Raw genomic sequence first — 288358 nt, 5'->3', positions numbered from 1 at the left:
TTCCTGATGATTTATAATTTTCTTAATTAGAAAGTATAAAACTTATTATAAGATATGACAATTTGTTCAGTAATAATTTTAAAAGGATTTTATTGAAAACAAAATAATTGTGTTTGGGTGGAATGTTCTATAGATGTATATTAAGCCCATATGAGTCATAACTTCTATTAATTCCTTTCTTTCTCTGTTAATTTTCTGTCTGGTAGCCCTGTTCAGTGGTGAGAGAGGAGTGTTGGAGTCTCCCACTATTAGTGTGTGGGATTTGATTGAAAACAAAATAATTTGACTCCAAAACATAATTTTGACACTTTAGATTTTTTAATTAGACTTTAATCAAACCATGAATTTTGAGGGCCTGAATCTTAAATGCTTCTTTTGGAGGTTGGTTCTTCAGTTTAGTGTGTGGTCAGTTAAAACACAAAGTAAGCCAGAGCCTCAGGAAGAAAGTGAGCTGTTGGCAGTTAGGCAGAAAGGGAAAGCTGGAAGGATGCTAAACAGCTCACTAGGAAGTAGAATTATTGCGTGGAAACACTGCAGTGTTCCTCCTGGTTCTTTACTGTTATTCTTTTCCATTTCAGGCATTTCCATGACATGCAACTTCTTCATCTGGCTTTGAAACTTCATTTCCTGATAATATTGACTGCTTTTTCGTGTGCATGTTTGTCATTTGTTCATCTTGTTTAGTGATATTGTCTGTTTCATTTCTTTGCCCAGGTCTCTGATTGAAAATATGTTGAGTTTTACTGGGTTTTTTTTTTAATGTTTACATAGTATGACACTAAACCAATTAAATCATTCACAAAAACCCAAATACTGCATAGTTTCAATAAGTATGAAATTTAAAAATATCAATTCTATGAAAACACAATTACATGCTTGTTGTTAGGAACTCTGTGGTGGAGTGGGTTGCACAGATATTGGTTAAAGGTTAGGAACTTTGTTATAATATGAATGAATTTTTAAGCTCTATTTTGCAGCATATGATTGTAGTTAATAATAAGGTATTCTGTGGTGAAAATGGCCAGCAGTTGATCTTATGACTATGTAAAGTGAATTAACTTGAATGTGATTTTCATTTAATAATGTATTTGTGCATCGAATCATCATAATACATAATTCAAATATTTATCATTTTTATTTGTATATGTACAAACATTAGGCAACAATTCCAGGAAATAACTTCTACAGTACTTTATATCACACAATTGAAAATATTTTTCTAAAAATGCTTAAAATTTACCTAGGTTCTGTAAGCTTTTTTCTTCTGTTGTGTTTAGTGAAAGGACCATTGTCTAAACCCACCATTGCCTTGGCTCTCTAATGGGCAGATGGGTGACACTGTCACAGGTGAGAAACAAGGCCCCATATTGTATAACTCCAGTGACATGAGCCATGTCTGTCTGATGACTTCTTACCCCTGCCCCTTTCAAGATTGAGAACTCATCTCACGCGTGAGACACCCATTCTTAAGATGTAGGTCAGGTCAATGGTTCTCAGTGGTCTGCCTCCAGCTTCAGAATATACACAAAGTCAAGTAGGGTGGGTATGTGGGCAACCCTATCTGTGCCATCTGTCCTGCTGACCACAGTGACCTATGCAGCGAAGGCCCAGCAGGACAAGCAATCTTCCTTCAGCTTCAGTGCAGGAGATGTGGGGGAGGGAGGGAGTCTCTTCTTTTGAAATGAAGAATTGAATGTATTAGACTCATTTGTACCTCAGGGAAGATTTGGAGGAAAATATGGTCAATATGCAGGGAGGCATATAAAGTTTGGAGATCCAGAGAGGTACAATATCATCCCTTGCATGAGTTCTGGTGTCTAGCTGTCAACACACCATTACACCATTACATAAGTGAGTAGATTTTTTTTTTTTTTTCATTTCTACTTAAAGCTGTTTTGAGCTACATGCTGTCAAGTACTCCGCTGAAATGCATTCCTGTCCTGGAGTTCTGAGCTGGTAGAAGTACAGCCACCAATGAATTCTGCTAAAGTGGGACTTACTCTAGAAGAGAATTCCCATGACAGTTTGGGGATCCCAGCCCTGATCAGTGTAACTCACTCGTTAGTGCCGGCTGGGCAGGAGTGCATTCCTGGAGCTTGGCACTGGGCTGGGCAGGCAGCACTTTGTTGCTTCCGTGTTCATCTTTCATGGCTACTTCTCTCAAGCTCATCGATGATCCAGTGTAGTTCTAGCAGAAAATCCCAGAAGCAATTTTGTGGAAATTGACAAATTGATTTTGCATTGTCTATAGAAACACGAAGGATCAGGACTAGCCAAGAAAATCATGATGAAGATGCAAATGCCAGATGCCAAGACTGATTATGACAATAATCATGTGTGCAACAGAGATATGGAGCAGCTACGGATACAGTGAAAGCTAAACAAAGCACTCACTCTTTCATTTAACATTTAAAACTAATTTTAGACTTACGGAAACTGAACAACTAATATGAAGAATTTCTTACATCTGCTTTCCTACTTCCTCCAATGTCAAATCTTATTTTTTAACATTAAATTTGACATGTAAAATTATTGTTATGTTTTAATTTGTGTTGTTTGTCTAATGTCCATGGCCTTGAAGATCAGTTTTATTTTTTTCTTTGTAAATTTTTTGCCCTTTTGATCTTTGAAGTATTGGTATTTTGCTGACAAATCTGCCTATGCCTTTATAGTTCACTGTGCTAATAGTACACTGGTCTAAGTTCAATTTAATCGTGTTATAATTTTTTCTCAGAACAAATTTTACATGAAAATTTAGTCAGATAACTTATATAAATATACCAGCAAAATGCTTAAATGGAATAGACTAATTATGCAGCATTGCTGGCATAGGAATTTAGTTTTGTGACAGATTAAAACACACACACGCACACACACACTCAAGTCAATGATTCTACTTCATATTAATGAATGAGTTTCTTATATTTATTCTTTATTTGATGGTAACAAGTCATTCTTTTTTAGTTTCATTTTATTCAAGTATGTGTGTTTATGTGTGTACATGAACACACATATGGGTGCAGGTACCCACAGAAGCCAGAAGCTAAAAGTCTGGCTCAGATATCCCCGAATTAAAGACAGCTGTGAACCTCCTGACACAACAGCAAGTCCTGGAAATCAAATCTGATTTTGCAGCATTTTGCTGCAAGTACAGTAAGAAATTTAAAAAAAAAAAAAAAAGCTTTTACTTTGGGACATCCTGGAACTAACCATACAGGGACTCATGGAAAAGGAAAAGACATGATCACAGAATGATGTTAACACAAAAGCATCAATCCCAGCTAATGTTGAAGCTGAGGTTCTGGGAGTTTGACATGATCCAGGGCTGAAAGAGAGGGAGGGAGGGGGGTATGGGTGGAGGGGAGGGGAGGGAAGGAGGAGGAGGAAGGGAGGAGATGGAAATTTTTAAATATAAAAAAATAAACCATATAAAAAAAGAACAGATTAGTATTCCTTTCCTTCTTCCTCACCCTGTCCTTCAACAGAATCCACACCAACTTCCTCATAATCCTTCTCTAGGGCAGCCATGTCTTCACCGGCCTCAGAGAACTCCCTGTCCTCCATACCCTCACCCACATACCAGTACACAAAGGCACGGTTGGCATACATCAGATCAAACTTGTGATCTAGGCAAACCCAGGACTCAGCAATGGCTATGGTGTTGCTCAGCATGCACATAGCTCTCTGAACCTTGGCCAGGTCTCCATCAGATACCACAGTGCCAACCTTAAAGTCAATAGGGCACCAGTCCACAAACTGGAAGCTGCGCTTGGTCCTGATGGTGGCAATGGCAGCACTGACATCTTTGGGAATTACATCACTACGGTACAGCAGGCAGCAAGCCATGTATGTACCATGGTGAGGGTCATATTTCACCATCTGGTTGGCTGGCTCAAAGCAGGCTTTGGTGATCTCTGCTACAGAAAGCTGCTCATTGTAGGCTTTCTCAGCAGAGATGACAGGGGCATATGTGGCCAGAGGTGGGTGGTTGCAAGGGTAGGGCACTAGATTGGTCTGGAATTCTGTCAGGTCAACATTTAGGGCTCCATCAAATCTGAGGGTAGCAGCAATGGAAGACCCAATGTGGTTAATAAGACAGTTAAGGTTAGTGTAGGTGGGGTGCTCAATATCAAGGTTTCTACGATAGATGTCATAGATGACCTCATTGTCTACCATGAAGACAAAATCAGAGTGCTCCAGGGTGGTATGGGTGGTGAGGATGGAATTGTAGGGCTCAACCACAGTGGTGGAAACTTGGGGAGCTGGGTAGATGGAGAACTCCAGCTTGGACTTCTTTCCATAATCAACAGAGAGCCTCTTCATCAGCAGGGAGGTGAACCCAGAGCCAGTTCCCCTTACAAAGCTGTGGAAAAACAAGAAGTCCTGAAGACCTGTGCACTGGTCTGCCAGTTTGCGAATTCTATCCAAGACAAGGTCAATGAACTCCTTGCCAATGGTATAGTGGCCACGGGCATAATTATTAGCAGCATCTTCCTTGCCTGTAATGAGCTGTTCAGGTTGGAAGAGCTAGCAGTAGTTACCAGGGCAAACTCATCAATAACTGTGAGTTCCAGGTCTACGAACACTGTCCCAAGCACATGCTTGCCAGCATCTTTCTCACTGAAGAAGGTGTTGAAGAAGTCATCTCCTCCCTCAATGGTCTTTCACTTGGCATCTGTCCATCAGGCCAGATGCCATGTTCCAGGAAGTTGAGTTCCCAGTAGACATTGTCCATCTGGACACCAACCTGGCCAACATGGATGGAGATGCACTCACGCATGGTAGCTACAGGTTAGAAGGTGAGAGTGACTGAGCAAACACCAGATCCCAGTTACTCTTCCTGACAGCTAAGAGTAGAGGTAAGTAACTCAATGAGGCCACAATAAGTACTCTTAACCTTTGAAGCATCTCTCCGGCCTTACCATTCTATTTTTAAGAATAAATTGTGATTTGATTTCTTTAAATAGTCAGAGATCATCTGCAGTCAAGTTAGGTGACCAGATGAACAAGTGCCATTTTGGTGAGAAAATGCATCATCAAAACAACATAAAGAGCATCTTGGATGATAATATAACATGATGATGTTCTTATGTGATCAAAAAACTGTTTAAATGCCAATTTAGAAATTATTTTAAGTAGCAGTACTAGCTGGATTATTTGGGGTTCTCTGGAAATTAATTTGAAGGATAATAGAAAAATATTTTTGTCATTCAGACTTGTGTGACATAATGAGGGGACAGATGGCAGGAAATTGGAATCCCAGAGAAGAGCAAGAGGATCTGTTTAGCTCTGTCATTTTGTCAACGTGTGATCATAGGCAAGTTTTACTTATCATATATCTGGTGAGTACCTACTGTGTGGCAGATGGAAAGTGCTGGAGGTAACTTGATAAACCAAAATGCAAGAATTCTATAGAGAGAAGTCCTGTCCCAGTGGAGATACATAATAAAGAAGAAGCACACAGAATGATGTAAGAATGGGGCACAACAGAGTAGAAGAATGCAAAAGCTGTGCTCTTATTTTACTTATTCATCCTTAAGTTAAATGAAACTGATTGAGTACATAAATGTGGCACCAACTTGTGCTGTGAAGTGTGTTTAAGGTGTATGATGCTTAAATAAGATTTAACGTATTAATCTCCAAACAGTTTGCATGCTATGTGGTAAGAAGTCTAAAATCCTTTCTGCTAGCATTTTGAAGTATACAATACATCAGTGTGGTCTGCTGTTGCCCTACTATGCAATCTTGCACAGAACTGTAACTTAGCACACAGTGATTACCTTGCCTCATCTCTGTCTCCCTTCCACTCCACAGGCTCATTCAACTCTTGACTTGTGTGCAATCAACGTTTTATATTTTATATAAGAATGACATTGTGAGATACTTGTTTTTCTGTCTGCCTTATTTTGGTTGCATGATGAGCTCCAGTTACATCATGTCATAAATAATAGGATTTCACAAGTTTTGGTGGCTGAATAGTATTTAAGTGTGTGTGTGTGTTTGTGTGTGTGTGTGTGTGTGTTCCTGGTTGCCTTCATCCATTTATCTGTTAATGGAAACTTTTATTGTTCCCATTTCTCAGTTAAGGTAAATAGTGTTGCAAGGGACATAAGAATGCAGATTAATTCTTTGGGGAAGTAATTTCATTTACATTGGTCATATGCACAGTAATGGAACTGCTGGACATATGGCCTTTGTATTTCAATTTTCTAAGAAACCTTCACATTGATTCCTTATAGCCATTCCTCTCAATGGCATTCAAGGTTGCTTTTCTCCCCCACAGTCTCCCCATCTATTATCTGATGTCCTTTTAATGACAGCTCTCCTATCCCAGAGCCCTCAGTTTTTTTGCTGTACCCTTTGCTCCAGGATTCACCTTTCTACTTTGTTCTATTGTCTTTTCCACCACATCCCTTATACTAACTACTTCCCAGTCTCATGGCTCCTTTCCAGGGTTCTGACTGTTACCCACATTGTAATGTTACCCACATTATTCCCATGTTGGTGCACATAGTTAACAGAAGCTAGGATCTGTGATTCAGAGAGAACATGTTATGTTGATCTTTCTAAGCTTGAGTTGCCTCACATCATAAAATGTTAAGTTTCCTGCAAATTACACAATTTTGTTTTTCTTTATGGCTGAATAAAATTTCATTGTATTTATGCTCGACATGTTCTTTATCCAGTCACCGGTTGGTGAACGTCCAGGCTTCCTCACTATTGTGAGAGAGCAATATTAACCGTGCATGTGCAAGCACCTCTGAGACAGGATGCTGACTCCTTGGATACACACTCACAGGCGGCATCATTGGGGAAGGTGGTAGTTCTACTTTACTTATTTAAATGATTTCATCAGCTTTCAATTTTCTATCACTCGATATAACATTGGCTCTAAGTTTTCCCTAAATGGCCTTTATTATGTGATGGTATATTCTTTCTATTCCTAACTTCTTTGGGACTTTTCTCATGAAGGTACATGAACTTTGTCAAATGACTTTTCTGCATCTATAGAGATGGCTTATTGATGGAGGACTCTCATTGGTTAATAAAGAAACTGCCTTGGCTTTTGATAGGGCAGGATTTAGATAGGTGGAGTAGACAGAACAGAATGCTGGGAAAAAGGGAAGGGAGGCAATCGCCATGCCTCTCCTCTCTGAGACAGATGCCATGGAGTCAGCCACCAGGTCAGACATGCTGAATCTTTCCCGGTAATCTCGTGGTGGCATACAGATTATTAGATATGGGTTAGTCAAGATTTGAGAATTAGCTAATAAGAGGCTGAAACTAATGGGCCAGACAGTGTTTAAATGAATACAGTTTTGTGTTGTTATTTCGGGTGTAAAGCTAGCTGTGTGGGATCTGGGCGGGATGAAAAGCAGGCTTGCTCATCTCATCACTACAGCTTATGATTTCTTTATTTAATTTTATTTATATGGTTTATTTTATTTATTAATTTGCGAACATTATATTAACCTTGCATCCCTGGGATAAAACCAAGTTGTTCAGGTGTATGAGCTTATTAATATGATTTTGAACTTGATTTTAAGTTTTGATTGATAATTTTTATCTATCAGAGAAATTGTTCTGCAGGTTTCTTTTTTGTTGTATCTTTATGAAGTTTGGGTATCGAGGTGTATCAAGGATATACTGGGCTTGTAGAATGAGTTTGGTACTGTTCCTTCTCTTTCTATTTCTTAGTATCAGATCTTCCTTGAAATCTGGTAGAATTCTGCAGCAAATCCATTAAGCCCTAGGCTTTTCCTCATGGAATACTTAATTACTGCTGCTTCACCCTCATTGCTTGTCATGGATCTGCTTATATTGCTTCTATCCTCTGGATTTCTATCTTCAAAAGTCATATGCATTTAAGAATTTATCCATTTCTTCCAGATTTTCTAACATGTTGGAACAGAAAGTTTCAAAGTATTTCCTGGTGATCTTCTTAATTCCCTTCGAATCTGTTGTGACATGCCCTTTTCATTTCCAATTCTATTAAGTCTCTGTTTTTTCTTTTTTTATTCTATTGTTCCTTTTTAAAATTAATACTTTTACTATTTCATACCTATTTATAGAATCAACTATCTTTCTCTTTATTTCTTTTCATTGTAATTTTCAAATTTGTTAATCTTTTCATAGAACCCAAGATTATGATGTTTTTTTTAATTTAATTTAATTTTATTTTTTATTATTAAAATTTTCTGCCTCCTCCCCACCTCCCATTTCCCTCCTCTTTCCCCCACTCCCCTTCCCCTCCATCTCCAATACAAAGAGCAGTCAGGGTTCCCTGCCCTGTGGGAAGTCCAAGGTCCTCCCCCTCCATCCAGGTCCAGAAAGGTGCGCATCTAAACAGACTAGGCTCCCTCAAAGTCAGTACATGCAGTAGAATCAAAACCCAGTGCCATTGTCCTTGGCTTCTCAGTCAGCCCTCATTGTCCGCCACATCCAGAGATTTATGATGTTTTAATGAATATGGCTTTGTCATACATTTGAAGCTAGAAAATATATATATTTTAAATATCTCTCTCTTTCTCTCTCTTTCTCTCATTTCTTTCTTTTTGTTTAGAGTCAGAGCCTCACTCTCTAGGTCAGGTTGGTTTTAAACTAAGGCAATCCTCCCTCCTCAACCTCCCTAATGCTTTAATTTTAGGTGTTTGCCAATATGCTTGTCTCTGACTTTGTTCTTTTATGTAAGATATGATTAGCTGTTTGTGTTTTGTTAGGGGCGGTGGAAGGACAGGGATGTTCTATCAAACTTTCAAATTGCTTTTCTTGGTTCTATAATGAATGCCATTGGTACTTTGAGATAGATAATTTTGAATCTGTAGATTCTGTCAATAATGCTGACATTTTACCTTTATGGAGTCTACCAGTCTTGTAATGTTTATATTACCTCTATCTTTTGTCTATAAAATTTCTTTCATCAGTGTTTTATAACTTTTTATAATCTTTCACCTCTTTGGTTAAATTTCTCCTAGGTAATCTCTCTCTTTGTAGCTTTGTAAGTAGGCTTGCTTTCTTGGTTTCTGTTCCAGATAACTCTCTAGTTTCCTGTAGCAACACCGCTGGTTTTATATGTTAGCTTTGTAGCTGGCAAAGTTGGTGAATTTATTAGTTCTACTTGATTTTGGTGGAAATCTTGGAGTTTTCTGAGTAGAGATCATGTCGCCTTCAGTGACAGTTTGACAATCACCTTGTCAACTTAAAAGTCTTGTTTCTTTCTCATACCTGATAGTTCTAGTTTCAACTCCAAAATTATATTGAGTGCAGTAATAAAAATGAGGATTTTTGTCTTGTTCTAGATCTTAGGAATCCTTCCGTTTTCCTCATTCAACTTGATGTTAGCTGACTTAATACAGATAGGTCCCACTTAGAGTCATATCCCTTATACATCAGAATTCTCAACATTTTAAAACATTATTTTATTTTATTAATATTAATTTGTATGAGAGTCCAATTCGAGGCATCCACCATGTAGACAAACTTTAAAGAACTACTTTGGGGAGTCACTTTTCCCTCTGGCTACTGTAGGTTCTGGGGATAAAACTCAAGTCATCAGATTCACACAGCAAGTACTCTTACCAGCTGAGCCTTCATGCAGACAAAGCATTGCCAACATGTTTTTCAAAAGGAGATATGCTATATCGACAGAATGAAGAAGAAAATCCACATAATCATCTTGAAATATACATGCAATCTATTTGATTAAAAACATACTTTTTTATCTTTTTTTATCTATCAATTTTTTCTCATTTTTATTAAAAATTTCCATCTCTTCCTCTCCTCCTCCCCTTCCTTCCCCTCCCCTCCACCCATACTCCCACTCCCTCCCTCTCCAGGCCAAAGAGACATCAGGGATCCCTACTCTATGTTAAGTCCAAGGTCCTCCCAACTTCCCCCAGGTCCAGGAAGGTGAGCAACCAAGCTGACAAGGCCCACACAGAGCCTTCCATGCCGTAAAATCCAAGCCCATCGCCATTGTCCTTGGCTTCTCAGTCAGCCTCCACCGTAGGCCACATTCAGAGAGTCCGGTTTGGTCTCATGTTCCATCAGTCCCATTCCAACTGGAGTTGGTGATCTCCCATTAGTTCTGTCCCACTGTCTCCATGAGTGAATGCACCCCTGACGGTCCTGACTTTCTTTCTCATGTTCTCCCTCCTTCTGCTCCTCATCAGGACCTTGGGAGCTCAGTCCAGTGCTCCAATGTGGGGCTATGTCATTTTCTCCATCCATCGCCAGGTGAAGGTTCCTCCGCTGGGTCTTCTGTTACAGGCTAACTTTTAAATGTATGATTAAGAAAAACCCCACTAATGTGACAGTTGATCAAAAGCTTGAAGAGGATGAGAGAAAAAGTCATGCTTCCTTCCGGAGAAACACATCCTATGGAGAAATAGATAAATAAATCATTCAATAAATAAATGATAAGCTAAGTCTCTTGGAAAGACTTGTGCTCAGGATATTGTAGAAATGAGATCATATGATAATGGTAAGAATTAGTGGTCCAGACCCATGCTGGAAGAGAAGCCAAGAGTGGCATCCTGTTTAAAGACTTTTTCCTAAAAGTGAGGGAGGACTTATTACCACTTGAAGAGCACAGGGAACAACGTAAATGTGTGGGCAAGTGATAGCTTGGAGGCTGTTGACATTTCAAATGTTTTGTCTATCCAGAGATCCCAGTTATCAGGCTATTGTTTCCTCAGAGCTCACTAGAGACCAATGAAAATGGCTCAGAACAAGAGATTAAAGTGTCCAGGACAAGTCTGCAGATGGCCTCCTGCCCAAATGAGGAAGTGTTCCCTGGGAAGCACCCATAGCTTCATCTACTTGAGAATTTAAATATCCTAATATTTATAGATATGATGTTTACTAAGAACACACTGACAGGCCTGCCAAGTCCCTGCTGATGGAGACATTCTATCTCATGTCACCCTTACAGTAATTACATAAGCATTTTAATCTGACTTCATCAGTATGGAAGCTTAGATATATTTTTTGCCAAAAATAATTTAATAGAGTCATACATGTACAGATAAATGCAAACAAATGAATCTGCAATTCTTTTCTCTATCTTACAAAAGAAATATTCATGACTCCATGGTCTCAATGTCCTTTAAAGGTCAATGCCAAGAAATAGAGTGTGGATGTACTCTGGTCATTTCCATGACAACCAAAGGATGGGACTCTCACAAAGAACGTGTAGTGGTCAAGCATTGGAATCACATTGCATATCCAGGTGATATGGCATTTTCTCTTTTATTGTGAAAAAGATTTCCAGGTGACTTCAGTGTAGACAGCCTGTCACTCACTTAGCATTCCATATACAACAGAGAGCAAAGCAGACTTATGGATAGGGATAGCAACTAGCATCTTCAGGTACAGAGCTCTTAAGTAGCAAAGATTCATTGACCACAAGAGTCTAAAACAGTAAAATAAGTTCTTGGAATCTCTAAAGAAGAAGGGGTAGAAAGAGAGTATTTTCCAAACACAACAGGGCAGGTGCACATATGAGCCCATAGCAGCATTCAGGAGACCTGTACAAGGTAAATCCAAAAAACTCCCAGCATAGAGGAGTAGAAGCAGGCATGAAGCCCCACTCCTAGGAAAGAAGCTAGTCCCAAATGATATCTGCTTGGAGAGGGAAGATCCATTTTCCTTAATGGAGTGATATTGGGTATATCAGCCACACTCCAAGGCAGGTTCATGCTCAGGAGTAGTTGACCAACACAAATCAGACTGCACTTATCTTCTTTTTCTTTTGGTTTTTAAGAAAGAAAAAGAACATGAAATTGGGTAAGTAAGAAGTAGGAAAGGATCTGGGAAGAGTTAGGGGATGAAAAGGATATGTTACAAATATAATTTATGAAATTCATAAAGAATAGATAAACAAATGAAAATTAATTAGTTAATTAAAAAATTAAAGGATTCTAAAAAACAAACAAACAAAAACCAAGCTAACAAAGAAACAGAAAAATCAACCAAATGAAACCCAATACTGTGGCTTTGCAATTTCATTCAAACATGAACAAATTATTGTTCTTAAATTTGCATTATACTTTACACTGTGAATGTCCCATTGAGTAGAACTATCAGGCTATCAGAAGAGGCAGAACCTCAGGGATGATCTTTTCACTTTAGAAATGAGAAGACCAAGACTCAGGGTCAAAGTTCAGAAGAACCCAGACTTGGGACTCAGCCCATTTCTCTCTCCACAGAGCAATTCTACCATCCTATGTACTTTCCCCAGTATTGTCGGTCATCTTACTGAGGAAGTTTTCTGACTGGTGGTTTAATTTGAGCATCTAGTTTTGTCTAGTTACAAGCTGTCCCCAGAAACATACTCTGAGTATTGAAAAATCTATTCTCTGTCCACAGGGTTTTAATGATTTAGATTTCCCTAGCAAGCATGAAGCCTTAGCTTGGTTTTAAATGTCAGAGCTTTCCTGTATTTCATTTTCATTTTTAAAGGTTATTCTAATATAAGTTTAGGGAGACGAAAGCCACTTCTTCCATCCCTCTAGTTATTTCTCTGATGTACTACGTACTGCTTTAAATTACTGTTTTTCAGCCATGAGATCTATTTTACACAAAGCATATTTTTTCTCAAATATTTCTCCAATTACTTTTATTCCAATTCATTTTGGAAAGAAAAATAAATGTAACCCTGGTACTACCTTAGCCACTTTCTGTCTCCTTCTTGCAGCTGACACCACTCTGGGTTTGGAACACTCTTTGTTGGCTCTAGGAGGAGCCAAGCTTTAACTGTGGTGCAGCTGGTTACCAGTCACTGACCTGGGTGGAGAAGAAATTGAGTCACTGCTTGTGCTGGTCTTAGGATAGCTGCCTCTTCATTCCTGCCATCTCTCCTCCTTTATTTCTCCACCTATTGGACCAACGAACCAGGCTATCTGCTTCCTGTATATCTTCAACTCTATAGAAACTTCAGGGAAACAATTACTGTTTTTTTGTAAGTGTCATTTTCATAAAACAAATGTTATCAGATCCCTTAATAATATCATTTTCATTTTTCTCTTTTTCAAGTACAATCTCCCCTGAAGGCACCAATGAACTATGGTAATAAGATAAGCAAATGCATTGAAAAACCTAGGTTCTTATTGAGTAGTGATGTGCATTTAATTGGGTCACTGCTCTTTGATAAATGGAGGTCAGAGGGTAATTAAGGGCATTTTGGACTCTTCATACACCAGGGACCCTTCATACACATAGGAGCTCTTGGGAAGCTGCTATTCAAGAACCAAAAGAAAGTAGCTCTTAGAGTTTTTGTTAAGCTCCAATCATATTGGATAAACATTACATCACTGGGCAGTAGGCTCTGCTCAATGCTTATAATCCAAAAAAAAATTATTTAAAACATGTGTACTGTTTTGAATATGAAAAACTGTCTACAGGCTCACGTGTTTGAGCACTGGATTCAAAGCTGTTGGTGTTTGATGTGGGATTCCCCACTGTATGCTGTGAATACCATTGGTTAATAAAGAAGTTGTTTTGGGCTTGTGATAGGGCAAAGTAGAGCTAGGCGGGGAAAACTAAACCAAATGCTGTGAGAAAGAAGGCTGAGTCAGAGAGATGCCATGTAGCTGCTGCTGGGAATAGATGAACCTGAACCTTGTTGGTAAGCCACATGGTGATACACAGATTAATAGAAATGGGTTAAATTAAGAAGTAAGAATTAGCCAATAAGAAGCTAGAGCTTATAGGCCAAGCAGTGATTTAACTAATACAGTTTCTGCATGGTTATTTCGAGTCTGGGCAGCCAGGAACGAACAAGCAGCCTCCTACAACAGGTGCTACTATGGAAGGTTGTGGAACCTTATGGAAGCAGAGCCTCTCTGGAGGAAATGAGTCACTCCAGGGTGGGCCTACTTCCTGTCTCTGCATCCCACATTGTGATCACAGTAGGATCAGCGGCCTCCTGCTCCTGCTGCTGTGCTTTTTCTGCCATGAAGGTCTACATCCTCTCAAACTGTAAGCCTTTTCTTCCTTAGTGGCTTCCTGCCAGCATCTGGTCACAAAAAGAACATAATTAATGGATCCTGGTTCATGAAAGCAACATGAAGTCACATGGAGATCAGGGGTGTTTCCTGAGACTCTGTATCCCCAAAGCTAAATTGCAGGCACATGGGGCAGTGTGGCTGAGGCTGGAGCATAGAGAAGTGGGGTGGTGTCTGGGGATAGGAGGGGTAGGATGGGGGGTGCCTATTTATAAGAGATGCAGAGTTGGGGGAGGTGCAATCATGCTCTAATCATGAACTAGATTAATTTTTGTATCCATAAATTCAAACTTATCTTCATAGGCCTGCTCTCATGAAAAGTTAAGAAGTGCATGCAATTTGTGGGTTTGATTTTGTGTTGTTTTGGTTTGGATTTTTTTTTTTTTTGACAAAAAAAAAAAAAAAAAAACAAGTTCTAGGAACTTCTCTCTGTCCTTACTCACCAGAACAGCTTTTAGGAAGCCAGCTGAGGAGTTCTATGTGCACTGTATGGGCTCTCCTCACTGACAGCACGGAGCTGTCCTTTGTGATGGACAGTGAATGCCCCTTTGCCTCTCCACAGATGCTTCAAATCAGTTGAGGAGATGTAGCCCCTGAGTGAACCTTTGGTTCTGCACACTAAATAGACTTCAGAAATCCGAGAGGTGGCACCTAAGAAAACCTGGAAAGGAATCTCAATGAACTTTGTAAGCCAGTCATAATTCCAAAGGAAGAGGTGCTGAGGAGATCTAGGGTGGATCCTGGAGCCGAGGAAGCACCGGGACCCCAGGATTTGGCATGCAAAGTGGACAGAAGGTTGGGGTGTAGCAGGCTTAGATGCTGCTAGCCTGTAGCTCTGGGTATCCATAGGATTCTATTGGACCTACTTGATCAACTCCCTCACTACAGGGTAAACTCTCAGTCATAGCCCTCCTTCCCACATTGACCCTGTGAGGCTGACCTGGGAGCACCTACCCACCACCTTTCTTCTTTGCCAGGCATCCTCTGTCCCACTCAGCCCACCACAGGGTGCTAAAAGGAACCTTCTCAGCAGCAGGCAGCCGGGTGTGACTCCTGCCCACTTTACAGCAGCCCAGCAAATATAGCTGAGTCCATCTTTTGCCCCATTAGCTCTGTGTCCCTCTGTCTTCTTGCCATAGATAAAATCACCTACTTTAACATCACCTGAAACCTTGTGTTTACAAATCTCTGGGATTCATGGAATCCTAGACAATTTGAGACACTCTGTCATCTGACAATACAGCAACTTTCTGTAATTGTTTGTTTTTCTTGCTGAGAGTCTTGCTCTTTCAATTGCATTTCCCTTTTACCTGCCAATGCCAGGGTGCACACAGTCCAGTAGGTAGTCTGCATTTTTCATCTTATGGTTACAGTGATTTTCCTCACGTTATTTTACCTGTAATTATTTTATATTGATATTATTTATTATGTAGTATGGACATTACAGGAGACTTTTGCAGAATATTTCAGAAAGAAAATCTCTAACATATTTCTATTCCTTATAGTTCATTTTTACTGTCCTTTATCTCTCATTTAAACCTCCATCCTCACCTCTATCTGCATTGATATTAGTTAAGTAGAAGAGACAGGCAAGTCCTGTCTCTTCAGTTTCCCCAAGTGGGGTGCACTAGCTCTCATTTGAATATGAAAGCATAATCAGGAAGCCTTTGACACAAAGCTGGTTTGCATGTGGTCTTGGAAGCCTCTGAGGTGTTTCCATAAGAAAGCCATTCATTGACAGACATGCTAATGGGCCTGCTTAAGATAGAGGAGCAAATCTTAAAAGTTCTAACCTGTCAAGAAATACCATTCATTATTTCATTTTGGAAAGAAAGGATATGAAAGATGAAATGTCAATGCTCTAATATCAGGAACATTTAAAATGTCAAATGCTTGTTGATGCACAGCCTGCCTGTCTGTTCTTCTGCTCAAACCTCCAACTGGTATAGTAATTCTAAGTGACTGGAATTTACAGATGCCCATGGAGCCAACAAACAAACATTGGGCAAAAGTATGCTCAATCCAAGAATGCTGAATGCTGGAGACTCAACTCAGATAATGCATTTCTGCTTCAAGACACAGATTAAGTGTGCAAGGAAACATGCATGCAAGCCCTGTTGTGAACCTTTAGGTATGGAGCTATGCTTTCAATTTAATGAAAATGTTGTATTCTACAGAGACCTACATAATGCAAGAACCAAAAAGCAACGGTACATCTGTGAAAATCTTTGTGGAAGCTGTGAATGCTGCATTCAGAGTACCGTTTCAATTACGATAAAAACTGAAGCTAACAGCTGGTGCGTGGGGAAGGCCTCATGTCTCCTTTACTGCATGTGACATGCTCACTAAGAGCTGGGGAGGGTATCTCTCAGCTACTTCAGTTCCCTTGTCCAGATTGTCCTGGCTAGGAAGTTTGTAGCAGTCAGCAGTCAGAGGTCTGGCTGTCTCCCATTGCAGGAGAGGCTGAAGCGCTTAGAGACCACCTCCAGCCCATCTTGATCTTTCCCCATGAAGTTTATAAACCTTCCAATGCCAGTTCTTCCTGAAAGTAACAAAAGAGCTGTTAGCACCCACTCTGCTTATGGATGCGCATGGCATACTCACCAGTAGCTCTCACAGTTTAAGCCTCTCATCCCTACCAGGCACTAAGATATAGATAGTTGATGATCTTCATATGAAGAGTCATCCAATGTATGCCAGGAAAAGTAGAGACAAGAACGCAACGTACATTTATGTTTGGTTGGCTGTAGTGGGTGATATGCCCAATGTGATATCCCTTTACATCCCTTCTCAATACAGCCTATGTGCCCTCTATTTCTGAAGATATGACCCAGTCATGGACATGAGACTATATATTTAAAATGAAACTATTACTGTGTGTGTGAAGTATGTAGACAACATGTGTAGTGATCAGAGGGTATCTTTGTGGAGTTGGTTCTCTCCAGCTCTCTATGTGTGTTCTGCAGATTGAATTTACCTTACCAATACTGAGGAGCACAGGTATATGTCTCGAGGCCTGGAGGTTTTTTGTTTGTTTGTTTGTTTGTTTGTTTGTTGTTGTTTTGTGAGTGATAAAGATAAAACTCAGGTCTTTATGGTTCTATAGTCGCCATTTTGCCCGCTGAGGAAACTCCCCCTCATGCAGATTATTATCTTTTATTGATTTTCATCTTCTTTTCTGTTTTTTTACCTCAAAATTTACCATAATTCTGCTATCATCATATAATGTATGAACTCCATGTTTACACACAACCCCCATCCATAGAATACTGCCTTTTCATTTTGAATTGAGGAAATTCCTTGTTGATACAGATTGTTTGATTAAGAACGATGCTTGTAGAATCAAAGCCCAGTGCCATTATCCTTAGCTTCTCAGTCAGCCTCCACCATCAGCCACATTCAAAGACTCTGGTTTGATCATATGCTCCCTCAGTCCCATTCCAGCTGGCTTTGGTGATCTCCCATTAGATCTGTCCGACTGTCTCAGTGGGTGAACGCACCCCTCACGGTCCTGACTTCCTTGCTCATGTTCTCCCTCCTTCTGCTCCTCATTAGGACCTTGGGAGCTCAGTCCAGTGCTCCAATGTGGGGCTCTGTCTCTATGTCCATCCATCACCAGATGAAGGTTCTATGGTAATATGCAAGATAATCATCAGTGTGTCTATAAGACAAGGCCAGTTCAGGCACCCTTTTCTCTGCTGCCCAAGGCATGGACAGGCTCTGTGGGAGCCTTGTCAGTTTGGATGCTCACCTTCCTGGACCTGAGGGGAGTTGGGAGGACCTTGGACTTCCCATAGTGTAGGGAACCCTGACTGCTTTTTGGCCTGGAGAGGGAGGGAGTGGGGGTGTGGGTGGAGGGGAGGGGAGGGAAGTGGGAGGAGGGGAGGAGATGGAAATTTTTAATAAAAAAATAAATAAATAAATATTAAAAAAGAACTATGTTTGTGTTCTAACTGAGAGTTATAGGTACAGATCTCACTCTCAAGGAAACTGTACACGCTGGGTTTGTAACCAGGTACAAGATCATCAAGTCAAGCCATTCAGTCACTAGGGACCATGCACGGAGCAGAAAACGAGCAGGAAATGAAATCAGATGCTGCTCAGTAGCTCCTCAGTCCTCATGACAAATAATGGTGTGGGCAAAGCTACAGTCAACAGCAGCGAGGAATGAGACACCCAAATCTCAGGAAAGCTTCCATCGTGGAACAAACCGCTGCGAAGTTGGGAATGCTGCCAATGAAAAGGTGGGGAAAGTTGTGAGTTAGGGAGGTCGAAGCAGATGACACAGAAGATCTTGTAGCCAAAGCTTACCCCGGCCCCCACACAGGGAAATCACAGCTGGTAAACTCCCAACCATAGACTTTCAAAATTCTAGAGACTCATCATGAACGGAAGAGAAGTGAGAGCAGAACTGGGCTGCTAGAGTCTGTTGTGGCAACTGGATCAGGAAGTGCCATCAGCGTTGGCTGTGGCAAATGCTATGACGGAGAAGAACGGACTAGTCACCGCCTCAGCTGAAAAACAGCACAGGCAACAGACATGGAACAGAAGCAAAGACATGGAATTCTTTAGTGCTACTGGCTTTATTTCCTCAGTGCCCTTCTGATCTCTGAAATTAACATTTTTCATGTGACTAAATCATGAAATATTTTTCATTGAAAATTATTGTGCAGCTGTCAACTTTTGTCTACAATAACTTAATGTCACGATTGCCGAGCTGTCTTTTGAGTCTTCTTCACTGTTTCCCCCGGCAGCACACTCCATTTTTTTCATTTATTCATCAGATGTATTTTAAGCCATATGGTTAAACGGCAGCGCAGTGAAGGACCGTAACCACACAGACACTCAGAAAGCACCGGGAACTGCTTCCTTTGGTCTACTATTCATTCACCTCATGTCACACTTTGCTCTCTGTGGCTGCAACAAGCACCCTGCTCAGGGAGGCAAGGCTTTACTTCATCTCCCAGGTCACCATCCATCACCAAGTCAAGTAGGAACAGAGATTCAAGCAATAGCAGGAACTGGAGAGGTAAGCTGCTTACTGGCCTGCTCCCTAGCTTCTGCTCAGCTAGTTTTCTTATGGCTAGGGGTAGTATTGCCCATGGTGGTGTGCCTTCTTCAACCAGTTAGGAATTTAAAAAGGAAAATGTCCCTCAGACATACCTAGAGGTCAGTCAGATTGAAGCAATCCTCCAATTGACACCCCTTCAGATAACTCTAGACTGTATCAAGCCGGCAGGAGAACTTGCTTCCTAAGTCTTCTGTATTTGGCTATGAAGCGAGTCCCACATAAATGAAATGGATGGTTTCCTGAGGACTCTCCAAGGTCACTTGTGCAGATCTGGAAGCTTCAGTCCAGGAGTCACCCACTGTAGACAGCTGGGGTTGTAGCTCAGCTGCTAGAGTTCTTACCTAGCGTATAGAAAGTGCTGGGCTCAACTCCAAGTACCACGTAAACGAGGCATGGTGGTACATATCTAGGGACATGGAGACATGAGAATCAGAATTCAAGGTCGCTCTAGGGTTTCAACATAGCAACAGCTCAGAGCCTTGCCAAGAGGCTGGTGGGGACAGAACTCAATTAGGAGCCTTCCCGGGGAGTCTCAACACAGCAACAGGCACAGCTCTGGGCGCCAGGCCATAAGGCTGGTTGGGGCAGGTCTCAACAAAGTGCCACCTGGCACCTATGGCACCAGGCAATCAGACACCACTGTGGTGAGCAGGTACAGGGTGGGGAGGTAGAAGACAGGTGGAGCACTTCATGGGCTAGGGAGAGAGGCAGATCTGAAGAGGCGATGGTGGTGAGGAACAGGCTACTCACCTGAGTCCAGGGTCATTTCTGGGCCTGAGCTACTGCCAAGGGCCAATCTTGGTACAAAACCCTGAAGCAGCTGAAGCATCAGGTGATATCTGTGGCTCATATTGCCACTGTAGAGGCCTGTGGTCTGGGAAGACACCTGGAGCCAGGTTGGTGACCAAGGGCCCTGCTGCCATGGGGGCCGGGCCTATCTAAATGACCAGAACTTCTACCTGGTGACATTTGAGCCGGGGCTATGGCCTAGGACCATGTCTGGGTCTGTGGTCCTGCCACAGCCTGGGTCCGTGTTGATGTTCATGGCCCATGTTGCCACCAGAGGCCACCGGCATGTCCGGGGTCTAGGCTACAACCTGTGGTCATGTGTGTGTCCGGGGGCTGTGCTGCTGCCGGGGCCATGTTGATCTGAGTGGACGTCTCTGTTATCGGGAACCACGCTGTTGTCCAGGCTAGGGCTGCTACTGAGGGCCTTGTTGGATCCGTGGCTCTACAGCAGTCTCATTTTGAGTTGGTTTCCGTGGCCCCCATTACTACCGAGGACGTGCAGATGCCCCGGGGTCTGGCCAGGCATCTGAGACCAAGGACTCGTGGCAATGAACGCTTAAAGAGAAGACGAAAGGACTGAGGAGTAAACTGTGTGACTCAGTGGTCACACTACAGCTTCCATGAGAAGATTCTTTTTCATTTTGTTTTGGTTGTTTGTTTTGTTTTGTTATTGCTGTTTTGTTTAGTGGGGTTTTTTTCTTTTAAATTTTGGTTTGTTTTGGAGGACAGGTTACAAGGGCAGAGGGAAGATGGGGTGGGTGTGGGGGCAGACAGAGATGGCCAGGATCAGAAGGCGCGATGTAAAATCCAAAAAGAATCAATAAAAGTTTTTTTTAATTTCATCATTCCTGATATGCAATGGATTTGAAACCAACCTCACAAAGTGAGGAACTGACTGAAAGAGAAGAAAAGAAGGGAGGGAGAGGGAGAGAAGGAGGGAGGGAGGGAGGGAGGGAGCAAGGGAGGGGACAAGAGAGAAAGAGGGACAAGAGATATCCGAGCTGAAGACCATGGGGCTCAGGAGGAGTCATGGTAGCTACTAAATGCTTATTTCTTTTATACATGAAGACACATTTCAATATATGACATAATTTAAAAATTCGTTTACTTTTATATGCAGAAATATACATATGCACACAATTGGTATCTACCTTGTTGAACCCTCTGAGAGAGCCACGAATTCCAAGGGATTTCTAGGTCTAGCTGAATGATGGGAAACAGGGCAGCCACCCATGACCACCCATTTCAGTTCCTGCTTTGCAGTCCGGTGGCCTTATTGATATTCTTGGATCATACATTTTTCCCATCAGCATCTTAGCCTTTTATGACAAAAAACAAACAGACAAACAACAAAAAACCATACACTCCCGAAAGCTCGGGCCAACGTTAGCTCTTAAGAAGTCACCTGAGTGTGCAAAGAAAGCTTTTGTTTCCAGTTACAATTTTGCTTCGTCAGAACTTTAAGAAAACATGCTGTGGCTGGGAAATCAGCGAAGACAGGGTGCAGGCAGAGCCAGGAGAAGACTGCCAAGGACGGTGTGGTGAAGATTTCAAGTTAAGACTTTAGTTTTACGCGTATCCGCAAGGTGGCGCTCTAGGCACGAGTAGCATCTTCGAGCGCTGGCCACAGCCGCTCCTTCTCTGGGGAATCCCCGTTCCTTCTCGCTGCTGCTTCTCAGCCTCCTGGTTTGATTCATTCTGACCTTGATGGTTTTTCACATTTTTTCCTGTCTGAAGTACTAGTCTTTCTTGTTAGTCATCCAAAGAAATGCTTTCCTTTGTATTCTGTCCTTATTTTCTTGTACCTAGGACCTTTGCTCATTCAGGACTAAAGAAATATTCAGAGTTCAGTATCACCTGCTGCTCTTCCGTGTGTGTGTGTGTGTGTGTGTGTGTGTGTGTGTGTGTGTGTGTGTGTGTGTGTGTGTCGGGGGGGAAGGGGTGCAGATTCAATTTCCAGCATTCACGTGGCAGCTCCCGACGGACTGTAACTCCAGTCACACCAGGCACACAAGCTTCCTACCTTGACATGCAAGCAGGGAAAACGCCCGTGCACATGAAATTAAGCAGTAGTAAAATACCTGCTCAGTAACCTCATCCACTTCCATTTCCTCCCCGGCTTCTCTTCATTTTCACCACGTTTTCAGTGAGGTAACCTTCTTTCCTCAGCGATTTGACTTCTTGTTAAACTGGTCCAGAGACTTCCTGCATTCGGTGTGTGTGTGTGTTTGTGTGTGTGTGTGTGTGTGTGTGTGTGTGTGTGTGTGTGTGTGTGTAATTTCTAAAATAGTCTTCTAGGTATTCTCTCACTGCATACATCATCTTATAAATATTTGATTCTATATTCCTTCTCGAAGTAGCTTATAACTGTGTGATGCCTTCTCGTCACTCGTCTCTCAGTTATAGAATACCAACCTGCTGTGCACCAGGACAAGGAACTCCCAGGTAGTGCAGGGGCTGGACATTGTCCTGCTGTAACATTGTCCTCCCTTTGTCTGCTTCCCTAGAATTGCCCCTGACCCTCACATCTCTTAGGTATTCAACTTTGACTTGCTATCATGGTGGCCATTAGATGACCACTGGTTACTCTCTGTCACAAAGCACATGTTAGTCACTTTTTTTTTTTTTTTGCAATTTACAATCAAGTTGGATTTTCTGTGTATGTTCTTGAAGAATTTGTGGCAGAGGGTGGGAGAATTTACCTTTGCTGTAATAGTGCTTATGTTTGGTTTCAAAATTAATTAGTTTAACATATGCTAACGGCTTGTGTGTTTGCCACTTTGCCATTGCTGTGAACAGAATACCTGGGCAATAGATGAGAAGTTCCTCTGGACTTGACAGAGCCAATCACAGCAGGGAAGGTGCTGCACCAGGACCACGCCTGTCTGAGGCAACAGGAGGCTGCTGGCTCACATCTCTGCCGAGCAGAAAGCAAACATGGAAATGCCAGAGCTCTGCTGGCTTTTTTCCTTTTTATTCAGCTAAAGACCCGAGCCCAGGGCTTGTGCAGACTGAATTAAAGGTCTGTCTTCCCTCTTCAGTTAGACACTCTCTTTGGAAATGTCCTTGCAAACACTCACAATGTGTTTCTAAATCCAGTCAAGTTCCCAGCTAAAAACAACATGCTTTCTGCTTTATTCTGAGAAGTGTGTGTGTGTGTGTGTGTGTGTGTGTGTGTGTGTGTAGCATTTTACTACTGTAATTGAGCATCATTTTTTACTGACACGGATGTTTTCATAAAGGCAGTAGTAAACAATCACTAGAAACTATATTTGAGGGCCAACAAGATGGCTCAGAAGGTAAAGATGATTTTGTCTAGCATGTTGCCCTGATTTTGATCTCCAGGACTCACATGATAGAAAGAGAGAACAGGGGAAGAAAAGGCGGTGGTGGTGCAGGTTTTAATCCTGACTCACGAGGCAGAGAAAGGCAGATCTCTGTGAGTTCCAGGCAAACCTGTCTACAGAGTGAGTTCTAAGACAGGATCCAAAACTACAGAGAAATCCTGTCTCAAAAAAACCAAAAAACAAGCAAACAAACAAGAGAAAAAACAGACTTCCACAAGTTCTTCTCTGACCATACAATCAACCACATACTCCTAATGAAATTGAGTAGTAAATTTCACACACACACATACACACACACACACACACACAGAGAGAGAGAGAGAGAGAGAGAGAGAGAGAGAGAGAGACAGACAGACAGACAGACACACACACACACACCCTTCTCATAGGATTCTGATTCTTGATGAAAAATGCATAATAACTTACACACACCCCTCAGAACATACACACACAGAGAGAGACAGAGACTAAATAAGTAAATGTGAAAAAAAAGATAAAGAAAAAGGGAACTGTTTAAAAACAAACAAAGAATAAAACCCTGTATTTGAGGTCTATGTGCTTCGGCTTGTGCAGCTGTGACCAGACGGTTTCCCCTGCAGCAGCCTCCACGTTCTGCTTCACTACTGTCAAGCCCTGGCCCAGTCAATCCTCTTATGTCTTCTACTTATGCAAATATTGATCTTTCTACATCTTTATTACTTTCTTGCTTTGATCCTATGTTTCACTGGGCTGTGTCTAACCAACAGAAACTATTTTAACATTGTTTATTGACATCTGTAATGGTCCACCATTCTAGGCTGAATACAAAATCCCCGCCTCCCCCATCCCATAGACTTGTATGTTGGAACACTTGGTCCCAGGTCACAGCACTGTATTGTGAGATTATGAAATCTTTGGGACATGGAGGCTCGGCAGTGGATGGGGGTGAAGACTGTGAGGGTGGCAACATGGCCCTGCTTCCAGTTCTATCATGTATTTCCCAGATGGTTAAGGGGAGCAGGGGAGCTGCCACCCTGAAATCTGCCTTGCCTTGCTCACCATGATGGGAAGATAGATCCTGGAACTGTGAGCCAGAATAAAGCCTTCCTCCCTCGAGTTGCTTATGCTGGGCATTTTGTCATAGCAACAAGGGCAGTAAGTAATGTATTACTTAACTTTTCCTAAGGCAATGCAACCCTTCTAATGATTTCCCATTTAAAGCAAGCTTTTCACTTTTAATTCTGTATATGAAGAATTTAGTGGTTTATTCCAATTCTAATATATACACGAATGTGCATATGTCTACATACATAATTTTATGTGTGTATTGTTTATGTGATTTTTTTATTTTTTAAAAATTGGACTCACTTATTAATTAAATGATCTATAGATTCTAATTTTAAAATTTGAGGTATTGCATGTTTGCAATAGACATATCTAAAGGAAAAACAGAGTCATACAGGAAAAATATGACAAATGATGTACAATAACAGCTACAATAAAAATAAAAGTGACAGCAAAACTACAAGACAGAATGGAATGCAAGGAAAAAGTCATTAGTAGGAACAAGGAAGACCATTTCATATTAAAAAAGAAAGCAGTTTTCAAGATGACGTAATTATAAAGCTTTAATCTCTAGCATCTTTGGTTTAGATATATAACACAAATCTAACTCATGAAATTATGATAAATAAGTTAATCTCTACCCTGGAAATTCAGATGAAACCTGCTGTTTCTAAATGTTCACTTATGTCTCTGAAATTGAAACAGAACTAGAAAGACAGGAATTGATGTCAATAACCACCAAAGTAGGTACTAGGGTCAGATGTTTTTATGAACTATTCTTATCATATGTTCAGATAAGACATAATCTCTCTCTTCAGTCACATCGTGCCTCATAGAAAGAGTAAGTGAAGGTGAACAAAATACAGAATAACACATGTTTAGTTCCCTAAAGCTAATTTCATTTGTCTTTTCTCTAATAGTGCTTCAAATGTTTAGGGGAGGCTGTTTTATTAAGCCAAAGGAAATAAATAATACACACAGTTCTATAGTGTTTTAAAGGAACTGTAATACATCTGCTCTTGACATATTCTTCCAGTCCAGATACCCCATTTCTTAACCTCAGCTCTAGTCTGAATATAAGTTTTATTATGCAATCACTTTAATTTTTCAAAATTTTAATTATATGCCCGTGTGTGGGTGTGTGCACGTGAGTTATGGGTGCCCAGTGGCCAGAGGGTCTAGATTCCCGGGTACTAATGTCACAAGTGGTTGTGAGCCATCCAAAGTGGGGGATCGAAACCAAATATGGTTCCTCTGCAAAAGCACTTGTGTTTTTTAACTGCTGAGCCATCTTTTCAACCCCGAGTCACTTCTCTTTTCCAGCCAGACCTCTCTGTTTTAGGGGCTCTTCTAACCACATGCCTCATTTTACTGGTTCCTTATCTTTACCCCTGTGGAATCACGCTAGATGGCAAAGAAGACGTCCTGCCTCAATTTTTTGTTTTCTCGTTGACGTTATCTGTGTCCTCAAACTGTTATTGTAGGAACTTTTCTCTGATGAGAGCTTCCCCCCAAGGAGGACAGAGCCCTCACATTTCTTCAAGGTAACTTTCCCATCTTTTCTCCCTCAGTACCACAGATACTAGCACACATCTTGTTTTGACTTCTTGAGAGTCGTTGTGTAGACTGCCGTGTAGATTGTCTAAAATATGCACATGACCCACTTCCTCACAGAACCCCTATCCTCTCACACCAACATTCCGGAATGCTCTGGCCTCTCTGTTCCAATCTCTGATACCTTTAAGATCAAAGGGAAAGACAAAATAGAACAAAACCGACATACCTATGAGATGACTCCATTTTTTTGGCTGTTTATTCCAAATGTGGTTTTTGTTTGCAATGCCAGTGGGTGCTATGACTCCCTATGAGTTGATGCTGGCCAAGGAGACCCCAGAGGCTCCAAACTCAAGCTGTTGCCATTGCACTTGGCTGCCCACCAGAACTAGATTTCAAAACCCAACACCACATCACACACTTTGGACACAGGACATGGTAAATTCTAGATGGACCTGAGCTGGGAGCTTCATGTCTGCTGACTAGCATTTATGATGTTGGAATGTGATATGCAAGTTGTCAAACCAGAGAAAGCATCACTGGTCTTCCCCAGCTGGGGACACTGCCAGACAATATATGCCTACAGGTTAGACAATATTCTAACTCTTTTGGTGATAACCAGGTGCTCTCTAATTAGATTTGAGACCTATTCCATGAGAAGAAATTCATGCTTGGTACTGTAGACATAGCTGGTGTCTGGGGAGGTCACAGGCCTGAGAGGAGGAAGCTGCTCCCTTTGTTTTGCTGAGCGGACATGTCAGACTGCCTTCGGAGTATTTGTGTTTATACCTCCAGTTATCGCTGCTCTCAGACTTGGATGGAGAAACCTCTCGTTTCAGTGGGTGATGGTGAATGCGTAAACTCTTAACTCATAAACTGATGGGAATAAGTGACTGAAGAGTGCTTAGCCCTAAATGCAGCACCTGTATCACACCCGCTAAGGCCCAAAGAACATGTAGGGACAAAAATATTGGAAGAGATAGAGGATGGAGAGGAGTGCTGGGAAATGCTGTCTTCTGGACAGAACATGGCTGTCTTAAGTCACGAGCACACAGTAGGTAGTTGTGGCTGCACAAAGTCTGCACACACAAACACACCCCTCCACCATATCTTCACACACACACACACATTCACACACCTCCACAATATCTGCACACACACACACACACACACACACACACCTGCACAAGATCTGCACAAGCACACACGCATGCGCACACACACAGGAAGGCAGGAAAGGGACTACATGGAAAGAAGGGGTCATCAGAAATAGAAGAGAGTAAGAGAAGGCAATGGGAATATTATTATAACAACACAATGTATATGTCTTTCAAGTTGTCAAAAAATCTATTTTTTATTTTCTTAGGTTTATTTTCCTTTATGTGTGTGAGCACTTTGACTGCAGGTATGTCTTGCTTCAAAATGTATGCCCCATGCTCTGGAGATCTTTAGAGGGAATTGGAGCTATCACTATAAATGGCTGTGACCTACTACGTGGTGCTAAGAGTCAAAGCTGAATCTTCTGCATGAAAATCAAATGCTCTTGAATGCTAAGTTATCTTTCTAGCCAAATTTGGGGGAAAAAAATTGCATCTCTGTCAAACTCTCTACTCTTTACTTTCCCAATCCTTTTCCAGCTCTCTCAGCCTCCTCCACAAGTCTGCAGAGACTGACCCAGCTTTGTGCAGGATTTCTCTCCCTCTCTCCCTCCCTCTCTCTCTCCCTCTCCCTCTCTCTCTCTCTCTCTCTCTCTCTCTTTCTCTCTCTCTCTCTCACACACACACACCTGGGGAAGAGAGAGAGAGAGAGAGAAAGAGAGAGAGAGAAAGGGTAAATTTTATTCTCTTCCTAGGGTTTCAGACTGGAAAAAGGCAGATCTTTGGTTCATCTCTAAATTGTTTCCCTGGGAACGAAGTTTTCCACATGATTTGTCTTTTCTCAGCGGTGGTTTCATTTAAACTTCCTCTCAGCCTCCTTTCCACCACATTCTGTCACACAGAGCCGTCACCTTGAGTAGCACAAGCTCCACACAAGAACACAGTCATCTACTGTCCTCTTGTGCTCATAGGAAGAAGTACCCACGATGGGCAGGTTGAGTCTATGGAAGAAATTACCTTGGATTGATGACAACCACGACTAGAATTCCCCTGCTTCTTGAACTTTTTCTTAGAGTCTGTTTCTCAGAATGCCAAATTTTCCAATTTTTAAGGACCATTTGTAGTTATGCTTTCTCAGTCTGAGGTAAAATATTTACTTACCCTTTTACTGGTACGAAACCCACTTGATAAAAACAAGATCACTTCTCGTGGTCTGTGCCTTTTCTCTCCATTCCATCTCTCAACATGAAATGCATCCCTTTCTTTAGCAGTTATAGTTCTATTTAATTTGCTTATCTAGTCTTGATCCAATTTTGATAAATGATATTTATCCAGAAAATTCTCCATTTTCTTTAAGTTTTCCAATTTTGTGGAGTATAGTGTTAAAAATATTACCTAATGATTCCCCAAATTTCCTCCATGTCTGTCGTTGTGTCCCCCCTTTCTGTTTCTGATTTTGTTAATTTGAATATTTTCTCTCTGTCTTTTGGTTAGTTTGGATAAAGCTATGTATATTTTGTTGATTTTCTCAAAGAACCAACTTCTGGTATCATTGATTCTTTGTATTGTTTTTTTCTGTTTGTTTCTATTTTGTTGATTTCAACTCTCAATTTGATTATTTCTTCCCTTCTAGTCCTCCTGGGAGAGTTTGCTTCTTTTTGTTCTAGAGTTTTCAGGTGTTCTGGAAAGTATATTTAACAAATGCTGCTGGCATAACTGGATATCAACATGTAGAAGAATGGAAATAGATCCACATCTATCACCATGCACAAAACTCAAGTCCAAATGGAACAAAGACTTGAACATAAAACCAACCACACTGAACCTCATAGAAGAGAAATAGGGAAGTACAGTTGAACGCATTGGCACAGGAGATCACTTCCTAAATATAGCCCCAGTTGCACAGACACTGAGAGAAATAATAAATAGGACCTCCTGAAACTGAAAAGCTTCTGTAAAGCAAAAGACATAGTCAACAAGACAAAATGACAGCCTACAGAATGGGAAAAGATCTTCACCAACCACCCACCAGACAGAGGATGATTTCCAAAATATACAAAGAACTCAATAAATTGGTCATCAAAAGAACAAAAAATCCAGTAAATAATAGGGTATAGACCTAAACAGAGAACTCTCAGTAGAGGAATCTAAAATGGTTGAAACACACTTGAGGAAATGCTCAACATCCTTAGCCATCAGAGAAATGCAAATCAAAACAACTCTGAGATTCCATCTTAAATCTATAAGAATGGCCAAGATCAAAAACACTTATGACGACTTATGCTGGAGAGGATGTGGGGTAAAGGAAAACTCCTGCATTGCTGGAGTACAGGTGCTTTGGAAGTAAGTATGGTGATTTCTCAGAAAATTAGGAAGCAACCTTCCTCAAATCCAACAATACCACTTTTAGGTATATATCCAAAGGATGCTGAATCATACCACAAGGACATGTGCTCAACTATGTTCATAGCAGTATTGTTTGTCAAAGCTAGAACCAGGAAACAACCTAAATGCCCCTCGACCAAAGAATAGATAAGAAAAATGGGGTACATTTACACAATGGGATACTACACAGAGGAAAAAAAATGGACATCTTGAAATTTGCGGGCAAATTGATAGATCTAGAAAACATCATATTGATTGAGGTAACCCAGGCCCAGAAAGACAAATATTATATGTACTCACTTATAAGTGGTTTTTAGACATAAAGCAAAGAAAATCAGCCTACAATTCACAATCCGAGAGAACGTAGACAACAATGAGTACCCTAAGAGAGACATACATGGATCTAATCTACATGGGAAATAAAAAAAGACAAAATCTCCTGAGTAAGTTGGGAGAGTGGGGATCATGGGAGAGGGCAGAATTGGAGTGGGGAGTAAGAGAAGGGAACAAAGAAAATTACATAGTTCAAAAAACCAGAAAAACAAATAAATGGAAAAAAAAAGAAATGCATCCCTTAGAAGGATCCCGAGTTTCATGTAGAAGGAGAAGGTGGCAAAAAGAACATAAAGGATAAAATGTAGGAAAATAAAGCAATTATGAAGGCAGCTACGAACTACTTACCAGGAAAGAGTAGTCAAACAGCAGGGAAACAATTCTGATAGCAGAGTAGGAGAAAAGTTTCCTACAAAAGAGTTCATCTGTAAGTCAATGGGAAATCTTAAACACATGGTTGACAGAGAATGTTCCAGAGTTGGCAGCAGAAGATACTTCATACCATATTTTCCTAAGTCCCTTGAATCATTATTTATCCTTTTATATATGTAGAAGGGCCAACCAACACAGATTAAATATAAATATGTCCAATAAACATTTACTCAGTTGAACTGCAATCGCTATCTAGTACTGAACCAGTCAATTTATGCAACCCAAGTATTGCCAGTGTTACCTTCTTTTGAGTAGATGACACTCCCTACCAATGTAAGCCAGGGAGTGGCGCTTTTGCCACTATCATTATGTTTGTTACATGAAGCATCACATTGACAAATGCCTCAGAACTCAGTTTGCTGGCTGTTGAGGACTTAACAGCCTGCAGAGAAAACTCAGAGTTCAGCTTTGCTAGATGCAAAGGCTTTCTGGAGCATTTCTATCCCAATGTGACAAGACTTGGTGCTGTATTGGTGTAAGTTTTACTACACAACATCTCATGTGGTTCTTATTAATGAAGCTTTGAAATTAAAATAATTGTATAAAAGTCTGAAGTTCAGTTTTACATAGCATTCTAGAATATGTTCCTTATTAGGTAACAAAAGATAGAAAGAGCACCTTGGAAAAGATATTGTCATGACCATAAGAATCCTGAAAAGAGGGAGAAGAGGAGGATTGGGGAGAGCTTGGGGGAATGGGATGGTTGAGATGGAGGAAGGGTGGATATGGGATCAGGGAAGAAGATATCTTAATTAAGGGGGGCCATTTTAGTGTTGACAAGAGACTTGGCTCTATAGGGGTTCCCAGGTGTCCAAGGAGATGACCCAGCTAGGTCCTTGGGCAGCAGAGGAGAGGGTGCCTGAACTGGCCTTCTCCCATAGCCACACTGATGAATATCTTGTATATCACCATAGAACCTTCATCCGGCGATGGATGGAGATAGAGACAGAGACCCACCTTGGAGCACTGGACTGAGCTCCCAAAGTCCTGATGAAGAGCAGAAGGAGGGAGAAGATAAGCAAGGAAGTCAGGACCACGAGGGGTACGCCCATGTAGTGTGGAGCGGACGGGCTGCGTTCCTGCCGCCCTGGCTCCCGGCCGCCTGGATCCTGCACGGCTAGCTTTACACATGAAATAACATCACACAAATTGTATTCTTTTAAACACTGCCTGGCCCATCAGTTCCAGCCTCTTATTAGCTTATTCTCACATCTCTTGCTTTAACCCATTTCTAATAATCTGTGTAGCACCACGGAGTGGTGTCTTACCGGAAAGATTCTAGCGTATGTCCATCTTGGGCTGGAGCTTCATCGCGTCTGTCTCCCTGAGGAGAGGCATGGTGGTCTGCCCCAGAGAGGTGAGGCATGGCGATTTATCTCACTTAGGAGAGGTGTGGCATCTGACTGAACCATCTACCTCATTTCCTTCTTCCTGTTCTCTCTACTCCACCCACCTATGTTCTAACCTATTAGGCCAAGCAGTTTTCTTTATTAATTAACCAATGAAATCAACAGATTGATAGAAGACCCACCTCCATCATTTCCCCTTTTTCTGTTTAAACAAAAAGAAGGCTTTCACTTTAACATAGTAAAATTACATATAACAAAAGTTATCAAGCAAGAATTACAGTTACAATATTAATATCTACTTTATCTACTTTATTTTGGGTAAAGCTAGCTGGTGGCTGGGAGCTGGGTGGTGGGAAGCCGGCCCACAGCTAATCACTACACGCCCACCCACTGTGATGGTGGGGGTTGATCTAATGGGAACTCACCAAGGCTAACTGGACTTGATCTGAACGAGCATGTGACCAAACTGGACCCAAATGAGCATGTGGCTGACAATGGGAGCTGACTGAGAAGCGAATGATAATGACACCAGGTTTTGATTCTACTGAATGTACTGGCTTTTTGGGAGCCTAGTATGTTTGGATGCACACCTTCCTAGACCTAAATGGAGGGGGGAGGACCTTGGACTTCCCACAGGGCAGGACACCCTGACTTCTCTTAGGACTGGAGAGGGAGGGGGAGTGAGAGTGGGGTAGTAGGAGGGAAATGGGAGGAGGGGAGGAGGTGGAAATTTTTAATAAATTAAAAAAAAAAGAATCCTGAAAAGAGACATAGTTCTCAGAATTAACATAGTAAAAATGGCAGTCTTTCTAAAAGCAATCTACAAATTCAAGTAATGCCCATCAAAATCCCAGAAAATTTTTTCACGGACCTCGAAAGAACAGTATTCAACTTCATATGGAAAAGCAAAAAAAAAAAAAAAAAAAAAAAACAGGATAGCCCAGACAATTCAGTGCAATAAAGGAAACTCTGGAGGCATCACAATCCTTGACTTCAGAATCTACTACAGAGCTACAGTACTGAAAACAGCCTGGTAATGGCATAAAAACAGACAGGAGGACCAATGGAACCAAATCGAAGACCCAGATATTAATCCATACACCTATGAACATCTGATTTTTGACAAAGAGGCAAAAATTTTTAAATGAAAAGAGCATATTTAACAAATGGTGCTGGCATAACTGGATATTAACATATAGAAGAATGAAAATAAACCCATATCTATCACCATGCACAAAACTCAAGTCCAAATGGATCAAAGACCGCAACATAAAGCCAGCCACACTAAACCTTATAGAAAAGAAAGAGGGAGGTATAATTGAATGCTTTGGCACAGGAGACCACTTCCTAAATATAACCCCAGTAGCACAGACACTGGGAGAAACAATTAATAAATGGAACATCCTGAAACTGAAAAGCTTCTATAAAGCAAAGGACATGGTCAACAAGACAAAACGGCAGCTTGCAGAATGGAAACAGATCTTCACCAACCCCACATCAGACAGAGGACTGATATCCAAAGAACTCAAGAAATTTGTCATAAAAAAGACAAATAATCCAATAAAAAATGGAGTACAGACCTAAACAGAGAACTCTCAACCGAGGAATCTAAAATGACTGAAGGACACTTATGGAAATGCTCAACATTTGGACATCTGCAGATTTCTCAGAAAATTAGGAAACAACTTTCCTCAAGACCCAGCAATACCACTTTTGGGTAGATACCTAATGGATGCTGAATCATACCATAAGGACATGTGCTCAACTATGTTCATAGCAGCATTGTTTGTCATATCCAGAACTGTAGAAAAGAGGACCCAGTTTGGAATCCATGTGGTAACTCACAATCATCTGTAGCTCAAGTTCTAATTGATCTAAGAGTTTTGTCTACTCTCTATAGAAGCCAGGCATACATGTGGTACATAGATACACAGGCAAGTAAAACAGTCATATGTATAATATAAATAAGTCTAAAAAATACGTTTGTAGGCCACTAGTTTTTAATAATCACACATGATCTATTGCATTGATTCAGGTAAATATTTTTCTTCTTCAATGCATTTTATATTTTTACTATATGACCTGAACAGGTCATAATTAGGCATAGATATAATAAAAAAGAAACATATATATATATATATATATATATATATATATATGCATGCAATAGCAATTAAAATGAAAAGGGGACAAAAATTTGAAAAAGAGTAAGAGTGTCAGTCACATGAGAAAGTTTATAGGTAGGAAAGGAAATAGAGAAATGATACAACTGAATTACAATCTCAAAAATGAAAGGAAAATGTTTAAAATAGAGACTTTTACTGTCTTAAATGATCCTATTGCAATTTAAAGAATCTCCTTTTTATATATTTTTTCAGAATCATCAACAAGGAAAAATTTTCTTCTTCAAACACTCTTTCTAAAGTATCTACATTTGAATCAGATAGTAAAATGTTGTCCATGTGATGGTAGACTATAGATTGAGACAACTGCTTACATATCATTTCCAACAGCTGTCATACAAAATATTGGCACAGAAAAAAAGATTGGCACAGGTGGTCTATTTAACATTCCCTGTAGGATAACCTTCCATTGACATCTCTTAGCAGGCTGAAAATTTTTGTAAGTGGGCACTGTGAAGGCAAATTTTTCTCTATCTTTGTCTTGTAAAGGTGCAGTGAAGAAACAATCTTTTAAATCAATAACTATAAAAAGACATCCTTTAGGCAATAGAGAAGGCAAAGGAATTCCAGACTGTAGAGAGCTCATTTGGCTGAATTATTAACAATTCTTAAATCTGTTGTCATTTTCCATTTTCCAGATTTCCTTTTAACAATAAATGCAGAAGAATTCCAAGGGCTGATTAATTCTTCAATATGCTGGCATTTAATTGCTCCTGTACCAGCTGTTCTAAGGCCTGCAGTTTCTCTGTTGCTAAAGACCATTATGCAAACCATACAGGTTTGTCAGTCAATGATTTTAAAGGTAGGGCTGTTGGTGCCTTTGGAAACTCAGCTGTTGTTGTGCCCTGTTCTTGTATAACCAGAACGGTCAATAATTGTTTTTTTTATAATATCTTGCAATATTTTTCCCAGAAATGTATCTTATTTATGGTTTGTTTCTAAGATTGGGGGAATGTTAATCAGAGTATTTCATTGCTGTAACAAATCATGTCCCCACAAATTTATTGCTATTTAGCCACATATGGTTTTAATATTCCTCTCTATCCTTCTGACCCTATACATTCAACAGATCTCACTCTGCTTTATATGAGATGAAATTTCAATCCCTAAAACCTAAGCATTTACATTCTCAATAGGCCAATTTGGATGCCAAGATTCTGATGAAATTATTGCTACATTTGCATCTGTGTCTATCAGACCCTCAATGACAATGTCATTTATTCATATTTTTAATTTTGATCTTTGTTCATTTATAGACATTTGCCAAAAATACTCATTTTATGGTTTCTCCTGAATTTTTTGTTCTCTCTTCTATAGCTGTTCTATTATCCAGAGCAGTATGGTTTCTTACAATAGGCATTAGGTTCTTTAATTGCTCTGGGAAGGGGTTTCTTATACAGCAACAGGAAACAACTGAACTGGATTTGGCATAGGGGCCTGCAAGAGATCTCTCATGGAGTTTCCCAATGGCAAAGGATTACCTTGAATATCCCTTATTGACATATATTCAATGCCTGCCCTTGACACACCTTCTGCATAATCCAGAAGAGAGGGGTGTTCTGAATGGATTATGCTTAGAAAAAAACATTATTTCTAGGAACACCCTGTTTACAATCTCTTTTAAAGTGACCTTGTTTACCACAATTGAAGCACTTGACATTTTGATTTTTCACCAAACCTCTGGAAATCACCTCTCCTATCCAAATATCATCATGGTCATGAGATTCAATATAAATTATATCTCAGATCCATCCCTACAAAGGTGTTGACCTTGCTTTTAATAATATAATTATCCTTTTGCATTGATAATTAGCATTTTCAAAATCCAGATATTCAATTATTATTTGTTCTAGCTTCTGAATTTAGTATCATTCTATTTACTGCTCTTATCAGTTTTTAGAAGAAATTTGTGAAGGTTTCTTTTAGTTCCTGAATGACTTTTGTAAATTATTCAATATTTTTTCCTACTTCTTTAATTCTATCCCAAGCATTCAAAGCTGAAGGCATAAAGACAGGATATGACTATCACATAGGGACTGCCTTCTCCAAGAATTTGATCTTGGTAGATTTCCATGCCTCTAGCTTTACTTTATTGTTCAATAGTCTTAGCTTCTTCTCTGAATGAGGTACTCCACTGTAACTCTGGACCAGGCTCTAAAACAGTTTTAATAAACTCTATCCAGGTTTAGGGATACTTCTATTACAAACTGACCATGAGTTTAACATTTGTTCATAAAAAGTGAATGCATGCCATATGAGACTATTGTTTCCTTGAATCTCCTTAAATCTAACATTAGCAGAGAAATCTATTCAGCTCTTACTCAATCATTTGACAGTTCCTGTATGATTCCTGGATGTATTAAGGATAGTTGTTTAAAACCTTAGGTTGTTGCTCTCGATTCTTATAATGCAATGCTGAAATTGGTTCTCCACTAAATTCCTTTATCTGGATTTGAATATCTCTATAACCTGTTTTATTAAATTATTCTAAAACTTGTATCTTAGCACTCAGGTTAACAAACTTTTTAATTATAAAAGTGATAATGCTGATAATGTTTACAATTGACACTATATAAATCTCATCTAAATTAGTTATCCTCTCATTTAACCATTCCATTTTCAAACAGTCTAGCATATTATCATACAAAGACACAATTTTAATGTAATAGTGTTTCCCATTTTTAATATGAGAAAAAAAACTCTCTTTTAACTAATTCTTCCTTTTAAGAATTCCCAATTATCTTATCAAATCTGCTGACAATGTTGATGAAGTTGTGAAGCTTATTGCTGCTTCATAGAATAGTAAAAGCCTGACTGGATTTCAAGGCAACATTATTGGATTTTATGTATTATTTGTATATTTTGAACAATAATTCTTTATCAGTGATGTCTTTGGCATATATCATTTTCCTTCATCTGTTACTGGTTTTTTTTCATTCTATTGACAATGCTTTTAATAGATCAGTATGCTGTGGGACATTGGTCTGTATTCTGTCAATTATATTTTAAATAAATGCTGATTGGCCAGTAGCCAGGCAGGAAGTATAGGCAGGACAACAAGGCAGGAAGTAGAGGTGGGTCAATGAAAACAGGAGAATTCTGGGAAGAAGGAAGTTCCCTCTGCAGTCCGGGTCCTGCCACAAAGAAGGAAGATGTGACTGCCTTGCTGAAAAAGGTACTGAGCCATGTGGCTAACACAGATAAGAATAATAGACTAATATAAGTTGTAAGAGTTAATAAGAAGCCTGAGATACTAGGCCAATCAGTTTATAACTAATGCAGACCTCTCAGTGATTTCTTTGGGACTTAATGACTGTGGAAACCAGGCAGAAAAATGACTGTGCAGGACAGAAACCTCAGACAACATCAGTAGACTAAATTTTAACAAAATCTTTACTTTTGTTTTTTATTTAAAAAGTCATCCCCAAACCCAACATCATTGAGAGTTTCTGTAATATTATCATATAAGAGAATTTCACTTTTTATTTAAACCTGCTATCTATTCTGAGTGAATCTTAAGATGATTGTGGAATTTTTTGCCTTGATTTTTTTTAAATTTTGTTGTATGTTGCTATCTTGTTGTTCTAGTATGACTGGCTAAAAGGAAATCTTTTTTTCCATTATACTGTCTGGGCTCCTTTGTCAAGCCATTTGGATATTCTTATAGGGGCCTATTTCTGGGCTCTGTGTTGTGTTAGGCTCTATTTATCTTCTTTCCAACCATAAACCCTATTGATTGCTACAGTTTGTAACAAACCTTGAAGTCAAGTAGTATCAGTTTGCCAATATTGTTCTTCTCTTATTGATTGTGTTGGCTGTTAAGAGTGTTCTGTGTCTCCATATAAACTTTAGAACCAAGTTGTCAAGATCCACAGAATAACTCACAAAATTTTAATTCTAATTGGCATTGACTTTATAGATGAAGTTGAGAAGAACTGTTATCTCAGCAATAGTGAGTATTCCTTTTCCAAGAACACAGGGTGTCACATCATTTATTTAATTCCTTATTTCTTTTTATTCAGTATTTCTAAAAACAATGGTCTTTTATGCATGTATATCTTTATAATTTTTTATTTAAGATCTGCTCCTAACTCCTTCCCTCCTGTGGGGTTCCTTTCTATTCTTAAATAGTCTGCCTTTGTTTTCATATCACACATGTGCATGTACACACACACACAGACAAACACACACACTCTCAAACTTATATACATACACAAAACACACATGCATACACAAACACAGACATACACACACACACACACAGCTAGACACCACATATGAGTAAGAACCTGTGATAGGAGTTCTTTGTTTCTGACCTCTATTATCCTCCCTCATTCTCTCTGTCCCTCATTTCTGTCTCTTTCACCCATCATATAGTCTTTTCTATTTTCATATCAATATTTAAACTTCTTTGCTGGTTTCTTCAACTGTTTACTGATCATTCAAACTATGTCCTCCAAACAGGACAGCTGTACCACACCATCTCCCTTGGGGATCAGGCACCACTGTAGAAGACACGGCAGAAAGAATCTTAAGAGTCAGAAGACTGGGAGGAGCACAGAAGAGCAGTGTCTTCAGGACATGTCAGGACCACTGGACTCAAGGGCTCATAGTCACTATGGTTGCCTGCATAACCTGAACCCAGGCAACATCCTAGCATGGAGGAGGTGCTCACAGACCCAGACCTGTGGAGTTATTGACAGTCAATGGCTACTGGCATAGGAAGAGTTAGTTTTCTTTATGAGTGTGGCCTCTGGTCACTAACCACATTCTAATAGATGACCCACACCCTTGAATATATGGGCAGAACAAATTGGACCAGGAATGTTACAAAGGTAGGAGGGGGCTTGAAGCTGGAAAGAGGTTGAGTCTAGTAGGAGTTAGGGAATGGAGTGGGTGATAAAAATCAAAATATATGCATATGATATTCTCAAAGATTAGTATATTTTTAAGCATAGTATCAATATCCACATACATTGCTAGAATTATTTCTAATTCTTTGATAGCTTTCATCTGAGTTTCATATTTTTATTTTTTTTTTATTTTTTTTTATTTTTTTTATTTTTTTCACATTTAAAAATTTCCATCTCCTTCCCTCCTCCTCCCCCTTCCCTCCCCTCCTCCTCCCCCTTCCCTCCCCTCCCCTCCACCCACACCTCCCCTCCCTCCCCCTCAAGGCCAAGGAGCCATCAGAGTTCCCCACTCCATGCCAAGACCAAGGTCCTCCCAACTCCCCCCCGGTCTAGGAAGGTGATCGACCAAGCTGAGAAGGCTCCCACAGAGCCCGTCCATGCAGAAGAACCAGAGCCCAGCACCATTGTCTTTTGCTTCTCAGTCAGCCCCCTTTGTTGGCCACATTCAGAGAGACGGGTTTGGTCGCATGATCCATCAGTCCCATTCCAACTGGGGTTGGTGATCTCCCATTAGTTCTGTCCCACCGTCTCCATGAGTGAACGCACCCCTCTAGTTCCTGACTTTCTCCTTCATGTTCTCGCTCCTTCTGATGCTCATCAGGTCCTTGGGAGCTCAGTCCAGTGCTCCAATGTGGGGCTCAGTCACCTTCCCCATCTGTCGCCAGATGGAGGTTCCCTCACGGTCCTGACTTTCTTTCTCATGTTCTCTCTCCTTCTGCTCCTCAACAGGACCCCGGGAGCTCAATCCGGCGCTCCAATGTGGGGCTCCGTCATTTTCTTCATCTATCGTCAGGTGGAGGTTCTATGGTGATATGCAAGAAACTCATCAGTATGGCTGTAGGAACTGGCCTTTTCAGGCTCCCTCTCCTCAGCTGCCCAAGGAACTAACTGGGGGCGTCTCCCTGAAAACCTGGGAACCCCTCTAGGGTCAAGTCTCTTGACAACCCTCAGGTAGCTCCTTAAATTAAGATATATGCTTCCCTGCTCCCATATCCACCCTTCCTATATCCCAAGCACCCCATTCTTCCGAGCTCCCCCCATTCTCCCCTTCACACTTTTCTCTCCCCGTCTTCCCTTGGCCCAGTCTTGCCCAACCCTCAAGTTCCCAATTTTGCCTGGCGATCGTGTCTACTTCCAATATCCAGGAGGATTACTATATCTTTTTTTGGGTGTTCACCTTCATATTATCTTCTCAAGGATCCCAAATTTATAGGTTCGATGTTCTTTAATTATGGCTAGAAACCGATTATGAGTGAGTACATCCCATGTTCATCTTTTTGGGTCTGGGTTATCTCACTCAGAATAGTGTTTTCTATTTCCATCCATTTGCCTGCAAAATTCAAGATGTCATTGTTTTTTACCGCTGAGTAGTATTCTAGCATGTATATATTCCACAGTTTCTTCATCCATTCTTCCACTGAAGGGCATCTAGGTTGTTTCCAGGATCTGGCTATTACAAATAATGCTGCTATGAACATAGATGAGCATATGCTTTTGTTGTATGATTGGGCATCTCTTGGGTAGATTCCCAATAGTGGAATTGCTGGGTCCTGGGGTAGGTTGATCCCGAATTTCCTGAGAAACCGCCACACTGCTTTCCAAAGTGGTTGCACAAGTGTGCATTCCCACCAGCAATGGATGAGTGTACCCCTTACCCCACAACCTCTCCAGCAAAGGTTATTATTGGTGTTTTGGATTTTAGCCAATCTGACAGGTGTAAGATGATATCTCAAAGTTGTTTTGATTTGCATTTCCCTGATAGCTAGGGAGGTTGAGCATGACCTTAAGTGTCTTTTGGCCATTCGAACTTCTTCTGTTGAGAATTCTCTGTTCAGTTCAGCGCCCCATTTTTTAATTGGGTTAATTGGCATTTTACCGTCTAGTCTCTTGAGTTCCTTATATATTTTAGAGATCAGACCTTTGTCCGTTGCAGGGTTGGTAAAGATCTTTTCCCAGTCAGTAGGCTGCCTTTGTGTCTTAGTGACAGTGTCCTTTGCTTTACAGAAGCTGCTCAACTTCAGGAGGTCCCATTTATTCAATGTTGCCCTTAATGTCTGTGCAGCTGGGGTTATGCGCAGGAAACGGTTCCCTGTGCCCATTTGTTGTAGAGTACTTCCCACTTTCTCCTCTATCAAGCTCAATGTATTCAAATTAATATTGAGGTCTTTAATCCATTTGGACTTGAGTTTTGTGCATGGTGATAGATATGGATCCACTTTCATTCTTCTACAGGTTGACATCCAGTTATGCCAGCACCATTTGTTGAAGATGCCCTCTTTCTTCCATTGTGTACTTTTGGCTCCTTTATCAAAGATCAGGTGTTCATAGGTTTGTGGTTTAAGATCTGGGTCTTCTATACGATTCCATTGGTCAACTTCTCTGTTTTTATGCCAGTACCAAGCTGTTTTCAATACTGTAGCTTTGTAATAGAGTTTGAAGTCAGGGATGGTAATGCCTCCAGAAGAACCTTTATTGTATAAGATTTTTTTGGCTATCCTGGGTTTCTTGTTTTTCCATATAAAGTTGATTATTGTCCTCTCAATCTCTGTGAAGAATTTTAATGGGACCTTGATTGGGATTGCATTGAATCTATAGATTGCTTTTGGTAGAATTGCCATTTTTACTATGTTGATCCTCCCAATCCACGAGCAGGGGAGATCCTTCCATTTTCTGGTATCCTCTTCAATTTCTTTCTTCAAAGACTTAAAGTTCTTGTCAAATAAATCCTTCACTTCCTTGGTTAGAGATACTCCCAGATATCTTATGCTATTTGTGGCTATTGTGAAAGGTGATACTTCTCTGATTTCCCTCTCTGCTTCCTTATCCTTTGTGTATAGGAGGGCGACTGATTTTTTGGAGTTGATCTTGTATCCTGCCACGTTACTGAAGGAGTTTATCAGCTGTAGGAGTTCTTTGGTGGAGTTTTTGGGGTCGCTTATGTATACTATCATATCATCTGCAAATAATGAAAGTTTAACTTCTTCCTTTCCAAATTGTATCCCCTTGATTCCCTTATGTTGTCTTATTGCTATTGCTAGAACTTCAAGCACTATATTGAAGAGATAAGGAGAGAGTGGACAGCCTTGTCGTGTTCCTGAATTTAGTGGGATAGCCTTGAGTTTCTCTCCGTTTAATTTGATGTTAGCTGTGGGCTTGCTGTAAATAGCTTTTATTATATTTAGGAATGACCCTTGTATCCCTAATCTCTCCAAGACCTTTATCATAAAAGGGTGCTGAATTTTGTCAAATGCTTTTTCAGCATCTAATGAGATGACCATATGGTTTTTTTCCTTCAGTTTATTTATATGATGGATTACATTGATAGATTTTCGTATGTTGAACCAGCCCTGCATCTCTGGGATGAAGCCTACTTGATCGTAATGGATAATTTTTCTAATGTGTTCTTGGATTCGGTTTGCGAGTATTTTATTGAGAATTTTTGCGTCAATGTTCATGAGTGAGATTGGCCTGTAATTCTCTTTCTTGGTTGAGTCTTTGTGCGGTTTAGGTATCAGGGTAACTGTAGCTTCATAGAAGGAATTTGGCAGTGACTCTTGTGTTTCTATATTATGAAATACCTTAAGTAGTATAGGTATTAGGTCTTCTTGGAAGTTCTGGTAGAATTCCGCATTGAAACCATCTGGTCCTGGGCTCTTTTTGGTAGGGAGGTTTCTGATAACAGTTTCTAATTCTTCGCGACTAACAGGATGATTTAGAGCATTTACCTGGTCCTGGTTTAACTTTGGTATATGGTATTTATCTAAAAAACTGTCCATTTCTTTTACATTTTCCAATTTTGTGGCATACAGGCTTTTGTAGTAAGATCTAATGATTCTCTGAATTTCCTCTGTGTCTGTGGTTATGTCCCCCTTTTCATTTCTGATCCTATTAATTTGCATGTTCTCCCTCTGCCGTTTGATTAGTTTGGCTAAGGGTTTGTCAATCTTGTTGATTTTCTCCAAGAACCAGCTTCTTGTTTCATTGATTCTTTGGATTGTTTTCTGTGTTTCTATTTTGTTGATTTCTGCCCTCAGTTTGATTATTTCCAGTCTTCTACTTCTCCTAGGTGAGTCTGCTTCTTTTTTTTCCAGAGCTTTCAAGTGTGCTGTTAAGTCACCAATGAGCGCTTTCTCCGTTTTCTTTAAGTGGGCACTTAGTGCTATGAACTTTCCTCTTAGCACTGCTTTCATTGTGTCCCATAGGTTTGAGTATGTTGTGTCTTTGTTTTCATTAAATTCAAGAAAGACTTTAATTTCTTTCTTTATTTCTTCCTTGACCCAGGTGTGGGTCAGTAGTTGACTGTTCAGTTTCCATGAGTTTGTGGGCTTTCTGGGGGTAGCATTGTTGTTGAATTCTAATTTTAATCCATGGTGATCCGATAAGACACAGGTGGTTACTAATATTTTTTTGTAACTGTGGAAGTTTGCTTTGTTACCAAGTATATGGTCAATTTTCGAAAAGGTTCCATGAGCCGCAGAGAAGAAGGTATATTCTTTCCTGTTTGGGTGGAATGTTCTATAGATGTCTGTAAAGTCCATTTGGTTCATTACCTCCAATAAGTCTTTCAATTCTCTGTTAGGTTTCTGTCTGATTGACCTGTCCATTGGTGAGAGAGGAGTGTTGAAGTCTCCAACTATTAGTGTGTGTGGTTTGATGGCTGCCTTGAGTTCTAGAAGTGTTTCTTTTACATAAGTGGGAGCTTTTATATTAGGGGCATAGATATTCAGGATTGAGACTTCATTCTGATGGATTTTCCCTGTTATGAGTATAAAGTGTCCCTTTCCATCTCTTCTGATTGATTTTAGTTTGAAGTCAACTTTGTTGGAAATTAGTATGGCCACACCCGCTTGTTTCTTAGGGCCATTTGCTTGATAGACCTTTTCCCAACCCTTTACTCTGAGTAGGTGTCTGTCTTTGTGGTTGAGGTGTGTTTCTTGTAAACAGCAAAATGTTGGATTCTGTTTTCGTATCCAGTCTCTTAGCCTGTGCCTTTTTATAGGTGAATTGAGTCCATTGATATTAAGTGATATTAATGACCAGTGCTTGTTAACTTCAGTCATTTTTAGTAGTAGAGTTTGTGTGTTTCCCTTCTTCTAGTTGTGCTGGTGAAGGGTCGCTAGATGCCTGAGTTATTGTGGGCATTGTTGGACTCCTTGGTTTGTGATTTTCCTTCTATTACTTTCTGCAAGGCTGGATTTGTGGCTGCGTATTGTTTAAATCTGTTTTTGTCCTGGAATATCTTGTTTTCTCCATCAATGGTGAACGCAAGCTTTGCTGGGTATAATAGTCTAGGCTTGCATCCATGTTCCCTTAGTGTCTGTAGCACATCTATCCAAGCTCTTCTGGCTTTCATGGTTTCCATTGAGAAATCAGGTGTAATTCTGATAGGTTTCCCTTTATAAGTTACTTGACCTTTTTCCTTTGCAGCTCTTAATATCTGTTCTTTATTCCGTATGTTTTGTGTTTTGATTATTATATGGCGTGGGGATGCTTTCTTTTGATCCAGTCTATTCGGTGTACTGTAGGCTTCTTGTACCTTCATAGGAACATCCTTCTTTAGGTTGGGGAAGTTTTCTTCTATAATTTTGTTGAATATGTTTTCTGGGCCTTTGAGATGTAATTCTTCTCCTTCTTCTACCCCAATTATTCTTAGGTTTGGTCTTTTCATGGTGTCCCAGATTTCCTGATTGTTTTGTGTTAAGAATTTGTTAGATTTGTTTAGTTCTTTAATCTGTGAGTTTATTTCCTCTATAGTATCTTCAGAGTCCGAGATTCTTTCTTCCATCTCTTGTATTCGGTTGGAAATACTTGTCTCTGAAGTTTCTGTTCGTTTACTCAGAGTTTCCATTTCCAGTCGCACCTCAGATTGTGTTTTCTTCAATACCTCCATTTCATTTATCAGGTCTTGTACTGTTTCCCTTACCTGTTTGATTGCTTTTTCTTGTTTTTCTTGAGTGTCTTTGAGTGATTTATTTATTTCGTCTACCTTTTTGTTTGTTATCTCCATTTCTTTATGGCAGTTTTTTACCTCCTGTTTAAGGTCCTCTATTATTTTCATAAAGTATTGTTTAAGGTCGGTTTCTTCTATATCTTCTGGGGTAGGGTGTTCAAATCTTGTTGTTTCGGGATGTCTGGCTTGTGGTGATGTCATGTTGCCTTTCATGTTGTTGGAGGAGCTCCTTCATTGACGCCTGCCCATCTCTCCCTTCAAAAGGAGCCCGGAGGCGTTTGGTGTCCTAGACCAATCTTTGCTGTGACTGAAACTGGTTGGATCTCCCCAGTGCCAGAGGAGGACCTATTCTTTGCGTCACAATCTGAAGGAGCCTGCACTCCCTTTGGGTGGGTGGCCTTAGAACAGGAGCAGGACACCTGAGAACACTAGGGAAAACTTGGGAGAGACAGGGACGGGAGAAGCAGACCCAAGCCTGCAGAGGGAGCTGGGGGGAGGGGGTCTGTGCTCTCTTCCAGGGCAGGTTGCCCCAGGGTCCGCATTCACTCACCAGTTCAGATGGAATGTCAGGGCACAGGATCAGGGATTCCAGGCAGCCCAGGGTCGCAGCCCAGACAAAAGGGCCAAGGTGGGGGCAGGGCGGGATGGAATACCACACAGCGAACCTGGCAGCACAATCTGAAGGAGCCTGCACCCCTCCGCAGGGATCCTCAGACCTGCCTGGAGGCCAGAGTCTGACCCCTTTGGGTGGGTGGCCTTAGAACAAGAGCAGGACACCTGAGAACACTAGGGAAAACTTGGGAGAGACAGGGACGGGAGAAGCAGACCCAAGCCTGCAGAGGGAGCTGGGGGGAGGGGGTCTGTGCTCTCTTCCAGGGCAGGTTGCCCCAGGTCCGCATTCACTCACCAGTTCAGATGAAATGTCAGGGCACAGCAGTTTCATATTTTTATAAATATTTTATTTGAGGGTACAAATGCAAAAGCTACTGTTTTTCATTTCAGATATCTATTTATTGCTGGTATAGAGGAAATGATTAACTTTTGAATACTAACTTTGAATCTTACAATGCTGGCATAAACGCCTCATGAGTTCTTATTTCCAGGAGACTTCTGTTCTTCTGTTCTTTTGGAATTTCTATAGACACAATCATGTCCCTTGAAAGCCAAAGCAATATTAGTGCTTCCTTCTCTCTTTGTGCCTTCTATTCTATATTCTTGTCTAGAAGCACGAACTGTGATGTCAGTGTGATGGTGAGAAGTAGACGTGGGGAGCATCCTGGCCTTGCTCCTGATCTCTGTGAGAATGCTTCTCTTTTCCCTGCTATTATTAACAGATGCTTGCTGCTGCTTTAAAGACATAATTTGTCTCAAACTGAAATAAAGTGCCTTTTAGGAAAAAGTTGATTACTTCTTAATCCAAAGAAACACTGGAATTCTATGACAAGGCTGAGTCCTGACCACTGAGCTCCCTGGTGCTTGTCTGATCAGTACTTCTGAATCAATACTGCTCAGTACTTCTCAAGGGGAAGACTAGGCACCGATTGTTAATAGTAGACACATGTCAAGTGTCTCGTTATTTTTCATTGTTTTTGTTTTTGTTTGTTTTCACATGAGGTCTCATACTGGATGGTTGCAGCCAACCTTGAGTATTTCTCCTTCTGGCTCTCCCTGCCAAATTCTGGGCTTACAGGTATATATCGTCACACCTGGAAAAAGTATATAGTGCTGCATTCCTCTTAGAGAACCCAGTCACTATTTTGAACTTATGGTCCTAAGATTAGTGTGTTTCCTTTAAACACATAATTTAAATTACAAATCAAAAGTATGAGGCTCTTTGTCTATGAAGATTTTGTCCTATTATTCAATCTCAGGAAAGTTGTATAAGGGTTGAGTGCTTAGGTGGTTCCCCTTCACCTGTGTAAAAGAGATAAAACATTTCTGCGGAAACAGAAATAACTTCATTACTATTAGCCTCATACTTCAAACTCCGCACAAAACTGCTCAGCTACGGGAAAGCTTCAGAAAGGCAGCCAGTGCCGTGTAGCCTAAAGCTCATGTCTCTGCTATTTTCTCATCTAGATCCAGCTCAAGAAAACAAGCTGCCCGCTGTGTTCTCTCTGAAACACTTGTGATGCCAGTACCTGTTTACCCAGCAGGTGAAACATAAGGTGTCCTTCCTCCTTGACAATACAGGCTTTAAATGCATTGGTTTGTAAAATGTCATCGCTTCCCTTTGGGTCTCAAGCTTTTGTGAACAATGCTGAGTCTGCAAGATGAGCCATGGAGAAATCTACAATCTTTCTGAGGAGGAAAGCCTGTTTGTGTGATACTTTGCTTTTACTGTCAGAAACGACATAAGAAACTATTCCAAAAAACAGTTTGCCACAGCTGGCACTTGATCGCTATGCTTTATGACTTAGGTATCTTTATTCCATCAATAACTTTAATGTAAGAAATTATTTGTGCTGATGGATAGGGAGTCTGGCTGAAAGGGTCTCCCAAAGGAATTGGTACACAGGTATAAAACACAACACTTTCCTTTTAAAAACCTCCTCTTTGTTTGCTTTTCCTACTGCTGGCTGCCACTTCACCTGGTTAACCTCCCACATAGCTGTGTTTGAGACAAAGAATAAATGCCATGAGAGACTTGAAATCCACTTACCACGAATTGAGACATCCTATGTTTAACTCTGGCAGGACATGTCTCGTGACCATCTTTTAGGTGTCAGTCTAATGATTTGTGGGGAAGAAGCAAGGCAGACAGTCTTCAAACAGGGATGCAGCTGCTGCTAGACACTTTTCCTGAGCCTTTCAGACCGATCAACTGTGCCCTGGGCAGTTACTGAGTGAGTTTTACTAGAGGATCACAGAAGCCCCACCCCCTCCAAACCTGGTTTATTTGTGACGTGATCTTCCAGAGTATCTTTATAAACCTTTTATTTTGATGATGTCTCACTCTGATATGTGAGCTCTGCTTTAATTATCACATCTTTTCATGCATGACAACATCGTGACAGTTATGTTAAGCAATACTGTCCTTAGAACATTTGGTATTTTATTATTAAGCAAAATGTCTTGGTGATCTTAACATCTGCCACCAGTCCGGGCTCTAGACACCCTGGGCAAGACTAACCAGGAGATATTTTCCATAGAATAATTTCTAAATGACCAACCTGGTTGATTTTCACCCAAAGCTGATTCGAGGTAAGGAGACCTTTCAGTTTGAAACAGTTCCTTATCTCTTAAGAGCTAAGTCCCAATTCTGCTTTCTGCCCTGTAATCAGTTTCGCTACTAAGATCTTCTTTCCTATAGTCCTCTATTAAAATTTGTAAACAAAATGAAACAAAAAACAAAAAAAAAACGTGCATGACATGGAGAATGTATTTCAACAGCTCGTGTTAGCACTGTAGAAGGTTAGAGGCAAAAGATCAGAGAGGAAAAGTTGGTGACTATTCTCACCTTCCAAGGAGAGAAGAATATTCTTTGGGAACCAGTTCACAAAGACTTCAGAATCTTCTTCTTGAATAGCATCTTTCCAAGTCCCTTTTTTGCTTCTGACCTGAAAGGAAGGCATCCTGCATCCTGCATTCTGCATCTAGCCTCTAGCCTCTAGCAGCCTGCAGCCTGAATCCTCACAGCTGTTTCCCATCCCCTTCCCCACTCTGACCTCATGACCCAGACCTCCCCCAACACATAGATTTTGCTGCTTGCTCTTTTGTTTCCAACTCCACAAAGAGAAATCCTTGTAGATCTCCAGCAGAATCCATATTGTCACATTTCCCAAATACTTTTTCAATCTAACTACGTGTAATGTCTTCGGGAACTGACTCTGTAATAAATTAGAAGCAGTGTTAAAACATAGCAGCTCATATGGCCTCAGCATTGTGAAATTCCTGTACATTAACAATAAATGGAAACTTAAGGAAAAAAAACTTAGTCTGAACTGGTCTAGCAATTCTTCCAGAGTTTAACACTGGGACTCCAACCAGGGGGACCCATCAAAAGGCTGCGAGGACTGATGACCCAAGCCAGCAAGTTTATGAGTATCACAGCTTCTGATATCCTCTCAAATGAGGAAGCAGAAAACATGTTTGTAGAGGTCATCAGACAGAGGGTTACTAGGAGCTCCGAGCAGCTGGAGTTCTCTAGTTTCTGGTTTGCAAGATACTTGCTGGTATATTAAGCAAAGCATTTCACATCTCAGTGTCTGCAGCATCGGACCCCAGTTTTACAGGTAAACTGTCAAACTCCAGGCCCTGTCCTCAGTCCTCAACCACCAGAACCCTGGTCAGTCCATTGCTAACCTTGACACACATGACTTTGGCAGGAAGCAAAAGTCCAGTGCTCCTTGCTCCATCCACAGGACCCTGCAGGGCTTTCGGCCCTACCTAGCCTCAAAGTTAATCCATATACATCAAGGGTAAGAGAAGAAAATAAACATCACTGGGAAGATAAGTTACCTGCAGATGGAACTATGAAAAGTAAAATAAAACAGTCAAATGTTTCTGTGGGGTAATCCAAGAAAACATTATTAACCCTTGCTTCTTTAGCTGAGCTATAGGAGCTCCTGTGTTGTATAGAGGAGGATGTCTGAGGTTTACGGCCTGAGACTAAGGGAAGCTCACTAACTCCCTGAATCAGAATCATGTAGAGGTTAATAAATAATAATAATAATAATAATAATAATAATAATAATAACAAATTCCTACATCTACCATAAAAGAAAAAAAACAACATCAAAGACATTCAAGACAGTCCAAGAGACTTCATTGTAACACCCTCTTCATTGTAAGCCATGTATATCCTAAGATTTGGGAAATTTTTATCATCTTGTTACATTTTCAAGTGAGCTTTTAATTGTGATGTATTTATTTGAGAATTTACATGACTTTATTAAGCCTAATTAGAAAAGTTATAACTCACATTCCATCCAAGAATAGTGATATAGACATAAGAATATAGTCTAACAAAAATTATTTTAAAAATAATGGTCTTTACTTGCATTTCTAAAGCAAGTGTGAGTTTAGAGAATCCATGCCTTGTATAAAGTGAAGAAATGAACACTCTGAAATACGGTTGAGGAGGTTTGTATTGTAGATATGAGGGAGAGTACAGTTAGAGGCATCTGGAAGAGATGGCGGGGAGAGAATGTAGCAGACTGAACTGGGACACTAGAGGAGGTGGGCAAGCAAGAGACTAAAGAGAGGAGAGGAGGGGGGAGAGAGAGAGAGAGAGACCAAAGAGGAGAGAAAGTCAAGAGAAGGGACAAGAAGAGAATAGAAAGGGTGGATTATATAGGAATGAGAAGCTGGAGGAGAGAAGCCCATGATCTGGAGAAGTTTAGGGTAGAGGCACCGTGAGGGAGGAGCCACAGTTACTGAGTGAGCCTGGAGGCCAGCATGCACTTCGGTATGCTAACAGGCACTTGTCTGATTTGGACCTGACAGCTTTCATAGGGCTGGAGGTGCAGCTTTTGTGTATAGCACATGAGAACCTGGCTGAGTCTTCAATACCCAGGAATGAAGCAATCCAAGGATTTCTCTACAACCATCTCCTTCTTCCGGCTGCTTCTCCGCAAGGACCTCACCCCAGCGTGTTCGGCAATTTCCACAACTCCATTGCACCACATCTCACATGAGAGTACCTCATTCTTTTACCCCGTAGCTCATTCTAGGAAGCCCCTGGAAAGGAAAGCTTTAGAGCACGCACCACATTCAATATAATTTTAATCCCAACATGTCTACAGATTTATTTATCATGGCTTTAGGACAGTAAGTGTTCCAGGAGGAGTTAAACAAGAGATCAGTGTGTGGAAACATGACAGATTCACAGGGGACAGTCAGGCTTCATTTTGTAGAAGTGTTAGAAAAATAAAGAAAAAATACACGCATATGGATTTGTTTTTTTTAATGATCTCTAAAACATATGGAAGCTATACACACATGTTTTATATCTATAAGGAAAGTATAAGCATATATGTTTACACTTTCCCTTCTGCCATAAGGAACATAAGACTTTATAAGCATAATATAATTTTTAAAAGTGAGAACAAGGTCCTAGAGATCTGTCCAACTGAAAATGCAAAGGTGTGCTGTAGGGTCTCCAGGTGGTATTTGTGACCTGCCAGTCATGACTATTTAAGCAGAAGGTAAGTGATAAAGCTCTCGTGCACAGAAAAATAAGCATTTCATCTATTTCAATAGTTAAGAGACACCATAACTTTTTTTAAAAAAAGAAAAAGTCTATGTCTCCAGGATATGCTTGCCAACTCCATTTATTATCTCTAATTCTCTTGTTATGACAGATCACCTTATTGTTCTTCTTTTAGAATGCAGAATTCACTTTCAGAGGAGTTAAATAAAGGACCTAAAGTAACAAAGCTGAAATGCAGGTGGCTGCACCATTTAAGCCCAGTCAGCCTTGCTTGAAGGGCTTTGTTCTTTGTGGCATCCAGCATTGTCCTCAGAACTGGCTACTGTTTGAATCCTCTTTTTAAGAGGGCACAAATATGACTTGATGGGACACATTTGATGCAGTGTGCTGTGCTAGGTTTCTGGTGTGAGCTATTTGTGAGAAGAAAGGGCTATATAAAGAGAGGTAGGTTGGGCAACGAGCAAGACAGCTTGGTGGCTTGGTAGTTAAAGGCACTTAGCACCAAGTATAAGGACCTAAGTTCAGTGCAAAGGAGCCAACACTTACAGACTATCCTCTGACCTCTGCTTGCTCACTATGGCATGTGAACACTCCGTGTGCACACACACACACACACACACACACACACACACACACATACACACACACAATTAATCTGGGCTGGGTACACTATGCTACTTAGTTTCAGGGAGACTTTGAAACCAAAGCGGTGGTTCCAGGGAACTCTCCCACACGCCACCCAGGTGTCATCTGGCTTCACAAGAGGTGTTCATTCTCATTTTCCCCATTTGTCCCCTGCCTTGCATGAGCATTTAGTTTGTCATCTGCAGAATATTCAGCCTTGTACTTGTCTGATCATTGACTTAGCCTTGAGCACCTACCAACTAGAATTTCTCAATTAAATGTTCCCATCTACTCCTCTATGACCTGGTGTGTCTTCGTTGGTCCCAGCTACTCCTCTATGACCTAGTGTGTTTCTGCTGGTTCCAGCTACTCTTCTATGGCCTGGTGTACCTCCACTGGTCCCAGCTACTCCTCTATGATCTGGTGTGTCTCCGCTGGTCTCAGCTACTCTTCTATGATCTGGTGTGTCTCTGCTGGCCAAATCTCACTGGTTGGGGTCATAGTCTTCACCTCAATCTTTGGCTGGGACTCCACAATCACCTTTTGGTGCATAGTCTGTTCTTGATTTTGGCTCTCCATCCTCTTCCCTCTCCAGGGCCATTCACTTGTATGGAAGGCTAAAAGAATCCTATTTTGCACCCCATGAAATTTCACTGTAGAGATCACCCAATGTGTCCATGATGATCCCACCATTGCTGTCCATCTGTCTCTTTGCCCAAGACTCCTAAAATAGATGCTAAAATGGTAATATATTTTGATGCTGTAGCTATGAAAACATTTAAATTAATATTATAAAAAAAACAGAATTTTTAATCTAAAAATATTTTTTTTCATTTTCAGATAGCAACACTCTAAACTAGTATTAGTAGTAATTGTACTACAGCTGTCACAGTGACTGATAATCCCTCCTGCTATGGAGCACTCAAAGTCCATATGAGGCCAGGTATTGTGCTTTACACATATGAGGCCATTTGACCTGTTGATCAAGAATGATGACATCTTGTAATCTAGCAAAATTAAGTTCAAGGAGGCTGAGAGCAAAGCTCCGCAGTAGAACTATTGCTTAATATGCACAGAGCTTTGGGTTCAATTTCCAGTTCCCACAAAAGACAATAATGAAACAAACATTGGCCTTTCTTTGTGTTGTTGTTATAGTAACTAATGACAAATCCTGCTTAGTCTCTTTACTCTCTAGCTCAGGAAGCTAAAATGTCCACTTCTAGCACAAATTCACCAACCTTTCAATCTCCTAAAAGCCATTTCCTCCCACAGCGCCAACCGTGTTCATCTCTATGAGTCTGTGCAAAGGTCCTGAAATTTCACTCTAACCTGAAGGTATTCAGACATTTTCTTTCTTTTATAGATGACACATCTTAGTGACATTTTACTAGCTTTGATGGGTCAATACAAACCAGAGGGGTTGAAACATCTCCCCGAGAGCCTGAAAGTGGTTATGCCAACAATAAGGAGAAACTCAAAGGGGGGGGGGGCTAGGAGCCAAGCACAATGATACACATGCATGAAAATGTCACAGCAAAGCCCATCATTTTGTATGCTAACTACAAATTATTTTTAAATTTTTGAAAAATAAAGATGCCCAGGTGACTTGTTTATGCACATCCTATGGCACAGCACCAATTGCTAGTGACAAGGAGCTTACATTTGGAAGTATCAAAGAAAGAAAAAAACAAAAACAAGGGCCACCCTAATCATGTCAAATACACACCGATCCCCCTTGTGAAATTAAAAAGTCCGGGAAGAGAGATGTGATCAGGGTCATGACGTAACCCATTTTCACCCACGGACACCAGTATTAAGAGAAGCAAGATTGCTGCCATGCCCAAGGAGAGTCACCTCAGTAAGATGAGAATGCACTGCTGACTTGGGAAATTGATTTGATAATGTGATCTTTATGCAGATCAGACATGGCTGCTCTTGACTTGACCATGACTATACACAGTTCAGGGGTTCTGAGATAAAGAGCTTCCCTTGTTTCCCAGACAAGCGCTTGATGATTAATAGATTTCCTTGACATCAGGAAGCCCTGACCAGAATGCAGCCAGCTCAGGGTCAGTCTGCTGTCAGTCTCTTGTGATCTTGGGAAAGGAGACAGCAAAGTCCAAGTCTGATCACTTCTGAATGAGCCACATTCTAAAGAGCATAGATTGCAATAGCAGCAACTTTTTACAACTTTTTATTTCTGGTATCAAATCTGTTTGCTATTTCAAACATCTATCTCCTGAAATCCATAGCAGATGAGAGTTTAAAAAAAAAAAAAGCTGTGCTTTAATTCAGTCAGTCTGTTTCTTTAAAGTATCTTACTTCCAACATAGTAATCCTGGATCCTTATCCATTGATGAAGAGAAAGGGTGAACGGAGGACACAGGAAATGCAGAATGGATGATGGGATGGCTATGGCTATCCTTCTGGCTTTAAGGCTATGTTTCCTTTAGGTCTGGGCGATGATTACTATGGTCAACTTGGCATTACCTAGAGCCACCCTAGAGATCAGCCATTGGGCATGCTCATGAAAGATAATCACGTCACAGACAAAACTTTGGGTATGCTCCTGAAAGATCATCTAAATTAGCTTAAATGAGGTGGTGTTGGGCCAAAATTATCTAGGCCCTGTACCTCAAGGCCTGTAGGACAGAGAGAAGCCTGGCTCAAGTTTGAGGGAATGGAGTAAGGCTGAGAGCAAAAACAAGGTAGACAACCAGAGGGAGGGCTTGAAGTCAGGTATTTTGTCATGGCAACAAGGAAAGTACCTGAGACAGTCTGAAAATCAAATGACTTTCTGCATTAGATTATTTGTTTATTTATTTATTTATATTTCTATTGTTTATCTACCATCCAACCATATCTATCTATCTATCTATCTATCATCTATCTATCTATCTATCTATCTATCTATCATCTATCTATCATCTATCTATCTATCTATCATCTATCTATCTATCTATCATCTATCTATCTATCTATCTATCTATCTATCTATCTATCTATCTATCTATCTCCAGAATCCCTTTGACATCTTCCTCAGCTCTTTAGAGGTAGGGAATGGGCCTAGAATCAATCTTTTACCACTTAGTCTGGTATTTGTAAGGTAATGTTGGTACCATACTGGCCTGTTCATCCAAGCCGCCTGGATGGTTAAAAAAAAAAATCAAAGCTTTTTCTGGAGTCAGTTGTTCTGAAGCGGAAAGTATGTCCTAGAAAATGTGGTCAGAATTAAACAGCATAGTTTCAGTAAATTTTGCTTCAATATTTGCATTATAAAGGTTTTCATTTTAGTGTATGTTGCCTAGTAAAGTTGACGACTTTTACAGGTAAATTCTGTCAAAGCCCCAATCAGAATGTTAACAACTGATGTTACATATAAAAATTCTTTATAAATTGTAAAATTGTAAGCAAACATGGTGTTTTATAAATACCTACAGATAGTTGAGAGTTCCCATGCCAGAGGTTCTGAAGAAAGGAGCCTTGGTCTTTACACCAAAGACTGTGGCTAATCAATCTGTGATTCATAGTGGGTGGTTGTTTCCAGGGATTGTATTATATGAAGAGAAAGAGTAATTATGGTCACTATATAGACCAAACAATGCCACACAGTGCTGCAGGTGGCAGGATACCCAGGGGTTCATATTTATTAGCAACTGTGATACAGGACAAGAGCAAGTTGCCTGCTTTCACCTTCCCAGGGCCACTCAGGAAGCAGATAATCAAAGGTCACTTCTGAATTTCAAGTACAGCTGAGACTCCCACGCATGCATCTGGGCTTAGACTGAGGTGACAGTCAAAACTCTAAGCTGATTCTCATTTCATTAGTTTTATCCTGTGACTGGCAACCATCCCAAACTAAAAATGTCATCCAAAATAACACAAGGGAGTGCGGGAATAGATGAAAGCTGAGAAAAGTCGGAAAGCAACCCCTAAACCTAGAGGAGCATCCTTTCCTTGGGGGAATATAGGTCAACCCAACAGGAAGCAAGGTTCTTAGCACATCAGTCAGACCTGACACACTGAGGTCGGTCATCTGCATTCTGTATATACACTTTTTATTCAAAGATCATTCACTGGCATGACGTCACATGAGCTCAATGATAATGCAGTCAGCATAGGTCATGTTGTCCTAGTTTTGGAAATAAAAAATCTGAGATGCAGAGAAGTTAACGGCATTGTTCAAGATTATACACAGCCAGTAAAGGTCAAAACTAGGACAGCAGCCCATAAATCCTAATTCCTCTCAAGGTCTTGCTTCCATTGTCCCCTTATGGGGCTGTGACTTATCTTATGAAGAAGTTAATCATAGGATTTATTCTAAAATAGAAAGGAGTCAGGTATGGGATACATGCTAGTAATCCGAGTACCCTGGAGACTGAGGCAGGAGGATTGCTGAGACTTCACGCCACATATCCAAGTCCCCTTACCTGTCACTTTGCTACTGTCATGTTTTCTTTCTGCAGATTACATGCCCACACTCCTAAGTGTTTGCCCATTATCTCACTCCTACTTCACTGAGTTTGCACACGGTTTCTAATGTCAAATGAGCTGAGTATTTGTTTATCTAGTCTGGTTTAAACTATAGCTCTACTTGTCTTTTAAACCTCGGAACCACACATTCAGGAAAGCCATCTATCTATCTCAGTAAAACTTCGGAAGGTCAACCTGTTTGTGGTGGTACACGCCTGTAATCCAAGCATCCAGGAACTGAGACCAGAACATTGTCATGAGTTCAAGGCCATCCCAGGCTACAGAGTAAGCTCCAGGCCAGCCTGGAGCTATTGAGTAGGACCTTGTCTCAAACATACATAAACATGCATGCATGTGCACATAAACTAACAGCAAAACCAAGTAAACCTCTGAAAGCCTAATAATAATTCTATGAGACAAAGAAGTTAAACTCTTACAGATTCATTTCTTTGTCCTCTCCCTCCAGTTCCTGAGTCCTAATTAGTCTGCTTTACCCCTCCATGTTTGCCCATGAAACAGTCTTGTTCCTCTTTTCATGCATTTGGTGAAATTTAGACAGTCTCTGATCTGTCTGAAGACCCAGTGATGATACTCTAGACTACCCTATGTGCAGAGGGTATCATAAACCTTGGGGGGGTCAAAGGCTGAATCTCTAAGACTTTATAGGCAGTCGCTGCTCGCATCTCAGGATGCTGAGCAGCTCCAGAATGTGATGCAAATTCAGTCCTATGTAACCCAGTTGCCTGTGTCAGGATGCCTGCAGTGAGTGCCCTCAGTTACCTTCCAGCAGCAAATCCTGTCTATCTGTCCCCCACACCCATGCTCTCTCACACTGCGGACTCTGACGTGAGCTGCTTTCTTTATTTACTTCTTTTGGTAAAGATGCAATACTGTACCAGTTCAAGGTGCAACACTTAGAGTCAGTGCATTCACTTTCCAATTCTGCTATGGAATATTAGGCATTACGTAGTCTCTCTGTGCTTTGGACTCCTCGCATGTAAAAGGAAAATCCCCAAAATAGAGCTCATTCTGTAATGTGATTAAGAAGAGTCTATGAGATAGTAAATGAATATAAAATGCCAAATCCATTTACTGGCATAGAATTATTGAGTGTTAGCTTCTGTTTGCTATTGACTTCTTTAACGATCTGAAAGTGCCGCGCCTTCTCCAGAAAGCTCCCTGACTTAGCCCGTGTTGCCTCTGGTGGCTTACATTACAACTTCGCTGTTCTTTTTGCTTTTTCATCTGGACATAAACTTTTCTCCATAAACACATTATAAATTGCTAAACAGCACAGAGTCATGCCTACCTGATTTAATGCCACTTGATCTCCCCTAAATAATGGGTGTGATTTTTCTACCATTTCCTGCCTTACCTAGGTAAAACTGAGCTATTCACCCAGCCATCTTTCCCACCTAGACCAGCCTATAGAGTGAGATACTAGACAATCATCCATATAGACAGACATAATTTAAAAGAATGAAATCAAGAGGTCCATCTCTGCTTTTTTTTACTTGTTGGTCTATACAGTTTAGAACTCAGAGGTTAAAAATTACACTATTAAAAAAGACTTACAAGAGTACATCCAGGCAAATTTTCTGGTTTCTCTTGTTTACTCCTAAACCAGATAAAGATTCCACTTGTTGGTATGAGCTATAACTATGGCAACACATTTTGATAAAAAAATCTCTTACATTCTAAGAAACTGGACTTCTGCTGGACCACACAGCCAGAGTTAATACTACACACCGAGGTCACGTAAGACTTAAGAACTGCTATTCTACTGAGAACTCAGATTCTATGTTTAACTTGGCTTTAATAGAACAATGTAACATCCAACCACACTTACCCTGGATTTCCCATGTAACCAACATTTACAACCTAAGCTAATGTGTAGGTGGATTCTTAAATTATGAACTCTTCCATGCCCCTCTCCCAGAACAATGTCTGTGAGTTCTGATAATCATTTGCTGGAAGCAGACAAAACGGGAGTTGAAAGCAATCTTATAAAATGATATCTAACAAATTTTGAACATAACATTTGGATATTGCTTAATAAACAGTGATGTTTTAGTAATGTCTGTTATCTTGATTACTTGGAACTAATGACTTAATCCCTCAGAAAGATCTGTTAAAGATTTTCTATACAGTATCTCATTCTGTCCTCACCTGGTGCTTTCTGTGCTGCTCAATAAAGACAGAGCGAAACTCTTTGTAAGGGACAAATGTAAGCACAAGCAGACAGACATACAGGGAAAGGGACAGACTCATGGGATAGCCTTCAGGTAAGCATAGATTCAAACTCACACAACAGGCAGACACAGGACAGAAGACACAAGAAGTGCAAAGTAGAGAATTTAAATCACTCTTAGTTAAAGGACACGAAGGGGCGGTGCCTTGATTTTTTTTTCTTAATGCAACATGGAGGTGTTATTGGTGACTCAGAGTTAATTTAAAAAAGTGTTAATCTATGCATAAGACAAGGATAAGAAGGTTCCTAAACATCAACACACTCCTGTCTTCCAAAGGAAATTCTTTGTGGGTCCTGCTCAATGATGCCCACTGTAGGCCTGAGGTGTGGCTATCAGGGCTGTTGCAGTAAAACAGGTTCTGAATTCTTTGTGATGATGGGACATGTTAATTGTGCAATGTGCAGACATGTCAGGCCTACATTAAGTACCCCCTGGTCCTGCTATATGGAGACTAAGATGATGGTGGGAGAAGTCGGGAGGGCATTAAACACCAGGTTTGGCAACTGTAAGAGCAGAGGCACCTGTGATTCACTGCTGGGGTAGAAACACACAGGTTCCGCTGCAGCCAGAAGCACTTGGCGGAAAGAGTGTAAGGCCTATATGTTCAGCCAAACAGCTTTCTCAAAGGGTTCCACATCTCAGTGTAGTGAAGCTGTAGCGGCTCTGACCTGTGAGGCTCGCAGACCTGTGAGTGAATCAGGAAATGAGAGGAGACAGAGCTTATTAAGCACAAGTGCAGACAGATGCTTGTAACCCTATTAATGTCCTGAAGTTTAGATGGACAGCTGGGGATTATGTACATTCTAAAAAAAAAAAAGGTAGGGATTTCGTTCAGACACGGGCTCCTCTAAAAGGAAACAAGAAAGGAGTCAGGGAAGTTCAGGCACCTGTCAGCCTCGCATGCCATCCTGAAAAAGATAAAAATCTGCAGGGAATGGCTATAGGATGTCTGCTGTACTCCATTCCTGTGGACAATCTAAGCACAGCCAGCATGTACTCTACAGGAGCACACTGTCACCTTCCAAAGAAAAGCATCTGTGGATTCTGCTCAGTGATGCCTCCTACATACCTCAAATGTGGTTGCCAAGGTTACTGCAGCAAAATAGGTCCCATAGTCCTTGTGATGGTGAAATTTGTTAATTATAAAATATACTCACATGTCAAGCAGATATCAAGTACTCCAAAAGTAGTTATTTTGAGTTTTAGTAAGGTATAATTGACAAATGAGAATTATATATATATATATATATATATAGTGATTAAATAAAGTAACATATATCACCTCACAAACATCACTTACTTGATCTCAAATATACAATGTATGAATAATAAACACAGTTACCATTCTTTAACTAATGTCTTTCGGTTCTTCCACCTCCACCCTAGCCCCTGGCAGCTGCCATTCTACTCTCTGCCTCTATACTAATTCAACTTATGTTAGACCCCACATATATAAATGAAATTACTTAGTAGCGAAATTTCTGTCTTTTGTTTATCTTACTCCAAACAGTGTGCTCTGGGCTCATCCATGTTGCCTAAGCTTTGAGATTTCCTCTTTATCTTAAGGCTGAGACTGTGCCTTTGTGCTCGTGTGCATCATTTCTTTAATCCCCCCGGACATGAGCTGATTCCATATTTCATCTACTCTAGATGCTCCTGCAATGCACATCTCAGCAGCATGGTGATTGCATGCTTCTGGTAAACACCCAGAAATGAGATGTTTGGGTCCTGCAATAGCCCTATTTTCAATTTTTTGAAAGACTGCTATACTGTTTACTACAGTGCTGCACTAACTTACATTCTCACCGGTGTACAATGGGTTCCATTTTTTTCCAAATTTTGCAAAATATACATGAAGTTCACAAGGGAGGCCCACTGCATGTGCAAGAAGCTAAAGGAATTGTTATAAATTTGAGTCTCTAAACTTCAAGATGTGTTGTTTGGTTTTATTTTAAGTACTATTCTGATAAACTTGCCTAGCTTCAGTACAAAGTCTTGCCAGCACTTTGAACAAGCAGGAATTCATGAAGTGCATTTTGAATGATACCTTTCCAGGACACTTAAGAACACCATAACATAGTTCCATAGAAATCCTAAGTCCCCAGATATAATGGACAGCTGATCGTATATAGATTTACCTAAATAAACATATGCCTTTTTTATTTCTCTGTGTCAAATAACATAACATTTGTGACATTTGTGACTGTCACTTGATAATGGGCAATCCTTTCTATTTTATAACTTCTTATTTTATAACCCTGTTTGACACTGACATACCCCAGGGTATTTATGACTGTCCTGACTGCATAAGAGCACGTGTTTTATAAGCAAACCTAAAATGCCCATGGTTAAGTCATGAATAGCAATGAAATTTTCATGCCTCTTGAACCAAGCCCAGCCATTCCTGAGACGGACACTGAAAGAGCTCTCTCATCAATGGCACGCATGCCCAGCCATCATCTACTCCTGCTTCCTCACAAACAGGCTTCATTTGACAGCAGATCCTTGTTCCTGCCCAGTCTGCTTCTTCACATATTGTTCCTGCTCTTTACACTGGCATGCACAGTGCTTTCACACTCATTAAGCCGATAACAACATTGTTGGCATGGGACGCGACATCCACACCTCTGACACGACACTGTAGAGCTTGGTGATCTCTCATGATCTAATCTCAGGGGCTCTGTGAGAGCCCGATGCTGCCTGCTGTCTATAGCAACAGCTTTCTGCTCTGTCATTGTGTCACTTAGAGCAGGTACAGAGGAATAACAGCAGCTGGGGGAACCGAGACGTGAGAGATACATATCTAGTCAGAGGAAACAGAGACATGCCAATGGGTTTATCTATCTGGAAACTACATTGATTGGGGCTAATGATAGAAGCAGAAGGTGCCTCCTTTCTCACTGATTCAGGCTTGCAGCCACCTGAAGTCAAGTGTATGAAGAAGACCCCACAGTGCTATGTGAACAGCACTTAACTCATGCTCAATAATGAAACCCAAAAGACAGGGATACCCTCTAAGAAACAGATGCTGACTTCACACAGGTTTAACTTTCCCCAGTTTTTGACGTTCTGAGTTCGCTTCAAGTCACCTGACTCTTGACTTTGGAAAATGACCAGAAGTGTGAGCTAAATTCTATACATCCTAATGACAGCCTATCAGTTCTAATTTTATTCAGCTACTTGTCTCTTTATCACTGGCATAGCATTCAAAATTTACTGAATTTTCTGTTAGTGGTGTCCCCCATTGCACCCCTTTCTTTGATTCAATTTGGCATTTGTGCATTTTTAGTTATATGCATCTCTGTAGGTAATATAGCGCACACACACACACACACACACACACACACACACACAAAGGGCAGAACTTGAGTCTCTGACGTTGTTTCTTCTTTGGTCTTAGTTTTCTTGGTTTGTATCCTTCTTAGCTTTGTTTCTCTTTTTCTTGAAATCATTAGGTATTTTGTCAATTCTCAAGAATGAGTAACTAGCCAAACAGCAATCTTTATAAACTAAAATGTATCTCAATTAAAAACCAAATAGTTTTATTTTTGCTAAATTGTTTAGATTAAAAAGGGGGAATGCAAAGTGTTCTGTCTTTTTTGAGACTGGACAACACATTAGCTGATTTGTATTGATTGCATCTGCCAGTGTAGCCATAATCACACTTAAAAGCAAATTCCTACAATTTGCCTTTTGGTTAAAATGTCACCAATGCATTACATACTTTGCAAATAGCCTTTGTAAATCAATTTGCACTTATTAGATTTATTTAAATGATAGCATTAGATTTCCATGCTGAGATTTAACTCAGTTTAAAATAACTCGCTCCATGCAGAGCATTTCCAAGGGTGGAGAGGCGATTTCCCAATTATTTTCATGTCACCAATGCTAAACATATTTAAATGACTGACTCGCATACAAGCTGTGGGTTCTGTGAAGGCTGGTGTGGTTAGCAGAGCATAGGTTTTACCTGAGGTTAATGAGGCTTAAATGAGGGAAAATAAAGAATTAAAGCCAAATGAAAACCAAAGGGTCATGGCAGAGTCATTATAAACTTGAACTTGTTGATTGACCTTTGTTTCAGACCTTACAGACCCAAAATGCTTTGATTTTATGCAGTGTTCACTGATGAGGCAGGTATTGCATCTTAAATGTTCTGGGCCATTCACAGGTCTCTTTGCAGGAGTTGCTGTCTGATCATAAGCCACGAATTTGTTGACCCCCGACATGATTCTTAGAACACAGCCTTTTGCTCAGGTTGGTTTCTACATAAATTATCTCTCGATTTAGTCCGTCACTCTTCACTACAAACTGAGGTAACACAATCTGTTGTTTTGGATAAGAACAGCTCCTGCAGATTCATGTATTTGGAGGTGTGGTCCCAAGTTAGTAGAACTATTTGAGAAGGATTAGGAGTGTGGTCCTGAGGGAGGATGGATACTACTGGAAGTAGGCTTTTGAAATTTCAAAAGACTTTCACCATTCCCAGTGTGTGGTGGACTAAGACGTAAGCTCTCAAACTGTTCCTGCCACCATGATTTTTCTCTACCGGCATGGACTCTAAACCTCTGAAACTATAATCCTAACTAAACTTTCTTTTGTAAGTTACCTTGGTCTTGGTGCTTTGTCAAAGCAATAGAAAAGCAAGGAAGACTCTTGTGTTCTCAGAAGGTGACTCTAAACCTCTTATAGCTACAGGCTAAATAAGATGCAGAAGCTAGTGAGATACTATACAGTTTTAAGAAAAAAAATTTCTTCCCACTAACAGAAGATGCTGTGCTTACAGCTGTGTAGAGGTAGTTTGCTGTGAAAGGCAGGGCAATATTTTACCGAGTGTATTCCTTATATATATGATTTAGACTCTGTGTATTTTCTCTTTATATGGATTATTTCTTTTATATTACTTTATTCTTTTAAGGAATTTACTTAAATAAAACTATATGTTTCTTTTTATGGCTGCCTATCCTTCTCTTTTCTCTCCCAAGCTTATGTCTATTTTTTAACACATTGCAATTCATTTAGTGGTTTTTTTTTTCCTCATCCGAATCTCTCTTCATTGTGTATTTGTAATCTTTTTCTGACCACATAAGCCTTTAAACTGTTAAGTGGTGTGGCTAGGACAAAAACCTCCGCTTTGGAAGCTGGCTCACACTGCTTGGTTCTCTGAGACCCTAGCTTCATGGAGGAGGTATGGCTACAAGAGCCATGTTTACTGCACCAACTCTGGGGAGTTTGGGGTCCAAGTAGTCACAGAGTATTGCACTTCCCACTGCTCATAAACTCTATTTATGAATGAAAAATTCAATAAGTATATATTGAATTTTTTGGTTGCTAAGAGAAATTAAGTGTTTGGTACCAGAAACACTTAAAGAACTATGAGGTTTTTTGCTTCTGGCCCTGAGCAGGGAAACCATGTTTTAAAGGAGCTGTGTCTCTGCTTGTCACTAGCAAATAGAGTCTACCCAAGAAAATCGATTACGCTTTACTCCGTTTTTGTGTGTTTAGAATCCTTTTTAAAGCTCTCTCAGGTTTTATGCAGATGTAGTTGCTGAACATTGGGGAGCCATTTGTAGGCAGAATTTGCTTTCCTACCTGCCAATTCCCAAATAAGCAACCAAGACTCGATATTAATATAAACGCTCAGTCCGTCTTGTTTCTCTCTGTGTCTGCTGGCAACTCCTCTGACTCCGCCCTTCTTCTTTCCATCATTCTCAGTTTGGTTTACCTGCCTAACTTTATCGCGTTTAGCTTTTGACCATTCAGCTTCTTTGTTAAACCCATCATAGTGGCAAATCTTCACAGGTATAAAAGGATTATTCTCCAGCATTCTTTACACTATTTGTTTCTCTCTGGTCCTCCTTCTTTCCCTTTCTCAAGTTTGTATCTTGCCTAACTGCAGTTCATAAGTTCATCTTGTTCTAGCTAAGTCCCACTTGGACCTGGACTGCAGCAATGGACCTAGGTGCGCGTCTACAGCTCAGTGATAGAAACCAACTTTCCTATTGTCCCAAACAGCTTTCTGTAAACTACACTTAGAAATAGATTCTCCAGGTGGCAATTTAATTGTTTTGATCATAAAATCTAGTTTCCCTCACCTAATCTAACTCTGTTCATCTTCTCATTCCTATACTGGTTCAGATTATAGCTGGAGCTCTGCATTAGTCCTGACTGACAGCCTATTTAATATCTATGGTTCCCTAAGACCCGGATCCATTGGAGCTTTAAGAACTGGCATGATAGAAAGGGAGGTAGTTACAGTAAGTACCATTAAATGTTTCAACTGTACCAAGTGCAGACTTTCACAGAAACATTTCTATTTCATAATCAAATTTAAATAACAGATGCACAACAGGGCCACAAGTTTGAAATTCATCCTTTCGGAGGCTTTGCTTGAAATCGTTAGAGTGGATGATATTTCTTAGGTGGAGTGGAAGTGAGGTCCCAAGGACTTGGTACGGACAATGACTTAGTTGAGTAGAAAGTGTCCTCTGGAGCTGTCCCTCTTCAGACCTGAAATGTCTACCAGGAGCAGGATCCGAATACTGACTTCTTATTAACCTTCGCTTTTATTAATCGCCAGTTTTAACATTAAAGGAAAAATGTGCATTGATGATGATAGAGGAAGGTAACTTTCATGTGGAAGGAAGCCTTGGATAGATTTAAAATACCAGAATCTGAAATACTAAAATTAGGGTTCTTCATATAAATTATGCATAGTTTATTATTTATAAATTATACATATAAAAATATGCATACTAATGACTTCCTAATTCAGAGAAAATTTAACTGTTTCTTTTCTGAGAATTACTATATTGGATATAATATAGTATAGAATATAGTATTCTATATTTGATAAAACAAAGAATTCTTGGCCGGGCGGTGGTGGCACACACCTTTAATCCCAGCACTCGGGAGGCAGAGGCAGGTGGATCTCTGAGTTCGAGGCCAGCCTGGTCTACAAGAGCTAGTTCCAGGACAGGCTCTAGAAACTACAGGGAAACCCTGTCTCAAAAAACCGAAAAAAAAAACAAAACATAGAATTCTTTCTATTTCCATTTCCATTTCCCAGTCATATGATAATGGGAAAATATTATCATTTATAATTAGCTAAAAAAAAACAGGGTTAACTACAATAAATATAAATAGAAATGCACAAAATACTTGAAGGAAAAATTTAAGTGGCACTATAGCATACCAAGGCTAGAACACATAGAGAGATTAATCTTGACTTTGTCTTTCAAAAACTGTATATTTTTGTACAATATCACTACAAATCCAAGAAAAGACAAATAAGTTTATGAGTCGGTGGCAACTGAAAATGCTTATTTTAAGTTCGAACGAGGAGTGAACAGATAAAGGTATATATAAAAATTATGTAAAATAAAACTATTAATTAGCTTACCATGACACTGTGCGTCTAGTATAAGGCAAAAAACCAAAATAATTTTTAAAAGTAAAGTTTTAGAAGTAGGGTCAATGTAAGATCTTTTGGGGATACTTTAAATGTTTTATAACTTTGTACATGTATTCTATGCTTTCGATCACATTTACTTGTCTTAGAAGAGACACCATGAAAACTCTTATAAATGAAAACATTTAATTGAAGGGCTCCCTTAGTTTCAGAGGTTCAGTCTATCATGGTAGGGAACATGGTGATGTGCAGGCAGATGTGGTACTGGGGCTGAGAGTTCCACATCTAGATTCAGAGGCAACAGGAAGCCAACTGACTGTTAAAACAAGTGAAGCTTGAGAAAAAGACCTCAAAGCCTGCCCCCACAGTGGCACACTTCCAGCAGAAGGTGGACACAGACTAAAGTTGTGCCCTCCAGCCTCAGGGTCTGGATGGATTAAAGGCCTACAGAATCCAGCCTCATGCAACAACACCACACCTCCTAATAGTGCTATTCCCCATGAGTTTACGGAGGCTAACTACTTTCAAATTAACACAATCCCATTAAATTTAGAATAACAGGTATCTCTTTCCATCCCACTCCTGCTGACTCTTTTCCTCCTAACTAGTCCTCCTTCTCTTATGACATTTTAAAGATAAAGGTGTACTTTCAGATCAGTGGGGAAATGATGGATTAGTATATAATTATGGGAACAGGCTGTAGCTATGTGGAAATACACACACAAAGGATTTTTAACTTACATCTTATAACAAATTAATCCTAGATGAATCAAACATATAAAAATATATTAATAGTTATTAAAAGTATAAGAAAATATTGTTAAAAATAACTAGAATCATAAGTTTCTCTCTAAATATGACTACAGAAAGCATTAAAAATGGATAATAGATAAAAAGGTGAAATTTGATGTGGATTCCTTGAAATATAATAAAACATTTAGGAACTGAAAAATTATGAAAATATTTTACATATACTGTAAGAAAAAAGGTAATTTCTTTCAGATGAAAACTGTTCTTACAAATCAGAAATATACTTTCACCCAGCAGAAACATGTACAAAGTTCAAAGTTTAAAATTTGAGTGCTAAAAAAAACTAAGACGATGTCCAACTAGTAACACAGCAGATGGACCTTAAATGTACAAGGATACACAATTTTTTATTTGATCAGCAAGACGCATGCTGATTATACAGTGAAGCTGTGAAGACAGGAGGGCTCAAATGTTATAGAGGAATGAGGAACGTATATTAATTCCTTTCTCAGAATGCTATTAGATGATAGCTCTTAAATTACTTTTGTCATTGCCGTGACAAAATATTTGACAAAACTAGCATAAGGAATAAAGGGTCTGCTTTGGCTCGCGATTTGGAGGGGGCACAGGTCAACATGCTAGAGAACAATTAGGAAGCAGAGGCCTATGAGTGCTCTTGTTCAGCTGGCTGCATCTATCCTGGTTCAGTCAACTTGGAACCCTACTCTAGGGTGGTGCCACCAACATCCAAGGCAGATCTTTCTTCAGTTAAACCTCTCTAATAGATATTATCTACTCTGGCAAACTCAGAGGTGTCTTTGCTAGGTGGTTTCAAACATAGTCAAGATGACAATGAAGATTAAGCATCAAAAGTTCCTTTAACCAAGAATTTACTTTCTGATATTTGACAACTACAACTACACATGAATGAAACTACTAATTTTTTCAGGATATTGACTCATAGGTATACATGAATTTAATGGGCAAACCTCACAGATAACAAACTCAAACATCCACTGATGGGGAATGGCTAAATAAATTTTAGTATTTCTGAGAAATAAATAATAAGAAACCATTAAAGAGAAAATATCTTTTAGTCTCAGCTCATACATATAAAAATATGTGGAAATATATCTGTGTGATTTCTTATATCTTATATTCAAACAATTTCTATAAAAATCAAAGATTTTCAAATATATTAAAAGTTGTTGAACGTATAAGAGAAGTAATTTTAAAATAAATAATATGTAATAATATATGACATAAAATCACGAAAAGTATTTTGAGTGGGAAATGTGAAATTTTTTGGATACTATTACATCCATGTTTTCAGCTGTTTAATGGTTTACTGGTACGGTTTCTAAACACTGAATGGTAACAGACTCACCAGTGATTGATAAAACACAGCAATGTAGAATCTTAGTAGGAAAACTGGCAGGAGCAATCCTCTTGAGAAGACTAAACAACAGCTTACAACACAAATCAGATGACGGCTTGTCACTATGGGCCCCTCACATGTTCCAAATGCTGTAGGGGGCGCACCACATAAATGAAGACACAATCCACAATCGAGTGTTTAATGCTTTCTTGTGCTTTCCAAAGTCGCAGACATTTCTAATCAAACAAAGCAATCAGTGAGTAAAGTGTAAAACCCTTCTGTACATACATACACACGTAAAAATACAATTCTTACACACTACAATATGTGCATATTATGCTTCCAAGGACTATCCTTTTACTCTACCTAAATAATGAAATTAGCATAAAAGCATATCAAAATCCAATTAAAGCAAAATTTAAACTTCGGCACTCGGGAGGCAGAGGCAGGCGGATCTCTGTGAGTTCGAGGCCAGCCTGGTCTACAAGAGCTAGTTCCAGGACAGGCTCTAAAAAAGCTGCAGAGAAACCCTGTCTCGAAAAACCAAAAAAAAAAAAAAAAAAAAAAAAAAAAACTTAAACTTCGGTGACAGTTTCTCTTTCTCTAGAGCTCAGAGGGAAGCAGCCAGCTCTAGAAAAGGCTGCTGGTGGAACGAGAAGAGTTAGAAAACCGCACGAGGGAAACCATGACTGGAAATCAGTCCCTGTCTCAAAACACACAAACCTCTGAAGAGCTGGGCTAAATTTTACAATAGCAATAAGAAGGGAAGGTTCTCTAAAAGGCTTCTCCAACTTTCTTATCAGCAGTTTTAAAAAGAAACACCTTTCCTGACTTTCGAGGCATCCTTTTATGGGTCTGTATCTTTCGCCTGCCCTGACTCTAGAGCTCTTCCGTTTAAAGTGGACAGATGATCTTCTTTAAGCAAAGCTTCTAAGTAGGCATCAATCTGCTCGAGGTCTCCTGTTGGACCACCCTAGAAGAGAGAAGCCACAGTCACTCCAGTGGGAGAAGCTCAGCTCTTATCCCTGTCATCCTGGCAGCCTCCTGCAGACATCTTGGTGAGTCATGTGGTTACAGCCCCACATCACGTCTGATTGATGCTCTTAACCTTTGCAAATGTTTTCTCTCATTTAATCTCGTTTTATGCCCACAAATGGTTAAGGATTTGAATAATGTTTTCTTCTTCAGTGGAAGTCAGTATTTTCCACTTTCAAGAATTGGCTGAAGTGTTGTTGTTGACAGAAGCACAAATACAATTACTATAATGTGAAACTATTTAGCATTAATTATCTTTTTGCTCTCTGATGATGTAGCTTTTTAATCATTTACCAGGGCATCAAAATTAAGAGGGTTTCCTCTTCTGGCAGTATACTAAAAATTAAAAGGAAGTATTTTCTGTTTCATTTTGTACTTGATATAGAAGGAATTCCTATAAAAGCTGAAGAATATATCAGAGAAGACAAATTCCCACTTCACAATGTTCCCAACCTGGACAGAAACCCATACAGTGTGGTTTCAAGTCCATGTTCACCCTACTCTGTAGTGATATATCCTACCACCTTCATGGACAAAGCGATTCCCAGTCCTCCAGGTTCTCTATAGGGTCTCAGATCTGCCTCCTCACACTGCACTGGTCAGACGACCTATCTCACAACTGATATCTAAGGCCAAAATGCCATACGCCCCTTGAATTCATAGTTGGCTTAAATTTCTCCATTTATTTCCAGAATCCAGAGAAAGCCTTTACAATCTTCTCTACTGTATTTAAATTTCTGATATAGCCAAGATTTCTATGTGCTACATAGAAGCTGGACCGCTTACAGTCCTGGAGGGGTGTGGAAAAGGGGCACCATATACTTGAAAGACCATGTTTTTATAAAACGAGTCACTGTGTACAGTGAACATATGACAATAAGAGGAGTTGGACCAATCCTCATTATTTCAATTCATCCTGGAAGCATACAAACAAAACTGTCAATAATACACATTTATGATGTCTCTTTTCTTTTAACTTCTCCCTCTGGAATTAAGAGGACTGATTTTTATTTATATATGAAGATAAAACTGTCTTGACTATTAAATGAGGTGGGCAGACTCTCCCACTGTGAGTCTGGGAAAGTAAATGGATAATGGGACCTAAGCAACAACATGCACTCATTGCTTTCCACTCTTGACTGTGGACGCAATGTGACCCAGCTTCAACCTCCTGTGCCTTGACTTTCATGATGCACTCCATCCTTGCAGTGCAAACGAAACACACCCCTCTCTCCACAGCTCATTTCATCCAAGTATTTTATCACAGCGAAAGAAAAAAGACACGAAGACAACTAGAAACTAATAGCTCAAGCAGATTCTAGAAGTAGAGACAAATTTAAACGGTCTAATCTACGTTTTAAAAGCTAATTGACTTCTGATTGAATATGGTTATCCAGACCAGATTGCTGCTCAGTGTAGCAGCAGCAGCCCTTCCCCGCACAGATATGGACAGACACTCTACTGAAAATATTGTCACTCACTCACTCACTCACTCACTCACTCACTCACTCACTCACTCACTAACTAACTAACTAACAGACTTCCGGATTCCTAGATTTCTACCCTGGAGAAGTGGGCTTTTCCCAAAGAGCATATATTGGTGGTCCAGCTCAGCGATGTGGGCCTGACTCCTCTCTTCAGAGAACTCAGCACACTGCCTCTCTGTCATAGTGTTAGTGTCTGAACTCCCCTCAGAACCTCACCATTGTGTTGTCTGCTGCCTGCCTGTATGTCCCCAACAATCTATTGCAGTAATGCTCCTGATCTCTTGAGCCCTGATCTACGCCCTCCCAGACTTTAGTAGCATAAATAGCAGCAGGGACTGCCTTAAACTGTTTATCCAAGGGGGGTGAGCTAAGCGCACTGGAGAGAGAAACCCAGTCAAAACCCCAGCCATTCCTACCTCTCACCCTCCACTCACCAGCTGAAGTTTCTGCAGCAGCAATGCCAGCTTTGCACGAAGGTCATTGAGTTTACCCTCGGTCCTTTTCCTTTTCAGCTCACACTGTTCCAGGAAAACTTCATTAAGTAGCCCTCTTCTTTTTGTCTCATAGATAATGGACTGCATTTTTCTCTTGAGTCTTTTCTCATACTGGACCATGTAGATATTCTGTATCTGAGAATGTTTTTTTAAAGAACACTCACTATACATTTTTGTTGTTGTTTTGGTTTTTGTTTTTTGAGACAGGGTTTCTCTGTGCAACAGCCCTGGCTGTCCTGGAACTTTGTAGAACAGCCTGGCCTCCAACTCACAGAGATCTGCCTGCCTCTGCCTCACCAGTGCTGGGATTAAAGGCATTCATCACCATCGCTCAGCCTTAGTATTATTATTTTCCCATAATATCTCAAGGCAATTTCACAGTCCAACCCTGCATACACTGACTAAGAATCAATTCTGATACTTGAACTTACTCTCAAGAAGAATGGGGAAAACATCGTAATGTGGACATAATTATCATGGGAAGAGGAGAGAGACACAGGGCAGTAAGTTTAATGACCTTGGCTTTGGAATCAAGGAGAAACCCTGTGAAGGCTGAGTTTGTTCTCTCATCAATGGAATAAGGGCATCTCAGCCACCAGCACCTCGTAGGCACTGGCAGATGGCCAGCTGCACAGAGTGTCTAGATGATGCTGTAGCAGTCTAACTCAACTCTGTCATGTCCACAGGACAGGGGCTGCGGAACAAGGAATTTTGCTCTCATACTCTTAAAAAAACCCTAATGTAAAGAGTATTGAAAGGGTTCCAAAGACCCTCAAGGATTTAGGGTCTGGGCTATTTTCCAAGATGGCATGCTGCTCCTTCAGGCCCCTCTTCCATTTCAGAACTGTATGACTTGTATCAACATTTCAAGAGGACCAGGGGACTGGAGAGGGAGGGGGAGGGGGGAATGATGGGAGGGGAGGGAAGTGGGGGGAAGGGAGGAGGTGGAAATTTTTAATAAAAAAAGAGAGAAAAAAAGAAAAAATCTACATCAAAGAGGTAATTCATAATTTATAGCAACTAATAATTGACATGACAGCAAATAGACTTTGTAAAAATAACAATAAAGTACAATAGAAAAATATAATTACATCTTATTAAAATAAGAAGTTATTTGTTCAGAACTATAAGTCGCTAAGAGAGAACAGTAAGTTATTTCTAATAAAAAATGTCACCTACAAAAATAAAGGAAATTCTGAGAAAACAGACAAGGGCAAAGCCCATTTGGAAGCCCATTTGAGTTTCTATCGTAAGATTTCTGTGTTCTAGCACTGTCTGGGTAACAAGGAACTGCACTAGAGTCTCCTTCATGGTCTACGCCTCTACTCTTGCCCTTCCCTCTCACTCACAACCCTTCCTGTGAGCCGAGCCCCACCACCACCACCTCCACCACCACCACCTCCTCCTCCACCATCACCTCCACCACCACCACCTCCACCACCACCTCCACCACCACCACCTCCTCCTCCACCATCACCTCCACCACCACCTCCTCCACTACCACCACTACCACCACCTCCTCCACCACCTCCACCACCACCTCCACCACCCACCACCACCACCTCCCCCCACCACCTCCACCACCACCACCTCCACCACCACCACCACCTCCTCCACTACCACCTCCTCCACCACCCTCCTCCACCACCTCCTCCACCACCACCACCACCTCCTCCACCACCACTTCCTCCACCACCTCCTCCACCACCTCCTCCACCACCACCTCCTCCACCACCACCACCACCTCCTCCCCCACCACCTCCACCTCCACCCCTCCACCTCCTCCTCCACCACCTCCTCCACCACCACCACCACCTCCACCACCACCCTCCACCACCACCCACCCCCACCTCCACCACCACCACCTCCTCCTCCACCATCACCTCCTCCTCCACCATCACCTCCACCACCACCACCTCCACCACCACCACCTCCTCCCCCCCCCCCCACCACCCCCACCCCCCCCACCACCCCCACCCCCCCCCCCCCCCCCCCCCCCACCACCACCCCCCCCCCCCCCCCCCCACCTCCTCCACCACCCCCCCACCCACCCACCACCCCCTACCATCCACCACCCCCTCCTTCCCCACCCCCCCCTCCCCACCACCCCCCCCCCACCCTCCTCCCCCCCACCCCATCCTCCCACCCACCCACCCCTCCCCCCCCACCTCCACCACCACCCCACCCCCCTCCCCCACCTCCTCCCCCCCCCCCCCCCCCCCACCCCCCCCCCACCTCCACCCCTCCACCTCCTCCACCACCACCTCCACCACCACCACCTCCGACACCCAATAACCATGCTGATCTCATGACTTTCTCCTCTATAAAACCAAATGTTCAAAACCTTACCTGCCCAGAGCTCTGTCTGATAAACACTTACTAATAACTTCCTAAGCCAAGGCATTGAAGTTAATTATTAGGATACAAGGATGTGGAAGGCAGACTTTGCCGTCCAGCAGGTTTCAGTTGGCGGCACGAGGTAGTGCAATCGTGCAAGAATTCTACTGTGAGGACCAGCTCTGTGCCACCAACTGGGAGAGGTGTTGCAGTGAGGAGGGTGTGTGATCCTATTAAATTAAAAGCTTTATGCTTTGCCAGGGCAGGAAAGTGGAATCAGCCTAGCTGACAATTAACAGATGAGTCAATAATAAAATTAAATGCTGATATACAACAGAACTTATATGGCTGGGAAGAAAAATGAAATTTACAGGAAAATGGATGGGAACTAGGAAGCATTGCATTGAGGTGATGTGGGTTCAGAAAGACAAACACATCATGTTTTCTCTTACATTATGAATATCCAGGTTGGAGCAAATATTGGTAAGGACGACAAACAGGAAAGGGGCTATGGGAATGGGAAAAAGGGGGGTGGGATAAGGAAGGAGGTGGAGAAGACAGTGGAATGAAGAAGTGGAGAATGTTGGGGGACGGGAGTATATGCACAGGGAGGAGAGGTCGAACAAAGTATGGGAGAATCAACCAACAGTGAGAATTCCTATGAAACTTGGTACACCGTAAGCTGCTTTAATCAACCAATAAATTAAAGCCTCGACCGACTTTATGACTCGGCTTACGTAGGTAACTTTCCTCTGAATACCTGTCTTTCTCAACAAGTTGCCTGAGAAGAGTCTCTGAGAATGCTCCACACTGGCAAGCAGCAGTCATACGTGTATGTATGTAGCAGGCCGAAGAGGAGGCAGATTATAAGACTTGTTGATTGTTATTAAACCAACCTTACATTAGTTTCTTTTTAGAAGCTTAAACTGCCTGGGAGCTTCTTTATTTTGTTGTGATTCCATGACCATTTGTGTTTCAGTCTAGGGTTTCAAAGATTTGGAGAATATATTTATTAAAAACTCAGAATTTTCTATTTCTTATTTAGACTCAAGTCCCACCCTGCCTCATAAGCTCTAGTTGTGGGAACTTTTGCCTTTTCAAATTCAAAAGGATGCTGCTCTGTGACATCTCATATGCTACACATTAATCTAAGTCTTGATAAGGACAGGAAAACTTGATTTCCCTTCAAACCTAACATTTGAAAACGTATATTATTTCCTCTCTGGAGCATAGGGTCATTTAGATTTCAGGATATAAATGGCTGCATGGAAAGGAAGCTTACCTTGTTGAAACACGTTTTGAGTTTTTCATTTGTACTCTCTGGGCATTGCTCCAGCTGTTTGCATAAGCAATAATAGAAAAGGATATTAGCTTTACATGGTGATCTGTCTGGAATATGGTTAGAACATTGATGTTTCTAGTACATAAAAGCATCCGAGCTTAGAACCAGCCAACCTTGGTTCTAGGGATGTTTTAAGTGTGGCCTAATTAAGTCGAGTCATTGAATTAAACCAACCTGACTTTACTATTTTCTTTAAAGAACTAAGGTAGCTTACATAAATAATAAGCACAGCATTGTTTAACAATCTACGGATAAAACAAATTAAGGTTAAGGGAAATTAAGTGATAAAAGGCAATGTGAAGAAGGTGTGTTTTGTGTGGAAACAGACTGCAAGTTACTTGCATATCGAACAGGATGACAGCTAAGAGATTAGATGATGTCACCTCGAAATGGCATTTAGCAGAGAAAGCAATGGGGACCAGGAAGAGGCCCTTAGACGTGGTAACATTCAGAATTCAAATGGAAAGTAGTTACCTTAAAGATGAGGGGGGAGAGGAAGGAGAAAAGCAAAGAGCAAGGATGTGAGAAGCTTATGGCCATGGAGGCTTCAGGGAGGAAGAAAGAAACTGGGTTGAAGTTTCCTGGGAAGTCAGGTAAGAAAATAACTATTGCATTTGTCAGCCCAGAGACTACTGATGACCCTGAAAGGAAGGAACTCAATTAAGTGATTCAGTAGAAGTCCATGAAAGAAGCTGAGTTGAGAAAAGAAAATAAAGAAACAATGATTCCAGAATAGAGCATTAAAGATGCCACTCAGGACCAACCGGCTACCTGACACCTCTATCCTATTAGTAGCACATGCTCTTTTCACTGAGAGCCTTTCCTTGTGTAGATGTCCATCCTACAATCTATACTGACCATGGCGGTAGAGAAGGGCCTTTCAGACTCCTGTCTGGGATATCTACTCTATCCCCTGGCCTGGAACATGGACTCCTCATTCATCACCACCTTTCACAGGCAGGATACTAAGCTCACTGGATTTGGACCAAGGCCTGTGTGAGACTCACCCTCTGTATCTGAGGTAGCTGACCCATGCTTTCTTTCCCATCTTATAAGGCACTGTCGCCAAGAGGAGCTCTGACGAATGCACTGTCTTCGTCCTTCCCATGACGGTTAGAAAGAGTAGAACTCTGAGCACCTGATATGGCTGATCTATGATAACCTAAACTCAGCATCTCAATACACGGGGATGAGATCAGAAACCAAGTTTGGTGGGAGAAAGTGGGGTAGCTGGAATGGGAATGGACTTCATAGGCTCACGTTTGGTCCTTGGTGGAACTTGGGAGGATGGGTCACTGGGGATGAACTTTTTGCCAGGCTCAGTTAGTTGCCTCTGCCTTGTACTTGTGGATCAGGATGGAAACTGTTAGTGCTCTAACATCCTACTCATCGGCCTACTGCCATGCTCTCCACCATGACGGTCATGAACGGTGACCCCCCCAAATAAACTCTTTCTTCTGTGAGCTGCCTGGTCATGATGTCTTATCACAGAAATTGAAAAATCACTAAGACAAGAGGGAAGTTTTTCCAAGCAACTGTCTCAGTCTGTAAGATTGGCTCTGCCTTACTCTACCTGTAATCACAATGCCTTATCACATACTTGGTATGGGACCTCTGTCCCCATCCACCGAAAGCCTTCCTAAGCCTCCTCAGTGTAATACTCTGGGCTTTTCTTCACTGAAGACTGAATTCACTCATTTCCAAGACTTACCTTGGGATTTGTTATGAGTTCTTCCACAGATGTGCACTCGAATTCTGATGACAGCTGAAACTCAGGAATAAAATACAGAAGAATCTCCCTAGGAAGACAATCACAGCAGAAACAAAAGTACACCTAGATCAGAGAGTACCTGCCCATCAGAACACAGTTTGTCTCTCAAGTGTTTAACTTCCTGGCAAAGGCAGATGTTGGTTCTTATCAAATATTTTGTTTTCACCATGGACATCAAAGTGTTCTTCAGAAAACAGACTGGGGTTAGGGACTTGGGTGTGGTTTATACCACAGCAACAGCAAAGAGCTTCCCAGTGCTGGCCATGCTCTGAGTCTTGGCTGTGTCTATACTAACACCTTAACTGTGGTTCTGTTCTGCAGTTTTTTAAGATACTCTCACTAGGATAATCAAGTAAAGGAAACACTTTTATTTTTATACTATTTCTTTAAACCGTACATTTTATTTTATCATTTATTTAAAAATTAAAAGTGTGTTAAAAGAATAAAGGAGAAAAAGGAGAATAGGAAGGGAGGAGAAGCAACAGAAAAGAAGGAAAAAAGAAAAAAGAAGGGGCTGGGTAGAGGGTTTAGTGGGTAAAAAGAGAAGGATGGGTCTGGTGTTCATATCTCCTGTACCCACATAACTGCCAGGTAGACATGGTGCCCCAATTAATTTTAATGTTCCAGAAGCACCTACACACACACACACACACACACACACACACACTCCACAAACATGCAAACACACATGCGTAAAGGTACACATACTACAGATACATTCTCACCGAGAAGGGTTGGGGGAGGGAGGAAAGAAGGAGAAATAGAGAGACAGAGACAGAAACAGAAGAAATACTTTAAAAGATACACAATACCTAGAAATCTGCAGCTAACTATTCCAGGAAAGCCCTGCACCTGTGTGAGTGTTCTTTTCTATAGAGAATTCAACACTAAAAGCCACCAGGAGGAAGATAATCACCACAGGGCTACTGACTCTCTTCATCGACCACCAAGAACACAGGAGCTTAACTATCCAAAGCGATTCCCTTCATTAGAGCCTGCAGAGCAACTCTTAAAATTCACATGGACAATGAATGGTATGGCTTTTAATCCTAACACTTGGAAAACTAAAGCAGGGAGATTGACTTCAAGATCATCTTGAGTTGCACAATGAGACCATGTCTCAAAGAACAACAAAAAAGAAATCACATATGGATGTTAGTCTTCCCAGACAGTGGGGTCCCTTATCTGAAGGTACTTCATTTTCCAGAAGGCATTGGGTTTTTCTGGGATTAACTGGACTCACGATATGTATTTCATTCCTAGGGGAACATGGTCTCTAGACTTGCCCATCAGCATGTGCAGTGTTTCTTTTCTGAGGCACTCCCTGTGTTCAACCTTTTGTGCCCACCTAAAGCAAGTTGCCTGCTGAATATTTCCTCCCTTGGGAATTCTGTCCCTCAGAACTGACTCAAGAGGCAGACAGGTGATGCTGCAATCTTCAGTTTCCAAACTGCATATGCTCAGACCTCATTTTTCTGCAAAATTAATTCAACCTCAAAAAGATAAACACTAAGTGGGGGAGGGGAAGGTTACAAAAATTCTTATGTGTATGGTCTAATTTTAACTATTTAACTATTCTTAAAACTTTCTGAAGCTATTGGTATGGACCCATTTCCCATGGTACTCTTTCAGGATGCTTTTTGTTGCAAGGGCTAACCTCTCTCCTCAGCCTTGCCGATTTCAAGTTTCTTTACTGCAGACACAATCAGCTGTAATCCATGAGACCCCAAAAGGGGGTGGGCCTGGAAACACCCTAGGAATCAGTGCTCATTACGATGACTGTGAACACTGATGAGTCTACATGATCTCTAGGGAGATGGTTTCTGGAAAGGCTCACTATTCCAGTGGTACCTAACAATAGAAGCGGATGCACTTTAAAGACTTGGTACACTCAATCAAACTGTCCCCTTTTGATCACGAGTAATTCATTACAATTAAAAATACCAGTGTTATACTTACATGAAGAAAAAAGACTAGCCAAGGGAAAAATAAGAAAGATGTGGAATTTGAAAAGGACGCTTATCCAACTTGAAAAGAGAGTTAAGTACAGTGCATCCAGACTCAGCTACCACACACTCAGGTAGTTTTCCCCTGGGGTGCTGATAAAGACACCCACCTATCCATGGTATTAATGCTAATAATTCTTGGATGATATCTAAAATATTATAAAGGCACAAACATGATAGTTATTATTATCAAGAAAATCTCATTTACTTTCAGCAAGAGCCCAATCACTGATTTTGTGATCCTATCCACACATTTTGAATGATCTTCGCATATTTATTTAGATATGTACAGGTACACACACCTATATCAATATATATAAATGTAACTGGTTACATATCACCAAGTCTAAGTCACCAGCTGATATACCCAAATCTTAATTTCATTAAATAAACAGGATAAATCTATGGCTACCTAACTGCAAGGCTGAAGATGAAAAATAAATGCTTCTCTATAAAATGCTAGCAAAGAGTGGAGAACTATTGGAGAATGCCATCCTTCAGACACTTTGCAGACAGGCAGGACAGTGTGATGCTGACATCCATCCATCCATCCATCCATCCATCCATCCATCCATCCATCCAAGGCACTTGACTAGTGACCTTCATTATCCTATAACATCTGTTCACAGGTGAGTGTGTCCTATTTCTGTCTCTTTTCTAGATGACTGTAGGTTTGCCAGCTCAGGCACAGCGGGTGCCTAGCATGAGCTATGAGGAAGGTAGGGCTAGGACTTTACTGCCCCATCAACTATTTGTCCCATGGCAGAGAACCAAGTGCCCTTCAATGCCCTGGGGCAGGACCACTGTTAGGCCTGACTCATGAAGGCTTGTGCAGACTCCACGTCTGAGAAGACACAGCCCTTCAGCCCCAGTGCTGCCACAGAGACTCCATAAAATGGCATGACTGAGTCTGTGTCCAGAGTGGATCTCTGCCTCCTTTCCCAATTAGGACAGCACCTGAACCCTAGCACGGGGCTTTTCTCCTTTCTCCTTTCCTTCTACTGTCTACTCTTTGAGAACTCACTTCTTCAAGGGGATTCAGTTTCTAAGAAAACTAAGGCCTTAAGGGGCATATCACTCCAGGAAGGATAGATTTTGTGGTCTTCCTGGCTCAAGACCCCTCACCTCACTTAACAAATCTTTAAACCTAGCAAAATCAATGATGCCACGGAGTTCGTGGGAATCCTGCTCCTAGCTCAGCCCTCCACTATGTCAGTTCTCTGAAAGCACACTTCTGAACTCAGTCTTCCATGGAATTGATGGTAAAGGCCTCTCCCGTATCAGTCCCTGTTCAGAAAAACCTGCAAACATCACTCCTTCCCCATTTCTCCTTTAGGAGTTGAGCTTAAGCCCCCTAACTTCCTCCAGTGACCACATCTACAAACATTAACATTCAACTGACCAAAAAGGGAAACTGTACCTTCTGTAAGTTCCTTATCCAAAACCACAAAAATAGATGTTTTAAAGGATGTGGGAATGCCACGCATGTCTTTGTGAGTAGAAAAGAGGTTATGAAATTCAATAAAACTTCTTTATTATATTTGAAGGAAGAATACTGTATGTATGTACATCCATCATACTGCTGGGCCACATAAAAATAGGCAGTTAGTGACCACAGAATTTTCCAAGGGACTATTAACCTGTGGTGTATCTAACCGAATATGGTTAGGGAGAAAGGTCATAAAATTATTCCACTGAATGTATTTAAGAAAATCCCCAACTGATAGAAAATCAAAATAAAACAAAACAGGGTTTGTCGCTGCTTACTTCAAACATTCAAACAAACATGTGGAAAAGTTTGTAATTCTGTTTACCTTAACTTAGACATTAGCTTCCTTGCTGTTTCCTTGATAGATGTGCTTTGAGATGGCATCAGAGGAGACAGCTGACAATCACCATTCACAGAGCTGACTTTGTGTCCAGAGCATGGTTGTAAGTCTTCCATTTGAACCCTGGGCACACTGGTACTTATGATGTCAAGAAGAACCACATTAGGTTACAGCCATTTCAGAACCAGTCACACACAGCACACGAAAAGTCAATACACAACAAACCACGGCACAGGCATCAGCATCACGCTCAGAGTTCTCACGCATGTCATTACACCAAAGTCTAATACAGTGATAACAATTTATTTTCATACATTGCTTCAAAGTTTTAGGATAGCACCAACGAACAAAATTGGTGATAATTCATTAATTATTTAGAACTGTTTTTTGAGACAGTGTCTTATGTAGCCCAGGCTGGTCTTGAACTTACAATATAGCCCAAATAGTCTTGAATGCCTGATCTTCTTGACCACTTCCCAAGGATTCCAGGTGTATACTACCACACCAATATCACCTTGGTCAGTGACTATTTATTCATAAATACAGTTATACACCATTCATCTCTTCTCTGCAGGAGGAGATATAAGGTCGACTGGACCCTTGCAACAATGCATGACAACAAAGCACAGACCAGTCAAAGGTGGCAAGAGAAACAGCTAGTGAAGATCTGAGGGAAGAATGTTCTAGGGAACAGTAATGATATTTTTGTGTCTATCAGTCAGTGGGAGCATGCATAAAAGAGTGCTGTATGGCAGAAGACCAAATGCTTTAAAAAAAAGCATTTTAAGATTGCTAGAAATTCTCTATGGTGTTAGGAGTGAAGGTGAAATATTTTAGGCTACAGCCCAGGAGAGTTTTTCTTCTGTCCAGTGTTCACAGGGCTGGAGACATTGCTCAGTGGTACAGCACCTACCTAGCATCTATCTACAGGAAACAACTAACAGCTGGGCCTCTCTCACATTATTATACTAAGGATTAAATAAAATGTATAACTAGTTTAGTTCAGTACTGAGTATTAAGTGCTCAGTAAGCAGTATCTAATAATTAGTTATTAAGATCATCTTTTGTAGAAGAGAGCTTCAGGCTGCGTTCCCACCCAGTTCCCACATGGCTAGCTTTACACCCGAAATAACAACACACAAATTGTATTCATTTAAACACTGCTTGGCCCATTATCTCTAGCTTCTTACTGGCTAACTTTCACATCTTGATTAACCCATTTCTAATAATCTGTGTAGCACCACAAGGTGGTGGCTTACCAGGAAAGATAGTAGCCTACATCCACCTCGGGTCAGAGAAGCATGACGACTGCCTCACTGCCTTCTACCCAGCATCCTGTTCTGTTTATTTCACCTACCTAATTTTCTGTCCTATCAAAGGGCCAAGGCACTTTCTTTATTTAACCAACGAAATCAACAAAAAACAGAAGACCCACCTACATCAATTTTTCTCACCGGTACAGTCATATTTGATCATTTTTCCATTTAGGTTGCTTTAGTTGGATGATAGTTCTAATGTTTATTTTACACCAAGTCAGCAGTATTTTGTTTGGTTAGTTGGCCTATTGAATGGTTTGGTTTGGTGTTTCTGTATGCTTTGAGATAAGGTTTCTCTGTGTAGCCCTGACAGTCTTAGAACTGGCTCTTAGACCAGGCTGGCCATAAATTCAAGAGATCTGCCTGCCTCTACCTCCCAAGTGTTAACCACCACCTAGCCTGGGTCAACAGCATCAAATATGAACTTCAAGAACTTTAGAAGTCATACATAGACACAAACACTTTATATTTCTGCATACATTCTAGTTTCTGGAGCTATCTTACGTTTCAAGTCACATCTTAACAAATAATTCTATATTGAAGTCATTCATCAAAAGGCGTGGAAACAATACCAGTAGAAAAGTGTGTCATTTATTCAAATAAATAAAGTGCCCACTACAGACAGGCACCTTCCTGACCACTAGAGACAGACACAGGGATGAAAATGCAGGGTGTATGTTTATAGAATTAGATTTATATCTAGGGAAAAGAAAGGAAACAAACAAGCTGGGACAGAAATGGCAAAGTGTTTAGCAAATAACCTTGGACGCTGAAGGGACAGTCTTACCACCTGATCACAGCAGCAGGGGCAGTGGACACCCACATCTGCCTAAGAGAGTCAGGGAGACCCGACTGTGATGGGAGGGCAGGGCAGATGGCATGTGGACCGGCAGAAGGCATGCAAGTATCCAAGTACAGCAAGTCATGTGGCCGAAGAGGGAAGGACGTCTGAATTATAAGCACTGTAGAACCTCTGGGGAACAGAGTGGAGGCAAAAAGGAAGAGCCCAGCAAAGGCAATGTGTACCACAGAGACATTTCAAGGTCACCTTCAAACAGGGCTACGGAAGGCTTCTGAGTAGCCAGGCAGAGCTGGACATGCATACTGGAGTAATGTCAGAAAAGTTCTACTTTAATTCAAAGGGCTACAATGGAAAGAGTGCAGGATGTGGGGTCAGCAAAACACCCGAATGCCCCAAGGAAGCTGAGGTGAATGCAGGAAGACAAAGTGCCTGTTTTTTTGAAAACAGCCTTTTATCCCACGTATATCAACAATATCTAGCTGATTTTCTAAATGGCAGAATTCTCCTGTTAAGGAAACTCGAGGATTATAATAATTACAGGTATATTTGGCAATAAGCTAATGAGCTACCCAGAAAAATATTAGCCCTATGGTTTCACACTCTTACCCTGTATGTGTGTGACTCTCGCTTCTCGGTGACAGTACAGTAATTTGAGTTGGTTATCTATTGTGAACAGGAAGTGAAGCCTGCTCCCTTCCATTATTCCCAAACCCTCACACAAGAAATGAAAAGCTTTGCAAAAAAGGAGAATTTCTTATCCTTTCAGCTCCCTATTGTAAAATTTGGTGTCATTCTTAATTGCCTTTGTTGCTATTATTTTCTTTCTTCTTCTAGTTACACATTGATAATTACTTTCTCAGCAGCATAATTACACTCGCTCGGAATCCATACGATAATAGTATACACACCTTTCCCAGTTAGGCGCTGAAGGCTTTCTTTTCATTACCAGAGTATAATCACGCAGCTCTTGTTTTTCTTCAAAAGAACAGAGACAAAAATTATTCTGAATGGCACACAATAAACTGTACCAAAAAAAAAGCTAGCTCATTAACTACCTGTGTAGAATTTGGATACGTATTAAACATCCATTTCTAAATTATGCGTATTTAAAGGCAATTTATAACATATTGTTAAGATAATTTATAATCAATTTAATGAAGCATATATAAATGTATAGAATAATCTAAGAGTATCTGCAGCCTCTATTCTGTGATTTTTTTTATGCTTGTTACAAGTGTCTAGATACGTGATACAGTCTGCTCAAACTCCATGCTTACTCTACCTTCCCCTAAGAGGACCCACCTCTTCCCTCTCACATCCAACTCCCTGGGATTCAGGTTCGGAGAGATCTGATGAGTCTAGATGAAACCTGGCCCTCCAGGAGAGAGCTGATCTTTAAAGCAGGAAGAAGCCGCAGTTTCTAGATCTGCTCTCTCAGCGATCCTCAGAATTATAGTTTCAGAGAGATAAATGGTTTGTTCGGAGTCCACAATTTCTGTATGGAACTGGAGCCCATGGACTGGTGGAGTGTGCTTCTAACATCTAGCTCTGTAATTCTTGGTTAGGACTATCCCTGATACTTTGTGTCGCAGAATTAACCACTGCCATTTTTTATTGCTGCCAAAGGCCTTCTAGAACAAGAGAGCAACAGGGCAAGGTTTACATGGTGGGAAATGCTGAGGACCCACCGAGTTTCCTCAAGGAAAACTTAAAAGAAAACAATGGATTGACAGGTTCTCTAAGTGCATGATTGGCAGCCCTCACATTGCTTGCTGACTTGTATTCAAAGTAAAACAATTTAGCAACAGTCAACTGGTCCATAATCATAACCATTGGAAACATTTCACAATTCATTCTTGCCAAACCTAGAATGAGTATTTGAAATTAAATATGAATTTTAAAATTAAAATTATATTAGTAGCTTTTCCATCACAATTGGAACCATACTTGATGACAAAGTAATAGCTGAAACATCTATGAAAACTGGCATTAAAATTAAAATGTTGGCTTTAAAATTAAGAGATTACTACCCAAAAAGTCCTGACTGTAGAATTAAAAATCATCTTAATTAAGATGAAAAAGAAAAACTGTGATTACTTAGGGCCTCACTGAGGAGCTCGGAGGGGAAGTGGTGAATAAGCAGCTGACAGATTACAGGCCACAGAGGACTGGGGGCAGGGAGGAGAGGCTACTGAGGAAAACGACGGCAAAATAAATGATGGTGTGGATGGAAAAAGAAGTGCTAGGAATGACAAAGTCAGGTACATAACTGAGGATTACCAAGGAGACTAAGAAGAACTCTAAAATTTAGCTTTGGATAAGGACAGGTGTGTGGTGGTGCACACCTTGAGTTCCATCCTCAAGAGGCAGAGGCAAATAGAACTCTGCAAATCTGAGGCTAGCCTGGTTTCACAGCTCCAGACCAGCCAGGAGACTGTCTCACACAAGACAAAACAAAAACAAACAAAACAACGAAAAACAAGAACAGTGGTCATGCCAGTGAAAGTGTGTGTGTGTGTGTGTGTGTGTGTGTGTGTGTGTGTGTGTGTGTGTGTGGTTTAGCCCCAATGATGGACTATTAAAATAGAGAACGTAGAACGACAGCCTCCTGTCAGAGAAGCATTGTGACGATGATGCCTGGATACTAAGAAGTGTGAGGTTTTCCCCAGGGAAACTATCCCCGGGGACTACTGCTGCCTTGAACACTGTTAGATGACAACTTTCTGCTCTAAGTTCAAATCTCCCCTGAAATGCACTACATCCCATGCACACAAAATAAGCAATGAAGGGACTTATTGAGATATTTTTCAGGGTTCTCAGAGAGATTAGAAGGCTGACACTGGGGAAACCATTATAATTTTAAACCAGATTTTGAAAATTATAGACTCGATGCCAATCCTTGGTAAAATTTTGAAGAGAACTCAGCGTGGCCTGGCTCAAGCCCGTGGGAGTTGAAGACAGTGTGTCAGTGTAGGGCACACTCTTCCCAGACAGGTGACTCTGCTCTGTCAAAGGAAATTCTCTTTCCACCCTTTCCCTTCTTCTAGAACAACAGTTTATTTTAGTTCAAACTTCTGAAAACCTTCCGACCCCTGTCCGGTCAGTGAAAGACCGTCACCCTGAAAACAACATCAGCTCTCCAGCCATCTACTTCTGCTGACCTGTCTTTGTGAGAGGCACTTCCGCTCCTTCTTGTTTCAATGAGTCCTTGGCACTGGTTTTACTCCAAACCTGAAATAAAAAAGGTCTTCATTTTAAGCTGTGCAAAAACAACGGACAGAGTCCAGCAATGGCTGGCAAAGCAGCACCCCTGTTGGAGAAGGGAGGCCATGAGGTGCTGGCACGAAACTATGCACGAGTTTCCAAGGCAGTGGATGGTCACTGGAGACAGCTACACTGGTGCGCCCTTCCAGAACAACTGTCTTTGCATTGGCATGCTCACTCCTGTTATATCCAGAGGATGTTTTCTAAAAGTCCTACTTACTTCCAAAATTGATCTTGTACATGGTGGTAACAGTGCCTCCAGCAAATGAGTCATGCTTTTGATTCACCAGGGAAAAATGGGAAGCCCGTGTAGTTTGGACAAGGGTCATCACATGCAACTGAGACAGAGTAGGACCTCAACATCATTGCAAGAAAAATGGGGGAGGTTAACCGATGAGGGGGTGGGGCCCGTCTTTAATTCTAGCGCACTACTAGTACACTGGAAGCAGAGGTAAGCAGATCCCTAGGCAGTACATGTATGAGTTGGGGGTGGGGCGGGAGAGAACACTCCTTATATTTATAAACCATGCCCCTCATCACACTGGGAATTCTCCAGGATCCCTTTTACAGGGCTCAGTGGAATCAAACTCAGGTTTCATTTCCAGAAGACAGTTCCATAGATGAGATGAGGGACACGGTGGAGAGATAAATGAGTATGTCCTTGGGAGGAGGGGCAACAGAACGATGCATATATCTATCTCGTAAATCTTGTCAAGGTAGGAAAGTAAGTAGTTAAAAAATTAATGACTTATAGGGAATCCTGATGGCTCCTTGGCCTGGAGAGGGAGGGAGGGGGGTATGGGTGGAGGGGAGGGGAGGGAAGGGGAAGGAGGAGGGGAGGAGATGGAAATTTTTAAATATAAAAAAATAAACCATGAAAAAAATTAATGACTTAAGAAAATGAGACAGCAGAGACAAGGCAAAGTTCCTCTCTGTCCCTGTTGAGATCACACTGTGACACTTGCTGTGAGGCCTGCCAACAGCTTGCTCTCTGAAGCCTTTTCACAGTGAGTTTCCTTTGTGCGCCTCACCCATACACACCTGCTCACCAAACACCGTGAGGACAGGATGTCAAGCTGCCTCCTCCCCGCTTCGGGCAAACAAAGGCAGATTTGCGTGCAACACTTTGGAAACTGCACTGTCTGGACGCAGGTTAAACGGGCACGCCTGTAGCCTAGCAACTGCGTGACTGCAGCTGTCCATCACTTTCCTTCTCTATTTCATTCAAACAGAGAGAAGAGCCTCCCAGGCAGGTGCAAACAGTTGTTTTTCAGCTACTGTGGTCCATTTAAAATACGTCTGAATCCTCCAGGGGGAAAAATGCACATTTCTGATGTTCACCTTGTGGAAATCTTGAAAGTGACTTTCAGATGCATACCTCTCTGTATTTCTGACATCATATAAAAGTAATGGTTTTCTCTGACGGATAAGGAAAAGCTACGTGATATTAAGTGTCTCTGGGTTTAGACTAGATAGCTTTTGAGCAGGTTACAAATAGCACAGAATACGGTCCACAACAGTTAACCGTGACTGTTAAGACACTCTTAGGGGAATTTTGTATGCCTTCAGTTACCAGTGCTTTATTCAAATGTACGATGAGCCTGCGTGTGTGCTTTGATTGACAAGACCTTGTCCAGTGGAAGCATCCAAGCTGAGCACAACTAGCATTATTCCCAGCAAAGAGCGCTTCCTTCCTTTCAGTGCTCTCAACACAGACTCAACATATTTATCTTTTCATTCTGTTGTCATTCGTTTTGGAGCACGGCATTGTTAGGGCTGTCTCCGTCAGATGCCCATTCGCCCTCTGATACCCATTTTATATGTTTGTTTGTTTATTCATTTTGGTTTCTAGAGACAGTTTCCGCTGTGGAACTCACTCTGTATATAGTTCAGGCTGGCCTTGAACTCAAAGATCTGCCTGACTCTGCCTCCTGTATGCTGGAACTAAAGGCATATGCTTCCATGCCTGGCTTAGTTTCCTTATTCTAAGATTTAAAGTATAGAAAAGAGGTTTGAATAAATCCCCTGCATACTTTTTTTCGAAGTAACGTTCTAGACATCTGTCTCAGTAAGACATTATTGTCCCTCACAATACAGTTATGTTTAGAGGATCTGAATTTGCTCAGGGTAAGACAAGACATTTCGTCTTTTTAACATTTTCTTATCTTCTTTAGTCTCTGGTCTTTGATTTGCACTCTGAACTTTGGGAATATCTGCTAAGATTTTTACTTAAACTATATGACTGTTAGCACCTCCCTAAAAGTAAATGAGATTATAGTTCTGTCTTGGCGTGAGTTTAAAAGTACCTGAGCTTCAATTATGTCAACAATGACCGGGGTGGGGGAGACTTACGAGTACTCCAAGGGATGAATGGATCAGCATAATTCTGTGTCCTGCCTTGCCCACCTGGAATAAACTCATTCTAAAAAGACACGCTCGTCCCCTTCATTGGCTGTGGTACTATAGAAAACCTGGACCCCAAGAAACCTCCCTGATTATACACAGAAAAAGGAAAATCACACACCAAAAGTACCACAACAGCCCTTTCTCAAGATCCAAAATACCACAGGAAAAGGAAGGCGAGGTAGTAGGGCCTGTCCCAACACATTAAGAGAAACCTACTTCCCCCTTTCACAAGAATAGAATCTGAATTTTATTGCTCAGGTCTAGGGTGGCAACTTGACACTGCAATCTACTCTGGTAATGGTAACCTCACCTGCTGTTGTCCCTCCCATAGTGCATTGTTTATCATTTTTATTGGTTAGCTTGACTGTTCTCTTGAGCTCCAAGGAAAACAAAATAAAAACAAATAAGAGGGGCTGGAGAGATGGCTCAGTGGTTAAGAGCACTGGCTGCTCTTCCAGAGGTCCTGAGTTCAATTCCCAGCAACCACATGATGGCTTACAACCATCCGTAATGAGATCTGGTGCCCTCTTCTGGCGTGCGGGCATACATGGAGGCAGAATGTTGTATACATAATAAATATATAAATAAATCTTTAAAAAAAAAAACAAATACGAACAGCAAAAACAAAACTCTAACATGTCCATTTCCTTCTTTTTATATTATCCTAAGCATACCTGTCCTGATATTGGGCATTTTTGTCCATACTTTGAAGACTCCCATTCCTCCACCAAACTTTGTACAAACTCTATTCCCAAGCCAATTTGTTTTGTCTTTCTCTCAAACTAAATTGTCTCAAGTTTTCTTCTGAATCCTGTTTCCAAATTCCCATTCCATCAAGACTGAGAACCCCAAAGGGAACCCTGAATCCCCAGCAACATAGTTAGATATTAAAATATAGAACTGCATGGCATCACATACAACACAATGTATTATCTCTCGGCAACTATCCCGATGCAAACATTATCCTGTCTCAACAGTGGCAGGTCAGTGTGTTTGTCATGGGATGAACTTCCTCTTTGAAACCTCCAATGGCAGGAATGGCCAGTCATGGTTTCAGTGATGGACCAGCCTGCTTCCATCTGAGGACTGAAAGTCATCTTATAGTAAAGACACACTAGACTCATTTTGTTCATGATTAGACCTCTGTTTCTCAAGGATTGGGCTGTGCCCCAGCTGTAACCTTAACTACAAATAGATCTGTGTTGATTGTTCCAAAAAATGGCAACCATGCCTTTGTTTCAAAAACCATCTTGCAACCCTACCTCTGTTTTCCAAAGGTTGTTATGACTACCTGTTGTTTTGACTAAGTTGTTATGCTTGTGCTCTGCTCCTATAACCCTACCTATTATGCCCGCCAAACCCCTCTATCCATAAGCTTTAAAAATCTTGTCTTTTTACATCCAATGTCCAATGCTGACCTCTCAAAATCCACCGTAAGTGGAGGGAGCCTTTGTATGCAAATAAAAAAGTTTGCTTTAGTTAATTTGACCATGATAATTTGGGTCAATGATCTTTCTCTTTAAATCTTTGATTTAAAATTTAAATTTTGATTTAAATCTTTGATTTTCAGGCACAGGTTCCCAATACAACTGAGATTTGTGTTTCTCTATTTAACAATAATAGCCCCTGTGCAATAGAACAAAAAATAAAGCTGTTTAGGTGGAAGCCCTACTGCCTTCCATATAGACCCAAAAATGTAAGGATGTTGGGGATCTCCAGCTAGGGGCCCCATTTCAAAGGCTTCCCTTGAGAAAGCCCACTAAAAGTCAACCCCTCCCTGAGGCTGACCTACAGGCTACATAAAACCTGGTAGCCATATTTGCTATATGATTCCTCCCCTGCCTTTCCAAGGGTCACCCAGGAGTTGCTTTGCTTTGCTCAGATTAAACCTGGAATTACTAATTCAGCCAAATCTGACTTATTACATCCTCGGTGGCATTACTACTGGGGGATTTAAACTTATCAAAAGCCAGTCATCAAATGGCAGCCGCACCAAATGGTAGACAAGAACCTGAAACTGCTGAAAAAGAACCCAAAAGCAAACGGAAAAGCAAAGTCTGTGGCAGACTGATAGAGGAGAAATTTACCAAGGGCTAAACTTTCTTGAGACTGCAAAACAAAGTCTGAAAGCTTGTGCTTTGTTCTGCTTCAACAAGGAGGAGTAAAACGCAACAGAGGTGGGTTAGGTGAGGGGATAGGTGGGCCACCTTTCCTCTTTAATAATCAACCTAAAAGAGGCAAATTAGGCGAAAAGCAGTTGGGCATGCCTTTTCAGCACTCCACTTAGCAGAGGCAGGAGACTGTGGATGAGCTCTGGATCAGCCAGGTCCAAAGCCACACAGTGAGGGCTTGTCTCCAAAAATAAAAACAAACAACAAAAAAGAAGGGAGTATAAAAAGACAAAAGTCAAATTAATACTTAAAGAGTAGACAGTAAAAAAAGGAGATTCATTCACAGAAAAAAAAAAAAGGAGATTCATTCAATGTGGCCACATTTTGAAGGGGAACAAAGTGATCTGGTGTCACCCTAAGTCCATCTCTGGGGTCCTGACATGAGGCTCGACTTAGAAACAGAAGGCAGGAAATGTAATTCTACAGTCCAGCAAGTCCCTGCCTACCACTGTCTCAGCTCCCAATCTTTCCTTCAAGGCTGTCTGACAAATTTTAAATCTTTCTCCAAGAGACCAGTTCCTCCAGGGGATTCACCTAGGGTTTTAGCCGCTTCCTCTCTCGGCAGATTTCTAGGGAAATTCAAATTTTCTGGAGTCCATTATTTCTGATGGCCTAGAAGGAAGCATGTGTCTCTCCAGAAAGTGTTTATTCCTGCCAGGCAGGCCAGTGACAATATCAGCTACTCACTTTGCAAAGTCTCTATGTAAAAAGACTGAGTCAGGACTAAGAGCAGACAGTAGGGTACCACAGGCTGTGCAGCGCCTGTTGCCAAGAAACTCAGGAAGTGGAAGGCATAGTTTTATCTGTTTTTTTTTTCTTCTTTTCCTTTGTGCCTTTGCCCCCAATGGGTACGTATAATTGTCAAGGACTTGCAAAAGGCATTGGACAAGAAGATGCCCTTCTGCCAAATTCTACATGCCATTTTTCCTCTTCGCAGTTAATGGTTTCTGTTATAGACCCCTCCTCTTCACACATTCATTTTTCACTGAAGCTGAGTTTGTAATGTGGCTCAAGCCCTGGTGTGGTGTGAAGTTCAAAAGCCTGCCTTTTGCAACCTATTTTCTGCAACATGGGAATGATCCTCAATAAATAAAAAGGCAAATACTCAATATCATGTGGTATAAATTCTGAGAAGAAAAAGAATGGTGAGTAAGAAGAATATAGGACCCTACATAATCTGACCCAGCTGATCCACATTCTCTGTCCCTTTCCCTCCACTTCTCATTTGTGGCCACCTCTCCACCAATATGCCTGCCACCCTCTGCTTTCAAGGGTCATTGGCTTGCATCTGGGGACTTGTTTGTTTCTCCTGCATCCATCCTTTCTTCTAGCACCCACTCGTTGCCGCCACCCTTGAGCCCCCTACCTAAAATAACAGCTCACACTGGCACACCCAACAAAGATGAGCCTATCCCTGCCCCCGCCTCATTTTCTTCTGAGCACTTAACAGCACCTGCCATTCAACATATTCACTCGTCCAGCTATGTACCGTCAGATCCTGGCCCCACATATCAGGTCCAAAGGGAACCCCAGTTCCCCTCAAAGCAGTGAACAACCCCAAAATGACAGTCTTAACCGAGCCCAAGCGGCACTACAGAAGGATTGCCAGCAAACACTCTCCGACAGAATTACTCAGGAACCCGGAAAATGAGTTTTCTGTCTGCCAAAAGGAGCCCCTCCTTTGTTTCCCTCGCCTACAGATTCCCCATTCACGTGTGTGTGTGTGTTGTGTACGTCCAAGTCCACGCTAGCATTCTGGTCCCTCTCATCCCTTGCTCTACCCTAAACTCTGGGGCTGCTTCAGTTCACAGCTTCTCTCCTCCCCAGAGATACATTCTACTCTCTTTAGGACTTTTCCTGCTCCTGCCTCTCTCACCCTAAGATAGCCTTGGCAGTTTGGATAAACTTTTCCTCTTCCACCCACAAAGTTTAGTTTAGCAATTTCTTTGCTGTGCCCTTTCTTACACCACAAACTTTCACCTTCACAAGGACAAGGAGTGAGCACTGTCACAAACCATCTTCTCTGCTGGATCCCCAATAGCTAGGTCAATAACTAACAACACAAAAAACCTTGAAAAGACGTTTGTGCTGTCCGATAGTGGTGGTAGGAACGGTGCATGAAACGAAGTTCGGGAATCAGACCCAAGAACGAAAGCTTGGCTTTACACTGTTTTCTTCTTCTCTTTCCTTTTTTATCACAGGACTTACATTACATGACATTATGTCCCATTCTTACATTATTGTTGAATTAGTATTTATTAGAGTGTTAGAAGACACGAAAGGAACTGAGTGCGGGCGTTGAGAACTCCAAAGATGCTAGCTCCGGTCATCTAGGGTTCTGGGGCCACAGTAAAGATACTGAATGTTGTCTAAGAATGAGGAGCTGTCAGAAGAGTCAGCACAGGAAAAGTGCTTCACGTGACATATACTTAAAATGGGACACTTGGAGTTTCAGACTGTGGATGCCAAGAGGAATAGTGAGATTGTGGATGCGGCTTCTGTAGTTGCTCTAGAAGAGACACTGTTGGCCAGAGTGGTCACTGTGGAGGCAGCGAAATAGCAACAAAAATGTCTGACTCAAGAGGACTGGCTGTGTGCCGAATGCAGGGTCTAAAAGGAGACACTGAGGAAGAGCCCAAGCATCTTCCACCTGTCACCGCATGGTGGTGACACTTCTGGAGTTGAGAAACATAAATATCCTCTTGGAATTCTTTCCTCTTCGTTCCTGTACATTCTGTCTCAACTCTCCCTGGGTGAGGTATTCTTTGGCTCTACCCTCAGTCTCTTGATGTACCCATTTCAACTGCAGAGGGACAAGCTGCCTTGTCTTATGTGAACATCGTCACTGCCTGCCTGTCATGCTTGCTCTGGATATTTCCATCTTGTCTGATTCAAAAGAAACTCTAATTCCCCAAGCCCCCAAAGGCAGTCTATATAAGCAAAAAGAGCTGAAGCTGGACTATAGAATTTCTGGTGGTTAGATAAAAGCCAGTATTCCTTAGGATCTTATGAAACTGGCTCCCATTTGCCAAAGCAGTCATTTCCCTTACCACTGGAAAAAGGAAGATGTGGCCCTCCACTGACATATACCTGGGTGATGTGGGAGAGTCTTTTGTTTGTGTTGACTTCATTCATTAATAAAGAAATTGCCTTGGCCCATTTAATAGGCCAGCCCTTAGGTGGGTGGAGTAGATAGAACAGGAAGAAGGAAGTGAGGTAGATGGCTCAGACAATTGCCCTGCCTCTCCTCTCTGGGACAGTCACCATGAAGCCAGCCACCAGGTCAGACATGCTGAATCTTTCCCTGTCAGACACCACTTTGTGGTGCTACACAGATTATTAGAAGTGGGTTAATCAAGATGTTAGAATTAGACAATAAGAGGCTGGAACTTATGGGCCAGGCAGTGTTTAAATAAATACAGTTTGTGTGTTGTTATTTCGGGTGTAAAGCTAGCCGTGTGGGAGCTGGGCAGGACGAAAAGCAGGCCTGCCCACTCGCCTCCTCACTACACCTGGGGCTGCATACAAAAGCCCATGCCGCCTGAGACTCCCTCAGTTTCTACTCACAAGTACTTGTTTCAAATTTTGAAATGTGTAACAAGCCTCCTGGCCCTTGTCTCCCCACAGCTACTCCCCCTCTTTTTAGCCTGTTATTCTCTACAGTCCTAGCACTTTCTCTCTCTTACTCTCCTGGCACCATCTCCTTTTTCTCTCCTTTTCCCTAGTCCTGGCCATAACCAGTCCACCTCTGTCTCTGCTCTAGACTCTTTCAGACACCTCTGTCTGTTCTCTCTCATAGCCACAGTAAAAGCCATAGCCATACCATGGAGCAACCACGTTGGCAGCTTCTTTACTGTACCCCTCACCTACACTACTGACCCCACATTTAATACACTTATCTTACTGATACCTCAGTGTTATAGTGGCTACCAAGCAGATTGCTCGGGTCATCTATTCCTGTCCCATGTATGGCACCCATTTGTCTCAACACTGATTTTATTATTTAGTCGTTCATTCTCTTTACCACAGTGTGCAATTTTTCTCTCTAACATTTTTTATGTCATTTTCTCCCTTATATTGTTTTCAGGCAGTGAGATCCTACTTGCATTTTTATTTGTTTTGTCTAATTTTTGTTAACTTTTATTTTGAATTCAATCATTATCACTGTCTGATAAGGTTTTGGAAACAAAATCTCCATGATTAACAAAAACACAATGAAGACTTCCTACAGGATCCACTTCCTGAACATTTCAAGCATAAAGTCTTTAACTTCCCAAACTCTTCTCAATGGGATTCTGAGCTAATAAGTCATATTTCACATATTTTTTGTAGAGAACATTTCTGTTATAACCTAAGGTCCAGCCAGGAATTTCCTAGAAAGATCACAGAAAGTCCTGTTTAGACAATTCCGCCCACATGGAGCTTCCACCGGCAATGCCCCCTCACTTTTCCTCTCTGAAAATTTGTAACCATTATAAAAGACAAATATAAGTCTTGCTCCTCCAAAATGTCTTTTCCATTTCTCCAAGAAAGTTGTTATTCCTCCTTCTCAACAGCTACTGTGAATACATACCACTGCTCTTGCCATTTGTAGTCAAGCAACTATGACTTGGAAAACACCAGACCATGCAGCAGCCTTCGTTCATTATTATTGTTATTATTATTTATTATCATTCATATACTTTCAATTCTTGTCATTATATTTCAAAGCAGAACTCACAGTTTGGTTAAAACCACCCCAATCTAAGACTACTAAAAAATACTGAGAATTGTATTAAGAAATAACAGAAATACTTCCACTTAGCAAAAGTATAAATCAATTTAAAATTGACACTAAACATCTCCTTCACAGGTACCCAACTGTGGCAACAGACATGTGTTATGTCATCCCTGTCTGACATTTTCCCCTTTTAGCCTTCTGGTTTGCAGTTCCAGGATTTACAGCCTCTGGGGTCACCCCCACCAGCCTTAGCCCATATTCTCACTACAGAATTTTTCTTCCTCTGCTTCCTTCTAGATTATCCAAAGAAGACTGAATCTAGCTCCTTCCAAATTACACAAGGTGGCTTTAATAGACACCTTTCATTTGACACAGAATTATTTTCATTTAATCATATCCAGTTATTCCATCCACACCTGTACCAACCATGAGAGCTGGTGATATTATTCTTACTTTATTTACTAAGAGCAAGTCACTGCAGGTCAAGATTTGACAAAACCAACAAGCAGCATGTGGGTCAGAATTGGAAACAGCATCTTCTCTTAGGCCACAGACTGTCTGTCACCTTCCCATAATACCCAAGTGATATGGCTAAGTGTGTGTTTTAATTTTCCCATTCCTTTAGGGCTATGGTTAGCCACTTTATTTGCTGTTCTGGCATGACACCGCTTAGCTACTCACTTCAGTGATGTGACCCTGGCTGCTGACAGTGCACTCACAGGTCCCCACTGTTAAACTGCAGTCTAAGTCACCCATGAAGTGCTCCTTTGTGTATTTCACATTCACCCTGTGGCTGTCTGCACAGTCTGCTGTGTACTGATGGATGACTCAGGGGAGGCAGAGTGAAGATAATTGTCCTTGAAACCCTTGGGCATTGCTGGACTGTGTCTCCTAAAAGGGTTCTCAAGGAATGGTTTGGTACTTTGCAGGGTCACAGAAAGGCAAACAGAAAGGTTGGTTAAGAAATGGTCTTCTTCACCATAAAGTGGAAAGATCTCCGATGCTCTTGGGTAGGTAGAATTAACATAGTAAAAATGGCAATTTTACCAAAAGCAATCTACAGAGTCAATGCAATGTGCATAAAAATCCCAGCAAAATTTTTCACAGACCTTGTAAGAATGGTACTCAACTTCATATGGAAAAGAAAAACTCAGGATAGCCAAAACAATCCTGAACAATAAAAGAACTTCTAGAGGTATCACAATCCCTGACTTCAAACTCTGCTACAGAGCTACAGTACTAAAAACAGCCTGGTATTGGCATAAAAACAGACAGGAGAACCAATGGAATCAAATCAAAGACCCAGCTATTAATCCACACACCTACAAACACCTGATTTTTGACAAAGAAGCAAAAAATATCAAATGTGAAAAAAGAAAGCATTTTTAACAAATGGTGCTGGCACAACTGGATATTAACATTTAAAATAATAAAAGTAGATCCATATCTATCACATGCACAAAACTCAAGTCCAAATGGGTCAAAGACCCTAACATAAAGCCAGCCACACTAGACCTCATAGAAGAGAAAGTGGGAAGTACACTTGAACGCATTGGCACAGGGAACTACTTCCTAAATATAACTCCAGTAGCACAGACACTGAGAGAAACAATTAATAAATGGGACCTCCTGAAACTGAGAAAGCTTCTGTAAAGCAAAGGACATAGTCAACAAGCAAATGACAGCCTACAGATGGGAAAAGAGCTTCACTAACCCCACATCAGACAGAGAACGATCTCCAAAATATACAAAGAACTCAAGAAATTGGTCACCAAAGGAACACATAATCCAAAAAAACATGGAGTACAGTGTAGTAGGACCAGCGGGCTGCATTCCCACATGGCTCGTGCAAGGCTAGCTTTACACCCGAAATAACAACACACAAACTGTATTCATTTAAACACTGCTTGGCCCATTAGTTTCAGCCTCTTATTGGCTAATTCTCACATCTTGCTTTAACCCATATTTAGTAATCTGTGTAGCACCACGAGGTGGTGGCTTACCAGGAAAGATCTTAACCTGCGTCCAACTCAGAGAGGAGAGGCATGGCGACTGCCTGAGGCGTCTGTCTGACTCTGCTTTCTTTCTCCCACAATTCCGTTCTGTCTATTCCGCCTACCTAATTTTCTGTCCTATTAAAGGGCTAAGGCAGTTTCTTAATTAACCAATGAAAGTAAAACATAGACAGATGACCCTCCTCCATCAGTACAGGTCTAAAAAGAGAACTCTCAACAGAGGAATCTAAAATGGCTGAAAGACACTTAAGGAAGTGTCTCAACATCCTTAGTCATCAGAAAAATGCAAATCAAAACAACTCTGAGATTCCATCTTACACCTGTAAGCATGGCCAAGATCAAATACACTGATGACAACTTATGCTGGAGAGGCTGTAGGGTAAAGGGAACACTCCTGCATTGCCTGTGGGAATGCAGGCTGGTACAGCCCCTTTGAATATCAGTATGGTGATTTCTCAGAAAATTAGAAAACAACCTTCCTCAAAACCCTGCAATACCACTTTTGGGTATATATACAAAAAAATGCTCAATTGTATCACAAAGACATGTATTCAACTGCTAGTCTTCTCAAGCCTCCTTATTTCCCCTCCCATTCCCACAGCTCCACAGTGACAATTAGGGAGTTGAGTCAAATTGGGAACTTGTTCAATGGTATCAGGCAGGAGATTATATAGTATTTTGATGGAGGTAGAGAAGATTGAGATGGGTTGAGGCAGAGTAAGGAACAAGGGCCAATAATATTCTGCCATGCTAGTGGTGGCTGGGCAGAGGCGGGTCTAGGACAGGATGTGCTGAGTCACTAACTTACAGAAATCATGGCCAAAGACAGGTCTCCAAACTCACGCTAGACTCAGGAAGTTACACTATGCCTCACTCCTAGGCCTTATGAGGCCAAATATTCAACTATGTTCATAGCAGCGTTTGTCATAGCCAGAACTTGGAAACAACCTAAATGTCCCTCAACCAAAGAACAGATAAGGAAAGTGTGGTATGGTACATTTACACAATGAAGTACTACACAGCAGAAAAAAATAACATCTTGAAATTTGCAGGCAAATGGATGGACCTAGAAAACATCATATTGAGTGAGGTAACCCAGACACAGAAAGACAATTATCACATGTACTCACTCATAAGTGGTTTTTAAACATAAAGCAAAGAAAACCAGCCTACAAATCACAATCCCAGAGAACCTAGATAACAACGAGGACCCTAAGAGAGACATACATGGATCTAATCTACATGGGAAGTAGAAAAAGACAAGATCTCCTGAGTAAATTGGGAAAATGGGATCATGGGAGATAACTAAAGGGGAAGGGAGAGGAAGGGAGGAGAGCAGAAAAAATGTATAGCTCAATAAAATCAATTTTAAAAAAAGAAATGGTCCTCTTTTGAAATGAAGGTAACTTCAATATTCTAAAATCTTGTCATCATAGCATTCAGTATGTATTACTGCAATACCGATGTGGTTCCTTAGGAAAACTTGTTATGACTCAGAACTGGATTCACTCACAGGGAATACAGCAGAGTTAGGGACTCATTAAGCAGGCAGGCTCTTTGCTATGCTTTTATTCTTTATCAGATTTGGAGGTCAGTCACCTTTTAAGCTCCTCATCCTATAACACTGATGCCCAAAATTTAGTTGCAGTTGTTTTGGGTTGTCCCCTAGGTTGGATTTTAACCACCATAAACAAAGTCTAGACTGACAACTAGTTGGCTCACCTAGTGCTCTTCAGTTTTTACATGAAAGCTCTGTCACTGATCCTAGACATTCAGACAGCCCTGGTGCCTTCAGGGAGCTGGAAGTAGCCCCTAATAGAATGACTAAAAATACAGAGCAAATCAGGTGTCCTTGTGAGGCTTGGCTTGGCTCTGACACAGAGAGATACCTCCATCCTCTTGTTCTTTTATCCGCAGATTCTTCTTGGGCCCCAAACTGTGTTGAGCTCTATTTTGAATACATGGGTGGTTACATCTTCTCAAACATCTAAGGCTCCATTGACTCTTAAAACATTTCTGGCAGAATGATCTGGCCATCAAGGTTTTGAAGATGTGGACAGAATTCTGTTGACACAACTCCTAAGTTTGGAAATGCTTGAGACAAGAAAACAGGTCAGGATATCAAGTATTCATCAAAAAGATGGCAAAGCATGCACTTTGAACACAGATGATAAACCCATATGCCAGTCTGCCCTCAAGACCTGGTCCACAGAGGGAGACGTATCCATAGAGGACAAGAGAGTTAAAAACAAGTCTGATCAAAAGGTCTGTGTGAGGGACTGAAAGAGAGGACTCAGCATCAAGGGAATTGACTGCCTTTTATGGCAGTCACATGGCAGCTTACTACCACCTATGACTGTAGTATCAAGGCATCTGATGCCCCTTCTGACATCCACTGACTCCTGCAGACAGATGGTGCACATACATAACACACACATACACACACACACACACACACACACACACACACACACACAAAATCAACCTGTCTAAAAGAATCTCAGCACAATTAACATTAGCTGTGAAGATAGCTGACATAGAGACAGTTGTTTTAAAGGTTGTATGTCGCCTTAATTGAAATCTAAACTATCCGTGTGTAATCATGGTATAGAGATATTTGCTCATAGTTTAGTAAACTACATTTACCTCATATATTTAGACTAGTAACTGAAGATTAATATAGATCAAAACAGATACAAGAAAAGAACAAACATTGACTCCTACTAGGATCCAGAATTTTCTTCATGAATTTGGAATACATAACCCAGAAAGGTGAATTAAGGCATGTATATGCATATTCAAAGTTTGTACTTCTGTGTCCCTTAGTTGAGTTTCAGAAAAATTATTCTCACTCAAATTTGGAGATTTTCAAATTGAGCTTTCCTCAAATTTATCATTTGCTTTTGTAACCGTCTGTTGGAGTTGACAGCTTGGTTATGCCACTGGCATTAAGCAAAGAGCCTTTAGGGAGGAGAGTCTGTAGTTGCTTCATATATTTCATCCTGGGACATGACTTGAAGGAACACTTAACTCTTGGATAGGCTGCTTGCTATTCTCTTCACATTGCTTCCTTTTATTTATATTGCTTCTATTATGTATGGTGTAGCAATAGCTACTCAGACTGCCTCACTTTTGAGTGCAGTAGTGGGGCATGGGGGTACTGATAAAACCAGGTCCAGTCCCAGTTCTTGGGTATAAACCCAAGTCCCACATTTCTGGCTAGAGTCTGGAGTCTAATTGCCAGTTTATCACAGACCAGTGTTGAGGAGTTTTTCTTAAATTTAGCCAAGTACTTGGCAGAGATGTAAGATGCTGAGCAGTAACAGGGGAAATACAATAGTGTTTATGCAGACACCAATTCTACTGACAAAAATGGTGTAATTATAAAAGATGCAATGAAAGAACTTCTCCTTCTCTCACAACTGGGAGGAAGTGAGATCCACTGGAAATTTACACATAAGTTTGGAAATGTTTGAGACAGAAGACAGGTCAGAATATCAAGCATTCATCCTTGGATATGACAAAACCATGGATTTTCTGGAGGCCAAAGTAAGACAGCACTAGATCATGGGGAATGCGAGTGGTAAGTCTATGGCCACAGTCACATTCCAAAACAAATCCCCAAACAAACAAACAAACAAACACACAAACACAAAAAGCAAAACAAAAGACTCCCTTCTTCGTAAGAGCTGACTAAGAAGAGGGGCTGCACAGAGAGCAACGCTTTTACAACCGTCTATAAGATGACCGTAAGACAACTCCAGGTTGACTACAAAAAGAGACAAGTACTGAGAAAAAAAAAGTACACCGTTCAGGCCATATTTAGGGAGGACAAGGTGAAAGATAAATTTGAGATTTATATTATTCTGATCCAGGAATCAGTGCTGGATTAAACTTGTTTTAAGATTTATTGTTATTTGTGTGTATGTGCACACTGTATGTGTGTGTGCCCATGGAGGCCAGAAGAGGTCGTCAGATTCCCCTGGAGCTGGAGCTGTGGGTGGCACACAATGAACACAGCTGGGAATTAGATTTTCATCCTCTGCAGGAGTTTCAAGTGCTCTTGACTGCAAGTCATCCCTCCAACTGCACGGGTTGGTCATTACAAGTTTTTAACTGGCATATATGTCCTTGTATTTACCTATGGGTACAGTACTGAAGTTTAATACATGTATACAATGTGGAATGGAACATCATGGTGATTAGCACCTTCCATCGCCTCAAATATTCTGGGTTGGTAACCTCTGAACTCTTTTGCAGTTATAAATTATAGCATGAGTAGTTGTTGTGGACTACCGGTCCCTTCTGCATTATATAACCTAAGAGCACTTCTCCTTTTGGATATGTGTTTTACCAGCCATTATTCACACCTTTTCTATCCTTCTGCCCTTCCTGCCCTATGTTGTTAACTTTTTCAGCTTCCAGAAATGAGTGAGGACATGTAATGTTTGTATTTGGGACCTGGTGTGTGTTTCATATAATTTAATGTTTCAGTTCTATTCATGTTGATACCAATGGCAAAGTTTCATCTTGGTGTGTGTGTGTGTGTGTGTGTGTGTGTGTGTGTGTGTGTGTGTGTGTGTGCATTTAGTTATATTATATAACTATATTACATATAGTTTTAGATGGTTTTGGCTTTTAAAGTCGAGTCAAAACTCTGGTCTATAGATTTTCATCTCTATAACTCTGAAAGCCATCTAGCCCAAAATTCTTCCATGTCAACAAATATACTGCATGAGCATTTCCTGGAATCCTCAAGTTTAAGTGAAGAAGACTGGCATAGCTCAGATGATCTAAGTGGAAGAGGCTGATTTGACAACTGATCAGTTACCCCAGTTAGTGATGACAGATAAATGAAAATGTCACAAAGTGTCTTTCAAGAAGAAGGAGCTGTGGTTGGACAGCTGGAGCTCAGTGTGGCCACCTCCTGCAGTGTGGCTATGAGAGACATTGTATTTTCCTCATCTGTGAAGCGGGAATGAAAAGACTCCTCCTCAGGCTATCAAAATTAGATGAAGTGACACGGGGGAAGAACATCCATCAGATTTCATCCTGGCCACACAGAAAAGGGAACTGATTCAGGTAAAACACTCAGACGCACTCACACTGAGATCTACCACCCACACGCCTTGGCACACACACCACACACACACAGACACACACACACACACACACACACACGCACACCAGAATGTGAGAACAGTTCATCTTTACAGGGACAGAGATGATAAATTTGGATCACACTAAGTTGTTGGACGATGATTCCCGTGCTAAACAGAATTGTGGAGAATAATGAAAAAAGTTTGGTGAACTTTGGATGAAGGGTCCCGCACCAATCTGACTGGGAGGCTAACTAGCGCATATGGAAGAAGATCAAGATGCTTTTTGGAAAATTTTTCATTTCATTATCTTCAAGGCAATCTTTTAGTGTCTAGAAAGTGCGTTAAGCTTACTGAGTCCCAGTTGGAAACTTCTACATTTCTGAATGATGTGCAAGGTCGAACAAAGAACACGTTCATTGCATGGTCGCAGAAAATGAATGGCCTACAATGGCTGAAAGGCCAAGCAAAAATTAACTTCAAAACTCAAAAAAGTACTGTGGCAGTGATGACAGTCTACACAGCCCGAAGCCGAACCCCTGCAAACAAGGCAATGAGCCCAAGACCCTGGGAGCATGTTCCACATGACACATAGATAGCGTAAGAGAAGGAAGACAATGAAAATCCCTCCTCAGGTCAGGGCCATGGCCAGCAGTAGATGACCAACACCGAACAGACTCACATCACCTTTGTAAGTTCTTTGCCTCACAACATTGTGGATGAGCTTTTTCTAACCTTGCAGATCCTTTGCGTAGACATCATGGCTTCTGCTTTTATGTTTATAAGAGATTCCTTTGTGTGCAAATGTGTGTGTCTCTGCATATACCTGTGTTCCCATGCTTTTTCTTTGGTTCTTTTTCTCCTGTTGCTTTGTTTAGTCCTATTCCAGTTTCTCTGTGTTTTGTCTTATTATTCCTTAGATGCCTGCTTGTTTCCTAACTAGAGAGAGAAAGGCTGTGGACCTAGATGGAAGGGGAGAAACGGGGAGGAGTTGGGAGGCGGGAAACTATAATCAGAATAGATTGTGTGTGTGAGGGGGGGGATCCATTTTCAATCAAAAGAAAGAAAACAGATTTTGGGGCAGGAGAAGGGAAGAACTGGGGATAATACATGAAACTGTCAGGATACTGAGATGCAGCAGCGAGGTGATTTGGGAGAAAACATGATTCCATGGCTGAAATAATAAGCAACAGTGAAATCAAAAGGGGATATGAGGAGCAAATGATGCTATCAGTGTTTCATTTGAACTTGGACAACTGTCAATACAAGAGCCAGTGAGGTGGACAAAGTCAGAAAGGAGGAAAATGGAGTGCCCTTATGTGAACACGCATCTTTTCCAAAGGCGGGTGGGTACCATCATCCACACAGCCAAGGAAAAGTATGCTAATCCGAATGAAATTGTTCCCCAGACAACATGAAACCAGTACAGTACAGCACAGCAAAGCATGAGGTAAGGACTCTCTGGGTGAGCAGAACACACCACATATCTGAGTCTATTATACATGGGAATAAAACCCTAGGTCCACACTCAATGAAGCTCATCAAAATAATAAATAATAACATGGTAGGTGGAGGGTGGGTTTCTGGTGTCGTAGCTAATTTTCCTTCCTTAAGCAGCAACTTCTTCTACCACTGTGAGCACTGACTACTTTCGCCCTTTACAGTCAACAGGCAGAGCATCCTAATAAAACAGGCATAAATACACGTGCCCGCATATGTGCATGCATGTGTGTGTACACACACGGGCACACACACACATACCACATTCACACACACACCACATTCACACACACACATACCACATTCACACATACACATACCACATTCACTTATACACACATACACACACACACATCACATTCACACACACACATACCACATTCACACATACACATACCACATTCACATACACACACACACACACACACCACATTCACACACATTCATAGTAATCAAAAGATAACTGAAGAATCTTAGGTGTTAAAAATCTTTTTGTTTTTTACTTTAAGAAAGTGCGGGCAGATAGGTATTCATAGGTAATCATTTCCTAGTTCATTTATTCCGCCTATGGCCAAACAGAAATTAATGTTCATCTTGCTCAGGTGTATTATATAAATTAATAAGTTACATGATTTGGAAACAAATACCCTGCTAGGATCACAGCATCACACATTAAACACCTACCACACCCACACCCATGAAACAGCAGAACTTGACAAACAGACCACACAAACACATCGCAGCTAATTTGTGAATAAGCACTTACTAAAAGCTCGTACAAGGTTTAGAAAGGCAACGGTGTAACAGCTCCATGACAAGCTGATAAAGACGTTGATGTCTCTGCAAAACAAGCGGTGACCCCTAACAGTCACAGGTGCAGCTGTGTTAAACGGGAAGTCACAGAGGTCTGTGGTTAAAATGCTGCTCGGAGTTCTTTTTCAGCTTCTGCCTCCTTTCTAACTTTGAACATTCTTTAGTGTTTACTGGATTTTGGTAATCCTTATCACTGATGTTAAGGGGTTTGGTTTTTTTTTTTTTCCTGCTCCCATATGTTACTCTTTGTCAATGTGATTTCTTTCTTTTTTTTTAATGACTTCTTATATCACTTGTAATGTGTTTGATGAGATGCCTCGAAGTAGCAGGGACTAGACACAAATAGAAGAAAATACACTGGCCAAGGTGATCATAGCTCAGGGTGGAAAGGGAGCACATGGGTACTGATGGAGTTCCACTTGAAATTTTCCATATTTTTTTTCTAAATAAAAGCTTCCTATACTCCTGTTGTGTGCCTTGCTTCAATAACGTTCTCATGAAGAGACATAAAGTCAGATGAAGTATGTTCCCCTCTGGACCAAGTAAAATTTAAACGGATTCATGAATATAAAGGGATGCCATATAGCATATGGGCAGTGTCTTTAAGAGGGCTTCACAGGTAGAGTCAATGGCTTGGCCAGTTCTTCTTGTTCAGAATCAATCCTGAACAACAAGGGATTGCCACATTTGGCTCAGTGAAGGCAAAGAGATTCCACAGTTGCCAAGATACATAGCTGTTTGATACCAACTGTCAGAAGAACGATGCATTATCCAGTGGAGTGAGTGGGAAGCGTGCTCGTGTTTCCCGAAGAGCCACCTAATTTAAGTCAATTCAAAATTCTACTTCATAAACTCACTTCTATTTGCTATTCCTGGGGGTGTCACAAAATCACATTCTAAGGACAGTTGTGTGGTTTTGAAGAAACAGAGGTCACAAGACTCTTTTCTTGGGGTTTTCTCATATAAATGAGAGTTCTCCTCATATAATTAAATTTTTGATCATGTTCTGACACACAGGTATGCAGACATACAAACACACAGGTACACACCCACATGAACAGTCCTGCATACACACTGCTCATTCTGTCAATAAGAGGACGTGAATGCTTAGGTATACATAGGACATATAAATAATACCTTTTCACAATGCATAGGAACTATTATAGAAGAGTGGCAAGAGGGATTCCAGGCATCAGAGTGAGTCTTCATCAAAGAAATTTTTGCCAGACAGGAGAGGACAGTTACACACATGAATTTCCAATGGGTGAGCCATTATGCAGAAGACTTATAAAAGATCAAACTGGCAAAATCACATTGCCGATGTAAAAGGAACTCAAGAAGTTCCACCTTATCTGAAGACCTACTGGCTATTGATGGCTAATGTGGATTAAAATTATTTTTCTTCAGTACTAAGGCTTTTGAAAGGCTATCCATGCTTTAGTGTATGGCCCTACAGCCATTGCACATAAAGTCACACAAATTAAACTCAGTGGGAATTACGAAAACACGATTTCATGTGGGAAAATGGTGGGAGGTAGTGGATGAATTGAAGGGGAGGGAAATAATGGTATAGCAGGTGAAAATATATTCATATATGAATACTAAATAAACAAGATGTACACACACAAAAAAAACCAAAATTATACTTCAGAGACTAATGTAACTTAGTGGTCCCTAGCACCACAAAATATACAGACAGACAAACAGTAAATAAATAATAAGGACCAAAACATCAAGAGAGAATTAAAATTTCTGACAAGAGTCCATATTTAAAATTGCATACGATTTTGATTGGGACACGGGGTTCTGAAATGCTTTTCAAATTATATGTATAGTGTTTACACATTTATAAATACAACAAAGTTCTCTCGGCCTGGTAGCTAAAGAAAGGGGCATGGGCTAGTTTAGTTATATATTAACTACTTCATGCAGCCAGAGGTAACAGCTAACGGCTCTAGGTCATGCTCCCTCATCATGTGACTGAGCAGTATGTTTCAGCTACCCAGATCTAAAGAGCCTTCCATGCTTGTGACTAGGAAAGTTTCTTAAGTTGCCATCGTCAGTGAGGCTAGTCTTACCAGGATTACGGCTGGATCGCTGCTGCCAGCTTGAGCGTCAGTGGATGCTTTGCATCTCTGCATGAGGTTTTCACTCTGCCTCTTTTTCGTTTCCCATGAAGAGACCTAAAATAGTAACAAAAATTATGCAATAATTAGAATCAACCAACGGTTTACATTAAGCCACATGAAGCATTTCATAGAGACTGTTTAACTGCAGGGTAATTCAGGAAAAACTCAACTGATCCTTGCTTCAAAAATATATGATTGGCCAGGTATGGTAACCCAGCACTTAGAAGGCAGAGGCAGAAGGATTACAAGCCAAGGATCATCTGTATACACAGACCATGAAAGAAAAAAGGCAACAAGAAATGCAAAGAAATAAATCATTCAAGCACGTACATGTGAAGATCAACTAACAACACAGCAATTTTATAGAAAAGAATAATTACCTTTGTTCTAAATACTTACGAAGAATTTAATGATCTCCTGATTTGTCTACCCCATGTTTGGTTTCCATAAATACAATGTCTTTCAAAATCAAAATAACTTAGTTTTCAAGAGTTGAGTTTTGAGAGTAGGGAGAGGGAGGGAAATGGGAGGCTGGGAGGAGGAGGAAATTTTTAATAAAAAAATAATAACAAAGAGTTGAGTTTTCATGCTGCCTCTATTTGATGATGCTCCATCTGCCAATGGGTCCCAATCTGGTTTCTGACCCCTTCATCCCCCAGCAGCAGCAGCAGCAGCGAGTCTTCCCCATATCATTCCTACTGCCTCTAAGTTTGGTTAAGTCAAAGAGCATTTTTCAGACCTATAGAATTTAGCTCTCCTGCCCAGCTCTTTTTGAATCTCCTTATTCCCCACTTGACTTTAATGATGAAACCAATTCCTAGTTTCTCTTCTCATAGGACTGGCAAACCCTTCTCCTCATGTACCCTTAACCCCCACTCACGCTCAAATGTGTCAGCACTTCACAAGCTCGCGAGTCCTTTTCAGACCTCAGCCCTAAACCTAGGCTCACATGTGTGCCTCCCTTCCTTGGCAAGGAAACTCCAGTTCCAGGGGATTGATACCCTCACACAGACAATTGCCACATCTCTCTGCTCACACAGTACCCCTAATACATCATCAAGATGGGACTACCTCCACCACCATCATTCTGGACCACACTCTAATGATTTCTCCTCTAGAGCAGCCTCAGAACTGCTTGGCTCACACTGACTCTATTAAGCATAATCATGGAACAGAATCCATGCACCAGTTACCAGTCCCAGACACGGACTTCTGCCCATTCCGTCCTGGTATTGCTATCAGTACACAATGTAGGCAACCACTGGATAGAACACTGCTCTTCTTACATAAAGAGAAAGAGCAAAAGCAGCCTCAGTACCCTGCACCCTTCCCCCACAGTGGCATGTGTCCTTAGCAGCCAATGCAGAGAAACAAAGGGCAGGGCTTTGATTTGGCACAAGAATCCCCCATCTTCCGAGAGGAGGTCAGACTGAGCAGTGGCATTAACCAGATGCTGTGGGACATGGGACACACATGATAAGCAAAACAAAGAAGTGCGTCTCCCACTTGGGAGATGAACCCTTGGGAGATGAACATCTGTCTACAGCTCTGTGGGCTTCTTATCTCTTGGACCATTTTCCTGTGGCCAAAGAGATAACATAATCTGAGACTTCTCTAACCACATCTCTAACTGTTATTCTATACTAGGCCAGACTAAGTCTTTCTGAAAGAAAATCTGGACACACAACTTTCCCATGTGAAAAAAAAAAACCCACTAGGTCCTTGCTGCTTTTAGGATAATGCAGCCCCTTCCTCAAGCCTTCCAGGACTTCACGTGGTTACGATTCCTATACAGGCCATCCCCCTGCTCCTTTCTGCAACTCTGCATCTCCATTGCTTGTCCCCTTAAAATTCTTTGCATTCATCTGTGGGCCAGTGCTCTGCCTCTGCCATTACCAATTTAATTGAATGTTATCCTAAAAACAGGGACATTTTCCCCCTGGAAAGACATCTTTTAATTCTTAATTAAACTCCTCATTGTAAGCACTGGTGCTCTTGGGTCACAAACAGCTGCCAATACAGAATTTGAAGAGGAGGCCGAGAGTTAGGAATCCTTGCTGCTCATGTCCAGGAGCGGAGCTTAATTTCCAGCACACATATCCAACGGCTCACAATGGCCCATAGCACCAGTTCCAGGGCATCTGACATCTTCTAGATCCCGCGGATCCCCACCCCCATACGGTTCACATCTACACAGATAAATACACACACACATGAATAGAAGTAAAAATAAAATTTTAAAAATGTTACAAACCACAAGCTAGGTAGAGTAGCATCTAAATCTACTTCCGGCTACTCTGGAGGCTGAAGAAGGAGAGAAGCCTGGGAAACATAGGAAAACTCTTTCTGAACAATAGGGGGATAAAACGTTAGCAACTGCCACAGTCACATGTGTTTGTCAAAACATTAAACAGTTTTATAGTAAGCTTGATGAGGGAGGAGTTCCATGTGTACATATGCTGAAACATCCACAATAAGATTATACATAACATATGGACACAAACACACACTTAAATACTATGTAAAACTACAGAAGGGTTTGTGTACATACAAACAGTTGGTAAATACATTCATGTTAGCTTTACATACATGTACATTTAAGTTAAACTCTATATTTAAGATCTAAAATACGTGGCTTTAACATCACAAATGTAAGATCTTTTCTCAGCCAGGCATTCTTTGGGATAGCATCACTTGGCTGAATTCTCCCCATTGTGCTGATATTAGCAATCTAACTTTTCTTCCAAAATAGAGAATTTGGGGGAAAAATAGAAACTGGGACTCTATCCAGCAAACACAGGTTGCAATGTACATCCCATAATTAGAGTGAGCTAAAAATGTGAAAATAGAGCCAAACCTGTACCAGATGCTATTTCCAGAACAAGGAAATTATTAAGCATTTTGTGAATAAAGAGGGCAAAAAAGAAAAAGCAGAAAAACCTGCCTGGGACGGCTCCACGTGCTTGACGTTTCCCGACAGAGCTAGCGCACAACTCTGCTGCTGGGGCTGCACTTTCTCCTTCATGGTCCTCTTCAGAATCCTAGTCTTGCAGACAAACACCACATCCGAGTCCGGATCCTCCAGGCTTCTTTTTTGACCTCTTTGGCTGGACAAATGCTGGACAGATGACAGAGGAGTGCCTTGTATTAGGTCTACCACCGCAGGCCCGGCTCTCCCAAGTTTGGATTTTTCCTTAATTAAAAACAAGAAGATATAATTTTATGAAATGGAGTTGAATTATTTATGATGAGTTACCATTTTCTCTCATAACGCTGAACTGTATTTTTATAGCATACATGTAATTTGATTATATTCACCCCCTATTTCTGGCCTCCAATATCTCCCAGATTTCCCCAATACATGCTGTAGTGCTTTGAATGAGAATAGTCCACATAGGCTCATGTACTTAAGGTTTCAAAAGCCCACAGCATTTCCAGTTAGCATGGTTTTTCACACGCTCATGTTTGATACCTCCTTCCTCCCCCCCTTCACTTCTTGTGAATCAGACATAAGTTCCTAGCTACAATTACAGCCAAGCCTCCCTGACTATTGCAATGCCGGCCATGATGAAAGTCATGAACTGTACTATCCTTGGGAGCTGTGAACTCCTAAATTCAATGATTTCTTTTCCAAGATGCCTTGGTCATGGTGTTTTGTCACACCCGTAGGAAAGTAACTAAGACATGTTCCCTTTCTAATTTCCTTAAATCCTTGAGTTCAACTAATGTTGCCTATGTACACATGATTGTGGTACTTTCCACAGGAACATATTCATACCTCTGAAGGAAAATGGCTCTCCTTCTACTACCAGTCATCTGCTGCTACTAGTGCCTCAGGGTGGGGCTAGGGAGTGTGTGCCCTCCCTCATCCATGGTAGAATGCTGACTGACTTGATCTTGGGCAGGACATGGATGTAACCAAAGTTCCTTGAATTCATGCATATGATGCCCCTGCCATGTCCAGAAAACACAGATCCACACAGGATCTCCCTCATCTCTCACACTTACAATCTTTCTACCACCTCCTCTGTGATGTGCTCTGAGCCTTGTGGTGCAGAGGATGATAGAGATGTCAGTTGGGGACTGATGACATCATAGAAGCTCATTCTCTGCTCTTGGACAGCTTGTGAGGCTCAGGAATATCAGTCATACTTTGTCCAAAGATCAAAGGTTTTGGATAGTCGCTTTCGCAAGTGTTTATGTCAGTAATAGTTCACTCAAAAGCAGACTCAGAAAGAGGGGCAGAGGTGGGCTGAAGGCAGAGACCTGATATACTTGTGTTTGTTCCCTGGTGCATGAAAGATGAGGTAAGTTCTCATTCCCAGGCCAATCCCACATCTCCCATCCTGCACCCTGCTCCTGCTGACTACTTTTTCAACCTGTGAAGGACATGCACGGTACGAGTATTAGACAGAACGTATGCACCTCTTCTAGCTAGGGTCAAGCCTGTTTTCTAGAATCCAAAAAGAACTAGGAGGTCTAGGGGTGGGCATAATTTGGGTGGTGTTCTAGCATTCCTATGTTTCCTGCAGGTGACTGATGGGCTGTCACTCAGGCGATCCAAATTTAATACAAATAGAACATAGCACTCCTGTGCCTGATTCCGCAGTTCAGCTATGTAGTGAGTTGGGTACATTCCTATGAAAGAAGGGGCAGGGCTATGAGCTCATGTGCACAACAACTTACTACTGGGTTCAAAAGTTTTGGTTCCTATGTGAAGTAAAGAAAGTGCAAGTAATAACAACACAAAGTAAAGGGACACACTGGAAGCAAATGTCTCCATATTTAAAGCAACTATGAAGACATATCAAGACATAAAATACACGTGTCTATATCTACTAAGACCTATGAGCAGTTAAGGGAAGGGCAGAAGGCAATTGAGAACACCTGGGTTTGGATCTCCAGCATCCATATAAAAAACCTGATGCAGGGCTGCACACACATAACCTCTGGGGAGAGAGAAACGGGCGAATCCTTAGGCCTGTTGACCAGACAGTTAGCTAAGTCAGTAAACCACAAGTGTAGTGAAAGTCCCTGTCTCAGATAATAACATAGGAGTGGTTCTTCAAGATACATGATGTCGACTTTTGACCCCATGTACATGCATGTGCACCTACACACACGCAGGGACACATATACACATCCATGCACACACACATAAAATGGGAATAATGAAATGTGGAGTTTCCTACATATTTGTGTGTCTAATATGCTGAGGAGTTCTGAGGCCTCACAATTATTGCTTTTTAAAGCTGCCTAAATGATTCAAAAGTCCTCTACGTTTCATTTTATGTTGTTGTAGTGCGTCTATGAAGAGGAGCATGCACAAAACGTCACACGCACCTGCCTGGCAGGCTTCAACTTGGTAGACGAGGCTAGTTTTTAACTTATGCCAATGCTCCTGTGATGTGGGATTCCTCTCTGTATGCTGTGATTACCATTAATAAATAAAGGAACTGCTTTGGGCCTATAACAGAGCTATAGGAGAACAGAGCTAAGTGGGGCAAACTAAGTTAAATGCTGGGAGAAAGGAGGTGGAGTCAGAGAGAAGCCACGTAGCCCTGCTAGAGACAGACGCCAGAACTTTAGCCGGTAAGCCACAGCCACATGGCGATACACAGATTAACAGAAATGGGTTAAATTAAGATGTAAGAGTTAGCCAATAAGAAGCTAGAGATAATGGGCCAAGCAGTAATTTAATTAATACAGTTTCTGTGTGATTATTTTGGTTCTGGGCAGCCAGGATGAACAAGCGGCACTCTAACAACACTCCTGAACTTAAGGTGCTCCTCTTGTCTCTGCTGTCCTAATGTTGACATTACAGGTGTGAGTTATTAGGTGGGACCCCAAATTTTAAACCTTATATAGTGGAAAATTGAGAAATAAAACATTATACAATAGTTAGCAAGCTTTAAAAGAAACAAGAAAGTGTTTGTTATGCAAACACAAGGACTTGAACCCATCTTAAAAAGTTGGGTACAGTGACACACTAATAACCCCAGCTTTAGGGAGTGGAGACCAGTGGATCCCTTCTTCTGGGAGACAACATTGATAGCTGTCCCCTGGGTCTCTACCAGCATGTACACACTCATGGAAGCATGCCTACACATACATGTATACCCATCCATGTGCACACACACACACATACTCAAGAATTAGAATCAGAATTAAATTATTTTTAGGTAACTATATCTCCACAGACTGAACCACTGTCTTTCTCATAGAAACTATGGGGGAAAATATTTTTAAGAATTGGAATTGTCATATCCAACCAGTAAGATAATGGAAGATTTAAATATTATTTATGCTTTATTTCCTAAGTTTTTTGCTAATAAATATGTATCAGTCTAGAGAGAAAAGAGTGTTACCTAACACCTATTAGTGCTTCATTCTGTGACTGAGGAAGCTTGCATGAGAAATCTAACACAAATGGCTGGATATTACTTTATGTGCTTACTTAAAATATTTTTGAGATTTTCAAAAGTTTTGTTTTTATTTTATGTGTCTGCAATGCCTCATCTGCTTTTTGTGCACTACACACATGCAGTGCCCACAGAGGCCAAGAGATGGTCTCAGATCCCCTGGAACTGGGGACACAAATGGCTGTGATCCACTAAGTGAGTACTTGAAATTGAAGCTGGATTTGTAAGAGCAGCCAGTGCTCTTAACCGTTGAGCCATGTCTCTGGCTCCTGGCTCCTATTTTAATTACTCACCTTGGGTGCTGTAGAAAGGCAGGAGGACTTGAACTCGGGGATTCTATTCATTGCGATAAGCTGAGGCTTCTATGGGAAAAAAAAATAATTAAAGCAAATTTAATGACTTAAAAAGCCTTCAGTTGGCACATTACAGAAATTCAGTATTCTTCCTTTTCTAAAGAAGTATCTAAATCACACTCCTTACCCATAAACCTTCAGTTCTGCTGCAAAGTTGTTCTTACGATGGTATCTGGGCGGTGCTTTAGTAAGCACTGCAAACTAATGTCTTATGAGCAACTTCAGGACCAAACCCTGTCTGCGTCCAGCCTCTGCATCCCATAGTCTCCCACCTTTCCTCTATGAAGACTCAGCTCTCTGCAGAGCTCAGGGGCATCCTGGCCTGAGGCATCATCCCTCTTGCTGGGAGCACTGGGCTGAGATTCGGCGAACTGGGGAGCGTGGAGTGCCTTTTACTATGCCTCTCACCAGCACCCTGCAGCTTCCCATATCTCCAGACAGACTATGGAGAAGGGGAGCCATTGATCTCCCTGAGACGGAAGCACCTTTGACACTACCGCTTTTGCAGTTGCTTTTAGCTACTGTTTTTGTTGCTGCTATTTTATTCTGAGACAGGTTCCCACTATAAGTAGGTCTGACTGCCTGACCTGGAGCTCACTGTCCTGGGATTCAGATAGCTCTTGGCAAGTACCTTCAAGGTCACCCTTCCAGATCTGAATCTGTTCCGTTCACAGCACTTCCTTCTGGGATCTCTCTTAATTGGTGGATCATTAGTACAGACGCACAGGTTAGAGGTTCTAAACATTGCTGGCTCACAAACCTGCTCTACTTCACACCAGTGAACAAGCTATGTGAATTTCCCCCACTTGAATCTTCTGCGAATTGAAAAATCATTTGGACAAAGTCACCACCTGCTTTGGAGGCCCTTTTCACTAAAGGAGGTGAGGTGGCTCAGTGGGTGGAAGGTATAAGTTACCAAAACCTGTGACCTGAGTTCTCCAGTACCCATGTAGTAGAAGGAGAGAGCCAATCATTCTCACACTAAGGCATTGTTCCGCCAACTAAATAAATAAGAAATAAAATATAAAATACTGGTAAAATGGCTTGGTGGCTAAAGGTGCTTACCAAGAAAGTCTGATGGCCTAGGTTAGATTCCAGAACTTATGACTCCACAGAGATGTCCTCTACATGTCCAAAACATGCTATGACATACACATACATACACACACTAAACAAAACTAAATTAAAATATAAGTAAAATTGAGGAAAAAGCATGACAATCAAATTTGCATGCATGCTATTATAATCCCCAGAGAAGCCTCTAGAAAGTCACATCCTTACGCATGGAATTCTACCTTAACTATCGAGGGTGGGAACTGGCAGCATCGTTTTAGTCTTCTTCAAGTGGTCTGATATGTACCAGAATGGAGAAGCACTATCCTAGAAGGCAGTCCCATTGCTGAGCCTCTGGTACCTGGCCTGCCATAGGGACTTTCAATTCAGACTGAGTAAATGCAAACCCACCACACTCACATGGTTATGATGTTTACTAATGTCTACCCCAATCTTGACCACTTCCCATCTGTCTCTTGCCTCTGTGACTCAATGTTCCTCCCTGTTTACATGGCCCCCTTTCTTATTGCTGCACCATTAAACAAGCCACGTCTTTGGCCTGGATGGTCCTGTCTTTCTGCTAAATCCTTTGCATCCTTCAAGTTTCAGTGCCAAAAGCACCCATCCCAACTGCTAAATCCCAGTCTCTAGGGAAGAACCATTTACAGCTTTTCAGCTCACACAACACTGTGGATAAATAGATTTGTGCTTTTTAATGTGTTCTTGTTTTAAAGCTACAAAGTAAAAAGAGCTACATTGGTTCATTCTCTAATCTACATGGGAAGTAGAAAAAGACAAAATCTCCTGATTAAATTGGGAGCATGGGGATAATGGGAGAGGGTAGAAGGGGAGAGGTAGGAAGGAAGGGGAGTGGAGAAAAAATATATAGCTCAATAAAAACAAACAATAAAATAAGAAGAAGAAAGTTGGGAGGATGTAGGAAACAATCAAGAAGGAAATAAAATCACCATTTGGAGGCAAAAAACATAGTTATGAGTTAGGTTTTCAAAATCCGCTCTTGGTCAGTGTGTCTCCATAGGAAAAGTAGAGTATAAGGTGAGATTCCAGCAAGTTCTTCACAAGCAGAGCCTCTTCTTTCATACTCACAAAAGCCACTGCTCTGTCACTCATAACTTCTTAAGTTCTTTCACAAGCATCCCATGTATCCTATTCCCATGAACTGGCGTGTGTCCAGCAAGGTCGCATCCCATGTATCCTATTCCCACGAACTGGCGTGTGTCCAGCAAGGTCGCATCCCATGTATCCTATTCCCACGAACTGGCGTTTGTCCAGCAAGGTCGCATTCCATGTATCCTATCCCCATGAACTGGCATGTGTCCAATAGGGTCGCAGACACCCTCCCACCACTGGAAACAATGGCTGTCATCGCTTTTCCATCTCCACTTTCACCCTTCTCTGCAGGCACATATCTACTGATCCTTCTGACAGGCTCTTGCTGAGGGTCTCTGCAACTGCTTTTTCTTTCTTCCATTGAAGCTCCTGTTTCATCTTGACCCTTCCAAGCTACACCAAGAAATATCTGGAAGAATCTCCTAGCTTCATGGAGTGTACATCTTTGTCCTCTGTGTGCCTTGTTATTACAGGACTTCCAGAAAAGGGTAGAAAAGATGTGTATTGACAGCTATGCTTGCACCCAAAGTCCACCATGATGCTACCTAATCTATGTGGTTGTATCACACTGTCTTACAGTTACCCATCAATGATGCATTGCAATAGACTGGACTTTCACATTTGTTTCTGTTATATGGGGCACAGAGTGTGATGCTTAGGGCATTACAGGTGCTCAGGAAAGGGTTGCCCATTGTAGGGTAAACTGATGGAGCTACAGTGTACTGCCTATCTTTCTACAGTTGAAACGCTGTCAGGGGTCTACTCTGAATTCACAGCTTGACAGATTCTGTCATCCATGCTGGATACTATCACACCTTGCAAGTGCTTTCTACCTTGCCATGGACATTCATTTCCAGCAAGTGTTAGCAATCGTTTATAATGAAACTGATTCCTGACATGGCAAAACGGACCAAGTGTAGCTTGGCTATAATATATGACTCAATTACATTATTTGAGTTTACAACATTTTTAATAATAACTTAAAGATAACTGTTCTCTGCTATACAGTTTTATTGTAATGGGATCGGACCTGAATTACTAACCATCTTGCTAAATAAGAATTGTGAGCAAATGGACATTTTATGAGTCCTATAAATTCTGCTCTTTTGTTTTGGCTTCAGAGTTGTTTCTACAAAAGGAGAAGAGACACAGAAAAGCACGGCAGATTAGCCAATTGCATTTTGAATTTTAAAAAAGCATTAATAATTATGATCAAACAGAACATTTTGAAGTCATCATGAAGCCAATAGAAGATGCTGTACAGGCTTCAAGGAATAGAATGAAGTTAAGTAAGTAGTTGGGGGGCACAAAGGAGGAGGAGCGGCTGAAGTGAATGGCTTCCTGGCTCAGTTCTGTGCACAGCAAGGCTGAACACAGCTGGCTACTGTTTCCTGCCTAAAGGTGCATGATACGGCCTAGGGAATTTGGAGCTGTATTCCTCCCATCTGAGTTCTACTCACGTCCTTCATGAATCCTAACCACATAGTTAATTCCAGGGATGGCTTCATTTCAGCTGTTTACATTAGTAGTTTCATTCAAAAAAAAAAAAAAAAAGGCCAGCTGTGTGAAATTCTTTACTCTTCCTTAGAATTGATAGCTCTAATTGTGTCAGGAGTATCTCCAGCGCTGTGGCTGTCAATTAAAACTTCATCCCTCCACCTCTTGACTATCTAATTCTAACAAGAGTAGTCTATCCCCTGGGTTGTGCTCTGCCCCACCCCTCCTGATGGTCCTCAGCCCTGAGTCCTCAGATCACTCACGATTCTCCTTAGGATCACTATGAATTCTGAATTTCTTAATTCCCCTCTCCAAATGAGGATTTAGTCTCTTAGATGAAAACGGGGGAGCAGAATAGTTCAACAGTTCAGAAATTTCAGCCCCCCCGAGACTGTTGATTCCATACCACAAGCGGATACATGATTCTCATCGTAAAACAGTTCTCTCATTTGTCACTAATTGACACTTGTTCCCAATGACACGAGTCTGTTCTTCAGAGCATCTGAACACAGTGCCTGCCCTTCCCTGTCATCGTATGTCCCCAATTCCTCTTCAGAGGAGACAAAATTAAGGTTATCGTGTATGTGAGGCCCTTAGCAGCTCTCCTCACGCTTGGAAAACACACGGCTCGGCTCCTCCTCCTCCTCCTCCTCCAACTGAAAGCCACCCCTTGTCCTCACATTCTTCCTTTGTCTCCTGGTTGTTCTGTTCATCAGCCAGACCCCACATCCCTCTTGTGTGCTAAGGATCTTCAATTTCATTGGCTTTCTTATTTAATAGTTCAGAAACATTGTCAAATAACTCCCAGCCACAAATTTACCACATATATACTTACAGAACCTCTGTGTGATTACAAAGGTATGCACCTACCTCTATCCATTTTATATACATTTATTGGATTTCTTTACATTCCAATCACCTCTTCTCCTCAACCTAGCTGACCCCTATCTAGAATTTTTCTTGTAAAACCCAAATGCAACAGAATTAAAGGGACAAAGCCAAAGCCAAACAATAAAAGAGGAGGAAATTTGCTAAAGAATTAAGATAGAGTAGAGTCCATCAGCTTCCTTTCTGAAGCATCCTCTATAGAAAAGATACAGACACATAATTGGTGCACTACAGAATCTGCACATGCTAATCACACTAAGTGAAGTTTGTCCTTTGGTTCTAATTAGAAACAGCATTTCCCACTAACCGGCAATAGGCTTGCAGCATCAGCGTGCAGGTTGCCCTATTATTTTTAAATATCTTTAAAAATCATATATATTCATTTTTAATTTGAAGAACAGATTTTCCTGTCTTTGATTGCACTTTTATAAAACTGAACTCTGTCGGCATAGCTAATCCACTTCCAATTCTGCCTCTGTTACCTAATGAATAGCTGTTTCCTAATGACAGCATCTTTTGATGCTCATCATCTTTTCAGATTTCAAAAAAAGGACAGTGATAGAAATCTTATAAATATGGGTATTTATTTTTACATGTTAGTCACAGCCTCTGCCAGCAAAATGATTGCATTTCTCTTACAAGTTCAGAGTCTTGTAACCCAAAATGGAATCAGGAAGACCTGGCTCAGCTGGGTTATCTATGGTAGCAGAAAACAGAGGAACCCCCGAGGCAGAGAGAAAGGGGAGAACATTTGTGATGGACACAGCGTGAAATGGAGATTCCAAGACTCCGATGGGAGAGACTTTTGTTTTGTGGACCTAGTGTACACTCCCTCCTGTGTGTTTATGTGCGTGTGTGCATGTGTGTGTGCATTGTATCGTGCATGTGCATTGTGTATGTGTGTGCATCTGTGTGTATGTGTGCATGTGTGTGTGTGTTGATGATGTGTGGCACTGTAGAGAAAAACGTGTTCATGTTTCTATAGCGACTTCTGACTAATCTTGAGATCCGGAAGAAAACAGCATACCATGGAATTCCATTTGCGACTGATCATTAGTGAGCATCTAAAGAAATTTCTCTCTCGAAGCTGTGGGATCTCTGGAGAGTGTGTTTGAATTTGAAAGGACATCTCTGTAGCAAAAAGATAATTGAATATTTTTCTCATATATATTCCTAATTTTCGTCTCCTCTCCTTAAGGTCTTAGCTTCCCTCAGAGAGCTTTACTTGCATTCCAAACAGATCAAAATTCTCACCACTGCTTGCTGCTTCCTTTTCTTACTTAAAAAGCTGCTAATCAGGTCCCGCTTGTGTGCTGTCACAGCCTCTGTGAGCTCATGTGGAGATCAGCCCTAGTGTGTCTGGATGACATTGTTTCTTCGGAGTCATCTACCACCTCTGGCTCTTCCAATCTTTCTGCCTCCTGACTCCTCTTCTATATCACTGAGCCTTGAGTGAACAGGTTTGATAAAGACATCCCATTTAGGGCTGAGTACTCTAGAGTCTCTCTGTACATTTTCCAGTTGTGGGTTGCTCTGTGTTAATTACCATCTATTGCAGGAAGAAGCTTCTCTGATGAGGGATGAACAAGGCACTGATCCATGGGTATAGCACTGTGTCATTAGGAGTTAATTTTCTCCAATGGAGTGTCACTAGGTATATTAGCTATGCACTCTAGGACAGGCCCTGTGCCTGTAGTTAGCAAACACAAAACAAACTCCATATTTGCTTGGTTCTGTTTGTTTGTTTTGGTACAGTTTTTGTTGTTGATGCTTTTGTCTTGTAGTTTTTATTTGTTTTGATGTTTGCTTTTCTTTTTTCTTTTTAGAGATAGAGAAAGAACAGGAAGTTGGGTGGGTAGAGTTGGGGGAGGGAGAAAATAATAATGTATGTAAAAAAAAGTTTAGCAACTGAAAAAAGTCACTCAAAAATCCCAAGTGATCACCCTGTCTTCCAAATTTGCCTAGAACCGACAGAGTCCTCAAATAAAAATCACTATTAGCTCTAATTTCCCAGTTGCTCCTATGTGCATGAGGTCACTCCATCCCTGCACTGCTAGGCCCTGAGGTGGGAGCAGCTCCTCTCTACACCCTGTGTAGAGGTAGGGACTGGTCAGGGAAGATGGGCTAAAGGGTTCAATGCCCCTGCTGGCAAAGTCCCAGATACAGAAGGAGAGACAGATCCAGTCTGAATTGTCCTGAGCCTACAGAGTCTTAGCATAGACTATAGATTAAGAAAACACAGGCGTCAACGTTTCAACAAGGATTAACAAGGCAGTGGTACTACATGTAAAAACAAGTTCAAAGTCAAAACAGTAATAAAATTCAGATCATTGAACTGAATTCAAGATATAAAACCAGGCTCTGTATTAGAAGATAGATTAAAGCCAAACAAGATGAAAAACAGGATCCCAGCTCCCCAGGATTGACATAGGGTCACTCTGCACAGGGTTGTAGGCTCTGAGGCCTGGGCTTCCCTTAAGGAGGAGCAAGAAGTTGCCTGCTTTGGAAAGAAGCCAAATACCAGCATCTTACCTAGCTCAGCCTGGGAACAGGCTCGCAAGTACAACCAGGATGCCAGGGAGCTGCTGACTGTCCTTGATTAGCCTGTATATTAATTGAGAACTCGTGATACATATGGTTCAGGTGCTTAAGGAGGGTTTGTAGGGCAGAGATCAGACAGGTACGTATGTATGCATTAGAATCTAAATCACTATTGTCTCCCACTGAATTATTTCTGCCACATACCTGAACCTCTTCCCTCATCCTTACTGAGGTGGATAGGAATGACAGGCATGCAAGCAGAGGAATGGAACACAGCATGTCTGCATGCAACTGTCACAGCTGTCCTCTAGAAAGGGACATAATCCCCCTCTGGAGTTAAAGTCATCTCGGTCTTCAGTATCATTATTTGATCACGTCTGGAAAGTGCAGCAGCAGATGACAATAGGTAACTTGCCTCAGTCCCAACCTCCTGGGCAAACGTTGGGTAATTTATGAATCCGGAAGTTGGGCATATCCTGGGTTTTGTGAACCCATGCCATCATACAAGGCTGCTACCTTCTCTCCAGCTACTGATCCTCTCTGGGCTTGTTAAGCAAACACAAACTGCTGTTCTGGCAGAAGGTTTAAGACAATTTGGCAGGTCAATTCAAGTTGGAGAGAGAGGACCACGGTCCCATGTGTATGCACAACAATGAGCCAGGTATGATAGTGAGAAGTGCTCCAAGACCAAGAGAGCCCACTGTGCCCACCTTCAGGGGGCTTCTGGACGAGTTAGCCAAAAGCAGTTCTTCTAAACTCTTGTTATTATGCAAGAACTCAGGGCCACGAATGTGAAAGCGTCATTCGTTTTCCGTCTTAGAAAGTCATGCGACACCATAGGGAAATGAGATCTTTCTTTGTAGCCAGAGTAAGAAAAGAAAATATTTCAACTACAATGAGTATAATAGCCTCTTGCAAGGCAAGGGTCTTTGGGTACTATAAATTTTAGAACATAGATATTTATGTAAGGGGGATGGAAAGTACCCGTGATAAATCAATATACTTCCTAAGGCATCTGTCAAAGTAGTGACACCGATTTGAAATCAGCATCCCACACAATAATGGCACATTAGAGAAGATTAAATTCTTGATGGGAAAATGTGTTCACAGTCTCCATTACAAAGTTCTCTGCAGATATTTCATTCTAACTTCAAAAACACAGCTAAAACTTCCTCCAGCCGCCTTTGCTCAACATTAGCGACAACGACCAACACGGGAACTGCCAGATTATTTAAGGCCATTTTTTTTGTCAGTGTCCATACGAGCTCTGTGAAACAATAGAAAGATATTGCTGCTTTTCCTCTTCAGGAGGCATGGAATTCCATCAGGACGGTCCCTTTAGTGGAAGGGCTATAAACATGACAAATGGAATCCAGATGTGAACTCTTTACTTCAGTACACATCATTCCACTTTGACCAAGGGCAAGTAAAATTTGGTCTCCGGTAATAGAGGATGAAGAAATTGGAGAGTTTCGCCTGTGTAGGGTGACTCAGCCTTACCAAATGAAAGTATCAAGTTATTCATTCTGTCCTCCACATCATTTGGTAGATACCTATCACTCAAAAGATCAGATCCTAGGTGTGGCTGGGAATGTGGACAAGAGTAAATGAGATGAGCCTTTTCTTTTAAAAAGCCCGTAGCCCAATGAAGGAGACGGATCTGCTAACGAAGTCTCTGTAATGGCAGAGAGAAGGTGAAAGTGTGCCGTAAGAAAGACATGCTGTGGACAGAGACCAGAAGGAGAGAAAGGTTCTTTTATAGGGCAGTAGTGGACAACGATTTCACACAGGGTTGGGCATTAGTCTGAGACCACACAGGACTACAGAAAGGGCAAAGGCCACTGCAGAGGAAAACAACATGAGCCAAGGTTCTCTGGGCACTGTGCACATGACGAGCATGTGAAAAATGCAGAGGAGAATCAGGTAGAGTGGGCAAAACAATGTCACAAAGGGAGGTGCAGACTACAGTAAGCCTCAGCTGTGGCTAACAAATTACTATTGGTCACAAAACCTAGAGGATACATAAGCAGCAGAACAGCACTGCACAGACACGCAAATTCCCAGCATCCACATGGTAGCTCGCGACCATTAGGAATTCCAGTTCCAGAACATCCAATGTCCTCTTCTGACCTCCTTGAGCACCAAGTGCAAGTTATGCAGACATCCATGTAGGGAAACCCCACACACCCATCCAATAACAATAAATGATAATGTATGAAAGTAAAAGCTAAACATACAGTAGATTAGAGCATGAAACTATGAATCATCTTTTAATGACTGGGGGTATTTTAATCCAGTCCCCCAAAAGCCTGAATCAAATGTAACTAAAACTAAATTCTGTGGGCGGAGTCATCCTTGGATGGAATATAGACATTTAGGGTGCAAGTTCAAACTCCGGGAGGCGAAAACTGAAAGCTTAGAAACTCTTTTTTTTTTTTTGATTTTTCTAGACAGTGTTTCCCTGTAGTTTCTAGAGCCTGTCCTGGATCTAGCTCTTGTAGACCAGGCTGGCCTCGAACTCAGAGATCCGCCTGCCTCTGCCTCCCGAGTGCTGGGATTAAAGGCGTGCGCCACCACCGCCCGGCTGCTTAGAAACTCTTAAATTGCACAGAATTTGATTTCATTTGTCAATGGTATTAAAATTATTACCTCGGTATATTCGAAAATAAAAAAAAAACAATTATCCAGTTAATTTGTCAAGCAGCAGCTAAGCAATCAAGTGACATGTAACTATTAAAATGCTTCTCTTGGCCAGCAGGTGGCGCTTGCCACTCAGTATAGGAAGCAGGTAATGGAAGAATGAAGCCTACACTGGAGTTGGACACAAACTCCTCATTCATCTGTTCAGAACAAAGATTTCAGAAGTTTGCTCCGGCCACACAATTTATAACCAGGGTTTTGGCTGGTCGACACTGGTTATCAATTACATGATTTCTTTATTCCATAAAAATGTATCACCAAGGGTGACAGCAAGAGTTGGCCTTTCTTTTCAGCTGTACTGAACTTAGGAGTTTCTTTTACCAAATATAATTTGTAACATACTACTCTGTTGCCCTGTAAATGTTTGGGCATCCTTTTTTCCTGCAGCTTCTTTTTTTTACCCCTGTGAGCAAAATTGGTGCAAAAAAAAAAAAAAGAAAAATCCCAATGTCACCATTTAAAGGTTCCTTACTTGATTAATTACTTGACTTGAACTTCACTCTCTTCCTGTTATAATGGATCTCAGTAGCTGGAATGTTGTGGGAAGTGTGTGCAACCACGGGGAATGCTGTTTCAGTATTAGCTGTGCCTTTCACTCTGGGAGACAACATGACGTTAGGATACCCAAGTGTTCTGACTGACTTTGGGTACTCTCACAATGTGGGTGGCCTGTGTGGGTGCTGCTAGAGGTAAGAGACGGTCACTCTACACGTGGGTAGGGTGTGTACTACACATGGGTAGGGTGTGTACAAGGTGGGAGAGAAACCAAAGCTGCTGGGTTTAGAGAGGAGCAGAAGTATGAACACTCTACTCTCTCGGTCGTATGTGATATAAAGCCTAGAACTACAGAACTTGAGACCAGAATGACCTTGGCTCTAGTGAGGTGCTTAGTATTGGCTGTCAACTTGTCGGGATCCCCAATCACCTCTATGAGACATGCATCCAGCGATGAATTACTTTAATAAAGTGAGCCTCTGGCTTGGATGATTCCAGTTAGGTCTAACCTGAAAGCCTCTTTCTTGTCATCTATCTTCCAACTAGAAGATACTTTACCAGCTGCCAAGGACTAGCAATGACTAGTCCTACCTCGATGCAACACCCATGTGCCACAACAATGACCAGCATGGCAAGATATCCCTAAATGAGCAAAAAGTGCTACACACATGATGGTAGCCCACAGCTGTATTCAAGATCCATTCTGCTGAAGAAAATCATTCCTGATACTGGACACCTAGCCATCATATCTTGGCTAGTGAGGTCATGAACCTTAGCAAAGAAACTTGCCAGACCCATGTCCTTACTACATTCTAAATCTTCACCTAATAAACCCATAGATAAGTGTTTTGACCAGCCCTCATCAGAATCTACTCCTTTCAGCAAATGGAGACCACCATAGGAAATCACAACTAGACATGATGCAGAGATCGAGGGATTGTGGGGAGTCTTGAATTCCCTGAGATGATGGACGGTGTCCTTGAACTGTAAATATACCTTTCTTCCTTAAATTGCTTTTGGTCATGGTATCATAGCAACAGAGAATTAACCAAGATACCTAGTTACCTTTTTCATTTTCCACATCAATCTGTCAGCTAATGTTGATGCTAAAATACAGAGATGAAGAGCTAAGTGTGTGCAAATGATAATGAGGCTATAGTCCACAACCCCAGGGAAGTTAGAACCTCCAGTCAGAAACAGATGGAAGCAGATGCAGAGATCCACGACCAACCACTGGGCCGAGCTCCCAGAGTACAATCAAAGTGAGGGAGGAACAATAATATGAACAAATGGATCAAGACTATGAAAGGAAAACCCACAGAATCAGCTGACCTGAGCTAGTGGGAGATCACTGACTCTGGTTTAGCTACTGGGGAACCTGCATAAAACCAAACTAGGCCCCCTAATACAAGTGACAATGGTGTGGCTTGGGCAGTATACAGGGCCACTGGCAGTGTGACAAGGATCTAACTCTAGTGCGTGAACTGACTTTGTGGAGCCCATCCTTTATGGAGAGATACCTTGCTCAGCCTAGGCACATGGGCAGGGAGCTTTGTCCTGCCTCAACAAGGTAACAGAACAGAATTAGTTGACTTCCCAGGGAAGGCCTTACCTTCTCTGAGGAATAGTTGGGGGTAGTAGTGAGTGGAAGGAGAGGAAGGAGGGGGAACTGGGATTGGTATGTAATTAATCACTGATGTGGGATTCCCCTCTGTATGCTGTAAATATCATTGGTTAATAAAGGAACTGCTTTGGGCCTATAGCAGAGCTATAGGGGAACAGAGCTAGATGGGGAAAACTAAACTGAATGCTGGGAGAAAGGAGGCCAAGCTAGAGAGAAGACATGTAGCCCCACCAGAGAAAGATGCCAAATCTTTACCGGGTAAGTTACCACCATGTGGCAATACACAGATTAATAGAAATGGGTTGTTAATATGTAAGAGCTAGCCAATAAGAAGCTAGAGCTAATGGGCCAAGCAGTGATTTAAATAATATAGTTTCTATGTGATTATTTCGAGGCTGAGCAGGCAGAAACCAACAAGCAACCTCCTTCCACCAGACCACTGCTAATGAGAGGCTAGTGGAAGGAACAAGATGGTGGGTAAGCATAATTACATGGTTTATACTTTATGACAGCCTGATGTAAGAAGACAGACAAATGAGTACTAGACATGAAACGTGGTGAATCATGGTAGTAAATTAGCCTATTCTTGATTTTCTAGCAGTATTCAGTTTTCACCTAAATGTAGTTTATCTTGATACTGAGTGGAGCCCATGCTGCTTCTCTGACCTCCCCATCCCCATATCTATGTACCCTTGCATGCGAAAGAGTTATTCTAAGGCAGTGGCTCTCAACCTTTCTGACACTGTGACCCTTTAATACAGTTCCTCATGTAGTGGTGATCTCCAACCACAAAATTATTTTTTTGCTACTATTAGGAACTGTAATATAAACATCTGATATGCAGGATATCTGATAATCAACCCCCAAGGAGCCATGACCCAGAGGTTGAGAACCATTATTCTAAGGGCAATCAAGAAGACAACTTCACACTGTTTGCTGCATGGCTTTCAGTTTTCCTTCTGGCCCTGGGTAGATATTGCCAAAAAAGAATTACAGAATCCATGTTACTTTCATGGATTAATTTTGAAAATGAGAATTGAGATGGTCTTTCCAAATTCTTCTATTCAGTGATTCCCATGTTTTGCAAAGAATTTTGCTATTATGAAGACATAGCTACATCACACAAAAACTGAGTTTACTTTTCACAGTTATCTGAGCTTCCCCATGAGGAATCAGAGCAAGGCTCTTGGCCAAGTCTTCCTTTATGCTGTTCTTGCCTCAAATGCTCTGTTTGAGTCCTTCAATTTACTCTAAGTAGACTTCAGGATAGAAGTTCAAGGTCACTTCCCTTATGACATGTACTTATTCTAAAGTGTCCCTCGAGGCTTCCTCAGAATAAACTTCCGCACCATTCTAGGTGTGATTAGGCATTGCTGAATTAATGATGGATGTCTTATTGTGGTTGGCAATTTGAAAATCCTCATTAGATTTGGTAATTAAAGAGACAGTTTGGCAACTGAAGACACAATTTATTTACTGTTTCAACCATGACCTGTTGAGTGTTCAGCATCCACCAGGCACTGACTTAGGTAATATTGAGTCATGGTAGGCATAGTTGAGACTTTCCCTGCCTTCAAGAACCTTACATTCTCATATTCCAGTTACTCTGAACTTCCTACATGGTCTAACCTGAGACATACCCAAAAGCAAACATTCAAAAGTCAATGACAATTAAAAACAACTAACCAGCTGCCTGGAACTGGGTCATTGACTAGCACTGAATCCTTGAAAGAATATTATGATTCTAGGACTGTTTTCCCATGCAGATTTTTGTAGAAACTTTCCTTTCAGTCAAGGAAAAAGACAGTGAAGATTTATAGTCTTTGAACAAGATTCTACAAGTGATGCTAAATTGCTCTTAGAATTGAAACAAACTGAATCTAAAATCCTGATTTAAATTTGTGTGTGGGGGGACAAACTATCAAGAAAGAGAGAAAAAGCAGAATGGATGTTTCCCATCTGTTGACTTCATCAGCTTCTGTTAAAATCTCCATCTCAATGATAAATAACAAAATCTGACTTTAAACAAACAGTAAGCTAATTAAGGCTTGTGAATGGCACTATCAATATCCAATTGTCAATAGTGACCTCTAAGGAAGGAAAATAATACATTCAGAGATGGTCAAAAGATAAAATCAACTCCAATGTGTTGATGTCTTTCCAAAACTTCAAGAAGTGAAAGAAACTGAGAAATGACTTTAAAAAGAAGAGATATTTCAGAACAGAAACATCAGTATTTATCTATTTCCTGTTAGTTAAAATAACCACAGACTCTGATAGCTCTACTTCTGGCTTCTTTTATCACACCCAAGGCTAGAGGCTTTATAAACTAACTAGAAGAGCGAGATGTGTTTGAGCAGTAGGCAATGCTTCAGGATGTGTTCCCAAGTAATCCTCAGTATCATGCTCAAACTGACCGAGATGCCAAACTAAAGGGGGAGGCCAGTCGTGTTACCACCTCAGCTGGGGTCCTACCCACACTGTAGATCTCTAGCAAAGTGGGAAGGTAGGAAAAGACAATGTTTACGTTATAAGAAACTAAAACTTTTGTATGTTGGATTGAATCCCACCCCATCACTGGGTTTTCCATTCTAATAAGTCTTGTCTTTTACTAGTTCTTGTTGGTTTGTTGTTGTTGTTTTCTGGCATCCACAGATGAATCAACAATTATGAATATGTACTGTCGACCTTCTCAAATGCTGCTGGAGAAAACTAACTACATAAAGCATGAAATGCTAAATTGGGATGCTGCATCTACAAGCAGAGATATCACTCTCAGTTAAGAAAGTAAGGGTTGGGGGTGACTCAGTGGGTCCTTCACATGTTACATGAGTGTGAAGACTCATGGTGTGGCGTCACACGTCTGTAATACTCATGCTCCTGTGTGAGATGGGAAGTGAGAATGGGAGATGTCCAGAGGTTCTTGGGCAGCCAGCCTAGCAAACGTGGCTTTGAATGACAGAAAGATTCTGCCTCAAACAAGACAGAAAGTGACAACCAACACTCAAGGTTGTCCTCTGACCTTCACATGTGCTTGAGTGTGCGCGCGTGCATGCGCACGCGCGCACGCACACACACACACACACACACACACACACACACACACACACACACACACACTCAAGCAATCAAACAAACCAAAGTGAAAAATGAAGACAAAAATAAATGAAAGGAGAGCTGGAGAAGGGAGTAACAAAGAACGACAGAAAGCTAAGAGTGAGAGAGGGGAGAAATGATCAAAGTACATCACATGTATTACAGAAATGTCATGAGAATCCACTTACTTTGGACAGTTGATGTAAGCTAATAAAAATAAAGGTCATAGGATTTTTCTGTATGTCACATTTCTTTCACTGAAATTTTCATAATTACCTATTTATCCATAGTAATGCTTATTCTTACTGAGTTCTCTTAACAATAAAAAAAGTCATTGATATTCTGTGTTAATAGGCCAGGGCTGTCTAAAAAACACTCTTTACCTAAAATGTCCACTCCCAGCAAAGAAACCTGGTGATGCAGGGGACAGGGAAGGAGTGTAGCCTAATTTTTGAAGTTGCGCACACATGGCTCCCTGTCTTGAACACCTGATCTTAAACAAGCACAGAACTGTAAAGCAGAAATGAATACCTTATTCCCCACATGCTTTAGTACATTTGCAGATATTTTTATAGAACCCCACTTTCTCCATGTTTACCATCAAAATAATTCTCAGATGCAAAAGTGGTAAAAGAGAAATACAAAAAAAAAAAGCCGTGTACATCTTATCTGAGAAACCGTATTAGTTGATTTGCATGTAAGATATCAGCAGATCAGGAGCAATTGCTAAATTTGGAAGGGTAACAGCTCACCTGTGGCTGTGCTTCCGCTAGCCTGTTCTGGTACCTCTGCACCGACTCTTGCAGTTGCTTCTCTTTCTCGTCTTTTGATGGTGGTCTTCTGCTCATGGTGCCCAGTGGAATAGAAGGCAGGTGCTCTGGCTGATTACAGCTTCATAATCAACAAGGAACAAATAAGCATCAGAAGAAAGTGTAAGGTATAAATAAGCTGACTGTAAAAGATGATTTACTTTTCAGAAGTGTTATATTTTTTCTTATATACACAAAATTCAAATATAAAGCAGGATTATATGACTTTGGGGCAATCTGTCATTTTAAATGTCCAATTGGCATGGGAAAGAGCTATGTAAAAAGTGGAGGGGGGCACATGTGTCTATGAGGATGGAAGAATACAAATTATTTTGCTAATGGCCCACTTATCCTAAATTACCAGAAATCAAGTCTTTTTTTTAATAAAAATGTTTCAATCATCTCAATACTAAAAAAACATTTCCTCACCCCGGGCCCCAAATTTGGTTTTAAAATCCTGTGTCCGTCCAAAAGATAACGAACAATTCTGTCTCGGAGACACATGGATCTTGTTTGGAGTCACTCAGAGACAATGGCCGTCATGCCATGCAGTATTCAGGGACAGCTCTGGGGTCATGGAGGCTTGCACAGACGGCACTAGATAGCCAGAGCAGCCCACACTGGCACATCTTTCCCAAATGACCTGTTGTCCTCAGGGGCCTAGTATTTGGCAATCATCCCGGCTTGCAGCTTTGTGCATTTTACAACCATGAACAATTCTCATCATGGGTACAAAAAATAACTAAGCCTCAATTCTGGAAAGCTTGGGACCATTTTGCTTTAATTTTTTAAAATGCTGTAACTATGTTCTAGAGAGCTGAATCTGTCAATTTTTTTTTTAAAAAAAGTGAAATTGTCTAGTTTGTCTTGGTATCAACACTAGACGCAGAAAGGAAGGAGCTGAAATTTCTGAGTGCAGTTCTGATTTGGGGCACGGCTCTGTGCAGTAGTAGTATGAAAGGCAGATGTCAACTTTTTGGGTCTCTTCTAGGTTATAAAGTTTTCTGCTATCCATACAAAGAAACAGGGGAGAGTTGCATCCCATCACTAAAAGAGGAGGGGTCAAACTTTCAGAAAATGCATGTGTACTGGGCTTGGAAAGGGAAGAGGCTAGCAATGGAGAGAGCCTCCTGTCAATGGAAACAGGGAAGAAAATATAAGACAGACGGAAACTGCCAGCTCTGTTTTTCAAGACTGTGAGTATGTATTTTTCTTGCCCCCTGCTAACAAAGAGAAAGTGAAGAACTGCCATCAAATTCAAGCAAGCTGTGAAAAAAACACTTAATCCTACCTTCATGTGGTGTTGGCTATTATTGTTATTTTCAAAGAAAGGTACTGCATAAACAAATCCCAAGGAAGACTCCTGTATCTATAGCTACTGCCAACATGAACTCGAAGACATCTGTGGGGCAGTACCAGTACAGTGCTCTGTTTCTTTTGAGAAAAGAAACTTAAAGCCATGTGAAGTTTTCATTCAGAACAAAGAAAATTAAGTCTTTTATTGCAATGAAGTGCATCCAACTGTCTTCCTTCAAAGATTTTTGGTCATAAAACTTAAAATATAGTACAACCTCTACATATTTTGCATCCTTTCCATAATTCGGGGGATTTGGGTTCAGTCAAATAGCAGGCATCAGTTTTGTCCTGCTGGGGTTTGGTGATCCCTGAATTCAATACAGATGAATGCATATCATAAATAAAATGGGAGTGTGCTGGTAGCTATTTCTCAGCAACTATGACAAAAATGTCATTTCCCTCTGTGATCAAACTGGAAAACAAACAAGACTTCAGTGACCTCAACAAGACTGTCTCCATTTTACCTTGTCGCGGCTGCTGGCCTTGAATGCTACCATGTGTACGATGTCTTGAAGCATTAAATGTATGTAGGTAAACTGGGTTCCCTGGAATGTATAGGATGTTTTGTGTCTGACTCTTGGTTTCAGGTTCACCTTGAAAAGGGAATCCTTAGCATGTCACTCAAGCCTTCTGAGTATCTGGGACTTCTCTTCTTAGAAATGGGATGAGTTTCCAGGGTCTTTGTAAAAATAAAATGGTGTAATGTACAAATCCTATAGAGGAGAAAGCTATGGTGTTTCTGTCTCAGGTTCTATTGTTTACACAGACCCTTGTTCATGCAAATGCCACCTATTGGCATTGACTTTGAGGGCAACGAGGAAGCAGCTTTGGACTTCCAACTGTGTTCTCTGTAAGTACAGACAATAGCATGTCTCATCTCAAGACTCAGCTCGTGCACTCGCAGAGCATGCCTCATACACAACCATTTCACTTTGTTTAGATGAATTCATTTTATCTGCTTCTATCTAAACGTAACAGGGTTTATATATCTCTGGGCATATGTCAAGCCCCATTCTTCAGGAAGGCAGGCCCACTCACCAAAGCTGAATCAGAGGACTCAGTGAGACCACATGACAGATACCTAGTCTCCACTAGGAGTCATCCTATCTACACCACTGATCTTGAGTTTTCCATGCAGGAAGGGCTGGCTCTCAATTAGATGCTTTTACAGCTTGCTTAGCCTCCTGCTGCTGTTTTATGCATATTTTATTATAATCTTTTCAGTGGAAATGAAATACAGATGGTCAATATTGTGTCAGCGTGTTTAAAGGTTCAGGGGCGTCAGGAAACTATAAACAGAAGCACTTTCTGGAGTTTAGATTTTCAAGGTCCATCAGTTTTCTGTCAAAACAACTAAATTTGTTTTACCTCCCCTTGCAAGTGGTATTATCTGGATGCGTAAAAGGGACAAAGTTAATGTAGTCCTGAAGACGACTCTGCAATGCTCTGTGAGGCACCACTAGTTGCTAAGGGAAGAGGGCACAAGCATGACAGTTCAGGGTCGCCTGGAAGCTGGAAGTAAAGAAAGCTGTGATGGACAACTTCCCAAGCCTCTGGGCTTTGTTTACAGAGCTGGATAAAAATGCTTCAACAAGAATTATGACCCTAGTGTCACTATTAGCAATAGCGGTCCTCTTACCCATCGGCCCTAAAGAGTTAGATACGTTTGTACAGAAAGCAATGCTGGGGCGAGGGTGCCCCTGTTAAAAAGGAAGATTAACTTTTTTTTCCCTAGGGAAAGACTATTAGTCTAAACGGGCTTGTAAGAACATTGACAACCATCAATATTTACTCAGCCCCTTTTCCGATTTAGTCTGAAACTCTTCCTCCGGCAGAGAAAGTGCTGAAATCAATATATGACTTAAATAAAAAAAAAAAAAAAACACATGGTCTAAGAGTGTAGTGCTCCTGGATGTACCCTCTCAAGAACACTTTGGTAAGATCAGGTTGTGTGCCCTGTGAATGACTGGGAAGGCAGAGTCAGGAGGCCAAGGCTTCTGACAGGGAAGGGTAGAGCTGCATACACCCCAGGACCTGAACTTTGTTACAGTAGATCTCCTTTAAAAGACCGAAAAATACACTAAGAAAACAATATTCTCATAGGTAGCAAGGGGCTAAAGAAGGGTTTAAAGAGAAACCGGTTTCTAAGCTAAAATCTTGCTACAGCTAACATGTGCAAGGCTTGTAAGGTACACCTTGGTAATTCTACACTGATAAGGTATTATTCAAAAACTCATCCACACTACCTGTTTTCCAGGTTGTTGGGATTATTAGCACAAATCCACATGTCAGGGGATTCTTCCTGGTAATTAGAAGGGGAAGGCAGGACTCTCCATTTGAGACAAAGATCTGACCATCAAGAGAAAAACGTGAAAGAAGTAAACACATCATTAAAAAAAAAAACAACAGCAACAACAACAAAAACAAAACAAAACAAAAGTTTGTTTTGAGATGCCCAAAGTAGTAACCCATTCACCACACACCCATGCATGGCTATTCCAGGCTCCTGTGAGCTATGCCTTGTCAAGAAATGTGCAGACACCATCACTGCTGCAGTTCCCTCCAAGTTAGATGCTGTTCCTTTGAAGCAAAGGAAACTTGCTAGATCTCACTTTCCTTTCCCCTAAGAATTCCAGTGACCTGACTCTTATATATAGTTTCCAGCCTAATCCAGTCTGCTCCACTTTTCATGATCAACCACGCTGAGAAGTGAAGATCTGTAAGTCATTCACACGTTGCCTTCTTCCGTCCATATGGCCCCCTTATTCCACAACCCACTCTGATTTCTTTGTGTGTTTCCCCTTACAATTCCCCCTTTCCTTAAGGTCCAAGGCACCCTGCTGTCTTTAGGCTAAAGCCAAATTTAATCCTGCATTCCCTCTTGACACAGAGGTAACAATTTGTGCACCCCTGAGTTAGAAGCAGTTTGCAGAGCCAAGGCACACCTGAACCACCTCCTACAGCCTGTGGATCTTGGGAGAATGACTTACTTTCTGTTTCAGTACAAACATCTGTAAAATATAAGATTTCTACTAGCATTTATACAAAGAGGAACTGAGGATAAAATGGCTTCCCAGTATTAATGACGATGAAAATAAACACAGCAAAACACTTTCTTGATTACTTAGCAAGCTTGACACTTACTATTCATAACTTTATGACATTAACTATAAGCACCAGTCTCATTTCCTAAAGAGGAGATTAATTCTCAGAGTGATACAATGACAGCCCCCATCCCATAGAGCCCTTCACCACTGGAGACTGTATTTTAAGTACTTGGCAGGTATCAAAGATACATTCATTATTGGCCACTAAAATTGTCAGCTGGCAGGCTGTCACTGTCATCAGTTACCTCAATCATACTGTTTAAACATGTCCTATATGTCCCTTGTATTAAACCATACTGCCACACATTAGGTTCAGGTGTTTCCATCTGTCCCTTAGGTCTTCTATTACAAGGAACTCTACCATCACTGGTTTGACCTCCCCTCTGTTCTGGTCCTGTGCCAAGTCATCCTTCATGGAGTTGCCTTCCTTCAAGTTACTCATCAATTCCCCCAAACCACTCCCAGAAGAAGGCAGGGGAGGTACTCTGCTGGCACTTGTCTGTCTTCCCTGCTGAACTGCTGGGCACAGAAAGTACACTGTCTTTCATTCCAAGCCTTCCATACAGTGGCTTGAAAGCATACCAATTGCTCAGTGGCTCTCTGCTGCTGTCCTTCTACTGGGAATTTTCCAATACCCCATTGCTTATCAAAGCGAAAACTAGGCCTGGAATTCTGGACCTCATAAATGCATTTATTGAAGAAAATGCTTCTAGCTTTCATCAGTGGCCATCTTCCACTTATTCAGTTATTAGATTACAGAATCCCTGTTGGTCTTAGACAGAGTATGGCATAAAAGTAGGAATGTGGCTGCTTCTAGTCCTCCATCACAAATATTTCAAATAAGGTGCATCTCTGAGATCGACCCTCTTTCCCTGGGCCTTACCTGCCCTCAACCTTGCCATAACAACTATCCCATGCCTCTGTCGTGAAATCTCGCCTCCATTTTCCCCACCCCATTTTTTTTCACTGCAGGTTCAAAGAACTGTGCATCGAACCCTTCCCTAGCCTGACCCGCCTTCTATTGTACTTACTTTAAACTCTTGCCTCGACAGCAACCTCCTTAGAAGCAAACGCCACGTTTGACCCTTTTGTCGTTTCATCACCATGACTTGGACATTTAGGAAATCACGACTACCTGGCAGCTTGGCATTCAGCACTCACCACACTGTAGGATGAATGGGATAGCCATGGCTTGTCTTCGTCGGCACAGGAGAGACTCTACAGACCTATCCATGTCTTTGCTGTGTTGGTATTTGAACTCATCCCAAAACACTGTTAAATTTCTGTTACCTGAAGGAAAGAAAACAGACAACATATAATACAAATGTTGCAAGTCAACACAGTCAAGGTGATTAACTCAAGGAAGTTTAGATGTAAGCACATATACAACATGACTTCAGCTGTGTAGGAGCCAATACATAAATAAGAGATTGATGTGTTGGTTATCGCCAAGTCGGATCTTTAGAGATTAAAATATGTTTGCTGATTTATCTGCTCTTGCATTTTCAAATCATGGGCAGTAAACGGGCACCATTTTTACAATGAAAATAAAGACAATAGCAGTTATAAAAAGTTACATCTTTATTGTCGCAATAAAGCACAGTGACATTTAAAGTATTATTCTTAAATATTCCCAGGAAGAGCTGTGCTAATTAAACTGTAAAGGCCACTTTTAAAATGATTGCCAGAAGTATTTATCACTCCTATCACACAGATAGAGTTGTCTTGAACCCTTATATCATCTCTGGTTCTGGTTTTTTCCTGGACTGCTTTATGTTCCTCCCTAACCCTGAGTTCTATAGAAACAGTTCTTATCTCAGGAGACCACTGGAATTTCATTAAGAAGCTGTGTTCTTATCCTTTGATCTAGGGATTGTACAGCTGTGAAAACATTACAGCATTATTAGAAGAGCAAAAATTTGAAAATCATATAAATGCCTATGGAGAACTGGTAAACTCCATTCTCAAACTGTGGTAGAACCCTAAGCTCCTTGAAGAGGAGGGAGGAAGCTAAATGTAGTGTCTTACCAGGCTCTAAAAACACAACTTTAAAAAAAAAGGATACAAGGCAACACCAGATAATGTTTTAATGTTTTTATAAGTTATAAAATTTGTAACCATAAAATATCAGGTTGGACATACTTTTTTCAAAGTATGGAGAAGAAAGTTTTGTTTTTATTTTTTCCTCTGTGATTGTTTTTTATTTTTTTAATTAGATTTTTTAAAAAAATACCAATCCAAGTTCCCACTCCCTCTCCTCCTTCCATTCCCACCATATACCCTCCCACCCCACCCCCATCCAATCCTCAGAGAGGGTAAGGCACATTGCTTTGTGGACGGCCCAAGGCCCTCCCTACTATATCTAGGCTGAGCAAGGTATACATCCTAAGAGAATAGGATCCCCAAAAGCCAGTATAAGCAGTAGGGATAAATCAGTCTGCCCCAACTATGCAACTGTCAACCACATTCAGAGGAACAATACCACTCATGGGCATATACCCAAAAGATGCTCAATCATACTACAAAAGCATTTGTTCATCTATGTTCATAGCAGCATTATTTGTAAAAGCCAGAACCTAGAAACAACCTAGATGCCCCTCAACTAAAGAAAGGATAAAGAAAGTAAGGCACATTTACACATTAGAGTGCTACTCAGCAGAAAACAAAACAAAACAAACAAAAAAACCAATGACATCTTGAATTTTGAAAGCAAATGGATGGAATTAGTAAACACTATCCTGAGTGAGGTAACCCAGACCCAAAAATATGAATGTGGTATATACTCACTCATAAGTGGATACTAGCCATAAACAAAGGACATTGAACCTATAGTTCATGACTATGGAGAAGCTAAGTAATAAGGTGTACCCAAAGAAAAACATATATAGATCCACCTGGAAATTGAAAACAGGCAAGATTGCCTGACAAAATTGGGAGCATGGGGGTGGGGGAGAAAGAAGGGTAGAAGGGGAAGAGAAGGAGAGAAGGGGAGGGTTGAGAAGACCTTGAGGGAATGGGATAGTTGAGATGGAGGAAGAACAGAGATGAGAACAAGGAAAGAGAGACCTTGATTGAGGGAGCCATTACAGGGTTAGCAAGAAACCTGGCTCTAGATAAATTCCCAGGAATACACAAGGATGACCCCAGCTGAGACCCTAAGCAAAAGAGAAGAGGGGGCCCAATCTTGACTTGCCCTGTAATCAGACTGATGAATATCTTAACTATCACCACACAACCTTCATCCAACAACTGTAAACAGAGGCAGAGACCCACATAGGAATACTGGACTAAGCTTCCAAAGTCCAGTTGAAGAGTGGGAGGAATGATAATGTGAGCAAAGAGGGCAAGACCTTGATGGGTTCACCCACTGAAACAGTTTACCTGAGCTAATAGGAACTCACCAACTCTAGCCGGACTGGGAAGAAAAGTTTTGTTTTTTTAAAAATTAAAGGTTTATTTTTTATGAGTATGGGTGTTTTATTTGCACATACATTTATGTACCATGTGTACCTGGAAGAGGTACCCACAGAGATAGAAGATGTCAAGGCACCTGTAACTAGAATTACAGGTGGCATGAAATGCTATGTGGGTTGGGGAATAAACCTGGGTCTTCTGCAAGACCACCAAGTGCTTTTAACCATCTCTCCAACAGCAAATAAAGTTTGAATGGTAGATATCTTTAGAGAATAAAAGATGCTATGTGAAAGGCAAAGGAAGATACTTTTACTGTTTACTTCACTGTTTGTAAACACTTTCACTATTTTTACATGTGCAGGCACTATTTTTAAAGGGGTCTTTAATAAAGAAGCAATTACCACATTTTATTATGTTTGCCCAGGATGAGAACCACTGCCTGGCTGTTCGGCTATGTGGCTTCTGAATCACACCCACAGGGAACCCTGTCACCCATTCCCAAGTTTCCAAAAGTGTGTAATGAACTATAAACCTCAGAGACACTGGGAACGTGGCCATTCTTCCAGCAGCTTTCACATGCAACCATGCAATCACATAGAGTGCAAACAAACAATTATTTATACCTATTATCCCTGTATCTGACTCTACATGATTAATTTTAAGACCAGCAGGCCAAAAGGTCAGTCTTCAAAAGAGATTTTCTTCATGGGCTAGGCTAATGAAAAGGCCTCACAGACCCTTAGATTCCCATCTTGTCTCCTCATCAAATTTCTCCTTCAGTTTTTTTTCTCCGTATCTTCCCTAGGCGTCTGCCTGGTGAACTTTCAATTCAGGCTCAGTTTCTGCCCTTTGCTTGTTATTGGTCCTTATAATCCCCATTTAACTGAGGAGGACTGAGGCAGTATGAATGAGAATGCTCCCCGCATAGGCTCATATATTTGAATGCTTGGTCACCAGGGAGTGGCACTATTTGAAAGGATTAGGAGGTATGGCCTTGTTGGAGGAAGTGTGTCATTGGGGTGGGCTTTGAGATTTCAAAATCTGATCCAGGCCAAATGACTCTCTCTCTCTCTCTCTCTCTCTCTCTCTCTCTCTCTCTCTCTCTCTCTCTCTCTCTCTCTCCTCCCCTCCCCTCCCCTCCCCTCCCCTCCCTTCCCCTCCCCTTCCCTCCTCTCGTCTTACTGCCTGCAGATCCGAAACTCTCAGCTGCCTCTCCAGCACCATGTCTGCTTGTGTGCCTTGATGTTTCCCATCATGCTGATAGTGGACTAGAGCTCTGAGACCACCAGCAAGCCTTCAAGTAAGTGCTTTCTTTATAAGAGTTGCCGTGGTCATGATGTCTCTTTGTATCAATAGAACACTGACCTAGACAATGACCTTGAAATTTTGATTCCCATTGTCTGCATCTCTGAGTGCATGCATAAATGAGTTTGGTTTATGTGGTTACTGGGGATTAAAATCAGGGCCATGGGATGTGAGAATAACTTTCTACAAACTGAGCTGTATCCCCAGTAGCCCTGTTATTTGGTCTTAGTCCACTTCATTCTCTACTTCTCAAGTTTCCAAAGGACTACTCTCTTGTATTTGAAGTAGTTTATGAAAGTTTGTTTCTCTGATTTTCATATTAACTATTTTATCTTTGTTATCTCAGGCGTGTTCTATAGATTTAAAAGACAGAGTACTGTAGTAGTCTGGATGAAAATGACCCCCCAAAGACTCAAAGGGAGCAGCATTATTGAAGATGTGGCCTTGTTGGAGGGAGTGTGGCCACTGGAGACGAAGTGTGTCACTGTGGCGGGGAGGGGGGCTTTGATGTTTCAGAAGCTCAAGTTAGGCCTAATGGCTTACTGCCTCTTCCTACTGCTTTCAGATCTGGATGTAGAACTCTAGTTACCTCTTCAGTGCCATGTCTACCTGCTTTCTTTCATGCTTGCCACCATGACAATAATGGATTAAACCTCTGAATTGTAGGCCAGTTCCAATTATATTTTTCCCTTCATATTAGTTGTCGTGGTCATGGTGTCTCTTCACAGCAATAGAAACCCTGAGACAATTATATTCTGGCTGTGATACATATTATTTACAAAGTTTTGGGCAAGCAGCAAGTTTTCTTATCCATCAAGTGCATGCTGGGCAGGCAAGATGGCTCAGTAGACAAAGGCACTTGGTGCCAAGTCTGGCAATGTGAGTTTGTCCCTAGGATGCACACAAGAGAGCCACATCCTCTATACATGTGTCCCTAGACCTAAGATAAATAAATGCAATAAAAATAATAAAACTACAATTATAAAAAGTAAATGATGACAGTAACTCGCCCTCTAGGATTAATATAAAGATGAAATGTGAGACACATGAAAACAAAGAATGAAAAGATTCTGGGAAGAGAGAGGAGGGTGCTCTCAAACATGTCTTACCATCGAGACAGGAACATCATGGGGAGAGTCTTGAGTGTAACTATTTGCAACATTAGAGCTTATCAGGATTACAAAGTCAGTTCAGTTCCTAACTGGTAGTCCCTACCCAACCTATACTCCTTATCCTGTGACGGACAGCTGTGCTGATGTCCCTGGAACAGCAGGTGCCACCTTGAAAACTGGAGAGTAACAAAAACACCCCGCTTTCCCATTATCTCTGCTTAGGATCTGAAGAGGCCAAAGATGAAGTAGGGCCGCTGATGTCACATATCTCTGTTGGTTACAATGACTTCCAGGAGATTTGAGGAACTACTACCCTTTTCTTCAAAACCCTTCTCTGTTCCATGTTCTTTCCTTTTGGGAGCTATGTCTGGCAAGCTAGACTTAAAAACAACAATGTGTACAAGACAAATGTAAGTGACCAGAAGGTGGCAGAAGATCAGAAATGTCTGAGAAGACTTACATTTACACCTCAGGCTGATCCTCTACACAGAGACCTTGCCTACAACAAAACCAACACAAAACATAAGACCAGCAAAGGTGAGAACCATGTCCAGAGTTACAGTGCCAGCAGATTCCAAAACACAGTTTTCAAGATCCATATCGGCAGGCACACAAAACAAACGGAAAACTAAACTAACAGAAGCCGTCCACAGAAAACATCTACAAAGACTTTAGAGAAACTTCTAAAGAGGGAGAAAAGTCAAGAAAATGATGTAAAACAAAATGAAATACCAGAGAAACATAGATCTTTAAAAAAAAAAGGCAAGAAGGAATTCTGGAGCCAAACTGCTTATTAGCACTGCCTAGATATGTTCAAGTGAAGATTCTAGCAGGCAGAAGAAGGAGTCAGTGAAGTTGAAGACACAATAATGAAAATGATAATTCTTCATACATGAGGAGCAGAAAGGAAAATGACCCCAAAAAGGGGAACAGAGCCTTAGAGACCAGGATAACACACCAGGTGGACCAACACACAGGCCGTCAGAACCCTAGAAGGATGGGCAGCTAGGAAGATGACTCAGCTGGCAAAGCAATGGCTATGCAGGCGCAGGCATCTGAGTTCAGATCCTCCATAGTCACTCACATGTGACAGAGCATGCCTGTGGTCAGCACTGAGGAGGCGGAGACAAGATCGCTGGGTGGCGATGGCTGGACAGCCTAGCCCGATCAGTGAGCACCAGGGTCAGTGAAAGACGCTGCGACAAAGACTAAAGTGAAGAGTGATGAGAAAGAGAGTGGATGTCACCCTCAGGCCTCCGACTGCATGCTCACAAACACGGCACATTCCTGTTCTCGTACTATAGAGAGAGGGAGCTCCAGAAAGAGGAAAAGCATAAACAAAGATCATATAAATAAATAATGACTGAATTTTCCCATATGTGATTAAAGGCATGAATAAAAATATCACATCCTAGAACCTTAAGAACCTCTAGGTAGTACAAACTCAAACATATAATAATACCCATTATGATCAAGGTGTTTAAAGACAAAGATAGAAGTATAAGCAATGCTGAGTGGTAGAGGCTGTTAGTTGTAGTGTGTGTGCATGCAGTATGTGTGTACATATATGTGTGTGTGTGTGTGTATTGTAAATAGATTTGTTTTCATGCAATATAGTCTGATTACAGTTTTCCCTCCCTCAACTCCTCCCAGATCCTTCCCACCTCCCCACACACCTAACACCATGCCCTTTCTTTCTCTCTTTAGAAAACAAACATGCAAACAAAATAAACAAACGAACCAGAATTTTAAAAAAGAAAAAGCAGAAGACACATACACACAGAGTAATATTACAGAAGTAAAGCTGCTATATATTCAAAGTAAACTGCTGTAACTTTAGTATTAAATATGATGTGCACAAAGAAAATGGCTAAAGAACATATGTGACAGAAATTAGGAACGAAATGTCAGGAACAGTAGCGCATGCCCATAACCCCAGAGCCCTAAAGGTGGAGGCAGCATTGCAAGTCTGAGGCCAGCCTGGGCTGCATAATGAGATCTCATATGGGAAAAAAAATAATGAGAAAGGAATATAAATGTGTCATTACAATTATTAGGCAAACACAATGGACGAAAGTAAAACAAGAGACAAGGAACAAATACAAAGTTGTAAGGCATCCAGAAGACAATCAGCACAATGACCAAAGCCCCTCTTTATTAGAAATTACTTTTGTGTAAACAGAATGTAGGCTGCATTCAAAAGACACACATTAAGACAAATTAAAAATATGATTTCCATAAGTGCTGTCTAGATGCAAATTAGCTGCAAATGAGACAATGAAGAAAGAGATCTCCTTTGATACCGAGCTGGAAAATGGTTACAAAGAAAAGTACAAAAAAAGGGATATTTCTTGCAAAAAAAAAAAAAAAAAAAAAAACCAAAATAGAAGAAGCATGGCTCTGCAAATATTAAACAGATTTAAAAGCAAAACAGGTCACAAGAGACAATGAAGAATCTTATATATTAATAAAAGACTCAAAAGAGCAAGATGATCAAACAATCACAGACAGATGCACCTGACAATAAGCTGAAGCCAAACAGGAAGAAAACTGGCCAAGTTCTAAGAAAAACATTTTTACAAGAGACAAGTACTTTACTCTTAACACAGTTTTTATGCTACTTAAGATCCAATTTTAGACAGAAATAAGTATATAGACATTTATTTATTTCATCTGGGTTTTCCAATTTGTTGGTGTACGGTTGTTCATAACAGTCTAATGGGGCTTTGTGTTTTCATAGCACTGGCTTTAGCGTTTCATTCTTTCTTTCTTTTCTTGGGGCCTTCTCCTTTTTTTGCTCTAAATAAACACTTACCTGTATATTACTTATTAAAAAACACTTTTAAATGGCAGGTAGAAAATGAAAAAACAAAACCAGAAATATATACTATAATGAATTAACGAGATCTTAAGATGAAGTTCCGAGAGCTTTAAGAAGATAGAGCAATAGGCAGCCATGTTCGTGCCATTGTGTGCGAGCAGCAAGATCCTGTGGCCATGATCACTTCATGGGCACCGGTGCAACAAATTGAGATAGAAATGCCAGACAAGAGAAATCGCAATGGAGGGACTGAAAGCATCTCAGGACGAGACAGCGGCCAGTTTGTCCTCCTGTCCACATGTGTGAGTTCAGGAACAAGCCCATATGGCATAGATGGCAGCAACCTAGAAGGCTGGAGAAGCCTGCAGGGTAGCCACCTCCCTGCACCTTGCCAGAGGAATTTCCAGCCTCTAACGCTGCCAGGAAACAACTTTCCGCTGTCGCCCCCTACAGGATATTTTTACAGCAGCCAGAGCTAATGACTGTGCCAGTCCCTGTAACCTCAGACATGAACCAGCCCCTGATCCCCTCACTGGCGAAGGTAACACAGTGCAGTTATTCTCTGTTTTCCCTTTTGCCTCGGCAATCAGTGGTCTTACATGCATCACAGGAATATGGTTTAAATAATATGGCTTAGAGCTGGGTGTGAGTCCTCCCACCTATAATTCTAGCACTCTGCCTGCTGAGGCAGGAGGATTTCTATTTGTTCAAAGATAGCCTAAACCACATAGTGAATTTCAGGTGAGCCTAGATTAAAATGTGTGACCTTGTCTCAATACAAACAAACAAGCAAACTAGCCCATCAATAATGAAAAATAGTAAATAAATAAATACTAATAGAGCAGGGATAAAGTTCTGTGGAACAGCACTTGCTATCACTGAAAAAGGCCTTAGGTCTGATTCTAGTATCTGCTGCTGCTTCAGCAAACTTTTTTTCTGCAACCTTTCCAAGGGCTTCCCTCAGTACCAAGAATAAAATGCAAACTCTGTAGTCAGAATAGCCAGGGTAGCCAGGTGGTGGTGGTGCACACCTTTAATCCCAACACAGCAGATCTCTGAGTTCAAGGCCAGCCTGGTCTAGAGAGGGAGTTCCAGGACAGCCAGGGCTACACAGAGAAACCTTGTCTCGAAAGCATCAATGACAACAAAAGAACTCTCAAGGTTTCTTTTGCTTTCCATCTTCCGCTCTAAATTCATCCCACTCCTCTTCGCTGCTGGCCTACTACACTTTAGCTATCCTCAACACAATGAACCTTTCCAAAGTCAGGAAAGAGATAAAAATACATGTGGTATACATAGCATGTTCTCAGACTATATTAAAAATAAAATTCCATATCATTTTAAAAACAAAACAAGCAAAGCCCCACTAAGTCAGGAATGGTATTGTGGCTGGTGTTCCCAGGACTCAGAAGCCTGGGAGTTCGAAAACAGCCAGTGAGAGAGTAGGATTTTTCCGTGAACTGGAAGGAGAGTCAGGGTTACGCGAGAAGGCTTGAAGGAGGAAAGGGAAAGGATGCTGTTGCAATTCTATGATAATCTCAACACTAACACTGAAAAGGACCACAGGTGTGTGATTATGTGATTTCATAGCAAAAAAAAAAAAAATCAACGTGAAGGGGAAAAGGAAGAATAAAAGAAACAGAAAGAGAAACAGCTGGAAACCCCACAAATTTGTGGAAATTGAAGTGGACTATTTTTTGTTGATTTTTAAATTTAATTTAATTTAATTGAGCTATACATTTTTCTCTGCTCCTCTCCCTGCCTCTCCCTTCCCCTTCAACCCTCTCCCAAGATCCCCATGCTCCCAATTTACTCAGGAGATCTTGTCTTTTCTACTTCCCATGTATATTAGATCCACGTATGTCTCTCTTAGGGTCCTAATTGCTGTCTAGGTTCTCTGGGATTGTGATTTGTGGGCTGGTTTTCTTTGCTTTACGTTTAAAAACCACTTAGGAGTGAGTACATATGATAACCGTCTTTCTGGGTTTGTGTTACCTCACTCAATATGATGTTTTCTAGCTCCATCCATTTTCCTACAAATTTCAAGATGTTGTTATTTTTTCTGCTGTGTAGTACTCCATTGTGTAAATGTACCACATTTTTCTTATCCATTCTTTGGTTGAGGGGCATTTAGGTTGTTTCCAAGTTCTGGCTATGACAAACAATGCTGCTATGAACATAGTTGAGCACATGTCCTTGTGGCACAATTGAGCATCCTTTGGTTATACACACAAAAGTGGTATTGCTGGGTCTTGAGGTAGGTTGTTTCCTAATTTTCTGAGAAATCGCCACACTGACATCAAAGGGGCTGTACCAGCATGCACTCACAGCAGCAAGGCAGGAGTGTGTGAACAGTGCACTGTTAAACATTGTCCTAGTTTGCTTTCTGTTGCTAGGATGAAACACTGACTGTGGTGGTTTGGAAGAAAATGACTCCCAGAGGGAGTGCCACGATTAGGAGGTGTGGCTTTGTTAGAGTAGGTGTGGTCTTGCTGGAGGAAGTGTGTCTCTATAGGGGTGGGCACTGAGGTCTCATACATAATCACGATATCTCCCAGGGTCTACAGACCACTTCCCGCTGCCTGCAAGATGTAGAATTCCCAGATCCCATGTCTGCCTGTGTGCTGCCATACTCCCACCATGATGACAATGGACTAAATCTCTGAAACTATAAGCAAGATACATCAGTGAAATGGTTTCCTTTGTAAGAGTTGCTGTGGTCATGGTGTCTTCCCACAGCAATGGAAACCCTAAATAAGACACTGACCAAAAGCAAATTTAGGAGGAAAGTGTTTATTTAGCTTCCACTTCTATGCCACAGTTCATCACTGAGGTAAATCAGGGCAGGAAGTGAAGCAGAGCCACTGAGGAATGCTGCTTGCTGGCTTGTTCCCCAGAGCTTGGTCTATTTACTTTCCTATCCAATCTAAAACAACCTGTCCAGGGGTGACACCGTCCACAGTCAGCTATGACCATCAATCATTAATCAAGTATGCCTCAGAAACTTGACTATAGACCAGTCTAATGGAGGCAGTTCTTCAAGTGGGGGTCTTTCTTCCTAGATGACTGTAATGTGTATGAAGTTGACAAACAAAAATAACAGGAAGACCCAATGAACCAAAGAAGAGATAATGAAGAAATTAGAAAATACTTATCAACAAATGAAAACAAAAAATGCAATATACCAGCATTTCTGACAAGAGCAAAGCAATGTTGTGAAAGAAATTACATCCTTAAGAAATCATAAAAAAATGATTATCTTACCAGATGGTGGTGATGCACACCTTTAATTCAAGCACTCTGGAGGTGAGGCAGGTGGAACTGTGTGAGTTCAAAGCAAGCCTGGTCCACAGAGCAAGTTCCAGGGCAGTCAGAGCTATGCAAAGAAATCCTGTCTCAGAAATAAATAAATAATAAACAAACCGGACAAACAAACAATGATGATTTTAAGTCAAAACCCAAACTTAGTAATAAAAAACTAGGGAAAAAGGATCAACTCAACCTAAAGATGGCAGAAAGAAGTAAAGTTCAGATAAAAGATGAACTAAATAAAAAAGAACATCAATAAAATTTTTGTTCTCAAAAAATTTAAATGACTGACAAACATTTGAAAGATGAACTGAAAAGAGATTCGACTAACTAAAATAATGAACGACGAAATGGACATGACTTACCAATTCTACAGGAAAAAAAGGATACTACTATGAACAATGACATCGTAGTGAATTGGAACTGTATATGTAATGACCAAATCCCCCAAAAGGCAAATTCTACCACGAAGAAACCAGGAGGAAAGAGAACGTGTTGAACAGACTGACAATGAGTAAGGAATCTGAATCTGTAGTGAAAAGCATGCCCTGGAGCAGGTGCTTGCATGCCCTGGGGCGGGCACTTGCATACCCTGGAGCAGGTGCTTGCCTCTAAGTTTCTTTTCCTGTTGCTGAGGTAAAATACTCAAAAAAGCAACTTTAGAAAAAGAGGGTTTGTTTCAGCCCAGAGTTGAAGGTCAATAGGGCAGAGACAGCAAGGCAGCAGGGGCTAGAAATAACCAGTCCCATCACCTACACAGTGAAGATTCTAGAACAGAGAATGCATGCCTTCATGTAGCGTTCTGTGTCTCCCTGGGGAGTCTAGGTTCTCATGCCCAGAGATGTGTCCCATGCACAGTTAATAGAGGTCTTCCACATCAATTAAAGTCATGAAGGTAACACCCCACAGGCATGACCAGAGGCACATCTCCCAGGTGTTTCTAGGTTCTCTCAAACTGAAAATAGACATTGACATCAGATTTATTCAAAGAAAAGCTAACATGAAACCTTCTCAAACTTTCTTAAAGAAAAAAACAACAAAAATCATGAAGAGGCAGAAACACTCCTTTGTAACTCATTCTATGAAGGAGACATTACCCTGATGCCAATTCTGTAACAAAGTCCTACAAAAAAAGAAAATTACAAGTCAACATTCCCCTGACATAGATGCAAACATTCTCAATAACATACCAGCATAATGAATTCAACTTGTATTAAAAAGAATATAAATCACAGTCAAGCAGCATTTATTCCTAATTCAGTGTGCAATGTGAAGGTACCACAGTAAAGGGAGGGGCATATGAACTGCACAATAATTTCAAATTATGTTGCAATCTGTAAAAGATCCAGCAAAAAACCAAAACACTCAAATAACTAGGTGGTCATTACCTCAGTGTAATAGTAACATATGAAAAATCCACCACTAACATCATAATAATGTCAAAAACCCTGCAAGTTTTCTTTATGATCAGGAATATAGCAAAGGTTCTGGCTTGTACATTTCTATTAAGTCAAATACTGGGTGTTCTAGCTAGAATCATTAGGCAAGAAAAAGAATAAAGGTAATCAAATGGAAAGAGCAAAGTAAAATTATCTCTACATCTGATATAAGCTTAATATCCAGAATACACTACACATGCTGAAAACCTGTTAGAGCAAGGAAACAAACTGAAAAAAGTATAATGGAAGAAAATAATCACTGTCCACAAATTGATTAAAATTTTATAAACAAAAAGAAATCCAAAAAGAAGGCTAATAAACTAATTTATAATAAATAGCATCAAAAAGAGCAAAATATTTAGGAACTAACAGTGAAATATGAAAACCTTTTAAATGAAAGCTATCAAACATTTATAAAGAATTTGAATAAGATATAAGTAGAGAGTGGCATAATATTTACATAGTGTGAGATTTATGATTAATTCCAATATTCTCCCAAAATCTATATATTATTTAACCCAGTCCCTATAGAGAAGCCAATGTCTTCTTTTCCTAAATAGAAAAATCCATCTAGTCAAAATAATCCCGAAAGAGAAAAAAGTTGGAGAAATCATGCTCTCTAACATCAAACCTTTCTAACATGGAGTAATCTAAATTCTAAATATTACAGCATGGACATGTGGATAGACATATAAGACAACCACATCTAAGGACTCACATAGATGACCAAATTATTTCTGGAAAAAGTGCAAGATTGTTCAATGGAAGAAAACAATCTTTTGAATAAATTGTGCTAAGTAAACCAAAATTTACATGTAATAGAATGACCCTGGGCTCTGAACATCACACATAAAAATGAACTCCACATAGACTTACTGTGTAAAATGATGACGCACTAAGCTGAAACTGCAAGAGAAAACTTCACAGAATCAGACTTGGCTCCAATATCTTAGATATAACACAAAGCTATTGACAACAAAATAAAAAGTAGACAAAATGGACTTCGTGAAAATGGTTTCTCAGAAACACTTTCAACAAGGTCAAAGAGCAGTCAGCAGAACACAAGAAGATGTTTGTGAACCATGTATCTGACAACAGACTGAAATCTCTATTACAGAGAAAACTCAAACCCAGAAATTCAACAGAAACCAAACCCAGCTCAAAAAAGACAAAGGAGCAGGGCATGGTGGCTTACTTCTGTGATGTTGACACCTAGAATACTGAAGTTAGAGGGTCAATGTGAATTCCAGGCCAGCCCGGCCTCCATAGTTTCAAGACAATGTGGGCTACTCAGTGAGAGCCACTCTCAAATAGTAAATGGGAACGGTGCACTTAGACATTTCAAAAAGGCGTATGAATGGCCAATGAACACGTTAAAGGAATACAATGTCTTGGTCATCAAGGGAATGCCAATCAAAATCATGAGATAATGCCCAAGACTCCACCCCCACCCATTAGGGAGGCAACCTAGCAAAACAAATTCAGAAAATCAAATGTTAGAGAAGATGTGGAGAAATTGGAACCCTATGCACTGTAGGCAGAATAGAAAGTGGTAGATAGCACAAACACATGGAAAAAATACATGATGTCTTCTTCAAAACCCAACACAATTATCAAATGACTCAGAAATTGTACTTTGGGACATACAGAGAAATGAAGGCCCAAGCCATCATGCTGAGATATATCTCACATCTGCTAGAAAACATATCACCAAGAAAGTGAGTGATAGCCCATGTATGCTTTTAAATTCAGGAAGCAGAAACAGGTAGAACAGAGTGAGGTGAAAGGCAGCCTAGTCTACACACTAAGTTCTGGTCAGTGATGGCTACACAGTGAAAATTCCTCTTTTTTCAAGTGAAAGATAACAAATATTTATGCAACAGTATACAAAGAAGGAAACTTCGTACATTGTTGATGGGGAGTGCACACTTGCATAGCCAATATAAAAAACAGAAGGTGGCTCAAAAAATTAGAAATAGAATTACAGCATGATTTTAAATCTCACTTCAGAGTATGTGCATGTGTGTGTATGTGTGTGTGTGTGTGTATGAAATAAATTCAGTGTGCTGAGTAGCCATTTCCATTCCCACATTCATTACATCATTATTCCCCAAACAAGTATGCCATGGAATCAATCTAAGTATCCACTGACAAATGAGTCATTTAAAATACATAGTAAATATACACATTTCATACTTATAAAAAGAAGTAAATCATGGATTTGCAACAGCATCAATGCACATGGAGAGCACTGTTAAGACAAATAAGCTAGGAACAGAAAGACAGGCATTATATGGTCTCACTCACATCTACAAGATTTGAGATCTACAAGAATTGAGTCCGTGGGAACAAAGGGTAGAATAATGGTTGTCAGAGGCTTAGGACAAAGTTAGGAAGATGTTGGTCAAAGGGCACAAAACTTCAGTCATGAGGAATATGTTCAGGAGGTCCACTGCACACCATGTTGGCTATCGTTAGTAACAAATGACTGAGAAAGGCTTTGCACAACTGTCTACAGCAGCATCATTCACAATAGATCATGTGGCGAGACTCAAGTGTCTACAGACAAAGGCATAAGCAAAATATACTACATATATAACATGGACTAGCAGTCAGTGATAAAAACGGAAAGACATTCTGACCAGGCTTCAACATACATGAACCTTGAAGATACAGTTAAGTAAAAGAAAGAAGTCCCAACGGACAAATGCTGTAGAATTGGCTTCATGTTGGATACTGTGCCAAACTCACAGAAAGAGAGTAGTAGCAGGATGAGGGGGTGGAAATGAGTTATTGCTTCATGACAACTGACTTTCAGTTTTAAAATATCAGGGTGTTTGGAAAACAGATGGCAGCGGCAGCTACACAGTATTATGTACTGAATGATATTGGCTTGTACAGAAAAATGGTAAAGATGGTAAATGTTATATATTTTACCATAGTAAAAGGGGATATGAAAGAGACTTACAGACATACATGTTGCAGTTGTACTGCATCTGTCACCTCTCTAAATGCCACTTTCCCATAACCACCATTCTTATAGGAAAGTTACACTTGGTAACTCAGTTATGGCTTTGCATGCAGCTTAGTGTTCTGCAGCAATGCTACTCAACAGGGCTTCAGCATGCAGCTTAGTGTTCTGCATCAATGCTACTCAGCATGGCTTCAGTGTGCAGCTTAGTGTTCTGCAGCAATGCTACTCAACACGGCTTCAGCATGCAGCTTAGTGGCTCTACAGCAATGCTACTCAGCATGGCTTCAGCATGCAGCTTAGTGTTCTGCAGCAATGCTCCCGCCGCTGCTCCTGACGAGACACCTTATTAACCTGCTCACGATGAAAGAGAGGTGAAATGACAGTCTGCCAGAAAACATGAACTGAGACAGTTGACGCCACACAGCTAACTTGAAAGATGCGTGTCCATGGTGATCCTCAACATACATCCTGCAAGAGCAGGAAATCCGGGAGGTCAAGGACACAGCACACATGCTCCAGGCTGGGTGATATTCTCCTCACCGCTCTGTGATCACACCACCCTTCAACATTTAACACCTCATTCTCTCTCACTTTCTGCCTCCCCCCCACCTCCGCTGGATGGTGAAATCTTAGAAGATATTGGCTGTGCAAAGTATCGTGACTGCAGAACCTGAAATACAGAGCTGAATGGTTTCATTTTTTAAAAATATCTACCTGATTTATTCAGACTATTGAATATATAATTATACAACTGAAGTCCACCTTCCTTAAATGTTTTCTTAGGGATTACATAATACTGAATTTATTTATTACATAAATACAAAATGCATAATTACTTCTTAAAGGCTGAAATAGAAATTTCAGTTGTCCATCCATATGAAGACCAGGTCAAATAAAAGACACAGAAATATACATGGCTGGGACTAGACCAGTGAGATGGCTCAGCCGTAAAAGAGCTTGCGTTTGATCCCTGTGACTCATATTGCGGAAAGAGAGAACAGATGCCAGAAATTTGTCTCTGGCCCTCGTTTGTGGCCTGGCCTGGCCTATACAAACACAGGAAGAGATCAAGGCAAAGAAATCAAGGGGATTTCTGAGGGCTTAGAAACAGTTCCCACTAACTCCTAGTGCAGGCACAACGATTTTCATTACACAAAAGCCTCTCCAACCGAACAACTTGCATCTGTGCCTGTCATAGTATCAGAATAAATTTGCTGTGGATTGGTTTCTGGAGATGAGGAAAATACGTAAGAAGGCCAGAAAGATAGCAGGAATCGGAAGCACATCTCAGCTTCTGTCTTCTTCAATGTCTCCCACAGTCCTCAGGGATTTATACAGCCATTCTGATGTCTGTCTCTTCAGAGTCTACATATACCAAAGTGATCATGATGGATGACGTTAAAAGGTGCATACGGACGGACATTTCCAAACTGTTTCTGCAGGGAGCAGGCTCAGAGTTTGCCCTCATAAAAGTTCTTGTCACCAGGCGGTGGTGGTACACACCTTTAATCCCAGCACTCAGGTGGCAGAGAAAGGTGGATCTCTGGTAGTTCAAGGCCAGCCTGGTCTACAGAGCGAGTTCCCTAACAGCCAAGGCTACACTGAGAAACCCTGCCTCAAGAAACAAAAAGCAAACAAGTAAAATGCTAAAATCAAAAAACAAGTTGTCTAATTTAGTCTGGCAAGAAACAAAATCAATAACACTGATAATTCGAAGTTTTAGGTTGGCCTTCACAAATGGAGTGGGGTACAACAAATATTTAAATACATGGCTTACTAACTGATATTTATGCTTGTGTATCTTAATAAAAGTGTTAAATTTTTCCCTTTGCGTGTAACTCAGAGGTTAAAAGTGAAATTTCAGAAAGTAAAAAGTAATTCATTTTTCAAAATACATTTAAAGTATTTTCCACCCACCAATGAAATAAATCATGCTGATAAACCACAGTGAATTACAAAATTATTATTACTTTAGCATCTGTAAACTAGACTGATTTAAAACTTCCATTTACTACTGTGAAGAGCAAAAGGTCATAACTAACATCCAGAATTATAACAGAATATATAACTGGAGACTTCTGTTTGAAGACTTAACAAGTTCATTACATTAACAGAATAATCTAGAATTAATGCACACAAAATTAAAGTCTTACTCTCAATAACAAAGATCTGTAGAAAAACTCTGAAAAGTAAATTTACCGTTAGATATGTAGGGAATATATTATTCAGAACTATTCCAAAAGCCAAAAATGTAATGCTTACATTATTACTTTTCAGGAGTCTTTTAAAACCTGCAAAAATTTACTGAAAAAAAAAAAAGTCAAGATCCAGTAACTAAAAGACTGGTTAATGCAGTTAGATTTTTGTCAATAAAAATAAAAGAAACAGGGGAAGGAGACAAGAAAACATAACTGAGATGAATGTGTTTGAAACATAGTATGCACATGCATGAAAACATCAGCATGAAAACCGTTATCAGATATAGTTAATACATGTTAATGAAAATATCAAAATAGGAGAAATACAGTGACCTTCTGGACATCAGCTTCATAGACAACATAGTCACATCCAGGGCATCAGCTGACCCAGGAGAGAAGCATGTCAATCAAAAGCAGCCTTCCTTTACCCACACAGTCCCTTACCAACAGCTAACAATCACTGCTCCACTGGCTGGCACTGCTGACATCAATTCTCTTTATGCCCCATCTCAATATAAGAGAGAACATACACTTGTCTACATCTGACTTATTTAATTAGACTTTCCTTCAATTCTATCACGTTTCTAAAAGTTACAGGATTTCATTCTTTTTTATGGCTGAATAACACTCAGGTGTGCTTAGTTATGTGTGGTAAAGTCCAGTCATCCGCTGGAGAGCACCTAGGTTGCTCATCTTAGCTACAGTGAATAGTGCCATGAACAGCGTGGAGGTGTCTCTTTAAATGTCGGTTTCATTTCCTTGGGGTGAAGAGCCAGAAACAGGATAGCGGGGTCTAATAGTGGAACTGTTTTTAGTCTCTAAAGGTTCTTCACAAAGCTCTTCACAATGGTTGAACTAAGTCTCATCACCTTGGCCAACAAAAGTTCCTTTGCTCTCCATATTCTCATTGGCATTCATTACCGATGTGTGCTGGCATTGTTGTCATTCTTAGTAGCATTTCCCTCATAGTATTACACTGGACTTTTTGTATGTTTGTTGGTCACTTCATTTCTCCAATTGAGATCTGTCTATTCCACTCATTGGTCCATTTCATTTGGATCTTTTCATTGTTGTTGCTGTTTAAAGGGTATATATATATATATATATATATATATATATATATATATACACATATATATATGTATATGTATATATATACCCTTTATGTGTGTATATATATACATTGTATATGCATATATATATATATATATATATATACATTGAACATTAATCCTTTGTTCATGGAGTAGCTCCAAATGTTTTCTTTCATTCTATAAGTGTCCCCACACTTTGGTTTCATAGGTGTGCTTGTTAGACATAATTCTAATCATACAATATTGGTTTACTGTGCTTTAAAGTTGATGTCAGAAAATCACTACCTAGAGGCTGGAGAGATGGCTCAGTGGTTAAGAGCACTGGCTGCTCTTCCAGAGGTCATGAGTTCAATTCCCAGCAACCACATGGTGGCTCACAACCATCTGTAATGAGATTTGGCACCCTCATCTGGCATGTGAGCATACATGGAGGCCGAATGTTGTCGAAGGAAGGAAGGAAGGAAGGAAGGAAGGAAGGAAGGAAGGAAGGAAGGAAGGAAGGAAGGAAAAAGGAAGGAAGGAAGGAAGGAAGGAAGGAAGGAAGGAAGGAAGGAAGGAAGGAAGGAAGGAAGGAAAGAAGGAATTGTTTTCACAATTTCAAGTCTGGATTTTAGATCTTTGATTTGTTTTGAGTTGATCTGTGTTCAGCATGAGAGCTCAAGATCCCATTTGAGATATACAGATATCCAGTTCTCAGTCTCAATTTTAATAAAACTTTTGAGTGATTTTACACATAATTTCTTGAACTGCATATACATGTGTGAAAATCTTCACTACAAAAAAAAAGAAGAAGAAAAGAAAAGAAAATCTGCTCTATTCACATATGCTGTGTCTAAGGACATCTGAAACTGAGTGGCTTCAATGGTTGCTTTCCTTGTGGATCCCTGGGCATCTTGGCCCGAGTGACATCTGTACCATTCTGTTTAAGGAGGATAGAAGGAGAAGTTCTAGATGCTACTTTAGAACATCACTGAGAAAAAGTATGTTTTTCCTCACCCTAGAAAGAAATTACTTTTCCCTTTTTTAGGATATATTTATAATCTGTATTGTCACCACTTTTCTTTGGTTTCATTCACTTCCCTAATTGTCTCTATAATATGGAACTCAAAACTATACATATGTATGCCAGACATGACACAGACCCATAAACCCCAGTGTTCATACATCCAAAGCAAGAACATCCTGACTTCAAGGCCAGTCTGGGCTATATTAGCCCTGCTTCGAAATAGCAGAAGCAGCAACAACAGACTCCTAGATACAATAATTATATTAGCTACTTCTAGTTTCTGTGATAAAACACCATGACCCAACATGGCTTATAGAAGAAAGAATTCATTTTGGTTTACGGTTCCAGAGCATTCATAATGGCAACAGGCAGTCAGGGCAAGAAGCTGAAAGACCACATCTCAACCACACAAAGGAAACAAAGAGAACAAGAACTCAAAGTAAGGTGAGGCTATAAGCTCTCAAAGCCCACCCCTACTGACGTACATACTCTAGCAAGGGTATGAATCTCCTAAAGGTACCATAACCTGCCCCAAACAGCACTACAGACCAGGCACTAAGTATGGAATTCCCTAAACATATAAGGATATTTCTCATGACAACAGCCACAGCATTCTAAGGCATCTTAGCATCCTAATTTCTAATTTCCATGGGCCTTCTCAACTATACCTGTCTCTCTTTTTGCCACTTGGGAGGTTATTTTTCTAGTAGGTCTCTCTTAACTTTAATCAGAATACAGGACACCTGATAAGTGATTTAATAACCTTAAAAGGTTCCCTCACCCAACTAAACATAATGAAGTCTTGAATTTAATCAACTATACCACTCTGGTCTCTCAGTAAGCCAGGCTGGTTTTGAACTCACAGGCCACCTGCCTCAGCTTTTAGAGTGTTAGAATTATAGGATGTGCCACCATGCTCAGCTACAAGAATCTAATTTAATTTTTTTATACAATTAAATTCTCACTGAACTTGGTTTTTTTACCTGACTAGAGTAATTAGTATTTTAAGTAAAGATTTTGTGTTGTACATTTAAGGTATAATAGAGTCCGACGTGATGATGTGCTATACGTAAATAGCATAGAGGTTGCTTTGGTGAAACAGATGAAAACAGCCAATATCTCACATAGACACCCTGTCATTCCCGACATTTTTAAAGCTTTATTCTGTAGCAAAAGCAGCTGAAACTTACTCATATAACATGACAAAAAAAAGCATTACCAGCTTAATTTTCATGCCTACAGTCCTTACAATGAACGCTAGATCTGTGACTGTGTTAAGTCCAAAGTCCTTAACTACAACTTGATCTCTGTTATTACGGTGAGCATTAATTAGCAGGCTGATAAACATAGTTTTGAGGTCTTGAACTGGGCATGGCAGTGAAAACTTAGACTTAAAAATAAAACCGTATTAAATTCTGGACAAAACAAGGAGCCAGCATCCTACTGCTTGTTTTTCAAATAAGTGAGATCCTCAGAGTAGTTTGCGAGAGGTCATTTATACCATTGAAGAGATTTAAAAAAACTTCATTTATCATAACACAAATTCAGTTGGTGGCGATGATTCCAGCCACCGGACAAAAGCTGTGCATCGGTGAGAGCTAAAAGTGTGAGCTTTGGTTTTGTCTGTCATTGTTGTTCAGTTGGCTAGTTGGGATTTTTCTGCTTGTGTTCCCAGCAGAAGTCACTCAGGTGGACTCCTGAGCTTTGGTTTTGTCTGTCATTGTTGTTCAGTTGGCTAGTTGGGATCTTTCTGTTTGTGTTCCCAGCAGAAGTCACTCAGGTGGACTCCTGAGCTGCTGAGTTATTCGCTGGGAGCAGCAGTAAAGTTAGCAATTCCAAACAGAGCAGGCATTCCATTTAGCCCTTCAGCCGGCACGGCCCTGTCAAGGGATTTTAATTATCTCCAACTCCTCTCATACTGTGCTTTCATTCACAGCAATCTTTAGCAGGAGAAAGTTCTGTTGCTTCTCCGTCAAATGGTAAAATGACCAACTAAGGCACACCTGACAGGAAGTTAGCTCTTTCTTTTTTACTGGCTTTGAAAAATTTGTATGCAATCTAAATTGTTCATATTCTTTGCCCTTGCCCAAACCCTCTTAGATCCCCCGCTCCTTACTACCCACCTAACTTCATGTTATTTTCTTTGTTTCTCACTCAAAGCAAGCAAACGATAATAATAATTTTTTTAAAAAAAAAGTCAAACCAAACCAAACAAACAAAAAAGCACACAAAAGACATGAAGTCTAATTCGTGTTGGCCAACTATTCCTGAGCACAGCGCCTGACCTAGAGTGTGACTGACATACCCAGACTACAATAGAGAAAACTGAGTTTCCCGTTCCCCACGGGGGTCAATGGCAAATAGGTTCTTGCTAGCATAGGACCTTGGGTCCACTTCTCCTTCTCTGGAATTTTGTCTGCTTTGAGCCTATGCAGGTCTATGGGGGTTGTCCCCATGAGTCCATACGTGTATCAGCCCTGTTCAGTCTAGAAGATGCTGTTTCTTTGGAGGCATCCATCACTCTGGCTCTTACAATCTTTTCGCCCCCTCTTCTACATAGATCCCTGAGCTACAAGAAGATGGGTTTGATGAAGACATCCTATTTGGAGCTTAGTACTCTAAGGTCTCTCACTGTCTGCACATTGTCTGGTTGTGGATCTCTGTGTTAACCACCATCTACAGAGGCTTGAGCAAGACGCTGATCTGTGAGTATAGCAATATGTAATTAGAAGTCATTTTATTGCTATGTTCATTTAGTAGAATAATAGGAATAGGTTTTCTCCTAGGCCATGGTCTATTTAGTCTCAGGTTCTAGTTTATTTATTCATTGTCAGACATGGGTTCCACCTCATGGAGTGGGCCTTAAATCCACTTTTTAAAGTAGCTGGTTACTAACATAATATTTATTGCTGCCATTATACAATGTATCTTTCAGACAGGTCACAGAGGTTACAGAGTTTGTAGCTGAGGAATATTAGTGATTATTTTTCTTCTCCAGTAGTTGCAGAATACCTCTCAGAATCATGAATGCTAATCGGTATGGGTAAAGCTACGAATGGGGCACCAGCTCTATTTTTCCCATGCTCCATGATATAAATAAAAGGCCATCTTCAGCAATAGGGTCTTACCATTAGATTGTGGGGCCTTTTGTATTGGTAATATAGCCTGTAATGTTTCATGGTGTCTATAGAACCCCTTTGGCCAACAACTCAACAAGAAATAATCTATTCCTCATATTGAGGATTTTATTTGGTAGCATAAGACTGGGGACTGTCTTCACCACTAGGTAGTGACTCCATCTAAATCAAGAAGTTTTTTCTTGGTAGAATTATTACAGTTGATAAAATATAAAATATTGTGGAATTAGAATGTGTATTGGAATTCTATCATGTTATATGATTTGAGATTAATCATCCACTACTAGTATCTTTTGGAGGGTATTTTTGGCGGGTTTTCAAGACAGTTTTCTCTGTGTGGCTTTGGAGACTGCACTGGAACTCGCTCTGTAGACCAGGCTGGCCCCAAACTTACAGAAATCTGCCTGCCTCTGTCTCCCACGTACTTGAATTAAAGCATGTGCCACCACAACCCAGTCACTACTAGTATCTTTAAAGGAGAAACAAGTATTCCTTCATACCTCTCAATAGAAGACAGGGTCTAATGTATGCCAGGCTGGCTGAAAATGACCTTGAACTTCCTGATTTTCTTGACTCTACTTCCAAAGTGCTAAAACTGTAGGTGTGAGCCATCATACCTGGTTTATGCAATGCAAGGAATTCAAACCAGGGCTCTTTTCCTAAGGTACTCTATTGACTAAGCCACATGTCCCCAAAAAGAGCCCTCTTAACAAAGAAAAACACATCTAAATCACATTTGATTGGGCTACTAGTCCACAGACTGCCACTTTACAAAACTAAAGCAAAACCAGAGTAGAAAAGCATATCAAACAGGAACACCATGATCAAATTCTATACTCTGTAAAAATCGTAAGACCACAAAAATCAGTTCTACCTGCAAACAAACTTCAAGGATAAATAAAGAGGTAGAAACAAGTGTAAAAGGGGAAAGAGTCCTAAGGATTATGTCAAGATAGGAAATAATTTATAAGTATGAATAGTATGTTAGACAATTTATCATACTATGGAAATGCTGACAAATGTTGCTATGGTACCTGCACTGTGGTTTTAAAGAGCACTTACTTTCAGAAATGCATGCTAAAGTACTCACGGATAGAACTACAGAATTTCCTGCATTATGCCTTTCACAATCCATGTGGTGGGAGAAATGAAAGTAGAGTTGAAATCAATTTCCCCACTAGCTGATCACTGTCAAGGCTAAATGAGAGCTTTATGGAGCTTCCATGTTTTTCCTTGGCCTCCCATAGCAGCTGAGACTCCGAGACGAGCTGGCCAAACAACACATTCTCATTCCCTTCTGAGGTGCCCTGCCTTACTTGCAGAAGGCCACTCCCTTGATGCATTGTTCCATGGCCTTTGTGTGCACCTGTCCCTGTGGCCTCTGCCTTTCTTGCAGATGACCACCTTCGGGCGTCTTCCTCCACAGTCTACCTTTTACTGTGTCTGTCCCTAGGGTCTCTCTGTGTGACTAAATTTCCTCTTACAGAGACTCTGGGCCGGTTGAAATAGAGTCCATGCTAACAATTCCATCTTAACCAAAGTATTTCTTTAAAGGCTGTGTCTTCAAAAGAGTCACACCCTCACGTACTAGGACTAAGGCTTCAAAATGGGAATTTCAGAAGGATACAACTCAAACCACAACAGTATGATAAAAATTAAAGATAATCACAAAATATAATATTTATAATACAACATTTACAGTCAAAATACATATATAAATCTCATAGATTCATGAAATAAAATTAAAAAGATATGGATTGTTCTTGGTTTAGATCTTAAACTTGTCTCGTGTTTTCACCTTTTTGTTTACACACACCTTCTCACTCCACTTGTCTCTAGAAGGGTGAAGCAGTCCATTTCCCTTGTAGTGAGGTTCCAACATCTTAGACACTAAATTGCATCCATAGGGAAAGGAAATCTTGTTATACAGTAAACAGCTATACTCAGATAGGAGAGCATTATCCATCATTTAGGAATATATTGACCCTAAAAATATTAAGTTTAATTTAATTTAAATAAAGCAGAAATCTAGAAATTGATGTGATTTAACTAACAAACTAGTTAGGAAAACTTGTAATTGAAGCCAGTATCCTACATATCCATGTCTACTTCAATGGAGACCATTACTCAAGGCCCTAATGCTTTTTTTCTCCATCTTCTGCAACAGGATTCACATGAAACCATACAGAACATTCACTTTACACAAATATTATAAGATAATACTCCAACTGTAAGTCAGCAGCAGATAAAACCCTGACAACTCGAATGACTGGGGACAAGTAACGTCATAAAATTTGAAGTGAGGAAATGCACAATTGTACAGTAGGGACTAAAAAAGCCGGCTTTCCAAAAGATAAAAGTATAGCTAAGTCTGGCTTTAGATGAACTCACATTAAATTTTTTAGTTAGCAATAAATATTCCGAGGGTCACAAATGGGCTTACCAAGAGTTTATGCATTATCAAGCTACACTGAAACCAAAACAAGCAGTCCAAAGAAAGTGATGATCCTATGTCAGTCAAGGCTGTCCGTACTTTCTCTGGAACATTTTCTTCCAGGTGATGCTTCACCATGGAAGTTCCAGAATGACAGAACTACTGAGTTCTGCCCACATGAACAATAACAGCGGATTGGAGCTGTTGATAAAAAACAAAACAAGGCTGAAGAAAGACGTGAGCTGCCTTCAAGGATCTTAGCAGCTCACAACCGGAGAGACTTTGAACCTATTCTCCACAGCTCATACAGATAGAGCCAGGATAGCTTGTCCACTCTTATTTGTCCTTCAGCAATAATCACTTCCTCCGGGAAGCATGTCCTAGCCCAAAGACTGGAGCTTGTCAGATACTGGCTGCGGCTTCCCGTTTCATTCTTCTCTACTAGACAACAATTCTGTTTCTAATTGTCTATCAGAGCAGGTTAGCTCTGTGCCTTAGTCCATCTGGGTTGCATAGACTGCATGACTTACAAGCCATGGAAATTTGCTTCTACTAGTGCTGAGGGCTGCCAAGTCCAAGAACAATGCCCTGACAGGTGTGTAGCTGTGGGCTCCCCACCTGGCCCAGGAATGTGCCTTCTCACTCTACCCTCACTTGCTCCTTTGTTATATTAATCACAAATATGGGGCCTCTGCTCTCAGGACACTAGCACTTCCCAAAGTGCCCTCCTCCCAATCCCATCCTCCTGAGGGGCCCGGGTTTCAACTTACTACGGTGGGGTGGACACAATATTCAGAGCACAACAACTTACTAGATTAGAAGATACTAGACAAGAGTAGACCACATTTGATTTTGATTGGTCAGTTCTAGAACACTCATACCTACCATAGCAGACTGAATGAGAATAAACATGAGAAAGGTGAAAAATTCTGAAGACATTTAAAAAGACTTTGATGCTGAGATTCACAGGCAACCTGGAGAGGCAGCATGTAGGCCATGTCTCAGGGCTGAGTAGCAGTGAGACTAAGGGTATAGATGAGACCTGACTAAACAATGTTTAGGTTTTTTATTAACTAAGCATGTATTGAATTTTGTTTGGAAAGATTATGTTTATTACATCATAGATTTCATTTTAGTAATTGGTTCCATTCTGTTTAGAGAGTTTATAGAGTTAATAACACATTTCTACATAATAGATTCCATCCGACCTCAAATGGCATTTGATGTTTCACCCCATGATTCCTATCTTCTTCTCTCCCTACTCCTCAAAGCAGATGAATAGCACTAGCATTGTTGTGATACAGAAGACATCAGGAAACAGTTGTCAACAGTGAGGTGAGGTCAGCCTTGGAGAGCACCGTTTTTGATATCCTTAGAATCCACTGTGCAGAAGTAAATGCGGATTTGGCAAACGACACAAAGTCATTCCCTCTGCATTTCTCTTTCTGCTGATTTAAATTTTTCACAAGGGTCCAATTTTCCATAGGAACAGATCAGATTTACAGCAAATACAAAGATTGCATCTTTTATTTATAAGGAAAAAATCCTAAAACCTCTCAAGTACTTTTCATTAACACTGTGTGCCCTGTTGTGCTGGCTCTAAGAGTATTAGTCAAGCATTACATGACTTTTGCTATTCTGGCGAAGGTCGGTGTGCTCATAAGTTAATGAAATTATCAGGCCAGACCTTGCTGACTGAATTCCAGTTTGCAGTAGAATCTGGAGGACTTGGTAATATAGAAACCACTGTCCATGTTTGCTACCTTGCTTCTGGTCTGTCTTCCTTCTAGGTTCTTTTCTTTCTTCTAAAAGTATCCTCCATCCCTAAATTAATTCATAGGCAGTTATAAAATTAGAAAAACAACGTTATTAACTAATATTAAGAGAAACAGAAACAGGTAAATTATTTTGAATCATATTACATCACTTGAGAGGATTTTGAAGGAAAGTGGGGGAGGTAGCTAGAATAAGGAAAGGGAATAACAAAATCTATGAGGAGAGGTGGCAAGTAATAGCAAGACAGAAGAACAGGACTGCTGACGGTGCACACACACACACACAAACACACACACACACACACACACACACACACACACACATACCAAGCCAAGTGGTGGAGGGAGCTCCACACACAACGGGACCACGACACCCCAAGCATGCTGTGGAGATATCTCTATGACCTTTCAATGTATACTAGCTCTTTCTGGGAACGTCATTCCTTACTACAAGGCTAGGAGGCTAAGGTCTGCATTACTGAGAAGATATGAAGAGAACAGGAGCTCCAAAATTCAAATTCTCACTGCTTTTATTCTGTATATGTTCACACTTGAAAACCAAGGAGCACATGCTCAACTTCTATTTCACTTCATTTATGCTTATGATTGCACTTTTATTAGTAACTTTCTATGCTTTCTACAGCTTTAAGTAGAACCTGTAATCCCTGTGACTAGAATAACTTCAAATATGCCTTTGAGGGGGAGATGTATAAGGTATAGATGCTGCTGGTCCGTAGACCACAGCATAGATAGACGATGACACGAACCACATGCTTGGTTGGGCACCAGTCTGCTCTACTGTCCTATGAATTCCTGCATCCTTCCCTCAGTTTCTCTGTGAGGAATTTCCAGATGCAATTACAGTGAGTACACAAGAAGAGAAAACACTCTAAAAAGTAGAAAACACTCTACTTCAAGGAGAATAATAATAACTTCTTATGTTGCCCTAAGGGTAGACTATTTTTGATAGCCTTGTACTCTATATACCTCAAGTCAATCAATGAACAGATTCACAATAGCTAATGTTCCTTTCCATGAGTGAAATGCTATGTCTGCCCAAATTACAAAGTATTTGTTTCATTAATGCATAGGATAGCAAGTCACTGTTCAAATATCTCTGGGAAGTGAGGTGATAACAGGTGAAATTTTCCAGATAACTGGTGTGTACCTTTAATTTTCCAAACATTTATGTTTAAGTGAAATGTTTGCAGTATTAGCATTCTCAGAAAATATTAGATCTACAGAATACCATTTGACTTATTTAGGGTCACACTCATTGATATGTATTATTCAACAGTATGGGATGGCAAGAGATTCTCAAGTCCATATGAAACTGTGTGTTCCCAGACAATGGAGCCTGACAAGACCCTCTAAAGGTTCTCGATCTCTTGGGAGCCATCTTCTGCCTCTCTCAGATCAACCACCACAGCACACTGTTGATTGCCCTCCTCTTGCAATTTCTAGTCTGACTTTATGTGCAAGTGTGCCTGTATGTGTATGCGCATGTACGTGCATACATACGTGTGTGTGTGTGTTAAGAGAGAGAGACAGACAGACAGACAGACAGACAGACAGACAGACAGACAGACAGACAGACAGATATACACACACAGAGGGAAAGAGAGAGAAAAAGAAGGAAGGAAGGGAGGGGAAGGGAGGGAGGAAGGAAGGAAGGGTCTCACTATGTAGCTCTAGGCAGTCAGCAACTCCCTATGTAGAGCAAGCTGGTCTAATTTTCAAAGAGATTCACTTGCCGCTGCCTCCCAAGTGCTCAGACTAAAGGTGTATGCCATGATGACCAACTGATGCTTTGTTTTTCATATGATACTCTGAGGAAGATTATGAAACTGGCTCCTTTTTCAGTTCTATTTACTTAGACTTTGTACTACCAAGGATAGAATTCATAGCTAAACAAGGGCTTCATCACTGAGCCACAACCCCAATCCTCCTCTTATGTTTCCAAAGCAGAAGCTCCTTATCAGGGCTTTGGGTTACTGGTGACTTGAATCAACAGAATCTTTTATGACAAATGCACAGGTTTGAGTCCTCTTGAAGTACCCCTTAAAATAGCCATGGAATACTCACTGATCCCGGTGTCCTTACAGTACTGGACCAAGTACTGTCCCATGACTTTTAGTAGGTGGTTGTATTCTTGGACATTGAGGAATTCTTGTTTGTTATGGGATGGTTCCATGATCTCCAAGGGAATGTTCACAATTCCAATCACACCTGCGCCAAGTCTGGGGGAGTAAATACATGTATGAACTTTGTAAAATCTGGCTAAAGAAAAAGAAAAGGCAAACAAGTACTTGTCACTTGCAACCAAATCTTCCACAAATAAATCTATTGCCTTGGTGTGGGCCATACCAAAATTATTAGGCTATCTTAAATATATTTAATTATTCACAGTGATTTTTTTGGGGGGGGTGTATCCTACAGTGCCACCTCAGTATGCTACTGATCCGTTGCCAATACTCTTTCCAACCTGGGGAGTCCTGGTCAGTAGAAAGAAACAAATTTTTAGCAAAACCGGTAACACCAGCATCTTCTTGCAGTGACCTGGGCTGGTCTTCTTATGCCTGTACAGAGAGAATCACTTTCTTTGTCCCCATTTCATCTGCTGGGCTACGTATCTCACCATTGCAGTGGTCTTTGGAGGTGTTCACTGAGTTCTACTGTGGAAACATAACAGGCCCAGAGGGTGATGACAGGTATCTGATTATTAACCTTATGTGCAAAGGTTTCTAGGTTCTCTTCTGTCTTTCTAGAGGCACAGGATATACATTCACCTGGGATATTTTTGATTTACCCCAAATCACCAGATTTGGGATAAAACCTCTGTGCTACAGAGCCCCACTGCTCTTGCGACAGCGTTCGTCACACCATCTCAAATTGCGGTCCCACCCACTTTGTGCTTCACTACTGTCTTCATCTCCTGTCTCCCTTCATTGCTCATTTTGTAAGTCTACATTTGCATCTCACACATACGGCCTGACGTGACTTCCTTGTTTCGTTTCCTGCCCTTCTCTCACAACACGTCTTTATTCATTGATCCATGGATCCATTCATGCAGTCATTCAAAGTGAGCACCTGAACCTGTTCCAGAAACTAAGAACGTAGACAAGAGCAAGAAAGACGAGGCCTCTGGTTCTCATTCACTGCAGAATGGCAATCATGGAAGGAGTAAGTAGATAAATGTGCACAGTTATTTCTCATGGTGATAAGTGGCTTTAGGAAAATAAAGTGAAAAGTAGCAGTGGGTGTGACCATAGGGTCCAGTCTCACTTAGGTAATAAAGGAAGGGACTTTAGCACTCAAGTCTGAACAGCATGCCAAGGCCAACAGTTGGGAGATCTAAAGACAAGAGGTTTAGTAATACCAAATGCTAAGTAGCTAATCGAATTTTATGCAAAAAAGCCAACTAAGTTAAATTTTTTAAAAAATCATTTTACAAATAAAAAAGAAGAACTAACTATCCCAACTTGCAGATCACACAACCCTGTGCTTCAAATACCCTAAAGAGTCTACCAGAAAATTCTTAGGCCTCAAAAATCCTTCCAGCAATGTCCCAAGATACAAAGTTTACCATACAAAAAATCAATAGCTTGAGTTTGTATCTTCTTATCTTTTAATACTTTATTGGCACATGTTAATTATGCATGATAATGACTTAATAGCTTTTTAAAATGCCAATTATGGGGAGGGAAATACCATTCACAGAATAAAAACAATTAGAATAAACCTAAGCCAAGAAATAAAAGACTTCTACAATGAAGTCTTTGAGACACTGAAGAAATAAACTTAGGGAAAATCTTGCATGTTCATGGATAGGAATAATCAATATTTTGAAAACAGGTATATTACAAAATGCACAGATGCACTAAATGAGAAAAAAATCATAAAATTCAAATGGAAACACAAATATTCTTCCAAATAACTAAAGCAATCCTTAGGGGAAAAGACAGTGTAAGATGACCCCAATGCTGCAGGCATTATAGAGCCATACTCAAGTACTCTGTGGTAGTGGCACAAGAAATAGATCTGTGGACCAATAGAATAGGATAAAGGGCCTAGAAACAAGCTCACACAATTGCAATCCTTTAACTTATGACAAAGCTGTCAAAACTGTATGCTGTGCAAAAGACTGGTGCTCAGAAAATTGGATCTTCACACATAAAAGAGTAAAATTGGATCCGTATCTCCCACCTTGACCTCAAAATTAATTGAAAATGAATCAAAGATAATATTGTAAGATGTGAAACTTTTCCACTGCTAAAAAAAAAAAACCTCAAAATATAAGCATACGAGTTGATTTTTCTAATTGAGTTTCCAATAGCATGGGGAACAACAACCCTAAGATTATAAATGGGTTTATAAAATTAAAAAGCCTTTGCATAGCAAAGCAACAATCACAAGAGTATAAAGAAATCATCTACATCGCAGAAGAAATATTTATCAGTTACATATCAGACTGGGGATTGAAATCCAGGACATATCACTTCAAAAATTAAATGCCATAAAACAAAATCATATCATCAATAATTGGATGAATGAACTAAAAAGGATAATTCTGAAAAGAATAAACCAAGAAATATTTGAAAAGGTATTCAGCATCACCAGCCATCAGGGAAATAGAAATTAAAACTGCTTTGGAATTTTGTCTTACCCCAGTCAAAATGGCCATCAGCAAGAAAAGGAAGACAGAAAACACAGACGAGGTGTGGACAAAGAAGAACCCTATCCAGTGCTGGTAAAAACGCAAGCTTGTATGGTCGTAAGGGAATTCGGTACAGAGGTTCCTCATAAACGGAAGGCAGAGGTATCACATGACCCAGCTCTCTCATTCTTGAGCATCTACCTGAAAGTCTCTGTCACCATATCTCAGGGGTGTGTGTGTGTGTGTGTGTGTGTGTGTGTGTGTGTGTGTATCCATGTTTACTACTATACCAGTCAATACAACAGGAAATGGAGTAAGCCTAGCCATCCATCAATAGATAAATGGATAAAGAAAATGGGGTTCATATAGGAAACGAAATCTTATTCAGCCATAAGGAAAAATGAAAATATGACATGGGAAGGAAAATTTACAAAACTGGAAACCATTATGTTAAAAGAAATGTCTCTTATGCTAAGAGAAATGGCTCTGAATGACAAATAGATCCTATATTCTATATTTTTTAAAGTTTAGACTTATATGTACGGTTGTGTGCATATAAATGTATCTATTGGTCATAGAACTCAAAAAAGGACCATGAGAGGGAAGGAAGAAGTCTTAAGAAAAGTGTGGAATAGAACATGTGCCGGAATACATGTGATCAGAACATAGAAAGGTAAACTCACTGGGTGGGGGGGGAGGTTGAGGGAAGAAAGGGAATTAGCTTGAAGGGGAAGAAAGCTTTGAAGGGCATGGGGGAAGGGAATGACAGAAAACAAAATATAATGACACACACGTATGAAGATGCCATGACGAAACTGGCCACTTTGTATGCTATCCTTAAAACTGATAACAACGAAATATTGTTCTCACTGTTGGTGCACAGTTTTAAAGGGCACTCATGCTCCTCAACGAAAGATGGTCACCCTTGACCTTTATGTCTGCAGGGCTTAGTCCAACCAGCACAAGAAAATGCAACAACCTGCTTTTGCCCGAGCAATGAATGAAAAGCCAGTTCCCTGAGCATGAGACTGCAAGAAGACGAAAGCCCCCACCCCACCCACTCACTCCACCACTCTCAGACGTCTGACTCTGTCCTTTTCTGCGATTTCTCTATCTTTTGTCCTTTTGGTTGTGAGACTGGACTTTAATAACTGGACCATCTCTCCCTTCCACTATGATATCTTTGTAAGATTCCACATAACTGTTAAAGCAAGTCATGGTACTTTAAAACCAGAATACATTAATCTAGAATTTAAACAGACTGGAGATGTTTGCTAATAAATATCATGCAGGTAACCAGCAAAATCTGTAATAGGCTTCCTTACAAGGTAAGAGCTTGGTTTTCCCTCTCTGTTAACATTTCTTGAATTTCTATTTTTTAATTGGTAAAATATTGGACGTTTGAACAGATGATATAAGGGATTGAAAGACATAAAGAAAAGCATTAGAAACAATATTTTTCTAAAAAATGTGATCTTCTTCTGAGAGCCAGCATACAGCCTCATGTTATTATAAATTAGGCAGATTAATTCCTGCATGAGAGGAAAGCTGAGAGGCAAACAGGACTCGTATTGTGATGAATCTACTGCCACAGACCGAAATGCACTGTGGGCTCCCTGCACTGCCTTTGACTCAAGAAAGAAGTTTACTTACAAGGACTTCATTTTCAGCTGGGGACCAACCTTCTCGTGCATTTTAATCAGCCGGTTATTACTGTAAATGAACATTCCAGCTTGGTTCTGGTCTTCTATGTGCACTCCAAAGAACAAGGAGAGTATTCTTGCTTTCCTCAATGTCCTAGAATTGTATTTACAAAAGCAGTTAAAAGTGCTCTATCAAAGCAAAACATAAAATTTATACAAGTGCCTGATAATAAAAATCAGAAGGCAGACATCGAAAGAATGACCTATAACATGCCAGATATCTTGCAAAAACCTGGTGGATATAGCGGATTCTGTACATGCAAATCACTACACCGGTCAAGCACAAGCACCCACTCAAATACAAGTCTGCTCATTTAAATCCAAAAGGACCAGAAAGGACTCTGTGTGCGCTGGTCTGACACACCTGTGACAGCTGTGGTAGTCAGGGTTCTCTGAAGAGACAGGACTAGTAGACTGATGAGAACAGATTACACACTGTGGCCCGGCTAATCCAACAAGGACTGTCTACCAACGGAAGGCCCAAGAATCCAGCAGTTCTTCAGTCCATGAGGCTGGCTGTCTCGGCTGGTGTACAGTATGCATCAGAATCCCAAAGAAAAACGTCACTAATGCCAGTGACAGAATGGATTTGCCAGCAAGAGTGAGAGCAAGCAGTTATAGATTCCTTCTTCCATGTTCTTTATATATGCTTCCAGCAGGAGGTGTGACCAAATCAAAGGTGGATCTTCCCATGCCAAAAGATCTAGATTAGAGGTATATCTTCTCACCTCAAAATATCTGGATTAAAAGTGAATCTTTGGATTTAAATGATTTAACTAAGAAAAATTTTCTTGCAGGCTTACCCAGCTGCTTGGATTTTCCTTAAATTATAGATATAATCTTAAATACAGATATAATATCTATATCTTGATTACAGATATAATCAAGTAGACAACCAAAAATAGCTATCACAAGTCCATCCCTTGTCAACTTGACACGCAATCATATCTACTTATGCCATGCTTAATTTCCAAATAAAAATAATAACCAGAATAATTACACTTATCATGATATAACTACATATTTAGCTAAGTCATAATTATGCCTATTATGATACAACTATCCCATGTACAATCACAAACTCATTATAAATTTTAGAACAGGTGGCACTATCCCTTGGGAGACAGTCTTTTAGTTTCTCAAAGCTTAGACAGGATAAGCACTATTATTCCCTTAACTGATGTTAGATTATATGGGAAAAAAATTGAGGAAAGAAAACACACATATCTTCACAAATACAGTCTTAGCAAAATATGACATCGATACCCATATCAATTATAACCCTCATTTCTCCAACTGATCACATGGCATTAGCTGATATTTATGACCATCTTGCTCTACTACCCATTTGGTACTTCTTTCGTCCTTAGCAAGCACTTCAGCAAGTCGTGGCTTTTTTTTCCTGGAGGAATAATCCAATCCTTCCTTTCTTCCAGGTCTATAGCCTGTAGAATCCTGCCTGGATGAGGTTGTAGTTTTCTATTGACTTTAATCACAGGACACGGTAGCACCAAGAGATGCCCTAAAGGATCTCCTGCACTCCAGATATAATCCTTCCATTGTAGAGAAGCAATCTAATTTCTCCTCAGTAATATGGATCAATCACCTCTCCTAGTGCTGTTATTCTGTTCTTAGCCTGTTTGCTGAAGGACACCAGAATCCCTAAGTGGCCAGAGGAGGGTCTGATTCTTCAGTTCAGTGGAATGTTTGTTGTGTCTCCTGGAAGGAGTGCTCCCCTCTCTTGAACACAAATTTAAGGTCATGAGAGCAGGAAGCAAAAATTTTCCTAGTGTGTGACTAGGGGTGATAGTAAGTGGAACTAATTCCTTTTCCATCCCTTGATTCCTGGACACTGATTCAAATCATCCAAAGAATACTGCCCCCAGCCCTCCAGGCTGTTGCTATTTAACTGGTGCTATAGCTGTATCAGGATATCTGTTTCTGGATGATGTGGAACACATTAAAAGACCGGCTGGAGGCCATGACTGGGGGTCCACTCTTGTACTTCTCTAGCTATGAAGTGAGCTCCGTGGTCAGAAGCAATGCAATGTGGAATAACATGATGATGAATAATGCATTCTGTAAGTCTATGGATGGTGGTTTGGGCAGAAGCATTGTGTGCAGGAAAGGCAAATCTATAGGCAGAATATGTATCTACTCCACTAAGGACAAATCATTGCCCTTTCCATAGAAGGAATCCTTCAATGTCAACTTGCCACCACATTGCTGTCCGGTCACTCTGGAGAATGGTGACATATCTGGTGCTCAGTGCTTGTCTCTGCTGTTGACTTTGTTCATTGGTCCACTGGTTAATGACAGGGGTGACTAGGGAGAGAGGCTGGTTGACCACAGTACAGGTCATTGTATCTACTGATTACTGAACTCCTCCTCAGCTGACACCACCTTTAGATGAGCATTTACATGGGACACAAATATCTTCATATTCTTCACTCATTTGCAGAGATCCATCCACATACATCTTTCCCAGATATCTCCCACCAATTGTCTAATCAAGTTCTCTTCAAGTCCCTGTCCATACAGCCAATCCATTGACCTACAGCATGTAAATCAATGAACAATTGCACACCTGCCTGTTTACCTTCCAAACAAAATAGATGACCATATGTACTGCCCAAAGTTCTGCCCACTGTGAAGATTTCCCTTCACCAGTATCTTTCAGGGTTGTTGCAGAAAGAGGCTGTAATGCTGTAGCTGTCTACCTCTGGGTGTTGTCTGCAGAACCTGCCAGGCCAACAATAAACTAGGTCCTAGTTCCTCAGTCAACTGATCATAGGACATAGTCCTTGCAGCTATAGCTGCATGCCTTGGAGGATGCAGCACTAAAAGGAACAGAAACCATAGGCATTGGGACAATTTCTTCATGTAACCTGTTTGTGCCTTAGGGACCCACTCTGGCCAGATCACATATTTGATATTGGATTGCCGCTGTGAAAGTCCTACTTTATGGCTTAGTGGGTCAGATAATACCCAGATCATGATGGGCAGCTCAGGTCCCATGGCAATTTGGTGGTCCACTGTCACACTTGCAGTTTCCATTAAGGTCCAATAGCAGGCCAGGAGTTGTCCATCAAAAGGAAAATAGAGACTGTGGTTGATGGTAGAGCCTTACTACAAAATCCCAAAGGTCTCCTCTGGAATTCACCTGCCACAGATTCCAAACAGTATTGTTATCTGCCACTGACACCTCAAATACCATTGTGGGTCTGCTGGATCATATGGTTCACCTTGTAGGACAGCCCTCACAGCATCCTGGACCTGTTGAAGAACCTTCCCTTATTCTAAGCCACTCAAAGCTAGCAGCTTTCCAAGTCACTTGATGGATGGGCCAATGAGGAATGTGCTCTCTCCAAAATCAAAATAGGTCCACCACATGTTGTGTGTCTTTTTTGGTGGTGGGAGAAGTCCATGAAATAACTTACCCTTTACCTCAGGAGGAATGGCTCTGCATGCCCCACACCACTAGACTCCTAAGAAGTTCACTGAAGTAGAAAGTTCCTTGAATTTTGCTTGAGTTTATTTCCCATCCACTGATGTGCATTTGTACTACCATTACATACAAAGTGGCTGCTACTTCCTGCTCACTTGATTCAGTCAGCTTAATGTCATCAATATGCTAAATATCAATATGCACAATATGAACCAATGTGATATTTTGTAAAGGAGACAGATGATCAATGATCCCTTCTAACTAAGTTATGACCCAGGAGACTTAAAATATCCCTGAGGCAAAACTGTGAAGGTTTACTGCTAGCCTTGCCAACAAAAAGCACACTGCTTCTGGTGTCTTTATGGACAGGTACCAGAAATTGGCATTAAATCAAGAGCTGCATGCCATGTACCAGGAAGTATGTGAATCTGCTCATGTAAGGACACTATATCTGGTACAGCAGCTGCAATCAGAGCTACTACCTGATTGATTTTTCGATAGTCAACTGTCATTCTCCATAATCCATCTTTTGCATTAGCCAGATAGAAGAGTGAAAGGGACATTGAGTGGGAACGACCAACCCTGCGTCTTTTAAATACTCCATGGTGGCACAAATTTCTATAATTCCTCTAGGGATGCAATACTGTTTTGATTCAGTATTTTCCTTGACAAAGGCAACTCTGAAGGCTTTCTTTAGCCATTCCAATCATAATAGCTCACTCCACAGGTCAGGGAACCAATGTGAGAATCTGCCAAATCTAAGCATACCTATCCCAATGATACATTCTAGCACCCAGGAAACAAACACAAGATGAATTTAGAGACTCACTGGACCTACTGTGAGTCAGATTTCAGCCCAAACTCCATTAATTATCATCTGACTTCCATAAGCCCCTACTTTAACTTGGTAAGGGCCACAAGGTTTCTTGGGATCTTTCACAATCATTATCAATTCAGAACCAGTATCCGGTAGATCCAGGAAAGCCTGATTGTTTCCTTCCCTGCAGTGTACACTTGTAAAAGACCATAGGTTCCTCTGGGGAAGGACTGGAGAAAGGCTAACAATACAATTCTTAGGTGTTTCAGGAAGGTTCTTCCTCAGTGGAACCAAATGGTTCTGGGTCTGCAAACTGACTCAGTTCTGGAAATTGTTTTATGAGCCAAGATTCCCTTTTACCACAATCCAATGGAGCCTTTCTCTCATTTTAAAACTTTCTGCTTATACAGATGAAGCAGAAAAGCAGTAGGCTTCTTACCTATTTCATGCTGGGAAACACCATGATTGATGAGCCAGTACCAAATGTCTGTACAAGTCATGCCACCATAAAAATAAACTTTGCCTGTGCTGATCATTATGGGTTGGGCCATTATGGACATTCCTTTGTCTAGGCTGCCCAATATGATAATTATGATCACCTTGCCTTTGGTGATTCAGTGCTGCCACCCAGCCCCTGCTATTTCAGGGCTCAGTTGAACACACTGCAGTTAACTCATCCAATTGAGCAGCAGCATCTTTGACCCTAAATTCTAGCACAAGGAAAAGGGCAACAATAAAACACTTCAAATAGGCTGGCATCCCCTCGCCATTTTTCATCTTATAACATTAGCGATGGCCATGTCTTCTGAGCCTTTCCATAGTGGAGCTTAGATCGGCACAGCATACCCACTCTAATGTTGCCATTTCCCTGAGTCTTCAAAATCCCTTCATCAGTACTAAGCAAAGGGTTATTGTGCATCTCCAACTCCTTTTCAGTAGGCCATCTTTTGACAAAGGTTCCAGGTAGCCACTCAAACTTTTGACAACTATTTTTAACTGTGTACACTTCCATAGTAAACCTAGAATCTCCATGCAATGAGCCCACATGAACAAATTCAGCCTGATCCAGTTTTATGTTCCTTTCAACATTACCCCCACCCTTAAATTCTTTTCCCACTCATTCCCCAGACTTCTGTTTAAATGAATTAGTAAACTCATCTAGCTCTTCAGTAATGTAGTGTCATTTCATTTGTATTTTAATAAATAAAGCTTTCCTGAAAATCAGAGAGTAAAACAGCCCCACTTGACAGTGTTATAGACCAGGCAGTAGTAACACACTAGTTGCCATAAAAACCAAGCAGTGCATATCTCTAGTCCCAGTGGTGCATGCCTTTAATCTCAGCCATAAAATGGGAGGAGACAAGTTCTCAATCTCAGTCTCATTCTGAGATTCCTGGAGGCAGGATCACCATTTCGGACTGAGGTCGAAGTAATAGTTAGTGGCTGGTTGCTTTGCTTTTCGGATCTTCAGGTTGAAGCCTAATTTCTCTAAGTTTTTATTGATAGTGCACCTCCACATGGTCTACACTTTCTGCCTCCACTCGGGGAGCCTTAAGTCTGGGTATGGGTCTAGAGCAACTATTTGTGGGGCCTGAGGGACATTTGTGTTGTCTTGCCTGACATCTCCTTCAGAGAAAGTCACTGCTAGTTTAAAAGATTAATTTCCCTTGTCAATGGTATAAAAGGCAATATTTCAGAGGTGGAGTTATATATTCTGCTGGGAATGGAAAGACTATTTCCTTGGATGAAAAACCCTTGAAAATCTGAAGATTCGGAGTTCTCAGTCTCAGTAGATCTTCCCACACATCTCTATCCCAAGTGACAGGATCCTATTCTTCACCATTAATGTCCTTACTTTAAGCACTGACACCCTCTGAAGCTAAGACTTAAATGTTCACTGTAATTCTGCCAGTCTTCTCACTGATTTCTCACAACTTGAGATCTGTGGCTGCTGGAGAGACGATTCTCTTCCAGGACACACATAGAAACCTTTAAACTGTTAACACGCATCTAGAGCTGTCATTGTTACCACTGAATTCATTGTTGTTCTTCACCATGTTCTGAGATGTGAGAAGTTGCTTGATTTTAGCACAGAACTCATTCTTTCCTTTGTCAATTTATCCAGAGATGCTAGGAGCAACTGACCAGAATCATTATTTCCCTTGTTTTTCCACAAATTATCAAAAGTTTTATAAATGGAGTCACTAAATCCATCGTTACAGTTGGTGAATAAGGATAATCAAATGCATTTATTTCCTTAACTTCATAAAACAGTTCACTTACATGAGTTGTCACTAATCCCTGAGCTCCTAGAAGGGGCTTCAGTAACTGTAGGTGTTGGCCAATTAGAAAGCCTGCTCCAGATACTTTAAAAAATGTATCATTACACATCTGGTTCTCTAAAAACACTCCTGGCAAGAGTGTGGTAGTTGTCTGATCCACAAGACTGGATATATCAGCTGGTCTTCAGTATACATCAAAATCTCAAAGAAATAGGCTCTAATGCAAGTGAAAGAATGGACTTGCCAGTGAGAGCGAGAAAAAGCAAGCAAAGAAGGCAAGCTTCCTTCTTCCATGTCCTTCATATAGGCTGACAGCAGAAGGTGAGGCTTGTTGATGGAGGAGAGTCACTGTCTATGTGTTACTTTCATTGGTTAATAAAGAAACTGCCTTGGCCCTTTAATAGGACAGAAAATTAGGTAGGCGGAGTAGACAGAACAGAATTCTGGGAGAGAGAAGGCAGGCGTTTTAGGCAGTCGCCATAGGCAGATGCCATGCCTCTCCTCTCCAAGACGGACACAGGTTAAGATCTCTCCTGGTAAGCCACCCTCGTGGTGCTACACAGATTACTAAATATAGATTTAGCCAATAAGAGGCTAGAACTAATGGGCCAGGCAGTGTTTAAATGAATACAGTTTCCATGTAATTATTTCGGGTGTAAAGCTAGCTGAGTGGCCGGACACAGCCCTGAAGCTCCATCTACAGCTCGTATTAAAGATGGGGGAGGGTCTTTCCACCTCAAAAATATCTAGATTAAAAGTGGATCATCCCATTTCAAATAATTTAATAAAGAAAAATTCCCATACAGGTGTATGTTTATGTTTTAATGAGTTCTAGATGTAGTCCAGTTGACAACATAAAATAGCCATCATAACAGTAGTATTGAAAAATGATAACGTGGCTCTTAAAAAAAAAGTTCCTGACATGGCTTGTGTTTCTTACTTGTAGTGTGTTCTCAAATTCCCAAAGAACTTACTTAGACTAAACGGTGCCAAAAATGTATCCCTAGCTTACTCTCTAACATTTGTCAAAACTCAGAAGATAAGCTAAGGCTAACAGAGGGAATTGACGTGGCAACAGATAGGCTAGGCACTACTTGTTCTTGTTTCTTTGTCTACTTTCTTTTTTATTATACATTATATTTCTGTGACTTTTCTATTCAGTGCTAAAACAGAAACTGAGAAATAGCCGAATGTGATATAGACAGCCATGGTATAGGGAGGCTGCTGGAGCTGTGCAAACCACCTGGATGTGAGACATGGGCTTGGCCCACGTTCACAGTAACCAGGCAACCAAGAGCAACTTGAATACTGTGTCACACCTGCAACATGGGAAAATGTCTGCCTAGACATGGGATATGGTAAAGATCAAGACAGGATTTTAGAAATGAATTTGGAATGACTAGAGGTATAACAAATCATTCTTTCTCAGCCCCAAATGACAACAAATGGGATCTTTCCTCTGTTCTCACAGATTGTATGCTGACATGCATTAATGTATTACATGATAATATATATTGCCTAAGGTTATATATAGATCAAAGCCTTTCTCAAAAACCTTAACTATGCAATCCCAATTCTGTAATGAACTAGGATACTGAGTGACAATGTGAGGCTCTCAAAACAGAGAATTAGACAATGTGACGTCATCATTCTACAGTAAGGGACATGCTGGTTATCTACAGAGTTAGAAAGCACAGGTATGGGAGTGAATATCTTTAACCCTAGGATTGAGGAAGCAGAGGCTAATGGATCTTTCTGTGATTCTGAGGTCAAACTAGTCCACATAGTGAATTCTAGGCTAGCCATGGCTACACAGTGAGACCCTCTCTAAAACAAAATGAGAAAACGGCATTTGTGTGACATGACGCCATTACATTCCATGCTAATTTTAAAAATAAGCACCCCAATAAAACTATTCAAGGCACCTGCCCTTTTTGTCAGTACAGGTTAATTTTAATACATTTCACTATAGCTAGAAACAAGTTGTCAACAAAAGTTTTCTTTCTGAAAACTAGAAATCTTAGTTTTCAACAGAAATTTCTATGAAACTTAGATAATTCTGGTAAATGTGTAGCATCTTAAATTTACTTCTGATATCTGCATAACTAACACTTAAGCTTATATTTAAAGTTGTAAATATATGACCATGACAATGCTGAAAACTAATCACTGTTTCCTACGAAGAAGTTTCTCGAAGCTGTCAGTTTTCAAAGTCTGATGTGGTTTGTGTAGCAATACTTTTTTGTTTAGTTTGCTATAAGTCAAACTTACAAATAAAAATAGTGGTTTTTTGATAGCTTTGCCATGTTTATTTTAAATACATATAAGTGACACATTCCTTCAAGTGTTGTTTCCCATTTTAAATTTTAAGCTTTCTAAAGCAGTAGTTCTCAACCTGTGGGTCATGACCCATTTGGGGATTGAATGGCCTTTCACAGGGTTGTCTAAGACCATCAGAAAACACAAATATTTACATTGTGATTTATAACAGCAGCAAAATTAAAGTTATAAAGTGGCAACAGAACTAATTTTATGGTTGGGGGACATCACAACATGAGGACTTATGATAAAGGGTGGCAGCATTAGGAAGGCTGAGAACAGCTGCTATATAGAGAGGTAAGGACAGATGACAGGGGGAGAGCTCTGTGTGATTGCCTGCTTGTATCTCTCTACATAGACATCTTCATGAAGTCTAAACTGTCAAATTCTCAGAGTGTTTCTGGCTTGTCTTCCACATTACATAGACACAAATGTGTACGTCAATAAAAACATCATCCGTGTTTTACAGTGTGTGTCTTGGTTGGGGAAGCGTCATCCTGTAAAGATTTACTATTATAATACATCAACATTAATAGAGAGAAACTGTCACAATAACTCCAAATCTGCCCACTTAGAAATGAGAACTTGACCCAGCACTGGAGGGCCTCACAGACAGAAAGCCGTAAGCCTTACCTCTGTTTCTGTCGAAGGTTCTTATGCTTTGTTTCCGCAACTTCCCCAGGTTTCTGTAATCCATCCTGGAGAAGGACATTTTAGTTGAGAAGAAGCATAGGGACACTGAATTGGTGCAAACTGAGGTGACTCCCTGTTACCTCAAGGCTCCGGGGCAGCAGTGACAGCTCATCTTGTCTAATGCGGTTCACACGGTAGGAACTCCACAGACACACAATAATAGACTACAATCCAGTGCTTCCAGAACACACACTAAGCCCATATCTATCATTTTCTTTGCACGCATTCTAAGAGCTCTCTGCCTTCATCTTACTCCCTTTGTGGTAGAAGGGTTTTGACACAAACTTCATGAAAACTTGAGTAAATTATTCAATGCATATAGACCCTGACTTTTGTCTGAGGGAACAGGAACCCCGGAGTTTGCAGTCACTGAGGTATATTTCAGGGGAGGGGGCAGTAATAACTTTTGTTAGTATCCCTCCTAATATGTCTCCTCCTTATCAAATTCTGAACACACACTTCCCGTATGTTCCCTTTATAGGTTTTTCAGACTTTTTCTTTTTTGGAGTGTTCAAAAGTCATTCGAAAGTCTGTCTTTCTTTTAATCTGATACAGTGGCTTTCTCCCCACTTATCTCTAGTATGTTTCCATTCCCTCTAATTGAGGCTGAAAAAGAAGAGTTTGCTATTACTGTTCTCATAGATAAGAATAGGCTTTTATGGAGACTTGTCGGGAAGAGACAAGACATCAGTAGGAGACAGAGGGCAATGGAAGTGAATGGGATCAAAATCAACATGACTGCATATAAATGTTACAATGAGACTCATTATCATGTAAAACATGTACTAATAAAAACTTTTTTAAAAAGAATTGACATTTTTGCTTTTAATCCCAGGACTTGGGAGGCAGATGCAGGCAGATCTCCATGGGTTTGGAGGCAGCCTGGACTATAGATCTAGTTGTAGGACAGCCATGGCTACACAAAGAAACCCTGTCTCAAAAAAAACCACACAAAACCCCAAAATAGACATTTAAAGAGCTTCACTCTTTGAATATGACCGATGGTACCTCTTGATGGTGGCACTCTTGATGGCTGCATCACTGACAGAATACCACTTTCACTATCTCTCAAGTTAGAGAGGGCGGAGGCGGGGCTAAGTACAAAGGATTTCATATTAAGCTGCTTGGAAGCATGTAAGAGGTCAACAGTTCAGGTCTCTCCGCTTCGGTGTCTTCTCTACACTAAAGTAACAAGGACTCTTCAGAGCTACAGAGCAAGCTGGTCAAAAGACAGCCTATCCTCCCAGGCAGAACACTCACCCCAGCACAGGGCAGAGGCACAGGGACAGGAGCAAGACCATGGCCCGTGAGAGTCTTCTCTCGGCTCCCATATAGGGAAGGCAAAGGGCACTGATACTTTTAGAAACAACATTTAAAAAAGCTTAAAATACAATAAAATAAAAATAATATAGGTTTATTTTTTTCTTTAAAAATGAAAGCAAGAGTGTAAGAATCTTGAGAAATGCATGATTTTGCTTTGCTTGGAGCACTAACACACAACAGCCTCTCTTCACCCCTTCTGCATGACAAACAGGCTGGAGACTTTATTAGACAGATGCCTGGCTTGTAGAGTTCAGGCCACACCATTGCACAGATTTATTTATTTAATCTGTAGAAGAGGTGATAGAGAAAGTAAAAGGCAGTGATTGTTCTTCCCACTCCTGTTCATCTCTTTGCACGAAAGCAAATCCCTTCAGTGCCTCATGAATCACCACAGTGGATGCATTATGCCAAGGTTTTGGTCAAAGCAGACTTGCAGCGCGTATCTTGCAGCAATATTCTTTTTTCTGTTAGCTGCAGTATGCTATAATTAATAATTATAGTTCTTTATAACGAGCCTTCCTCATGAACATATTACATGGATTACAGAGATTGTTTATGAACTCTGCAAGCCGACTCACAAGAAAAGAGTGTTGTAAGCTGGAAGCACTGTGATTAATATTCATAATTATGATCTATGATTCCTAGCACTGGGAAGAAGGATTGCTTATTAGCCCTCTTCTTGCTTTCCTCATTTATCTGAGTCCATGGAGAGCTATAATTTGAATAGACATTTCTGAGGAGGCTTCTGAGGCTAGACATTTTCCTGCTATCTTTTTATTATTTTTCTTTTTCTTGTATTGCTTTCCTTTTCAGTTTAAACAAATTGATAGTAAAGCTCTTTCGCCCTGCTCCAAATTCACCCCTGATTCTGTTCATTTTTGCTCACCTCAGCCTTCCCCCTTCTCTCCTGTGTCTGCACCCCCCTCATCCATTTACCTGTACTAAAACTCTCATCATCTTTGGAGCCTGTCTGTATTTGAGTTTAGAAAGTAGGAGGTCAGAGACAAGGATGCACAGGGGGAAAAAAATCAAGTGCCGTTCCTCGTCACTGAGGATGGCTTTGTGTGTGTCGTACCTTTTCAGAAGACAGAGAAATTCTGTTGGGCTGGTGTACTTTGACTTGGAGTTCTTTAAAACTGAGTTCCGCTGGAAACAGAAGCACAACAGTTAGTTATAACACAGAGAGATTCTTCCAAGCCATCTCTAAGCAAATGCTTTCTATACTTGTAACCATGACCACCATGGATGGCACAGGGAACACAACCTGAAAACCATGTGTTCCTCTCAGAGATCTTACTCATTTTAACTCTTCTATTTGAGGCAGATGAAAGATGCTGTTGTGGGCAGTAATACCTGCTCTGCAAGCCTGCAGAGCTGGGTTTGAATCCCAACCACCAACATAGAAAGCAGAGAGAGGTTGCACGTTTATACAACCAAACATTGTGAGGTAGAGACAAGCAGATCTAGAAAGATCACTGGCCAGCAAGCCAAGTCCAAATGGAAGGGTGAATGTTCTTCCCCAAATAGAGGCAATGTTCATCTTTAACATAAGCTAACACAGCATCATGGCATCCAGAGTTTCTAACATATCAATTAATTCCTAGTATGTTGGGAATTGTGCTGGCTGGCTTTATGTCAACAAGGCACAAGCTATAGTTACATGAGATAAGAAAGCTCAATTGAGAAAATGCCTCTAGAGGATCAGGCTTCAGGAAAGCCTTTAGAGCATTTTCTAAATCAGTGGATAATGTGGAAAAACCTATTCCATTGTGAGCAGGACCACCCTGGTGATCTGAGTTATATAAGAAAGCAATTTGAGCAACTCCTTGGAGCAAGACAGTACGCAGGACTCAACAGAGTCTCTGCATCAATTCCTGTCTCTAGCTTTCTTCCCTGGTTGAGTTCCTGCCCTCACTGCTTTTGATGAAGAACTGTTACATGGAAAAGAGGGTAAAATAAACCCTTTCTTCCCAAAGTTGCTTTTGGTGTTTCATCATACCAATATTAACTCTATCTAGTACAGGAATCATACTTTAAGATACTAAATTATAGTTCAGTGTGAGGGCTTAGCAGGTAAAGGTGCCTGCCACAAACCTAAACAATCTGAGTTTGATCTCCAGAACCTGCATAATGGAAGGAAAGTACTGACTCCTAGAAGTTGTTCTCTGACACACACACACACACACACACACAAGGGGTGGCAGGTAAATGTAAGAAAGATATTAAATGATATCATAATTAAACCAGAGATGGAGAGTGCACTTTAGGTTCTAGAGATAGGAGCTACATTTGACTGACAGTCACAATACCCCCAATGCCTAAATCGGGGTTTTCCTGAGAACAGGTGCTCGATTAACATTTGCTAAGCGGATGAACTCTAGTGATTTGGATGTAGAAATCCATATACCTATTTTTGCTGCCTCTTCTGCCTCTTTAGCTTCAGTTTTAAACTTCCCTTTGAAAGAAGATATAGCATACTGATACTTTCTGGAAAGAGGAAAAGAACATAATCAAGTCAGATTAGCATTTCAATATATATTAATAAGAGAATATTCTTTATTAAGACTATATCCCCCAGAGATAAGCAATTGTTAAGAAAGAAATGTTCATTGAGAAAGTTCCATCCAGCTGGTGCATTAGCAGACTTTATACTTATGAAAACTCACTTGCCTTTTAATGTGTGGTAATTTTACTTCAGGAAAATTCAAAGTCAGGAAACTACAAGTCAAGAATGAGATAAAAATCTCTTCCCACACATGCGTTCACTTATACATGTAAAATAGAAGAACTCTCAAAAAGGAAAGACAAGATCACCCAACTGCTCCATTGTCAAAGTTTCTGGTTAACATACACAGCCCTCACTTGGATCATCACTGACACTTGAGAAATGGCTTTTCCCAGTTCCCAAGCAATTATCTCTGCCTGACCTACTCAGAAAAACACATAAAATGTCATTTGACCTACTAAAAGCCCCCACTTTCTTCTGTACTTATGAAGCAGCCTATTTTTAAGTTCAGTTGTTTCAGAACAGCAAGCTGATTCTAGAATAATCAAGGAAAAAGAAATTGATGTATATACCTATGAACCTATGAAGTCAAGGAAAGCAAAATAGGGATAAAATCGGAGTGGGGGGCACCTTCCCAACAGCTGTTGATCAAAGAAGCTCCTCAGGAGAATATAGGAATTTGCTCCTGCCGTTGGTTGCCCAAAAGAACAAGTTGCTAAGACCATGTTACTAAAGATGGCACATGCTTCAGTCACAGCACATTGAGAAAGCAAGCTGGAACTGTTCTAAAAGCTTCCTGCCGGCTGGCTAGCCTTGACTGTGCTGGAAGGGGCTAAGCAGGCCTCTGGGAAGAATTATCATCAATAGTCACACAGCTGTGGACTTGAGCCAGGCAAGATGAGCCCACTCGTGTAATAGTGGCGAGTCTGTTAGAGGAGTAACTAGCTGACTTCTTACTGGGCTTAGTGACTGCTTCATGGGACAGAATTCACATCCGGTAGCATAAACCTGGCCCAAAGCCTACAGCTTGGGGCAGTGATGCGCCCTAATGGGAAAGCTGCTGTGGTTATTTTGCTAAATGAACACGAAGCGCCTGTCAAACTGTCTTCTAAATAGCTATGTTTATGCTCACAGGATAGTGCTACTGTCTGTTTTGGCCAGAGAAGCTTTTCTGCAGTGGTCAGCAGAGACTGCAGAAACTCATAGCTTGTCAAAGCATAGAGAATAAATAACTCTGAGTGACAAGACATAAATAGCCCATCTATGACACTATCTCCAAGACTCGGGGAACAGTGCAGAAAAATCAGAAAGGCTGTTAAGTACAAAAGAAGTTGGGTGGAGAAAAAGCGCATGGCTAACTTCTGAGCATGGCACAGCTGCTGTGCTCTTGAATGCAAGCAGCTATTCCTAACTGCTAAGATCTGGACAAGATCAGATCCTATTATGGAAGTAGGGGGGGCTCATGGGGATACACCCCTCTTTGAGGATTTATACCCAGATAACTGGTGATAGAGGAATAAGCTGGATAGTTGTCGATGTTGACACATGTCATGGTCATCTGAAAAGGAGGAACTTCAATGGACAAAAAGTCTCCTTCAGAATGGCCTATGAGCATGTCTGTACTATATATTCCAGTTAGTGATTGATGTGGGAGGGCCCAGCACACTGTGGGTGGTGCCACCCCAGGCAGTGCTCTGGTTAGTGTAAGAAAACAGACTGAGTAAGACAGTAAGCAGCCTTCCTTCCTGGCCTCTGCTTCAGTTCCTGCCTCCAGGTTCCTGCCTTCAGTTCCTGTGCTGACTTCCCTTCATGGTGCACTGGAAGTACGACATGAAACAAACCCTTTCTTCCCCACTGTCATGCTGTTTATCATGGTAATAGGAGAGAAAACTAAAACAAAAAATCTGTTTTCATCAGTGGGATAAATAAGTTTTCACCCATGGTCCTGTAAACAACCCTAATGAAATTCACTCACTCACATACACATGCACGCATGCACACACACACACACACACACACACACACACACATACACACACACATACAGAGAGAGAGAGAGAGAGAGAGAGAGAGAGAGAGATGTATACATGCATGCACATACAAAGGTAGAACGGATTGCTTGGGAAGAGAAGGGATTAACAGAGGACAAGAGAAAGCAATAAAGATCGAAATACATCACGTTCATATATGAAGATGTCATAACGAAATCTATTACATTACAAATAACACATGCTAATAAAAAAATCAAGAACAAAAACTTTGTGAAATAGGTCACCTTGATGTGGCTAAAGTTACAGGCATTTATAGAGAATCCTTGGAACCTGGCTCTACATTTTGGTTTGAATCATCACAGAAGGAAACATTCTAATATAGTGAAGCTTGAGAAAGCCTGGAGCACTACAAGTCTCACTCTGTGCTTTTGCTTTGCACTCCTATTGACTCGCGAGCTCACCAGTCACTCAACATCTCGCTTACAAAGGCATGCGACAACTAATTGTAAGTGTCAGCATGACTGTGCTGTGAGCTGCACAGGGAGCTGGTAAAATGGTTCTTCTGAGTGGATCTAGGAATGTGTTCCTGGAGGAGATGCCCATCTGAAGGGTAAGCCAGCAAGGACAATCATTGTTTGTCTTCGCCTTACGTGTGCATTGCACTAAGTGTGCATTGTAATGGGTGATCATCTATAGCCCACGGACCAGACTGAGAGCCACTGGCTTCTTCCAAGACAGTCTCACATCTATGTCACCGTTTTTGAGAGCTTTTAAATTAAAGGGAAAAAATAATATGTAAATATGCTTATGTACTTACTAACAGAAGGAGGCTAGCAACCCTTTGGCAACAGTCATTAAATTATGGTCTCATCTAAAAAGGCTTTTATAGATTCTGACTTTTAAAAGTTTTTTTAAAGATTTGTTTTTATTTTTATTTACTGGCATGTGCCAATGTATATGTCTCATGCCTGTGGGTACCAGCAGAGGCCCAAAGAGGATATCAGATTTCCGGAACTTAGTTAACAAGTTGTTGTGAGCCTCCCACCATGAACTCTGGTCCTCTGGAATGGCAGCTATGACCCACTGAGCCGTCTCTACAGCCCTATACACTAACTTTAAACAATGTAATAAATAATGCAAATTCTTCAGTGACTGCTGATACAAACAGGTCATAACATAATTAAATGGCTGGAAGCTGGAGTCTATTTACAGTTTATTGATGATTATCTTCCATTATCTAAACATATGCAGTCCAGACAGACACAAGACACAGCAGCTTCATGATCAAGTGCTAAACTGGACTTCCCTGAGTCTTTCTGCCTTGGTACAGGTTAGTCTGTACCCCTTAGAGGAGTGTAAGGTTGAGGCAGTCACATTTGCAGCAAATCCATTTCATCTGTCGCTGAATGACCACAAAGGTATCAAAGCTATCATGCTATCAATAGTAGCACAGGGTTATTACAGGAAGTGAAATTTTCACACATCTAAAAGAACCTAAAGCAACCAACATTGTTTATGTTTTTATATATATAAACACTGTATATGTTCACAGTATGTATTTTTATAGTCTAAACTCTCTAGTGTGTGTTTTAGAGAAGATTGCTTTCTTTCTCATAATGTGGAAAAACTTGTAAAAATTTGATGAGTGACTAACAGGAAAAAGCAAATATTTTAAAAGCAACTAAATGCTCGAATGGTGTGCTTGCTAGCTTTATTGTCACCTTGACACAAGGTAGTCATCTGAGGGGGGAGACTTCAGGGACAAAATGCCTCCTGAAGATTGGGCAAGTTGGCCTGTAGGCATTTGCTTAATTAGTGGCTGTTCAACCTGTGGTGAGTGGTTCCACGGTGTCACCCTTGGGTTAGTAATCCTGGGTACTGCAAGAAAGCAGGCTGAGCAAGTCATGAAGAGCTAGCCAGTAACAGCAGCTCTCCATGGCTTCTGCATCAGTTCCTGCCTCCAGGTTCCTGCCCTGCTTGAGTTCCTGTCCTGATTTCACCCAGTGATGGATGGTTACCTGGATTTCTAAATGAAACAATCCCTGTCCTCCCCAACTTGCTTTTGGTCATGGTGTGTTTTCTTAGCGACAGAAACTCGGAGACAGACTGGCTGTGTGACTCAGTAAAAGAATGCTTGCTTAGAACAACCAAAGACCTGGGATCTTGCTCTAGCACAATCAAAACAAAAGACACAGCAACAGCAAAACCAAATGCCACCCTGTATGCTTGCACTGCAATGGTTCAATGGGCATTTATTCTAAGATCTAACTTTGTAGCTCGCATTCCTAACTTCCATGTCTACTTTGAGAGAAGCTAAGACTGGCCACTGAGAAGAAACACCTCTAAAATCTAAGGTAAAGTTCTGATCAGTCTGTTCCCTTGATTTTCTTTTACACTTATATTGCTCATTCAAATTAAAACCTCAGTGTAGTGCAAATTAGTCTCTACTATACTCAGAGAACATCAAGCCTAAGTTTGGAGGCATACAATTATTGGTGGCCATATCCTGAAATTATCGTTTGCTTTAAAAAAACATGTTCTAATCATAATACTTTATCTGGTTTGAATCATTCATTTTAGGTTAAATTAAATTTTAGAATCAAAATGAAATTAAGGGGATATTGTTTAAACAATGAAGCAATTTTTCAAAGAATGTGAATTAAGCTATTCAAGCATTTTTTGTATGAGCTAAAGGTGGCACTAGAGGTGCCAACTCTGCATTACTGCTTAATTTAAAATAATAGGCTGAAAATGGAGTGAAATAATCCCAGACGATCTGCATACTGGTCAACAACTTCAACTTTCGAATTGTTTGGGACAATTTAAACACACTCTGTGTGTGCATCTCTAAAATTTTAAAGTGGCAAAACTGTTCATTCTCATAAACACAAAAAGAAGTGCTCAAATCTCCATTGCAGAGATGGAAGCCTCCAGCATGCTGGTAGTTCTTTACGTATCCCTCGACTCCCTGCTAATGAGACCTCAGAGGAAAAGACGTGGAGTAAAACATCCACTGGAGAAGGAATAGACTCCCCTAGCTCTTCATTTCTTAGTCCTTCATCTGGGGCCACGGAATGAGTATAGGCCCTGGGCCAGGCCTCTTAGCTCAGTGGTTTGGGTTATCTAACCTCTACCTATCTGCCTACACCTCAAAGGTGAGGTGAAGGCAAGGCAGCTGTAAGGGCACCCTTGACTTGATTCTATGAATATCTTTGTAAAAAGCAGTAATGGGGGAAGGTCAGATGTGTATCCCTTCACTGTGGAAACAACCCAATGGCATCATGGTGGACTAGCTCTGTCTTCTGCTCAGGCATCCTGGGTCTGTCTTCCAGAATTCTATCAACTGCATTGCAGCCTTACATGTTTGCATTCAGCAGAATGTTCTCCCCTCCATCATCAGACCTACCAATGGTCTTGTCCAAATAACTATTCTCCATGAAAGAGGTGTTAACTCAGTGGCATGTGTACCACCAAAAGGATCTGATTCCTGATGTCTTCCTGTAGACATGGTTGACTGGAGCTATGACTGTCTTATTCTACAACTAAGTTCCAGAACCACATTTAGCAACCATGACATCCTATGAAATAAAACCAATATTCTGGGGGCAATTACAGCACCTAATTAATCACTTTTTTCACATAAATCACTATCAGCTCTATGTTTACATTTAGACCTTTAAAAATATAAAGGCTGGTCTGTCAGTTATTTACCTCATATTTGCTACCTGAACTTCAACTCTTCACACCTTGTTTCTGGTACCGCTTCTATGATCTACCTCCACTAGAGCAGGGTCAACTATGAATCTGAGAAGCATTCACATGAGCTAGAGAGATGATTCAGTGGTTAAGAGCAGTGGTTATTCTTCCAGAGGTCCTGAATTCAATTCCCAGAAATCACATGGTGGCTCACAACCATCTGCAATCAGATCTGGTGCAAACCCTGGCGAGAGTACGTTGAAGGAAAGACGCTCGTGACAGCAGCACATAAGAATGTAGGAATGTCACTTCAGAAGGTGAGTGCAAACATACAAAGAAGGGAACCACAATTGGTCAACAAAAGTAATTCAAATTGTAAAAGTTTGCTTACTCAAATTACTCAGAAAATGGAAACAAATCAACTTTCAAATGGTTTGAACATTTTTCTTAACCAAACTCACTAATAAGAATAATTTGAAAAGCCTAGCTGATTGATCCAGGAGACCCTTGGTACCTCCCACAAGAATGAGACTGATGGAAAGGAAACATGTCTGATATTTACTAGGGAATGAAGAGCCCGACATGGTCTCAGCCTGTGCACACTTTATTTTTAAAAGATGATCTTCAGTATAAACAGATATCAAAATTAAAGCTCATGAGAAATCCACTGCTATTTAGTGAGGGCACAGAATCAAAGTGGTCTGTACTTTTTAAATTACATCTCTATGAGGAATTGGAAAGCCCCAGGCTAGACGCTGACTTTTCAGGACACCATGACAACATAATAGATGGTGAAGGTCTTTTATCAAAAGTTCATGTGATGTAGGTGAAGGCAACAAATTTGGACTGATTAAAAAAAAAAACAGAAGATTTGTGCTTTTGTGCAGATCTCTAACACCAATGATGATTTCAACCAAACCAAAACCCCAAAGAATCACTGCAGAAAATAAAATAGGTAAAAATGTACATATTTAGCCAGCATGAAAGCACTGTTTCTCCCAGTGGATGACAAGCTCCTTAAGTGAGAATTACTTCTCTTTGTTACCACCCAAGTAGGACCCACAGTTATGCTAATCTCTAGTACGAATTAATAAGCACCCAGAAAACACCTCAAAAGTAAGAAAAGACCATTGTTACTGCATGAAGAGTTGGGCAAGACTGATTCCAATTCATGAAAAGTCAAGCTTAATTTTTACAATAAATTATATCAAATAAGGAGCTGGAGAAATAACTAAGTGATGTAGGAAGGTCATCTGTCTATGTGTTAGTTTCATTGGTTAATAAAGAAATCACCCTGGCCTTTTGATAGGCTAGCCCTTAGGTGGGTGGAGGAGACCGAACAGAATTCTGGGAGGAAGAAAGCAGAGTCAGGCAGACACCATGCTTCTCCTAACCAAGACGGACGGTGGTTAGACTCATGCCGGTAAGCCACAGCCAAGTGGCGATACACATTAATAGAAATGGGTTAATCAAGATGTGAGAGTTAGCCAGTAAGAGGCTAGAGCTAATGGGCCAAGCAGTGTTCGAATGAATATAATTTGTGTGTTGTTATTTCGGGTGTAAAGCTAGCCGTGCGGGAACCAGGCAGGAGGAAAAGCAGGCCTGCTGGCATAGTCACTACAACTAAGTGTCTCTGGTTCAATTCCTAGCACCCATATGGCAGCTCACAGCTGCCTCTAACTGCAGTTCCAATGATCCAATGCCTTCTTATGACCCCAGTGGGTCCTGAGGGCAAGTAATACATACACATACATGTAGGCAAAAATATCCATGCACATAATAAAATAAAAATAACTAAAAATAAAACTATATATGTAAGTATATATATATATGTATACATATATATATGTATATATATATAGGACCAGGTATTTCATATCTGCTCATTCTATATGAATACCATGCATAAATGTTGCTTAATGATAGAGATACTGTATTATAGTCTGGGAACTGTGTCATCAGTCATAGGGTATACACGCAACACCAAGACACTTGTGTCACCATTAAGTGGTAAAAATTCTATGGTAACACTATCATATAAGCTCATCCTGAAGAACATCATTATATGTAACAATACTGTATAAAGCTTAATAGTTCAAATATACTATGCAAACAGAAAACACATCCAACTGTGTTCTCGGCATGGAAACCATCACAACTAAAGCACTACAGTGAGCAGTGAACAAGCAATTCCTATTAAGGGTCCTTATCAAACTTAGCATGCTCCCTGCAGTGTTTAGTCTTTCCTGAGAGCACTGTGAAATGCCTACCACCAGTCGCTGTCTTCATCTTGAGAATGTGAGGAGCTCTATCAATTGTACATGTAAAATCTCCAAGAAAATAATCAAAAAAGCATGTTACCTGGGTTTGTAAAGGGAGTAACATAAGTGCTTTGTCTGAACTCTTTTGGCTTGAATAAATATTCTCATTCGAGGATCAAAATACAGAACAGCTGTGTAGGCTCGGAAAGACCGTCTCTCTGGAAGTCTGAAATAGAGAATGCCAAAGGTCACAGAGTAGAAGGGACACCTCTCTCCAAAAAGGAGAAACAATCAAACGTTCTCCTGCTAAGCTCTGTCTTAGTTATTCTTCTGTTGTGATATAAATACTATGTCCAAGGCAACTTACATAAGAAAGAGGTTACAGAGGGATAAGGGCCCATCATAGCAGGGCAGCATGGCACCAAACAGCAGACAGGTTGGCTGGAGTAGCAGCTAAGAGCTTATATCTCATACCAGAAACAGAAAGCAGAGAGAGCTAACAGTGAATGGCCTGGGCTTTTGAAACCTCAAAAGTCCACAGCCCCAGTGACACAGCTCCTTCAACAAGGGCACGCCTCCTCCTTCTTCCCAAGCAGTTCTACCAACTGGGTACCGCATGTTCAAACACATGAGACTATGGGGTTCATTCTCATTCATAAGACCTGTATGTTCTCAGAAACTTTGTTCTAGAACTAATGATGCTGCCAACAGCACCAAATCTTACAACACTGCATTAAGTCTCTAAATAGAGGACAAACAAAGATAACATGCTTTGTTTAGAACTAAAATTTGTTGGCAACTAATCAACTCTAAGATAGAAAATATACCTTACATTAACTGACCTGGCAAGTGACCCAGAAGAACAAAGTCAAGCAAATGTAATATTCCTGCTCAAACGTAAGATATTGTAGACTCATGCGAACAAAAGGAAATTTCTGCTAAGTAGTTGTGAACAGAGAAATACAATGAAAAAATTGTCTCATTTTCAGAATTATGAAAGGGACATAAAATACAGAATTCCCCATGTACAAGTATTAAAGTAAGTACTTCTGGTCAGCTGTGAGGAGACACTAACATGATGGGTAGGAGAAGAGAAATAGAAAAATAAAGGATAGAAAGACAACAAAGCAGGGATTAAAAAGAACATCAGCGGCCTGAGGAAAACTCCTGTGGTAGACTGCATGCTGCTAAGCAGCTTCTGGGACACTGTGCCTGCCAGCAGACCTTAAATATTAAAGTCTACTTGTGAGCTGTGAATATTCTCCAATTAGACAAGAAACACAGGACAAAAGCAAGCCGACCAGGGTTGGAGGTGGTGTTCTGTGCTTCTAAACTGCAGGGAAGGCTCCAAGGTTAAAGAGAGAGTAGGGAGCCATTCTCCCTGGTCCAGATGAAGACGAGTCTATCTGAAGGCTCTGCTCAGCAGGTCCTCAGTCCAAGGGCAGAACTCCAAGGACCTCTGGAAACTGAAGGTGAAGCCCTAAGTAACCCAAGGCTTTCTGGTAAGATATAATTTTCTTTGGATACCATCTGAAGCTCAATAAAAGATGGGGAATTTCTTTCAATTGTTCAACTTTTCTGACATGCCTTATGTCAAAGGACCTAGTATGTGGTGGTCATGCCATAAATATCAATGCACTTTTTAATTTAGTTTTGAGTTAGCATACAAAGTAATGGCTTTTTTTATTACAGCATTTTCATGCATCTATATCATCACTAATGCACTTTTAATGTAACAAGAGAAGCTATGTGCATTACTGTATTGCACTATGATAATGCCATTTCATTGAGCTCCCCAGGGGTTAGACAATTAAGCATCTCTCCACTTAATCAAGAAAAGAAAAACAGTAGTTCCTGTGATGCTATAAACATTCCACGGTATCCCGCCACTGTTGAAACCCTTTTGAACTGTGTGATTTGCAACTGCCCAGAAGCTGGGAACCCCTGATTTCTACACATCTCAAAATGGACACATCATTGAAGGTTAAAGTCAAGAGTAATTCAGAGAGAGGGCGGACTTTGATCCATGGCAGAGTGTTTGCCAAGCATGCACAAAGTCCTTGGGTCAGTTCTCCAGAGAGCAGAAACAACAGCATCATTTAGAACAGAGTTTGTGAACTGGAGAAGTATGGATGGTGAGCATTGAAAGTGATTAAACAAGTTCTGGTATACACAGATACCCCTCTCTTTACACACACACACACACACACACACACACACACACACACAAATATTACATATGAATAATACAAAAAGTAATATTTCTGTTTGTTTTGGGCTCAGAATTGTAAATGGAGTTTCCCTGTTCTATCCACCTGGTCCCAAACAACTGACTCAGAGTTATAAAAGCCTGGCCAGTAGTTCAGGCTTATTACTAGCTAACTCTTACACTTAAATTAACCTATATTTCTACTTACGCTTTGCTATGTGGCTCATGGCTTGTTACCTCATTTTTCTATACATCATGTTTGCTCAGTGGTAAGCTGGTGTCTCCTCTCACTCTGTCCTCCTTTTTCCCATCATTCTCAGTTTGGTTTTTCCATTAAACTTCCAGCCTAGCTACCAATGAGAGTAATACATATTCATGGTGTAGAAAAGGCTTGTTCCACAGCAAAGGGTGACTTTCTTCTTTTCATTGTTTTAAGACAAAGTCTCTAACATAGTCTTGGGGCTCGCTCTGTGAACCAGACTGTCCTCAATCCCACAGAGATCCTCTTGCCTCCGCCTCCTGGATGTTAGGATTAAATGTATGCACCACACCACCACTCTAGTCCTTAGGATGATTTTGGTTCTGCAGTCTTCTTGCCTGAGGCTTAGGAACAGGATTACAGACATGTTACTATGACTAGAAAATACTTCTACCTACCGATTCTGCATTTATTTTTAATTCAGATTCATATTTGTTAATTCAATAAATATAGCTAAATATCCATACCATGCCTGTCACGGCACATTGAGACCTCCTGTCTCTGAGACAACCCGCTGGAAGGACTCAAGACAAAGATTTGTCACAGGTCTGTAATGAGGATGGGCATAGGTGTGGGAGGAAAGTGAGGGGGCCTGGAGCAATTCATTTGCCAGCTTTCTTACACTTTTTTTTTCAATTTGCATCAGTTCTTCATTGCTATGATCAGCTATCTAACAGAAATAACTTAAAGGAGGAAGGATTTATTTGGGTTCCTCTTTCCAGAGATGTCACGCCATCATCACTTGGCCCTAAACACTTAGGAAGGACATCATGGTGGCAGGAGTATGTCGCTTTTCACTTCATGGCCCATCAGAAAGCAGAGAGCTCAACAGGACAAGGCCTACATCACAGGTCTCCAAGAACCCTTTATAATGACCTACATCCTCCAGTGAGGCTTCATTTCCTAGAGCCTCCATAACCTCCCAAAATACTGCTTTGTGCTGGAAACCGATGATTCAATACATGAGCCTTCTGGGAACAGTGTCCCAAGCATAACATTTCCCTTTCATAAAGGTTCACACAGCACCATCGTCCCCAGCTATGAGAACTCAGCACGTATGCACGGAGTCCCATCTGAGGGACATTCCCGAAAGACTCAGCATACAAGGTCTGGGTTTGTAGCGATCTAGAGATACAAGCACCTGTGACCTATGGTGTGTCCAAGTTCCAGAGTGCCAGAGGAAAATGGGTTTTTGGTAGAAGTCATTATTCCGGCTTCATTTCTGAGAAAGTTCCCTACAAAAGGCAACTTAAGAAAAATAGGAGTTTTTCTACTTATAATTCCTGGTTACTTTATTATTTTAGGGAAGTCATGGCAGAAACAAAGTTTTGCATCCACTTTTAGGATCAAAGTAAGACTATAATGCATGAATCTGCTTGCCTGCTTCCTCTCAGCTAGTTTTTTCCTTTCTCATATCTTTCAGGACTCTCTGCCTAGGGAATGGTACTACCCACAATGAGCTGTGTCTTCCTACACTAGCTATCAATCAAAACAGTCCTTTCCAGGCATGTATACAGGTCAACCAGATTTAGATAATTTGGAATTAAGACACTTTCCTTGGTGAATCCAGTTTGTGACAAGGTGGCAGTTAAAACTGACCAGCACACCCAGCACTCAGGAGGCAGAGGCAGACAGATCTCTGTGAGTTCGAGGCCAGCCTGGTCTACTAGAGCTAGTTCCAGGACAGGCTCCAAAGCCACAGAGAAACTCTGTCTCGAAAAACAAAAACAAACAAAAAAACTGACCAGCACAATCTGGCTGTTTGCACAGTCTAGTCATAGAAGGCCACTTGGTCAGTTCAATGAAAGGTTTCTATCAGTGCTGGAAACTAAGTTACCAGAAGCCAGTCATAGGCCAACCTTACATGCCAGCTCTTCTGAGGATCAGGACAGCCTTTTCTCTTTTCTATTCTCTTGTTTTCTTCAGTTACTGTTTGTGACAAGCAGAACAGTAATACTTATAATTTTTGAAGTCTGCAGTATAAAGAAAACAGGGCCAAATACAGAACACAAAGATTTTCATGTCCTGGGTGAGTTAACCCTGTAGCCTCACATCTTCCCAGCTTATATAGCTATTTAGAACTACTCTCAGTTCCCAGACCTGGTTCACACCATCTCATCTCCAGTACATGGATATTCCATTCTTGCTCACTCTTACCTAGCTACTTTAGACCTCTCCAGAGGCATCCTTGAAATCTCAGTTCCTTTGAAATCCATCCTCACCTGCAGTGTGGGAAGACCCTCACCTCTCTCCTTCCCTCCTTCTGTACCTCCTGTCTCAGTTACTGACACTTAGAATTGTTACTGCCTGTGCAGTTGTCTCTCCATCAAGTTGTAAAGTTCATGAGGCTGGTGACCTCATCCATTAGATAAATGTGTGTTGTATGAATGAATGATCACTCATAGCTTCTCTTAATTCAGAATGAGCAGCAGAGCATTCCCTTTGTGACGAGGTCTTTTCAAAGATCATCTTCGGTGGTGATGCTATTAAAATAAAGCCACACACTTGACGGGCTGACATACAAATGCCCGGTAGTCAAGATATCTTCAGAAAACAAAGGACTGCTCTGTTGCTCTCCATTTGCAAGGACCTGCTTTGCATATATCTTCAAGGGCTTTGCTTGTCTCATTTCTGCACAAATGTCCTTCCTTTCTGTCTGCCCCCTCATGCTTTGCCAGGGGAGTTCCTATCTCTAATACTGTGTGTTTTCCTTTTTTCGTTTTCTATTTAATTGAGTCTGATAAGAAACTGATGAGAGCCACTCTCCTTATCCCTGCCCTCCCCACGTAGAGTCATGTGACCAAGGGAGTTTAAAGGGAAGGTTATTTTAAGACTGAACCTGCTGCTGAGTCTGGGGAATACAGGGAGGGGGGCAGATTAGCATCAAAGTTTTTCTATTTAAAATAATTTCTCTTTTAGACTTGAGACTGCGATTTGACTTCTGTTGGCAGAGTATAGTTGCCCAAGAGTAATAAGAACAAGAGAAAGGCATGAATGTGACGGTGAGCTGCTGTGGCCAGGTCTCGCCTTTGTCTACTGATTCAGAACCCCTGGGACTGGAGTTTGAGAACATGGACTCTTCAAGGCTGCCCCCAGATTCCTTCCCTCCATGAAGTTTGGAAGTCACTACCTGGTAGACCTAGCTGGCAGGTTATACATAAGGGAAAGGAACATGAGAGAGGAGAATGGACTCACAGGTGTTTAGAGATAGAACATCAGCCAAGAAGGCTAACACACATATATATAGCCATACAGGAAACCAGACAGCAAACTCCTATCCGGGCTGCCAACTGAGCTACCCTTGTGCTATAATCTCAATGGCTCCATTAAAACATAAAGTTCATTGAGTGGCATTAAGAAGTATGACACCATGGTATTTATAAGAAACAACTAGGTCATCCTAAATCCATTCATTTATTCATATATGAATGATTTAATAGGCTAATGATTATCTCTAGAGTGGATTTGCTATAAAAACACTTTTGGTTGTGTATCTCTCATTCTGTGGTATCATCTGATGTTTTCAGATACAGAGGAGGAAGTCCAATAGAAAAAGGGTCTTTACCAGAAATGAGCTCAAGATCTTAGATCTCCAGCTTCCAGAACCATGATTTCAATAAACCTATTCTGAATAAACAACTCAGCCTTATGTATTCTGTTAGAGCAATGGAAGATAGACTAAAATCTCTCACATAGTCCATGGCTGGGACATGGACTCTGAATTCCAGGCACAACACTAAATTAAGTCATTTTACAGTACCTCAGAGCTGCTGTCTGTTATGTATAAAATAGTTATACATCACAACCAAAATTGTGTTCCTATAAAATCTCAGACAAGCTGTCATACTTGACATGAGCAAAGTCTATATTATCATGAACACAAAAAGCTCCATGAATATTTGTAGCTAGTGCAAATTCTGAACTTTGAACAGACTTAGCAAAATTAATGTTAGGGTAGGTTATACCTAAAAGAAATTTCAACTGCAAGAGGTAGTTTCATAGAAAAGTCCTAAGTTCCACAGGGTAACGACAGTGTTTCTCTTGAGATCACTGCAGGGTGGTGGGCAGCCTATTTGGACAATCTGGAGCTGGAGCTGTGATCTGTTCCAGCCAGCCTAGTTAAGATGTAAAAAGAGTCATTATGGAATGCTGCCCAATGATTGTCAATTTAAAAACTGTTGGCAAATTTGTTGCACCTAATTTCCAAACATGACAGAGAACAAAATTACCACTCTATTTCTCTGAATTATGTTGTCAGTCTGGAAGTTCTTTTGTTTGGATGGCGTTCTTCAGTGGCCTGACAGCCTCAGCCATGGTAGGTTCTAAGGATGAGGCCAGGCTTTATAAGGGCAATCAGTTCCACAAGACATTTTTTCTTCTCTTAGGGTCAGTTCTTTCACCCAGTGCCCTACCTATTTGGGACATTTAACTTACAATGTCTATAAGATACTAAGTTATTAAAGGCAATATCTGCACAAGAAATCCATGTGTAAAACAGAACGCTGCAACGGATCATGTGATCAAAACAAGCATTAGGAAAGGGTGGCTCAGAGGTGATCAGACCTTCAGAGTTTGAAATGAAAGAGATGGCAATGGTACCACTAAGGCTCCTGCCTTCCTACCTACCACAGCATCTACCATATTCCCTAGAGATCTAAGCAGACAATGGCATTCCCATTAGTTACTTAAATCTAATTCATTTGTTGCCTGCCTTGTACCGGACACTGACTTAATTTCCTATCATAGAAACTAACTGCACTTGGGGCTGGAGAGATGGCTCAGAGGTTAAGAGCACTGACTGCGCTCCAAGAGGTCCTGAGTTCAATTCCCAGCAACCACATGGTGGCTCATAGCCATCTATAATGAGATCTGGTGCCCTCTTCTGACATGCAAGCAAACATGGAAGGAATGTTGTATACATAATAAATAAATAAATCTTTTTTAAAAAAAGAAACTAACTGCACTATAGCAAATGCCAGAAAGTAGTGCCACAGGGGCAACTGGAATGCAAGAGGGGAAGTAAAAGGCACTGAGATTTTTCACACATCAGTACTGTGTGTATTTTACCTCCACAACATTCATATAGACCAGATGCTGTATTATCTTGTTTTAGACATAAGAACTCAGAAGTTAGAACTGCAGGCAACTTGTCACCAGATCAATAGTTCTCCCAGACCACCAATAGACCCAGAAACTCACATCTCTTCAACTTGTGCATACAGACCTGGATTTAATGATCTGGTGGCCCCCTTTTCCAATCCTGTCTATCACTGTACATAGAACAAATTACACAGTCTTAGGCAGCCAACAGCTCCAAAATATCCAATTAACCCTAATGTCTCTACTAGCAGGCCAGGCCATTAAGTTGAGGAATAGTGTTTTTGAAAGACAGAAACATAAAATCAGATTGTTGGAGTGAGGATATATATTTGTTTCTTGGTGCACACACAGAAGACTATTTGTGAGACTTGAAAGCCTAGGAGTTAGGGCTGGCCTGATAGATCTGGACATCCAAATTTTGCATTCAACTACAGAACAACCTAGCTTTCTCTCAGAGAATGATGGAAAACCAGAAGATGTTTTGCTTTGTTTTATTTTAAAGGCTTAAAAAGAGTGGTCTGATGACTATTTAGGCAGCAAGTGACAGGTTTAGAGGACCAGGGGTAGATTGAGAGACCCAGGAGACAAGAAGAGATGTGCTGAAATAATGCAAGCTAGACACAATGCGGGGTGTGCACCAAGACACGATTAACTGTGTGTGTGTGTGAATCATTCTTGAGAGTGGAGCCAATATGAATTAACTGAGTATTAATAATAAGCCACAGATTATGTATAGTGGGCATTAGGAAAGGTCTGACCACACCACAACACAGTAGAAGCACCTGCTGCTGAGCGGTGGTGCTGAATTTTAATAAAAGGCTCACTTAAGTTGTGTAAGTCTGAAATATACACTACTTACTACTCAGAAACAATAAATAGCAAACATTCGGAAGTCATAAAACCTAGACTTGGCCAGACACGTTGCAGAGGGTTCTAACTGCTCTCAGAAATTGCAACGCTAGGAACGAAATTTGTGTAACCAAAAGATATCTCAAAATAAAAAATTAAGGAGCAAAAATAATAAACTAGATTTAATCTGAACTGACACATACTAAAAATCAGGAGATATATTTCAAGGTTCAAGTTGCAAAGGTAGGCATGGTAGCATATGACTACCACCCAGCACTCATGTGATGGCTAGTATTCTCCTAACTGGACACAAACTAGAGTCATCTGAGAGGAGGGAACCTCAGCTGAAAGAAGGCCTCCATAAAACGGGCCTGGAAGCAAGCCTGTGGGGCAGTTTCTCGACTGATGATCTATGTGGTAGGGCACAGACCATTGTGGGTAGTGTTAGCCCTAAATATGTCTTCCTGGGGTATTTAAGAAAGTAGAAGAGCAGGCCACAAGGAGCAATCTGGGAAGAAGTACTCCTCCATGGCCTCCGCTTCAGCTTCTTTCTCCAGGTTCCCACCCTGCCTTGAGTTTCTGCCCTACTGTCTTTGAATAGACTATGGTGTGGGAATGGAAGCTGAAATAAACCCTTTCCCAAATTGCTTTTGGTCATGATTTTACCACAGCAATGGAAACCTTAAGACAACTATGGAGACGGAGAAAGGATGATCTTGTGTTCATGATCTTGTGCTCAAAAGCCAGTCTAGGTTAGAGAGTGAGACTCTTGTCTCAAGAGACAAACAAAACAACAACAAAACAAAACAAAGAAATCCTCAAGTTGCTGAATAACTTCTCCAGCAGAAGGGGGGCAGAGAGAGCTGATGTGAGTAAGAAAAAACAATTTTACATTACCTAATATATTTAGACATATTTGAATTTTTGAATAAATTATATCTGTATACTAATTGAAACAACTCCTTCCATTCCCATCCCACCTTCTGCCTCATGGTTAAAGGCCCTGAGACAGGTGACAGACGCCAGGTGAAAAGGAGAAGACTATATAACAGACAATGTGAAAACCTTGTGCTCAGATGCAGGCTTCAGTGGCTTATCCTACCATCTACTTCAAATGCAAACGACAGAACTGCAACCCCATGCTCATCCTCTCAGAGAGCGCAATGGAAAATATCTGGACTGGGAGCCTGTAATTCCATACCTGGTAGCTACACAGAGCTTAGTACGAAGGGTACGGAAACAGAACCACAGCGCTGTAGCTCTGGCAGGTGACAATTCACACCAGCCACACACTTGGGAGCAGTGGGCATCCGATGCAGGTAAACCTGCATCCTCCATGCACTACCTGGGCATCTTCCACGTACTTAGTCCTTGTCCCCAGTCAATGCAGTGTCTTTGGAAATGACAGTAAGTTTTAATTATCTCGAGACCAAACGCTACTAGCAATTACCAAGGGGAAGGAGATGAGACTTATTAAACAAAGACTTGCTTTGCACAAATGGAGCATTTCAGAGAAGGAAAAACCACATGTGCACTCTTGATAGGGGAGTGGGGTTTACAAAGATGGTTTGAGATATGGAACGTGGTCTAGTCTTCCAAAAATGACCCCGATGTTATTTAATGAATTTAGTCCAAACCAGCAGATATAACTTAATTTCTATTTTTTAACAGTCTTTGCACAGTCTTCCCTTTTATCTAACTCTTGACTTCTTTCTTTTGAATTTTTATAGAGAAGCCTGGGCTACATGAGATTCTGTCTGAAACAAACAAAAAAAATGAAAGAAAGGAAATAATGGGGAAAGCCTGTCTCTGATTCTAGTATAAGCTTAAAAGTTTAAAATTTCACAATTATACAAAAAATAATATTTTCAAAATCAGCCAGATTTCTATAACTGAAAATTACATAGTTCCAAGATTTGACACTTCATGTGGACAGATGTAGAAAGCTGTCCAGCAGCTAAAATGGGATATTATAATAAGCACAGAGAAAGTAATGTAAATGAATACTGCTGACCACTTGCTCTCCAAAGCAGGACGCAAACTGTACTTAGTGGGTATTTTTCAGAAGCCATAAGTGATGGCTTAGGATGAGACCTTCATGACTGTTCTAGCCTGATGAGTGTGGCATTTGCTATTAAACGTGAGAGCCTTCTGAGTACTCCGCGACCTCTAAAGCTTTGTGGCAAACACTTTGAACAAATTAAACCTACTTATTCTTTAAATTTAAAAGGATTCTGAGGGTACTAGAAAGACAGTAGGCCAAAGTCAAGATGAAGCCCAACCAACTACATCTTAGAGGAGGAGACAGCAGCCTCACAGCCAAAGAGCAAATGTTCTTGTCTATTCTCAGTGCCACCACTAAGGTCCATCCACCAAGGCTATGGAGCAGCACATCCTGGGTACTTTCATACCTATTCTATTCTTATCTTAGAAAAATCCTATTCTTATCTTAGAAAAGCTCCTTGGGATTGAACTATGAAAAAAAATTGCTCAAAAAAGAGAAAAAAAAAAATCACACAAAATTTAAAAGTCTATCAATTTCCCTACACGAAACCATATGGTGTCCTAAGTTGATCCATTTTCTTTATTTTGTAATTAACTACATAAATGCCTTGAGAGGCTTCAGGCATCGTTAGGCAATCTGGAGAGAGTGAGAACTTTCTCCCTAAACTTCAGCTGAAAAATTATTCTTCTGATAATGTATTGTTTTCTGACATTAATGTTGAAATGCCAAGGCATTCTGACAGATAACTATTTGAAAATTTGTATTCAAAGCTTTTAAATAGCATGAAATATCAGTTTGGAACCAACTGCTAAACAGAAGGGCAAGGGCAGCGGGAAGTAGGGAGATTGTAATAGAGGTGCCAGTAACAACTCTGGCCTCCGTCCTGATATTGGCATATTAATGCTAGCAGTGGGGTTCCCAGAACTACAGCAATTAGTCTGGATACATTTTTCCCCTAAATGAACAAAATCTTCTTTGTTTGTGTTTATTCAAAACTCCACGTGTTGGAAACTGAGAAAAAAATATACAATGGAAATTTACAAAAGATAATCTAAACGTCAATTATCAAACATTAAGCTAAAGGAGAATTTCTGAGTTTCACTTTGAAAGCAAAGGAAAAGATGCTCTTTGCTGAGGGTTGGTGTGTTTACATGAATCACAAGGCCTCAGACTAAAGCCACTCTACTGAGGACAGTAACTACAGGCTACTGCTGCTACCGGACACCACTCCAAATCCCTGTGTGCTGTCTACGGAGAACACACTCTGAAGTCACAGGCTTTGTATGGAAAGAAAGAACAGAAAATAACTCATGGGTATTTTTCATACTGAGACTGAAACTCTATTCTTTGTGATAAACTGGATTAAACAGAACTGCTAAATGTGCATTTCTGTGTCTCTTTTCACTTTGCACAGCTAGTAAGAAATTAAAGTTTAGATTAGGCAACAATAATACATAAATGGAATTGTAGTAAATTACTTTGTTTTTTAAAAGATTTATTTTGTGCTATGCTCGTGAGATGTGTGTGTGTGTGTGTGTGTGTGTGTGTGTGTGCCTGGAGAAGTCAAAAAGAAGCACTCGATGCCCTGGAGCTAGAGATAGCTGGCCAAGTAGGGTGTAGTGAACCAAACTCAGGACCTCTGGAAGAGCAGCAAGGCCTCTTAACCACTAAGCCATCTCTCTCCTGTCCCTTAACTTGCTTTCAGAGTCTCTTCTACAAAGACTTAAAGTTCTTGTCAAATAGATCTTTCACATCCTTGGTTAGAGTTACCCCAAGATATTTTATGCTATTTGTGGCTATCGTGAAAGTTATGCGTCTCTGATTTCCTTCTCTGCTTTTTTATCCTTTGTGTATAGAAGGGCAACTGATTTTCTGGAGTTGATCTTGTATCCTGCCACGTTACTAAAGGTGTTTATCAGCTGTAGGAGTTCTTTGGCGGAGTTCTTGGGGTTGCTTATGTACACTATCATATCATCTGCAAATAATGAAAGTTTATCTTCTTCCTTTCCAATTTGAATCCCCTTGATCCCCTTATGTTGTCTTATTGCTATTGCTAGAACTTCAAGCACTATATTGAAGAGATATGGAGAGAGTGGACAGCCTTGTCGTGTTCCTGAATTTAGTGGGATGGCTTTGAGTTTCTGAGGGCTGCTGAGAAGCCAAGGACAATGGCACTGGGTTTTGATCCTACTGCATGTACTGGCTTTGGAGAAGCCTAGCCTGTGTGGATGCTCACCTTCCTAGACCTGGATGGAGCGGGGAGGACCGTGGACTTCCCACAGGGCAGGGAACCCTTACTGCTCTTCAGACTGGAGAGGGACGGGGAAGAGAGTGGGGGGAGAGGGAGGGAAATGGGAGGCGGGGAGAAGGTGGGGAGGAGGCGGGGAGGAGGCGGAAATTTTTAATAAAAAAATAATAAAAAAAAATTTTTAAATCTCTTCTAGTGTCAAGTCTAACACTATGAAATTGCATACTCCAGTTAGCAAGCCTTGGTTAAGTTACTTTACAGTAACCTTGCTCTCTTAGAGACTTTTCTTTTGCACACGTACCTTCTCTCAGAACCTTCTCATTCAGTTTCCCTTAGTCCCTTAGTGGACTGGAATGATTATGTTAGTTGACTTGTTTTATGTAAAGGGAAGTTCATGCAAGGGCATTGTGGGCAGACAAGCTCCTAATTGCCTTCTCATTATATTCTTTCCATTTGGAGCTATGTTCTCTTTTGCTCCCCACTCTATTTGCAGAGTAGCCATTCTTGTCCATCTGTGGTAACAATGAACATGATGTTTGTTCTGATATATGTGAAACAGGAGTTTAGGATAAAGGAGCTTCATAAGTCTTATTATCTGATGATCCCAAATGTTCTGGCATTCCAAGTTGTCTGCGAAACATCTGGAAAGTATTATTTTCCAGCCTCGGTACCCAGAGAGTCTGAATATGACGGTCTTTATGAGGCCTAAGGTCATGTGCTTAAGAAACTGCCCAGGTCATTGGAAGGTTCAAACATGGTTTGGGGACCACATGTCTTGCCTAATTTCTTTTTGTACTGGGTGTAAAATGAATTGTCACTGTGGTAAGGCAAGGGGCCTCAGGCCTGCAGCTGGGATGCAGTGCTTCCAGACCCAGCCCACTACTATCAGGGAATGATGTTCTTTGAGCACACATTACTCACTCCTCCAGATCCTCGGCCATCAGTATATCTTCTTTGTCAGTTTTAACATCCAACTCTGGTTCTCCACTAAGCAAAAGTTTCATGTTATAAATAATCAGCAAAGTTCCTGGAAAGAAAAAAATAGGAAATATTGACTTGTCAGTACTTCAAGTGCTCTAAATCCTAGGCATGTCTAATCACTTCATCTGTAGAATTCAGTCTACTCTAGAGCAAATTTCCTGTTTTGATTCAGCAAGATATGTTTGGATAAAATGCAAGCTATGCCTTATGGAAAATTACACTCCTGCCGGAGACTGCTGCATTTCCATAATATGCTGCTCTTAATACTATTCAATCCTCTATCAGTCTTTCAAACTTGGGAAGACTTTTTATAATTTGCATTATGACAATTGCTAAGAGCCTGAGCCCAGGTTGTAATATAGGTGAAGCTCTCATTGGTGAAACTGAATCCAATGCATATGAGCAAAAAATTAGTTTAAAACATAGCACTGAGTATTGCTTTTAGTTTATAGAGCAGGTGCTGACAAACTATTCTGAAAAAAAGTTAATTGGTAAATATTTTAGGGTTTGCAGTTCATATTTTCGCTGTCATAGCTACTCACAACTAATCTTGGTCACTATGTCACAAGAACAGATAGAGAGGAGGTATAAAGGAATGTATGCAGTTGTGTTCCAATCACATTTTGTTTATAAGTACAAAGCACAGGGAAAACCAGGTAGGCTACCTGCAGATCTTCTCTTCTCCCTCTGTTCCCCCAGATCCCCCCCCCCCCCCCCCAGTCTCATCCCACTCTGCAGCAGAACACCTATGGCCTTCCCTGCCCATTTCCCTCATTCCCATCTCCTGTGAATCCCACAGAGCTTCCCCTTCTAACCTAACCTCCTTCCACCCACTCATTGCTTTTTCTCCCAGCAGGCACCTCCTGCTAACCAGTGGCCAGTCCTGCCAGGGCATCAAGTAGGCTGACAGCAGATCCACATTTCTCCTTCTGCTCCTCTAGATGCCATACCCCCAGCTCTGTAACAGGATACCTGTGGTCGTCTCCCCTCCCTCTCTGGCTTCATCCCTAAGGGATTACACATGCCTTCTTCCCAAACCTTCCCCCATCCCCAAGTCATCCCAGTATCCCAGCCCCCAACACTAGCAGGAAAACATTGGGAACAAACCAGCTGAGCAGGCCAGGGAAACAGATCCACAGAAAATACCCTACCAGGCAGCACTCAGCCACTATACTCTCCTAAAGTCCAGGAAAGAAGCAGGAACCAAGGAACAAAACACACACCCAATAGAGACAAAATCAGATTCAGATATCAAAGACCAGACCTATAGTCATCCCAATCACAGACACTAAGATGTCAGCATAAAAATACAATCAATAACAGCCAGGACAGTATGTCTCCACTGGAGCCCAGCTATCCTACCATAGCAGGCAAGGATTACTCCAGCACAGCTGAAGCCCAAGAAAAAAACCTAAGAGAACTTAATAAGTCCCTAAGGAAAACACTAACAAACGTTGTGAGGAAGTGGATAAATCCCATAAAGAAGTCCAAAAAAATATAAACAGTGCAAAGAAAGGAATAAAATTGTAAAACCTGAAGATGGGGGTGGATGAATGAATGAAGAAAATGAAAACTGAAGTAATTGTGGAAATGAAAAACTTGGGAACTCGAAGAGAACTACAGAGGCAAGCTTCCCCAAGAGATTACAAGAGATGGAAGAGAGAATTCTAAGAGTTGAAGATATGATAGGAAAAAATGGATACACTGGTCAAAGAAAATGTTAAATCTAAAAATTTCAAAACATCCAGGTAAATGTAATACACCATATAAAAAAACTGAAATAAAAAATATGTGATCATTTCCTTAGATGCTGAAAAAAGCCTTTGATAAAATTTAACACCTCTTCTTGATAAAAGTCCTAGAGAGATTAGGAATACAAGGGACATACCTAAATATAATAAAGGCAAATTACAGCAAGACAACAGCTAACATCAAATTAAATCGAAAGAATCTCAAAACAATTCCACTAAAACCAGGAACAGACAAGGCTGGCCACTCTCTCCATATCTATTCAATATAGTACTTGAAGTCTTAGCCAGATCAATAAGACAACTGAAAGTTATTAATTGAAAAGGAAGAAGTCATAGTATCTTTATTTGCACATGAGATGAAAGTATACATAAGTGACCCTGAAAATTCCACCAGGGAATCTCTAAAGCTGATAGACACTTTCAGCAAAGTAGCTGGATACAAAATTAACTCACAAACTCAGTAGCCCTTCTGTATACAAATAACAATAGACTGAGAAAAAATAAGGGAAACAACGCCTTTCACAATAGTCTTAAATAATATAAAATATCTTGGGGTAACTCTAACCAAACAAATGAAAGACTCTTATATGATTAAAAAAAACTTCAAGTATTTGAAGAAACTATCAGAAGATTGAAAGATCTGTTATGCTCATGGATTGGTAGGTATGACATATTAGGAATGGACATCCTACCAAAAGCAAGCAACCCTGATAAAAATTCAAACACAATTTTTCACAAGTTTTAAAAAGACAATTATCAGCTTCATATGGAAACACACAAGAAAAGAAAAAGAAAAAAGAAAGAGAGAGAGAAAGAAAGAAAGAAAGAAAGAAAGAAAGAAAGAAAGAAAGAAAGAAAGAAAGAGGAAGGAAGGAAGGAAGGAAGGAAGGAAGGAAGGAAGGAAGGAAGGGAAGGGAAGGGAAGGGAAGGGAAGGGAAGGGAAGGGAAGGGAAGGGAAGGGAAGGGAAGGGAAGGGAAGGGAAGGGAAGGGAAGGGAAGGGAAGGGAAGGGAAGGGAAGGGAAGGGAAGGGAAGAAAGAAGCAGGACAGCTAAAACAATCCTGAAAAATAAAAGAACTCTGGGATGCTGGATGGTGACACAAGCCTTTAATCCCAGCACTTAGAAGGCAGAGGCAGGTGAATCTGTGAGTTCGAGGCCAGCCTGGTCTACAGACCTAGTTCCAAGACAGCTAGGGCTGTTACACAGAGAAACCCAGTCTTGAACAATCAAAAAAAGGAACGAGAGAGGAGAGAGAGAGAGAGGAAAAAGAACTGTGGAAAGTCTTATCATTCCTCATTTCAAGTTATTGGCACAGCTATGCCATTAAAAGCAGCATGATGTTGGCATAAAAACAGATAGGTTAATCAATGGAATCAAACTGAAGATCCAAACATAAAGCCATGCATGCCTATGAACACCTGGGTTTTTTGACGAAGAAGCTAGAAATATATACTGGAAAAAAGATAGCACCTTCAACAAATGGTCAAACAACAAAAAAAGACCAATACAATGACTCCTAATGATATTCTTCTATACTCATAGGTTGGTACCTTACTCAGCTATCATTAGAGAAGTTTCTTCCTGCAACTTCATACATAATGTCAAATTTGGTCTGTGGCTATGACTTGCTGACTCCTGCTCCAAGGAATGGTTAACTGTACAATCTATACACAAAACTAGTTACGATATGAAGACAAATGTGGTTTTTCAGAGAAATTAAAAAGGGAAGCTAATTATACTTCCTCTGTTACAGAGAACAGCATATGGCCTAAGAACAAGAACTCTGCAGTCAAAATGAAAACTTCATAGTCAAAATGCTCATATCTAAATACTGGATAGACTACTGAATAGTGTGGTCTCCTCAGGTCTCTCACTTCTGTGTGGTTTTACATCTGCCCAGGACCTGTACTCACACACAATGACATAAAAACGGAATGGGACGAGTTGGGAAGAAGGGAGCCCACAAGAGTACAAGGGTTATAAGAGGATTATGTGGGAATGAGGATGATCACAATACTGTGTATACACATATGAAATTAACAAACACACCATTTGTCTAATCAACTGAATGGACCTCATAAGAATAATAAAATAAGCAAAAATAAAAACCACTATACTAATATTTATATGAGCACTTAACAGTGAGAAGTCCTCTGAGAGATTAAATGGCCATGAATATATTTAAATACTGCTTGTAATCTTGCATTTTAGAACCTAGATTTAAAGTTACATTTTTGTGTGTATAGACAAGTATTTATGTATGTGGAGGGGCACAAGCTTAAGAAGGAAATCATGACAGGGGAGGAAGAGACCTTAAGGGAGGGGAGAAAACAGAAAATGGAGTGAAGTCTAATAATAGGAAATCGTAAGAGGGAACTAACTCAGGGAAGGAAAGGGGCTGGCTGGAGCAGGGAGGGGCCGTGAAAGAGAGGAATGATGAGAAGCAGGCATAAGGACACGTCTGAAGATACCATGAAAGGCATTGCTTCAAGCCTAACCTAAAACAAAAAGATTATAATATTTATACTAACATATAAATACTAACTTAATTGCCACTGTTTTTCTTCTCAATGACAGAGGGAAAGAATCAACAACATCTTTAAACTACAAAGCCACAGGTTATAAAAGGTATCTCAAAGATAAAGCAGGCCAACTTGGAAATGAAATTACCAAAATCTTACAAAAAATGTATTAATGGAAGCATTGCTAAGAGTAGGACACATACAGCTTCCTCTAAAGCAGACTTCTAGATTTCGAGAGACAAAAATGGAGACTGTCTAGAGAAAGATTAACACAAGGAAATTTCTATAGCTGTTGTGGTCTAGACGCTAAAGACAATGGAAGTTGAAAGCAATGAGGGAAGCGTCTGTCCATCTGGGAGAAGGGCGATGAAGCACTGCTTACCCCACACAGACATGAGGGCAATTACTGCATCTGATGCTATGGTAACTCTTTTATTTTTCTGAGACAGGGTTTCTCTATAGTTTTGGGGCTTGTCCTCGAACTATGTCTTGTAGACCAGGCTGGCCTCAAACTCACAGAGATCCACCTGCCTCTGCCTCCTAAGTGGGATTAAAGACATAAACCACCACCGCCCAGCCCCTGCTGCTAACTCTTAACAACGTAGCATCACACAAACTAAGAACCTGTAATTGATGGCTAACTCTGCTATGAAGTACAAGGCTGAGGAGCCCTGTAGGCACAGACTTCAGCATCCTCTGCTCATTCAGAAGCTGAAGCCTGAACCTTTGGACTTGTGTCAAGGATTTACAGTAAATCATATCTGGATTCTCTTAATATAAGACCCATATGGACAGAATGAACAGCTGTCCCATGTGAAACTGCACCTGAGATCATGGATAGAAAAAAATACAAAAATAAACGCTTCCATCAAAATTTTACTTTTTATGACTCACCACATCTCCCATAGATCATATCAAATTGTTCCATCAATTTAGCTTCAGTTTTGAATGGTGAGTATTTATAAATGATGGATAACTCTGTGAAGAACTTCTGGGGGTCCTCTGTGACACTCTCTCTTGTTCTTGTTGACCACGAAGGTATTGGAACTACAACCTGGTTTTGTAAAACACAACCATTTGTTATGAAACACACACACATACACACAGAGAGATTCCTTTGTTTGATCCCAATTCATTCTCTTCTTCTTCCAAATCACAAAACACAAAGTTAAAAGTTTATCTTTCTTCTGAAGCTTAGATTTACAAGGAAGAGACTGACAATGAATATGTATACTCAAAATTTTATGTTTAAAGTTTCCATTGTCAGAGCTGCTGCAACGGCTCAGTGTGTATAAGCGTTTGTCACCAAGTGTTGAGTTCAAGCCCTGAAATGACACACATGGTGGAGGAGAAGAACCAGTTCCCACGAGGTGTCCTCTGACCTCCACTCACATGCCATGGCACAAAAGGCCATCTCTCTCTCTTTCTCTCTCTTCTCTCTCACACATGCATACACACACTCTCTCTCTCTCTCTGACACTGTGTGTGTGTCTCTCTCTGTCTCTCACACATGCACACACACTCTCTCTCTGACTCTGTGTGTATCTCTCTCTTTCTCTTTCTCACACACAAACACACACGCACACACACTCACACAAATAAAAATAAATGAAAATAGGTAGGGTTTCCCCAATAAAACAGCTAGTTAGATTATAGCACTCACAGCTGCCAAGCCCCACCCACAATCTCAGAGCTTTCAATAGGTTGACCTTTGAAGTGTTCACCATTAATAGGCTTAGAAAATCCTTTGATATGACAGAGAACATAAAGTTTGGAGGACAGGGTGGGGGAACTATCTGGGAGGAGCTTAGATGAGGGGAATGAATATGATCAAAATATGTTGTGGGAAATTCTCACCGAATAAAATTTTTCAAAGCCTCTAGTATAACAAATAGAAACCAAGTTTTTAAAAAATTCTGTGGAAACAGAAGCCATCTGAGGAAGAGAAAAACTTCAAGAAGGAAAAAAAAAACATTGTTAAAATCTTCAGAGTAAGGTGGGTAAATGTGTGTAAACCCTCTACTCAGGAAGTAAAGGCAGAAGGGTCACAAATTCAAACAAAATCTTTGCAATTCAATGAGATCCTAAGTTAAGGTATTTTTTTAATTTATGCTGAAGATGAACCCAGAAAGACAAACACGTTATGTACTCACTTGTAAGTGGATGTTAGCTGTAAAATAAAGGGTAACCATGCCACAATCCACAAACCCAGAGAGGTTAGGTAATAAGGAGGGCCGGAGGGGGGGATGCATGGAGCTCCCTGGGAAGGCGAAATAGAAAACCTCTTTTAGGTGAACTGAGAGCAGGTTGGGATGGGAACTTGAGGGACTGAAATGGAGGGAAGGGAAAAGTACTGAAAGAGATGGCTGGAAAGCGGGGCATTTGGGGGTCAGATAGAAACTCAGTACAAGGGAAACTCCCACGATCTACAAGGATAACCCCAGCTAAGACTCCTAGGAATAGAGGATACACAGTCTGAACGGGCCATGTCTTGTTATCAGATTGGTAACTACCCCAATTGTCATCAAAGAGCCTTTATCCAGCAATTGATGAAAACAGATGCAGAGACTCACCGCCAAACATTAGGCTGAGCTAAGGAAATCCTGCTGAAGAGAGGAAGAAAAGATTGTAGGAGCCAAAAGGGTCAAGGACATCACAAGAAAATCCATAGAATCAACTAATCTGGGCTAATAGGAGCTCCCAGAATCTGAACTGACAACCAGGGAGCTTCTCTGGGACCAACTTAGGCCCTCTGCAGATATGTGACAGTGTGTAACTTGGTCTACTTGTGGGACTCCTAACAATGGGAGCAGGGCCATGCCTAACACTTTGACTGGCTCTTGGGAACCTAGTCTTCAAACTGGATTGTCTTGCCCAGCTAAGTACAAGGTGAGGTGCTTAGTCTTATCAAAACTTGATATGCCATGTTTTGTTGATACCCATGGGAGGCCTGCCCCTTTCTGAACAGAAACAGAGGAGAAGTGGGTTGGGGTGGGGTAGAGAGGAGGGAGAGGAATGAGAATAGAGGTGGGAAGAGAAACTGTGGCTGGAATATAAAGTAAACAAATCTATTAAATTTCAGAAAAATTAAGCTAAGGATATATCTCAATGATAGAGTATTTGCCTAAAATGTCTGAGGCCCTGGATTCATTCTCTAGTATGTATCAAAATAAAAAATAACAAAAATAATTCAATGACATAAGTACAATTTTTAAGGTATAATAGAAAATACTATGTCTTTGAAATAAAAACTGCATCTTTTTTTTTAAAAAAGAACCAATGAACAAATAAGAAACACTTCTTGGGAACTGAGAATAAAATTGAGGGGAGGGGGAAATGACATAAACAAATTAGAAGATAAATATCGAGAACATCCCAGAAAAAAAAGGCAAAATTTGAAGATAGAAAATATGAGAGAAGAGTTAGTGGAAAAAATATTTTTTAATTTACAAATCTACGTGTTAAAAACAGAAGCTGTAAAAGGAGACAAAAGAGAATATGAATTGAAAAAAGGCACCACCCAGAAGTGAGACATACGGGTTTCCAGAAGGGAAAGACGCTACTGTGCCCATCACATGGCTGCCAATAAACCACCCAGGGAATGCTCTGACGTCAGAACGAGGGATAAAGAAGGTTCTCTCAGTGGGAGGGAGAAAGAGAAAAAAGAATAATCGCATTTAAGACCACAGAACAAAATTAAATGGCTTCAGAATTTTCAGTCAATATACAAGAAACCTGATGACAGTGTTAAGCCTTCCAAAACTTGAAGAAGAATGAGGTCTAGCTCAGAAAGGACACCAAACCAAACTATGACCAAGTGTGGAAGTAGGATTGGAATGGAAGATGTTCATGCATAGAGAGTCTAAGTTGCTCTCCAGCTCAAGACTCAAGTAAAGAGCGAGCATGCTATACACACACACACACACACACACACACACAGAGAGAGAGAGAGAGAGAGAGAGAGAGAGAGAGAGAGAGAGAGAGAGAGAGAGAGAGAGAGAGAGAGGAGATTAGGGTCTGAGAACTTAGGAAGCTGAGCACATTACCAGTGCGAGTAGTAAGCAAACACAACACTAAGTAACTGTTCATTCTAGATAAGACAAAAGGTACATCAGAGAAAAGCAATTGTGGAATAGTTGATGGCCTATTCCAAGGTGACGTGGTGTGACATTAGAATGTAAAGCCTGGACACAAGCACATCCTGATTTTTGATAAAGTACTTTTGAGCTGTGTCTGCGTGCAAAAATAGAGAAAAGAAATTACATAAGTCCTCTTGTACAGTGGAAGGTTCAGAGAAAATGCCTGAATATCCGCATGGCTGCAATACAATGAGGCATCTTAAAGATCATCTGTAGGAAAATAGCCAAACAAAACACACACTTGGAAGAGAAAACCTCTGCGAATGTGAAAATAGTAAATGATTGTGTGTGTGTGTGTGTGTGTGTGTGTGTGTGTGTGTCCTCTTTGCCTAAAGGCTGTTGCTGTGGTTCAGAACTAATCCCTGCAGCAGGCTCACATTGACACGCTCTTCAGACCCCACACCCATCTCCACAGACCAGCCTGCCCAAATGCAAGCCATATTGTCTCCAAAAGTTCCCCCACTGGCCACTCGAGGCTCTCCAATCTCTCCCGCCAATCTGCTGCTTTTTGGCATTTTGCTATTAGCAGCCATACATACTCATTGAGCAAGATTCTTTAACAACACCCCAGTTTTGTCATCTAACCAATTTCTATGTGTGTGACGACCTTGTGATGAGGCCAAAAATGTCTTAATAGTGACAGGGTCTTCAGCTGTGGCGTTGGTAGTTTTTTTCCTTCCACGGAATCTAATCATTGCTGAGTGGCTAGTTATTTGCCATATGCGTATGGTGCATTGAAGTACACTTGACATTCAAAGACTCGAGCCTTGTAAATTAATAAGATGTTTGAAGTCCAGCTAAGGGAGCTTAAAAACTGTGGGAACTAGAATTAGCAATTTCAGTCTACTTTGCATTTGGTTTCTTTATGGAATGTGTTCTAAGCCTTTGACCTCGACAGTCTATTTACTTACAAAGTGATAAACTGTGCATGCCACAAATGGTGGCAAGGTCTCAGAATGCTTCCCCAAGAAATATTACCATGCCAAAGACAGATTCTTATTCCGGGAAATGTGGGCACAAGGAGCACAAAATTAAGTTCTCCAAAAAGCCCTCCAGTGACCCCAGAGTGCACAGACACCTTCTGTCCATTCCTCAAACATATGCCCAGATTTCTAAGTCATAATCTGCAAGGAGTCATAGCAGACATCGCCTCATGAGAGGGTAAATGGAAGCTGCACAGTTGCCATGGAAATGGAAAAAAAGCACCATCTCTTACCTCAGTGAGACCTTCTTTTTCACAGAAAGTCTGAGAAAAGAACAGGCAAGTCATGGTCTCTTCCTTCTTTGTGAAAAGAATGAAGTCTTTGCCAATCCTCATGGACCCACTATATTAAAAATAAGAGCACAGTGGTTTACATCCAGACACCAATAAAGAAGAAACAAGGGGCATAAATTTGTTTACCGTAACAGGTTGTTCTTTTCGATAACCCATCTGCTTGACTCATTCCCAGGAGTGCACAAGTATTGTGTGACTTCTCAAAGCACAGCAGATGAATTTGAGAAGATCCAGCCCTATGATTGTGCTTGGGATAAAGCTGTCTGAGAAAAGTTCCAGCTAAGGTTCTAAAGAACAATTTCTGGGCTCCGGAAGGAGCCACACATGCCTCATTTTCACTGAGGCAAACTAAAGAAAACTGCAGAAAGCACACCAATGCTCAAATATGCTTTGAGACACAATAGAATGTAAAGAGGCAATGACACACAGCTGCTCTGGCATGCCTAGGAGAGAATCCACTTATTCTAAACAAGAAACTCTTTAATGTTGTAAAGATCTGAGTCAGTTATGGATATAAAGTTTCCGAAGCAAGTTTAGATGCTCAGTAAAATAAAACTTCAGCTGGCTGTGCCTGCTTGTAAGATTTCTTCAATATTGTTTTCAATATTCAGCAAATTATTTCTATCTTAAGGGGGAACAATTCTCACCTCTTAAGCCCATTGCCACATTGTCCGATGAACTTCAAGGTTGATAACCGTTTCTTGGATGTTCCAAAGTAAATGATGTCTGGGACCTCATCTGTAATCGACAGAGTTCTTAAGGCAGTTAGGAATGATCTGGTGTGAGTATTGAGTTCAGCTGTCAAAAGTTAACCCATGTCTCAGGAAATTAGGACAAGCCCATAGCTTTTGAGACAGAGCACTGGCAAGGATTAGTGTTAAGACCAAGAATCATAGAAAAAGATACTCATGGTAATTTAACGAGGGTCTGACATTCATAACTGCACGACCTTAACTACGGATTAAAACTGTTAGCCTTTACTTCATTGCTTTTTAAAAGAATGTGCTAACACTACAGTTATGATAAACAAATGAGATGAGCAGATGTATCTATAAAATGCTTGGCATGCTATCTGAAGAGTAAGTGTTACTGTAAATGTTCAGTCCTCTGCAAGATAGTAGCCTTTTCCTGGGATTGCTTAAGGTTGGGGTTCAGGTGACATTGAGGACAGAGGGATTTCCCTGCTGCTGCTCCCTGGGAAGAAAAGAGATTCAGACCTGTAGATTCACTGTCCTCATCTCTCCATTCCGGATCCTGGGAAGGAAACCTCTGAACTTCAGAATATGTGATCTCCTAATTATAAATGCTCTTCCTATTAACTTGCCAAGTACAGCTTAATGTTATGTGGGGGACCTTGTGCCCATGTGGGCACAGACATGCTATAGTTCAGCATCACATTGAGTGAGATATTTAAAGGCCACTAAAGGATATTAGTCTGAAGCTAAAGACATTTGACCGCATGCTCTCGTAAGCGAGTAGGCCACAGGTGAAGTGTCCATGATGAGATTAAACAGCATTTACTGACATTTCTTATGTATTAGGAATGTTATACACTACACTCCACATGCATTTTCTACTTTACATTTACACTTACAGGAAGACATTAAGATCTGTATTAGTGTAGTGGTAGGGAAAAGTCGAGAAAATACAAGATCGTGTCCGAGAGGACTAAGTGACATGACAGAGAACCAACGAAGTGTGTCCTTCAGATAAAACAGTTAGGTATGGCTGGAGTTCAAGAAAGTGGGTACTCCAAGAAAAGTCCCAAGAGGTGGGTGGAGCCAAGAGTAAGACACCTCATGAGACACTGACAGTGAAGGGAGGGGGTCTGAGCCTCACTCTGAAGCACTGGGCACTCACTGAGTTCTTCAGCCAGAGAGTGACAGGAGCATTTGCACTGAAGTCCTTACACGGAGAATAACACTGTCCCTGCACAGTATTAGAACTGTGATAGCTTGTGCTAACTTTAAAGACACAAGCCTGATCTAAATTGTGAGTTCCAACCAGTTGGGACTACATGATGAAACTGTCTCAAAAGAAAAACTACAACAAAAAGAAACCAAAGATAGAGTCACGCAACATAGTACAGATATATTTGGTACAGAGACTTTGGAAGATGGGAGACAGAAACACCCTGGGCACCACTATGGTCATCTTCTATGGGGCAGGAGGGATCTAGCTCAGCTGAGTCCACAGATAAGTTGTATTTTCAGTCATATACGATAAATTCTTTCTTACATATTACTGTCTTAGTCCGTGTTTCTATTGCTCTGCTAAGACACCATACCCAAAAGCAACTTGGGGTGGGGCTTTATTTTGCTTACACTTCCACATCAATCCATCATCAAAGAAAATGAGGACAGGAACTCAAGGCAAGAACCTAGTGGCGGGAGCTGTAACAGAGGCCTTGGGGGAATGCCTGTTACTGACTTGCTCACCCTGCTTTCTTCTACTCCATGACCACCCGCCTATGGGTGGCAGCACTCCCAATGGTCTGGGAACTCCCAAATCAGTCATCAATGAACAAAACACCCTATAGAAACAGCTACAAGCGATGTTATGGTGGCATTCTCTCAATTAAGTTCTCTCTTCCCTGATATGTCTAGGCCTGTGCCAAGCTAACAAAACCAACCAGCACACTAAGGATGTACACCTGTCTCTGTTCTCACTCTTATGCAGAACCCAGATCGAAACACATACATAATACACAGTATATTGCATCAGAGTGGGTGAGGTAAAATACAGAGGGAGAAAGGACCAACTGGAGGGAGAAAGGTAAATAACTGGGGATGATGGGAGGGAAAGTTTACACGCACAATGATATACATGAATGGAAATGCCATTAAGAAATGCACTACCTTCTATGTTTACTAGATAAGTGAGTAAAAAAAATAAACATAATAAAACAATCCTCTTTAAAAGAGTTGTTCTTTTAACAATACTGTTTTTCCTCTTATGTACAAATGCTCTCCTTGATTCCCACTACAGAGTTACACCTATCCCAATTAACCCAGGATCAATTGAAAATATCAAAAGGAGAATGTGTGTTTACTATTCCTGTCCACTGACAAACACAGTTTAGCCACACAGACCACACTAGAGCATGATTTACCCACATCATAATCACGGGTATACAAGAAGCTGGGGCCTGCTAGCAGTGCCCAGCATCCTAAGAGGATATCCTGGAACACACTGCCAGCCCCAGCAAAGATTCAAAATTCTTTCTGAATACACACTGCTGTACCATTGTGTAAAAAACAAACAAAAAAAAAAAACAGAAAAAGAAAAAGAAAAAAAAACCCAAGAGATAGATAGCACTGTGTGGTTTCCATCTAAAGATCAGTTCTTCAATTCTTTATCTTTATGATTTATCCATCCTTAGGAAAGAGAGGTTTTCTCTTGTAGGAACTCGGACCATACTGTATGCATTCTGCTGCTTACAAACTCAGGAAAATGAACCTCCAACTCTTGCTAGACATGCACAGAGACTTTTTCACTGTGGTTTCTTACATTCCTACAACCTCTACCGCCTCCTACTGAAATACTGAATAAGAAATCACTACTTTAATCAAAAGAGACCAGAAAAAACTATCAATACAAAGTAAGAGTAAGGAGCTGAGTGGGTGGGTGGGGCATTTTCTAAACTTGCCCATTGGCTACGGGAAGTAAGAGATAACACCAAAGCTAAAAAGACGTTAACTGCTTCAGTTATGCCTGCAGCTTCTCCCCAAACGATGGCCACCCTTTCCTCACGCATGTGTCCAGTCTGCTTGGAATTCATCACCACTTTCTAAGCAGAATGATCGGAGCCCTAGCTGAAGTCACCTAAAGCATTATAAGAAGTCCAGTTTAAATCCAAAACAACCCACAGTCAGGATCAGAAGACGTATCGTTTTATTTGCCCAGAGTCGCTCACAAGGTGGCAACTGGGGTTACCCTTAGATGCACAAAGATAAACCCCGAGATATATTATGGATGTATTTGCTGTGATGTGAACATTCAGTCAAATCAGCTAACCCTCTGAAACAAGAAGAGGAAAAATACCCACAAACTGCTATAAAAAAAAAAAAAAAAAAAAAAAAAAAAAAAAAACAAAAAAAAACAAGGAGAAACAACCTCTCTCTCAAGGTTATGCATAAAATTAATAATAGCCTAAAGGCATTGGAAATTGCCTGAGGGCTCCTGCAACTAATAGGTAAAAGAGGAGCAACTAAAAGATCTCAGAGTCTATTCAGTTACTATTTGTAGTCTGTTCATTCCCAGGTGCTTTTGTCTTACAAGCAGAACGATTTGTCTTTCATGTGCTTTGACTATAGCATATACAGTCATTGTGCGTCTTGGTTTCGACGGTTAAAAGGAATTTATTTTGCCTGCTAGAATATTTAACCCTAAAATATTCCAAAACAAGTTGTCCAACATGTATTTCCCTTAATTGCTCCATATCTCTGTTTGGGATAGATAGTTCAATTTATTTTTATTTATTTCGTGGGCTTGCAGGCTGCTTCCTTCCACCGCCAGTTAGGTATCTGGATAATTAACTTACCAGGACTCATGCCACATCCATCATCCAGGAAACACAACATGAATCCTCCCTGCAGCGTTTCATTCTCCACTGTAAGAGAAAGCAGTTAGTCTTAATAAATATTGGGCTTAATGTGTTCATCCGAAAATCATGCTGCTCCCATAATTATTTGTCCTCCTCCATGGCAGGCGTGGAGCCCCAGGTATGGAATAGAGATGGGTTTGGAATAGAGTCTGGGCTATGGCTGCCTCAGAAACTGCAGGGGGAAAACCATCACATAGCAAAAAGGATTTAAATTAACACGCAACCTCTGTGGGTGAGTAAATTATGCATACAGCAGGACAGGCCCTGCTTGGGACCTGGATTGATCTTTACATTCAGGTAGTAATTTTCCCAGAGGAGAAGGGAGAGTGATAACCACGAGAAGTGACCCCAAGATCTATCTTCTCGCTCTTCCCTTATGCCCTCCCAACATTGTGCAATTCTAAAATAAATCTGAGCCCTTCTTAATAAAATTCATCAGGCTCCCTTCTAAGTAGTTAATTCCTCTGAGACCCTTTGGTGAGTGTTTCTTCGGAGCAGCAAATATCTGTTTCTGGAAAGGGTTGAGTCACTAGAAGTCAATTTTGATGACGAAGAGATGCCATTAAATTACATATTCTAAGCTACAGGTTAAAATGTTAAAGGTGTGACCAAAACTAATGAATCTAATTTCAGCGAGCAGTCTGTAAACCAGTTCTGAAACTAATTATGAGTACTATGAGTACTAACACATTGCGTTTTTAAATAATAGTGCTATTGATGAGTAACATATGGACAATAAATAAAATATGCTTAAAGTATATATTTTGACTAGTGCTTATGTATTCGTGGAAACATCACACTCCAAGCAAAGAACACACCCAGCACCCCAAATACTTCCTCCTGACCTTCTGTAATCCCTCCCCCTTCCACACCTGATCACCCTGACCTAGTCCTCAGACAATCATTGACATGTGTTCTGTTGCCATGAATTACATTTTTTAGCATATTTAAATCAACCTATGTATTCAAAGTTCAATTAGAACTCACATTTAAAATTGAGGCGATGCTCAAGGTAGCCAATGTAAAAATATCTAAAAGATGTATCTACTTGTATTAGCCCACTTTTGCTACTATAACAAAATGCTTAAGGCTGGATAATTTATGAGGGGAAAAGTAATTATTTATCTCATAATTCTGCAGGCCTACAAGCACAGTGCCATTTTCTGCTCAGCTCTGTGAGGACTTCACGGCACACCAAACACCAGTACGAAGACTGAATGTAAGAGCATGCCACAGAGTGACCAAATGGCAAGACAGGTGACCAGAAACCCAGAGTCAAAGTTCATGACAACCTACTTACAACAACATTAATGTCGTTGAAGGATGAAATCTCCAATGCTCTAATCACCCCCAACTAGGAATCAATGTCCCGACATCTCTCAATGTCACCTACTGATGACTAAGTGTCTAAGACATTCAGAGGACAAACCACATTCAAACCATAAAACTAATCTGGGGAGGTTCCCAGTAACGTGACCTCATACTCATGCTAACAGCTGTTACTCCTTGATTTTTGTTCATCCAGGACTCAGAAGTGCATGGTCCAGGACATGACTGAGCCTCGACAGCTCTCAGTAGCCACCACTAAATCTGAAGATTTTAAAATACAATAACTTATGGGAGAACCCAGAAGACACGATACAACAGCTTAGAAAGACCAAGATTCCCAGGACAGACACACTACAGACATATGTATACCAGGGGCTTAGGGGTGAGCAGATGTGACCTCAAAATCTAGGCATACCTACTATCCCACACAGAGACAGCCTTACCTCTCTCTCTCTTAAAGCAGTCAATCTGGGCCTAGAGAGGTGTCTCTGTGGTTAAGAGCACATACTGTTCTTGCAGAGGACCTGTGTTTTGGTCCCAGCACTCATATCAGGAAACCCACAATTGTCTGGAACTCCAGCTCTAGGGAAACCCAACCTTCATTTTTGGATTCTGCGGGTGCCTTCACTCACATGCACAAACCCACACACAGAGAGACGTGCATACAAATGCAATTAAAAAACAATAAAAATAAGTCTTTCTTTAAAAGCTATGGGGCTCAGGTTCCTCTCACCTAATAATCATGGATTTCCCAAAGCAAACACCATTATCATTTCCACAAAACTTAGTCCTTTCTGCACTGGACTTTGGCCAAGTCAACACTTGAGGACTATTGAGTTTCCACTCCTTCCCCACCTGGACACGGGTCCTCAGCGACCTGGTCTTCTTCTCACGGGGATTAGACGAATCTATCCTGTTGTATTGATTTCACTCCGACAGTCACTATCTCTTTTCTGGGAGACAGCAATACTCCCTAACTCCCTCCCTTAATCACAACGTGCAGCCCAATTTTAGGAAGCTGTTCATGTCACCGCTCCTGCTAAAATCCTGCCGACTTCCCACGGCTCTCAAGAAAAAAGTCCAAGCCACAGGGCAAGTCATGCTTCTCTGTCATGGCCTAATTTTCCAACTTCAACCTTCATCATCCCCTCAATTGACCACAACGCCACACAAATACATTCCGTGAAGTAATCTTAAATATCTCCTGAGTGAATTATGACACATCCCCTTCTCTTGTCTGATCCACCAGCTGGAGTAGACTCTCCTCTCAGACAACTTCTTGTAAGGTTTCTTTCTAGCAGTTTTCCTAATACTTCCGTGTCATCAGGTACCTGAATTGTCTCTTTCTATGATGCTTTTTCCCCACTGTGATCATCTAACCCTGATGCTGGACCTGCGAGTGCATTTACTCTCTCAAAAGACTACAAACCACATCCGAATATTATGTCTCAGCGACAGAGACTCATATTTTCATTTATTTCTCAAACTTTTCATAATTTGAATAGAAAGATCGAAGAGAGTATCATTTGTTATGCCTTGGGGTTTCAAAATCTACCTATCTCATAAGCCCTAAACACTCATCTTAACATGTTCAGAAAAGAGAAGTGATCTGTGACACCTTTTGCACAGAGATGGAATCACATTATGTATGGACAATATTCTCTCCCGTGTGATCAAAACTAACAGAAGGACGCGTGTGTTGGTGTAGAAAGGCAGCATTAACTGCATCACAGAAATTAATGTCGTTAGCATCGTAATCTACCAAGACTAACTAATAAGTGCACAAAACGCTGAGGGACCACAAATGAAGGCAATAAAGAAAGTACAGTGGGTTTGCGGTTGTAGCACTTAGATAATTATCTGTACTACATATCCACTTACGCATTTTAAACTATGGGAAGAAAAAAGTGAGGTATGCTTAATCATGAACAACGATTACGTTAATGTGATTTTTAAAAGAAAACTACTTTCCATGGCCAAATTCACGGCTCCAAATCACTCAGATGTTTCCACAGAACTCTAGAAGAGATCATTTTGTAAACGGGCCTTCGGGTAAGTGAGCAATTTGACCCTCGGAGTATGCATTTCTCAATCCGGCTCCCCACAGGGACACTGTTCGTGAAGCACTTAAATTGCATTAAAAATCTATAGAATGTGGTGTGATTTGATGAAATAAAATAAAAGTAAAGTAGCTATAGGCTTTTCTTTAGAAGAAAAAACAAGAAAGGAAATGTGTGCTCACCTGAAAACACATCAAGTCGCAAAGCCCCGGCATCTCTGGAAACAATGCAAAAATAACATTACTTTACAGAAAAAAAAATGTGCCTTAAAAATAACATTAATCCCAATAGCTTATGCAAGGTGTAACCTATTATCAGATATCAAACAATATAAAAGTCATAAATCACTTAAGATCAATTTCTAAGACGGTTCGCTGTACATTTATATAAAAAGAAATGTCATCACCCATAATTTGGGATTATTACAAAAGTTATGACTTAGTAACTTAAAAGACTAGAGATGAAATTTAGTGGTAGTTATTTTTTTAAAAAAGGTTCAAAATGAGTATAAATATAGTGTTTATATTTTAAAGACTTCCTGGAGAATAATACGGAACCATAGGATGATTTTCATGATATATCCCAGTTCAAAAACTGAAAATTCAGAAAAGGAAAATTATTGTCATTTGTGCCACGTGACCACATTTTTAAAGGATATATATATATATCCATATATATATATATATATATCCATATATATATATCCATATATATATATCCATATATATATATATATCCATATATATATATATCCATATGTGTGTGTGTGTGTGTGTGTGTGTGTGTGTGTGTGTGTGTGTGTACAAAGGAAATGAGTTCCTTTGCAATGGTGGAGGTGAAGCCCCAGGCTCCATATGTGCTAGGAAAATACTTTACATAGCGCTCAAAACGTTAATAAAGGATTTCTCTCGACTGGAACTAGGCAAACTATTGACTATGGACGAAGTCTGACTCACCAACTGTCTTATAAGTAAAGCTTTATTAGAACACGATCGTACTTGTTCATTTAAGTACTGGCTATGGTTTTCTTAGCCCTACGTTGGCAAAACAGTCATTTCAGCAGAGGCTGGACAGCCTTCAGAGACAAATAGATTTATTTTCTGATCTTTCACAGAGAAGTGTTCTGATTCCTGCTCTATGAGACCAGTGATTTTTCTGCTCTTTCTTTTTTCCCTTATTTTCTCAGTTTTTAAAATACATAGCTATTTCTTGTATTTCAAGATTTATAGAAGTAAAAAAATCATAAAGCAAAGGAGGAAGGACCCCAAGATCCTGGCTTCCATATTTGGAGTGAGAGAAGAGACACAGACCATGAGGTCTTGGCTGATGAGGAAGAATGCGTGCTGAGGAAGGGAGAGTCTGTGCGGAAGGAGGGGGCTGGGACACCTGTGCAGATGCTCTTGTCTACACACATAGTCAAAGAGGAGACTGAGTACTGTAGCTGGTATAACTAGTGATGGAAAACCTATGTCCTCCCAAAATATCCATCAGTCTCAAAACATAAACCACACCAAATAAACTGGGAGGCAGCACACTGCCTTCACTCTGCTAGCCAGGCAGAGAGCTGCTTTTGCTTTTTCCTGGAGCTAAACACACTTTAAAGGTCCTGGTATATAGAAATTCTGCAAGAATCCTTATCCTTTCTTAAGGATTTCCTACCCATGAAGCACACACTGAATGGTATATTGAGTTTTGAAAAGTCTCTTGCTATTCCTTGACTACAATCCGGTATGCAGGTACCAATGTTTCCACTATACCATTGTTCCAAAAGGAACTAAGAACCATGGACACATTAGGTGCTCAGTAAATGCCACGGTACTGAAGTCAAAAGTTTGCTGGGTTTGTTGTTTGGTGTTGCCTTTTTGTGTGTCAAATATCTAATACAGGGCCAGGCACATGAGAACAAATATTCTACCACTGAGTCTCCCAGCAGAAATAGAAGACTTTAAAGAAACAGTTTGTTTATAGAGGATGCCCGCTAGGTGTTTTATATAGGTTCTGCCTCTGCAGATGTCCTCTTTAGATCATCAATGCACTAGGAAACCTCCAGCCGTCCCTTCCTATGTTATCGCCCTTCCTCCCTCCTTATACAATATTCTTTTATGATACGTAAATCCTACTTTTTACACCCACAGGAAATCACTGACATCTTGAATATAATGTAAAATAACTTATTAGAGTAACAGGGAAGCATACAAAAACCTTCAGAAGGCTGATGGGGAATCGTAAATAAAACGTTAAAAGTACATTTTCTTTTGATGGAAAATACAGCATCTAAGCAAGGGTGGAAAACATCAGTGTCTGCCAAAGCCAGAAAAAGAGGCCAGTGTGGGCTGTCTGGGGCAGCAGGGAATGAAGCAAGGCTGAAGGAACAGCCAGCCCTGAGAAGATACTTGCCACCTACTCTTCTCCATCCTCTGATCCCAGAGGAATGGGATCTAAAGGGTGCCATTTCTCCCACTACTTCAAAGCAAAGTAGATGACCTGGACTTTCCTTTTTAATTCTGGTCTCCCTTCTCTTGTTTCTCCTCGGAGAGAGAAAGAGAGCGAGAGAGAGAGAGAGCGAGAGAAAGAGAGAGAGAGAGAGAGAGAGAGAGATTGCGCATGTCCACATGTGGTGTATGGTGGTGGGTGTGCAAGCACATGTTACATGTGTTCGGGTAAGTGAAGTTGGTAGGAAACCTCAGATGCCATCTTCAACAACAATATACATCTCTTTCAAGAAAGAAACTCATCACCAATTAGGCTAGACTGGCTGGCCAGCGAGCGCAGGAATCCTGCTGTTTCCTCCTCCTCTTAACCATGGGAATTACAACTGCACCCTGGAACCAGGCATTGTTATGTGGACTCTGGAATCCTGTTGCTCACAGGGCAAGTCCTATTACTGCATCCCTGGTCTGCCTATTGCTACTTGGACCTTCTTATCTTCCTTTTCTTTCTAGACTCTGCAAACTTTCAGACATGGGCTGGAAGTGGCCACATCATGGTGTTGGAGGTTCACCAAGGCAACTCTGAACAGTTTTCAGTCAGAATCTAATGAGGTGGGGTCTCCTTGTAGGGGCATCAGCCACGAGAAATTACAGAGAAGCCAACCATGGTGATTCTTGGTCCTGGCCTCATCTCTCTTAGCTCCTGACTTGAATTCAGTGCCCCTTGGCTGAAGAACAGCTTGTTATTTTCTTATTTTGCTTTCTACCTTACACACACACACACACACACACACACACACAGAGAGAGAGAGAGAGAGAGAGAGAGAGAGAGAGAGAGAGAGAGAGAGAGAGAAATGCTAACAGATTTTCCCCCTTTGGTGCTGGGAGGAATTCTCAGGTAGCTGTCTAATTACTGCTCTCTATGTCCGCTCTCAGAAAGACCATCTTATTTCTAAGGTGTGAAATGAGAGGCAAAACTCAAGAAGCTGATATGTTATCAGCTAGTGACAGGGAATTTAGCTCCCCCATTAAGAGTCTCCATCTAACAACATTAGGCTGTGTCTTGGGTAGACTTTGCCACAGAGAAGGTAAAAGCAATTTTTCTTTAACAGAAGAATAGAAATATAATCAAGTCAGTATTCAACCAACCTGAAAAACTGAAGGCCTGAGCTAGGTGTGCTGGTGTGTTTCCACAATCCCAACACTGAGACAAAAAAAAAATCATGAATTTGAAGCCAATCTGGACTCTACAGGAAGCTTGGGGCAGCGTGGGCTGCATAACAAGACCTTTGTCTCCACAACAGCATGGACTGTGGGTGCTGCAGTGACCAGCGGAACCTTCCAAATCAGCACCTCACACCCATAATGACGTCACGCCACTGGAACCAGGGCTCAAACATACACTGATTTCAAACGTAAATAGATTATATTTGTTTCTTGAAATCCCCTCCATCTTTGTTCACAGACAGCTTACCTTGCATTGTCCAGCAGCTCGGCCAGTGCTCCGAAGAGGAAACTGTGAGTTGTGCTGATGGGGAAAGAAAAGGAGAACAGAAAGGTGAGGCAGGTGTATAAGCAGAGTAAGGTTTAAGATACAGGCAAATGTTCTCCAGCACTTGGAGGGCTGAAGGGTGACCTGTGGGTGAACTCGGGCTCCCTTCAGGGTAAGGAGCTTGCTTTACATTTCCCAACGTGGACATTTCACACATCAACATTAGCACACCATCAGGGGAAACCTAGCTTGCAAGTTTCTCTTTATGTGTAGATTTGGTTCCCCACACCCACACTGGCTGCTGTAAGTGCCAGTAATTCTAGTTCCAAGGGGTCTGACACTCTTTTCGGGCCTCCCTGGAAAAACAAAAGACACAAGTACAAATTATAAATATATATATTGGTTTTCTGAGACCAGGCTTTTCTGTGTAGCCCTGGTTGTGCGAGAGCTCAATCTGTAGACCAGGATGGCCTTGAACTCAGAGATGCACCTGCTTCTGCCTCCTGAATGCTGGGGTTAAAGGCGTGTGGTACCACCATCTGGCTACTTAAAGTATCTTGGGAGTTAAAATTTAGTATATAACCAACCTGACAGGAAATCACAGTAATTCCAGGCAAACATTATAATACTACACTATGTCACTGGCTCTTCAAAGTGTAAAATTTCTGATCCAAACTGCCATGAGAATTTCTGTGCTAGTTCATTCAAAAGAATTTTATAAGTGTTTGACATGTTCACCCATAGAACCTTTTTGGAATTCAAGTCATGATCTAGACGGAGGTCATGGGGTACACAGAGAACACACAGGTAAGCACATGAAGACAAAGCCAGCCTTCCAGACATTGAGCATGGCTACCTTCACAGTAGTGATGGCAAAGAGTGTCTGCAAGAGAGGGGCAGATGGTCACCAAAGGCACTTCTCACCGGTGACACCTCATCTAATCCCGGAAGATGAGAACTCTACGCTTTGAAGGGTCAGAGTGGAAACTCTCCAGATGGGCAAAGATCTCAAAACAGAAAAGAATGACAGAGACCAGAGTAGACATTTGATGGATACAGAGACCAGGCTAAAGTGAAGATACGTCTGGGTCATAGGGAATTCCTTCTGCAGCAGAGAAGGGTTTGCACAAGCCTGCATGCAAGTGGCTAACACCAAAGTAAGTTCTCATGAACGGCCTTTCTCTCCAGTTCACTTTTCAAAAGCCCAGCCTGGAAGCTTAGAAAGCACAGGCCTTGGAGGAGCTGGGGTTGGAAGCACAGCACCAGTTAGGAGGTTATGTGGGGGTGGTGCAGATGAGAGATGATGTGGCTTGGGCCGAAGGCAACGGCAGCAGGGATGAAAAGAAGAGTTGCATGTTTTTGAGAAAGCATGTGTTGGCTCTAGGGTGTGTAGACTGGATATTGAGTATAGTAATCCCAGTACTTGAGAGGCTGCGTCAGGAGGATTTCAAGTTCGAGACCACTCTGGGTTCCACAGCAAAACTCTATTTCAAAAAGCAAGCAAAATATTTTACTCCTGTTTTTATGGATGAAGATCTACCAGGGAGTTGAGAAGATGTCAGTCTGTTGCAGAGTTTGGGCAGCAGCATGCTGTCATCCTCTTTGTCATTCTGCCACCAGCTGAAAACTGAGCTGTGGTCGTTGGTATCTCAAAACAGGGTGTGGGAAAGTCGACCTGGGACTTACAATAGCAACCACAAACTGTACACAACGAAGCCGAAGCGGGGGTACTCCTCCACCATAAAACTCAGTCTCTGTAGTGCTGGCTCACACTTCTTCTTGAACTCACTCCAAACTGCTTCATTCGTCCTTAAGCTACTGCACCCATTCTCCACGGCAGGTAAGTATCTGCTTGATATCACCTACTCTCTGCCACCTTAGAAGCACACAGATTGTCCTACACAACACGCCTGCCCTTCCCGGCCTTCTCAATACCTCCATCCCTGTGGTTCAAACATGTTCCACCCATCATATCAGTCAGTAGTTTCATGAAACACAAATGACTAAGTAATTTCTAAACACCAACACTCCATATGAATTGCACAACACTCGCTGCAGCCCTGTGCAGAACTTGAAGTGACAAATGACACACACAAAAAAAAAAAATACGCAGTCACCTGCCCCTGCAGTCTGACAGCAGTAGCCTTCCCTTACCCATGGTTTGACTCTCTCTGGGTTTTTATTACCATAGTTTTACTCCAGAAAATATTAATTGGAAAGTCCCAGGAGTAAGTTAACTGAAACTTAAGTAGTGAACCAATCTAAGTCACATCATGACCTTGCTTTGCTCCATTTCATCGTGGTGTGTGGTTGTTGTAACTAGTCTATATTATTGTTCCCTAGCTCCTTCATCAACTGTATGGCAGGCACATATGCATTGGAAAAGCTAAAGATATAGCAACATATACAGACTTTTATCTTCATCTGTAGTTCCATAGCACCCCAATGTCTAAACATGCACTTGGGGAAGCTGTCAATAGCCATGATTAAGAATGGACTGTACTATTTCTTTCCAATGTTTCATTTTGTGTGTAAAGGTGTTTTGGTGCATGTACATCTGCATACGACAGTGCATGCCTGGTGCTTTGGAAGGTCAGAAGGTGGTGTTTGGAGTTACAGAGGGTTGTGAGCCGTCCTGTGGAGGCTTCAGATTGAACCCAGGTCCTCTAGAGAAACAGCCAGTCCTCCCAACTGCTGAGTCATCTCTCTAGCCAGACTGTACCGTTTCAATTAGCAGCTAGTAAGAGAGCACCAAAGGCATCTGATCCTGGCAGAAAAGAGAAACTAGCGATTACTGTCCACACACGGGAACTACTATGTAAAGCAACATGGGTATTTACAGTGTCTTCCAGAGCTTTGGAACAAGGACAGAAAGGATGGGTAGGTAGTTCTAATCTGCTGGTCAACATTTAAGTAGACTTATTAAGTGATAAAGGTGGGGCCATCTTTCCACTTGGTTTTAACTGAACGATTCAGTCCCCAGAATAGCATTATTACTTTCCCTGAAAGAACTACACGCAGTATAAATACATTCTTCAATCTGTCCTACTAAGTTCATTAGGCTTTTGTTTTCCAATTGCATATGAAAAACTACCCCATTCCGACCCCTCCTGGACTCACGAGTTTGCGTGGATGAAATCCAGATGCAGCTTAGCCCTCTGCAGTGAGGCGTATTTGCTCATTTTCTTAAACACGACCTGTGGACACCAGAAGACACTGACGCCTGGTAGGAAACTGCATGCCCACACCCATGCCTACGCCTACGCCTACGCCCACGCCCACGCACTGGCTCACTTGCAGAACAAGAGCTCAGAGACGCATGCGCCGTCTGGAGTCCTCAGCGCGAAGCCAACCTTGCGCTACGGTTCCTCTCTGGGAGGGTCTTGTTTCGGTTTGGTTTGGTTTGGTTTGGTTTGGTTTGGTTTGGTTTGGTTTGGTTTGGCTTAGGAAGGTAAAATCGTTTCTTCTTGCTTGAATGGCCCACTTGCACTCTTGGGTGTCTTGGGTATAAGTATGTTTTCTACATTGCTAGAAAGAGGGGCAAACAAAGGAAAGAACAGATGACAGTGGAATTTAGACTGACTGCGGTGTGCAGGCCTGGCCCTCCATGTTAGCAGCTCTTGCCACCTGGAGGAATAGCAAACATATTCTGTTTGTCGCACCTGTATGCAGCTATTTGGCGTGCTGGCCTGTGTCCAAATTCTGTCAGCATACTCAACAGAGCACTGAATTCTGAATCATCAAAACCCAGGAGGAAGCAGCAGCATTTGTCAAGGGCGCTGGAAAGACAGGGATAGGCTAGGAGATGACTTGACCTCTGACCTCTACAATGTAGTCAGACTGATTCAAAGGCTAAGGCTATTTGGCTTGAAGACTAACATGGTTCAGTTCTACTTGGCAAACATTCCATACCCTGTTCTCCAAGTCAGAAAGACAAGTCTATTGAGCAGAGAGTCTGAAGTAGGTGTTTTGTGATTTCAAAGTGTCACAAGGGCAATAAAGCCCTCAGAAAATAGAAACAAAAATGGTAAATGTGTAGCAGTCACCCTGCTTAGAAGGAAGGAATTCTTTCTCAGCTGCTGCATTTATAGGATATAGGGGGAGGAAGAGAGCATTTGAATTGCAACCCAGAGGAACACGATGCTCACCGCTTTAATTTGAAGACTGGAAGTGAACGTAAACATTTCAAGTAATTTCTCCTGATTACATTTTTGTTTTAATGGTGGCTGGCGTGGCTGGTGCTGTTCCAATAGCCACATTTTCTTTACTAAACAACCTAAATTATCTTCCCAAATTTTTTTTTCAGTAGAACTTCACAGATGATATTTTACTTTCAGTTTTATGGGAAAGAAAAGCTCGGCGAGCCTCTTCCAGATTTGTTTTACAGTTCCAATTTTCAACTGCTGTCTCAAAGAAACTTGCTTGAGGGGAAGGGGGCACCGGAGCCACTAGGCTGTAATTAGTAAAGGCTGTAATATCTACTGGCGGAAAGGATACAATTATCACAGAATCCGTCCTTCTAATAATCGAAAGCAGAGCCTTCTTGCCATCAGTGGCCAGCCCTAAGCACCAGGCAGTACTGGAGAGTGTGTTGAGAGTGGAGGTGGGCTGGGCACAAGGATCTGTTAGGTTGAGTCACAGTACACCGCCCCAGAAAACCCTCCTCCTCACTCAGTGCAGCCCTGTTCATCACCCTTGCACCGTATAAGCTAAGTCTATTGTTCTTCCAGAAATAAACAGGACATTCCTTGTTTTGCTTATTTCCCTCAACCCTGCTTCAAGATGCATTTTCACATCATTTCATGTTGTTAACACCCACATAACAGCAGGGAGAGGAGATGAAGAGAGGCTCAGTTGATTCTCTTATGGCTGATCCTGATTTTCAGGAGAATTGCTTCAGCTCTCCCTGACTAAACATTTTAGGTTTGTAAATATACATGCTATACAAAAGTCGCTCTCTTTCTCTTTAATAAGTCCAGATGACCCAACTCTTCATTACTTCTGGGGACATATTTAAACTCAGAAGTAAGTTGATAAACTTGAACGTTTAGATTGGCATCTTGTTGACAATCTAGAAGTTTGAATGGGTATCCAGAAGGACTGCCATATCGTAAGAACCACAAATACTATTATCAGCACATTCTAATAAACACGGAAGGTGACTGCTCTAAAGCTGATAACGTGTGAAAGGGCCAATGACACCCCCACACACACACTAAGTCCAGTGACCCTGAAAACAATGGATAGGCCCAGTTCCTCATTGTGCCTTCCTCTCTCCCAGTTTACCCCATGTCAGTCAATGATGTCATCACATCAGCCCTGAATGTAACCAGCAATCACAACCATGATACAGTGACAAGCGCCTCCAGGCAATGTGGGAAAATAAGAGGCCTGGAGCTTTGCCAAGCATAACAAGGCTATTAGGGCTGAAGCCACAGTGCTTGCTGTGAGGAAGTCAGCCCAACAGCTCTTCTCAACGCTTCTCTCCATCCCAAAGCTGAAAACTTGCTTGGGTGGGCATCCTTGTCACTAGAGATTTTCCCTGGGCCAGGCATGAATGACACAGAAGCAGAAAGAGCACTAACTAATTTCTCAGATGGCCTTTGCCCTCCTGGTAAAAGCTAGCTCCAGCTCCCTTCTTTGAGGAAACCAAGCATAACACCTGGATCTTTGGGTATCTTTGCATCCATGATTGAAACGTTGGGGAGACAGACATGAAACCTCCCCAACTCTGGACACTTGCCAGCAGTAAGTCATCTTGAGGGTTCTGTTATGAGAGTAAACCTGCTGTCCATCCTTACTCTGTTAATTGGACTTTTAATTTATTGTGTGTGTGTGTGTTGTGTGTGTGTGGTGTTGTGTGTGTGTGTGTGTGTGTGTGTGTGTGTGCCATATGCGTGAAGGTGCCTGAGGAGGCCAGAAGAGGGCATCAGATCCCCTGAAGCTGTAGTTACAGTGTTGTGAGCCACCCAGTACCCTCTTAATGATTTCTCCAGCCCCAGTAATTGATTTTTCCTGTACACATATCCAAGACTACTCCTAAGTGACTTTCAGAAGGTACTTGGATCACACTTTCTTACACAACTGGACAACAGCAGCAGAGTGTCTGTTACTTGGAGGGTTACTTCAGGCTTTGCCTTCGGCTCATGATCAGTGTGCATGGTGGGTCAGTGGGTATTAAAGACAAAATCAGCAATCACACAAGGATAGCAGAGACAAGATGTGAAGGGCCAGAACTGAGCAGTCCTAGTCATCAGAGTGACGCTCAAACAGGACAGATCAGGCTGCCAGGGGAGGACGAGGCGTGAGGAGAGCAGCGTGAGCACTGGGGTGATGTTCCTGTGTAGTGCGGTACTTAGTTTGGAGACACTATAGGCTCATTATGCAAATCAGACATTTCTTTCAGGAGAGTTTGTTCATTACAACAATATAAAAATAAAGTCACTTTGTACTTTCAAAGGCGTACAATAGAGATGAGCTGCATCTCTGTAGGCGTTAGAAACCATCCCACTTACAGTACAAAAAGTATATTCAAGGAAATAACTGTTCATAAAATGCAAGGAAGGATAGCAGGGTCTAAGCGAAGGAACACCACTGGACAAGTGAGTTCCATCTCATGACTACAAAGCCGCAGAGTGGAAGATATCGTAACAGCTGTCTCCAGATACCCATGAGCATGGCCTCCGGCTTGTCAGATGCAGAGGTTGGCCACTGACTTCCAAAGCTCACATCCCGTGTTCAGTATCCAGGAACTGGGGGTGAGAGGGGTAGAGTAAAAGGAAAGAAATATTTGATTTCTGACCTCAGCTCCCTTGGCAACAGAATTCGTGACACCTCCCATCCCATACTTCCCATTCTCATCTTGAGCTTAGCTATAAAGGCATCAGTGGTGGTTTGGATGAGATCTGTCCCCCCATGGGCTCACAGGTATTTGTGTACTTGATCCCCATTTGACGAAACTGTTTGAGAAGATTGTGGAACTGTTAGGAGGTACCGCATTTCTGGAGAAAGTGTGTTACTGGGTGAGCTCCTGAGGATTGCCCCACTTCCAAGTTTTTGTACTTTTCCTTGTGTGTAGTTGAAGATGGGTTCCTTGGCTTGCTGCTCTGCTTTGGGTCATGCTGTTTATCACAGCACCATAAGAGTAACTGATACAGCATATAAGCATCCCTTCTCATTTACCTATCTGTATAACAAGGCTTTTAAGCATGAGTTAGGGACCAAAAGTGTATAGGCCCTCTGGGGAAGAAGTCAAATCTCCAACACATGATACTAGCAAAGATCAAAGAAGCCTTGAAATTTTCAAATTGGAACAGCACCATGAAACATAAGTTTTCACTTAAAAAAATAATAATAAGCTTACACTTTAAGAGAAAAAGTAGGTAGTGGTGGCACACACCTTTAATCTCAACTCAAGAGGCAGAGACAGGCGAATTTCTGCGAGTTTGAGGCCAGCCTGATCTACAGAGCAAACTCCAGAATAGCCAGGGCTACACAGAGAAACTTTCTCTAAAAACTGGTGGGGGGGGGGTGCACTTATGAGTTAAAAAGAATAGGAATGAGCATTTTAGGCAGAGGAGTCATTGCGGGGGCAGTGAAATTTCTGGCCATTCGGTAAGAAGTTTATATCCAGAGCATGATGTGTGAGGCAGTAAGGCAGCCACAGAGTGGTGTGACAGTTGAGAGGCTTGGGGAATGGAGCAGCTCTCAGGTCCTAGCAGGTCCAGATGCCCAGCTGACTGTTAAGATTTCAAATAGGACAAGACAGGGAAAACACGTGTGCACAGACCAACTTCGCTCTTCTCAGGAATGACAGAAGCCGAAAAGGAAACAGAAACTAATGTCATCCCATGTTTTAGCTTTTCTCTTCTATGGATATGGCCTTGTTGCTAGCAGCATTGGGCAAGTCACACACACACACACACACACACACACACACACACACAATTATCAGGATCAGAGATTAAAAAAGAATGAGTTCATTTTGGGACATGGTAAAATTTATCATTAAGCAGTACATCCAAATAGAGTGAAATTACCAATGCAGTTACAATAAATGTATGCCACTTCTGTCTTTAATGGAAATAGATTACAGGTTGTCATTCTTTTCAGTGAAATATAATTCTGGGGTTTTTTTGGAAAATATTAGTGAAGCCATTGAGCCCAAGTCCTTCTGAAATCAAAAGCAAGAAAGCCAGAGGAAATTGAAGAAGTGAGTTAATAATAGTAGGGAAGGAAAGTCATTATTTTGCTAATTAAAAATATATACATATATATGTATATGCTGATAAAAGATACAAGAGGATAGGGGAAGATAGGTAGACACAGAAGTACAAATTTTATAGATATAATTTATTATTTCAAGATTTTCCTTGATGTGCATCAAGAATATTTTCAGAATTGGAGGTATAGCTCGGTGGTAAAATATTTGTTTAGCATATGTGGGACAATGAGTTCCACCCCCTGCTGTGGAATAATGCTCTTATATATTATAAAAAATTGTCACTAGTACTAGTTTAATGAAACACTGTCTGGCCAGTAGCCAGGCAGGAAGTATAGGTGGGGAAACCAGAGAATTCTTGGAAGAGGAAAGGCAGAGACTCAGTCACAAGCCAGATGCAGAGGAAGCAAGATGAGAATGCCTTACTGAGAAAAGGTACCAAGCCATGTGGCTAAACATTGACTAGAATTATGGGTTAATTTAAGTTATAAGAGCTAGCTAATAATAATCCTGAGCTAATAGGCTGAACAGTTTATAATTAATATAAGCCTCTGTGTGGTTTTCGGGGGGGGGGGGGACTGAACAGTTATGGGCCTGGGCAGAACAGAAACTTCCATCTACAATCCCCCACCCCACACACACATTAAAAGAAAAAAAGGTGGCAGAAGTCACCCACCAACCTGCCAAACAACCTGGGCAGGGTGGGTCCTACTACAATGACCATGTATGCAGTGGAAAGATGGAAAAGGAAGCATATCTGTGTGTGTGCTGTGAAGAGAAGCAAAACTGAAGATGAGATGGCTGGTGGTAAGGAACAGGCTGGTGTGTTCCAACCTGTGCTGCTGCTGAGGGCCATGTCTGTGTCTGTAGCCCTGCCATAGCTAAGGTCTGTGATGATGTCCTTGGCCCATGTTACCACTGGGGGTCATGGGAGAGCTATCCCTGGTGGCCTGGGCACTAGAGAGCTGGTTCTTTCCAGGGAGAACTGGGCCCATTGTCGTGGGTACAGGAGAGCTGTCCCTGAGATCCTCTATGTCCCTGCAAAGATGAACCCCACAATGGAAGAACTGGCCCTGATCATGGAAGAGCTGGACCCACCCTTAATCACCCATTCAAAACAGCAAGCCATCAGGCATGAGAGAACTGGCCTTGATCCTGGTCTGAGGGGGGCAGTCCTGGTGGAGGCCCAGACTGACCAACTCAGCTCCTACCCAGGCTCACATCTAGGGTTTTGAGTTGTCCCAACCCAGCATGTACCCAATCTATGACCTGCTAGAGCATGTGAATGAACTGTTTCTATAGCACCATAGCCACAGGATCTCCATGACTCAGGGCAACAGCAGGATATCAAAGAGAAGTTTCATTAGGGTCAAGTATCAATGGTGTACCCAAAGTCAAAGGTCTTGAACCAGAACCATAATTCATTACGTGAACATTTGCAGGTAAAGTTGTTTGTCAAAAGGGTAGACTGTGTGACACACCACAGCTTCCAAGGCCGCTGAGACAATTGAATATGTGATAGGGATATGGGGAAATGGAGAAGCTAAGTGTCTTTTTTTATTATTTTTCTTCTTTTTATTTTCTTTTGGGGAGGAGGCTACAAGGAGAGAGGTCAGGCATAGAAGGACTGGGAAATGAGTGGGACTGGAGTGTATGATGTGAAATTCCCAAAGAATCAATAAAGTGATATGCTAATAAAAATAATAGTAATAAAAGTCTACTGTGCTAATAAAAAGAAAAGAAAAAATTCTGTGTAGAACCTTCATTTAAATACAGTGCCTTCCACCCATGAAGATGGTGGGACTGATCCAATGGGAGCTCACCAAGGCCAGCTGGATTGGGACTGATATAGCATGTGATCAAACCGGACTCTCTGAATGTAGTTGACAAGGAGGGCTGACTGAGAAGCCAAGGACAATGGCACTGGGTTTTGATCCTACTGCATGTACTGGCTTTTTGGGAGCCTAGTCTGTTTGGATGCACACCTTCCTAGACCTGGATGGAACAGGGGGCCTTGAACTTCCTACAAGGCAGGGCACCCTGACTTCTCTTAGGACTGGAAAGCAAGGGGAAGGGGGAGTAAGGGGAGTGGAAGAGAAATGGGAGAATGGGAGAAGGTAGAAATTTTAAATAAATAAATGAATGAATGAATAAATAAATAAATAAATAAATAAATACAGTGTCTAACTCTGAAGTGAAACAGTATATCAACTTCATGAGTCTCTAAGATTTAGGCACAAGCCTGGATCTGAAAAGACAATACAGGGGTTTCTATAATTCCATTTCCTGGAGTTGTTTCCCTTGGAAATAATACAAGGGGGTGTGTTCATATTTTATTCAAATTCACAGCAATTTTAGCAAACTGTTTTAAAAACTAGCGCAAGCAGTCAACTTTGGGCCACTATGATATGAGATTCCCTTCTGTATGCTTTGAATATGTTTTATTATGGTTAATAAAGAAGCTGCTTTGGTCCTATCACAGGGCAGAATAGAGTAAGATGGGAACTCCAAGCAGAGATAGAGGAGAAAGTAGGCAGAGTCAGTAAGAAGCCATGTAGCTGCTTCAGGAGACAGACACCTGATGCTGAACAGAACTTTACTGGTAGGCCACAACCATGTGGTGATACACAGATTAATAGAAATGAGTTAATTTAAGATATAAGAGCTAGCCAATAAGAACTATGAGCTAATAGGCCAAGCAGTGTTGTAATAATACAGTTTCTGTATGATTATTCTGGTTTAGGTGGCCGGGAACAAACAAGCAGTCTTCGACTACACCACTATGAAGATGCAAAATTATCAAACAAGAGTTCTGAGCTATGGAGCAATCCGTAATGAAAATCTTTTTAAACGTTCAAAGGTAGGGAAAAGTCTAACACATGTACGGGAGACTGGTACCTTGGCCTTTGAGCTTAGAACTTTCCAACAACACATGATGAGTCACTGGCCATTGCAAAGGAGAAGTAAGCACATTTTTTCCCTACTGTGATAAAAAGTACCATCTCTTGAGATGCCTTTTCTAACTCAAATTGCAGAGCTCTGAAATGAATCAAATTGTCTCGCATGCTCTCCAAGGGATCATTTTCAGTCTGGGGACCTCACTTACCCATAATTGGACTATCTGCCCATCATATGCCACAACAATATCCAGAAGCTGCCTGCTGTAAGACATTCAAAGAAACTACTTTCATAACATTGATTTGCTTGCTATCAGAATGCTTTTTTTTCACTGTTTTCATATCTCTCCAATATCAAAGTAATAGACCTCTACTACTTGAAAAAAATAAAGGATTTTGCCATAAAAAAAAGTTGCAGAGTGTTTATGTGGTGCCTAGGCTGACAACACTTTGAGAATAGTTTTTGTTGGCTTTGTTATATTGTTGAGCTATAATTATCTTTGATCCACCATAATTATCACATGGTAACAAAGCAATGAAAAGAAACATACAACATGCAGAAATAAAAGGAGCCTGTTCCGTGATATCAGAGGTCCTATTCTCCCAACCTTATGTTCCAACATCTTTTGATTTGGAGGCAAAAATTTCTTCAACAAGCCTTAAAACCTTTCATTTCACAGCTGAGAGAAACAGTAGTGTGTGGCAGAAGAGAGTCGACCAGGGTACTGAACATTCCTGCACTTGGTTTTAAGGTTCCAAGTTGGAGCATGTACCCGATTTTGCCCTCCTTGCTCAGAGGGCCTGTCTGGACAGCCCCAGCTTATATGGGGTCTGAAGGCCTGTCCAGAAGGCTTGCTCTGAGATCATATCTCAATATTATGGTCAACAATGGAATATCTTTCTAACTCTCCTTCTGAAAAACATTAAAAAAAAAAAACTATTGGAAAATACTGAGTCCAAAAACAAAAGCAAAAAAAGGCAGCGGGGGGAGGGGGTTGATGGAGAACAAAACTAACAGGACATAAGAGCTGGAGAGATGACTCAGCAGTTAAGAGCACTGACTGCTCTTCAAGAGGACCCGGGTTTGATTCACAGTACCCACACAGCAGCTAACAACTGTCTGTAAGTCCAGTTCCAGGGCACTTAATACCTATAGCAAAATACCAATGCACATAAAATTTATATTAAAAAGATACATTTAAAAAAACTAACAGGACATGAGAAGGAGAGCATGTATAAGGACTGAGAGTCCATAACATTATTTGGCCCTCCAAATTCTACCTTTTTCGAAAACCATACAGTTATTTTTAAAATATTTATTTTTATTTATGTGTGTGTGTGCACACATGTGCTAGTGGGTGCTCACAGAAGTCAGAAGAAGATGTTGGATTACCCCTGGCACTGGGGCTACAGGCAACTGTGCATCATCTAGTGTAAGTGCTGGAGAGAGAACTCTGGTTCCCTCTCAGTCACGGAGCCAACTTTCCAGACTCCAGATCAACAGTCCTGCTGCAGAGCGGGGAGGCTGAAAGTAGGAAGTGAGTCTACTCATCCTGGTGGTTTCCTCATACACATCATTCTCTACAAAGCCTAGCTTCATCTGTTTTTTTGAGGAGATGCCTATCTCTAAGGCCCTGTTTGTCTTTCCCATCCCTAGATGTGCCTTTATGCTCTATCAGTTAGCAGGAAACAAATTAGCTGACTTCTTGGTTCTGTTCAGACCATCACTCCCTCTCAAAGCTCATCACCCTATTGTCTATGGACCCACCATCACCACAACAATGCAGGTGTGGGTGTCACCATACTTAAGGTAATATTCCATTTTTTTGTCTGTTATTTACTTTTTAATGCTTGTGTGTGTGTACATGTTATGCTTGTATGTAGAGGACTAAAGGTGACATCCAGGGTCTTTCTTGATTTTTCTTTATTTGTTGAGTCAGGATCTCTGACTGAATCTGAATGCAGGCCTCTCTAGTTAGCCAGCTCACTTCAGGGGTCCCTTCCCCAGAGGTCCCCTGTTTCTGTCTACTGCAGGCTGAGCTTACAGATGACCTCCCCTAGATGCTAAGCTTTCTGTGTAGGTTCTGGGGACCCAAACATCCTCATACTTGCACAACAAATACTTGTCTACTGAGCTATCTCTCAAGGCCCCATTTATTTTTGCTGATACCTAATCTATACTAATAAAACTCTCCTTATGAATAATAATTATTTTCAAGTCCTACAGATAGTCATCCTCCTGACCCAGAAACTGGTATGCCCAGATATACCAAGTAGTTCTCTGCACTGGACTTATTAAGCTGGCCTGTACTTATTACATTTTATCCATTTAGTTCAAAACTATCTTCAATAAACTAGACATGATAACTGCCTGTAATTTCAGTATTTAAGAGACCAATAGAGGATTGCTATGAGTTGGAGGCTAGCCTAGGCTACAAATCTAGACTATATAGAAACAAAAGGGGGTGTTTATGATCAAATAGCATGTGGTTGATCTTATAACTATCCTATCTTCTGTCTTCCACCTTTTCTTGCTACATGAAACAAACGCAACTTTACCATATTCTTGCCTGTGTTTCTGTATCTAACTAGACTACACAGTGGCTTTATATAATTGTAATGTTGCTTATTTCTGGATTCGCCATTTCTTTTTTTTTTTGTTTTGTTTTTTATATTTAAAAATTTCCAACTCCTTCCCTCCTCCTACCCCCTCCCTCCGCTCCTCCTCCCCCTTCCCTCCCCTTCCCTCCACCCATACCTCCCCTCCCTCCCTCTCGAGGCCAAGGAGCCATCATGGTTCCCCACTCTATGCTAAGTCCAAGGTCCTCCCAACTCCCCCCAGGTCCAGGAAGGTGATCAACCAAGCTGAGAAGGCTCCCACAGAGCCCGTCCATGCAGAAGAATCAGAGCCCAGCGCCAATGTCCTTTGCTTCTCAGTCAGCCCCCACTGTTGGCCACATTCAGAGAGACGGATTTGGTCGCATGATCCATCACTCCCATTCCAACTGGAGTTGGTGATCTCCCTTTAGTTCTGTCCCACCGTCTCCATAAGTGAACGCACCCCTCACGTTCCTGACTTTCTCCCTCATGTTCTCGCTCCTTCTGCTCCTCATCAGGACCTTGGGAGCTGAGTCCAGTGCTCCAATGTGGAGCTCAGTCACCTTCCCCATCTGTCGCCAGCTGGAGGTTCCCTCACGGTCCTGACTTTCTTTCTCATGTTCTCCCTCCTTCTGCTCCTCATCAGGACCTTGGGAGCTCAGTCCGGTGCTCCAATGTGGGGCTCTGTCATTTTCTTCATCTATCGTCAGGTGGAGGTTCTATGGTGATATGCAAGAAATTCATCAGTATGGCTATAGGAACTGGCCTTTTCAGGCTCCCTCTCCTCAGCTGCCCAAGGAACTAACTGGGGCATCTTCAACAAATGGTGCTGGCATAACTGGATGTCAACCTGTAGAAGAATGAAAGTAGATCCATATCTATCACCATGCACAAAACTCAATTCCAAATGGATTAAAGACCTCAATATTAATCTGAACACATTGAGCTTGATAGAGGAGAAAGTGGGAAGTACTCTACAACAAATGGGCACAGGGAACCGTTTCCTGCGCATAACCCCAGCTGCACAGACATTAAGGGCAACATTGAATAAATGGGACCTCCTGAAGTTGAGCAGCTTCTGTAAAGCAAAGAACATTGTCACTAAGACACAAAGGCAGCCTACAGACTGGGAAAAGATCTTCACCAACCCTGCAACTGACAAAGGTCTGATCTCTAAAATATATAAGGAACTCAAGAGACTAGACGGTAAAATGCCAATTAACCCAATTAAAAAATGGGGCACTGAACTGAACAGAGAATTCTCAACAGAAGAAGTTCGAATGGCCAAAAGACACTTAAGGTCATGCTCAACCTCCCTAGCTATCAGGGAAATGCAAATCAAAACAACTTTGAGATATCATCTTACACCTGTCAGATTGGCTAAAATCCAAAACACCAATAATAACCTTTGCTGGAGAGGTTGTGGGGTAAGGGGTACACTCATCCATTGCTGGTGGGAATGCACACTTGTGCAACCACTTTGGAAAGCAGTGTGGCGGTTTCTCAGGAAATTCGGGATCAACCTACCCCAGGACCCAGCAATTCCACTATTGGGAATCTACCCAAGAGATGCCCAATCATACAACAAAAGCATATGCTCATCTATGTTCATAGCAGCATTATTTGTAATAGCCAGATCCTGGAAACAACCTAGATGCCCCTCAGTGGAAGAATGGATGAAGAAACTGTGGAATATATACATGCTAGAATACTACTCAGCGGTAAAAAACAATGACATCTTGAATTTTGCAGGCAAATGGATGGAAATAGAAAACACTATTCTGAGTGAGGTAACCCAGACCCAAAAAGATGAACATGGGATGTACTCACTCATAATCGGTTTCTAGCCATAATTAAAGGACATCGAGCCTATAAATTTGGGATCCTTGAGAAGATAATAAGAAGGTGAACTCCCCCAAAAAAGATATAGTAATCCTCCTGGATATTGGAAGTAGACACGATCGCCAGGCAAAATTGGGAACTTGAGGGTTGGGCAAGACTGGGCCAAGGGAAGATGGGGAGAGAAAAGTGTGAAGGGGAGAATGGGGGGAGCTCGGAGGAATGGGGTGCTTGGGATATAGGAAGGGTGGATATGGGAGCAGGGAAGCATATATCTTAATTTAAGGAGCTACCTGAGGGTTGTCAAGAGACTTGACCCTAGAGGGGTTCCCAGGTTTCCAGGGAGACGCCCCCAGTTAGTTCCTTGGGCAGCTGAGGAGAGGGAGCCTGAAAATGGATTCGCCATTTCGTTTTCTCATTCTCCTATACAAAACTAATATTCCACACTTGTCTCCACTGAAAACTTTTTTTTTCTGTTTTTTTTTGAAAACTTTCTTATTTATACTATTATAATTCTCATTTGCAATAATCAAATGATTGGTGTTTCTTGGCAGGCTCTCTGATAGTAGCAGAAGGCGCCCCTCTGACATAAAGGATACTGTGGCACCAAAAGGGCCTGAGGCCATCAGTAATCCATTAAAAGTTACCGTGCTAAATGTCCCTTGCAGGTATTCTCTGTTTGGGGATTATTATAATTTCAAGAGCCATGTAATATGGACTAAATTTGATTTTTCTGGCTCCAAATGGTAAGTTTTTGACTGGGTTGAGAAAGGTGTTAAAACTGATAACAAAAAAATGACTATAATGATACATTTAATCCATATTCCATGGTCAGAAATTGAATCAAATAATCTGGCTTTAGGAACCACACACACACACACACACACACACACTCACTCTCTCCTCACTCTCTCATACACACAGCTGTGGCTCCTGAGCAAACTCCTAAGGGTAAAGCACCCTAGGTGACATCCCCAGCTCACCAGTGCCCATTTGTGCCTTCTTTGTCTTATCTTCATTCCACCAAAAAGAACACCCTGACTGGTTGGCCAACCCAGATAACTAAAATTGTACATTGACTTTGAAACCTGTTCACAGTGGACAGAGACAGAGATAATTTAACCACCTTGGTTAAATTAAAGAAAGAAATTGAATTAGAAAAGTTCAAGGGGAAGATGGTGGAACAGTGGTTGTCTTTCTCAATACTCTGTTCCAGCCACGAAGGAACAGCAACCTAACCACAAAAACCCACTGTGCCATAGCCAGCTGCAGCACGGCCGCTGGACCATGCAGTCACCTCCTGAACACTCTCAGTTATTATGTGGCAGTGACAGCGGGGAGGAGCTGAACTACCCGCATTTGAAGGTTACAGACCAGAATTGTGACCAGAAGAAAGTTTAAGATTGGTTCTTGTCTGCTGAAGGAAGGAATTCAGCTAAAAGACAAATTACTAAAACGGGGTTTAGCAAAATAAAACACTGAATACTACAAAGCCCAGAGCCGGCCGACCCAGAAGAGTTTTGGATGTGAAACTCTAAGACTCTTTTCTGAGTATTTATAAGGTAGGTGGCATATTCTTGGGAGGTAAGGTGACCTCTCCTCCCCTCCCAAACCGTGAGGAACTGATCTCCCTTTTAGGGTACTTCTATGATCATTTTGGAAAAGGTCAGCAGTGAATCCTAAGCACAGTACAAATGATATTACAGAGCGGCTGGGTGTCTTTGAGGACACAGACCTTGTTCGTCTGCATGTGTGTCAATTTGAAAAGCGCCTGGTGCCCCTTTGCTTCTACACAATGTGAGGAGCCTGAGCACAGCTGGGATGGTTAACTACAAAGGGGCATATGTGACTGTCAGGAGACACCATTACCGAAATACACCTAGGGTTTCCTTGATCCCACGAATATAATGCTTTGTCAGGTCTCAAAGTGTCCCTTCAAAATTCATACATCAAGTAGGGCACTGAGGCATACAGCTATTATCCTGGCACTCAGGAGGCCAAGGCAGGAGGCCCATGGAAGTTTGAGGATAGCCTGATCTACATAGATCCGGGTTAACCAGAGTTCCATAGTGAGACCTATCTCAAAAAGAAGAAGAAAAATGTCATAGGTTGAACCCTAGAGCATAACTCCAATACCAAGAATGTAGCTGTATTTGATGAGAGAGCTTCTAATGAGGTAATTATTTGATAATGGAATTGTTAGAATGGGCTCTGATCCAATCTGACCCATTCCCTTTAGGAAGAGGTCGTTAGAACACAGACAGACATCAGGGGTATGTACATCTGTGCACAGAGAAAACCACCACATGAAGAGATAGCAGGAGAGGGGCCAACACTACCTCAGAGGAGACAAAGCCTAATGATACAATGGTCCTAGACTGGGTTCTCTGGCACTGTGAAGAACACACTTCTGGTTTTTCAACCACACAATCTTTGGCATTTCACTAGGGCAGCCCTGGCAAATTAATAACTGCCCAACAGTCATAAGTAGGAATCAATAGGAAGTGATTTCTGACTTTTATACGGCCCCCTCCCCGCTTTTGAAATAGGGTGTTTCTGCATACCCTGGGCTGGCTTCTAACTAGGGTTTCTCCTACCTCAAGAGTGCAAGAATCACAGGCATGGCTCACCAAGCCAGGCTTCCTTTTAACTTCCCCTATCTTCCCACCAGTTGGGAATTCTCAATTTGCTTCCTCCAACCCTTCTCCCAGCTGCAGCATGACTCTGGTGCGGCTATTCCATGTCCCTCAGTGGTACCTTATGTGTCCCATCTATTCCATGGGGAAATTCAAGCAACACTTTCAATCACTTAAAGCTATGTCTTTCCCTGGAGAATCCAAATATTGTCCTTACATGTATGAAGCCAGAACTCATGCACTTTATTTTAGCTTAAGTCGTCATGCTGTTGCTGCTGACGGCTCAACAACAGGTTGCTGGGGGAAAAGGGCCATCATAAAGTGACAGCAGATCATCATAAAGTGACAGCAGAACTCTTACTTCAAATCTATCCACCATTATCAAGTTTATCGTGTGAGATTACCAGAGCAATGGGAGGAAATTGCCTCCCCACAGAACTAATACTAATTCCCAAGGGGATCCTACAGAGAAAATCTGGTCCTATTCACTTCTACCCTGAATCTCCAGCAATGTTTTCTTTGCTTTTGGCTTAGTGAAGCTTGAATGACTCAGCAAATGACAGGCTGCGATTTGATAGTGAGCCAAACGGACAGCAACCTTCGATAGTTCTGTGCTCTGTGAACTACATAGCACATTGCTGCTGTTCAATAAATGTCACAACTGTCAACTATCAATTATTCAGTGTGTAATGAGGAAAACGCCTTAGCAAACATTACCTCAAAACTTAATCAAGAAGCTGTAGAATTTCAAAACCATATCGCAGAACAGCTTGCCTCTTTGCCTTCAACTGCAAAACTGTATACATTTGTATTAATGACACATCTTTAAATTACTCTAATTTGTTTATAGTGACAGTTGACAGAAAGTCACCAAGTTATTAAGCATCAGCAACAAGGAACTCTTTCCCCCACTCTTTATGTTGTTTGTATTGTTTTAAGGCAGTGTCACCAGTTAGGAAACTGTTCAGTGGGTTAAAGAACTTGCAACACAAACCAGAACCCGTGAGAGGAGAGAACCAACTCCTGAATTTGTGCTCTGACCTTCAGGAGTGCATAAAAATCCACACCTCCACATACAAATTTTATTCACAGATAATAATAATTAATAATAACGACAATAATATTATTAATTAATTTAAAATGTTAAAATACCATGTCTTTAATGCAGGATGTCCTCATATTTGTTGGGTTGTTTTGCCTACCTTCAAATTCACCATTCTCCTATCTCAACCTCTCAAGAGTTGGAATTTTACGTGTGGACAACCATGCTCAGCTAACGGGAACTTTGTTGTTGATTTAATTGTGTGTGTGTGTGTGTGTGTGTGTGTGTGTGTGTGTGTGTGTGTTTAAAGCAGGACATATTTTTTTAATTCCACCAGCAGACAGATCACAAATACTATTATGAATACCGCAGGACATGCCCTGCTATTATGCAGGGTACACTTGGTCCCTCTGATCCAATATGTCATCGTGGGCTCTCCTTCCCTGCCATGCTCTCCCAGCCTTCCACCAGATTCATTCTGCCCTGATGGAAACATTAAATGAAGTACATGTCCCTCAGATGTCTATGAAAGTGTCTTCTTCTGCCATAGGGACAGTTTTCATGGCCTTGCGTAATTCTAGCATTTGAAACAAATGCATGTGAAGTACTTCTAGAACAGATAGGTTTTGAAAATTACATAAAGCATGAAAAATCCACATGAAATTATTGTTGAATGAATAAATTTCAACTGCATGATCAGACGATTTGATCCCCACTTTCTGTACTTTTATACTCAGTTTGCCGTATACAAGTTGGCCTAGAAAACTGGATGTGGTAATGCACGCCTTTAACCTCGGCACTGGGGAGGCAGAGGCAGGTGGAGCTCTGTGAGCAAGTTCTAGGATAGTCGAGGCTACACAGAGAGCAACCCTGTCTTGAAAAACCAAAAATTGAATTAAAAAATTAATTTAAAAAACAACTTAGTACATAAATGGCGGTAAAGAATAAAAAGATCCTGGACACAGTCCCAAGGATGACTCCTCCCTCCTCCTCAGATTGGTTAGGATCAGTGAAGTATTTCAAAGACAGTGCATGACTTGCACCTGCTAAGGGAAGCTCGCTATGCAAGTTGGTAAAGTCATTTCCAAGTGCTGTTAATCTTAGGCCTCTCAGGCTGCAACAAATATTTAAATCTGTGTCAAGCATAGAAAAACAAACACAAGGTCAGAATACATCTCTCCAAGATTATAGCTAATTTCCTCCAATTAATCCCATTCCCACTTTTAGCATATGGTTGGGTGTGCCCCACTAATGCGAAAGCAGCAATGAAATCCAGATGGACGGGTAGTGGCAAGGTTACCATGTGCTTTAATGGAGGAAAAGGACTTGAGAGAAACAGAGTCACCCTACCCATTCATCACAATTCAGACTGTGAATAAGATGGAAAAAAAATCCACCTTCAGAGACAAAAGCATATTCTATATGGTAATGCAATATTAATTTCCATATTAAGGAGGGGAGCGTGAATCTGACAGTGCACCTCATCCAAGAGCTGCTCTGTATGTAACAAAGCTTTACAAAAACACTCATTCATTTGTTGCTGTGTCATTTTCTGCCCAAATGTCAGCCAGTAATTCCAGGTGTGATGGGAAAGGCCCTCAGAAGGAACCCACACACAGCCAGGTGCTTCTTCCTGGACCCCAGATTAGGCACAAACCACACCCAAACACCTGTTTTCACAGCAAGGTCCTTTATTAAGCAGGGAAGAGAAGTAAAGTGGCTGCTTTCGGACTCAGGCAGAAACAGCAAGTGACCTTGCAGGTGTGATTTTTAAGAGGACAAAGGAAAGGTCTGTGTTAGAATGGACTAGCATGTGGTGGTATGTTTTGTTGGGCATGTTAATTAGGGTAGCCAAAAGGAGGATTTCGGTTGCTGGACTTTAATACTTTGATAGTTGGACCTTGGTGGTCAGCCTCAGGGGAAGGAAGTGGCCAAATAAGGGAATAGACCTTGGCTTTAGGGATGTATTGTATGGGTTACAGGGGAGAGGGAAGGGCAAGGCCTGCCAGCTCCAAGTTTGTCATGATCCAGCCTGCTAGAACCCTTCACCCTCAGTGAGCGAGTATAAATTGGGATATACCTGCTGTCAAATTGGCTTACAAATGACCCCTTAGCAGGTACTGTGAGGAGTGCTCTTTCCCCTCCAAAAGCCTCAACTAACTTCACAGAAATGAGCTTCAACAGCAGCTGCTTTTCCAGAGATCAACTACAGTTCAAAGTTCAGTGTGACGTTCAGTAAGGTTCCCATTCTTGAACACAGGCTGTCTCTCACCTTTCACTGATGCTGAAACGGTTGAATCACATCAGGCTGAGCCATGCCCTTTACTCAATACCAGAACTTTGTAAAGGACCGCTGTCTTCTCCAAGGCTCTGTAGTCTGTGGAGTCTGCAGCCTATGGAGTCTGATAGCATTTGTGGCTCTGCAGTCTGTTGTAGCATGAATAGTAAAAAGCCAGAGACAGAAATTGGGATTCAACTCGAAAACCAAAAAGCAAAGCAGCCAATCCACTAGAGAAGTCTTACCTCTACTAAGACTCGGCGACTGCAACTAAACAGACTAATGATGTGGGATTCCCCTCTGTATGCTGTGAATACCATTCATTAATAAAGAAACTGTCTTAGGCCAGCACAGGGCAGAATATAGGTAGGCAGGGAAAACTACAATGAATGCTGGGAGAAAGAAGGCAGAGTCAGGGAGAAGCCATGGAGCCGCTGCCAGGGACAGACATGCTGAAACTTTGCTGGTAAGCCACAGCCTCGTGGCGATACACAGATTAATGGAGTGGGTTAACTTAAGATATAAGAGTTAGCCAGAAACACACTTAAGCTATTGGCCAAGCAATATTGCAAATAATATAGTTTCTGTGTGATTATTTTGGGAGTCTGGGCAGCTGGGAAACCAACAGGGGCCTCCTTACAACAGACTAAGCCTCTCTCTCCTCTCATTTTATATTCCTGCTAGTGCTGGAATTAAGGGTGTATGACTCCCTAGTACTGGGATTAAAGGAATGGGCCACTACCACCTGGATTTCTTTCTGCATTGATCTTGTGTAGTCCCAGGTGGTCTTGAACTCAGAGATCCATCTGACTCTGTCTCCCAAATCCTGGGATTAAAGGTGTGTGTCACCAATGCCTGACCTCTAGTCGCTTTAACTTTGCCTCTAGTCTTCAGGCAAGATTTATTTATCAAAATACAAATAATATACCACTACAGTCTGTGGAGTCTGCTGGCATTGGTGGCATGACTCAAGACATCCACCAATTTCATCTTCTTCCATGAGAGAGGAAATTTTTCTCTCCTTTGTTTTTCCTCTTTTTATAAAAAAAAAAATAAAATCATTTTGATATATTGGATGTGATTTCACCCTCTTCTCCTCTTACATTTACATGTCATTGGTATGCAAGAGACTCTTGGAACTGATGGGCCTGTCCTATCTTATAAAAGTAGTTCTTTCCAAGTGGGAAACTTCAGTTATAAACAGCCCAGAGACGGGCTTCATTAATCCATGCTACCTGATTTTCCTGGTTTTTTTTTCCCCAAAGATAGATGTTTCAATTTCATTTCAAAGAGCATTTCCATTTCTTTAGAATTAAACTTGCCAATTTTCATGGATTTTAGCTTCTTTCATTCATAGTTCACAAGAGAAGACAAGCTCTGGAGAAAAGCATTTGAAAACCCAAGCCTCAACAATAAACCAGAAGTGCTTACTACACGATGCCTGTCTTATGCAGCCAGCCAGAGAAGGATGCAAACTGACAGACCTGTCCTGGAAAATTCAAACTGGATCTAAGGCTGTTTAATTAAATTTGAATCAATTGATTCCATTAACTTTGTTGATGCTTAGAGAGGACTGTTGCCTAGCACTGAGACACCCAGGGAAGGGTGAGATGCAGCAAGGTCCTTCAGAAGGCTTGACATTTACTTGGGAATATCACAATGCAGGGATGCCTGGCCTGATGACTGCAGGGAGGCAGATATTAGAAGGAGGAGCCCTGTCACACTTGCTACTCAAGGAAGGCTTCATTTACAGGAAGGACACTATTTTCTGGCCCATGAAGGAATCTGTATTCTATCTATGCTACTTCTATGAAACTGAGTTCATGCCCAGGCCATGCTTGTAACTGGGACTGCAATCACCTGGTTTGACATATTGCCCTGTTCCTGCCTGTGTGTTTGAGCATCATAGGGACTGCTCTGTGAAGGTTCATCATGAATCTCTGAACACTCCTTGGATAAGCTAGGAAACATCCATGGGCTTGAATTTACCCTTCTGTAGCAGGATGATGTACTCTGGTTTCCAACATTCCACCCGATGGAGAAGAAAAACAACTTTTTCTATGAGAATAATCAAAAAGGCAGAGCAACCCCAGCCCATCCCTCTTCAACATAAGTGTCTTTTTTTAAGCTCATAAACTGAAAAAATATGAAAGTGGTGGGAGAATAAGATATAATGTCTCTTTTCATCCTATAACTTTAATGTTAAGTATTTTCCTAAGATTCCAGAATACGGCACATAACTAAAAACCTTTCCTCTGCTCAGAGTCAAAGTAAAGGAGATCAACAGAGTTTGGAGGTGGAGACTGTACCTTGTAACTGGAGTGTAGATGGACACCTGGGAGGTGGGGTGTAGATGGACACCTGGGAAGTGGGGTGTAGATGGACACTTGGGATGTGTGGTGTAGACGGACACCTGGAAAGTGGGGTATAGATGGACACCTGGGAGGTGGGGTATAGACGGACACCTGGGAGGTGGGGTGTAGACAGACATTTGGGAGGTGGGGTGTAGACGGGCACCTGGGAGGTGGGGTATAGATGGACACCTGGGAGGTGGGGTGTACATGGACACTGGGATGGGCTTCCAAGTTCACCATCGCTCTCTTCAGATCTAGTTCTTTCAAGTCTTGCATCCCCACGTTCATGAAGACACAATCACAGCCAGGGATCCAGGTATTCAGATGCCCTGCCCAAACCAGATGGCCATCAGTGAGTCATATGCACCTCTATTACATCTTTATACGTGCTTCAGATCGCAACTCTTGGTGAGACTGGGTAACAGATGTGCGATTTACCATTCAGAAAAATTGTTTCAGATGATGAATTCACTCAGCTAGCTGTTCATCACACCAGGAGAAAAACAGTTGTTGGAGACGTGAAAGTGGGCTGCTGGTTTTACTGCTACATTCTTTTGTTGGAAACAGATACTACAGTGCAGCCGGATGCCTTGTTCTTATGAAGCTTTCTTTTGAGATGTGTAGATTTGCACACTTGTAAGAAATAACCCAGAGAGGCCCCATGTGTCCTTCCCCAAGCTTTTCCCCACAGGAGCATCTTGCAAAAGTAGAGTACAATCTGAAGTGGAGAGGGGTGTCAACATGGATTTAATCTGTTGTCTCACAGGTCTCTCTGGTTCTGCATTGGCTCATTCGTGTCTGATGAGCAGTCAGGTCCCTTTGATTTGATCACAATTTTATGTTCACATCCTCACCACAGTCCAGATACAGAGGCGATCTACCAACACACTTCCCATTTGTGATCTACGTTGGCCTCCATCTCCCTCTTTATTCCTGATCTCTTGACACCACTATTCTGTTGTGAATATCCATAATTTGGTCGTTTTCATGAAGATTAAACAAATGAACCATAAAAGATGTAACCATTTCACTGTCACTGAATTCCCTGCCATTCCCATTCACTCAGCTGCCCTATCTACAAATGATACTTTTTCCTGGCAGTAGAAAACCATGATACATATGCACTCCAACCTGACATTCAGTATTGAATAGCATCTGCTTTGTTTCATGGTTCTGCTTCGTACTAATAAAGTGTTGTGGACATCAGTTCTGCATCTCTGAGATACATGTCCAGTAGTGAAATTGTTGGGGTTAAATGATTATTATGTGCTGTGACTTTTAAGACATTGCCAACCTGTTTTCTGAAATAATTGTCCCTTTTAAGATATTTCTGCTGGGCAGTGGTGGCGCACGCCTTTAATCCCAGCACTCAGGAGGCAGAGGCAGGCAGATCTCTGTGAGTTCGAGGCCAGCCTGGGCTACAAGAGCTAGTTCCAGGACAGGCTCCAAAGCTACAGAGAAACCCTGTCTCTAAAAACAAAAACAGAAAAACAAAACAAAACAGCAACAACAACAACCAAAAATTCCGCCAAGAATGGATAAGTGATCATGGTTTCTTATCTTTTTTTTTTTTTTTTGAGATATTATGTAAGTGCCCTGAGATTGTTAAATCGGTAAATAAATAAACCATATGTGTAAGTACAGCCTGTAAAGTCAGTTCAAGGAGTCCAAAGGTAAAAAGGCATATAAAAATGCTACGTCGAGCAAGGGCCTCTCTCTAACATCTTTCAGGCATTCAGGTACAACACTGTAAATGCTTTATACGCCTGGAAAAAATATCTAGTGTACCCTAAAGTTTTATCTGGGGTAAACTAAAACAAATACATCTTTTTCTTTCTAAAACAGGATCATGGCCTATAAATTGCTTCAAGCAGCTGTATGCTCCACCTTGCTAATAATAGGTAAGAGATAGCTTTCCTTGTTTGTCACATCTTTTACAACTGTCAGGGTGGTAACTCCTTCTGACTTTGTAAAGATAGGAGAAAACGTGTCTCCCCTGTGGACCTCCAAAGGGAGCCAAGGAAATGTGTCCTGCTGTGGATTTGAAACTGTCAACGTGGTGAGTGTGGTATTGCTTTATTCCCAATTATACGCTAATATAGTATCATGATGGTTTGATTGTCTCTTCCAAAGATGCATTCTGGCACCCATGAACATAGGAAACAGTAGAGCATCTTTTCTAAATTGTGACCCTCACACAGCAGCAGTACAAGGCGATCTTGGTGTACTTTGGAAGCGTGAATTCCTAGGCCTCTCGGAGCTCCCTGTTTTAGAGAGGAGGGCACCAGAGTCCAGGTGGTTCTCTGCCAAACTTACCCAGGGAGTTTGTAACTTAGATCAGACTTGAACAAAATGGTCATTTGTTTTCCTTGTAACCAAATCTGAAAATATGGGGGCTAACAGGAAAGCTGATATGATTTATAAATATTTCTGATAAAGATCCTTAATTATGAATAAATTTATTTCTTTCAAAAGTTTAAGACTTATGAAAAACAATATTTTACACAAAGCTCCTCCCATAGATAGAAGCAACTCTTTATGTGTGTCTATGTGTATACTTAACCATTAATTCATAAGCTCTGAGACACAAACACACCTCCCTGCAGGACAATTGATTTGACTAACCTTGTTTTAACAAAAAAGAAAATGAAGTTGCATAACCAAGGCTCCAGAGAAAGGCAATCTGAGTACTGGAAATAAGACTAGAGAAATATTTCCTGTCCTGAGTCAGCCCTTCAGACCTCAAGCCTGATCTATTTGCAAGCTGTTGAAGCTGCCATCTTTAAAATTATGCTCATTCATTGCATTAATGACTAGTTTAACTGACATCTTCTAAATTAGACAGCTCTGGGAAGGAAGGTGTGGAGTCAACTTTCTCTGCTTCTGTCTCAGCTCATGAAAGAACAAAGCCTTTTCTCCTGTGCTGTGGAACAATCTTTGTACTCTGTAAATATGTATTCACTTATTGTTAATAAAAAGCTGATTAGCTGATGGCTAAACAGGATGTTTAGGGCAGAGAGAATGCTAGGAAGAAGGAAAGTGAAGTCAGAGGGGTCTCTGGCCAGACAAAAAGGAAGCAGGCCATGGAGGAGGTAAAAGCCACGAGCCTTGGGGCAGCATATAGAGGAATAGAAATGGGTTAATTTAAGTTATAAGAGCTAGCTAAAAGCAAGTCTAAGCTATAGGCCAAACATTTATAATTAATATTAAGTCTCAGCGATTATTTGGGAAGCAGCTGGCAGGACAAGCTGATTGGTGATCTACACAAAAACACTACACCTACACATCTGGATTTCCCTAGAACCCTTCCTATCATGAAATAAATAAATTATTTGAAGGTTTATTTTTATCATTTACACAGGTTTCTTCACAGCAAATTAGCTATGTAACAAATGGCTTCTCCCCTGAAACCTGACTGAAGGTGGGTAGGGAGAAAGCCCCATTATCCATTTTCAAAAATGATGGCAAAATTCACTGATCATTAAACTCAGAAACAGAGTTCCCAAAGTATCTTACTGATTCTACTTTCAATGTAGCAATGCAGACACTACCTGAATAGGGAATTTCAAGTATAAGTGCCACCGTTTGATTTTAAAAAAGAATAAGTAACACCTCCTTTGAATATGTGGGCCAAGAACTGCCTTCTCCTAAGCTAAAATCAGCAAATACTAACTCCATCATCTAAATTCCTTTTATGCATCAGGGACTTGTAGTTCCAATCTCCTGATCACTTGGAAAATTAGTTCCATGTCCCCATTTCATCACAGAGAAACTGGGAAGTTTGAGAAATGATGTGAGAAAACTGCACAGCCAGTTCAGGTGGGCAAACCACATGGCTAATCCCAGGTGGGCAAACCACATGGCTAATCCCAGGTGGGCAAACCGCACAGCCAGTCCAGGTGAGCAGACCGCACAGCCACTCCAGGTGAGCAAACCACACAGCCACTCCAGGTGAGCAAACCGCACAGCCAGTCCAGGTGGGCAAACTGCACAGCTAATCCTAGGTGGGCAAACCACACGGCTAATCTCAGGTGAGCAAACCCCACAGCTAGTCCCAGGTGGGATGCTGCAGCCATTTCTCATTGTGTGTGAGAGCAACCCCTTCATCCTGCTACATTCCACGTTCATTGCAGCACTGCAGTCAGGGTTGAGATGGGCATCAGAACACAGGCAAGACCTTGTCCTAGAGAACCAGACCCACTAAGTTGGCCACTGGTTCCTCACCAAACCAACAGCAGTCGGCAAGCTGGGGGCCATATCTGAGAAGGGAACAGGGCTCAGGCTGCAGCTTTTCCAGGCAGTTCTTCATTCTAGCACTGCTCAGAGTAGAGCTAAATTCAATGTGTATCTATCTCAACAGGACATCTATTAAAATCAAACATGAAGACCAAGAATGGGCTCTATGCCCATACCATCCTGCATGCAGCAGATCTTGTCTGATTTTGGAAGCTAAGCAGGCTCTGGCCTGGTTAGTACTTGAATGGGAGACCTCCTGGGAATACCAGTTACTTTGGCAGGAAAAAAAAAAGAGGAGTAAATATGGTAACTGGGGTATAGCTCAGATGGTGGAGTATCTATCTAGTATACCCTACAGCCCTGGATTCAGTTCCAGTACAATGTAAACCTGATAGTGTAGTGCATGCCTGTAATCCCAGCACTTAAAAGCAAAGATCAAAAGAAGCTCAAAGTCATCTTTGGCTACAGAGTGAGCTGGTGGCCAGCCTTGTTTGCAAGGAACTCTATGGGAGATAAATGTATTTGAAATGCATTTCTCTGGTAAGACAATTTTTGAACATTATGAAGGACTAAACGGAGTAGGGAGTGACAGTGCATATCTGCCATCCCAGCATTCATGAGACAGAGACAAGAGGATCATAAGCAGGGGACTAACCTAGGCTAAATGATAGACCCTGTGTGAAACAAAGCAATGACTGTCAGAGTATTTGGTTGATGATTCTGGTCGTTTCTAATTTGCTTCCTCAAAGAAGATAGTTTTCACTACTGTCTGCTAAAATAAAAATCAGATTTATTTCCCTTAGCATTTATGACTTTCTGTTTTGATTTGACAGCTGGGGTTAACCCACGTGTGAAACAGCTTGGAGGTTCATGTCCATGTTGTTGACCTGTGATCATGTCTGTCCATAAAGTACAAGGACGTCTGCTAGCTGTAGACCGGTGGGGGGGGGGGGGGGGGAGGGAATCAAACACATTTGGCCTGTTTGTCTCTGGCCATTCCAGCCTTTAGTTCTCACTCACCAGTTAGTAAACCTTGACAATCTGCCTCAAAAGACTTTCCATCTTTTTATTTTATTTTTTTGAGGCAAGGTTTCTTTTTGTAGCTTTAGAACTGGTCCTGAAACTTGCTCTGTAGACCAGGTTGGCCTTGAACTCACAGAGATACACCTGTCTCTGCCTCTGGAGTACTAGAACTAAAGGCGTGTACCACCACCACCCATTAAGACTTTCCATTTGTGTGTGTGTGTGTGTGTGTGTGTGTGTGTGTGTGTGTGTATACATATATATTGACAATGGTCTTTAGGCTCACACTTTCTTCTTCAGGACCTTGTCTGCACCATTAGTCCCTCTCTGCCAGCCTTCTTTCTGGCCATAGGAGTGGCCCAATGCAGCAACCCCTTGAAAGGCTCTAATTCTTTGAAGAGTTGGTATTTACTGATACAATTTTATAAGATTTTATTATTATAACTGTAGTGATGGGACAAGCAGGCCTGTTTTTTGTCTTGCCTGGCTCCAGCATGGCCAGCTTTACACCCAAAATAACAACACACAAACTGTATTCATTTAAACACTGCCTGGCCCATTAGTTTCAGCCTCTTATTAGCTAATTCTCACATATTGCTTTAACCCATATTTAGTAATCTGTGTAGCACCACAAGGTGGTGTCTTACCGGGAAAGATTCAGCATGTATGACATGGTGGCTGGCTCCATGGCATCTGTCTCAGAGAGGAGAGGCATGGCATCTGCCTATGGCAACTGCCTGAAGCATCTGCCTGACTCTGCTTTCTTTCTCCCACAATTCTGTTCTGTCTACTCTGCCTACCTATGTTCTGACCTATCAGGCCAAACAGTTTTCTTTATTAATTAACCAATGAAACAACAGATATACAGATGACCCTCCTCCATCATATAACCTTACCTGCATAATTGTATTTAAGAATGAGTAAGGTAGTGTTTCCTTACGTGGCTCAGAATGGCCTGGAATTCTCTGTGAAGCTCTGGAGATCTGCCTGCTGCCTCAGCCTTCTAAACACTGCAAGTACAGGTGTGGACCTGCACTGGTATAGGCTTGGCCAACACTCTTAAGGGAGTGCACACTGACAACAAATAACAGTGACAGGAAATAACTTAATTGGAGAAAAAAGTATCATGGCTAAAGCCCAGATTCATTAAGTAGTTGGGCTGGTATTGAGAAACTCTTTCCCTGTTCTTGTGGCACCATTTGTTGTGGTCCTGGAAATATGGATTCCATCAACACACATATCCAGGCAGTGGTCCCAGGGTAACTGGCATACTGTATGAAATGCCACCTCTTATGGGTTTTCAACTTTCCTGCCCACATGATTAAAAACTAGTGAAACTTTTGCCACTCCCAAGACATCCAAGAAACTGAGGCATGTCTACCTGCATATGAGTGTCACTTTGTGTGTGCCAAGAGCTGGAAGAGACTTCAGTTAAACTCAGGTGGTGCTAGCTTGCAAAATTCTTCACATCTGTCTGTAATACCAGCACTGAGCAGGCCGTGATGGGAGCATAGCTGTGAATTTGAGGCCATCTTGAGCTACACCAGCAAGTCTCAGGTCAGTAGAGCAGAAGTTTCTCAGCTAAAGGTTCAGATGGGAAGAATCCTGTTAAATATTTCAACACATCAAAATTGGAAACCCAGTCCATAATTTAGTCTACCTTTCTGTTTTTCCAGCTCCCTTCTTCCCACCCTTAGTGTCCCCACTACACCCTTTCTGCCGCTAACCCTAACCCTAACCCTAACCTTTGTCCCATGCCTTGTCACCTTTTATGCCCGTCTATCATTTGTTGTCTCTCCTTTCCTTCAGATTTCCCTTTTCCTTTGATCCCTTCTGACTCTTTCTTTCTCTGTTTTTTTAATTATTTTTTCCTTTTGAGATGGGGGTCTCATGAATCCCAGGTTAACAGCCCCCAACACATACACACACACACACATTTTGTTTTCCAAGTGCTGAGATTACAGGCATAGGCAACAGCCACAAGGCCCTCTTGTTAGTTTATTGACACAAACTTTCACTATTTAGGCCAGGTTGGCCTCAAAATGTTAGTCTTCCTGCCCCAGCCTTCTTGCTGCCAGGATTAGAGGCACACATGACCATGTCAGGATGGTTTCTTCCCCTTTTCTCCTTTCTAATTTCCTTTCTCTTCTTCACTTTTTCTCTCATAACCCAAATCTCCTCACTTCTCTCAGATTCATTCATCCCTTTTCCTCCCCACCGCTGCTCCATTTTCACCTGACTTGGCAGAAAATAAGAGCATTTGTTATAGTAAATACAAGTCTTCTGTCCCATGACCACAAATGTTTAATTGGTGGCCAAATTTAAGAGTGAGAAAGGAAGGAAATAAGTGGTCTTATTCCATTTAAGAAGAAAAGAATTTAGCAGGGCAGTGATGGTGCACACCTTTAATCCCAGCATGCGGGAAGCAGAGGCAAGAGGATCTGAATTTGACGCTAGCCTGGTCAGTGAGTTCTGGGACAGCCAGGGATACACAGAGAAACCCTGTCTCTAAAAGACAAGGAAGCAGAAAACAAGAAAAAGAAGGAAGGAAGGAAGGAAGGAAGGAAGGAAGGAAGGAAGGAAGGAAGGAAGGAAAGAAAGAAAGAAAGAAAGAAAGAAAGAAAGAAAGAAAGAAAGAAAGAGCTTAACGCTAAGCACAGTGGCCTGTAATACCAACACTGAAAGGCAAGGTGAGGACAAAGAATTGAGGCCATCTTGGGCTACAAAGCAAGATCCTGTCTCAAAGGGAAAAAAAGCAAAAGAGAGAAATGGAAATAAAAAACTTAACAGGAATATCTTATCTCTGTTCCTACATTTATAGAAATTTCATATTTTAACATTATTGATACATTTGTATATTATTTTCATATCATCCTCTTTTATACTTTCTTTGGGATCATTTCTACTTTATTGCAATACATCTTAGAGATTATGTAATTCAGCCTCCCTTGACAACAGAAAGGAGGCATAGGGGAAGTGGCTCCATGAAGTAGACAGTCACCAGCAGGGACAGCAAAGCATGGGACTCTTAAGCCTGGTGACTCTGAAGAGCTGTTCAGCCTGAAGTCTCTGTCTTTAGCATCTTCTTGGGAGAGTATTGGAGAACTTTCAGGTAGAACATCAACAGAACGTATTAATTGTGACTAACAGGGAGTGAGGGAAGAATGGGCTATAAAGAGTTAGCAAGGGAGAAATATTTTTATGGCTTATAAAGACTTTAAGGAAGGTGTTGACCTGGCTGGTATTAACTACATTCAGAAAACAAAAATACAAAATACCCTTTTGAAAACCAGCAAAGCAATAAAACTCAGGGCTTAATTTCCAGGGCCCAGCAATATTGAATGAACCCACAAACTCAAAACCCTGCTCTTGCTTTCATGAACCTTCAAGGTTGGTCAGGCAAAATGGGAAAGGGAGGAGAAATTTCTCAAGCAGAGAGGGTAATAGCATGCCCCGCTATAGTGCTTAGATTTTATTTCCAGCCTGCCTCTGACTTCTGATGTGACCTTGAGTGACTCATTTCATCCCCCAGTGTCAATTTTCCCATTTGTAATGCCAGATAATAAATAACACTTGCTGCCTCTTGCTCCTGGGTGATGTTATTATCACCATCAATTAATATTTATTGGCTGCCTATTGGGCCCGTTATGCTGAGGTGGGTGCTTTGCCCAGGGAAGAAAGAGAGGGTTGTATCTGTAAAACATTTTCCATGAAGAAAAAGGAGAGCAGAGTTCCAAAGATAGGGTTATTAAAGCCTAAAATAGCAATGACATATATTTTAAATCACACTTCTCTACTGGGGCTTATGTAATTGCTCCTTGGTTCTCGGAGGTTGTACTAGGGTAATTGTACCTTGGAATACACGTTTAACTTCTGGATGAGCCTACGTAATACGGTGAAGCAACTACACTTTCTTCTTCTACCTGGAAATTATAACCTAAGCACCATTACTTTGCAATATTACAATTTGCTGGTAATATTTGGTCCCCTTTGCATGGCAACTCATCTTGTTTAGATAAACATCTATTAAAACAGGATTATAAGGCCCAGGGTATGTAACATCGTGACTTAATTCTTTTCCTTCAGGAAGAACAAAAGAGAAATCTGAGAACCCCACCCCCACCCCACGAACACCTCTTAACTAAACAAAAACGCCAGTGCTGGTTTATTCAAACTATAGAATAGTAATTTTTTTTTTTTTGGTTTTTCGAGACAGGGTTTCCCTGTAGTTTCTAGAGCCTGTCCTGGAACTAGCTCTTGTAGACCAGGCTGGCCTCGAACTCAGAGATCCGCCTGCCTCTGCCTCCCGAGTGCTGGGATTAAAGGCGTGCGCCACCACCGCCTGGCTTATTCAAACTATAAATGAACAAACCCTTCTGAGGTTCTTCAAATCCTTGATGTCATTATCAATCACATGACAATTAGAAGCGTCTCAGCCTTGAGTCCTTTGATTTGCTCTCTCCTTTTCTCATCTGCCTCTCCACACCACCGATAAAGCAGAGTCGTGAATGCAAAGATAAACAGGACATATTTATACAATGTTGTTCGGCCTCACAAAGGAATGGTATACCGGCCCTTCACAGCCTAGGTGGACCACGGATGCATTTTTCTAAGAGAAAGAAAGCAGGAATATTGGATGAGTCCACTTAGTTGAGGTACCTGAAATGCATCTTCAGTAAGATAATAAGGAGAACAGAAGTTAGCAGAAACTGGGAGAGGATGGGTCAGAAGTCTCCGCTAAAGGATTCCAAGGTTCTGTCTAAGATGAGGACATGGTTCTGGAAATGGACAGAGGTGATGGTTACAAAACATATGAATGAGCTTGATGCCACTGACCCTCAAAAATAGTCAGCATGATTGTGCTAGCACACACCTCTAATCACTGTGCTTGGGAAGGAGAGGCAAGCAGATCTCTGTGAGTTTGAGGCTAGCCTGGTCTACATAATGAATTCCAAACCAGCCAGGGATACATAGTGAGAACTTTTCTTTTTTAAAAATAAAATAAATGGTTGTTACTTTTATCAAAATAAAATAACTAGAAGCAAATTGACCTTTTATTTTCTTGTTCAGAAATGATCTTAAATTATTTACAAAATAAAACCCAAATTCCTTAGTGTTGCATTAAACACCCCTTGGGCTCCAGGTTCCATTCACTATTCAATACTATCTAAACACATTTATACGTTTTTCCCCCTTTTTGCTAAATGAAATAAAGCATAAATACTGGAGGAGTCCACTGAGTCGGGTACCTGGAATGCATCCTCAATAAGTTAGGAAGGAGGACAGCGGTTACCAGAAACTGGAAGAGGGTGCAATGGGAATCATTGCTAAGCAAGTCTGCTAAGCACACCTATTCCTTCCCACTAGCAAAGTTGAGGCAACTGAACGTGGCCTTGGTTGAATATCCTGTTCCTTGTCTCTCAGCTCCTTTCAACTTCAAAAGCATGTTTTTGTCTTCTGCTATCTTTTCCTAGCTATTGAGACCTATATGCCTGCTGACAATGCCAGGTTCTCTGGAAGGTCTCCACGATGGTATCCAAATTAATTATAGCCTTAAAGCTGATCAAGATGATACATGCCTACATTTACAATACAGCGGAGGTTGGGGGAGAAGGATTGATGTGTTGATATGAGTTTGAGGCCAGCCTTAGCCAGTACCAGACTAGCCACAGTTACATAGCAAGACCTTGTCTAAAAAGGAAATGAAATGAAATGAAATAAAAATATCCCTAATAAATAGTTGCACACACGATAAATGGTCTTATCCCAATGTGTCTTCCCCAAGTTACCTATTAACTAACAATGAATTCCCACATGGTACAGGCTTATCTTTGCATGCAAGCAGAGGTTATGGGCCAGGGTTATCTTTTGATTATCTAACAAAGCAATGACAATTATCAGAATAAGGACGAAAGATGGGGAAGTGAAGGTCTTAGGGCACAAAATTTGCATTCCTCTGGGAATATGTCCTTTGATATGTGCTTAGAGCCCTCCCTCTCTTGACTATAGACCCACCCTTGTGAGCAACAGTTCACCTCGACTTTAGCAAGTGCCTACTGTGGCAGTTATCTACAATGTAGCCAATTGCCTCAAACTGTAACAGCTTAAAACAATAAGCATTTATTATTTCCATTTCAGGGTCAGGAGTTTGTGAGCAGCTTAGGGCCTTGATTCTGGCTCGAGTGTTTTATTTTTTTTATTTGTTTGTTTTACCATAGTGCTACATTAAACAGATGTGTGGGCATTACAGTCATCTTAGAGCCTGGGAAGAGGATCAGCTTCCCAGGTGGCTGTGTGCACAGATGTTGGGAAGCTTTATTTCCTTGAGCCGTGGGCCTCTGCCTTGGGGCTGCTTGCAATCACAGCATCTACCCTCTCTTAGAGCAAGTGAGTCACTAAAGAACACAGTGGAAACCAGATGGTAGCCCCAGAAGAAGCACATGCCATCATTTCAACAGTGTCCTGGGCTACACAAGACAGCCTTATAAGCTGAAAGAGGGGAACATACAGGGGTGTGAACACTGGGAGGCAGAGGGGTGTGGGAGTCGTGGGAGAGGCTTGCACAGATACTTCACTTGGATTACATGAAATCAGGTTAGCTACATTAGGACAGTATTACTCTGGCACCTGTCACTACAATATTCTGAAATTAAATATTAACAGTTATGACTCTTCCTTCTTTCTACTTCTTGCTAGCTACTGTTTTCAGACATAGGCTTTGTAGATTCCCATTAAACCCTTGTTCACACGTCATTCCTCTAAACTGGAAACTCCAGCCTCTTCTGCCACCTTTCTGAACTAATATTTTCTTCCTAAATAACCATGGAAACAGCTGTCTGTGCCCAATGGCCTGGTCCTCGTGAACAGTGTAAGTGGGCCACATGCTGTCTCATTCTGCTGTGTCTCATTGACCCTTGACCCCACCTAACCAGCAAGCCTTTTGGGAGAGAGAGTCACAAACACTGATGGGTTGAATACAGTGAGCTTCTATCTATTAACTTATGCAACCCTTATAACAACTCGGTATGTCTTCTTACTAGAGTCTTTTACCCACAATAAAACTGGAGCTTAGAATATTAAGTAATTTCTGCAGAAAAGCAGGGTAGTTAGAATTGCAATCCGGGCTTTGCGGCTCCCATACATGTACATACACCACGATTCTGCCATTCTTTCCCCTCCACCTGTGGATTATAATGGTGACACTGCAGAGGTCACAAAGGGCCTGCCATATCCCTCAGGACATAGTTTTCCCACAGTGCCCCACCACAGAAACCTGGTTGCACAAACACCAGAACTGTGCCTGTTTTAGAGAAAACACAGGCGTGTGTTGCATTGTCCTAAAAGATTCTGTGCCCTTGGTCTGATTGCAGAAGTAACAGGAGCCCCATTTTTGATGGAGGACCCAGCAAACCAGTTCCTACATCTGAAAAGACAAGTAGTACACTTGCAAGATTTCTGGAACCCAGACCACTACCCAGATGGGAGGGGGATTACACTGGCTGATGAGGTACTGGTATTTGATGCAAGTGGCCTTTTGCCATCATCTTTCTAAACTGGCACTCTGATGCCACCAGCCTTCCCTTACGCTTTCTTTTTCAGCTTCTCTGAGCTGAGATTTTGCTCCCTCCCCATGAAGAGGCTTTTACCTGATAAATGCACATTTTGCTTAGAGATCAAACTCAAATGTACTTTCCTCTCTGGTGTCCTCCTGTTGATTCCAAGGGGACATCTGTGCTTCCTCCTCCCTCCCCTTTGCATTCTGTTTATATGTGCACAGTTCTCAAAATATCACATGGGGGTTATTAGTTTCATCTGCCCAACTTCACTCAATTACAAAAGCAAGACCCATGTCTTATCCATCCAAATTCTTTGGATTTGCTCCATGACTGTTACACAGTCAAGGCTTAATGTGTTATTGAAGGCTTGGGTAGGTGAATAAGTGAACTGACTGATATTGATTGTCTGATTGATCGATCAATCGATTGATATATTGAATTCAAATTTAGTCTACTCTCAGATGTTTAGTGACTAGTTTTCCTCTGTGATCATCATTGTGCCTTTGATATATCTTCATTTGCTTACCTTTTGTGTATTTTCCTATTCATTTGATCCCACACCAAGATAAATAAAAGAATCATCATGCATTAGGCAGTTGTCTCTCATGTTTATTTTTCTGATAGAAGAAAACAATGAAATTCTGAACCCAGTGAAATTGCTAAATTACCTGAGGATGCCTGTTACCCACAATTCCCCTTTTACAATTTAACAACTTCAAAACATAAGGCTACGGAAAATTATTAACCTTCCCTCCCTCCCCCTTCCTTTCTTCCTTCCTCCCTGCCTCCTTTTTTCTTTTTTCTTCCTTTCTTCTTCCTCCTTCTCTCCTTCCCTCCTTCCTTCCTTCCTTCCCTCCCTCCCTCCCTCCCTCTCTCCCTCCTTCTTTCCTTCCTTCCTTCCTTCCTTCCTTCCTTCCTTCCTATACCAGACCATCACTGTCAACAGGCATGAGAGCATTATGAAAACACTAAAAAGGGAAATGTCCTTGCCTTCATATCGCCCCAATCCTAGCCCAGCTCTGCAGGGTGAATCCCTAACTGGTCTAAGAGAATCACTTTCTTCTGCTTAGCAGCAGCTGATAGAAATCACCAGTCAGATAAAAGGCATCTATTTTTGTGCCCATTTTTCTCCAAATGACATCCTTTACAATTATTAAAACAAGACATTGCTTATTTGGCAAATGAAATAATTACATAGGCTTGATAGACTGTACCTTCTTTATGGCATGTGGGAATTTTCAGGTGCAGTCCTGCCTGAACCACAGAGCAGTTCTGTAATCAACAAATAGATTCTTTAATGTAGCAAGACTGCCACGTTGATTCAGAGTGTCTCCCAGAAATCCTGTAACACATCTGAGTGTTTGAAAAAACAGATAAGCACAAGTGTTAGATAGCGAGAGTAACCAGTGCAACTCAGGTCCCACCTGCTCGTAGTTCCTGACTCGTGTGTTTCCTTTGCAGGCTTGGGAAGTTTGGACTGTTTTGAAAGCAAGTGTACATCGCTATTTTGACAAGAACACATTGGCCTTTGACATATCTGCTGCTCAGTAAATGTGCTTGAGTCGTGAAAGAGAAAGAACATGATGTAGGATTCCCCTTTGTATGCGGTGAACACAATTGGTTAATTAATAAAGAAAACTGGCTTGGCCTGATAGGGCAAAAGAATAGAGGTAGGCAGGGAAAACGAAACTGAGTGCTGGGAGAAAGAAGGAAAGAGTCAGAGATATGCCATGTAGCGCTGCCGGAGACAAACAAATGCCAGAACTTTAGCCAGTAAGCCACAGCCACATGGTGATACACAGATTAATAGAAATGAGTTAAATTAATATGTAAGAGCTAGCCAATAAGAAGCTAAAGCTAATGGGCCAAGCAATGATTTAATTAAGACAGTTTCTGTGTGATTGTTTCGGTTCTGGGGGGCTGGGACGAACAAGCGGCCTCCTTACTACAAGAACATACATGCTAGGAGTTAGCAGGACGGTGTGCCCAAACCATAGGCTTGGAGAAACAGGCACAGATTCAATGTAGCCTTTGCTACATTATTATGTCTATCTCGTGGAAATGTTGAAAGCAGTAATTATGAAAACCCTTGCAGACACCTGGAATTGGAAGTTCTCCATAAACGCCCAGGCTTGAGATAAAAACTAAAGCAAAAGCATTTACTCAAATGAGGCGGGGGGGGGCTATTCTGAGAGATGGAATACAAAATCAAAATAACAGTGTCATTAAAACATTCAACGCGTGGCTCTGGGTTTTGTTGCCTCTTCTTTGAGGGAGTTTGTTCAATTTTGTGTATGCATTTGAAGTGTAGTCCCCTTAAACAGAGCTGGCGCCTGCCCCCTTTTTTCTAATACTTTCCACTTCCTGAAGCCATTCTACTTTTATTCATCTTACTGATTTTAGATTAGCATGCATGGTAATGAATTTCAGGCATGGTGTCTCCATACATATGTGTCCCTATACCTGTTCCCATCATTCCCATCCCTTGGACTCCCTCTTGCTCTCTAGCTGGTTCTCTTTTTTCCTCCGGTTAGTCTCCCTTTCCACTTTCTTATCACATGTACCGCATTACCCTCTCTGCTTCACCTCGCATCCAAGACTTCTTCCTACTCTATCTGATTCTCTTTCTAGTGTCATCACACACACACACACATGAACACACACATACAAAATTTTAAATCTAGTTTCTACGTAGAGGAGAAAGCACCCAATTCTTTGTCTTTCCAGTCTGGTTTGTTTCATTTAACTTAATGATTTCCAGTTCTATACATGTTCCTGAAAATGTCATTTTTTTGTGCAGCTATGTGAAATTCCATTTTGCATTTGTAGCACATTTTCTTTACCCATTCATCTGTTCATGCTTTTAAAACTTTTTCCATCAAAGGCATCTTTGAGGACAGTGGTAAAGATAATATTGACTGACATTAGTGGTTAAGAACCTACTAGAAACCACTCATTTTTGGAAGTCCTGGAAAGTGTGCAAATTTTGTTCTCTGCTCCCACCCAAACATTTATGTTTGTTTAAGTCAGAAACGACAGTTTAACATACTTGCTGAGGATGTTATTAATCTTTCTCAATGGTGCAGAAGATTTGACTCAAAAGTGAACTGCTTTTTCTCTTATGACCTCGAATGCATCACTGGAAGACACTACAGCCAATTGCTGAGATTGCTTCCCCAAATCATAGATAAGTAAGGTGGTTGTCACCGAAGTCAGTTTGTCTCCATATTCTTAGGTCAGTGGTTTCCTGGGACAGTTTCTTTTGGATTTTCCAGGTCAATTGATCCTCTGAGTGCTATAGTTGGTCTTCCTAAGCAGTTGCTGAGTGGCAAGTAAATCAGAACATCCAGATGCCAAGAAGCTGCATGGTAAGACTTTCCCCAGGTGCGGAGGACACTGGCAGCTGCTCACTGCTGCCCACACCTGACCATGACCTGCCCATGGCATGAGTGCAGGCATCCTCTGTGAGAAACCCGAGGCTGATTTGTCAGTTACTATGGCAACTGATGTCCCTCTTCAGTGCACACAACAGAATGGGGCTCAAGGCAAAGCTGTGTGGTAAAATCCTTTCCTATCATTAGCAAGGTGTGGGTATGGGTCTCATTCTCTGGCAACACAGAGAAAAATAAATAGAGAAAGAAAAACTGGAGAGACCAACAGACTAAGCAAAGAAATCAAATGTTTGTTAGTTTTCGTACAAGTAGTAAATTTGTAATTGCCCATGAGCACATCTTCAGTGTTTTAATACTTCTATTCTTCAATGAGTTTAATGGAAACTTATAAAATACTAGGGTATTGAAGTTCTCTTGAAGAACAAAACCAATAGAATGGATGCGAGTGTCATTTTGTTTGTTTACTTTGTTTTAAGGAACTGGCTTCTGTAATTAAGGAGGATAGCAAGATCAAAAGGAGGAGGGAGGAGCTGGTAAAATGGGAGAAGAGCGGAGCCAGAGATGCGGTGCAGATGTAAGGCTGTGCTGACAGAACTCCCTGTAGGTCAGAGAGGCGCAGTCCTGTCTATTCACGACCTTGACTGGATGAAGCCCGCCATCTTACAGACGGTAGTCTGCATTCGTTAAATTTCAATGATTTCAATGTAAAATTCAACCCAAGATCCTCTCCCAAGAATATCCAGAAAATGGTTCACCCTCATATCTAGGCACTGTCACTCACTCAAGTTAATACATAAAATTAACCATTACAGCCTATCATTTGGAGCCTGCATACAAGATGTTTGCTTGCACAGCTGTGGTGGCGGAGGAAGCGGGAAGGACCCTAAGTCCCTCATTTTGTTTGGTGAAGGCCGAGTGAACTGCAGATCGCCATGGAGGTGAAAGCGTGAGTTAGCTGCCAAGATGACTGGGACTTAGACAACACCAAGAGGCAGCTCTGCAATTAGACTGCCATCAAGCAGGCGTGCTGAGATTTCGTACCCAAATGTAATTTCGTGAGAAGCTTTTTTAAAAAACTTAGAGGGCAACAGAAAATAAATAAGCAAAACGAAATAAAAGCAGCCTAAGCTGAATAAAAGTAATTTTCCTAGCAATCTAACAGACAACTGTGTCAGAGCCAAGTAGGAAGGGAGGCGTGTCCCGATTTTTAGGCAGGATGTCAGAAACACCCAGGTACAACATCTGTAGTGCCTACCTAAAAAGTAACTTAGGGTGGGTGGCACCTTTCAGAATTCAGGTCTCAGGCCGCTGAGAGCCCTGAGAAGTGATTATCTGTCAGAGTCTATTTTATGGATTATTTTCAAGGTGACATGTGAGATGACACAAGGGATATTTTTGAGTCTTCTGTTTGTTTTCTGACAGGAATTTATAAATCCCATGTATAAGGTGCATGAGGACAAGCAGAAAGGGTCAGCTACTAAGAACCTGCTTGTCAGGCTGGGTGGTGGTGGCTCGAGTCTTTAATCCCAGCACTTGGGAGGCAGAGGCAGGCTGATCTCTGTGAGTTCAAGGTCTACAGATGAGTTCCAGGATAACCAGGACCTTTTTCACAAAGAAACCCTGTCTCAAATAAAAAGAAAAACAAAATAAAACAACAAGTACCAAAAAGAAGCTGCTTGTCACTTGCTCATCGTGGCCTCTGTGGTGGGGATAATGATGTAATATACTGTGCTGCTCAGACTGTAACTACTGCAGCCATTGCATTCTTCTGAAGTAGGAGATGTCCATACTAAGATCTTCGGGGACTCATGTCGACTTGATCTCCTCATACAACTAATTAAAGAAGCCTGCTATTTCAGTAGAGGTGACTGGGTGTGACAGCCCCCACTAAATCCCCAGAGTCTTCTGCCCAAGCGGGAGGCTCACCAGACTTCCTTTTATTAAATACCCAGCATTCTCCCTATGCTTCTTCACGTTTTCTGCAGGGCAAGTAGACAAACAAGCCAGAGGTCAGGCTGACCCTTAATGGTGTCTTGGACTTTCCTTCCTCTAAAATTCCTGTCTGGCTGAGTCACACTGTCTCTACCTGGATGTTCCAAGGTCCAAACAGTTCAAGAGAGCAATTCCACATCTTCCATTAAAGATATGAGAAGCATGGTTCCCAATAGTTATTATTAGTTATTAATAGTTATATAATAGTTATTATTTAATGTGTTCAAAACTTGTTTTCTTTAAAGGGCTTTGATGGGCGAATCATAAGAAATGATATTTACGACGATATAGATTTTTGCTATGTATTATACCAACAAATATAATAGAATCTAACTTCTTTAATGAAAATTAAGGTTTAGATAGTCAGTGTATGGCTATAATACTCATGGATCTGAGTCCCAGGCCACCTGCAGAAATATCTGGGTTCTTTTTTCAGAAATGTTTTTATTTGGAAGTTTCACACATATGTACAATGTATCTTGATCCTATCCTTACTCAGCTTCCCTCCAACTACCCTTCCACCCCTCAGAATGTACCCCTCTCCTCTTTATATCTTATTGCAATTTTTAATGACTCACTGAATCTAGTTAGTGCTGCTTTTATGAACATGGATAGTGTACCAGTGTCCACATTCCAGAAGAAAAATGGCTCCCCCTCCTGAAGCCACCAACTGCCAGTAGCTTCTCAGCTAGAAGTGGAGCCTCTGAGACTTTCCCCCATCCATGCTGGAATTATTAACTAGGATTCAGGTTCTTGCATTCCACAGTAAAGAACTAACCCACAGGCACATGGTTAGAAATAGGAATGGGGAGTAGATGGTAGTAAATGAAGAAACTCATAACTAGTCAAAGCACAGAGAATAAGTGTCAGTGGAATTCTCAGCCATAAATAGGACATATATGTTACACACATACACCCCATGACTCAGGATTCATCTCAGAAGACAGGGTGCAAAGAATGTGGGGGCCAGAGGTAAGAGAGTATTAAGCTGAAATAGTGTCTTCTGCACAGGACTGCTGTGCTCCGGAACTTGCTGAAAACTTAAGAAATGACTTCGAGATAGAGATATGAGCAAGAACTTTCTGCACAGATTTTAATAGCACAGGAAACAACCCCAAGAATGAACAAATAGGACTGTGGAAAATTTAAAAGCTTTTCATGGCAAAGGAAACAATCAGTATAGCTCTGCTCAGACAGGGAGCTAATATTTAGAATAGAAAAGAACTGAAAACTTAAAAACAAAAATACTGCTAATCATAGATCTAATCTACATGGGAAGTAGAAAAAGACAAGATCTCCTGAATAAATTGGGAGCATAGAGACCTTGGGGGAGGGTTGAAGAGGGGAGGAAAGAGGCAGGGAGGGGAGCAGAGAAAAATTTAGAGCTCAATAAAAATCAATAAAAACATACTGCTAATCAGTAAATGCTAAGAAAATTGACAATTCCCAAAATAAAAAACAAGAATGGTCAATAAGTATTTGTATTAGCTACTTTCCTCACTGCTTCGATAAAATAACCAACAAAGATACTGAGAAGTTTCAGTGAGTAAGAACCCTTGTTGTACAAGCATAAGTTCTGAGTTTGAATCCACAACACCAACATCAAAGTCAGGCCTAGCTGCATGCTTGTAATGACATTGCTGTGGGACATGGAGACAGGAGAATCCATGCAATTTTGCCCATTGCCAGTCTGGCTCCAAGTTTAGTAAATAACCACACACATACACAAACATGCTTGCACACCTCAGGTACACACACACACACACACACACACCACTCACAAAGACACGTACAGAGTAAAGAAAAAGAAAACAACAGCAGCAGCAGACATATCTGAGAAAAGAAACATAAGGAAGAATGGGTTTGTTTTAATAACACTTCCAGAGGACATTGTCTATCTTAGCGTGGAAGATATACCACAGAACAGAAAGTGAATGGCCACTTAGTGTCCACATATAAGAGGCAGAGTGATAAATGTTTGTGTTCAGCTTGTTTTATTCTTTTTAACTTATTTATTCCAGAACCTCAGACCATAGAATGATGTCACCCATAGTTAAGTTGGGACTTCCCATCTCAACGTACTACAGATTGTAGTCATGCCCAGAGATTTTTTTCCCCTGGTGATTCTAAATGTCATGAAGTTGAGAATTAACATTAACTATCACAGTATCTAAAACAGTGTTTAACACCCAAAGCCATGAGGGAAAAGCAGATTAAAATCACTTTGAGACCCTATCTCACCCCACTCAGTAAAGATATCATCAGGAAAATTAATAACAACAAATATTGGCAAGGATGTGAGGGGATAGGAATCTTTATTCACTGCTGATAGGAGTATGAACTAGTTCAGCTATTAAAAAAATCAGAGTGTTGGCATCTTAAAATATTAAAAAGGAACTACCATATGACCCAGATATACCACATGTAGGCATATATGTTGTGGTGGTTTAAAAGAAAATGGCCCCCAAAGATAAGTGGCACTATCAGGAGGTGTGGCCTTGTTGGAGGAAGTACATCACTGTGGGGAGCTGGCTGTGAGGTCTCTTGCTCAAGCTTCCCTCAGTGTGACAGTCAGTCAATTTCCTGTTGCAAGATATAGGTCTCTCAGCTACTACAGCGTTACACCTGCCTGCACACCACCATGTGAAGGCGTAAATCACAAACAATCCCACACCAGTTTGAAATTATAATTAATAGAATGGTTATTTATTTAAAGGGGAAAAACTTACAGATCACCGTCCCAGACAACAGCCCTCTGCGCAATCAGGAAGGGAGCCTAGTCGCCAGTAGCGGAGCCAGAAGCCAGAGAGCAAGCAGAGGGAAGTGGCCACATTTTTAGAAAGAGAGACCACGCCCCAATGGGCTGGTATCTCAGCGGCTATTGGCTGAAGCAGCAGAAGGAGCTCCCGCAACAACTATGCTCCCCATCATGATGATAATGAACTGAACCTCTGAAACTGTAAGTGGGCTACCCCAATTAAATGTTTTCCTTATAAGAGTTGCTGTGGTCATAGATTCTTTTCATAGCAATAGAAACCAAAGGACTATCTTTCCACAGGATACCTGAACATCCATGTTTATTGTTGCTCTAGTCACAACAGAGAACTAATTGGTATATTTCAATCAGAAAACGGATGATAAAAAATGTGATAGATGTATACACAATGGAATTTCATTAAGTTACAAACAGACAAATAAAATTTGTGTGAAAATGGATGGATCTTGAAAGCACTAAGTGAGGTGACCTGGACTCAAAAGGATAAACATCTCATTTTCTCTCTCATACAAGAATTCTAACTTGCAACGTTTGTATGCCTGCATACAAATGCTCTTAGCATATAGGGGTACTGATTATGTAACTGGAAAAGAGACAAAAAGAGAAGGCACATGAAGTGAGCAACGGGACACGTGTGCATGAACGTGGGAGGGGAGCTCTTGAAGGTAGGAGATTGCAAAGGGATGAGGGGGATAGGAAAAGGGCAACAAAAATGTTTTTAAATGCCATAGACAAAGCTAATATTTTGTGTGCTAATTAAAAAATTAAGTATTTTTAAATAATGTCTGATTTTTTTTAATGAAAGAATTTTAAAAAGCACACTCTGAACTGTAAAACTGTAGCAGTATAGGTATTCATCCACTTCTTAGAAAATATTGAGAGTAAAGTGAGCATGTTCCCAGTTTCCCCAGGATGACCAAATTGATGTCTTTTGTTCAGGTATACTTAATAATGGATCTCCTTTTGTTCTCAAAAGTATCCCGGGGAAAAGAGAATTGACATCTTTTTAACAATTTTGAGACATGGTGTCACTCTGTAATGTAAGAAATGACCAAGGGCTTACTCGGTGACCCAGTATCTCAGTTAGGGTTTCTGTTGCTATGAAGAGACACCATGACCGTGGCAACTCTTATAAAGAAAAGCATGTGTTTGGGAGTGACTGACAGTTTCAAAAGATTAGTCCGTTGCCATCATGGTGGGACATGATGCTGGAGAAAGAGCTAAGAGCTATGCATCTTCATCCACAGGCAACAAGAAGTGAACTGTCCCACTAAATATGGCTTGAGCATATATTAATCTTTGAAGCCTGCCCCCACAGTGACCCACACCTACTCCAACAAGACCATACCTCCTAATAGTGCTACTTCCCCAAACCTAGCCTAGAATTCACTATATAGCTGGTCCTGGGCCTGGAAATCATTAGGTAGCTCAGGTCAACCTTGACCTTGAGACAGACTTCCTGCCTTAGCCCCCTGAGTTCTAGGACTGCAAGTATGTGTCACCACTTCTGGCCTTAATAGTTGTATTTAAATAAAAACATACTGCATTTCACCATTTTAAAGCCACGCAAAAATCACAAGAAAGACAATTTTCTCTTTTCTAATTTTTAGAGGAGAAAAATGAAACAGAGAATATGAAATTTTCTCAAGTCCATACAATTTCTACACTGGCAGAACCTACAGCCAAATCTTGCTTCTACAACCAAAGTTGTGGAGACAAGACTCCACACCCAGCTTTCATGAAGACTGTGCCCCTACAACTTCTCAGTAGATTGACTGAGAGGGGTTATCATGACCTCAATCCTCTCCTCAATTTCCCATTTCCACCACTAAGCACTAGTTTGACTATTTGAGAAAGATAGAATTTCATTTTATCTGGGTATGCCAGAAAATTGGTTCTCCGGGAAGGAAAAAAAAGTGTTTCTTTCTAGAGTTTTTTGACTGCATAGAATAAAACTCCATTGATGGGCAATTTCAAACTACACATGCATTGATTCTGAAATCCAAGTTGGGACAAGAAATGAATAGGGAACACTGGTTTGAGCTGGTTTCCAGCCCACAACTGGTTTTGGCCAACTACTTTGATGGCATCAAGTTCAAGTCTCTATCTGGCTCTTAAAGCGCACCCAACATCTCACCCCATTTTATTACCCAATACCCCTAGCTAGTCAATCTCTTCAGCTACTAAGACTATACCCTGCTACTTTGTGCTTTAACTAATTTGGATACATTTATGTTTTAAAACCCTTCTTTTGTGTTACCCAACTTAGAAAGACACACATGCACATATATGTATATTTTCTGATACTCACATAGGTCAGAAAAGAGCACCGGAAGCCTTGGAACTGGAGTTGCGGGTGGTTATGGGCCACCATGTGGGTGCTGGCAATCAAATTCCAGTCTTCTGCAAGAACTAGTTCTCTGATGTGCTGAGCTGTCTCTCCAGTTCATTACCCAACTTTTTATAAACAAACCAAAACTTTATTCCTCGATAAAATTTCTTTGAACAGCTAAACATATCAGTCACGTCTCTTTTCTAAACTCATAGAAAATATTAAAGAATGGTATTTAATCTTAGGGATCATGGTATTAATTATTAAAAATGTGCTCATATGGTGTTGAATATCCAAGGATCAGTGGTTTTCAATCTTTCTAAAGCTGCAACCCTTTAATACAGTTCCTCATGCTGTGGTGACCCATTAACCATAAATTTATTTTCATTTCTACTTCATAACTGTAATTTTGCAACAGTTGTAAATTGTAATGTAAATATCTGTGTTTTCTGGTGGTCTTAAGTGACCCTTATAAAAGGGTCATTAGACTCCCCAAAGAGGTAATAACCCACAAGAACCACTGGAATACAGACCTGGATTTTTAAATGGGCCATTGATATCCCAAGCAGTCAGCAGCAAATTGCCTAAGTGTTTTGAGGCTGGGTTTACTCATTTGCAAAATGGAAGTAATGAACTTGTGATTCCACAGTCTATTTTCCATTCTGAAATTTCGTTGTCCCATGAGAAATAAACCTTTTGTAAACACAAATCACAGAAGCTAGTCTCATTTTTAGATATCAGTGTTTCAATAAGCAAATGTCACAAGAAGATTATTAGTGTGTTAAATTAAAGATATACTAATAGATAAAAACAACATGTAAGTTTTAGAACAAGTGGTTAAATGAAAATTAAACACAATTATTTTGCCTAATTTTTTTAAAAGTCATGATTCAAAGACTGAAGAGTACATAAAAAGGCATAACAAGAACTCCTTTTACATGAAAGTTTATGGTTTTTAGTGCTTCCAATGAAGTATTTTTGATATGCTCATACGTTCAAGGTCCAAAAGCAGCCACCAAGAAGAGCATGATTGAGGAATCTCTTATATGCAGCTTTCTAAGAATTACATGATACACCAGGTGGTGGTAGCACACGCCTTTAATCCTAGCACTTGGGAGGCAGAGTCAGGTGAATCTCTGTGAGTTTGAGGCCAGCCTGGTCTACAGAGCAAACATCAGGACAGGTTCCAAAGCTACATAGAGAAGCCCTGTCTTGGAAAAAAAAGTAAAAAGAAAGAAAGAAGAAAAAGAATGCATGATACAGGGCCAGTGAGATGTCTCGGTGACTACAAGTGCTTAATTGCAAGTCTAATGACATGAGTTCAGTCCCAGGAACACACTGAGGAAGAGGAAAGCAGACTCCTGGAAGTTGTCTTTTGACCCCCCACATGTGTGTACATACAATAATATTAATAATGTGGTGATTTTCAACTTTATATTTTATGGACAAGTCAAGCTATTCTCTTAGGCTGTTATTGAGACCTACAGTCTTCCCCTTTGTATCTTTCTAGAGATTCCAAGGGATCTAACCTTTTTAGAACTTGGTACTTATTTTCTCCTTGCTCCCATGAATCCAGTCTGTAGTGAGTTAGCCATGTGCAATCCTTTTTGCATATTGCAGCATGGTGTTCTAGAATTCAGTTTCTCAAGTAAGGACAAGCAGAATAGCTCAAGGTGATATTGTATGCAAATTTTTATGCTGTTGTTTTCCAGCATGATAGTCAAAGAAATGGACAGGCTACAAGTAGTGTTAGATCATCTATTTCCTTAAAAGTCACAGTGCAATTGGAGACTTACACAATCAGCTTGTTTGAAATGCAGAACGTCAAGCCTCATCTTAGACTTGCTAAATCAGACTCTGTGTGTTACTGAATCTCTGAGTTGTTTGCTTATCTGCAATATGCCACGTCAAACCAAGTGACAGTCCACTTGTGCTGGATGCTGTAACCACAGGTGCTCCCTGTTTCATAAGGCAGCTCTTCTATTTCTTTTTAAGTGTCCAACTCACCATTATTTTTAATCTTTGAATACATTATTTCAAATACATGATATCTATGTGTACTCACGCATGAGTATTAACATGTGACTGCACACATTCACTTGTCAGGATGGGCATGTAGAGGTAAGAGACTACTAGTTAGAGACAGGTTCTCCTACTCAGTGCTGTGCACAAGAGGCTAAGTGTGCTATGAGTAGCTGGCCATTCTCTTGTTTCCTCCTCCCATCTTACTACAGAAGCACCAGGATTAGATACTCACTATCTAATACTGCCCAACTTTGCACTGTGTTATGGGTTCATTTCTTTGACAGAAAAACACTGACCAAAAGCAACTTCAGAAAGAAAGGATTTATTTTAATTTACAGCTCAAAATAGAGTCCATCATGGTGGGGAAGGTATAGCAATAGAAGCCTGGAGCTGTCCTGGCAATCAGAAAGCAGAGAAATTACATTTTATCATTTCATTAGCACAGAGAAAAAAAGATGGAGAGAGGGAGGGAGGAAGGGAGAAATGGAGGGAGAAAGACAGGGAAGAGAGAGAGAGAGAGAGAGAGAGAGAGAGAGAGAGAGAGAGAGGGAGAGGGAGAGAGGGAGGAGAGTGGCGGGCGGGAGGGATGTCGATGCGCTCGAGCGAGTCGAGCCAGAGAGAGAGAGAGAGAGATGAGCTAGAGAGCGCAGACATCTGACACGTATGAAAAAGAAATGTTTGGGTCTGGCTTTAAAACCCATACCCAGTGATGTATTTGTCCTGGAAGGTCTCTCTATTCCCTAAATAGAGAGCACCATCAACTGGGGAACAATGTTCAAAACTGTGAGCTTATAGGATGTGTGGTGGTTTGTATTGTAGAATATTCCTTTACACTGTGTGAAGATATGTCACTGTAACAGGTTTAATTTTTTAAAAAAGCTAAATAACCAATAGCTAGACAGGATTTTCCAGGCAGAGAGAATGCTGGGAAGAAGGAGGTGGAGTCATGAGGTATGCCAAGAGACAGAGAACAAAAAAGATATGCAGAAGGAGAGGTAACAAGCCTTGAGCCACATGACAGAACACAGATTAATAGAAATGGGTTAATTTAAGGTATAAGAACTTGTTATGAGCCTAAGCTCTTGGTCAAGCTTTCATGATTAGTAAGAAGTCCCTGTGTGGTCATTTGGGAGCTGGCAGGGAGGACAGAGAAAGACTCACTACACGTTTAAATAGGATGATTCCCAGAGGCTCATATATTTAAATGTATGGTCATTAGGGAGTGGAGGTTCTTGACATGAATTAGGAGGTGTAGCCTTGATGGAAGAAGTATATCACTGGGGGTAGGCTTTGAGGTTTCAAATGTTTAAGACAGACCCAGTCTCTCTCTCTCTCTCTCTCTCTCTCTCTCTCTCTCTCTCTCTCTCTCTCTCTCTCTCTCTTCTTGCTTCCTGAGGATCTGGATGTACAACTCTCTTTTCCTTCTCCAGCACTTGTCTGCTTGCATACCACATGCTCCCTACCATGAAGATAAAGGACTAAACCTCTGAAACTGTAAGCATGCTCCTGAAATGTAAGAACTGCAATGGTGTCGTGTTGCTATTTGTGGTGTTGTGTGTGTTCTTACCTTGTCTACTCATCTTTTTGTGTGTGGTTGGGGCTGTCTGAGACTCTGGTGATTAATCTTGGTGGATCCAAGGCTCAGATGGTTGTTCCTCATGGTACAGTCAGTGCCACGGTTCTAGTTACCCCGTTGGTCACTCCATTTTCCTGGAGGTGACTCAGTGCTCCTGGGGTTTGCTCTGCTCCATGGAGTTTGCTGTCTCAGGCCTGCTCTGGTCTAGGTTGCCAACTCAGACCTATTTCTGTAAATGTCCCTTGGTGAGGGAGGTTCTTTTGTCTATATGTTGTTTTTACTGGTTAATGAAGAAAGAATCTGCTTTGGGTGTGTTGATAGGGCAGAACTCAGGAAAGCAGAGAAGACTAAACTGAATGCTGAGAGAAAGAAAAGCAGAGCTAAGAGAAACCATGGAGCTGCCGCCAGAGTCAGACATGCTGAAACTTTGCCAGTAAGTCATTGCCACGTGGCGATATACAGATTAATAGAAATGGCTTAAATTAATATATAAGAGTTTGTCAATAAGAAGCTAGAGCTAATGGGTCAAGTAGTGACTTAATTAATACAGTTTTATGTGATTATTTTGGGTCTAAGGTAGCCGAGCAGCCAGGAACCAACAAGCATTCTCACAGTACAGTCCCTGGTTTGGATCTGCTCCTGCAGAGGTCCCTGGCTTGGGGGTTGGTCCTGCAAGGTCTCTGGCTCTGATCTTTTCCCTCAAAGGTAACAGACTCAGGTGTTCCCAGACCCGCAGAGGGCCTGGCTCAGGCCTACTCCCTCAGAGGTCCCAAACTCATGCCCAGACCCACAGGGGTCCTGGCTCAGGTCTACTCCCTCGAAAGTCCAGATTCATGCCTGGACCCACATCAGTCTCTGGCTCTGGCCCTCTCAGTCAGCAGTTGCTCCCCTGTACTTGCTCCTGTGGAGTTCACTGTCTCAGGCCTATTCTGGCCTAGGTTGCTAACCCAGTCCTGCTTTCACAAATGTCCCTGGTCTGGATCCACTCCTATTCCCATGGAGTTCACCATCCCAATTCCGGTCTGGCCCAGGTCGCTGGCTCAGTCCTACTCTTGTGGAGTTCACTGCCTCAGGTCTGCTCTGGCCTAGATCGCTGGATCAGTCCTACTCCTGTGGAATTTGTTGCCTCAGGCCTGATCTGGCCCAGGTCACTGGCTCAGTTCTGCTCCTGTCTTCACCAACCCCACATCAAACAGAGGTCTGAGCTCCAAAATATACAAAAAAAAACTCAAGAAATTGAACACCAAAAGAACACATAATCTCCCCACCCAAAAAAATAGTACAGACCTAAACAAAGAACTCTCAACAGAGGAATCTAAAATGGCTGAGAGACACTTAAGGAAATGCTCAACATCCTTAGTCATCAAAGAAATGTAAATCAAAACAACTCTGAAAATCCATCTTATACCTGTAAGAATGTCCAAGATCAAAAACACTAATGACAACTTATGCTGGAGAGGTTGTGGGGTAAAGGGAACACTCTTGCATTGCCTATGGGAATGCAAGCTGGTGCAACCCCTTTGGATGTCAGTGTGGCAATTTCTCAGAAAATTGGGAAACAATCTTCATAATTACCCAGTAATACCACTTTTGGGTATATATCCAAAGAATGCTCAACTGTGCCACAAGGACATGTGCTCAACTATGTTCATAGCAGCATTGTTTGTCATAGCCAGAATCTGGAAACAACCTAAATACCCTTTGACTGAAGAATGAATATGGAAAATGTGGTACATTTACACAGTGGAGTACTACACAGCAGAAAAAATAACAGCATCTTGAATTTTGCAGGAAAACGGATGGAGCTAGAAAACATCATTTTGAGTGATGACCCAGACCCAGAAAGACAATTATCATATGTACTCACACATAAGTGTTTTTTAAACATAAAGCAAAGAAAACTAGCCCATGAATCACAATCCCAGAGAACCTAGACAACAAGAGGTCTCTAAGAGAGACATACGTGAATCTAATATACATGGGAAGTAGAAAAGGACAAGATCTTCTGAGTAAATTGGGAACATGGGGACCTTGGGAGAGGGTTGAATGGGAGGGGAGAGGCAGGGATGAGAGCTCAATAAAAATCAATTTAAAAAAGGAAAAGAAAGAATTCTAATGGCCATAGTCTCTCTTCACAACAATAGAACACTGACTAAGACAAGGAGTAATTCTCATTCATATCACTTTGGTTGTGGGGAACCAAACTCAGGTCCTTAGCGTGAACCATTTTCCAACCTTTCAAACTCTTCATTTGTTTGAGATGGAGTCTCATGTAGCTCAAGCTGTCCTCCAACTTGATACGTATCCAAGGATGACATTAAACTCCCAATCCTCCTGCTCTACCAAGTAAGTTATAGGGTTATAGGTAAGCACCACCACGCCTGGCTTCCAAACCACCACTTAAGATTCATTTGAAAGCATTGCTTTGGTGTTTTCTCTTGCTCAAATGAATCAATCAATGCCCAAATTCATTAGTACATGGATTGTAACAAAGTGTGATCTGAATTTTTACATCCTTATTGTGTAGTCTTCCCTACATGGCAGCTCTATTCCAACAAAATTGATCTAGCTGTGTTGCATGATAGCCTTATTTTATGCTTCTGTTGACCCTTACCTTATATGGTTCACCAGTCCTTTTAATATGCGTTACTTTCCTGTATTAATTGACTTTATTTCATTTTAAGTATGATAAGGCCAACAGACTAAAGGAAGATTGCCACTGGAAAGCTAGTTTATAGACCATAAACTAAAGGCAGCAGGGTGTATGAGTCAGACAAGAGTCAGAGGTTGGGAAAACCTATAGGCAATAGCCTTTGATGAGGTTACAGTGAGGATGGAGCCAGTGACGCTAGATAAGCAGACCTGGGATTGGCTAGTTTGAATAACTTTAGTCTGTTCTATGGGGTATGAAGGATGTACCATGGTATTTGGTACCAGGTTGTATAATTATGTGTTCCCAGCAGATGAGTGGCAGCTTGAAGTATAAAATGATATACAATAAAGGAGTTCCATCTAGGACCAACAAGACATTAGATGTCAAACCATGAGAAAGCAAAAAATAAAGGACCTGGTCAATACACAACCTAAAAACTTGGGAGTACTGGCTGGGCAGTGGTGATGTGCCTTTAATCCTAGCACTCGGGAAGCAGGGGCAAGCAGATCTCTTTGAGTCCTAGGCCAGCCTGATTTACAAGAGCTAGTTCCAGGACAGGCTCCAAAGCTACAGAGAAACCCTGTTTCTGAAAAAAAAAAAAAAAAGAAAAAGAAAACTTAGGAGTGCTTTTGTCCTGGTCTATGGTGAGAATATTTGTCTTGTACTTGCCACAAATTTGACAATTCTTCTGTTAAAGATTTATTTCTTTTATTTTATGAGTTTGAGTATTTTGTCTGCATTCATGTATGTGTACTATACACATTCCTCATACCCCAAACATTGGATCTCCTGAAACTGTAGCTCTGTGAGTGTTAGGAATCAAACCAGGTCATCTGCAAAAGCAACAAGTGCTCTAAACCACAAAGACAACTCTTCAGATCACTCAGTCATCTCAAATGGTGCTTCTGCTCACACTTTCTATGGTAACAGCATGGAGGGGTACAATGGGTTCAAAGAAGATTTCTGGGAGGAGCTGGCATGGACACAAGAATGCCCTCAGCAAGCCTCCACCCCAACCCCATCCTTAAGCTAGAGATGCTCACTAGAGATGAGATCTAAGGTTTTACTCATCAACCAAAATGTTCTGTGGTGACAGAACTAGTGAGTTTCAATTGGAAAATCACATGGTTCTGAGTCCAGCATTAATGTCCCTTTGGAGACTCTAACTACTTTGATAAATTCTTTTTGCTCTAGGAGAAAATCAAAGACACATGATCTGTCTGGAACATGAGTTTGCCAAAAGCATTGCAAAATTCACTGCCTTGCGGTGGAACATGATGTATGTAAGCACATCTGTAGGTACTCATTCACATTTATAGGTACAAACATGCTCACACACACACACACACACACACACACACACATGTGCTTACATCTGTAGGTACACATACACACAGATGCACGCACACATAGATGTGCTCACATTCTAAGGTATACACACAGATACGTGTGTGTGTGTGTGTGTGTGTATGTGTGTGTGTGTGTGTGTGTGCAGACATTGATAGGTACACAGATATAGATGTCCACATACATTTGTGCACTCACATTTATAGGTGCACACATGACATGAATATATACATAGATATACATATGTGTGCTCACATCCATAGGTTTACACACAGTTCATGCACATAGATGCTGTGAGAGCACATTCTGCTCCTTTAGCCAATAGCCTTTAAGATACCAGCCCACTTGGGCATGGTCTCTTCTAGTTAAAAATCAGCGGGAACCGTGTGCCCATTTTCTTGCTTCCGGATCCTGTTCCAGCTGCTAGACTCTGTTCCTGTTTGCGCTCAGAGGACTATTGTTTAGGACAATGATCTATAAGTTTTCCCCTTAAATAAATAACCCTCTTATTATCTTAATTCTGAACTAGTGTGGTGTTGTTTTACGGCATCACATAGACGCATGCATACTCTCTATATAAACTTCACAAAGGCTCTGGGAATATTACAGAAGGAGGGGTGGAAAGAATGTGTTAGCTGGAGGAAGTGGGGAGGCAGTGTGGAATGCTCATTTCTAGGCATGACATGGCTGTTGCACTCTTAAATTTAAAGCAGCAGTGATTGTCCTAACAATATTTGTACAACGTCAACATCATGTCTCAGAGTGTAGGAGTACATGGACCCCTACCTTTCCGTGGATATATACATAGAGCTAATGGATACTGGGAGAAAGAAGACATTTTCTTGAGTGATATAGCCACTAGTAAGCCATCCATTTTCCTGTAAACAACCCTAATCAAACTCACTGGATCACATATCCAAAGTAAACAAAGCATGGAAGTAGAAGGAAGAGTGGTTGAGAATGGAGAGGGGAATCAGTGAGACAGAGAGAGGGACAAGACAGGATTGGGAATGTGAATATGATTGAAATACATTATGTATATGTATGAAAATGTCATATTCATTATTGCATATAATTAATATATGCTAATATTAATGCTAATAAAAATATTTTTCCAAAAGAATCGCCTTATAGTTGAAAAACCAAAAGACAACTAATACAAGACTTTCGGTTGTTTCTGAGCATCAGAAGTTTTGTTTACCCAGTGTGTGCTTGGTGGCCAGCCCAGTACATCTTAAAGAAATGCTCATATTCTTTTAGAAATTTTATACTTAAAGTACTGCATCAGGGGCTAAAAAGCTAGGTTAGTGATTAAGAGCACTAGCTGTTCTTCCAGAGGACCCATGTTCAATTTCTAGTACCTACATGGTGGCTCATAATCCTCTGTAACTCTAGTCTCAAAGGATCTTATTGCCTTTCTGGCCTCCATGGGTACCAGGCATACATATGACACATACAGATAAATACAGGCAAACATCCATACATATAAAAATTAAATAAAATACTGCAACTTGTCTTCTTTGTTTTTTTATTGGTTGGTTGGTTGTTTATTTTGAGTGAGAGAGAGAGAGAGAGAGAGAGAGAGAGAGAGAGAGAGAGAGAGAGACTCTATATATAACCCTGGATGTCTTAGAACTCACTGTTTAGCTCAAGTTGGCCTTGAACTCACAGAGATCTGCCTGCCTCTGCATTCTGAGGCTAGAATTGCAAGCAATTGCTACCACACCTGACTGAAACATATTTTTCACCAAAGAATAATAATATACTCCATAGACATTATCTCATTCTTTCTTTAAAAATATGAGAAGGCTAAATAATAATAAACTGATGTTTTTAAAGATGTTGGTTTTTATGTACATGTATGTGTGTGTCTTCTTGTCTGTATACATATCACACATGTGAAGATGCACAAGGAAGACAGAAGAGAGCATCAAACTTTCTGGAACTAGGGTTATAGGCAACTGCAAGGCACTGAGTCTTGGTGCGAGAAACTAAAGCTGGGTCCGCTACCATTTCTCCAACCCTTCAAACTATGTGCTGCAAGGAAAGAAACAGAAGAGGAAATCAGTTTATGAAAGACAACACAGAAGCAGCAACAGTGGATGACCTGGCACCAGGACTTCCCAACGTGACCCTAATGCTGAAGACACCACACACTTTGGTCACATGGTATGGAGAATCCCAGCTGCCACTGGCTAGGGGGTTTCTTCCCTGCTAGCTAGTTCTCATGCTATTAGAAGGTGCTATGCAGGTTCTTAGGGGGAAATGTCATCAACTGTCCTACCCACTTGTGAACCTGGGAAATGCATGATGGCCAGAGTGGCAAGATACACCCAAGAATGTAACAGAGGCTTGAATGTTCTGTGGGTAACCATGCACTCTCTGATCGGATTTATAGTCTACCGTACAGGAGAAAATGCTGATATATTGCTGCAAGCCAAGTCAAATAGCAATGGTTGTGGAGCTCACAGACCCCTGTGGGTGAACATATGACTGTCATTCTGTTAATTGAATATATTATCAAATTGCCTTCTAAACCCATAGATTATTGCAGTTCTTAGACCTCACTGAAGAAGTTTCTTTGTGCAGTGGAGGGTGGTTAATGCAGAGACTTAACAACTGGTCAGAGTGTAGGGAATAAATGTCAGTGAGGTGCTCATTCACAAAAGATACAACTATATGATACTTCCTCCAAAGCTCGAGGGCTAAAAAGGTTATAAGAGCCAGAGACTTGGATTATCTGGAGCAAAACAGTGTCTTCCAGATGTAAAAGAACCACTTGATTCATAAGTTCATAGCAGCTGAGGTTTCCTGAAGAAGATCTGCACAAGGCCAGTCAGTCAGCAATCTAGCATGCAGTGAGAAGGGGTTCCTAAGCCCCACCCTTAACTGGGGAGCTATAGACAGTTGATGAAATCTGAGAGAAAGGGGGTCAGTTTTCTTTCAGGGTGTGCTCCTCCTGGTAGGTTGACTGTTCTCCAGGGGATGTTCTCAAAGCCGGGAGTACATGAGCAACACAAGCTAGGGGCAATGGATTGATAAAATAAGAAGAGAGGACAGGAAGTTGGAAGGTAGGGAGGTGGGTAGATATGGGAGGAGTTGGAGTTACGGTTATGAATAGTCAAAATACAGTTCATGAAATTCTCAACTAATATTTTTCTAAGTGGATAGGCTAGACTCTAGGCCTACTGCAATGGAAATCCTCTTCCTATTCTTCTTACAAAAAAGCCTCAGGATAGTAAATACAAATATAAATGTAGATAGATAGATAGATAGATAGATAGATAGATAGATAGATAGATAGATAGATAGATAGGAGGGGTGAGTGTGAGTATAAGCCATGAGCCTAGGAAAGGAAGATGAGATAGGGAAAGGAGTTTCTGAGGAAGTGAAAGAACACAAATTGCAGGTGTCATGAAGGCAGAAAGGATCAACAGTACGAGGTGTCTGGGGCAGAGGGTGGAGGAGCATCCTGGGAGCCTGGATGAGCAAAAGCAAGTTAGGTTGAAAAGGCCATAACGAAGCCTAATACTTTGCATTCTAATTTGAAAAGTTTTTTTTAAGAAGAGTATTTCAAATACAAAAACAAAACAAACAAAAAAACAGTCATTACTTTGTTACTACTTTTAGTTGGTGCCTGGAAAATAGATGTGGGGTGGTTCAGCTCAAAGGAGCAGGTGACCAGCAGTACCTGAAAGGCTTGTGTTGTTTTCTGACACCTCCGAATGCCTCCTGGCATATGTAACCTTTATCTACCAGCGATGAGCCAGAAAACAGCCAGCCGAAAAGGGCACAACAATTTATAATTGAAAGGAAAATAAAATATGTGCTGGAAATAATCATCCTCTCATTTACAGTTTTTTATTACATCCCACATATACATCAGGGCTGAAAGAAAAGCCATTTGCAACGAAGAGGAAGTGAATATATGTATGAGTATACACACATGTATGTATATATGGTTTATTCTAAGTCAAGTAGAGATAAAAATCAAGCAAAAATTGAACAATTTTCATATGTGGTGAGGCCTCCATTTGAGCCCAAGGTGTGTTCACTTGGGGATCCATTTATCTCTCAGAAGCAAAGAACTGGAGACCCAAGACTCATGAGTCTCTCTGCACAAAATGCTGTAGACCACTCTCCCTGGAGCAGGAGGCCCCTCCAAGGATGACAGAGACAAAGTCCTTCTATTAGGTTAGAAAAACAAGACAGGATGTGGGGAAATGGCGTATCCCTCTAGGGCAGGGCCAGACACTGAAGCTAGGACCAGCATCAGGCTGTGTGGTTGGAGGCAGGGCCACAGTCTTCTGTAGTCATGTTATGTCATTACGGGAAGACCCTGACTTTTCTGTAGTTTTTATAACCATAAAAACTGCAAGATTTCACACAGTTGTGCTACAAAGAAAACTGACTTGCCCTTTAAAATTTCATAGTCCATATTTCACAGTCGGAGTTCCAATAAATACATTTCGTTTTCCTTCTATGACAATGGTGTATAGACTTCTGTGTTGGAGAAATGAACTCTCATTTTTTTTTTTTTTTGTTCTGTTTGGTGGTTGTTGAGACAAGGTCTCCTGTAGCCAAGGCTAAGCAGGAATTCACTATGTAGCTGAGCATAATCTTGAGCATCTGATCTTTTGGCCTCCACTTTTCTAGTATTGGGCTTGCAGGCAAGCACCATCATGCTTGGTTTATGCAGTGCTCAGGATAGAACAAAGGGCTTTGTGTGTGCTGGCCAAGCACTCTACCAACTATGCTACATTCCTAGCCCTCAAAGACTCTGTGTAAAGGAATTATAAATATGTTAGCATTGTATGTCATATGGCTTTCTGGGGCATATTTTGTAGCTGTTTTTAAAGCAACTTTTTAATATATTTATTGTCTATTTTTGTATTGATTATTTTAAATTGTGTGTGTGTGTGTGTACCCGCGCACGTGCGTGCACACGCACGCACGAGTGCAGAGATGGTTATGAGCTATCTGACATGGAAACTGGGAACTGAACTCCCGTCCTCCATAAAAGCAGTATGCACTGGGGACCATGGGAGAGGGTTGAAGGGGAGGGGAGAAGTGGAGAGGGGAGCAGAGAAAAAAATGTATAGCTCAATAAAATCAATTTTTAAAAAAAAGCAGTATGTACTCTCAACTGCTGAGTCATACCTCCAATCCTACCACACTTTGAATATTTTCTTAATATACTATAAAGGAACCACAGTTACCTATTCTCTAGGACACTGACTAAATGGCCAATTTGAGGAGAATGCTTTGACTGAATGGAGAGACTGAGTCCATGTCTCCTCCCTAGTTTCTTTTGACACAGTGATGATCTTGCTTTCATAAATTGCAAGTTCTAGTCAGGCTCCCTAAGAGAAGTATGACCTTGGGAGAGTCCCGTAAGCCTCTTCACATTAGCTTGTTCCTCCTCTATTTTCTGAATTAAAGAAAAAAAATCACTGTTTGTGTTTAAGTGTGTTATATACTAACTATATTAAAATGGTTAATTCTTAGTGTATTAATGCATGCTTTTAACCTAAGTACTCAAGAGGCCAGTGGAGCTCTATGAGTTCAAAGTGAGCCTGGTCTAGGCAGAGAGTTCTAGGCCAGCCAGGACTACGCAGTGAGACTCTGTCTCCATTTTCCTTTAAGTTATTAATTAACTAATAGTTATTTACAGAGTCTCTCCTGTTTTCTAAGCATAGATCCAAGTGTTGAGACTCCTGGAGGAAACTGTGGTGAAAATAGACCAGCAGTCAGAGAACAGGTCATTAGGAGACAGGGTTGCCATGAAACCACAAAGTACTACCTTTCCAGAGAGACCAGAACCTGGACGACAGCTCCATGGAAATACAATTCAGCAACAGGAAAGGAGAAGGAAAAGCAAAGCTGGGACACCAGTGATACAATCCAACTGGTCTCCTGGTTACCTCCCTAATGAGTTGTGCAGCCCTCTGTGTCCCAGAATTTCCTAGGTAATGCTATAGGGCACAACAAGGCAAAGAGAGCACACGCCTGACTGTCATTGCTCAAAGTTAATATTGCAGAAGTTTGTCTTTCCAAGGTTGAGGGAAAGCAGAGCCTAGTGCCCCCACCCACCCGCCTTCTCCTCCCCGTGCTTTCCATAAGACTGAGAACACCACTGAGGTGGGTCCTGATGGAAACAGTGGGTTCATAGCCAGTTACCAAGGTCTTTGCAGTCCTAGTGGGTAAAACAGACCTAGCTGGAGGCCAGTCCCCACTGGCAAAGCTGGGAAAGGTGACGATGATGAGGTAGGGGTTTTCTCTTCAGTGAACAATTGCCAAATTCCAGAAGGAGCCTGAGAAAGTGTGAAAACTAGAAGCAAAGCAAACATACGTGGTGGATGATACTTGAATTACTGTTGTAAAGAAAAAAAAGGAAGTTTCCAGATTGACAAGCAGGAAAATGAGCTGGGTTATCAAGGATGATTAAGAAAAGGACAACAAATAATTTTCAGAGCAGGAATAGTATTTTCAGAGGTAATGTGTCTAAAATAATCAGTCTAAGGAATGGTAAGCACTGCCTGGCAAAGATTTGTAGGGCACACACAGAGTGGTCTCCACCATGATTAACCAGACACTTTTTATGCAGCACTTTGGGAGAAATTTAGCTATAAACAAACATCATAATGGAGAGAGAGCTAATTACACCATTTATTGATTTATTAAAAAAAAACTGAACAAATACTACTGTGTGCACATTAATTGTCATCGAGAGTTAAATTGCAGAACATCTGCCTTTGGCCTTTGATGAAACTGCTTTCCTTGGCTATTGTTACACAAGGATATTTTGGAGGCTGCTTTTATGTCCTGCCACTTCCTCTCAGTTCACAGTTTTGCTTAGAAAGGAACCTGTACCTATAACAATATATTTTATTCCTGTGTTCCCAAAATAGGGATCCATTAATTCTTATTCCATACGGTACAACTCTCCCATGTGCTATCTGTGAAATCAACATGGGAGTTTGTTAACTAAATATTGACTCTTGAACATTTTTAAACACAGAAAACATAGTCATAAGCAGATGACAGCCATTTTCTTGTCTCCAAGCAATGCTAATGTTCGTTCAACTGCTACTCCTGTGAGAAAAGGAAATGTGTGGCAGGATTTTATAATTTTGCCTATCATCAGTTGAGCTCATGTGGAGGGGATTATAATGAGCCTTGGGTTTGGACAAAACACTGGATTTAAACAAGCAGAAGGGAGAGGAAAAAGCACATAGAGATAAGGTGGAGGCATCATAATGCCATGCAAGCATGGGCTCTTGGCTTTCCTAAGACCTCTAGTCCAAGCTCGTAAATTCTTTGACCCTGGCCAATGAGTCTGCAATCTGGAATTCCCACCGCCCTTCACTGTTCTCATACCATCCAGAACCTTTCTTCCCTCTTTTCTGAGAATAAGGGTCATGGTCCTTCACAGTGAATTTCTTGCATGCATCTACAACTGCCTCTCACCACATTTTCTCACTGACTGTGGTGATTTGAAAGAAAATGGCTACCAAAGGGAGTAGCACTAATGGGAGGTGTGGCCTTGTTGAATTAGGTGTGGTGTTGTTGGAGGAAGTGTGTCACTGTGGGGGTGGGCTTTGAGGTCTCCTATGCTCAAGATACTGCTCAGTGTCACAGTCCACTTCCTGTTGCCTTTGGATCAAAATGTAGAATTCTCCAGCCACCTGTCTGCCTGAATACCACCATACTCCCTGCCACCATGTTTCCCACCATGAAGATAATGGGCTAAACCTCTGAAACTGTAAGCTGCCACCTAAATTAAATGTTTTCCTTTATAAGAGTTACAGTTGTCATGGTATCTCTTCACAGCACCAAAAACCCTAAGAAACTGACTTACTAGAAAAACAAATCCTAGATATCCTAGTTATTGACTAACCTAATACTCAGTTTGATCCATGCCTGTAGCTAATCTAGAGTTGGTGACACACACACATACACACATAAATCATTACTAACAGATCTTGATTAAATTTGTGACCTGAAATCTCTCACATGAGTCTTTGATACTTCTTTTAAAAATCCACCCAACTTTCCCAGTTCCTTCTTTCTAGACCAACAATAAGCGAATAAGCATCTGGTAATCTTCCTCTATCCCCATTCTTGACCATTGACCTTAGTTTCTATTCTTCTAAGAAAATAAGATCAAAGTTGGGGTGAAAAGTGCTTATTATACACACCCTGACAACTTGAGTTAAATTCCCAGAACCCAACCATCTTAGTCAGTGTTCTATTGCTGTGAAGAGAAAGCATGATCACAGCAACCCTTATAAAGGAAAGCATTTAATTGGGGCTGGCTTACAGTTCAAAGGTTCAATCCATAATCAGCATGGCAGGAAGCATGGGTGGCATCCAGACAGTCATGGTGATGGAGAAGTAACTGAGAGTTCTGCATCCAGATCCTCAGTTAGAAGAAAGAGAGAGCTACTGAGCCTAGTTTGGACTTCTGATATCCAAAAGCCCACCTATAGGCCATGCAGTGATTTAATTAATACAGTTTCTGTGTAGTTATTTTGGGAGTCTGTGCAGCCGGGGAACAAACAAGCGGCCTCCTACTATATCTGGTGACACACTTCCTCCAACAAAGTCACACCTACTCCAACAAGGTCACACATTATCCTTCTCAAGTTGTGCCACTCTCTAGTGACCAAGCATTCAAATATATGAGCCTATGGTGGTCATTACTATTCCAACCTCCATACCAACCCACATCAAAAGGAGAGAACCAACTCCAGAAGTTGTCCTCTGACCTCCACAGGTATGCCCTGGCACAAGCATGCCCCCACACTCACTTATCAAGCACGCATACACACACAGTCAACAATAATAAATAGAAATATTTTGAAAACTAGAATCACTAACAGGGCAGCCACATCTACCAGTCTACTTGTACCCGCACCTCTACATACTCATGATTCTAAATTTAAGATGTCTGTACTCCTAGCTGGGGACAACCCTTCACTGTCACTGGATCTATCCTTTTCCTCTCCCAGCAAGTATGTAAGACAATGCTCAATATTAATTTTAAAGAAATAAAAATCAAATATCACCCTAATTAGAATTTCCATAATCAAAAATAAATAAATGAGGGGTAGAATGTTGTTACGCTGCAAGGCCGGCATTCCAGGAAGCGCAAAGACAATGCTTAGCTGGAACCCAGCCCTAGTTGGGCCTTGGTGTCCCTGCAGGAACCATGGGAAGTGACTAAGTAGGTGGTGGAATGATGGGAGAGAAAGAAACTCACAAATAGGTGGTGGGAAAAATGAAAGACAAGCGATTTGCACACTATGAAATAGAGCGGAAGAGGAGCCATGAAAGCAGTTGCTGTTCCTCCTCCTTGGGCAAAGTAAATTGCACTGCCCATCAAGAAAACCAATAACAAACACAAGTACTGGTGGGACTATGACTTCTTCCTCTGAGAAACCTTACCACTATATGAGTTACTGTGATGCCCGGAGCCCAGGAAGAACAGTACCAGAGATCCACAGCTGA

At 41.1% G+C, this 288358-nt stretch overlaps 1 protein-coding gene and 1 pseudogene across 1 annotated transcript; both read right to left on the bottom strand.

Annotated features, from left to right (window-relative positions):
• Positions 1-3444: 3444 nt before the first annotated feature.
• LOC119825296 lies at positions 3445-4780 on the bottom strand (annotated as a pseudogene).
• A 63562-nt stretch (positions 4781-68342) lies between these two features.
• On the bottom strand, positions 68343-233149 carry Morc1 (MORC family CW-type zinc finger 1). The gene is made up of 27 exons (XM_042055818.1): positions 232974-233149; positions 224055-224108; positions 220334-220368; positions 216700-216768; positions 212804-212894; positions 212097-212205; positions 207636-207795; positions 202409-202514; positions 188918-189043; positions 180771-180850; positions 179439-179509; positions 176981-177045; positions 167432-167575; positions 163207-163361; positions 134265-134393; positions 132243-132345; positions 128584-128722; positions 112747-112815; positions 108976-109224; positions 105981-106085; positions 85076-85145; positions 82823-82889; positions 79782-79928; positions 75902-75989; positions 74131-74184; positions 70452-70646; positions 68343-68468 (listed from the first exon to the last, which is right to left on the bottom strand). The coding sequence occupies exons 1-27, from the start codon at positions 233147-233149 to the stop codon at positions 68343-68345; spliced, it is 2982 nt and encodes a 993-aa protein (XP_041911752.1).
• Positions 233150-288358: the final 55209 nt, after the last annotated feature.

Source organism: Arvicola amphibius, chromosome 10 (assembly GCF_903992535.2).
Source record: "Arvicola amphibius chromosome 10, mArvAmp1.2, whole genome shotgun sequence".
Taxonomy (NCBI): Eukaryota; Metazoa; Chordata; class Mammalia; order Rodentia; family Cricetidae; genus Arvicola; species Arvicola amphibius.
The sequence above is the reverse complement of the archived record's forward strand: the minus strand, read 5'-3'. Positions and strand labels throughout refer to the sequence as shown.

What these genes read in the sequence shown, in the direction of transcription:
- Morc1 (XM_042055818.1), bottom strand. Translation starts at nt 233,149, where the DNA reads ATGGCCCTCAGCAGCAGCACAGGTTGGAACACACCAGCCTGTTCCTTA. An exon ending in AACCTTCGACAGAAACAGAG is followed by an intron (nt 167,576 to 176,980) that starts GTAAGGCTTACG and finishes ATACAATTCTAG; the next exon opens with GACATTGAGGAAAGCAAGAA. An exon ending in TGCTGCAGAAACTTCAGCTG is followed by an intron (nt 68,469 to 70,451) that starts GTGAGTGGAGGG and finishes TCTCTCTTCTAG; the next exon opens with GGTGGTCCAACAGGAGACCT.